This window comes from Carassius auratus, chromosome 38 (genome assembly GCF_003368295.1).
Source record: "Carassius auratus strain Wakin chromosome 38, ASM336829v1, whole genome shotgun sequence".
Taxonomy (NCBI): Eukaryota; Metazoa; Chordata; class Actinopteri; order Cypriniformes; family Cyprinidae; genus Carassius; species Carassius auratus.
Genome location: NC_039280.1, coordinates 6,907,799 through 7,188,806, shown reverse-complemented (window position 1 = coordinate 7,188,806; position 281,008 = coordinate 6,907,799). Strand labels below are relative to the sequence as shown.

General features: G+C 37.1%; 7 protein-coding genes, 1 long non-coding RNA gene and 2 pseudogenes across 16 annotated transcripts in view; 3 read left to right on the top strand and 7 right to left on the bottom strand.

The window, feature by feature from the left end:
- Nucleotides 1-12,208, bottom strand: part of LOC113057475 (regulating synaptic membrane exocytosis protein 1-like) — a 17,274-nt gene extending 5,066 nt beyond the window's left edge. Inside the window, exons 1-2 of the mRNA XM_026224904.1 lie at nt 11,547-12,208; nt 9,649-9,723 (exon numbers count right to left, since the gene is read on the bottom strand). Of these exons, the coding sequence (XP_026080689.1) occupies nt 9,649-9,723; nt 11,547-11,713 (242 nt within the window). The 5' untranslated portion in view covers nt 11,714-12,208. The remainder of the gene's footprint in view (nt 1-9,648; nt 9,724-11,546) is intronic.
- A 1,846-nt stretch (nt 12,209-14,054) lies between these two features.
- LOC113056845 (isoaspartyl peptidase/L-asparaginase-like) lies at nt 14,055-18,712 on the top strand (annotated as a pseudogene).
- An 18,928-nt stretch (nt 18,713-37,640) lies between these two features.
- LOC113056844 (opioid growth factor receptor-like protein 1) lies at nt 37,641-50,120 on the bottom strand. The gene is made up of 7 exons (XM_026223748.1): nt 49,544-50,120; nt 47,912-47,998; nt 47,692-47,770; nt 45,814-45,892; nt 43,604-43,670; nt 43,003-43,148; nt 37,641-40,625 (listed from the first exon to the last, which is right to left on the bottom strand). Exons 1-7 carry the CDS (start codon nt 49,736-49,738, stop codon nt 40,130-40,132), a joined length of 1,149 nt encoding a protein of 382 aa, XP_026079533.1. The 5' UTR covers nt 49,739-50,120; the 3' UTR covers nt 37,641-40,129.
- Nucleotides 50,121-62,393: 12,273 nt separating this feature from the next.
- LOC113057518 (uncharacterized) lies at nt 62,394-64,389 on the bottom strand. 2 transcript variants are annotated; one of them, XR_003277835.1, is made up of 4 exons: nt 64,268-64,389; nt 63,868-63,939; nt 63,565-63,728; nt 62,394-63,362 (listed from the first exon to the last, which is right to left on the bottom strand). It is a non-coding gene; the product is annotated as an uncharacterized LOC113057518 (long non-coding RNA). The 2 variants fall into 2 exon arrangements; XR_003277834.1 differs by having other exon boundaries at nt 62,394-63,728.
- Nucleotides 64,390-65,062: 673 nt separating this feature from the next.
- On the top strand, nt 65,063-83,294 carry LOC113056843 (galactosylgalactosylxylosylprotein 3-beta-glucuronosyltransferase 2-like). Of its 2 annotated transcripts, XR_003277754.1 has the most exons (5): nt 65,063-66,152; nt 72,639-72,783; nt 77,891-78,039; nt 80,477-80,563; nt 82,643-82,754. XR_003277754.1 is itself a non-coding variant. In XM_026223747.1 (4 exons), the coding sequence occupies exons 1-4, from the start codon at nt 65,580-65,582 to the stop codon at nt 82,727-82,729; spliced, it is 954 nt and encodes a 317-aa protein (XP_026079532.1). In that variant the 5' UTR covers nt 65,066-65,579; the 3' UTR covers nt 82,730-83,294. The 2 variants fall into 2 exon arrangements, 1 of the variants encoding a protein (XP_026079532.1); XM_026223747.1 differs by lacking the exon at nt 80,477-80,563 and having other exon boundaries at nt 65,066-66,152; nt 82,643-83,294.
- Nucleotides 83,295-83,342: 48 nt separating this feature from the next.
- On the bottom strand, nt 83,343-182,797 carry LOC113056842 (stromal membrane-associated protein 1-like). 5 transcript variants are annotated; one of them, XM_026223742.1, is made up of 11 exons: nt 182,477-182,797; nt 162,936-163,069; nt 161,011-161,096; nt 155,997-156,072; nt 146,253-146,324; nt 143,309-143,389; nt 108,066-108,144; nt 103,783-103,910; nt 90,073-90,298; nt 89,186-89,502; nt 83,343-84,450 (listed from the first exon to the last, which is right to left on the bottom strand). In XM_026223742.1, exons 1-11 carry the CDS (start codon nt 182,592-182,594, stop codon nt 84,316-84,318), a joined length of 1,452 nt encoding a protein of 483 aa, XP_026079527.1. In that variant the 5' UTR covers nt 182,595-182,797; the 3' UTR covers nt 83,343-84,315. The 5 variants fall into 5 exon arrangements, with proteins under 5 accessions (XP_026079527.1, XP_026079528.1, XP_026079530.1 ...); XM_026223743.1 differs by having other exon boundaries at nt 143,309-143,386; XM_026223745.1 differs by lacking the exon at nt 146,253-146,324 and having other exon boundaries at nt 143,309-143,386.
- Nucleotides 182,798-183,705: 908 nt separating this feature from the next.
- Nucleotides 183,706-184,862, bottom strand: sdhaf4 (succinate dehydrogenase complex assembly factor 4). The gene is made up of 3 exons (XM_026223741.1): nt 184,690-184,862; nt 184,356-184,484; nt 183,706-184,134 (listed from the first exon to the last, which is right to left on the bottom strand). The coding sequence occupies exons 1-3, from the start codon at nt 184,766-184,768 to the stop codon at nt 184,025-184,027; spliced, it is 318 nt and encodes a 105-aa protein (XP_026079526.1). The 5' UTR covers nt 184,769-184,862; the 3' UTR covers nt 183,706-184,024.
- A 672-nt stretch (nt 184,863-185,534) lies between these two features.
- LOC113056839 (T-cell leukemia homeobox protein 1-like) lies at nt 185,535-191,440 on the bottom strand. 3 transcript variants are annotated; one of them, XM_026223739.1, is made up of 3 exons: nt 190,409-191,426; nt 189,151-189,352; nt 185,535-188,209 (listed from the first exon to the last, which is right to left on the bottom strand). In XM_026223739.1, the coding sequence occupies exons 1-3, from the start codon at nt 190,875-190,877 to the stop codon at nt 187,999-188,001; spliced, it is 882 nt and encodes a 293-aa protein (XP_026079524.1). In that variant the 5' UTR covers nt 190,878-191,426; the 3' UTR covers nt 185,535-187,998. The 3 variants fall into 3 exon arrangements, with proteins under 3 accessions (XP_026079524.1, XP_026079523.1, XP_026079525.1); XM_026223738.1 differs by having other exon boundaries at nt 189,151-189,388; nt 190,409-190,877; XM_026223740.1 differs by having other exon boundaries at nt 188,204-188,286; nt 189,151-189,388; nt 190,409-191,440.
- Nucleotides 191,441-207,005: 15,565 nt separating this feature from the next.
- On the bottom strand, nt 207,006-210,421 carry LOC113056838 (transcription factor LBX1-like). The gene is made up of 2 exons (XM_026223737.1): nt 209,564-210,421; nt 207,006-209,024 (listed from the first exon to the last, which is right to left on the bottom strand). Exons 1-2 carry the CDS (start codon nt 209,886-209,888, stop codon nt 208,540-208,542), a joined length of 810 nt encoding a protein of 269 aa, XP_026079522.1. The 5' UTR covers nt 209,889-210,421; the 3' UTR covers nt 207,006-208,539.
- A 51,271-nt stretch (nt 210,422-261,692) lies between these two features.
- Nucleotides 261,693-274,437, top strand: LOC113056837 (solute carrier family 2, facilitated glucose transporter member 5-like; annotated as a pseudogene).
- Nucleotides 274,438-281,008: the final 6,571 nt, after the last annotated feature.

Below are 281,008 nucleotides of genomic sequence, written 5' to 3'. Positions count from 1 at the left end.
ATGTTTTAAAGTAGAAGCAGCTGTCAGGATAGGACTTACAAATGCTGCATGTACTAGTGAGGCTTGCAGCAAAGCACAGCTACAGAATGATGTGAGGAACATAGTCTGGGTGCTGTGGATTGCGGTTTGGGACACCTGAATCAGAAAGCGAAAACTTTTATCAGGCCCCCAACTAACCGTACAATCGACCACACAGCAAGAGTGAACCATCCTCTTCTCTAAATCCTCCTCCAAACGTGCAAAACAATCAAATTACAGGTATCTAGCTGTGTTTCCTGCCACACGATTCCCATGATGCAACGCGACAAACATAAACAATGACGTCACAAAAGATCCGCCTATTGACTCCCTCTGCCAATGCATTGATAAAATTAATAGTTGGATGTGCCAGAGCTTTCTTTAGCTAAACAAGGAAAAAACTGAAGTCATTGCATTTGGAAACAAACATGAAGTGTTCAAGGTGAATGCATACCTTGACTCTAGGGGTCAAACAACTAAAAATCATGTCAGGAATCTTGGTGTGATTCTGGAGACCAGTCTGAGTTTCAGTAGTCATGTCAAAGCAGTAGCTAAATCAGCATACTATCATCTCAAAAACATTGCAAGAATTAGAGGTTTTGTTTCCTGTCAAGACTTGGAGAAACTTGTTCATGCCTTTATCACTAGCAGGGTGGACTATTGTAATGGGCTCCTCACTGACCTTCCAAAAAAGACCATTAGACAGCTGCAGCTCATGCAGAACGCTGCTGCCAAGATTCTGACTAGAACCAGAAAATCTGAGCATATCACACCAGTCCTCACAGGTCCTTACACTGGCTTCCAGTTACATTTAGGATTGATTTTAAAGTACTTTTACTCGTATATAAGTCACTAAATGACCTAGAACCGAAATTTATTGCAGATATGCTCACTGAATATAAACCTAACAGAGCACTCAGATCACTAGGATCGAGTCAGTTAGAAATACCAAGGGTTCACACAAAACAAGGGGAGTCCGTCTTTAGTTACTATGCCGCCCGCAAGTTGGAATCAGCTTCCAGAAGAGATCAGATGTGCTAAAACACTAGTCACATTTAAATCTAGACTCAAAACGCATCTGTTTAGCTGTGCATTTATTGAATGAGCACTGTGCAATGTCCGAACTGATTGCACTATATTTTCACTTTTTTTATGTAAAATCATTTATGTAAAATCAACTGTTTTTAAATTCATTTTAGTTAAGTAGTTTTTTTCATAATTTTAAAAGTTTTAAAATTGCTTATGTTTATTATTATTATTTTTCTTCATGATTATTTTACTTTATTTTATGTAAAGCACTTTGAATTACCATTGTGTATGAAATGTGCTATATAAATAAACTTGCCTTGCCTAGTAATAAGTAGACATTTAAAATACATCAATAACTGATATCATAGTTTAAAATAGATAAAATCAGAGTTAAGGCTTGCTTTATGTGTTGCTCGACGAGGATTTCTCAATCGTTGCGACTTTAAATCCTGAGAACACAAAATGCCGTGGAAGTTCCTGCCGCGGAGTGAAGAAGAGGTGGAGTTACGAGGATTCTCAGACAGTTGAAGTGCCCAATGGAGTTAAGAGATTTGCTCTCAATCTATTTTCAACACTTTAGATTGTTTACCACGTGGGGTTTGACCAATAGCATTGAATTGTGAAAAAATATGAAATAGACAAAATTTGGACATGCGAGGATTCTGCCCGTCAGTGACGATATTTTAATAAAGGTGTTCCATTCCAGTGTTAACCTGATTCAATTGGATCTGTGGTTCATATGAATTGTATAGTATACTGTGCCTTATGAAATGTATCATTATTAAATGTATCAGAAATATAGATCAGCACTTACCTAATGTAAGTTACTTTGCAGTAACCATGAATTTGTCAACATTCTTCTCACCACTGATAATCTGATTTGGACTTGAGGCTATTTTGTCCACCGTTCTTTCATTTTGGACACCTCATACATTAAGTGACAGAACACTTCTCTTTTATTATATATTTACATATTTGGTATTGCTGGATTCAGCACAACCCCACCTTTCCAACAAGCCATCATATTTGTTTCTATGATAATGCCAGGCAAAGCAAGCACAAAGTAAATGAAAACATTCTGCATAGATATTAAATTTGTGCATGTCCGCTTATTTTAGATATGTGTTTACATGTGTCTATTTATTCCATACATCAAGATATTCACATCCAGTCTTTTCTAGTAGTTGAATCAACTTCCTGACTACAAACATGTCAAGTTTCAAAGCTCTCAGAGCTTGTGTGATTGATCTGCATTAGTTTATATGCCTTAACTCCCATACGGACAGGCTATATTTTAGTCCTTTATTGGTTTTGTGGTGTATAACAATATCTGTTAATTTAACAATCTTAGCAGTAAAATATTTTTAGCCAAGAATCCATTTCATATATGGGAGACCTTAGAGATGAGGAAAAACATTGTTGGGTTTAGTTCTACCTCCGGTAGGGGTATCTCGAAAACTAAAGCACTTTTTGACCATTTGTCACTAGCCTATAAGATCAACGCCTGGTTCTACATCGCTGCCTGTTTAGCCCCACCCACCAATTCGCACATGTAGTGTATATAACAAAAGAGGAGAACACAGGATTACCCAGAAATCAGAAGACAGAGATGTCTCCGAACAAAGCTATGGAGTGCCAAATTGTGGAAAGACAGTCCGTTTGTATCCCAACATGAGGAAAGAGTAGATTAACTTTATTTTTTAATGAAGATTCAGACTGCTTCAGTAAGAACTCCGTCCTTTGTTCACTTCATTTTACCACAGAGCCGTTTACAAACAAGACACAATTCAACACAGGATTCTCAGAAAGATTGAAACTAAAAGACGATGTTGTGCCGACTATATTGGATCCCATTGTAATGTCGCAACACACAAGTGTGAGTTACTATTTTTATTACGTGCTCACAATTGCTTTTTTTTATTATTACAGATTATTTGATATGTACTGAGTGTCTATGCGATTTTGACCTAAATCGTTGCATCTTCCATCTATGAAGAATGTACACTGGCAAACAAACATGACTCTTAGCCAAGAGTGCTCTGATGGGGGGTTAAAAACAGAACAGAAAATACCCTATTACTTCTAAATGAAGTTTTTTGATGTAAGAATCTTGATAACATTATAAGGGGACCTCAGAGAACAGTACAAAATACAAAAATAACCCCTTCATAACCCCTTTAAATATATTGTGATTTAACATTACAGAATTGTCTGCTGGCACAGCAGTTCTGATTTTTACTAGCCCTTTTACAAATATAAAAAATATAATAATTTTAAGTAACATTTTTAATCAGTAAAAGCTGTCTCAGCAGCATGCATTAGCAGTATTGCTAATTTGGGTTAAATGTATCTGTATTGTGCATTCACTGGTCTGTAAACTCCATTCAGCACTTTGAAAAGATACATTTATCATCTCACTTTATCTATTTTGTTCTTTATTGTTTCGTTGTTCTTTCGTGCTATATTTTATGCATTAATCAATGCACAATGTGTCGTTTGCTACCATTTTTCTGCTTTGTCAGTTGTCTACCAAGTCAGTCCTTTTAACCAAATGTCTGCTTAGGCTTAGTTCATAAGCTTGGTGGTGATTTCAAAATATTTCGTAAGCCTGAGGCTACAATTTCCCTTATACAGACTCTGAAAAACATAAGAGTGTTCGAGACTGACAGAAAACACACCAGAAAATGTAATGGTGCATCTATATAAAGTCTTCATAGCTTGTGAGCACTCCCTGGGTACATGACACCATGGTTACAGCCCTTAAGGACAAAAGGCTTCCCAGTGCTTCTACTCTGAGTCAGGTTGTCACCCAAGCCATCCCATGAGTCCAAGCTTTAACCCTGTGGGGCAGGAAGAGGACATTATGGAGAGAGTGAGTCTGCGAGCAGGAAAGAGGAGCCTCCAGGCCTCGCTAATGACATTTTCTCATTTCTGCTGAGAGTCACATGAAGGAAGAGATGGGAGGGACGTCACTGCTGCTCCACTCTGACACTCAAATATGCTTCAAGACACACTAATAAGCAGCTAAAGTTCAAGTGGAGCAATAGTTGGGCCCTTGTGTGTTAGGGGTACAGATCATGCTGTTAATGCCTTGAGCACTCATAAAGACATACAAACTTTTACACTAACCATTAAATTATATATGATTCTAGGCATTGCGTTAGGGATTTTAATAAATCTTAACGTTCTGTGTATATCTTGAAAATTTGTGCCACAGACATTCAATTGTGATACTTCTGAGGAGAAGTGTCCTATTGGTAATTTCTGAATAATCTGATTTAAGATGTTTGCTTAATGGTGAATACAAAAGGCAAAAATTTGATTTAAAAAAAAAAACTGTAAAAAATACACATATATTTAAAGCGTATCTGTAAGTAACATTTTGAAATATTACAATTTAAAATAACTATTTTGTTATGTATTCATATGTACTTTATATTTAATATAATGTCAAATGTAACTTATTCCTGGAAAAGCAAATCTGAATTATCCACAGTTACTACGTCTTCAGTGGCACACAATTCTCAGAAATCATTCTAATACGCTGATTTGGTGTTCAAGAAACTTTTCTTATTGTGGAAACTGTGCATTAATATTTTTGTGGAAACATTGACACAATTATTTTTAGGATTCCTTGATGAATAGACGTTCAAAAAAGAGCATTTATTTGAAAAGGGAATCTTTTGTGACTTTTAATTAATTTAATGCATCCTTAATAAATAAATAAATACATTTATAAAAAAAAAAATCATAATTAACTGAAACTTTTGAACATTTGTGCACATTTTAATGTATTTATGTCTATACAAAGCAACTTACATTCAGTAGAGTATGACCCTATTTTTTTCATTTGGATCATATAATGAACTCTATGTCTTACTAAATGTTTTATCTCTTGCATAATAACCATAACAACGAAACATCTCAGTACTGTCTAAATATCAGCAATCCCAGGCAATCAAATAACAGGGCCAGAAATAAATCTTGTATAATATGCAGTAACCCTGCGTGAAAGTGACTGACCAGGCAGAAGCGCATGAATGATGTGTGAAACCTACAAAGGACACTCTTCAATAGCAAAGCTGCTCAGACGGACTGTAAATCTCTGACAGAATCCACTCTCAGATGGAGCAGTCCCATGTGGGCTGGTGAAAATAAGCAAAGAGAGAAAAAGAGGGAAAAACATCCATATGCCCATCCGCACACACGGCAGCCATGTCATTGAAACAAAACACATCTATAAATAGACAACCCACTCTCTTCATCCAAGACATCATGGTCGTCATAAAACCCTCTGGAATCTACACGACCCAGGGGGCAAAAAAAATGGCCGTTGATCTTATCGCCTCACATGTGCAGTCGGCTGAACATATAACTGACATTACTTTCAAATCAGCCATGCATTATCTGCTTGTTCTGTTTTTACACAAATGCATGGACGGATAAGTGCGCACACACATACACATCTTCTCTCTGGGCAATTAAAAAAATCATTGGTGCAAAAGGAACACAGAGCCACAGCTTTTTGGCCAGCTCAGGATTAATACTGATGATGCTTGAGGAAAGTGACACTCTCCCGAGCAAAAAAAAAAGAAGAGAACAGTGCCTACAGAACAGCCTAAGATGCACATTCCTCCACGGGAGTGCTGTGTAACTGAAGCTCCAGGTGTTGGTGCCACACTTCACTGACTGACTGTCTGACTGACTGACTAACTGAAGACTCTGCTAATTAAAAAAAGAACATAAGACCAACAGAAGAAGCGAACGCAGTAAAAAGATGACTCAAAGCTGACAGTTCACCACAGTTGTGGAGCTTAGTGTCTGTTTTTGTTTGCAAATTGTCTACACTTTTTATATGACTCATTCTTCAGAAACAAACTTCTGAGGTAGTGGAGATAAGTTCACTGCCTACATAAGTAACATCGTAACAATAAAAAAGTGATATTACTCCATATTAAGCAAGAGGATGTACAATTGCCATCTTGTGGCTTGTAAAATGGGTGTATATATATATATATATATCATATATATATATATCATATATATATCATAGAGATTAGATGTGTTTTTTCAGTAACCACTTAGAAACCGACCTGTCGACCACCTAGAAACCATGTATCAACATGCTAAAAATGAATCAGAAAACTTCAGCAATCAATGTTGTGCAAGTTATTGCAACATGCAAGTTACTCAGAATTGAACATTTGGCACATCTAAATGCAGTCTACTGTAAATAGGCAGCTCAGTTGATTCTGGAAAAACATTATGGACTGACATTTCTAGAGACATTTCCATTAACTTCCAAAAGCTCTCCTAGGTCCTGCCCTAGACTCGCCTTTAAATTATATCCAAAACTGATGAGCATCTGAAGATCTTATCACTGATTACACAATTCCTCTGAGGACAGGCAATGTAAGAAATCAAATTACTAAGAGATGAGTGGAGGTGTCAGGCAAAGAAAATGTCCCGGCATGCCTACACATGCTACACACTGGCATTCTCCATGGGACAATTTCTCACAGGAGGGTTGGCGGTAACAATCATGACACATAGTTGATCTGGAAATATCAGACAGACAGCAAGGGAAGCTTCATTTCATCTCTCCAGTCATTTAATCACCCTCCTTTCAATTTAAATATTGGTTTGGTGGCATTAAATAATTTCCTAATTAATAGACATATGTACTAAACAGCAACTAACAGTTGTGCCAGTTTGTCCCACGCATTGCCATGAGAAGATCCAGTATGTCAGGAGAGATTTTGTTGGTGTCACATTACCTAAGCTGCAGAAAAGTGCCCTCTGACCCTGCTTTGGGAAAGTCCTACTACCCCGTGTTTCTGTGTAAACAGCTCGCAACATACTCCCCAGCAATATGGCGACAGATGCCAGCTGTAATTCTCCTTACTTTTATGTGTTTCTATGTTAAAAGGTCTTACTTCCCTAGCAAACCCATTATCCAGCAAAACATTTGTGCTCTAAACAGCCTGGGTCGCTGACACCACGGCGCAACGATGGGTGTATCATTACAGTGCATGGTAAGGGGTCTCTGTCGGGTTGACTGCATATTTCTGTGAGCTGGTGAGGAAATGAGCTTGGGTGTGTGTGTGAGTGTGTGTGTGTCCTAGCACAGTTAACCAACTGGAGGAACAGATGGACTCCCCACTCTCCTTGTTGTGAAGAAACACAGCCTTCACACATACACACACACACACACCTCTCAAAGCAGCATTTAACTCTAAATGGGATATGCTGACATATTTATGTGGGCCTATTCATACATTTAATTATAATATTCAAACAACATTTGTTTCAGAGTGCTCATTATCTAATGCATAGTAAGCTTTTTTTTTTATTAAACAGAGAAAAAAAGTTTTGCCTCAGATAGGTGCTAACTATCTATCCAGGTACTGAAGACTGATATATAAATAAATATTTGGAAGCATGATACATTTTATTTCATCAGCAATATTGTTTTTATGTTTTAATATTTCTCACCTTGGGTTTCCTTATTAATATATATATAATATAATATATAAGGTATTCAGCATTATGCAAAGGTATAGTTTATTTTGCTTTTCTTTTACAAAAAAATTCAACAAATAAATTATTAGCTTCTAAATAATATAATAAATAAAAAGAAAACAGATAGAAAAGAATAGAGCAAACTAGTGTTCGAGGTCTTTACACACACACACACACAAATTCTTGATTATGGCTAAGGATTCAGCTGCTCAGATTGAGTTGGGGAGGTCATTCCACCAGGAGGGAACATTTAATTTAAAAGTCCGTAAAAGAGACTTTGTGCGTCTTTGGGATGGCACAATCAAGCGACGTTCACTTGCAGAACGCAAGCTTCTAGAGATTTTATAGAGATAATGTTACCTTGGTGGTATATTTAAATCTGCAAAATTTGCAACACACAGAAAATTAAATATTCAAGTATGTATTACTTAAAGTTAGCTCTTTTGCTAACTGGCTAGCATTATGCCAATGTGGTTTAGAGTTACTGTAAACTGCATCATGCAGCCCAGTTTGAGTAGGTCATTTAAAACATGCAGCAATCAGACCCACAGCCACTCCAGCATCTGTATGCAGATGCCTGCAAAAGACACACTCGGTAATGCAGTCGGGCCACTGGCTGAACAAGTGAGAGAGTAACTGAGTGGGATCCGGAGAATTAGGAGCTTGACTTTAGCACATGCCAACCCATGAGCCCAAGCTCATCCTTCTGAGGCCTGCAGGTGGGTGAGAGCAAATGGATTCGGAAAGCTTGTTCTTCAGTGGGTGCTAATGTATGGACTAGGGCGCTATTAAAAGCCACTACTGTGTGATATGCCTTTGCATTTAATTATTTATCTATTCATGTATTCCTCCTCTTTTTAAAGGCTTTTTGTCAGTTTTTGTGTCTAAGCCAGAAGCACAGGCTAGAGGAGGAGTGGGACTCAAGAGAATAAGATTACACTGAGAACAACTCTCTGTTTGATCTTCAGCAGAATAGACCTGCCTCAAATACACCCCATCTACTAAATCCCTTACTCAACAACAACATTTCTAGGCCAGAAGTCTCTGGTAGGTGTAACTGATCAAGTACATTCTGCATATGCTTATGGTGCAATGCTAATAATGATTATGGTTCGAGTCAATAGAGTGCTACAGGGATGACATATTTTTGTAGCCCAAAACCTTGGAAATATGTTTTTAGTTAAATTCATTGAATAAGGTCTATAGTTAACACAAGTTCAAGATATTTCCACGTTCACGCTTCAGAATTGATAAAAGTTGTGTTTATTTGTAAAGACTATCTTGATAAACAAAATGTGTAATAATCATAAACTTCTGCTGGTCTGCATTAATCCAAAATGGAAAAAAATCCTATTGGGTTTTTGTCAAAGAAACCAGGGCAATGCTAACTTCTGCATTGGCTTACAAAAATACATGATCACTCCAGCACTTTATTGGGGCAAATTCTTGGTCAGGCTGATGACATCACAAATGACCACATCCAGGGACTCCACACAGAAACAGATGTGTTTTGGCCAACTTGCCCTGTAATCCTAAACCTTTCTGATCCTCTGACCCTTCCAGAGACCAGGCAAAGCAAGTGGGAGTGAGATGTTCTCTATCTGTTGATATAAACCACACCGCAGTTCTCTTATTCTTCAGCTGAGAGAACCAGGGCAATACTGGTGTGCATAAATAATTTAACATAGCATAAATATTACACTGTCAGCACTCTAAAGCACCACCACAGGTGCCAGGATTTGTTTTCGTGTTTTTGCAGAAAAAAAAATAATGCAACTGTAAAAGAGATTTTGATTTACAACACAGTGCCACTCTCAGCAGTTTCAGCATGACCACAATGAGCAGTAAAAAAAGAAAATCGGAAATAAATAAAGCGGTCATTTAAAGCATTAAAGAATGTCACAACAGCATGCACAATATGTTAGGCTCATTTTTAGATTCTTCACCAATTTTGTTTCTTTACAAACCCAACAGCTGCAAAAAAATACCAGCACAGGGCACCTCAATGAGGGTAAATCTTGACTTCACAACAAAGTCCATTATTAACTTACTGCATATAAACTTGACTGAGATGTTTACCTGATGTCGTTCTGCTGAGGTGGTTTCTTGTTTCCGACCAGGTTCACCGTTTTTGCTTGTATGGGTTTCTCCTCTCTAAAACGAACAAACATATTTTATATAGTGACAGTAAATCTTTTAGAAAATAAATCTTTTACATATGTAAACTTTTTCTAATATTACCAACTTTCACCAAATATGCATTTTCACAAAATGCAGGTTGAGTTATAAAGGCAAAACATATCCATTCTGAAATATCATTGTTAAAGAAATAATCATCCAAAAATGAAGATTCTGTCTGCAGGTCACAAATGAAGATAAATAAAGGAGTTAAAAAAAATCTTATTTTATATTCCACAGAAAAATGTCAGTCATAGAGGTTTGGAATGAGATAAGAATGAATAAATGATGATGACAGAATTTTCATTTTTGGGTGAGCTACGCCTTTAAGCTAGCACAGTATTGTTGGATTTCTAAATGCCACAAAAGCGTTGTGAGGTCGACCTCTAGCTTCTGCTTCAGGACAGAAGTTGAGAGTGAGGAACTGTCAGTTTCAAACATCGATCTCATGACACACATCAGAAAATGAGATGTTGTTCATCAGCACACTAACATAGATTAGTACACAGATTATGTGGTGATCTGTCTCTTCTCTCTAAGAGAAATACTTTGAGGCTAAATTCAGTCAATTTGACCTGTGACCTTTAACTATTTAAAAACAATGTCATTTATTTCTCTTTCAGAAGAGTTTAGTAGAAATAAAATGTATATACAAAAACTGAGAAATTAAATAACTGCATGATTATTTCCTATGAGTAATATAGGACAATAAGTTGGTTAAGTTATTGATTGTAGCTGCTCAGTAAACCAATTTAAGATGCATAAATCTGATTTCAAATCTCAAGGTGGCCAACAACTAATGTAATATAAGCAATGATGGCTTCTAAATGGCAGGTGGACAGGAAGCCAAGAAACATCTTCACAGTCTTCATAACAGCAATGAAGAACCACAAATGGCCATTCAGAATAAAACTTTATAAACCATCCTTCGTGTAAACTGCTGACAAGTGCCTGTCATAAAAAGATCTCTTATTTTTATGGTTTGCATTTAAAGTACTTGGTGCTTATAAAGGCTTTTTTTTTTTTTTTTTTTTTTTTTTACTGTAAATCTTTGAGCTGAATACTGTTGCTATACATATGAAGTTATTATTACAAGAGGATCTAAAAAGAAAAGAAAAGAAACAGATGAGGAAAATATAAAGCTATGACTGATGCTTCTACTCAAGCTGTGAGAGATGCTCACACTACAATCAGGGAAGATTTCAATGAATGGGTTAAGTATCCTGACGATCGTGATGACGAGGCACGGAAATATTGTCGTGACCAGGCAGGAATCCTGACACTGGTGGTGAATAGTGCGGAAAATGTTCACTAACCTATTTAAAAACAAAATGCATTATGTGTCGAATAAATGAACTAATAATGTGACATGAACGTGTTCTGTCCGAAACTAATCCATCACAGAGTGAGGTATAAAACAGCAGGATGTATGGAGCTGTGGATATCTAGTTCTTCCATGTCGACACACCCCTCTCTCTTTAACAGCTACACCTGTGTCCGGTCACCTGGCCTTTCATTACACAAGCTGGTTTCATATGGATGTGTATGAATACACAAGCGGTGCTCATTTATGACAGGTACCCAAAAGGATGGAGAAAGCGGACATACATGGCCAGACTCACCCACACACATACACACACACACAGGACCTCAGGTGCAGGCGTACAGCCTGATGGCTTTATTAGTAGGCTATTGCAAACAGATGCACCTACAGAAACCATCACAAGCTGTTTGCCTTTTGGTCTCCAGAAGCAGCACAAATACTACAGGCAGGCTCCCTATGAAGCGTGATGTCTTACTTGAGCATGGCCTCATCCTTTGCCTCTTCCTCCTTCTGCCGAATCATCACAGCCATAATAATTTTCCTCTCCTCCTCTGTGAGGTGACTGAGGTCCGGTAGATCGGGCATGGAGCTCTGCGCTGTGGGTGGGCGAGGGCCGCCGCGGGGCCCCACCGAGGCGGACATATTTTACCCCTGTATGGTCGGTGCACAATCCCAGCTATCTAAACCGCTATTCAGGACATAGTTCGATGGCTTATCTGCGGTTGTCGTGAGCGTGGCGAACCGTTCATCGTTGCGGCGGGCACCCACGGTTGTGCTTCTCTTCCTATACGGCTTTTTCTCCTGTCTCTCTCCCCCCCACCCCCCGCCCGCCCGCCTGCCTCTCCCCTCCAGGTCCAGTTAAGGGTAGTCCATATCTGATCAGGAGGAGAAGTGCGAGTCGACGAGGGGGTCTTGGGCTTGCTGCTGAAGCCGCCTCGGAGCTCTGGATCTCGGGTGGGATGATGGGAGCAAAGGCGGAGTCCGCGCGGCGCTCTGTTTTCCGAGCTCGCGCTGCTGATGCTGCCGCTGTCAGGGAGACGGAATAGTCAATGGGACCGCAGCCCGTCGAGCGCGCGCACGCCTCTTGGAGACGGCCGCGCCGCGCGCACTCTCATTTGAGAATGGGAGCTCGCCGCAAACGCGCACAGCATCCCATTTTCGTTCTCCAATCACAGCCCGCGGGTGACGCACAGGTTCACCAAGCATGACTCGCTGAGCGCGTGGCAAGTACAAATTCAGCACGCAACAGATGAGTGGCTAAAATATAGCCTAGATAATAATTCACACTTAAACACTGACTTGCTGTAAACGACTAACTTCACTTAGAAATGTATCCCTGCACCACACAACCATAAGGGTCTTTTTTTATTGAGATTTATACATAATATGGAAGCTGAATAAAAAAACTTCCCTTTGATGTAGCATATGGTTTGTTAGAATAGGACAATATTTGGCTGAGATACAACTTTTTGAAAATCTGAAAAATACTGAGAAAATCGAATTTAAAGTTGTCCAAATTAAGTTCTTAGCAACGCATAATACTAATCAAAAAATTGTTTATGATACATTTACAAAACATCTTCTGGTAACATGATCTTTACTTAATATCCGGATTTTTGGCATAAAAGAAAAATGTATTATTTTGACCCACAATGTAAGCTATTGCACAAATCATCATCTTCATCATAATTTTTTATCTTTAAAACAACGTTTAATTTCGTACATTTGCACAAACACGTGTAAAAGTAAAATGACTATATCTTCTAAGGCAAAGCATCTTAAAACGGTGAAATGTGAGGGTAATTTGCTATTGTGATTTAATATGGGATAATAATTCATCTAATTTTCCCTACCTATCCTTTTCATGGAATGTCCCAATTTGCAAAAAGTGCCTCGCTGCCATTTAAATCATTAACATAACGGAAAGGAACAAATTGTGTACAACTAAAACTAGTTAATATTAACCATGTAAAATATGACTGTTGCAATTAGTTACCACAGTTTAAAGAATTTAGAATAGGCTCACTTTTCTGAATTAAACCTGAGACAACACAAATATTCAAGTTTTCAGTTTATAACTAACATTACACTTCACAGGCAGCATTTCATTTTTTTCTAAGGTGAAACAACACTTTTACAGTGTGTTGTCCAAATTTGAAAAAATACTGAATGTGAAGATATTTTTAAACAACGTAATATAAACTTATACCATAAATACGTAGGCCATGTACAGTAATTAAATAATGAATTGGGAATTAAATGCTTTTAATGCATTTTATTAATGTAGGCTAGGCGTCTAAAATAAGCAATTAAATAAATAAATTAATAATAATAATAATAATAATATCAATAATAATAATAATAATAATACATTTTTAATAGCGCGTTTTAAAACAGCCAAGGACACCTTATAAAACATATCTCAATCTGTACTAAAGCGAGAAAATGCATTTAATCGGTGTTCTTTAGTGCCATTATGGGATTATTTTGATCCTAGTTTTTATCTCAGACATTAAACCGTTGCATCGTGTTGGTTGCAATATAAGGTCGGTGTTTTGCATGTTATAGGCCCACTTTGTTGTTTTTGTTTGTTTTGTTTTTTTTCCGTCCGTTTGCATGACCAGTTTCTAAGCAATAGGTTGAAGAGCGGACTTTTATTTTGGTGTTTTCTCAATGGCTGTAATGATGACGTGTGTACAGTCATATTATTTGTTGACTCTGTTACGCCATCTAAAGGTTCCTTCGCTTGCACTTCTGCTATCTGTGATTACATATTCCAGTCGTTAGCCGTTAATCTGGTGAGGAACCCTTGTTAAATATCATTTTTAATTGTATACATATGTGGGCACGTGCACAGAATCTGAAAAACTTAGTGTATGTATATGTGTATGGCATTTTAGGGTCTAATGGGTATAGAATTTAGCTTTATGCATCGTTCCCTAACTTTTGTCTTCTCAATTACGTTACGTATTTGTGGACAGCTATGCTGCCTGTAGTGGTAGTGCATGGAGGTGCTGGTCATGTTCCCAAAGAAAGAGCTGAACTCTCTACTATTGGTGTAAAGGGGCAGCCAGGACTGGGTATGCCATCCTCCAGAAGGGAGGAAGTGCCATGGATGCTGTGGTTGAAGCAGTGGCCCTGATGGAGAACAACCCAAGGTTCAATGCAGGTACTCATAATATTCATACTTCACACCTAATACCTAATAATACATCCAGGGTGAGTAGAAAACTCAGGTTATGCCCATATGTCATAGGTCAGGGGTCAGTGCTAAATGTGAAGGGGGAAGTGGAGATGGATGCGATGGTAATGGATGGCAGGAATCTAGATAGTGGGGCTGTTTCAGCGGTCAGAAGAATTGCTAACCCAGTGCAACTGGCCAGGCTTGTCATGGAGAAGGTATTGTTATAAAATGCATAACATTCCCAACTACTGTACATGACCACCATGGGAGATTTGGTTTTGAGTAATCTACAGTTACCAAGATTAAAAACAAAAAGTGTTGGAGACACATAACTAGGGAATACTAGGCTATATGCTCTCAGATGCTTTTTGCATACAACAAATGCAGTCTTTAGATGATTTTACAAAACTTTGCATTTAAAATAATGTAAATAATGTCTGTCCTTTCTCTGGAGACAAAACACTTGTGTCTGACAGCTGAAGGGGCCTCTAAGTTTGCCAGAAGCATGGGTGTAGCGGAAGTGCCTGAGGAGTCATTGATCACAGACTATGCCAAGATGCGCTGGAAGAAGAACCTGCAGCCAGATGCCAACCCTGTGGAATGCCAAATGTAAAGCTTTTATGTAATGAAAAGTGGTACAAAGTGCTGACATAAAGTTTTTGGTATGAGGGGCCTAATGTCTTGCAACAATAGTTAAAGGGATAGTTCACAATCAGTTTCTTCAGACCTGTATGACTTTCTTTCTTCAATGAAACACAGAAGATTATATTAGCTACACTACCGATCAAAAGTTTGGAATAATCCCGTTCAACTCTTATGTTCAACAAGGCTGCATTTTTGTAATGAGTAAAAAAAATAACATTGTGAAATATTATCAGAATTTAAAAAAATTGTAAACATTTTACCTGTGATGGCAAAGCTGCATTTATTTATTTATTAAATACAATGAAAGTAAAGAGTTCAACTTTATTATTACTTTTATTATTATATAATGAAAGTAAGGGGTCCAGTTTTGTTTACTATATGAAATGAGCATTATGTTACCAATAAAGCATATTTAATTTGAAAAGGACATTTTAAAAGGAAAGTCAGTAATTTTGCTTATTTGGTGCATTCATTTTAAATGTCTAGAAATTACAACACATGGCGTGCCCTGATGATGTACTTTATCTGATTTCCTTCTTTCTGATGAATTATTCCTTTGTTACCAGAATAATTAAAACATTTTGTTCATGTGGGTGTTTTAGGGGCAAGATGGGAACAGTTGGTGCAGTTGCTGTGGACAATGACGGGAACATTGCTTGTGCCACATCCACTGGTGGAATGCTAAATAAAATGGAGGGTCGTGTGGGAGACACGGCGTGTGTTGGTAAATCCAAACTTGCTGCTTTGCAATGTATGTCAGGGGCCTTGATTTGTTTGCACCAACCTGATTAACTCCAGTGTTAACCTTTCCAAGAAATCAAACTACAAATGGCTTTACGTATAGTTGTTTCTGTGTATTAAACTGAAATAGAAGAAAGTATTTTAACATTGAAAAATTACACACGCAAAAAAAAAACGAAGCAACTCATATGACAGCGATTGAACTCTGACCTTTGGACATGCAAGAATGTGTGTAATTTTCAGCTGCTCATGAGAGCTTGTTGCCTGCTGAGTTAATATTCAAACCACAGATCTAATCCCCAGCTCAGCTCACCCACACCACATTCTCTCAGGACACATTTTAACCTGAGGGAATCACACATACACACCAGTGATAGTAATAGAGCTGCATAAACAGGAAAATAGACACTGCTGGTATTGTCTGATTTAGTAAGTCAGTAAATACGCGAAAATGTAAAAAGACAGCTCCCTTATTCTGCAAATATTATCAGGGATTGTCTTAAACAGGTGGTTTGCTGAGCGTGAGTGTGCATTGGAAATATCTCACTCTGGATTTGTGTTTCTTCTTCTGATTCTCAGGATGTGGGGGTTATGCAGATAACAATATTGGGGCTGTCTCACCCACGGGCCATGGGGAAGCCATCATGAAGGTCACGCTGTCTAGACCTGTTCTCTTTCACATGGAGAAAGGCATGTGTTACGAGATCATTACAACTTATTTAGCAAAAAAAAAAAAAAAGCTTTTTTCTTATTTTGGTGAATGAAGCCATATTTATTAAATATTAAATATTTATATAATGCTAAAAAACTGCAAGGACATATTAAACTGATCAAAAGGACAGTACTACAAAACAATACATGCTATATATATATATATATATATATATATATATAATTTTTATTTTATATTTTTATATATATAAAATGCTGTTCTTTCGAACTTTATATTCATCAAAGTATCCGAAAAATTTAGGCCTATCACAGATTTAAAAAAAATTAAGAAACATAACTGTTTTCAACATAATAACAATAATAATACATTTTCTGGAGCACCAAATTAGAATATTACAATGATTTCTGTAGGATGATGTGAAACTGAAACCTGAAGTAATAGCTGCAGAAAATTCAGCTCTGCCATCACAGGAATAATTGACATATTAATATAGATTCAAATAGAAAACAGCTATTTTAAATTTGAATAATATTTCTCAATATTCCTGATTTTACTCTATTCTTATTTTTTTTATAAATGCATCTTTGTGTGTTGGCTTTTAAAAACCAACTTTCAAACTTTTGAATCGTGGTATATTTCATAATTGTCTATTGCAATAGTCAGATATATTTCATGTTTTACATAATTACTCCTTTTTCTAATAAACACAAGTTATAATGTATGTGTCAAGACAAGTGACTACCAAATGTAGTAAAAATAATGCTGGAGGACTTTGGTATTAATTGTAATATATTGTACATAGTGAGCAAGGAATGAAAGCATTGCTCAAAACAACAACACTACAAGTTGTAAGTGACAATTAGATTTGGATCAGAACCTAAAAATAGCTAAAAATACGTTAGATGTTAGATGTTAGAAAAAAGTAACTAGAACTGTAGAGTTGCAAGAGCTTTACATCACGATGGAATCAAAATGAACCTGTCTGGGTTTATTTTGTGATAATGCTCTTCCTATAGTACATCTTATTTTGTACTATGCAGTTGTACTCGGTAGTTTTATTACTGCATGGCAAAATAAAAATGTCACATCTTGGACCATAATTCAATCTGCACTATAATAATGATTTAGAAGTAACAGGTATATTGACATGAGCTCATATGAGCAGTTCATATGTGTTCATGATTAGCTGTGCAACCAATTGCTGGTGCATTTTAGTAAATAAATGGCTTGAATTACTGCAGCTACACATTAACTGGAGATCTAGGGCCTCATTAAAATGCTTGACCTCAAGTCTGTTTAGGTAAACATTGTTCACTTCATTGGTCTGAGGAAAAACTATTTGAGTCGGTCTCATACAATGCGTTATATAAAACCACCTCCAGCACCATTTATAAGGAGCAGACACGTGGAAATCAGAGGTGAAGAGCTGTCTCAACAGTAAAGTGAAGGTTAACTTCCCTGCACATCCTCAGAAGGACATTTCAAATAACATGGTCTGCCTGTATGTTGTGTAGTGTAAGATGGAGGTGATCTGTATGTCTGCTTTTGCCTTGTGTGTGTGGAAACATAACGGGAAGTGTTTTCGCTGAAGCAGCAGAGGTCAACTTTGCTATATGTGTGTTGTTATGGGCAGGGTGTTGATAAGATTATTTGGTCTCACCTAAGATCCAATAGTTACAAACAACAATATGGAAATATACTACCATGTACTTGTTAGTCCACTGTATGTTTTTATTTGAGTAAATCACTTACTTGTATGGTTAATTGTATGTTTTCTATATTCTCTAGGCAAGACCCCAGAGGAGGCTAGTGACCTAGCTCTTACGTATATGAAGGAGCGGGTGGATAGTCTTGGCGGGGTGGTGGTGGTATATCCAAAAGGGACCTGGGCAGCTCAGTTCAGCAGTTTACAGATGTCATGGGCCGCTGCCCAGCAGGGCGAACTCCACTATGGGCCGCTCCGTGGCGAACACTTTGTTGAGCCTGTACAAGAGAACATATAATGACCATACATATATGCACAGTCATAGGCACATTTTAGTTTACATTTTTACAATCAGTATTTAATACAAAGGGAAATGTGCATACATGCAAATCAGTGTTTGTCTGAATACATACATGCATCATGGCAGTAATTGAGCATTATTATGCATTTTGTGGTTGATCTTCTCTACAGTAAACAGTAAAGCAATGCAAGTCTTACATATATTAATGGACACAATAACTATTATAACACTCTATTTTTGAGGACACTGCAACAGTGTAATACTGTATTTTCTCCAGTAGATGGAGGTAAATTTATGATTTTGTAATCATGTGAATTTTATTTGTTGTAAGGTGCAGTGCACATTAAAAGAGACAGTTCACCCCAAAATGCTAATCCTGTCATCATTTACATTTGTTCCAAACCTGTTAGAGTTTCTTTCTTTTGTTGAGCATAAAAGAAAATATTTTGAAGAATGTTGGTAACAAAACTGTTGATGGTAGTTTCCATAGTTTGAGTATAACTTCAAGATATCTTATTTTGTGTTAGTAAATATTGACAGAATTGTCATATTTGGATGAAATATGCCTTTAATAATAATTACAATTTTTTAAAATAAATGTTAAAAGAGATTTTGCAGCTTTGATATGACTGATATTGATATGCTTTAATACTAAAGCAGTAGAGATAAAAATGCTGTACACATACTGTAAAAGGCACCCATGAACCTAAGTCGAAATATCTTGGCAGACTTACCAGACTGGTTTTATAACTGATTTTGAAGAACAGAAATAATGATTTATTCCTGAAGTAGTTCAGTGTATCATTTCCTTCTGAAAGAGAAAGCAGCTTATTAAAGCAAGTTATTTTTAACCAATATAACATGTTGACATTTGAACAAACAATGCAGCAGTTTTATAATGGTCTACATTCTCTGACAACATTTGTGCCAAAAAAAAAAAAAAAAAACTTTGTAGCATGTTTTATGTGTGTTTGTGTCATCACACAATTTAGACTGATTATGATGGCTGAACTTCTGTCGGAAGGTGAAAATGTGCAGGAAAAAAGACTTGTTTAAGTCCCTCATGTGCTATTTTAAATGAACTGATACTGATAACATCAGTTCTGGTGTTTTCATCTACAGTATAGTGAGGTGGACGTGGCCTTCAAATCTTAATGCCCTGACCCTCATGACAGTTTAAGTACACAAGCTTCTGCTTATTGTGTCAACACACAGGCCAGCTTGCAAGTTCCAACTGTGAATTGCCTTTATAAAGATCAACAACCCAAAAACCAGTTTTTCTGCCCTCAGTGGTCAGTTTGTGTTCAAAATATTCCACACGTGAGCATGCAAAACAGCATCAGCTTTTGTCCTCTCAAAGACTCAACCGACAAGTCATGACCTCTCTGTCTGATATCACCCTTAAATGTGCAACATAAAAATACATCTCCCAGAAAAATTGTGTAAAAAAAGATTAGAGTTTACCTCAAGGTCAGTAAACTTTGTGTGGCATGGTGCCATGTTAATTTAAGATAAAGATGGTGAGTTGATGCCACGATTTTTATACCACTTTATAATCACTTTAACTAAATATTTGCAGGCACCCCCTTTTCAATATTTTGTATTTTGCTATTTTAATATTAAATTGGTTACACTCACTGTCCCTCACTTGAGTATGTAATCTATTAATGCAGAAAAGGTGATTTTAAAACTAAAGATTGAGTTTACTGTAGTTATCTGATTGAACTGCATTTATTTTGGAGTGCATATATTAACATATACACTAAGAAAACGTCAGATTTACGAATATTATCTACAGAAATCTATATACGAAATTATCTAAACATTAGAATTGTTCCTAAATCGGCTGCAGTGCATTCATTTAAAAATTTAGATTTTGTATTTAATTGTCTTGCAGATACCTTTATCCGAAGTAATAAGGATACTCCTACAATATGCCTATTGTGAATGTAAAGTTTATTTATTAAGAAGCTAGACTCAGAAACAAGCTAGTTCAAAGATGAAAAGCAAAAATATATATATATTATTATTTAACCAATGTGAATTTAAACAAAACTCTTTAAAATATTTAAATGTAAAAGCTTAGCGGTCAAGAGGGTCATTCAGTGAATGTAAACGCTGCCACTATCAAGGATATGAGCGCTTCGCCCGCTGATTGGTCGGCACTCGGCAGCGATGACAGAAAAGGGGCGGGCCTAAACTCAGGAATCCGCATAGAAAAAGTCAGGAGTGACAGATTGGCCGGAGTGTGTGTGACAGAGCACTCAGACGACGACGACGAAGTCAAGCAGCACCCCCTTCTTACAGTTGCCATCTTACAAAGCTTTATTATAGACTCTTAACACAGTGTCTACATTGCAAAAGAGCGTAACGACGCTACAAAACTTTAAGAAAATCAATATAATACTAGTTGATTATAACGGTCGCTTTCTATTTTTGTATCGTCGCGTGAGATAATTACGTAATTACGCACTTGTGGCGGTTACCAAGAGCTAATACAAATACATCGCGCTTGTTTGCTTTGACCAGTAACCTTAAATCATGTGAGAACGAGTTCTCGTGAAGTTAAATACATGATAAAGTTATATAGAAGACGGAGAACACGGCATGGATCAGTTGAAGTGGAGATGGCATCCTCTCTGGACATTTATACATTTTCTCACAAGGCTTTTCTGCAGTCAGCGCTGGAGGAAAAGTCACGGGCATCTGCGAAGAAGTTTGCAAAACTTCATCAGACGGAGCTTTTTTTATCAAATACAGACATTCTGATTGTAATTTAGGTGAGTGGTAAATTCATATGCTGCATTAAGATTTTTTACTGTAGATGTATTTCAAAAAGAAAACTGCACAGTAAAGGATGCAGTCCAAGTCGCCCGAGCTGTGTCCAGGAAATGGCCCCGTTGTGGGGGAAAAAAAGAGAAAAATAAAATAAATGTAATATAATATATATGCGCTTAATTGATTTTATCGGTTATATTTATATGATTCGATCATTTAAGCACGAAGCCGCAGGTTTTCACCCCTACTGATGTTCTCTACGACAGGCGAATTGTAAGTGTTACAATAAACCAATGCTAAATAATTATTATAATTGGTCAAGTTTGCACATATGTCTTCTCCGCAAAAAATGACCAAGGAACTCACACGGTAAAAGTACCGTTCTGGATCTCCGTGTAGAGTGGAGCGGAGTGACAGACATTATCTCAAAGCGTTCTGTAATCATCCGCCTCTTGCTCCAGTCCGGGTTTTCCATTTCCTGCTCACTACTCAGAGTAACCCGCTCAGAGAGAGATCCGTGGGCGAAGACATGGACGCTCTGACCTTAAAAAAACTGCTGCTCTGTTCAGGTAAATCAACCGTTTCCATACACCTTATTCAGACGCCATATTTGATTAAGTGCATATTTGATCAAATGTTGTGAGGGAACGTAATTATGTAAAACTCACATATTTATGGAGTTTTTGTCTACTGAAAGTTTCTTTGGAAATATATTTTGTCAGCTAAACAATAGTAAAAAATTAGGCCTAAATATGGCGCTCCAGAAGTGTAATATTATCCACTTTTTTTGGAAGGCACCTTTGCCGGTCACATATAATCTGTGAATATATGTAACAGGTAACAAATAAAAGGATATGAATAATTGTTAGATCGAATATATTTATGAAAGTTAGTTCTGAAAGTTTTTGACATATAGCCCTATACATTTTAGACCTGTTTTCACCAAGAATGAGAACAATAACGATAACTATATTTTCGCCCACAACAAAGAACGTCATGCAATGTTCTGATTATTATAGGCACTTCAGTTTTGTCATCTGCTGCTTTACATGTGAGACAGATGGATTCTGATTGGCTATCAATGTTTTTAGCATTCATCAGCTGGAGAATTTTTTTTTTTTTTCACTGTCATTAGTGTTATAGTTTTGGTGTAGACTAAAAAAACGTTATAGTTAATAACTTTATTATCACTGCAGTCATTGTCCTTTATGTAAACAGCCCTTTAGTCTTTGAACAGAAATAATATGTACAGTAAACCAGCAGTACCTTCTTATCTCATTGTCATATCTGTTCCACAGTACATTACTTAGAGGTACAGTATGCATCTGTGAAACAGCCAATCAAATATAACAGCAGCAGTGCACAAAGCTGATTTAAAAATCATCAGATTGTGTGTCCCTTCTGTGTTGGCATTGTAGCCGGGTGGGTTGGCATTAGCCAGTGGAGGACAATGTGTCAAGACTTATTCATTAAACCCTTCATTATTGCACTTGACACATTAAGTAAGTCTTTTCATTCTTCATTTCATGTTTCTTTTCTCGTTTCTAATTCAGTTTTACAAAGCAGCCATTAGAGTGTAAGTGTCGGTGTGGCATGGCTTCCTGCTGACCTCTGAGCGTTAACGTTTTCTGTTAATCAGTGTTCTGGTGACACAGATGACTTGTTCTCTTGCTGTGAGTTCCGTGCCTGGAATCAGGGAACTGTGTTTAACTGCCTGTCGAGTGCAAAGGAGTGTGACCTCCAGCAAGGTCAAGAGAGGCCTTCGCTCATCTGATTCAGCTTCGGGTGGTTTTGGGTTCCTGGAAAAACGGAGACAGAGAGTTAAAGCAATGTTAGGAATGGAAACAAGTGATTTTGTGAGAAACAGAGGTAAAAAAAAAAATCGGTGTTCTCACATCTCAATTAAATTGCATTAAAAATGGGACAGTGTAGTTTTGTTGCATTTAAAGATCAGAAAACACTAGAGAGTTAAAATTAACTCGTAAAAGTAGTTAAAGGGGTCATGACATGGATTTTTTATTATTTAAACTTGTATGTTTCTTGAGGTTTACTTATAATGTTAATACAGTTTTTTGCACAATTTTTTTTTTTTTAAGTAAAATAAATATGACCTGTAATCCTGACCCTCTTTCTTAAACAATCTTTTTTAAGAGACGTGTCCTTTAAGGCTTGTCAGGAATCAGCTACTGATATGATTGGCTAACGGGATTGCATAGGAAACAGTACAAACACCCCCTCTCTATTGGATGTGAATGTTTTGACAACATAATAATAAAAAAAGATAATTTCCAAACAAAAGCATTATGAAATGATTTACTTAACCGTTTGTGATTCAGCTGCAGTCAGATCTAGTACTGCTTCATCTTTTAACAAATCGTCCCCTTGGAATTATAAGGTTCTATCTGCGTTCTGAGTAGTTTTGAGATATTGAGCTTTAAAATTTTTGTGTTCCATAGACTTCTGTAGATAGAACCTTTTTGTTTTTTCAATAAAAAATCCCAAAATGTACACAACTTAAAATAAAACAGCACATAATGTAAATAAATTGTCACAGAATAAGAATATGTGAATAATTCTATTTTGACAAAAATGTCAGATAGAACCTTATAATTCCAAGGGGACGAAATGTTTCTTTATGAACTCTCCATGACACTGTGCCTCATTTACAAAACAAAATAGTCAGATCAATCCTCAGACACGATCCAGGAGGCCATAAAAAAAAAACTAACCACTTGTTCCTTGTTCTGGGAACCATCTGATATCTGTACCAAGTTGCATTCAATTCAATTATGAAAAACATTCGAACAGAAACAGTAAAGTGCCTAACCAATGCCTTCTGAATCAGAAAGATTTGACAAATGTGTTGAATAGGTAACAAGTTGTGGTTACTATTAAAGCCAGAGGAGGATTCTAGCCTTTGACTTAACCTCATCTGCCATCATGAGAAGTGCAGTTTAAGTCTGTGTTAGGGAAGAATGCTTTGATGAGGCCGTTGATCTCGGGGAAATCAGAGTGCTGCTCACAAGGGTAATATTTTCACAGACTCAGAAAGAACAGGACGATCACAAAATATTAGGACTAATATATTCAGGGTGATTTGACATTTTTCTGCTTTATTGCGTTCTTAGTCTCAGACAGAAAGAGAAAGATTGAATGTGAATTTTGTTTTGTGCATGTATAGTCTGATCTTTGTGCCCTTGCTGTGACTTTTCCTTGTCTGGGAATGTTTTATGGAGATTTTAGTAACATAATACAGCGTCATAACCAATCAAACTGAATTAGTAGATTCATGACAATTATCAGGTTTGGTCTGGGTGTTGTTTAGTTTGGAACTTGGAAAGAAAATAGTGCTTGTACTTGTGTGATAGGTATGTTGAATTGACTATTTTGGGTTAAAATGAGTTTGTCTAAAATGCTATGGCCAAATATTTTTTTTACGTGTCTAAAACTGGTCAGTCCAGTCGTCTCATCTGCCATTAGCTTTAAATTATGTGAAAAGTATGACATCATCTACTTACCGTCATGTCACTTGAAACATCTTTACTATATAGTATGAAAAGAGCTATTTTTAATTAATGCATATTATTATTAGTTATTAATAATTAATGCAAAATTATTAAAATGCATCAAGTAAGGCACCAAAAATATACCAAATTTCTAACTTGTGCCCCATCAAAAAAATAGATCCTTAAAGCTATTGGTGAATGGAACCATTGCTAATAATTGATGTGATCAGAGGCCTTGTTTGGGTGGAGGCCGTGTGTCTTCCAACTCACAGCCAGAGCCTTTCCTTTTTTCTTTTAGTCCCGCTCTCCACCCCTTCCCCCAATTCCCTCGCCCTGTGTCTCTGCCTTACTACATGCTATGCAGTTGCCAAGTGCTAAGAATCTGCGGAATGCGGGATTGCAGCGGTCTGATAAAGTTTGCTTTGTTCCCGCCGTGACCTAAACACTGGGAGGGATATGGGACCCTGGGAGTTTCACTGCAGAGCAGACCCTGTACACAGTCTCGGCACACTGTTAAGCACACACACACACACACACACACACACTTTAAGCCACATCTCATTAGCAACCTTTTATTTGTCTTACATCACATGCATCTTACAAGTTGAATATACATACACTTACATTTGAATATGAAAATTAAAATTGTTGTAGGATGTGTACATGTAATACTCCAAAAACTGACAGTTTTAAATAATAGTCTGGTCTTACTTGATTCAAACAAATACACTTAAGACACAAGCTGTACAGAGTAAAATAAGTCAAATGAGTCCACTTGTGAAAATATAAATTGCGTGCGGTGACAGATACGTTTTTTAATGGTGGTTTTATTTCTAACGAGCTAAATTATGAAAAAAATGCATTATGGAAAAAATAAAATATATTACTACATTTTAAATAATACAATATTATTATTATAAATTATAAATATTTTTGTATATTTTGAGGATAATTTAATCTCATTTTATTTAATCTTATTATGGCATGGATTTTTTTATTATTTTAACTAATATGTTTCTTGAGGTTTACTTATAATGTTAATACACTGTAATCCTGACCCTCTATCTAAAACAATCTTTTTCAAGGGGCTTGTCCTTTAAGGCTTATCAGCCATACATTTTTCCACTTAAAAATGTATGGCTGTTATGTGCAGAGTTGAACTATTAATGCAAACAATAAAAAAATATTATTGGTATAAAAGTTTGAGTTGCAAGAAAATTTTAAACTAATCCAGAAACTAATAGTTTGCATTATTTTACATAATGTTTATTTATTCTTTTATTTAAAATCTAAAATAAAGTAATAATTTCATAATATTAAGTAAAGGGAAAGACACACAGAAACAGCTGAGTAAATTTTGTAAATGTCTATAAATGACACAAACACATCTAAACATCTTAAACAAAACCATTTCCCTAACTAAAAAAATAGTTTCTGAATGCACAAGGCCTTCTTCAGCAATAGATTCCTTCCAGAGAAAAGATGCATGATAGAGAGAAAAGAGTCTCAGGCCAAATTCCCATTGTCACTTTGTCAAAGTAGACACTCAGATATTCCCACTCACACATATTTCCAGTTTTGGAGGCCAGTTGAGTGGAAACACTGAGAGGAAAGTACGACTGATGACAGAAAATTATGCTGATTTATTGATTTAAAGTTTTAAGTTGGCGTTCCATGTGTAATGCGCTTATAGAGGTCACTTCTCTCAGAGCTGCAATCTTGAGTCTAGCGCTGAAGGGAGTTGAGATACTCTTGAGGAAAACTGCCATCTCAGCCCTCACAAAACAGTGGTCATAACAGCTTAGTTTAAAGAGTAAACATAGATGGACACTTTGTGATTGCAGAGGGTTGGCAGGAAGCTGCTCTGGTGTTTGTGTTTAGGAGATGTTTGCAGTCAGGGGAGATAGATACTATGCATGTGAAGCTTCATCAGATTGGCTCTTTGAGGAAGAGTTAGGGCAAAACAAATGACAGACGCTGAGTTTCCAGTGTTTTCAATGTAAATATGACATGTCTCTTCTGTCATGGTTACCAGCCCTCGTAGGGTCACAAGGTGGGCCAAAACCTAGCTGGAATGACTGCATCTCCATGGACACAGAGGAAGGAGTGTGAAATCTGCAGTCTCACAAAGTAAATCAAAGTTTTAGCTGGGCTTGTCAAGTTTTTGTGTTTCAGTGCAAATTTGAGTGTATTAGGGTTACAGCCAGTGTCAGGTTTACGTATTGTCTTCATAGTGGGCAAGAAAAGTCAGCTGGCAGTACGGGCTACTGTAAACATCCTTGACTGGAAGCTGGTGCTTAAGAAGGAGCTTTCAGTCGGATGTTTGCAGCAGCCAACTGCTGTTACTCTAACCCGGAAACCTGTGCCTGAAGAACATGGACACACCCACTGGACAAAAACCATGGGATAATAATGTTCAGTTGTTGAGGTCCAGTTACTTCTAATTGGAAGTAACTGTAACACACTTAAGATGTATGTTGTGTAACAAAACCTTGTACAGTTGTTCCTGTCAAATAAAAGGGAACATTTCTTCCTATACCTGTGCATGTGTCATTTTGTAACATCTGGCAGTTTATGCATTCATTTAGGTTAATTTAACAGAGTTTTTTTTTTTAATGCTCTTACACTTAAACAGCACAGTGTATGCTATAAATCACATGAGCGACTAAGCCAATTCTGACAGTAAACTACGAAAGGTTTTCACACATTCTGACATTTTGATCATATATACAAAACAGTGAACTAAACGAACAGCTGACTGTTTCAGCCGTGTTGTTTTCAATCAACGGCAGCTGCAATAGCGTAGCTGAGTGAACTGAGATGGGCTGAAATGGATCCCTCTGTGACACGTCAAGAGCAAACAGTGGTTTGAGAACGAATCAGGCTGAGGGTTTGCTCCACGAGCTCAGGCGAGAGCGAACATTGTCTCTAGAGGCCGAATGTCAACATCAAAAGCCAAGGGTTGCCATTTGTGTCAGATTAACACTTTCAATCATGTAAAACACATTCCACCCTGACACCTGCGGAGCGCTAAGACCCAGATTATCTGAGCTGCCTCTGCTCTGGGTCACTCCTTCTCAGAGTTTCAAAGGCCTGTAACACAGATCCCGAGAGTACAGGACTGTCGCTTTCCCACCTCCTGCATGAAGGCTCCCACAGGGCACGCGATGAAAAGCATAGAAATGTGATCCTGAAGAACAACTTTGGGTCAGCAAAGTAAAAACCTTAGAGCCCACAAAGTCCAATCGCCGAACCAGTTCATAGATTAACACTATCTAAAAGGTAAAAGCAACTTTTTCATATTTGTTTGACCATTTTTTATGTGCAGACTACAAGCTTTGCAAATTATCAGACAACACTGTTCTGTTAATGCACTCTGACATTTCAGCAACATGCTTTGCATGGCCTCTTGCATGTTTTGCAACAATTTCAAAGTCCAGTAAGTGGCTCGAAAAGCATGATGAGTTTTATATAAAATGGATGTTTTTGTATTTGATACATTTTAATGGGTTGGTTGTTGTAACAGTATTCGTAGTCACGGGAAGAAGGAGGCGAGAACCGGCGAACATTCAAATGAAACTTTAATAATAAAATAAACACAAAACAGTGCGACAGCCCCTCACGGACGACAGCCGCGCACAAACAAAACCAAACACAAAATAAAACCCAGGCCTGGTCCTCTTTCATTCTTCACTGTCGTAACTCCTCCTCTTTATCCTTCCAAGACCGGTGAGTGGCGCAGGTGTCGCTCATTTCCAATTACTCCCGCCCACTCGTCACAGTTGTATGTATGTATTGTGGCAGTTTGGAAATGAAATGTCTGTCAAGCGGTGCTATAATGCTATATTGCATATGAAAATAATGTACCACTGACACTAAACGTAACCCTCAACCAAACTGTTAACAAAAGTGAGTTAAAAACAATAAATTAATCAATAATCTGCCTCTGTAGTCATGTGTGAAAAGGAAACTCACACGTTCAAGGGTGGTCTTTACATATTATGTTGGATAATTATATTAAGACTGAAAAAATTGCTTCCCCTTTGTTCTATTAAGCTCATATTTTAACAGGTGTTTCTACTCAGTTGGTTATCACTTCATCTGCGATAAGTGACAGATTTAATGAGCACCCAGTTTCAGCACTCTGGACAGCTCTCTTAGGTTGACCCTGCAGACACCCTGTCCCAGGGGTGATACAGTCCTTAGGGACATCTTTACTGTGATAAATAAAAATAAGATAAATCAAAATTTCTAAAATTACATTCTGATTACTACTTTATAGTGTCAACAGTCAGAGTTTAGATAAGTGGTAAGTCAGCTAGTTAGAAATATTATTAGAGTAAGCTAATTGAATGTTTACATAGTTATACAAAGTAATTATTTGTTTAAAAATGGACTAATGATAAACTGTACTGTATTGTTGAATTAGCTGTAAATGACTGTTTTATACATCTTAATGTATCAAATATAAATAAATAAAAAGTTCTGAAATTTGCTATTAAAATACTGGACAAGAACACAGAGACTGGTAAACTAAAACTTTCAAATACACTCATGCTTGGAGTTTAAAATAACTACAAAATTTATCAGAAACACAGGTTCTTTTAAGTGTAAGCAACAATTTTTTAAAATGCAGAACGTCTTTAGGTTTTGCATCCAAGTTATGTCGAATGCATTCCAGAAGGCCTCAGTCACTGAGTAGAATGTAAATATTTTGTAAAGAAAAAAAAAAAAACTTTCTACTGCTTTGGTTTCTTACTAAAAAAATAAAAATAGAAGAACTCTGTACATTTACCTAATATAATTAAGAATTATTGCAGTAGCGTCTACTGTATGATGCAGTAAGTTCAGTTTTGTGTGTCTGCATTCAGTTTACCAGTTTAATCGCTATGTCCCCTCTTGTTCCCCTTCCTTGTAAACTCAATCACTCTTTCTCTGTGTTTCTTGTCCTCCACCCCTCTTTATTGCCCATAGGCTGGCACCAAGTCTGATGACTTTTCCCAGAAGATTCAGTCAAGACATAGAGAGAGGGGGCAGAAAGAGAGCCTTCTTGTCCAATAAGAGGAAAGTGGACTGAAGAATGTGAAAAGCTCCCATTCAGGCCATTTCACAGTGGCTGGGAGCGGCCACATCCTCAGGAGGGAGGAGGGGTTGCTGCTTTCACGAGGGTGGGCTAGGGATCTTGGACAGGGGCCAGGAGCGATGCAGAGGCTCCTCGGATGACGCTGGTCTATGGGAGCGTCCAGTGCCTCAGCCTCTCCTCTGTCCCTTAGGACACCGACCCCAGACCCCTCGCATTCTATTTAGTCGCACTAACAAACTCTCCCCGCAGTCCTTCAACCCTCAGAGCAGATGCTGCCAGTAGGCTGTAGGATAAGGAATGTGTCTCTATTAATAGAGCGGTTAGATTATCTCAAAGACTAATGACTGGCATGTCCAGATTCCTGAAAGGCATGGCAGTGACGTACTTTCATCCCCCGGTCTTCATGATCTCATTTCCTCTGATATTCTATTAATTTAACTGGGGGCTCTCTTTTTAAAGCAGTTTAGATTCTACTTGCCCAGCTTTATTCTTACGTATAGTTAATAAAAGCATAAAAAAAATTCATGAATATTATTTATTAGCGATTTACAAATGAGGAACATCAAAAGCGAGGAAAAAAAAAACAAATTAAAGTAGCAAAAATAAAAACAAATGGGAAAATATAAAATGACCACAAATTAATTGTAGTTTATCTATCTATCTATCTATCTATCTATCTATCTATCTATCTATCTATCTATCTATCTATATGTATGTATGTGTGTATATATATATATATATATATATATTTTTTTTTTTTTTTTTTTTTTTGTATTTGCATTCATTGTAATGCCATATACAGGTATTCTTGGGTCAAGAAATTCTTTCCTAAGCCATGGCCAGATCTCTCTCTCCATCCCAGCCTGACTTGAGAACCTATATGAGCTTCAGGGAGTGTAAACATCCTACACTCTCAGCTGGAGCCCAGCCTGAGGCCGGGAGTGGGATGTTTGCGCTCTCTGGCTCAAAGCACCACGCTCACTGCGGCTGCGCTATGGAGGGGAAAAGCTTATTCAGAAAAAGGCATCTAGATGTTCTTATCATCTCCTGAGTCGCAGTAGACCTGAAATTACCACTGAACACTTTGTGTCAGGTTTATCTATCTATCTATCTATCTATCTATCTATCTATATATCTATCTATCTATCTATCTATCTATATATCTACCTACCTAATAGTTTATCCATTGTGTGTAAAGAATGTTAAAAAGCTCAGGATAAAAGAAGACAGCTACTTCCTGGATTTTGTGTCTAGATCGAAGTGGATAGATTTTGAAGTGGATACGGGAGCTTTGTAACGCACACAGGAAAATAACTCCATTGTGAGCACTGGAAGGGCTCTGAGGGTGAGTGGCCTGTCATTAAGCTGTTCAGGCTGAACTCTAGGTCTCTTTGAAACTTTCTGACCCCACAGGGTGGGACAACTCTGTTTAAATGCAAGCACCCCTACTCAGACAGAGCTGCTGATGGAATTCCCTGAGAGGAAGCGACTATTTATACCCGCTAAGGAACAGAGAGAGGCACCCTTCCGATGGGCGTCTCTCCGCTTGCTTCCTTTGACAAATATGTTAGGACTGCTTTCATGAAAGCTAACCCCAAGTCCACAAAGATATGCACAACATCCAGTGCTCTCAATGGTATTTGTGTACACGCCTAACTGTATTTTGGTTACCATTCTGTCTTACTGCAATGACCTTTACCCACTTTTGCCTGGTGATGTCATAGCTTAAGCATCCCTTATATGCGACCACTAGGTGGCAGACTAACTCAAGAAAATGACCTATAAGGTTTCAGACTTTGCTTGGAAAGAGGGAACAAAAATGCTTGATAATATATAAAATTATCCACTACAAAACTTCAGCAAATCTTCTTCAACAATTCAACAACACCAAGGGAGAAATTCTTTATTATTCATTTTACTCTAATTACTCATATAACTTAGCATTACATTGATATTATTAAAAAAATAATACTGTTGGTAAAAAAAAAAAAAAAAAAACATACATTCTGCTAGGTTCACAAACATTTTGTTTTCTTAAAAAGCAGTAGAAACAATCTTATGATTTTTAATAATTGTGACTTTTAAAATGAATGATAGCACTAAAAACTATTAATATATATTTTGCTGCTCTTTTCATATATATATATATATATATATATATATATATATACGGTATTAACTTTTTTTTATATATATCAAAGTGAAAAGAGTTCAGTACCTGAGTTTCACCTCATACACCTGAAATTACATCTCCCTACTATGAGTGGGAACAAGCAGAAATGTTTTAATCAAGAGGTTGGTATGTATGTATGTATGTTAAAGTAAAAACAACATTATCAAAGTAAACAATATATTGTCTGCAATAAACACATCAGGATATTGTTCTGTGAATGTTCTTCCTTGTTTGTTTAATAAATAATATGATTGTAAATCATAAGTGACTGTCTGACTCTTCTGTTATTGTTGTGGCCTCCTTTTTTTTCTAAGTTTCCTTAATTCAAAAACAAGATGACAGTCAGTCGAAACCCTGTATTTAGTTTTTGTCAATATGGTAATAGTTTCGGGGGATGTTAACACTCTCGACCACAGGAGGAACTGAAACCTTTCAGTGTGGTCAGATTTCATTTATTTGCTCTCGCACTACGCAACACATCAGCAGCAGAAGAATACTGAGCTGTGATGAAAGCAGTGACTGTGTGAGCAGCAGTCAATATAGAATACAAACTGTATGGTAAGTGTAGAACTAGACCAGTTGGTTTGACCTTTTGTGACATCGAAAGAGCTTTATCAAACTAAAATCATATTTGAACCTGTAAAAACTATTAAAGATTACAACAAATGCTTGAATTGCTATCAACTGATATGAAATCCGAAAGTCTGTGACCAAATTTAAAAGAGGATTCTAAATCTAATCTGGACTTGAAAACAAACTGAATTATCTAGATATATCTGAAAGAAATAAATACTTTTAATCAGACAGAATGCATTAAAATGACAGTAAAAACATGTATAATGTTACAAAAGTTTCTACTTCAAATAAATGCTGTTCTTTTAAACTGTCTATTCATCAAAAAGTCCCGGAAAAATAGAAGAGTCCACAAAAATATAAACTTTTGATAAAGATGAGTATATTAGAATTATTTCTGTAATTAAAAATAAAAGTGATGCTATTTCACAGTATTACTGTATTTAATCAAATATAAACAGCCTTGGTGAGCATAAGAGGCTTGTATACAGGGGTCAGGGGTCAATGCAAAAACCTAAACTGATAATGTAAGACTATGTGTAATACTTACTGGCAAAGTGTGACTCTCCCACTCTTGTTCTCGCTTTCTCAAGTATGCATACTCCCGGTATTAAGCCTGCATGGGAACAGCTGTGCAATGGCTGGTTAATATTTTGGACAAGATCTAAATGCACTTGCTAAATGTCATTGCATGGCTAAAGGAAGGTTATCTGAAGTCATGTGGTTGCTAACAGTGAAGAATTGAGTTGACAGAACCGGCCGTTTCATTAGATGCACTGCTGCGAATCGCATCAGCACTTCGTCTTTATTCCTCTTTACAGAAAACAGAAGTTTCTTCAAACAACATCTGGGTTTCAAGTTACTGTTGTCCCAATGGGGAATTGGGGAAATATATATGTACTATATATATACACATACAAATTTGGTCAGGTTTTCAACTCCGCTTCCCTTGCATGCTAAACAAAAGCTGCATCATGATCAATTCTAGTATGCTTTACAATAGGTCTATAGAGTTCAAAAGTTCAGTTAAAGTGGAGGTGACAGACTGAAAGAAAGAGAACGTAAAAGAGGAAGCCATCGATTTTTGTCAGCTGGACAAAATTCAAATATTCCTTAAAGGTGTGAAAAAACTCCATGTGCCCTAGATATATGACACTACAAACACTGCAACTTTGATCATATATTGATAATAATATAATATAATATAATATAATATAATATAATATAATATAATATAATATAATATAATATAATATAATATAATATAATTAGTGGTGGGCATATATTATTTTTTTAAATCTAGATTAATCTCACTGTGATTAAAATGGCTCATTCTAATTCTGCCGAAGGCATTCAGTATATGTGTGTTACCCAAATAAAATTGACAAACAGTTAGTCTTTGAGAAAGGGTTTATCAAGATAGGTGGTGCATTAGAAAAGGGGCTCATCTCCTGTTTCCAAAATGCATCACAAAGTGTTTGAAAAAGCTGTAAACTAATGCCACATTGCACAAGGTGCAAACAACATTACGCCTGTTTCACACCAATGTTTACCTTTTTTTCAAGTTTGTAGGTGTCAAGGTACAGAAACCAAATAATTAAACGTGAAATAGCACTGGATAGTCTTAAATGTAAACATGAAACAATCAAACCTACATTTATTGAGACACCTTCAACATTTCTCACATTATTACAGTTTTGCTATATATATACAAAATTATATCTGGTGTCTGAATAATTTTTGCTTTGACTGATAAAACTACAAAGTAATTCAGTCAAGAGCAGTGAGTGATTTTCATCTTAATTTTCTTGGATTAACATTACAGCAGCCAGTAGCTAAATTAGACGCAGTCACTTTAAGAGACGATGAACGCGTTCCAATAAAATACACATCCCATTTTTTTCCTCAACTGTTTACTTTCACTTAAGAAATAACTGACAGTTTTTTCGAGCATCATTTCCAAGGTGGATATTTTGAATGTATTTGTCGGCACAAGAGCAAAAATAAGCAAATTCGATGTTCAAGAATCAATAGTCCAGTCTTCAGCATCACATGATCCTTGAGATATCATGGTGATTTATTATAAATGTTGAAAACTGTTTTTTTTTTTTTTTTTGTTTGTTTGTTTTTTGGAACCTGTAAAACTTTTTATCAGGTTTGTCTGATAAATAAAAAGTTACATTCAAAACAGATTGAAACATATGAATATGATTATGTTTTTCAGCAATTTAACATATGTGCGGAATAAAAAGTGTAAATTTCTTTCTATTTTCAAAAAGAAATACACCAACACAGGAAAGAAACTATGCAATATATAATGCTCAGTATTCAGCAAGTAGTAAGCTAGTATTCAATGCTGAACAGAAAAAAGACACACTGACTGCTATGATATCAGTTTCATGGGGTGTGTGAACAGTAGGGCTCTGTGTCGTTCAGTATAGGCCTGATCTAAACATGCTGACTGATCCATTCTCGCCTGACCTGTGGCTGATGCCTGTTTTTCTGCGTCACTGCTCTGAGTTGCACAGTTGTACGTTTAATTGACAGCTGTGGTATGAAGCTTTGAGCCTGCTAATTGAATGAGACTAGAGCACAGTAAGGAAGATACATGCACACACACACACAAGCTAAAAGAGTGAGTCATGGGGAGAATCCGCTTCACAACACAGACACCCAGCACACAAGCCCTTCCACCTCATTCTGTCACTCCCGATCAGTACGGCCATACTGCTTTCCACATTTACACATTTAACACACATGAGCCACAGCAAGAGGGCTGGGGCAAAACAGTGTTTTACTAACTGCTAACTGGAGCATACTGACCTATTAAACAAACTACGTTAAGACAGCCTCTCAAGTAAATTACACTTGACATTGAAATTAATGCATAAAAATTATAATATTTAAAAAAAATACAGCAATTATAATCTCTTCACAATAAATTAAAATAGTTAATATTACTTGCAAGATGTATATTTTATTGAAGATTGCAATCAAACCGTAATGTTATTAAATTATACAAAAAGTTTACAAATATTATTTATTAGTGTATTTATAATACATCAGATATTTTATGTATTATCATTTTTATTTGATTTTATTGATGTATTAAGCAAGTATGCATTAAATTGATGAAAAAAGTGACATTATAATGTTTAATGACATTAAAATATTTAAATTTGAAGTAAATGCTGTTCTTGTGGTCTGGAGTACTGGCATTTAATGTGCATCAAATGAATAAACAACATTTTACGATGCATTAAATTTAAAAAGGTTATTTTGTAATAATTGTAATTCTATTTCTGTATATTTTTTCAAATAAATGCAGCCTTGGTGGGTATAAGAGATTTCGGAAACACTTGTCCTTGTTACACATATTACATGTACTCACTATTATAATAACAATACATTATGCATAATTACTAACCATATAGTAAGTACATGTAGTTAATTATTATAACTCAGTACTTAAATGTATAATTACACTGTAACAATTGCACCTTAAAATAGTGTAATCCAGATTTCCTCCAAAAACAAAATAAAATATTGTCGTATATATGAACATAGTTGAAGAAAAAGCAATATTGTTACTGAATGATTACCATATTACTGAATGATTACAGTCATATTTATGACACTCATATACACGTTTTAAATTATATCATCATATTGCCATAAGTTTCCAGAAATTTGGCATTATCATGGTAGTTTTTTGTTTGTGGACACAACATTACCAGGTTTCAGATTTCCCAGGCTTCACTATATGCTTTACAAGGGCTCACTAATGGAACAGTAGGCAGACAGGTACTGTGGTGAAGAAAACCACAGGAGAAGATGTGCAGGAGCGCACCAGGAGAGCCGGGCCAGGTGTGTGTCTGACAACTCTCAAACTGAAGAGCTGGCAGGGATAGTCACACTCACAGGTGTACGTCAGGAAAACCACTGCCACACACTGATGCTTTGACAAGCGACAGCAAAGCTCACACTGATTACGGGATATGCAGTCTCCTTAAGCCCTCCGGGGACCAGGCTGCCTGAACAGACCATATGGCACTGCTCTTCTATGATTTTATCAGAGTTTTAACTGTTTTCCCTGACTTCACAATCCTCTCAACAGAGCGGTGTGGATTATGGGGAGTGATTTTCAACTGTCCTCTGTCAAAGACACGGTGCAGTGCTCTGCATCAGCAGAGGGAAGCCAGAGCTGCTTTATCTTAAGACAAGAGATTGTTGTAAAATTGCATATGTAAGCAATGAGCTTCAGTTAGCCGGTCCCTATTGCAGAATAAACCCAAATCACATGATCAGGACTGTGAGCTAAAGGTCCTTTCATCACCCTGCCCTTACAAAACAAAGATATATGGGAATATACCGGAAAATATAATACAATATATTAAATAATCTAAACTAGTGCTATGTTTTACAGTTTACTGCATTATGGACCAAGTATGGTTATATTGATACATTTAAAATGTGCAACACATATTATCAACTTTGATCTTTACTGTTAGCTACATTTCATTCACTATATGAAAATATGTGTGATGGAATATAAGAAAAAAATAAATATAAAAATGTATGGGTTTTTTAGACAATTGAATGTATTGTTAAAGTCATGACAACATGACGACAAGGGAATTAGATTTGACATTTGATTATATATATTTTTTCTGTAGATTTTCCATATACATTAAATCATCTATGACGTTTATCATTTATAAGGACCAAGAACATTTTATTCTGCTTATTACACAGGTACTTAAATAAATAAAAAAATACTATTAATAAAAATATTTTATAGAATCATAATTATATATTATAATATTCATATTGTTTTATCTTATTTGACCACAGAATGCTGTGATTGACCAATCAGAAAAAATATTCAATAGTACTATTTAATAAAAGGAAAAGTTAGCAAATGATTGTGGTTAGTTTGTGATTTTATATGTTTTATTTAGACATTTTTTTATTACAAAGAGTTGTTTTATGTGCATTTACAGTATTTTCTCAAAGTGCATAAATGTATATTTGACACACCATACTAGTAACATCACCATACCCATTTATCCACCTCTGACTGGCAAATGAATTCAACTGAATCAAATGTAAAGGGGAGAATTAAAAAGTTGCAAAATCGCAGTCGTGTCAGTAAAATTCACAAAACATCAAAATTCAGAAGCTACATTTAGACGCACGCACACTTACAATTCATCAAAGAGCTGCACTTTATTATACAGTAGGCCACAATAGAAACATCCAAACATGAACTTCTAAATGCCACACTTCCTTTAATTACAAATGATCACTTCTCAACATATACATAAGTTATAAACACTTAAGGCGCCTTACATGTCGCCAGTTTCCACACGATTATGGCACAAGAAACATTGAAATATTGAAGTATGGATTCAAGTCTTAGAACCACAGGTTTTTCAGATGGACAAAGAGAAGATGGCTATTTGTTTCCCAACAGGAAAGAAGTCTGCAACCTCCATCTCACTGCTTATTATGACTTAAAGGCAATGTTTTTGTATGAAAGTACCCCCCAAATAAAACCTTCCAAAGCATTATAATTTCACGTCTAAAAATCAACAACTTCAAGAAATTAAAGTGAGCTTAAGAGATAAGCAAGCAAATATCAATACTTATTTCTAGTAGAAGTAAATAAAAACTAAACAAAAAGACTGAATATGAATAAATGTACTTCTTTCATTCTCTCCAAGAGATGTCTTTTTTTCCTCACCAACTGCTATGCACAGGATTGTGGGATATTGCAGTGCACAATTGTGTTGAATTCAAAAACTGAGATAAAGGCATCTTAGTAGACGGGACAACAAAGGGTTTTCAAGTTTTGGACTCAATTATTATTTGTCCTTTTTGAGGAAACAATGTAGCATTATGTGAACCCTCTTTTCAAGCATCATGAACCCCAAGGTATGAACTGCGTTAGATAGAAAATTTAAAGATTTACTTTATTTTAATATTGACTAATGGAAAAAGACTGAGAGAGCCTTCATCATTTAATCCAAAAGAGAAAAGGGAAGATGGACTTTAGTCACTATTACAAGAAAAAGGGATTTAGTATTTCCTGAAAATTTTCTCTGTTTGTGTGCCATTAGAAACTAAAAAGGCAGAACCTTGTAACATTCACACACACACACACACATGTGACGTGGAGGTATTGTCTAGCCCTCTGGGTACACTCTGAAATAGCAGTGTGGAACAAACACTCGTACATGTGTGAACCTCATTAATTAATATTTTCTAATGAAAACACTCATTTAGTTGTATTCTTTGTGAATAGTGACCATCAATAGCCCTGATTGTCCACACTTAAACACTGTAGGCTAAGTATGATTAGAGAAAGGCAGCATACACACTCACACACACATATGTGAATTGCTCCATAACTCTGAGTCATTTTGAGTTATATACAATGAAAAAGCAAAGTCTCTGCTTTCTAATGTTATCACCATTACTGTTTAAACAGTTCTCGAGATATAGGTCTAACATATAGGCTGTCAAAAATGTGTTTTTTTAAATTAAATAAATAACAGCCTGAAAAAATTTAAATGTTAATTTATAATATTGTGCATATATTCAACTTTTATTATTTAGGCCTAGGCCTACTTCTTTTCCAACTAATGAGCAGACTCCAAAAGGTGAATGTGTTCAAAAGCTGTTTTACCAATGTCTTTGCCTTTGAAAAACTTCTTCGCCGATTATATAAAAATTTCAACATGAATACACTTCCAATATACCTTCTTGTGTGCTTTACCTAGCCTACTGTAATAAACGGTAAATTGTGCCGTTTGAAATGCCGGTTACAACCGATCTGTCACGCAACATTTAATAGCCTCAAAATGGCATTTACCGTTTCAATTCTCATTTAAAAATAAGAGCTAAACCTTTGATTTATCAAAAAGTAACATAAAACACAAAATCTAAATTCAAGTTTGTTTTGCTTAGAATTGCGTTTTTTCCACAAATGGCTTACTGCGCGACTTCCGACTCGAAATAATAGCCTAAAGCACTTCATGTATGCTTTAAGAAACGAAAGAAGAGGCACTTTATATTGCAAGACATATTCGAGAAAACTGGATTAAAGTCTAACACGTACCCATAGAAACATGGAAGATCAATTACCTGAAAATTCCTGCAAGCATATTCACACTTACTTCACATTATTATAATCTGTTACAATGAGCTACGAGGATCCATTGTAAGAAACATCAGCGAGCTCTGAACAGGCAAAAGAACACACGTCTTTCGGAGAGACGGGCTTATGATTAGCAAATAAAGCCTCATCTCGAAGCCGGTAGACTAAGATAATATTCTCTCACAGGGGAAGACTGAATAGTCAAAGAGTGCAAAATTTCACACGAACAGAGTGCTCAGGTAGCACGTATACATACACTTATACATGTGCGAAGAACTCTCCAGAGGGCTGCAAGTAAGAATTACAATAGAGAAATTCATCCGCTTACACTTTGAAAAGTATTCAGAGTTAAGAAAAACACCTCATATTAATAATACAATAAAATAATAATAATCAAAATGCCAAACAGTCAAGTTGTTCACAAAGCAAGTCTCTACAAGGCAAAAGTATGGAATAATATTGCTGTGCCATTTTTTTACTTAACTTTAAACTCCGCTTAAGCTACTTGAGAATTCCCAGAATCCCTCAATCTTCTTACAGAGGAATGGTCTCAATGTATTCTTCTAGATCTACCCTTCCCCTAACCTCCTGCAGGACCATGGGCCCCTTTGCTGTTTTCCACTCTCCACTCTTCCTCTCATCCATGTCGTCCACCTCTCTCTCTAAGTTATTTCTGCCCTCCCTTGGTGACCTGGCTTTGGCCACACTCCTCTCCACCACCTCATTTTTTCCTGCCTTCATCACTGTGGATCCCGAGGCTGGAATGCGCTTCTTCTTGGGTGGCCCCCAGATGAAGTTCTCGGGCGGTTGGTAGTGGCGCTGGGCGAAGCGGAGCAGGGCACGTCTCTGAGCGTGCTGGCGCAGTGTGTAGACGAAGTATTCCAGTGCGCTGTGACGCATGTTGGGTAAAGTGCCCTCCACCAGCGCCTCCTCCAGCAGCAGATGCACCAGAGGCAGCTTGAAGCTTTCAAAGCCCAGTTCACCAAGACTCTTCAGAATGCGAGTAATACGCAGGTAATTGTGCTGCGACCTGGAAAGAAAAGAGGTAATAGGACAAAATATAGGTTTCAAACAGTGGCCAACATTTTCAGTTAAATTAATATTGGTTATTGGCAGAGGATTTTGACATTTTATTTTTGGTAAATTGAACTTTGTAAGGAAGGGTCTAAGCAATATATTATTTACATACATAAAACAAACAAAGGCTGGTTCAATTGCATTTTTGGGTGTTTACTTTTCTACCACTTTATCTGAAACCAGTGTTAAACAGATTAAGCTTCTAGCTTCACAACAGCATTTAGTGGATTATATTTCTTTGATGACTTTTTTATTATATTGTTATCAATACCCTTATACAAATATAAAAATGCTATATTGCATGTTGCAATGCCCTTTGGTTGTGACTATAATCAACTTGCTTAATAAAAAATAGACAAAATAATAAAACATACATTATATTTATGTACAGGGTCTTGTTACACGTATTAAGAAACCTCCACATAATCCAAAATTTTGTAACAAATTAATTGAGTCTCAATACCGATTAATTTTGTGAAATTAATTTAACATTGGCTACACTTTAAAGGTCCTATAAACTGTCTCTATCTAGCGATTTACCTATCTAGTAAGAATTTGTTAACATTTCCATTAAGTCATTTAGCAGACAATTTTATCCAGTGTAAAGATGCAATGCTGTATAACAGCTGGACTAAATTATGCCTGCTCAAATTCAGTTAAAATGTCCTTCTGTTTAAATTAGGGCGGTCCCCTAATAGTCGGCTAACCGTTAGTTGACCAGAAGAGGCTTAGCCGATCAAAATTTTTAGTCGCAGGGGGAAAAAAAATAACAGAAAGTGAAGTTACGTAACGTTAGTCTGTGACAGACAGATTATTAACTGCTGGTCTTTGCAGCACATTGGTTCATCAACCTCAAATGTGGTTTATCATATGAAACATATAAGTAATAGCATTATAACATAGCCACTCACTTTGACATTAACCAAGAAAAATGTGCGCTATTCATGTGTTAATGCGGAGAGTGTAAGCTGAAGAGTAGCGTGCTCACTGCATTAAAGTTAACTTGGATGTGCCGGTGTGATCATTTTTGGCAATACAGATAAGAGTAATAAATTTTTTGAATCTGTAAAAAAAAAAATGGTGTGCCCTCACAATAACAACAGAACATTGTGCTTTTGTAAAATAATGAAAGGAAACAGGGTGCGCTTTCTGCCGTCTCTGTGAACTATAACTATATATCTATAGGAATTGAAATGTCTACTTTTAAATTAACCAATTAAAATTTAATGCAAATATTTTCAGATTATGCAATCTGTATGAAAGATGCAAGTCCACTATAGAGATGATGAGTCATAAAAATGAATTATGATGCTAAGGCAGTCTTCTTGCTGTTTTTCCCTAAAGCATTCATAATCATTACTACTTCAGTGTGCTGTGGCAAGCTTAACGTGCGCTTAAGAGCTGATAGGCTATAGGCAACTAAAGGCTCGCTATGAATTCTATGGTTTATTAATAAAAAACGTGATTAGTCAACTAATCTTTTCAAATGAATGACTATTAGTCATTTAGAAAAATCTTTAGTCGTGGGCAGCCCTTGTTTAACTGCATTTATACCACCTCTAAGCAGCATTAAACAAGTGTCTGGGTAAAGACACCTAAAATGACACTTCAGAAGAACTTCTGTGCCACCTTTGCAGTGTCAATTATATACGTTTACTGGACGACAAGCCAAAAAGGCTAAATAAAAACTCATCAAGAAGTTATTTTTTTCCAGTGTAAGAGAGGAATACTCGTAGATTACTAAAAATGACAGCTTTTTGTATAGAGCCATTCACACTGCAGACAAAGTTCATCAAGCATTGTATCTCTGCAGTGTAATGTAAGTGTGTCCTCTATGGCACAGTCCTGGGGCAATGACACACAGACACACACAGTCATCTATGTCTACTACTCAGCCAGCCTGCTGCACTGCAGATTTTCTTTCGCTCTCTCCTTTCTTAACACGCGTTCATAGAACTCGTTTGCAGTTCTCCCTTTCTGCATACATTCCCTGATCTAAATCATAATTTCTCTAAATGCAAAAGTTTTTGCATCCTGTTCTGTTCTTCTCTGTTCAACGTCCTCTGTGTGTCTGACCCATTTCTCCGGCCCCTGCATAAGACAGTCACATGACGGTGCAGTCGGGGTCAAGACTGTGAAATTGTGTTGCTGGGACAGGAGACTATAACTCTCTGGACTGAAGCATGCTAAATATGGCAGGAGAGAGGAGATGGGAGACAAGGAGTTCAGATTGTCATGGAATGTGAAGATAACTGGAGCAGATGAAGTAGAACATAATGGGAAGAAGATAGAAATTATAGAGTAGAAAACTTTTAAAAAAGACAACTCACTCATTCAGGTGCTGGAAGCGATCTTGCCAGTTTGGGGCCCGAGCCACATTCCCGTTTTTATCCATGAGCTTGATTCCAAAGAAATCCAACATGATCGTATATGCTAGGAGGAAGCGTCTCTTGGCTTCTCGAGTGCTTTGGAATTCCTGTTGAAAACAAAAACGTACTTGGTTTAAAGGTGATCTGCACAATGACTACAGAAGGTTATTTAAGGCTGAATAAAACAGGACGAGACTAAAACACTGAATGTGCCACTTCCCTGAACCTATTTATGGATGTTCTGACACCCCTGACTAGGTGGTATTACACTATCAAAAATAAAGGATCCAATTAGAACCAAAGGTTTTTACAGCCTAATATATTTGGAGTTTACATTTTTTTATATAAGTACCAGACTTTAAGGACTGAAAACTCAAAACACTGATTTAAAGCACTTATTTTTTTATTACATCCAGATAACCATACTGTCAACTCAAGACCTTATACAGCAAAAATAAATCTAACAAAAATGTAAAAGAAGAAAGTTCTTTGCTTTGAAGAACCTTGTTAAAGAGTATACATCGTCTTGACTGTTTCTTCATTCTTGACTCTAGCAGCATACCTTTATCTCATCCTGAGTGAGTTCTTGAGCATAAAAATTTAGGCCTTGTTCTCTGAGTGGGAAGAGCCTGTAACAGCAGAAAATAATTATTAGGACCTACCTCTGAATTTATCCTTATTTATACATTAGAGACCTGACTGAGAACTCTGGATAAACATTTGCAAATAAATAACTCAAACTACATAAAAATGCTTTATTACTGTATATATTTATTCACACACACACACACAAATATATATATGAAGGACAACTTGCAAACCTTGGCACATCTTTTTTTCCATTCTTCTGCTGTTTATCTTCTTTCTCTGAAGTTATGATATTCTGGCTGGCTGCCTGATATAGCAGGCAAGCTTTTGCTGTCATTTCATCTTAATTTACTTAGAGGCGAAATGCTAGCGATCTGTCTGCTTGCACTCACTTTTTGTGTTTTTAAATTCACTAATTGATATTATGCAAGTAGCCTTGCAAGCATACAGAGTGTGAGAAAATTAGTAGGGGGGAAATAAGAGAAGCTAATCACTTTTTCCTCAACGGGGGGGGGTGCCGAGGTACGACTGGCAGCATATGCATGAAGCTTGATTTTAGAACGGTGTTGTTATTGCACGCGGGCATGGGGCATCATGTCCTCCCCCTCTTCCTCACCCTCAATGCTCATAATAATAGCACAGGCAGGAACGAACAGGAGCTTCAGCTCTGGAGGTGAGTGAGGTAACGGCACCCTACTGACAACTTTACAAGAGCACATGACGTAAAACCTCTGTTTAACCTCCGTACAACCTTCAACATTCGCTGAACGTTACATTGCCAGCAGATACAAATTCATTACTGTTTACATGTTTCCTCCTGGGTGACGTAGGTATTGTATAATATTTATTTTTAAAATGAATTAAAGTTTGAAAAAGAGGATGACTAAAGCACGTAACAATAAAAAAACATGACGTCAATTTCTAGGCCAACCCGAAAAGGCTAATTTAGTTGGGTTTTTTTGGACCGAGTAGAATAAGGTCTGTGTTTAACATTAATTGAGGAGACATTTATGTCACAATCTTACTAAACTGTGTGCTTTAAAAACGCTGCTAACACCAGAAGCTGTCAAGCTGATCAAGCATGTGCTTGTGGTATATATATGAAGCCTTATTTAGCAACTTTTTTACCTAGTAACTTGCATTTTTAAGCACACCGTTTTAAAAATGTCATTGGTTATAGTAAATAAAGCTTTCTATTTTAGGGACCAATAAGGTCAAAGGGCAATGCTTTGTATTTTTCTAGTCAGTAGTAGCATGAAGCAAATGCAGGAGACACATTTTGTCCTTCATTTCACAATGTTCAGTATTTTTCCATGTTGACCTTGAACAAGTGCCTCTTTTATAATATCAACAATATAATCATCATCGGAATCCAAAAGAGTGGATGAGTATTTCTTTTATGCACATATGAAAATACCTCTTCATGTCTCAATATATACTACAAAATGTTTATCAGTATTTAAAGCTATGATGTTTTATGCACCCAAGCAGCTGGATGCTGTTTTACTATAGTGCCTGCAAGGTTTAATTAATCATGCTTGATTTAATCTCAAATTCTTAGAAAAGCTTACATACATTTCTATAATGTGCGCTGCACTTATCTCCTGCCATTAAGATTAAACCTTTATCGTTTGCATCTTTAATGTTAGGAAAATGGACCGTTTAATCAGGAAATGCCCTCAAGTCATAGACATTCCCCAAAGCTTCTTCAGTTACTAAAGAGATGATGTCAGCCAAAGCGGTCTATGAATATTTAAGCAACGTTAAACATTAAAGAAACTTTTATCTAATGTAGTCCTAAGGCTGTCTTTTGTCACCAAAAAGGATGTGATTGACCCATTCACCTGTAGATACCACAATTGTGCTGATTTTGTCTTTATAACTGCCTTTGTGCGCTTTCATGCTCTTGTTTGAATTTGCCTTGATCTACAGGATTTGCATCGAAAGAAGATGAATATTATTTTGAACAGATGGTAAAGAAAAGGATATCTAATCCATGTCTCACCATCCCAAAATCCCTCATGCACATATTAGTTCGCAACTTTCTCTGTTCTTTGAACAAGCAGTGATAATAATTAGTGCCTGGCCAATAACAATTTGTGATGTCTCAGTTATTAAGCATTATTTAGCAATTATTGACTAGGCTTTTTTATTGCTTTCAGAGAAATTGGAATATTGTCTTACCACTGAATGTATGTGTGATTGTGCTCTAATTTTTCATAGTCGCCCCTCCATTTAGTGAGAATTTCTTCAATATAAATACCTGTGTGGACAAAGATAAAAATAACAAATAATCACAACATGCCAAGCTCAGCATTAGTCACTTACAGGGACAGTTTTTCAAAAGCCTATGACTTTATATCTTCTATGGATCATTCAAACCTTAAAAAGAAAGCAAAAGCACCATAAATGCATCATAATTGTAGTCCATAAGACTTCTTATGAACAGACAAACATTTTAATCATAATTACTTTCAGTGAGCTCTCAAGCTGAGAATTACTATAGGACCTGATCAGTGAATAATTGAGTTAAATAAATAATTCAGACTAATGAATCAAATGATTCTTTTAAAAGATTTGATTCAAAATAATGATTAATTCACATATGAGACATGATAGGGCAGCGGGTTGTTTCAGATCAGAGTGCAAACAGACATGTAGGTCATCCGTGACATGGAAACACAGATCTCAAGGGAAGACAGAGCACAGCAGTGTGTGTGTGTGTGTGTGTGTGTGTGTGTGTGTCCTTCTGCCTTAACAGCAGTGAAGCAGTTATTCTGCCATTAAATGCTTGCACAACAGATCCAGTTAATTCCAAAACATGCCCACAATAACCAATCAATGGCTCCTCTGAGATGTCTTCACTGTCTGCCTGCCTAAACTTGCCCCGCAGGGAAAACATTCAGCTAATGAAGCGCTCCAGAACCCATGTTCTTTCCTCACACCAGCTGGCATGTGTATTCGGTTGTAAAAACTGCGTTATGTTCATTTAGGTATAAATGTTCTTGCAGGATGCATCTTCAAGTCTTTGTGTATTGCAATATTCCTGTGTTTTGAGTCTCACCATCAATATTTTCAGGTGAAATGTTGTAGGTGGGATCAACATGACTCTTGTTTTCTCAAAATCTCTTCTTTTTTTTGGCAGACACATTTAATCCAAAGCAAATTTCAGAATATGTCTAATGTAACAAAGCAATAGCTCAATCAAAAATGAAAATTCACTCATTATTTACGAATAAAGACAAAAACATTATGAGAGTATAAAAATAGTCCTTAAAACTTTGTGAGAGAAACAGAACATTTAGGTTACTTATCAGCCAATTCAACAAGCTCTCAACTCGAGAACCTTCACATATTCAATTGAAAAGCTCAAAATAACGATTATGAAAAAGAGGAATGTGTATATTCTAATACATTTTTTAGCATCCCACAGAAACAATAACAGCACACAAATTTGAAGCATGTAAATAATGACAGATTTTTTGTTAATCAGAACTATTTCTTGAAGTAATCAAGGGTAAAATTATTTTAAGACGACTCTCTTGCTCATGGATCATCTGTGTAAACCATGGTTTGAATCGTATTGGATTACCAGCCCAGATCATTATTTGCACCACGTTTTTGTTCCGTAAATGGCTTTGTGTTATTACTGTGAAGAAAATTTCCCCATGTAACAATTAAGGCACAGTCTCATAATGAGAATCAAGGGACTTCCAGGGAGGAAGTTCCTTTAATATAATGGTGATTTAAAAACAATAAAGCAGATTTGTTTGGCCAATATTTTGAACCCCGTACAATGCTGTCCTGGAAAGAAAAGCAATAATATTAGTTCATTATTGAGGAATACAGGAAATAGTATGAAAAGACAAAAGAAAGGGAACCCCCCCAAATATGGTACTTTCGTACACACTAGCAGCACTTCACTCTCAACACATTCAATGGCTCCAACAAAAAGCACTGAACACATACAAAGAGATTTTGAGTAACACAAGTGATGGTGCTCTTTTCAATCCAAAATCACATTGTACAGTCATTAAAACGAAAAAGCTAACACAGACTCACCATCCGGCACCAGGGGGATCTTATTCAGATAAAACCTCAGATTGCGGTATTCGTTCGGCTGACGAGGCTCCTTGTAGTTCTGAGCAACAGAATCACAGATTAAAACCAGGATAGAAGGATGGGGGGGACTGTACATTTGGTCTCTACTGTGTATTCTGCTGACTGTACTGACTGTGCAAATTTCATATTCAATGTGAAGAGAGTACACGTAACTCTTTACCGGATAACTGTGTCGATACTTGTACAAGTCCTTTGCGGCGTAATAGCTCCTTTTCACCCTAGTAGAGGACTCCATCATGTCACCAAACTGTGAGAGGAAAGGAGAGAGAGGAGAGGGATGGTTGCATAGGCAGTGAAAGAGTGTATGAATGACTTCACTCATCAGCATCTGAGCTACATTGTTACTGCTCTTCCCCATTGGGATGCAAAGGCTGTTAGACAAGAGAGAAGAGCTCCATTTTGTAGACTATGTGCTTTTTCTAACTAATTCATGACCATTTTTAGCTCTCAGCCTCTTGTGATGTTCAAACACTGAACATCTTTACGGTTGAGTGAAAGCCCAGCACAGAAGTCTTGCTCTCTTACACACAACATGAAGCGGTTTGCTAGTAGAGGCCAATGTCGCACTGAAATGCCTGTGAGGCTTATTAATTAATAATATCATTATATTCGCTTCTTCTTATATAATTTTGTGTCAGATTATACAAAGGTCTTTGATGCAGGGCTCACAAAAACAAAATTATAATGGTGATTGTGAAAAGCTGTTATCAGGATCTTAGCTTCAAAATGAATAAAAATCCAATTTCCTTCTTCCGCTGACAGGAAATTCAACAGAGCAAATTTCCCATGAGGAAATAGGTCCCATTGAACAGGTCACGGTCTCAGTGGCCTTAAAATCCAGAAACATAGAGAGAACATGAGCCTTTTTAAAACAAATAACATCGAACAAGGTCAAAGATAATATGCTTTGATCTTACTATTGCTCTATTACTCTAGGATACAGCACTGGCAAAGACTGCACAATTTCCTGTTTAATTGTACACTTCATAATATTTAATGTAGATTATAATAATGTCTGCATTATTTTCTATTAGATTATGAATGGTGTGTATCTCAGAGCTACAGTTCCGTTGTGTATTTCACAAATAAAACTGCAAGGGGATTTTTACATTAGGTGCCAATTATGCCAAATCATAGAGGACAATATGTGTAAGGGAATAAATCGTAGAAAATCTTTTTATTCACTGGTCTGCCGAAAATGCATAACACGATAATACAGATAATTCATAACACAATAATACAGAACATGCTGAGAAGCCAAAGGTGAAAGGTCAGCTTCTTCAGATATGGGTCAGGAGCTATGTTTTAATAAAATAAGCTTTTGTTGTGTTTATTTTCTATAAGTAGCAGTATTATATATCACTAACAATGTCACAAATCGTACATTCAAACCATGTGGTATTTATAGCGCCATGCAGAAAACGGGACAAAAATGACACAATAGAGCTCATTACAACGGCGACTCAGCTTGGTATTTAGTCAAAATTTGGCCATAAATGTGCAATTTTCAGAAAGGCGACGTGTTCTTTACAGATGTACATCGCTAATATAATAATAGCTACTACTACATGTTGATAGATAGATTGACATTGCCCACGCTTTAGGCGAGCGCACGCGTGCTTACGCCACATGGATTTACATAGATTTTAAATATCAACACCACAATCATAACTACACGCGGTCATCTTTGATTCAGCTGACTCTTGCGATTGCTACAAATGTGTCTAACGACCGTTTTCATGGTTAATGTTCCTCCTTTGTTATCGTTGAGTGCTCGTCATTGATGAGGTACCTGCGGTGATCCGTGATCCAGCTGCTCGGCTCCTCTGAGTGCATCCGCCGGGCTCATGGATTCGGAGATGCCGCTGTCCTCCTCCTCTCCTCCCGGCTGATGCTCGTCGCTCTCCGAGTCCGTTTCCCACGTCGAGTCGCATTCTTCCACTGTGCTCGGCTCCTTATATCTCCAGATGCCCATCAGATTGCCCATTTAAACCCTGTCCACCGTGCCTACATAGTTTAAAGTCCTCGTTCGGCTCAGGATCGAGCTCTAATATGATGTGGAACTGGCGTTCGGGTCGCTTTTATGTGACTAATGGGGGGTTTCCAGCGCTGTGATGAGAACACACCCCCTTCTGCCCAGAGATCAGCACTGGGGATGAGGAGGAGGAGGATGATGTGCTCTGAGCATCATTTAAAAGGCGTCTCTATACTGCTGAGTTAAGGCTGCTCTGAGTCTGCTCTATACACCATGACACATAGATGTAGCCAACAGTAGCCTAATGTTTGCAGAAGTAAAGCGTTTCTGATGTTGCATCAGTGTAGCCTTAAATTTTGCCATTGACATTACAGAGCATGCATTTTTAAAATGCATTATTTATTTCATAAAGTTATTAGGCTGGCTTCAAATGTGTTATTTTTTATTGATGTTGAGCTTTATTGATGTTTTTGAAAGAAGTCTCTCATGGTAACTAAGGTTGAATTTATTTGAATACTATACAAAAAATTTGATATTTATAAACCTTTTATAAATTTTATTAAAAAAAATCTATTTCTATTCTAATATAATTTAAAAAGTAATTTATTAAGGTGACGCAAAGCTTAAAGCTGCAAAGTGGTTTACAATTGTTTTACTGTTTTTAATCAATTTAATGTAAAATTGCAGAATGAAAGTATTAATTACTTTTAAAAAAAATATCTTACTGACCCCAAACTTTGAAACGGTATAGTGTATGGAGCTTATATGCAGCCCCGCCCCATTTCAGCACTGCTTTCCTTATCTTCAGTTCATTTCAAGGCATTGATGTTTGCCTACAAAACCACCACTGGCTCTGCACCCCTTTACCTAAAATCATTACTTCAGACTTATGTGCCCTCTAGAAGCTTGTGTTCTGCAAGTAAACGTCGCTTGATTTTGTCATCCCAAAGAAGCACAAAGTCACTTTTACTTTTAAAATGTTCCCTCCTGGTGGAATGACCTCCCCAACTTAATCCGAGCAGCTGAATCCTTAGCCATCTTCAAGAATCGAATAAAACACATATCTTCCGTCTTTATTTGACCCTCTAAATTTAACACTCACTATTCTAATTCTATTCATAATGAAAAAACAACAAAAAAAATTAACTACCTTTCTAATCTTTTTGTATTCCGTTTCCGTTATTTATTACACAATTAACAAAAGCAAAAAAAAAAGACCTCTAACACTAGCTTGCACTATTGTTTTTCTATTAATTTATTATAGCCTATTATTTAAAAGTTCCAGCTACGTGTACTGTGTTAAGCTAACTGAGATTTGTTATAGCATTGCTCTTTTGTTGTTTTTGATTGCTTCCATTGTCCTCATTTGTAAGTTGCTTTGGATAAAAGCGTCTGCTAAATGACTAAATGTAACTAAATGGCCGCTTGAGACTGCCTGCAAAAGGGAGACAGTCCCATAGACTCCCCATGTTAAAATCAAGGGGGCAGGGTTTCATATTTTTTTTGAAGCACCCCTGGGCGCCGCCATTGGCTAGCGGACCCCCACCTGCTGTTAGCATTCCATTGACTCCAGGTGGGAAGGAAGTCGACCGGAAGTTGAAGTCGGCCGCGTGCCGCCATCTTGTAGCAGAACTTCACTTGCGTTAGCATCCCATTGACTCCCATTCATTTTGGCGTCACTTTGACAGCAAATAACTTTACATCTGAGGCATTTAAAGACTCCATTTGTCCATTAATTATTTCTAAAGATACACGACAATGTATAAAAGGCTCCATTACCTTGTATCTTACTTTATGTTCCCGTAGAAGCAGTTTTTGTAAAAAAATAGGCTAACGATTGTGTCATAACCAGCGACTATCTGTCGCACAGTAGAGAAATTACCGTATGGACAGGAGGAGAAAATTGCAGGCAATCTTTAACTGTCTATGAGGCTATCGGGGGGACGTGGAGGTATAAAAAGTCAAGTGAGATAATTAATCAGAATACTTACTCCTGCTCACTCATGCCAAAGAACTCCCCGCTCAAGCTCGCCGTCTCTGCAAGAATAACGATGGGAGTTTTCACGCACAGCTACTAGAAGATTTACATCTGTCAGACAGGTTGCTGACGTTAACAAGCTTAGTTTGATTCTGCGTGTCAGAAACGGAAGTGCTAAAAATAGCTAAAAATGGGCTTCACTTGTCTCAATTGAGTTCCAATAGGGTCGCTGTGTCCATTTCTTTTACTGTGTATGATCGACTCCCATTCATTTTGGCATCACTTTGACAGCCAATAACTTGAGGCATTTAAAGACTCAATTTGTCCATTACTTATTTCTAAAGAAGCACGGAAATGTATAAAAGGCTCCATTACCTTGTATCTTACGTTATGGTCCCGTAGAAGCAGTTTTTGTAAAAAAAAAAAAAAAAAAAGAAAAAAAAATAGCCTAACGGTTGGGTCATAACCAGCGACTCTCTGTCGCACAGTAGAGAAATTACCGTATGAACAGACAGAGAAGCTCGCAGACAATGTTTTACTGTCTATGAGGCAATCGGGGGGACACGGAGACATAAAGTCATGGGAGATAATTAATCAGAATACTTCAGCTGTTCACGCTGGCCTTCACTGCAAGATTCGGTGGGTAATTCAGATTTCTCTTGGCACAGCGATTAGAAGACTTACAATTGTCAGACAGGTTGCTCACGTGACAATTAATTTATTGCATGAAATTTCTCTTGACAAATTTTCACGGCTTAGCCCAATCAATGTGTGTAAGCAATTCTGAATGAATAAAGAACATAAAAAAGTAAAAGTAAATAATTATTTTCATTACATAATTAATGAATTACGTAATAATTAAATAAAAATCCTGAATTAAAAAAATATATATTTTCAAAATCTAAATCTGTTACATGATTTTATGAGGATGCATTCATTTTCTGTTTATAGGAAGCTGTATCCATTTTTAAAGAGCCACTAGGTGGCATTACCATTTGTGAAAAGCTTCAAATGAAGCATGCAGTGTGTTATAGGATGAGGGCAGAGGCCAGTGTGTCATGAGGTCAACTGCAAGTCATTTACACAATACATCAAGCATGATCCTGATCAATCATGTGTGAGAAGCAAGTTCAGTGTGATTTCAATCCCATATCAGACCTCAACTTATTGCTGAAGAGGCAAGTATCTAAAATGTGTACATTTAAAGTGATACCGACAGGACAAAGTCAATTCTCTTTAGAAAGAAGATCATCCTGAGAAATGTAGATCATCCTGAGACCTAAATCTCAAATCCTTTCAATTCTTTTTCTCTTATCTTTTCCCTTTCTTTTATTCATTTTGCTCACAATTCTAAATAAATGGACTTACAGTCTTCCCCCGTTCACTCTGTCTATTCTTAACGCTATAGTGGATTTATCATTAATTTATCACTTTGCCTCTTCCTGTCTCTTTCCATCTAGTTTTCCTCTCTATCTCTCTCATCGCCTTCTGTTCTCCTTTCATCATGAATCTCTCTCAGTGTGTGTGAGTTTAGTAAAGTGGATAGGCTCTCCAGTGACTGTGGGGTAATTATCCTTCATCACAAGTCATGCTCTACTGCTTCCTCCCAGTTGGGGGCTGGGAGACACAGGCCCATCAGTGCAACTGTTTCTGAGGCCTATATAAGAGTGTATTCAAGATTACAGAAAGCTTGTCAACATACCAAGCCGACATTCTCTCTCTTTCGTTCTCATTCATTCACTCAGCCACTCACACACCCATTCAGCTTTTGCTTTTGTGTCAAAATTGGCATTTCTGAAAGAAATAGTCTCATTACTGCCCGCCATAAAAAGTTTAGATAATTAAGTTTTTAAATGCTTTTGAAAGAATTGTTGTATTCTCAATAAGGCTGCATTTATTTTATCAAAAAGTAAAAACACAGTAAAAAATTTATTCATGTGATGAGACAGCTTAATTTTCAGCAGCCGTTACTCCAGTCTTCAGTGTCACATGATCCTTCAGAAATCATACTGTTGATTTGATGCTCAAGAAACATTTCTTATTTTATTAATAATGAAAACAGTTGAAGCATCCAGTTCAGCAGTTCTGCTTCATAATTGTGTAGAGTTTTTTTTATATTTTTTGCAATCTTTTGCAACATTATAAACACATTATAATTCACTCTTGTTCCTTTCAGAGCACCCTTGTTTAGTAAAATTATACATTTCTCTTGAATGGTAGTTTAACATGGTTTCCACAAAAAAACTTTTCCAAAATCATTCAAAAGCTTAATTGTTCCTTTTGACTACCATTGTATGTTTTGCAGACTGTAACTTGTAGTTGTAACAAGCATTCAGACCTTCTCAATCTCCTCATCCGCCAAACAGAGCAATCTGTGTCTATAGAGATAGCAAAGATTCAAGAGTCATTTCTAAGCAATTTGACAATCATACATGGCAAACTGCTTGCCTGCCACTTTTGGGAGCCATTCTGCATTTTATAGCGGTTTTCTCATTACAAAAGCCATTTGTGCCAGGCTGTGAGAGAAGAAAACAACGCAACAAGCAGAATGAGGAAAGGTGGGCAGAGAAGTTTAAAGAGGAGGCGAAAATAATAATGACTTTACCATCCCGTCCATTAATAGAACGGTAAGGAGCATGCCTGCTCCTGAAACAGCATGTAGGAGCTGCTGAAGTGAGCGTAAATCTCTTGGTGGACATCCAAAGCTAATTTAAATGGGTCAAATAGCTGCATGACTGCCTGTCTCACCAAACACTGTGACTGAGAGGAGTTACAGACATGAGTCAAGCTGCCAGGATGGGAAGTCAAGTCACCTTTATTTATATATAGCACTTCATAGAATATAGAGTGTTTTAAAGCAGCTTTACAGTGATAAACAAGATAATAGATGCAAACAAAATCAGTTCTGCTGTAAAGCAAAAAGCAATACCATCATTTTTGTCTTAATGTTCTTTTGAATGAATGAATGAATGTAGCTATGTAGCTAATAATATGCTAATAGGTTGTGCTAAGCAGCTACTCAGGCTCAGTAATGTTTGTAGAAAATCTTAATTGCCCATATGTGCTATTGTAAGAATGCTTTGGTTCCATAGAATCTAATACTGTGATACAATGTTAGAACTCGATGAGTTCAAGACAAAAGTCGGGCGGTAAATGTGGCCATTCGGGCAGGCAGCCATACATACAGTAGGTATTGAAAACAACTTTGTAGTGTTGTAATTCCACCACTAGAGAGCAGCAGTTCCTCTGTAATGAAAGCAACGTTTGTGAGTCCATACGCTACGACTGTGAGGATACATTTGGTTAGAGTGAGCTTGTGGGACATAACTCTTAGTATGCATTATGAGTCAGACAGCCAGTTGTGGGGCGCAGGGGCAGCAGATGGGCTATTATCTGGATCTGTGCGGGAGTGATGGAGAGCCAAGCCTGTGCTAGATACAACACACCATTACTCAAACAAAATATCACTGTGCCAAAGAAATCCCCCTGCTTATACTGAAGCTTGCATCCACTCTTTTAAAATAATAATGCTGTCTCTCTCTCTCTGATACATTTACAACAAATACACAAAGTTACAAGTGCATAATAAAAGTAGTAACACAAACAATGAGGATAATGACAGTTTGTTACTATTATGATTACTATGATAATAAAACAATAAGTATTGTTGTTAATTACATTATTATTAATACTTCTTATTAATTATTATTATTATTACTTTTACAAAACAATCATTATTGCTGCCATTATTAACGATGAAAATACTTATTAACCAGTTACACCAACACTTACTTATGCTACCTACTCCAGACCACAATGATACAATGTAAGCAAGGTGGCCTGTTAATGACATGGATCTGGTCTGTTTGTTGTACTGCTTTCTGAAAGCCAAGACTATGACAAGCTCACCGCACACTTATATGTCTTGTGTCTCATTGGGCATGACATTCTACCAGCCCTTAGATTCTTAATGAGATGACAGACTGTTCATCAGCTATAGCAGACTGAATTTAGACAAGTTAACGAAGAGCAGCAACACTTCACACTAGTCACTAACTGTATACATCAATCTTTATACTGTGGGATGAATTAAGAAAGCACTGGAAACCCGAGAAAAAAAGATAATTAAAGCCATCTGAGGTCTTTTCGAAACCCAGTATAATCTACAGGTTATAAAGTCGAGTGTGCCAGGATTATGCAAGTCAATCAGTTTTATAATTGTCTGTAATTAATTAAAGATATGGGTCATTACCTTAGTCAAGTGTGTCTGTGCATTTCAAGGTTGCTTTTACAATCTAACTTAATAGCCTGTATGTCTCTACCGAGAATAGTAATCACATCCTCGCTGTGAGTGAACACTGAGACATTCGTGTCCTTCTAGCAAGGGTTGTGGGGGGTAAAAAGGCACATCAGCATTCAGCAGTCATGGCAGGCACCCACAAATATCCTTGGATTTCAATTCTGTGTCTAATGGCACAAGGCCCTTATCATTTTACCATATTTCTCCCCTTTAGGCAAACACACACACACTTTACTTCTGCCACACAGTGAATGTGTTACAGTGCGCTGTGACTGCAGCTTGACCATGGTTGTTAATTAAGTTCTTATCAGAGCCGTGTGTCTGTGCATGCACGGGCTCCTGGGACTCCCCCAGATACGCAGCAGCGGACCCCTCAGATATATCATTCAGCTTTTTATCAGCATTTCTCTGCCAATATTCCTCTGTTTTACATGGCTCTCTCAACAATACTTAATTCTGATTGGTCATCCACGCTACCCAGTGGTCTGATATTTCCAAATATTTACTGTTGTTAATGGCAATGCTGTATATAGTGTCAGTCTGCTCATCCAGGTAAATGAAACCGGTGTTGTCCCCTGCATAAATGGGTCCACCTTGTTTTTCAATACTGAAATAAGCCCTTTTATGTAAAGCTGCTACTTGTAAGTAACTAAAACATTTAAAAAAAACTTTTAATTTAAAAAAAATATATAATAATAGACTGCTGACACCGGAAACCTTTTTCTTTGGAAAATAAAACGATTTTATTCTTAGCAGAAGTTTTAATACAACATAATATACTATGGAGGTAAGATAATAAGATCTATATTTTTACTCATCACTTATTTAAACTCATCGTAATATGTTACAGTTAAATAGGCTAAATTATATTTATGAATATATTATAAATTCTATAATAATTTAAATGCAAATATATATATATTTTTTTAATTAAAACTCATTTGAAAACTTGTCACACATGCATTCTACTGCATTCCACTGGCTACTTTTCCATAGTTTTTATGTAAACACAGTGTTGTAAAAATGGGATGCTCAGGGTAAAATAAGCTTTTACCCAAGTCTGGTTTTTACGTCAGTCTGGTCCTTGATTTTTTTCCCCCATTCTACTACTTGCCTCTCACATTTTTCAACACAAACGCGTTGTGTGTAATGAACCCTATACTCACTCATTATGTTCTCTCTTTTGCAAGCCACTCACGTACAGGATGATGTATTTAATGAAATAAACACCTAAAAAAACAACGACACAAGTTATAAAATTGCCCCAAGAGAGCATACGAGAGCATCTGGAGCAGGTGAAAGAAGGGAGGAAGGGGTTTAACGACATACAGACACCAGCATAAATCACACAGCATGCTGACAAATAATGCTCAGTGTCACAGACAGCGGATTGCAGGTGAAATATATAGGCATAGACACTCATGTTGATGAGATGCTTCTCCATAATGACATATATTGTTATGGATGGCCCATAGTTTTCATAAGAGCTTTGTGCCATTTCCTGGACTGCGATGACGGGTGTTTTATTAGAAGTACACAGGCTTTGCTACCAACATCTGCACACAGAGAGGCGCAAGCTACAAAAACTGGCCATTCATATTTTATTAGCCATTTTGCTGTCAATCCATAATTCACAGTGGAGCATACTTAACAGGCTTTCTCTGGGAGAGTGGACCAATTATACGGCCCCTGTGAAGGAGGATTGATTCTGTTTGGGTCATCGTGTCTGTGTGTGTTTGTGTGGTCTGCAGGTGAGTTATAAATGCATGAGGCTGCACGGAAATCATTATCTCATCTTCTGTTAATTAAACGATACAGTGTTCATACAGTAAAGTTCAGCTTTCTAATGCTGTTGTTATTATTAATGTTCATTTGATCAAACAAATTTGAATGCCTTTCCGATTCGAAATTGAATATTGGTGAAGTGGGATAGTTAAAAAATGTAAATAATGTTCAGTGTCTTGCACAGACTGACCCTTTCATTTCATAAGACCTCAATATTTCAGGAGCCATGGGTGAAAAAAGGCACCTCTTGGATGGCCTGAGGGTTAGTAAATTAATAGCAAACTTTCTTATTTTGCGGGGAACTGTCCCTTTAAAATTTTACTCCATTATTTTCATACAAATTGTCTTAAATTATACAATAACCAAATTCATCTTGGGAATAAACACGTTGGGCTCCTATATCAGAAATAAAAATAGGTAAATAAAAATATAAAGGTTAACTTAATGTTCACTAAACGTGACATGATGTAAAGCGTATTAGAAAATCTAAAAAAGTATACATATAAACTTATATTAACCTCCTTTATATATTTTCCAATTCTAGCTTATGTTAAAAGATTTAAGCCAAGAGATATTTTGAGTCCCACACTTATCTTGTTTACAAAGTAACAGTTGAATTATTGTCCTTTCTTTAACCTGACCTTGCCTCATGGGGATTGAGCATTTGTTTGTGTATAACTGACATTTACATTGTCAGTTATTTGTTCAATAAAGGTTACTGCTGAATGACCTGTACAACATTTAAATATTTGACGATCTGATTACTGTTTGCTTGTTATTTGTATGCAGGAATGATGTCATTATTCATTCTTCATGTGACATTATTGTCATCTTTCTATTTGTCTGCCACATATACACATCAAACCTCCTCATATACCCTGAATTACACTCCTGCAGCTTTACTAATCACAGCATTCAAGATTATTATGGCCTAAAGCTCATCTGTGCTGTTTAATTGAGAAAGTTCAGTAAAGACTTTGAAAAGTCACTCCTAACCTATGCCCCTCAACAAGCCCTAAATCCTCCTAAGGGTCTGTGACTCTTTCTATTCCACGCTAATATCATCCTCACTACAGACTGGAGCTAACCTCGTTCAACAGAGCACTGCTGTGGCGTTTAAAAATGCAATACAGCACAAACAGATTAGGAAGACATTTCAGCGGCTGCTCACATTAGCTTTTTTCATTTTCAAGATTTTCATTAAATGTTGACAGTTCTTCTGTCATTAAGTGGAGGAAGTTAATTATGGCTTTGAAATGTAGTGCCACCACATTCAAACAAAATCTGAATATTAGAAAGTAGTCATTTCAGCTGGAGGACATATCCATTTCATACAAATAAAAGGCCTCTGAATGAGTATTGTGTTTCTAAAAATAGGATTTTAAAGCACAGAACACTAAAATAGAGACAAGGGTCTGTAAATTAGACTCTGTCCAGTCATGTCGGCGCATTTGGAAACAATGATCGCAAATGAGATCTCTATAATATCTCAGTTGTTTGATATTTTAAAATTGAGCTGAGACGAGCCTATGCTTTTTTTTTTTTTTGTATAATTGCATCTCATTTCAAATCATATTAAAGTGTGGTTTTTACCAATTACTACCACAGCAATGAAAAATGTAATTTCTTGAATCTCATTTACGACCATGAGACTAAATTGAGAGCAAATTAAGTCTTTTACTTAGGCCTCTTTTTAACACTGAATCCTGAGATTAAAAAACCACAAGGACATTGTCATTGGATTGGACAGTTTTTTTTGTATATATATTGCAAACTTATTGAACATAGTCTAATCTGCTTGTTGTATGTGTGTACATATGATGCTATTGGTATTTCTACCAGCTTATAATTCTCTGATAATTTCTAAAATGCCAGGAATTACTTCATTGCACTCACTCTCCATTGACTGTACTGAACTGTAATGGGCATCGTAGCAACAGTTACTTTGACGAGAAGAACCAGGGTACGCTTGAGCATTTTGTCCTTTTCAGGGTTGCATCTTGTGACCTCACATCCTGTTTGTTTAGATGTCTTTGGTCCATGTTGCATTCATATATCAGTTTTAACTGAACCAAATCTGCCAAGTGCAGACTTGGCAAACTGCTCAAATTTGCTGAGTCTGAATTCAAAAGTCAGATTTCAGTATGAACTCAAACATTTTAGTAGCAAGACCAAATTTTCCGCGATGCTATCCACATGAATTTTATCACACTATGCTCCTACTGCCTGCCAACGATTGTCTCATTTGCTTCTATTTTTATTTCTCCCAGGAATTTTGTCATTGGAGCTCCACAAGAGCACACAGCGCAGTGTGTTGTAGCACGCGCTCTAACCGCCAATTACATTGGATACAGATGCTTAAATGAAATCTAATGGGACCTCCGTTGAGTCTACTGAGTTATGAAAGAGCAACCTCTGAGCAATACAGTTTTGATCGGGGAGTGTCCCTTTTCCAGTGGAGATGAAAACCAAGGGGTGTCGTTATTTATCAGAAGGTGAGAAAGAAGTCAGCAGGCTGGCTGTGGCAGGGACAGCATGTCCTTCCAGCATGGAAATGAAAACTATCCTTCCAGTCTTGTATACTCCACTCCACTCCACCATGAAGATTCATCCAGCTCCCAGTGGGACTAAACGAACAGAATCAAGAGAGTTTCCAAACAGAAGTGAACAGGCCAGGGAGAGACCAGCTTAATTGATAACCCTGTCACCGCTCTTCATCGTTAACGGCTTCGTGTCACTGTAACAAATTAGATTGTTGCAGGATGAGACCAATTAATTGTGATGTTAGAAGGCCTTGCCAAGTTCCCTGTGCCAGATGCAATTGTGTGAACACCAGTGATTTCTTGGTTTTGCTGGAGCACTCTATCAAAATGCCATTCTCTATTCTGCATCTTTCACGATTTGCAAATGCCTTCTCAGATAGAATGTGAAAGCATTTTCTTTTGTTCAAATCTTCACTGTTTTCTTTCCTATGAGAAAAGAGTCAGGGCGTACTTCGGCACAGATGATTTGCATTGAAACTAAATGGCAGCGTGCTACATCAATGCTAATGGCGAACAGCACAAACACTGGAGAAATCAGCCATTTAGGATGTGAAGATCAAGGCCAGATCAGACAGTGTAAAGAGGTAAGAGAAGGACCACTTGAAAAGATACTTATAGGAAGAAACGGTAAACACTTATAGCAGCCATAAAATTTAATTAAAATTGCACATTTGAGTAACCTGTTTTTTAGCTATAATTTTAGTGCAAATGAAGAAAATGTATTCAATTATTGTCAGATCTGATTCCAATTTTAAAATCTGTCACTGAAATTAGCTTTGAAAGTTATAGACTTTCTCCTATTACCCAAAACTGCTCCTGTGCAATTCAAATAATTTTTGTGCAATTCTCCTTTATGCGCACTAGACACTTTTCATACACACTGCTTTATGTACATAATCCCACAAAAGACTCGGTAATATGTGTTTACATGCTCATGCACTACAAATCATCTTGCACTGTTCCCCATCCAGCTGCTTGATTTATGATGTTTCTCTTTGCACATGTACAGTACTATATGAAGCATTCGTATATATATTTTTCTTTTTCAGTCTATGTATAGGTAAACATTTATATATAGTACATTCATGTTCAAAATCTGTCAGTAGGTTAGTTGAGTATAGGTTTATACTGTTTTACTAAATTGTTGTATGTCTGTATTTATGTAGCAGTGTGGTCCTGTGAAGCACAACATTTCATTACACTCTATGTCCCCATATGACAATAAAGCTCAACTTGAACTTGAACTTGAGAAAAAACCAGAGCGACCAGAGACATTACCAAGAAGGATGGCGAATAAAGATAATTGTCTTAAAGAGACTGGCCAGAATCAGTCCAATCCAATCTAGTATTTCATATACATCATGGGGCATTTGTGAGGTTAGATAACTTTCTCATTCAATCTCTCCTTCTCTAGCAGATATAATTTCCCTATGGGTTAATTAAGGACCTAAATGACCTTTTACTGCATGCATTTCCCATGAAGACAAAGCACATTGTTAAGACAATCTGGACCACTATCAGCATGTCGATATGTGGTCTCTCAGGCCATCGTTTTATCACCAAGTTTCTCTGCTAGTGCAAGGGAAAATGTTATATGCCATGTGTGGCAACAAATACAGCCACCCTGAGTATTTCAAAGGATCCTGCAGGTAACAGTGTGAGAGAGCCAGCTTGGTATCACAGGTGCTAATACGTGTTTATCCCAGGGCTCATATCTTTGATGTCGACCCGGATTGAGGAGTGTCATCATCTATTAATATACTCATAATATGTAGCCTGTGAAATGCCATGTTCCCGCTCCGGCTCTCTTTACTTGTGATTGAGCTCCAAGAGACATCTTTTGTTATGTAAATCTATCCCACAGCATGATATTCTGCCACAGATTCAAGGTTATTACAGCACATATTTATCCTCCATCATTTATTGCTGTGCTAGGACCACTTTTATTCACTGGTTAAAAGAGCATCACGACAATCTCGAAGACCGCATTAGACAAAGATGATGAAATATACAATGCATAGAGATGTTAACTATCAAAAGCAAAAAAAAAAAAAAAAAGAAAAAAAGATTGATTGCATGCTTGGATGCTTCAGATTAGCACTTTCTTCAGTGTCCTTGAAATGAAAGAGCTCGCAAAGTTACTTCTGTCATTTAGAGATCTGGTTGCGTGACTTGCATACATCTGACTCTGTTCTGGAAATTATTCACAAGCGCTCGCATTTTGGAGCTAAACGGGCTGTTCTTACTCTAAAGCTTGAGAGAAACAAAGTCAGTTAAATTATTATAGCAATTAAGCTATTATAAGCCAATTTTGCTGTACATCTTTAAAATTCAATTTATTGTACAGCTGAAATGGTGGCAGAATTGGAAACACAAACCGTTATCAGGTTGAAACATTAGATGCATTTCGCTCGAAAATTAGATTAGGTTTGGAACAAGTGAAACTATTTGAATGCTTCGATTTTTAGTTGAGAAAAAGTCCAACAGCAATTTGTTTCTGTAGCTTCGAGAACAGAGACCTAATGCTGTTAACTCCAGACCAATTGCTTCCATTGAGTTATGTTGAGAAAATGTATTGGCTCAAGCGAAATTCACACAATAATGGAAAGTGATGAAAAGTCATTTCTATGCAAATGGTGTTGACAAATGCATTCTATATTTCCTGCTTATTGTGAAGATCTAAATTGCTTTGCCTCACTCTTATTGAATTGAGACCTAAATTATCGTTTAATCTAGTTGTGCTGTGATCTATTTTTATGGGCCACTGCTTTAATTGGTTGTTATTGCGTTCTGTTGGCTTCAACGGCTTGCATGAGTATTGAAAGGATATTTCTCCATCAATAAACAGCTTTTCTTTTCCTCCTCCCCCACCCATGAAAGCCATTAAAAAGTCCAGTCCGCACTCTCCTGTGAAGCGTCATCAGCGGGAAGGAAGATGGGAGGATTACCAGATTAGATTGACTGCAAAAATGCACAGCAGCACCATTTTCTCTTTTGAAGTGTGTCATAGTGTCTCTTGTTCCTCCTGAACTGCACAAATCCCACACAAATCAAGAAAAAAAACAGTTACTCCATGTAATAGAACAGTTCACCGTGGGTCAATTCCATTACATCCCAGACCTGAGGCTCGTTTCTTGAATAAACAGGCCATAACCATTGTGCTTCCTTCTTATACGTCATAATGCTTCTCTTTCATGCTAGATGCAATGAAATGAACAATAGCTACAGTTACCTGTCAGATTTCAGTCATTTGCAACAAAAGGTTGCCCACGATGAGATAGCGTCTCTGACAGTTGCTTCTATTTTCTGTGATTGACATTGTCTGTGGTGACAGGGGGTGGCATGTCGAGGATGGGAGGACAAGGCTGGATGTCACAATCCTTTGCTGTCATCGCACTGTGAATGGAGACACAAGACGGTCAAATAGACACACCAGCGCTAAAATGAACATCATGAAAGCCTGCAGGCGAGGTGTCAGCCATTTTGATTACAATGCAGACTGTTAAATCTAATAAGTTGCCATGTTGCTTTTTACCTTGTTGTTTGTCATGCATCATGATGTTTTGTTTATGTCATCAGGTGATGTAGTAAACAGATGGGAATATGCCTGAAGCAGATGAACATCAACAGAATGAGTCTTCAGTCAATCATATTGTTAATGTGCAAAAATGAAGATGGATTTCAGAGGATCTTCATACACAAGCTGACAATTAATTGTCATTTTAAACGATATTAATTCACTTGTGTTTTACATTGACCAACAACGACAACAACAACAAAAAATCCTTTGGCTAGCAGTTTCCATCAATGTATATTGTCTACATATTCGGATACCTGTAGTTTTAGACGGCATTAAAAAAAAAAAAAAAAAATCTGCAGATAATATACAGTAATAGCAAAATAAATGAAAATGTTCTTGTTTTTCATGAACACACCTGTTTTTGGAATCTCAGATGTCTGACTATCCCTCTGGAACAAACAAAAGTGGTCTTAGTCTTCATTGAACAAATTACACATTAGTTAATTGTGACGAAATCAAAAGAAAGAAAAAAAAAGATGTTAATAATGTCTACCTATGTTATCTATAATATTGCAAGCACAGTGATGTGATGACTTCTAAAATAGCCTATTGTATTTATTTAGTTTGCAAATAAACTAAAAAAAGTCAAGAAGTTAATAAGGTAACAACTTTACATGGTTCATTAATTAACTACATTAGTTCACATGATCTAAGATTGAACATAGCATTTATTAATCTTAATGTAAATTTCAGCATTTAATGCATTAGGCTATTAAAATCATGTTGTTTTTGTTCACATTAGTTAATGCACTGTGAACTAACATGAAAAATGAACGATTATTTTTATTAGCTAACATTATGATTAATAAATAGTGTAATAAATGTATTGTTCATTGTTTGTCCATGTTAGTTAATACATTAACTGATCACACCTTACTGTAAAGTGTGTAACTAACTAAATAGCTATAGAGGTCAATAAATAGCAGCCAAACCAAACCTCTTTTTTAGGAATTAAAATGCTTGAAATAAAATGAGTAGACTATGGGGAAGTAATTATGATTACAATTAATTCAAAATTATTTCCCTTGCATGCAAGCATTTGGGTAAGTTCTAACAACCATTTGTACTCATATTAAAAATAAACTGCATTAAAGTCTGCTATCGTGCAATGAAGGAAAAAAACCAGACGTCAATGCAAGTGATTCCTCTCTCGCTCTGTAGTGCGCAGGTGGAGACTGGGGAGGGAGAAATCTCAGTTTGAAGTCTCAGTCTTCCTCATTTCAACAGACTACAGCAGCGTCCGTCGGACCATCAGCTCAGTCCCATCATACGATGCAGTTTTGAGAAATCATAACACCTACGTGGATTTATTGCACTCCAAGTTATGCATGTGACCAAAACAATGACCTGTTGTTATTTTTGGCACTGTTCTCTGCGCTGAACGACTAAAGAATCCCTAAATATTGGGAGCATCATCTCAGGGAACGGACTCTCTGGCGGAGCGCAGGACGGGATGGGATCGCAACAGCGCGTTTAGGAAACGGGAATGGCAAGTTTAAACGTACATGCACTGCGGATGCTGGCTAAAAAACACGCGAGGTACGGCTTTAAATGAAGTTTAAAAAGTAATAATCTGCAATAACTCAATAATCGGCTGTGCATGAACTGCTCCGTCAGTGGCGGACTGTTAGTTCTTCACATTAAGCAGCGCTGGTTCTTCGGGCACAATGAAATCCATCTTCTACACGCGCTTTTTCATCCTTCTTCCGTGGATCTTGATAGTGATCATCGTGATCGACATCGATACGAAGAGGCTGTCTGTGCGGAACACGGCCAGCTTTTATTTGTCTCGTCTGGGAAATGTGCAGCAGCAGCAGCGACGGCAGGTCATCAGGACGACTCGCACCAGCAGCAGCAGCAGCAGCAGCAGCGGGAGGAACGCAACATCTCTCCCGGTCATTTATGCCATCACTCCTACTTACAGCCGAGCGGTGCAGAAAGCAGAGCTCACCCGCTTGGCAAATACGTTCCGCCAGGTACCGCAGTTCCACTGGATCTTAGTGGAGGACTCGAACTCCCACTCGGAGCTGGTTTCTCGGTTTCTCGCCCGCTCTGGGCTGCGATACACTCACCTGAACGTGTTCACCCCGCGCAGGTTCAAGCGGACAGGGATGCCCCGAGCGACCGAGCAGAGGAACTTGGCGCTCGGCTGGCTGAGAGGACACCGATCGTCCAAAGATAAAGGAGTCGTTTTCTTCGCGGATGATGATAACACTTACAGCCTTGAATTATTTGAAGAGGTAAATACGTCTTTTTGAGATGACTATTGGTTTGATTCTACTTAGACGAGTAAGGATTGATATGCAATCTGAAAAATTAAGTATAGGATAGGCCTACTTGGTTAAATATAGAGTGTGGTTATCAAGAAACTGGTTCACACACTGGTCCAAGTCATAGAGCTCATCTCCATGAATCTATGATCTATTTTGTTGTTTAGATATGACTGGGATTTGATGATATATGGTTGCTAGGGTGTTGCTACTATCTGCTTGTTGGCCCAGGTCCAAAAAAAAAACTAAACAAATAAACAAAACAAACACCCTAGGGTCTCGCCCTATACTCTGAGTCTGACCCATTGAAAAAGGTCATGCATGTCAACACAAATGGTGCAGGATGAGTTAATTTCCCCCCTAAGAAGCAGCACATTAACATATGCCCATCTTATTTTTTTCTTCCATCAAATGGAGTGCATAAAACAGCCCAACAGCTGGTTAAAATGAACCGTATAAGTGGGAAACGTAGATCTACATGCTTTACAAAGTGTGATACACAATCCAGTGCCTCTGCAGTATTTGCCTCGAGAACCTGCACTTAACATTTTTTATCAAATGGAAAAAATACTAATTTAAACTACTAAGTCAATTCATCCTCTATATTGTCACTGTATAAGATGTTTATACTCCACAAGGCTGCTCTATTACATTTAAGTATATAATCAGAGAGAAAGAGAAGTATGGTGGCAGTTAAGAACTTGCAAAGCATCAGGAGACTTCGCTGTGACATCTGTCCCTATGGAAATTCATGCAATGTGTTTTATCACACCATTGCCATCTATTTCTTATGAGTCTCAAAAGCGCAGCAGTTGAAGCACATAAGTGAAGGCGACCCAGTATACTGTGTAGCCAAGCAGAGTGAATTAACCCAGTTTAAGGCAGTAGAAGTCACAAAGAAACAAGAGAGTGACCTGACAGCTGGGAAATTAGGATTTGTCTGTTTAAACGGTTGTCTGTGTACGACGGATGAAACCGATAACACCATGAAGAGATGAGTGGAGAGACACTTCATTTGAGGCTGTGTCTTACAAAGGTTATGCTTTTCTACTTCTTGCACACATTAAAAACTTTTTTAATTATGCACATATTTCTGTAACACTTTATAATAACTCTATGCTATTAATCATTAGTTAAGCATTAGGAAACAGTTAATTCATCATTTATAAAGCATTAATAGACATTTATAAGCGGTTTATAAACACAGATATAAATGCTTTATACCTGATTTAAAAGCATATCTATAATGTATTTAATAATTGTTTTTTCATACTTTATTAATGATCAATTTATCATTTCTAAATTAAGTATAGCATTATTTACACACCAGTTATTAAGGAGTTGTCAATGGTTCATAAGATCACTTAGAAATTGTAAGTAAATGATTATTAAACTATTTAAATGTGCATTCATACATCATTTTATTCAGACATATAGTAATAGTTACTTATAGTGTTAATAAATGGTTTATTAACATGTATTTCTACTGTAATTCAGGGTTAATTCAGGTAGTTATAAAACATATGTAGTTGTTAGTTAACTATTTTTGTGAGCTCATTTAAAGTGAGGAGTATTTATGCCTTGTAAAGCTTTTACAAATGAGATTAAAAGGCTGTTAATATTTCTATGTCCTGTATCACTGTGTGGTGTTTGTTTCCATTTTTTGTTTAGAAGATAAATGAGCCTTTAAATATCCTTTATAAATGCTTTACAAGGCATAACTAGACTCACTTTAGATGAGCTCACATAAATAGTTAACTGACCACTACTAAATGCTTTATAACTACCTGAATTTACTACATTTCTTGTGATCTTATGAATCACTGGCAACTCCTAAATAACTGGTTTGTAAATAATGCTATACTTCATTGAGAAATGATAAATTGATCATGAATAAAGTATGAAAATACAATTATTAAACACATTATAGATATGCTTTTAAATCAAGAATAAAGCATTTATATCTGTATTTATAAACTGCTTATTACTGTCTATTAATGCTTTACAAATTATGAATTATCTGTTTACTAATGCTTAATTAATGATTAATAGTGTGCAGTTATTATAAAGTGTTACCCATATTTCTTCAGAATATAGTTTTGATCACGTCAGCTGGATTCTGGTAAAAGTGTTAGCAGTAGGATTAAAGGAGTAGTTCTCTCAAAATGAATATTATTATTTACCCTCATATTATTCCAAACCCATATGCTGTTGGTTTGTTTATTATTATTATTATTATGTCAGTGGAAAAGAAGACTTCTTAAAGAATCTTGAAGCTGTTATTTTCCATCAAACATCACTGATTTGTCAAAAAAAAAAAGGAAAAAAAAAGGTGTTCATATAAAGAAAATAATTTTTTTTTCAAATTAGAAAATGGTCACAGCCATTCGTAAATTTAATGCGTCTGGCTTCTGGTGTCATTCACTTCCAGTTATTTTTAGCTGTACAAAGCAGCTCATTATGCTGCTTGAAACTGCAAACTGGTATTATTTTACTTATTATTTTAATGTATTGTCCTAATTATCAACACATTGGTTTAACGTCAAACAGTTTCAACACACTTTGATATTCCTCTTGTTTCCCTATAGCAGCTAATGAACCTGAAGTCTCACATATTGACAGAAAACAGCTTACGTCCGTATTGAAAACTAAAGTGAATAGTGCAGTATGCAATATCAAATGCAATGCACAAGTCATACTGACCACTTATTTTATTGTGTTTTTGGAACCTTTATATAGTTGGACCAACATGGACAACATGATAACAATTTTTATTGTTAGATGAAACATCCCTTTAAATCAACTTAATTCCATGGGAAAACACATTTAACAAGTTTATTTTTCATATTGATTAATATGATGCAATTTGTTTGAAAATGTGTAACTTTTTTCTTTTTTATTAAACCATGAAGGTCTACCCATAAGAAAAAGAAAAAAAGAAATTCATCAGCGTGTAAGATAACTGAACAAAAGCATGCAAATTCAAATGAATTAGCCACCAAAACATACAAACTTAACAATTGCCATGTAAATGTGTTGCTTTGTATTCAATGTCTGATGGTTGGACATTTCTTTTATTTGACTGGAAAGCATAAAAAGGGCACCAGGAAGCTGACAGCAGTCAAATGATGAGATGAGAGAAAAGGTTTCATCCTCTGCATTATATTCTCTGTCCCATACAGTAACACAAAATCTTTTTCCCTCTCTTGGCTGTTGTCCAAACCTTGCACTTATAGCTCATCGTCTCATTTTTCATCAATTATTCTACCCTTCTCTTACCTCTGCTTTTTCCTCCTGTCTGAGCCGCTCTATTTTCTTCTGCGTCAGGCCTACTGCCCTCCTCATTCCTTCAATGCTTGCTTTGTGCATCCCTTCCTCCCTCTGCCTCTTTCTCTTTCTCTCCAATTCTCCAGAACACAGCTGGACATGTGGATGAACACATGGAGCGGGCCCTGAGGGGCAGAGCACAGTGTCAGTCTGCTGATGACCCCTGCTCTGCTCAACACAAACACATTACACAGCACAACAATGAGAGTCATTTGGCCTTTTTCAACAGCTAGTCTTTCATAATGACAAATATTAATGACACATAGGAAATGTATTCATTTAGCACATACTGTTTTCCCCAACGAGAAATGCTACAGCTCAACTGATTCATCCTAAGGCGACAGTAACATAAAAGAACTGAAATACAAGGTATCAAAATGAGCTAGAAAAGCACAAACTTGTACAGAAATGTGACAGAGCAAATTGAATACATTAATCAATTTCTAGTGTGTGTGTGTGTGGGGGGGGGGGGTTAATTATTCTACCATTAAGTTTTTGAGCAGAAATAGCTCTATCATTAATCTCACAAATAGTACATACAATTATTTTTAGATAAAAAAAAATAAGATTCCAATAACAAGCAATGTTGTTTTCTTTATCACCTGCAAAACATGACGCAACTGAAGAGCATTAAAAGGAAGAAGACTTACCTTAATGTGGCGCTTTATCAGCCTGCATGTTTTTCCATGTGAAACATGAGTGCCATCCTGTATGATATCCACAACCTCTTTGTTTTATCCTCATTTATTTTTAATATACACAAAGAAAATAGTCAAGTCAGTCACCTTTATTTATATAGCGCTTTAAACAAAAAAGATTGTGTCAAAGCAACTGAACAACATTAATTAGGAAAACAGTGTGTCAATAATGCAAAATGAGAGTTAAAGGCAGTTCATCATTAAATTCAGTGAAGTCATCATCTCAGTTTAGTTTAAATACTATCTGCGCAATCATTTGCAATCAAGTCAACAATATCGCTTTAAATGAGATGTCCCCAACTAAGCAAGCCAGAGGCGACAGCGGCAAGAAACCAAAACTCAATCAGTGATAGAATGGAGAAAAAACCTTGGGAGAAACCAGGCAAACCAAATGATAGTCCACCAAAATTAAAATTTGGTCATCAATTGACCCGTCGCATGGAGTTTGATCGACAGATGATCTGATCAATCATATCACAAAATCTGCCCATTTTTTGTCTGACAAACACAAGACTGTAAAGTAGATTAACGTCGGTTGACTTGAACTTGAAAAATGGTGTGTATTGACATCTTGCCGCCATTGAAACAAGATACATTCTGATACTCATTCATGTTTCTTTCATGTTATAACTAGTAAAGAGGAAGAGATGATCGGTTCACATCACGTGCCGCTTGAACTGAGGTGCCACAGTGGTCTGTCACGACACAATAACAAGGCACAAAACGGTATTTATTGTTTGCATTTCTTTAAAAAAATGACAAAAATGTTTCTTTGTTTTAAACCTAAAGTAACCTGCACTGTCTTGTCTGTCAGTGTCCTCTTTGCTCCGCAATGTTAGTTATTTTTCACTGCGTGAGAACATAATGTGTGGCATGAGAGTGGCATGGATTGTTGGACAGAGCAATGGGGGTCGGGGTGGGGGGGTCTTTGCGAATGGTCAATTACTCAACTGTACTCCCAAACCTGTATGTATGTGTTTCTTCTGCTGAACGCAATTAACACATCAGTACTTGAGTTGGCAACCATTAACCTTAACTTCATTAATTTCCAAGTCAATGCAAGTCAATAGGAAATAAAGCCGTTTGCATCTCTTGTTTCGAGCATTTCAGAAATTGTTACTGGAAAGCAAGTCAGAGGAGACAAACTAAGAAACAAAGTTATAATGTGATTTTGAGCTGTCCATGTATTGGCAGCACACTGTAAAAATGAAGTCATATTTTGATTTTTGAGGTACAATATACTCTGTGCAATGTATTCTCTTGCCCAGCCTGGTGTATTCGGTGCCATGCCACATCACAGCAAATTCTGCATTAGATTTATTGTTCTCAGTTGTAACCTGTCTTTCTTTAGAAATATAGTTCCTTACTAGATCCAATTTTGTTCTTGCATTGTTTGAATCCTCTCTGGAACTGTCATGCAGCATGTAGAGTTTTGTTATCGAAGGTGATTTTACCTCCCTAAAGATATCGAACACACTCATCTACTACAAATTTATTTCTCTGCACCATGTTGTCGAAATGGGGCCAGACTTTCTTATTCCCTTTCCCTGCAGGAAACCACATGGGTCACAAAAACTGCCAAATACAGATGCCTAGCTATAGCCGCCTGTAGCTTGAGAGCTCAGCTCAAAGAACAGTGTATGTGACACTGCATTTGATGGCTGTGCCTGTTGCCCTTGTTGTCAACTTCAACGCAAAAGGACGCTTGGCACCTGCAGATGACATCCTCTTTGCTATGGAGAATTCTTTGGCTTTGCCTTTGAGCCGTGTTAGACTTTAAGAGCACCATTATGGAGATGGAGCCTTTGAAGAGAGGGAGGAAGACAGACATTAGAAATATAGCTAAAATGGCAACAGTTTGGGCTTCAAAGCTTGTCCGTTGCTTACGGCCGCCAGCCACAGAGACACGTCACCCGACTGCATACAGCACTCACATTAATAGCACAACCATTAAATATTCAAAGGCTACTCTGACCATTTGTTCGGGAAATTGCAGCAACGCTCATTTCCCCATACATGAAGGAATGAAGGGAAAACAAGATTCTTTCAGCAGTAGGATGTTTAAAATTCCTCAAGGAAGAGGGTCTCTCCTTGGAAATGTTGTAGTGTTGGCGGGTGGTTCAATCAGATGTGGTTGTGTTTATGAACTGAAGAGAGATGTGTGCTGTCTCCAGCAGACTGCAGGTGGATGGACTTATTTGTACTGAAAATGAGCCAGGATTTTATAATAAGCCATGCTGTGTGTGTCGGTACTATGCTCATTCCTTGAAAAATAATAACAGACTAAGTACTGCATTTGGTTAGCAGTATAAAGGTCCAAAGAACCGACTGGAGGATCCACCACAAAACTCTGCAGATCTTTAGAATAACTTTGGTGGATTGGGTTTGTAATAGTATCATATTTATCACTGCTCTGTCTTCTGCTGTTCAGATGCGGTCAACCAGGAGAGTGTCAGTGTGGCCAGTGGGACTCGTTGGAGGACGGAGGTACGAGCGGCCTTTGGTGGAAAAGGGGAAAGTGGTCGGCTGGTACACTGGTTGGAAGGCCGACAGGCCATTTGCAATTGACATGGCTGGTAAGACACAAGTAAAAATCTCTTGAGCCTCACATTTAACAACATGCCCAGTCATTAAAAAATAAAAAATATAATATATTATAAAAAATAAACCTGAAAGATAATGGAGTATAAAAATATTGCTGCACCATTGTTGCTTAACCTGGGGGGGGGAAAATGCACATATATTTGAATATATGACAATTATGCCTGTTTTACACTATGTGCAAGATTAAACTCAAAAGCATGCGTTCACACTAATGGCATTTCTGCTGTGTAACAAAACCACAGCTCAAAATAACAGAAAATTACAGACAATTAAGCAATTTCCAGGTTATTGCAGTGCATTTTCTTTAAAAATGATCCAAAAGCTTGTGTTTTTAAATCAGTTGATTTTCTCAAAATTTTCTGCCTATAATACGTTCAGTGCTGAAACTGCTTACTATAAATGATACCATTACAACAAACAACAACAAACCATGCCTTTGACATGAAAAATCCTATGCATCATGGCTTATTGAGGTTTTTACAGCTGGTTTAGTATTACAGATTAGTATTACAACAATCATTTAAAGCTGTTTGACCAGTTCTTGGAAATATCTCTAAATGTCTAGTTCTAGATTTAAATGTATTTATAGGCCCTGAACAAGATCTAGCTCAATCCCTTGAGTGATAAAGACTTTTTTTTGCCATTAGATTCCACTGGTTAAATAACAGGTTTCTGGTGACTGGAACTTTCCGTCATCCAGATGGCTTTGAATTCCAGGACTAATTTGTGCAAATCACGTAACACCTCGAGCTGAACACTAAACCACCATTTGTTGTTACACCCTGCCCATCTGAAAGCTTCCATTTAAGTTACATTTATTCATTAGGCGTACGCATTTATCCAAAGCGATTTACAGTGGATTCAAGATATACATTTTTATCATTATGTCGATTAACCATCCATCAATGGACTAGATGAAGACATTTTTAAGGTTCAGAACCATTACTGTAAATGTCTTAAAAGTATTGGAGAAGCAGAACAAAGTTAGCTGGAGCATTATGTCTTCAAGTTTCACCACAAGGTCTCTCAATTTTACTTAATGTTATTAAGGTATTGAACTTCCGCCATCCATATCTCTGTCCATCTTCTTTGAGTCCTGAAGGATATTCTGCCCATGTTATACTGTCGATGATCACAACATCAGCTGTGTGAGGAGCAGCTTGCCTGCTCAGATAAACAGATGGGACTTCTTTGCAGTTTGGTCGTGTTGATACTTTCCAGACTGTCCCTCACTGAAGTCGTTTCAAACAGGCATATAAAATTGGCCCAAAGCGGTTCCTGTATAGAGAGACCATGCGAAAGGAACGCTCTCAGCTGAGGAAAAAAGCTGTGAAACACTAGAGTCTACTGAAGAGGCTTTTCTTCTATACAACACTAGAGATACTAGCTAGAGCATGTCAATGTTTATGAAGGGAAGGCACAGGGAACTAGGCTTGTTAATGTAAATGCAGAGTAACACTATATTTTTTTAAATAAATAAAAGAAAATATTATCATTATATAAAAAAAAAAACTAAAAAAACTAAAAACAAAACAAAAAAATTATTCTACACCTAAACTTAACAACTACTTTACTAACTGTTAATAAGTAGCAAATTAAGAGTTTATTAAGGCAGAAGTTGTAGTAAATTGTTTGTTAATAGTGAGAATTGGACCTTAAAATAAAGTGTGACCAAATTACTAAAACTAAAAAACACATTAAGCTATAATATAACTAATATAAGCTATAATATAATATAACTATTATAAGCTATATATTAACTTTTAAAAATGTAAAAAGGAAAAACCTTTCAGTTTCTAGTACAATTGCTGCCATGTAAACACCCTAAATGACTTCCAGATACTTCACCCTTTCTTCTCTGGTGGAACGAGCTGCCAACCTCCACCCGATCTGCTGAGACCATCAAATCCTTCAAGAAAGAGCTGAAGAAACACTTCTTCCACGAGCACTTAACTAAAACGCAACCATAAACAAAGGCACTTTCTATAATAACTCCAGGCATTTGGCACCGTGTATTGCAAATACTGTTGACTCTTCTGATAAATTGCTTGTGATGTTCCACATTTGTAAGTCACTTTGGATAAAAGCATCTGCTAAACGACTAAATGTAATTTGGAAGTTGACATATCAGGCTGGTCGGGATTCCCAAACAGTGGGATGTTAAAAGCGTCAGTGTTTACACTTTCAAATGGCTTACTTATAGTTTACTATTACAAAAAATGTATTGTGACAGAAAAAAATAAAACTATTACAAAGTATAACAGGTAGAAAAAGATAACAGTTACCCTGTTATTTAGGTACAGTAGAAGTGAGGTGGCGGGGCTCTCTGCTCACTATAATTGGTGAAAAGCACCTTTACCGAAGCTAAATTCAGCAATTGCGCTGTGCATTTTTAACAAACGTGAGATCTCAGGCAATGCATTAAAGAGGGATGGGTGAAAAGATGCAGACAGGTTGGAAACATCCTAATAGATAGAGGCAGGGCTCATATGCAGCTCGAGGAAATGAATACAACGTCAGAGATAGCGGTGCGTAGTTGAAGCAATCTCTAATTCCCCAGACTCCAGCGCTGCCGCTGGATGTTATGCTGCTCATAAAACTCTAATAACAAGAGATGGTATCATCTCTTCCTCATGTGATCTCCATTACTACCACTATTGCTCCTCTTCCATAGCTTGTATTCTTCACACGTGTTCACTCACCCATAATATCATTATTATTGTCATCAGAGATAATGTATTCATTGTCAAGCCCTACCTGACAGTGAGCACATCTCCCTTCCCAAACACTTCACACAATGTATATGCTTCCTCACATCAACCGTAGACTAAACACACGTTCTAGGAGCTGTTTAAGGTTCATAAATCCGCCGGCTCTACTAAACTTCTCCCTGAACAAAAGCTGAGAACAATAAGGTTATTTAGTATTCCTGCTGTACGGCTTCTTCCGATAGCAAACACAATAGCATAGAAAAGGTCCTAAACCACCTCTCTCATTGCTTTCAAGCACGGCTCTCACCTGAAGAGGAGCTCAAGTGCTTGTTTTAACATGGAAACCTTTTTAACACACAATAGCGACGTTTTGCGCATTAGGCGGAGAAGGGTTGAAAAGATTATGCATGAGAATAAACGAAAACAAAAAGCTGCATCTGTAGTGTACACAGTGATTAGGCCGTGCATTAGTCACACTAGCTTTTTCACGATCTGTGTCACAAGAATACATACATACTGTACATATATATTGTTAGTGGTTCTAAAATTAATAAAATGGACCGATTGCAACAGCTTCATTGTTGTGCTGGGTACTATGCTAAAACTAGCACACAACAAGGGTTACCAGGTCTGCGTAAAAAACAAACCAAAAAAAAAAAAAAAAAACAGTAGTTTTCCTCTCTGTTGGGGGTCCCCTCTTTTGGAATTGCATTCTGAGTGGGGTTCCCTCACCATCAAAATAGCGTTCCGGGCCGAGGAGGGTACATCGCTTTAACCCACATACTAATATACAAACCTTGGCAACAGTGTAAAATATTGTGGTTCATAAAAACAGCACTTAAGTTTACAAATTTAAAGGTGTTCATAATTAGAAGACCTTACAAAAGGCCAGTGCAACCCTACCCTGGTCATAAAGTCTTAAGAGTAGGATGTGAACATTCAGTGTGCATTTACTACACTGTTTATACATTTAACTCATCGCCACATCTAGCCAGTCCCTGAAGTGCCGTTGGTCTCCGGCTCTTGAGCTGTATCAAAGCCCTGTCCCTGGATCTCTGAGCATAGGTTCTTACATCATTCCCTCAATACTCCAACAGGGACATCAAAAGGCAATATAGTCATTAAAAAAAAGAAAAAAGATCAAAAGAAAGGAGTTGGCTGGCCTTCAACTATTAATAAAGCTTGACAGTATGCATGTCGATCTGAGGGAGAGAAACCTTGTAACTACACAAGGACACAGTTAGCCAGGGCTTAGATGAACATTGCATTGCTGTCGTGAGCTCGCCTCTGTGGATTTGAGGGAAGCCCAGGTGGTTTTAGCTGGAATGCAGGCGTCCTAGAAAACAGCCTGTGCCCAGGATAAAAAGGCCACAACAGAGGGTGATATTCCCTATAGTCAAATTTGAAAAGTCCTTCTCCTGTTTTGTGGCTGAGACGGTGTCATCGAGAGAAATGGAAACGAGGGGGTGAAAAACTTACCCTGACCCACATGCAACAGTGGAGCAGTTCAATCTGCTCCCACGAGAAATACATAAGGTCAAGAGCACGCTGAAGAGCTCTGTATTTGTGTATAGTTAATACAGAATAAATGAGAGAGTGTGCTTGAATATATAAGGAGATTATCTGCATTAGAATTAGTTTTAGATAAATTTGCAATAAACAATTTCAGGTCTGTACCAGTGTGAGCTTTTTTATATATATGTGACCATGGAGCACAAAACCAAATATGCTTCCCATTGCCGTATGGTTTATTAGGATCCGACAATATTTGGCAATGATACAACCATTTGAAAATCTGGAATCTGAGTATGTCCAAATTAATTCTTAGCAATGCATATTACTAATCAAATTAAGTTTTTATATATTCAAGGTAGGAAATTTACAAAATATCTTCATGGAACATTATCTTTAATATTTACATTATCTTAATATCCTAATGCTTTTTGGCATAAAAGAAAAATCAATAAGTTTGACCCATAACATGTTTTGTTGGCTATTGCTAAAAATATACCCCATCGACTTAAGACAGGTTTTGAGGTCCGGGCTCATATATTTGGTGGAGCTTGTTCCAAACCCAGACTTTCTCACTCCCAAACGGAGTTTATAATACCAAGAGAAGGCTATCTGTTAGCATTCCCCTTCATCTCAATGGCAGTTGCTCAACCCCTGGAAGTGTGTGATTTGGGATTTGCAGTCTGCAATCACGGCTCTTAGGCACGCACTCCTTTCCAAACTCTCCACTAATGACTATCATGAGCTGTGACAACAAAAGCAGCAAAGAGGAAAAAGTAATTAAATAAAGTAAATACATTCAAATTGAAAATCTGATTTATACTTGCTTGCAAAACTTTATTTCCATCATTGGCAGGCTTTGCAGTGAACCTGCAGGTGATCCTGTCAAACCCGCGTGCCCTGTTCAAGAGAAGAGGAGCTAAGCCAGGAATGCAAGAGTCGGATTTCCTCAAACAAATCACTAAGGTGGAGGACTTGGAGCCAAAGGCCAAGAACTGTACCCAGGTCAGTGGAGCAACTTGCATCCTTCACACTGATTATCACGAACACTACAAAAACATCCACTTTTTGATGTTCCTTCATTTGTTCCTAGTCTGAGTCGGAGTCATTAGTTTAGACATTATGACTCAACCCTATAATTTTTGGTACCAATTTGAAAACTGACTTCATATGGCGGTCTATTCTTCTACCAGTGACAATAGTGAATAGCACTGTCAAGGAGCTCTTGATGTGAAATGAAAAACACATTCCTATGTATTTGACTCGGTCTGATTCTAAAAGCTCCTGCATTCACCCGTGGCCCATTATCTCAGGAGCCGAAAAATCGGAAAAACCTCTTCGCTCGGCTCACCTTACGTGTCAAAATGCTCTCTTCCTCCCCGTACCGCACGTCACTGCTCCTGCCATCATCATTATCACCCAATTACCCTAATGGTAGCCGCTCTGAGTTATTAATAGTGACTATTAGCAGGGCTGACAATTCCACTAATCACCAACACCAGCAAGAGCAGGACATGCTTCCAACGTCAGCCAATCAGCTCATCCTGTTCATTTAGTTAGCATAATGTGCGCATTGTAAACAGAGCAGAGACTGCAGGTTTGTTCCTATTGTACAATGCCAGGGCGGGTGTAAGCGTGTAGATATCGCACCCGTAAACAGAGTAGAAAGGCCACTGACAGTTACGAAGAAGTGCGAGGCGCTTCTCGGACAAAGTGGGAGTTTAATATACTTAAATTTGTGGCTGCAGTCCAGTTATATGAGGATGGCATTATGGAAGTAAACAAAAGGAAGTGCTTGTGCCAACAGTTATGGGTCTTCGCGATGGGCGTGAGCGGGCGTCTGTCCAATGTGGAGCACTGCCAGCGACGTCTTTTGGAAAGGTCACATTTTTAGAAGCGTTCCTGAGGGTCCCGACTGATGACTGTGACTAAGCCTGTAGGCAGGGAGATATGGCTAACTCCCAGCATGCACTTCAAATTAAGTACAGGGAGGCTTGGGTGGGTCATCTTATGAGAGTAATCAGACTGAACTGATGTGACAAGGAGGAAAGGGACAGAGGGAGAGAGGAAGAAGAATAGGGCAACTGGAACGTGTTTGAGATTGGCAGAGGGATGGCAAACATGCCATATAGATGGAGAGGTAAAGATGGTGTGTGAGAGATTCACAGGCTTATTTACAGAAATCAGGGCATAGACTCTCCTATTTATTCATGTCAATCTCAATCGTGCTCCTGAAGACCAGATCCTGCCAGACTGCTGTCAGCGTGCCGGCATGCTTCACTCTGCACAACACAACCGCTCAAATTATTCTTCTCTCTCAAGGCTTCAGATGCTCATCCTGTTTCGATTCAGAAGAAACCCTCAGAAAGAATCTTCAACACAAACATTGTCTGAGAAAATCGTTTCATATGGGACAGCCCAAACCGAATCCAGACATTGTTAATATTTTTTCGCAATGGAACTAAGAGTACTACATATTTATTAAGAGCTAAAATGCTTGAACAATTATAGGCTATAACAATTAGTTATAGCCTATAAATTAATTTATTCTATTTGTAGAAAATCACTTTAAGGCATGAAACAATATATCAATCAACCAATTTTAAATTGGTAACACTTGACACTTAATGCAATATCTAACATTAAAAATTAACAATACTTTAAAAGCATTTAATACTTATACTTAATACTTAATGTAACTTTGTTACTATTAATTTCTACATAAACTAATGCATTTTAATCACGTTATGAATTATGAGTTATACAGAATTAATGAATAGAAATAAAATAGAAAAATTATTAATTAATTAAATTAATTAACGCTCTCATACAAAAGTTTGGGAAGGATTTTTACGTATTTTTGACAGAAATCTTTATGCTCACCAAGACTGCATTTATTTGACCAAAGATGCATAAATACAATAATATTGTCAAATATTAATGTAATTTATAATTCTATTTCAACATTTTTACCTTTAATATATTTGATAGTGAAGCTGAATATTAAGCAGCCATAACTCCTTTTCAGGGTCACATGACACTGAAGAAATCATAATATGCAGATTTTCTGCAAAAACTAAATTTAATTACCAATTTGAAAAGTTGTTGCTTAATATATTTAATCTTCATATTATTCAAATTAGTTAATTTTTTATTATTATTTGATGACTACAAAGTTCATTTTGTAATCTTGTGAATTATTATATGTCTTTATTGTCATTTTTGATTCAGTTTCATTTGTTCTTGCTGAATAAGTTAATACAAGCAAAAAACTAAACAAAAAAACTAATCTTACTGAATCCAAACTTCTGAATATTGGCGTACCAAATGCCTTCACTAATATCAATGAGTCTAAACCATGAAAAAGTTAATGCTTTGTAAATTACACATCACACTATATTACTGATGCTAAAATTGTAAAATTTTCTATTTCTATTTTTAGAAGCCAATACGAGGTATTGAAGAGGGGAGATAGGATCTAGAGGAGCAGGGTGACAGAGTGCCTTCTCTTATTCCTGGATCGCTCAAAGTGGGGTTTCACTCTGTACAAATTTAGATCTGTCTATCAGAGTATTTAACAAGAGTATGGCACACATTGCAATAATGACAATGACATCTCCAGCACACTTGTCTTACAATATTCTAATAGATGCAGATGCAAGACTAAGACTGCTCCAAGATTAGTCCAAAAAGTATGAAGGGTTTAAATATTAATACCTTTTTCTTGAAACTCATTTACAATTACTAGAGCCCATGGGGACTGCTGGTTGCACACCTCCACACTGCTGTTATATCAATGCTTTCAACCTTTGTGCAATGATTTGTAGCTATTACATTATCAACATTAAAAATTTAAGAATTTATTACTTATGAAAGCGGAAGCGCATAAGTTTAATTCTTCATGTATTATTACTTTCCTCCAATAAAAATTAGACTGTGAGCTGCAAATGTCTTCAACAGCCGCACACAAACACAACTACATGAAGTTTAATCACCATATCAAAAGTTCCGATACCATAGAAATTTCAGAATTCTCAAGTGTCAATATCATGAAAAACTAATAGATACTAGCCTAAATAAAATAAAAAAGCTCACTGAAGACAACAGTCAGTGATTAAATAAAAATAAGAAACTAATTACAAGCAATAGGACCATACACTAAAGCTGAACAAATAATTAATGCTACATACTGTACATTATAAAGTCAAATGAATTAAACACTTCATATTCTTCACGGTGTAAATTAAATATATATTTCTTCTTATTAAAGTTGCAAAAGTCATTTAGTCAAGAGCAGTGAAATTTTCTCTTTTGTTGTTTGTTTAACGTGAATGACAGAGCAGGAATATTAGACTGCTGTCACTTTAAGAGCTGCCCAGGTCAGACACTGCTACACATGTGCTTTCTTTATCAGCTGTTTGCTTTCACTGAAGAACTAAATTACTGTGTTTATGAGGATACTTGCAAAGACAGGCATTTTGACATACAAATGTGTGTATTTATCCTTTCAAAGCCTATAAAGCGGCAAAAATAACTGTTCAAAACTCCCGTGCTTTAAGAGCACCATCTTCATGTGCCTCTCTGACAGCGCTCAGAAACAGTCTCTTAGACAGCACACACACATTTACCGCTGACTGCATTTCAACGGCTTAAAATGACTTTTCTTTTTGACCTACAATGTTTTAAAATGCGTGCAAACTGTGTTTTTGTGACCATGAAGCACAGCAATGTCACATGAGCGTATAACCGCAATAGAGATGATAGTCCAAGTCTCTAATAGTTGATCAATTTCTACAGTTAATCGTGTCTTTAGGTACTGTATATCACCCATCCCTAAAATATTTATCAAGGGAACAATGGGGTTAGTAGACAGCAAAGTAAAGTGTCAGACACCTTCATAAAAGTATTACAGAATCTACCAGAGGGATATACATCTTGTTATCAGGCCACAGGACACTTTGGCTACTTTATGGGTTGTTGCTCCTCAGTGCACCTTATTTATCTCTTATGGTTCTGCTAAATTAGTCTTGTTTTACAAAACAAGCCAATCTGCAGTGCCATGTGTTAAAGGAAATGATGCGTCACACCTGGGTGCGGCAATTTAACTGTGCTCGTTCCCTGCACTGCCTCTACCTGCTATAATTAAGACATTAACCAGTCCAAGAGATCCCATTCCAGCAACCTTCACGCACCAACAGCCTTAAACATCTCTGCTGAGTGATCACACACAATGACCTTATTTGCTTTTATGATGTACCTATGCAAGTGTCATTTCTTTCAAAATCCCTTTCAAGGAAAGTCAATTGGTAGCCATATTTGCAATAGCTCTTTTAGGGATTCAAGACCAATATTAATCTTACTTGAATGGGGAAATAAAGAAATCTTACTAACGGCTTGTCAAATGCACTTTTAAATGACATGAACTAAACCCATTTAAGTTGTTTGTTAGGCTCAAATAGCATTAAAAAGCATTTAGTTGAGGTTAGTAAAGTGTTTCAAGGGCAGTCCCATTTATAGTAATGTAGATAAACTGTCTTGATGCATACAATATACATAGTATATATACACAAGTGTTCTAAAATACCTGATTTCAAATGGTTTCTTTCAGGTGCTGGTCTGGCATACCCGCACTGAGAAGGTCAACCTGGGTAACGAACCAAAGCGGCAACAGGACTCGGTCTATATAGAGGTCTAGCGAGCAACACTGCACTAAGACTGTCACAGAACACTGGATGAAGGCCCGCCATCAGCAGCACTTTCCAAATCGATGGCCACCTTCCTTTGAACTTTAGGATACTTGCTCTGGTGGAAAAGACACGCCAAGCGGTCTCGGGATTCTCTACTGACACGCACTGTATCTGCTGGAGCTTCTCACAGTGGCGTCACACTGGATTACCTGTAACATGGTTGAGTAGAAACCATGGATAAGGGGTTTTCGAATGGCAACGTGAAAACTTGATCCTATTCCCAATGCGGTAGTCAACTACCATTTCAGACTCTGGACACTCAAAGAATCAGATCAATGTCTGTGAATGCAAGAAAAGGACCAGCTGCTTGAATAATGTACAAAGAGGTTGAAGGATGCTGAAAAGAATCGCCCTATCCACAAAAAAAAAGGAATAGTGGATGGAATAATGGATGGGCAAACCCTGGAAATACCGTCTAAAGCGCGAGACACCATTACAAGGACAGAACTTTTGGATTACAACTGTCTTTATTCCAAACGACCCTCTTTAAAAGCAAAAAAAAAAAAAAAAAAAGATAACTTTACAATAAATGCGTCTTTAGACAAAATGATCACACAATAGTTCATGGCTATTCACTGTTTAATGCACGGAAATAACAATATTCTGTCTCTGTACTAGGCACCAGAAAATGTAAACACATTATAGAAATAAACCTGGATGACACGGTGGGGATGTTTTTATTATTGCACAGCAGAGAGACCCTGTCTGAGAGGATAGGAGCTCTGCTACAGCGGCGAGACTGACGTGTTTGACTGCACGCTTTTGCTCAGTCCTTACTTTTCAAACCTAGCTGGCTAGAACGATAATTCCTTCCCCGAGCCCCTATCTTTTGACCCACAAGACCCCCCCCTTCCCACCTTCTGTTAGCCGTCACAGCTGTACAGTCGTCCAGGTTTATTTGTCTTTCACTCACTGTGCTTCTCTGTAACGCACACATTAAAACATCACAGTAAAGATGGAGTTTGTCATGGAGCTACACAGATGTCGTGGGGTGAGAGTCCGGAGAGAGAGGGCCCAGAGGTTCGTCTATCTCATGATTACATACATTACATGGGTCTATACAATATCTGCTACAGGGTTCTGGACATGGGGGCTACAGAAGATACGAAAAGGAGGGGGTAGTCACAAATATGATAGCCATACCTCTGTCTTTTAAATACTATGACTCACTATTGATTTGGTAAAGATATATTCGAAGCCTGTATAATTGGTCCAGCAGCTTTCTTGTAGCTGATATGTATTTTGAACCCCCGAAAATATATATATATTTATAGAAGAGAAAAAAAAATAATTGCAAATAAGACGGTCAAAGCTGCCAGTCTCTTACATTCCATACTCTCACTCACTTGATCAATACACAGGGCAGGTTGAATTGGTGCTCTCTCCAGAGTAGTAATGATTGGAAAGAGAAAGGGGGAAAAAAATGACAGTACATGAATAAAACTGTGGGCGCAAGTGGTGGTGGAAGAGGAGAGGAGAGGAGAGGAGAGATAGAGGGATGTGGTGCCCCTTGTCCCCATCTTCCCTCATTCATTTACTTCCATAGCTGGGTACTGAGGGTCTGACCGGAGGGGGGTGCCACCCAGCCGCCCATGGGGGCACCAGGTGGCCCAAATGCCATTGGAGCACCAGAACCGTTCATGTTCATTCCAGACATCTGTTGGTTAATCTGGAAAAGACAATGGGGAGAGAGAGAGAAGTGTGAAACATCTACACACACAAGACTTATTAGCATAATTAGCTATGGTCCAAAACCTACAGAGAAACCATTAAGGCATCATGGGCACTCCACCAACAGAAAAGATTTTTTACTAAACTGCTCCTAAAATACCCATTTGGCTAAATTCTAAGCCAGCATTACATGTGGAATGCACTGAAGGGAGAGAAATAATATAATTAAATATCATGATATATATTTAATAAAAAAAAAAAAAAAAACATCTGATATATGTAATTAAACATTTATTTAAAAAAAAATTGCAATTCAAAAGTAAGGGGTCAGTAAGAGGTTGGTTTTTGAAAAGTCTTTTATGCCCACAATCTTTTGATGAAAAAAAAAAAAAAATACAGTAAAAACAGCAATGTTGTGAAATATCATTACTATTTAAAATAACTATTTTCTATTTTCATGTATTCTATAATGTAATTGGTTTCTATGCTGACAAAGCTGAACTTTCAGCAGCAGTTAATCCAGTCTTCATTTAATGAATATACATAAACAATAATAATTATATGCAGAGGGCTTCAAACTAGTCACAGGATGCTGTCTTTGTTTTTACACAATCAGACCAGAGATCTGACCAGTCATTTCACCTTTCCCGCCAATGTTCCCTTTTCCTCTTTTATTTTTTTCAGGTTACTAAGCTGTCCTCTGATCTTTAAACTCATCATCCTTCTTATTACGCTTTGTCTCTCTCTTTCATTTTCTAGACCTGTACTCTTTTCCCTTGACTCCCAGCAGTATTCATCCTGAGAGCGGAGCGGATTAGAGTAGAGGGTCCTGTGGGGTACGCTGGCTGTGGGGCAGCCAATCAGACACGTCTGTCTGATTTATACTGCTGTCTCTACAGCACATAGCCAGCAGAAAGGGAAAAAACTAATGGTTTCAAATAAGCAGCCCCCTATTTTTCATTATTAACTTGAATTCTGGGAACTTAAGTTTGTGCACTCTTTATCCAGCTATCAAAAGGGATAATATAATGGAAGACGGGATTTTTCTATCTTTGAAATAAGAGTTTTATGTATTATGTTGACAATGGATGTACAAAACGACATAATCGACCATTCGGTGGGTTGTCTGAGGCTAAAATTATTACAATGCTTTATTACACAAAACAAATCTCTTTACAGAGAAACTTCACAGTTCACGGCACATCATCAGTTCAACAAGTCTGACATTAATCTTCTTGAAATATGTTGTTGAATGCGGTGGATCTGTGACACGAGCGGTGCTCTGATGGCGGTAGTGTTTTAGAGGGGATGAATGTAGAGAGTTGACTTAAACCATGCTGACAGTCTAACAGCACACTAAACCACTGTCAGCTGTCAGCATGCTAAAAACCTCTCACAGAAGTTCATTCAGCCTCTAAATTCATTCCCCGTGAAGCACCAATTTTAAGAAAAAAACAAAACAAAACAGCTAAAACAAAGCAGACCTCACTAATTGAGTAGATGGTTGGTGTTTACAATGTTTATAACAAGGTTATGTTAACGTTTACATAACTGCCTATTCACTATTCAGCAGCTCAGCCAGACTGAAGCGTGCCAGTACACAGAGGCTAGCCAATCATAAAAGAGCTCATTTACATATAAAAGACTTTATACAACACTGCTTGCTAAATAAACGTGTAAAATTGTCATGAAAAATGATGACTGTTTTTAGACTCACTGCATAACCATTCCAAAATATAGTATATATCACAATATTTACTTTTTCATTAAGTAACAATGCATTAAGCTGAAGTGATAGTAAAGGCATTTGATGTTGCAAAAGCCATTTCAAATAAACGCTGTTCTTTTGAACTGTTGATAATAATAATAAGTGTTTCTTGAGCATCAAATCAGCATGTTAGAATGATTTCTGAAGGATAATGTGACCTGAAACTGGAGCAATGAAAAATACAGCTTGCCCAAAACAGGAGTAAAATTCATGTGAAAATAAAGTAAAACATATTTATTTTAACAATATTTCAAAATATGTTTTACTATATTTTTGATCAAATGAATAGCACTTGCCTTTTCCCATACAATCCTGAAAAGCAAACTACAACATACACAATCCAGGCGATATCACTGGCCTTCTATTTGTGTTTAATTCCAAAGCACTAAACCCTATCCTGAGGCAGCGAGGGAGGTTATCCATCACCGTGAACTCCTGGAGTGCTCTGATGTCTCACAAGGTGACTAAACCACTTTAGGACATGAAGTGCATGACTAGAGTGAGACAGTCAGAGGGAAAAATGAAAAAAAAAAACTGGCTTCTAAAATCCTCAGGAGGATCAGCTGTGGACCCTGTCTTCGTTTTGTGCTCAAATGCACAGCAGGATAAATTTGGCCAATCTCGTAATTACACCTGCTTCCTCCTCAACACAATACTGCCTACGTATGGAGAAATAAGTGTGCCGTGAGTGTGTTTGTTTGTAAATACTCCAAGAACAGTCCTCAGCTGTTCAGAGGAGTGAATGTGGTGGATAACGAAGAAAAACATCTCAAGTCAGATCCATCTCTCTATAAAAAAAAAAAAAAAAAAAAACACTCCTCCCAGGTACAACGCTGGAAAACTACTCTCACTCCACACTTCTTTCCTCAGCTGGTCTCTCAAAATACAAATGTGCTGCTGAAGGCCTATAACTCAGGACGTGCGCACACGCTTGCATTGTGGGGAGGGATTTTAATTAAGGCCTTGTGAGTGTAAAGCATGCTGTATTGATTTATGATGTATAATTAACCTCCCGGAGGCCAAAATCACAGACTCCCTCTGCTCTGAGCCTCATACGCACGGGGTCACGGGCCATGGGAGGCGGGGGCGAGGCAGGGAGATGATAGAAGTTGAGAGGTCGGAGTCACTGAGCACTCACCTTTAATAAGCCACATGCAGATGGGAGGTGACAGCAGATTAAAACCCTTATTATGAATCTCTGATTATACGCCGAGAGTGACAGAGAGAGACGTTAAGTGACAGCTCGCTTTCCACCTGAAATGGTTTTGAAAAGATCTGATCTGAATAAAAGGAAAGCTTTGTGGATATCAGGAGAAGCATTGTTGGAATCGGATATGATGAATGGTAATAGCTTCAAATATAGATGTTCTCTCTATAAAAAGCTGATGCTGATCCACTGCAGCCAGCACGCTGCACCGATGATGAACGTCTACTTTTATATCTATGACTCATGGCCGATTCTGGAGGGTCGGTTAAAAATACATTCCCAGAGGAACATTTTGAACCTAACCTGCAGCTCTTGACCTCTGGTTTGGACTTAAGCGTACCATCATCAACCGTAAGTAATTAGGACATTCGTTCAGGTTCACTTTTTTCCACCTAAAACAATGCCATGATATTATTACAATAATCATTCATTTGCCAGCTCCCTTATTGCTTCCTCGATAATGGGTTTTAAAGACTCGTTCCTTCTTGCATTGTACCTAACACTTATTTAGGCCGTACACTCCAATATAACCCAATGTGATCGACTCTAGATGCTTGATTAGTTTAGGTGTTATCTGCATTCTAAGAGCTTACTAGTGGACTGATTTACCATTCACTTTTTCATAAGGTAAAATATCACTGGAGCACAGCATAATCTTAAATGTGATCAATCCTGATTGCCCTGTCTTTATAATACAATAGGTCATTTTATATGTCTATATATTTATGAGATGTGAGTACTTTTCTAAGTGCAGAAATATACATGACCATTCAAAAAATTGGGGTCAGTAAGATTTCTTTATACATATATTCTGCCTTGAATAAAAAGAACAACATTTAATGAAAATATTCATCTTATTTTTAACATTACAAACATCTTTACTGTCATTTTTGATTGATTTTAATGCCCTCCTTGTTGAATAAAGGCCTGTTCACAGTAATGATGATAACTATGGCCCTGTCCCCCAAATGGAACACTTCATGTGCACTTTCAGTCTTGCGGACTTACAATGGCCACCGTATGCACGTGTCCGTTAAGTCCATAAAACCGTAGGGTGTCCCATTCATCATTTTAGCTTTCAAAAGTGTGCTCCAGGCACCCCCTTTGCGGCAGTTATGCGCCCTCGAGTCCGCACCAAAGCAAGCTGAATTGCTTTCAGAATGATTTTTTCCAGCTGATGAACGGTGACTGACACCCAATCAGCATCTGGCAGAAACGTCACACGAGCATGTGCTTAGAATAAACAGACAATATCATCCGCTGGTTATGGACGCCAATATTTATCTTTAGAGTTAGCGTTCTTAGTGTGAACAGGGCTTAAAAGTAATCTCTTTTAAAATCTTAAATAATCGTTAATATTCTTACATTTGTATACAAATATAAGGGTTTAATTGAATAGGTATATATAAGATTTACATTTGACATAAAATTACATTATAATATAATATAGTATAATGTAATAACTCCAAAATCCCACTCTTCAAAGGCATTTCAGCAAACATAATATAGCAAAACACCACTTGCATAGACTTACAATAGCATAGGATTTATAAGTGCACTTTATATCGTTCACAAGCCTTGAGCTGTCACAGAGATAATAAGAATAATAATTCCTTACATTTATATAGCGTTTTTCTAAGCACTCCAAGCGATGTGTGTGTTTTGACAAGATAATTATTTCGGTGACTAAAGGAACATTTTATATGTGGCTAATTGGTTACAGCACCATTACAAGTCACAAATCCAAATATAACATACCTGTGCCATGTTCCACTGTCCTTGTTGACCTGGCTGCATGGCATACATGTTTTGAGGGGGCACCATGCCCTGAGGTCCCATCATGCCTGGGGCCAAGCCCATCACTCCTGGCTGTGCGTTTCCCATGAAACCGTTAGGCATAGTCATGCCAACCATCATGCCTGTATTCTGGCCCATCATAGCGCCACCCTGTCCCATGACGGCCCCCATCATGGTCGTGGGTGGCATGGCTCCTCCCATCCCAGGGAAGGCCTGGAAGTTCCCCTGTGGCTGCGCGGGGAACTGCATTTGAGACGGGCCCATGAACATAGCAGTTGCTGTGGGGGCAGAAACACACAAAAATACACAAATTTACACACGACAACATGCTCAATATGTTCAAAGAGAAAATCAGAAGACCAGAGGACACTGACACACAAAACATCACAGACAGCAGAGAGCGATCAATATCTGTGCTAATGTGTGCAGTTCCTCGCCTCGAGCCCAGAGGAAATGGATCTTTGAGACAGAAGAGGTGTGCTGGATGAAAGGGGGCATCTAACGCGTCCTGATGGTGAAGAATTGGCAGTGCATTCATTTGGAGCATCTGAGGTTTTGGGAAATGTCCTCTTTGAAGAGTAGGGCAGGCGAAGCAGGCAGCTTTAGACCACGTTCAGCAGTATCAGAGTGCTGAGACACGCAGTGCTTGAATTATTGATACCCCCATTACAACAGGGCTTCTCAAGAAGCGCGCCTGCTTTCTCTTTCACTCAAACACACACACAATCCCAAAGCACCATTAGAAATGGACTCCGGATACATAGCGCCATTTATAGATCTGCATTCTCTCGCTCAGATCGCTCATTCTCTGAGGAATAAGAAAGTGGGACTCTGGGGGGCGGATGTACCTTGTGCAGGCTGTTGCGGGACGGTGCTGGAGCCATACAAGGAGAGAATAGAGTCCTTGGAGAGAGGTTTCTTGGCCGAGTCCTCTGCTTTGCTGCTCCCGCTGGTTTCGCTGAACAGGTCCAGATCTCCCTGTGGTGGAGCAGCACTTCCTGTGCCTGTAGCACCTGCCACAGCCCCTCCGGCGGAGCTGGCCTGAGCGCTACCAGCTGCCTTACTGGAACTGACCTGAAGAGAAGAGGAGACGGTTGACTTCAAGCCATAGACACTCTGGCTTATACAGCTTCACACAATAACTCCCTCACATATCAATAAAACTCATTAGCAATCACAGACATGCATGGATATATCTGTGGGCCTAAACTCGTGAGCCAAATGAGGTATCTCAACAGACCTCCCAGTCTAAATGGTAGGAAACTTGTGCCAAATCAACTAGATAAAGCTCAGAAACATTCATAACGGAAATAACACTAACGCAAAAAAACAGAGTCATTTTATTCAAGTTCATTATTAATTATATACTATTTTGTCTAAAGGTGAAAAAGAAAACAGCAAATATAAAATCAATTATTTAATCAATACATTTCAAAACATATATACTATTAACAAGAACAGTTATAAAAAAAATAATAAGGCTGCGTTGAACACTCAAACCTGTGGCGAAATGTGTGTGAGGAAATCTTTAGCTCTCAATAAATGCTTAAATCACATATATTCCTGTTAAAGTGACCCACAAAAATTCACAGAACAATTGTAAATGCGAACACATCTCATAAGGTAAGGCAAATAATCAAATCAAAGTTGGTTAAAAATATGAATCCTGGATAAACAGACACATGCACACAGATAAGAGAAAGGCTTCATCATCTTCATGCAGAGAAATGACATTAATTAGACTGCAGCTGTGATGAATGAATAGCTCAGGAAGAGGAGATACAATTCACCGTTTACACAAACTTACAGCACACACACATAACAGAAGATGGAGAAGACAATCAGTAAGAGGCCGTTTGTGTTCAGTCAAAGCACCTGCATCCTTTTACTCAATTACAGTCATGTGATGCTAGACTAGCAGCCACAAAGCTGCAGATGGTAAAGCTGATGCCATGGTTACCCTTGGAGAAGCAAGTCCGTCAATACAAAATTGAAGGAAAGTTCTAGGCCTAGATCATAGTTCATAATTCCAGTAAAGTCAGCATGGTCACAAATAACTTGCTGACTCTGGTGGCACCTGGCTGAAGAAACTCAAATGTGGCCCAAGGTCATGTTCAGTGATGTGCGAGGCCTGGGTGAGTCTTGCTGAGGTCTGGCACAGGCTCCTGTCTATCCGTGAATAAGAATCAGGAGGACATCACACCATTAGAAGCAGGACTGAGGACACTACGCTGGCAGCACACCATGATTCAACTACAGTACATATTAGCCATGCCAGGTGGACCTCATGAAACCTAGTGTCTTTGTCCTCTAACTTTGAGGATATTTATAAGCTAGTGATGAAATTAACATGTTACAGCTGCAGAAAATATATATACAAACATTACTTTTTTTTTTTTTTGTAAATGCACTTCAATAAAGATTATTTACTTTAATATACACTTTTAAATAAATGTATACTTTTTAAGGGATGCATTACATTGACCAAAAATGATATTGTGATATTAAAGATTTTTTATTTCAAATAAACACACTTTCCATTAAAGAAACTTAAAAAGTATCATGGTTTCAACAAGTTCATTAAGCAGAATTTTTTTTTTAACACTGATAATAGTAAAACATTTTAATACATTCAACAAATATTCAATACATAAATGTGACCCTGGACCACAAAGCCATTTTTTGATTAGTAATATGCAGTGCTAAGAACTTAATTTGGACAACTTTAAAGGCAATTTTCTCAATATTTCGATTTTTTTGCACCCTCAGATTTTCAAATAATTGCATCTCAACCAGACATTGTAAAAACAAACCATCACTGAAAGATTATTTATTTAGCTTCCATATGATGTATAATTCTCCATTTTAAAAAAATGGGCCCTTATGGTTTTGTGGTGCAGGGTCACAAATACAATTAAATAAATATTGGTATTATTGTACATTATTTAAATGTACTGTAAGAGCATCTGATTCTGACTAGAATAGCAAATAATGCTCATGGCTATGACAAAGTAGAAGCTATGGTAAAAAAAAAAAGTCTGGCTCAAACTTTATATTTTAACAGGAAACAAGTTTACACATTAAAGAAAGTACTAGAGTGAATTATAATGTTTCACCCTCTATAAAGGGTGAAAGAGAAGAGAAAAGCAGAGCGAGAGGAAGTGAAAACAGAAGCGAGAATGTGCTACATTATTTGAATTCAAATAGAGCGAAAACAAATAGATACGTGTATCAATTGATTTTCCTCTCAAAAATCTTCTCACTCTAGTATCATTAAGTGGCAAACATGCTTACTCAGATGGCAGATATCGAACAGGCCATTCTCTGAAGTTCACCGCTGAAGTACGTGCCTGACATGAGCTCATAAATAAAACTGAACGAAAAGAGCGTGATTCAGAGACCGTCTCTGCTCTCCCGCTGTCTATCCATCAGTGTCCTGAAGCTCCATGAACAGAAATGTTCCACAGTAATCAGACACAAAAAAGCCAGGGTTGGGAGGACAGGGGTGGAGGTTGGCAGTGACACATGTGGACGCGCTCTTCCCGGCGACGATATGTAGCTCTGCGCTTAGGTATGCAGAAGTAACTCCTGCAGCTGCTGCAGTGGCAGTCGCACATCTGATAAGAAGTGAGCCGAGCTGAACACGGGTGAACAGCACTGCGGCGTGATAAGCCAAACACCACCTCGCAGATCTGATACGCAAACCCCTAGGATGATTAACCTGTGAAGGCTGATGCTAACACAACTGTGTGCTACAGCCTATAATGGGTTCAGCCTTTGATATGCACGAGAGAAAAGAGGCGAGGAACAAAGAAATCACACAAACTCTTGACAGCTAGTCTCAAGACCCCAGCAACTAGCAAGAACATACTTGCTTGGCAGGAGGGAGCCTTTTTTCAGGCCACATTATGAAAAAGAGATGACATAAGCCCTTTTCTCTATTTGTAATATGAGTGACATTTGAAGGGATCCATACGGGAGTCCGCAGAGGGACACAGGAAATGCTATTAGAATTAAAAATAGATGAGGAGGGGGAGGCCAGGACACCTACACTCCAGAATTCAGGAACAGGGAACAGATATTTTTCTCTATGCTCCATGAATGAGAGGGAGAGAAACCTTCTGTGTGCACATGTACACATCTATATTTTAAAGATGGAGAGATGGAATGATGGACAGAATGGTGTACTGAATGGATGGAGAGAACGAGAAAATGAAAAATAGAATGATAAGACAGACAGAATAACAGATAGAATAACAGAATGATAGACGGAAATACAAATAGAATGATAAAGTGATAAAGAGATAGACAGACAGACAGACAGACAGACAGACAGACAATCTATCTAATTTGAAAGTACGCAATTTCGGATGAACTCTCATAATAATCTCTCTCTCCTTCTCATTCACCACATTTAGTGTGGCACCAATCCATGAATATTTGCTCTTTCCCACCCCCACATTAGTACAGAAACACACACGCACCATCCAAACACAGTGCAGCCTGTATTTCACTGTGACATTCACGGAGCACCATGCATATTCTAGCTTTACCCACCCCCAAACACAATTCACTCGCTCCCCCATACCCACAGAGAGAGAGAGGGAGAGAGAGATTTTATGTGCAACAGAGTAGGCTTTGTCTGATTAGCAGCCCCACACAGATAATTAGCACTCTGGTGGTGCTGTGGGCTGGGCTAATCCAGTTTCCCCCAAAGCCCCCTTCTGCCTGGGAAACCAGAAAAACCCAAGCACACACACACACAAAAAAAAAAAGAAGCGAAAAAACAAAAGAACAGAAGTGCCCCAAAATCACAAATGTGCTAGGTTGGATTTGGTGAAGACGGTTGTTCGTGCTGGGTATGTGCCAGAGCAGAGTCAGGCAGTGCCACCCTGCCAAGGTCCCAATGCAGCTCAGAGTCTGAGGATCAGTCAGCAGGAAAGAGCGGATGAGACACGAGGCCATCTGGGGAATACACAGCTACACAATCAACAATATGAAGGGGGAAAATAAACAAATACCATCTATTTGCAAACTATAAAAAAAATCTAAATATCAGATTGAATAAAAAAAGACTCATAAATGTTTATGTTACTCATAAATACATCACGTAGGTGTGAAAGTAGTTGCCTCAGTATGCCTTGAACAAACTGCGAATTTCCTTACAAACACCCATCCCATCAGCCCCAGGCTGCAGAGATGCTTTTGTGGTTTTGTGTTCATGTACTGCACTGGTCCTGCAGATGTTCTGAAGAAGTGTGTCCCTGCGGTGCTGCTCTGGGATCAGTTAACTGTGTTACTTAGCATTGGTTACAGATAGAAGATGAAGAAATCTGAGCCTGCATTAGCACTCTGACCTATATGCTTCCAGGCATCCTTCAGTAATGTATCCACTACCTCACTTCGGCCTTGATCGATTCTCTGCTGGTCTAGACTTCAGTCATAGTGCCATTAAGTGCAGATCACATTCCTACATACTGTAAACGTAGCATGATTTCACTTTCTTCTCCACACATGACCAAAAATACCTTAAGTATCAAAGGCCAGTATGGCACTAATTTACCATTTCAGTGTTTCCTGCGATTCTATGAAAAATGGATGTTATTTTCTGGGGCGTATCTGCGAAAAAAGGCTGCCAATGTATTAAACATTTTAAATACATATATTTTACATTAAATTAAATCACATTTATTAATATAACTCATATATATAAGTTAATACATTGACATCTATAAAAAGAGGCATTCATCAAAAGGAAATTCATTCCTTCTATCTAATAATAATTCAGCTTCATTTTCCCCCTGACAAACCTGAGAATAAAACATGATGGCATTCTGACCCTAGTCCTAACATCTGATGCCATGCTTGCATACCCAAGGACATTCTGCCTCTAGAATACTTTTAAGAAAATGAGCTGTCCTGGAAAAGTAAGAACACGCATACATACAAACACTATAAATGTGAAAAAAGCAAGACCAATTAAGGCCAGCTTACTCCGTCTAGTAAAGAGAAAAATTAATACACTTGATGCTTTACTGTCCCCGAATCCTAAAATATGCATAAACGTTCTTTAAATATCCCAACAATTTGCATGTGGTCACGAGCGATGGCCTCACCTTTTCCTGAGACGTGCGAATGGATTGCATGTTTCCTTTAAGGATTAGATGTTTGGCTTTAAAGGTAGAGCTGGTAATGTGTGAATTCGCATTGTGTGGGGCTGGAGCATGAAATGAGTTAATCCTCGGTTCCTCGGGGCAGTCCTTCATAAGTACCGACCATTCATGAACTTGACTGTATCTGTAATGTTGTCTACGACCTTGGGATAGTATCATATGATGGTTTCTAAAGGTTTCATGAATAGGTCAGGCATGGGACCAAGGGACGCTGGTTAGAATGGCCCCATTAGTACGTGCTAGATGATGACGCAACTAAGCCATCTGGTTGTAAAAAAAGCATTTTTCTCCATGCTAATGGTTCTTTAGACCTCCGTGTACCCCTACAGTGGGTGTGTTGTTTTAATCAGATGCAGAGAACAAGGGCATATATGAGTCCATGGTGATTAGACTAACTACATGGACAAACACGGGACGGAACAAGAGTGGAAACAGAAGCCTTTGGATTACAGAATACCACAATTTTGACACTTCATACACATTCTGCCACTGGTGACATTAATAGCCTAGAGCCTCAGCGGTGCACTGTGTTTCAGTACACCATGTTTGTTTTTTGTCTCGTCTTATGTCTATTAATGGTTGTTAAATGTTTGGTTGGAGTCTTGTAAAACCGGAAAGATAAAGGCTGGGAGAAGTGTATTCTTGATTTGGATTTTTGGGACGATTGGCCCTTTATGGGTTATGTTTGGTGATGCAATCTCCAACTGCACGTAGGAATTTCGGTTCAATGCGGCATTAAATGGGTCTTTGGAGTGTTACAAACTTTTTGTGAATAGATAAGATCCCTAAAGTTGCAAAGACTAAAGTCTTAAACCCAAAGAGACATTCTTTATAAAATGAAGACTCGACCACGCCCTCCTAAAATGCCTCATTTAAACATGCCAGTGTGTGGGAAGATTTGCATACTACCACCCAAATGTCCACGCAAAGAAAGGCAGGATAACTTTGATTTTAGCTGAAGTATTGTTGCTGCCGCCGCCAGGTTTAGGAGACGCTGTGTGTTTCGGTGTAAAAGCGAAACTACTTTGTTTGGCCTTCCAAAAGAGGACACAACTAGAAATAAGTGGTTAAGTTGCATTTACAACACTGTTCCAGAAAAGTTCAACCCAAATATTCAGATGTGTGCAGTACATTCAATAGAGGACTGTAAGGGAAAGTAGCCTACAATGCGTCTGTGCTCAAACGCTGTTTATATAAAGTGGGGTAGTTCCAACCTTGCAAGGACACAGCCTGCAAGTACAATTCAGAACCGACTGCAAAGGAGATCTAATCGGCCGCCTTTGCCATCTTTTGTCTTCAGTAACCTGCGTTCTCTGAATAACAAAGTAGACATGTTAAGATCACACAAAGTTACTGTAATGAATTTTGTGAGTCATCTCCATTGTGCTTTACCCAATGTTGGCTACAGTCTGCAATTCCTGTTTCGCTTTTTGAAGTCCCTGGATTTACACTGGTAAATCACTGGTGAGATGACAGAGATAAAGTTTCGGGCAGAAGCAGCAGAGACGAAATCTGTGTGTATATAAATGATTAATGGTGTTGAGCATAATCCGTAAAATATAGGATGTGCGATCCCAATGTGGAAATTCTTGGCTTGACTTTAAGACCTTTCTATCTGCCTAGAGAATATGCTTTATTTTGCTGTTTGTGGGATATGTTCCACCTAGCGGTAAACCTCCAGCTTGATAGCGGACCATGTTCATGAAGTTCAGCTCCACTATTCAGATAAAACCATGGTAGTGTTGGGCGATTTAAACCAGTGCTAATTGGAGACTGTGTTGCCAGGATTCGAGCAATATGTAAAGACTGTTATAACAATATTTTGTGACTGTTAAGGATGCTTAGTGTCAAACTGTATGCTACCAAAACTGAATTCTGACCACACTGTAATATACATGATTCCTGTGTACAAGACCAAACTTAAAAGAAGCAAACCAGAAAATAAACGGATTATATTGTGGTCTAATGAAAGTACTGTAAAGTACAACTTAAAGCCTGTTTCGACTGGACAAATTGAGAATTTTTTGATAATGGTTCTCCTGATGACAGAACCAGTGATGAATGATTACAATCATTTTTGCGTTGAGTTGGTTATACCTACAAAAGAGTTTAAAGTGTTTTTAAATAACAAACCATATGTCGCAAAGTATTAAAGAAATTATACATTTCAGTAAAGTAGCATTTAAGAATAAACATATTAATGTATTTAAACGAACAGAAAAAGAGTTAAAAATGAAATTGAAGGAAGCAAATCAAGCGTATAGGAAGTGGCTGGAGGAAGCATTTCAGACCTGACCCTTGCCAGTTTGCCTATAAGAAAGGATACAGTAATAAAGATGCAGTTGCTACTTTAGTACATATTTCTGCGATTAACACAATACAGGCTGATATTTTGGTGTCAAAACTTGCAGAGTTGGGCGTAAATTCCCATTTGATTTGCTGGTATATCTCATTTCTCACAAAGAGTGTTCAGAGAGTTAAAGTGAATAAAACAGTACCCCAGGGATGTGTCAGTTCTGCTATACTTTTTACTTTGTATACAGACGATTGTCAAGCTGACATGACAAATCAATATATTTTAAAGTATTCTGACAACACTGTTTTAATATTAGTGTTGAATGTTTCGGACAGTCCTGTGCCACATCAACTGGGTGTGACAAAATTGGTAGGATGGTGTAAGAATAACGATCTTGTTATTAATATGAGTAAAACTTTAAGAAATCAAATGTGGGTCCAGATTTAATGGTTGTACATAAACTGTTGTTATTCATAATGAAAAGATCAGTGATGGTAAATGATATGCTGTCTTGGAAGAATCATATTGATACTCTCTGTAAAAGAGCAAAGCCGAGAATTACCTTTCTTCGTTGTCTCAGGTCTTGCGTAGTGAGAGGAAAGTTTGGCTATTTTTTTATGTCTGTGATTGTGAGTATACTGCAATACTGTAACTCTATATGGTACAAGAGTCTATCGGTTAAGTTAAAAACAAAATTGTTTATTCACATAAAAATCTGTTCAAGGATTGTTGGCAAGTTTCTTGAGAAGCGATATGATTTAGAATATAACAACTTGTTAACGTTAGCTATTAATAAAGTAGCTGCTTCTAATCAGGTCTAATCGGAGGTACTGAGTCCCAAGTTTCAACAGAGTTAGGCTGAAGCAATCATTTGTGCATCAGTCTATCATTGAGTTGAATAAGAGGTGAAGGTGCTGTGAAGTTTAGGGTGTAGTTTTAAACATAGTAGATGTAATGTGGTATGCCTTAGTCTTAAACGTATAGTATATGTAATGTAGGATGTAATGTAATACTTATGTAAGTGTAATGTACAATGTGTGTTTTTGAACTGTGTAGATTAAATGTATTTGTTGGTGCTGAATGTTGTAAACATGGATACAGTTACATGAGAAAAATTTCTGACTTGTCTGACAATAAAGTATCATCATCATCATCAGCCCTCAACCCAGATGATATGTCTGTCAGTTAGTCACTTCCCAGACACTGAAATACAACACTGGCAATGAGAATGGCAATGCAAAATGTACAACTCTGAATAGCCTAAAGAGCAAAATTTCCAAAACACACGGAATAAAAAAAAAAAAAAAAAAAAAAAAAAAAAAAACACTTTTCAAAAAATGCACTGCATGAAAAAATAAATACAATAAAATTAATTGATATATAATGTTCCAAGAGAAGAATTTTCATCATATATATCAGGTCAACATCCCTCCACTGACTACTGTCACAGCTGTCTTACAAGTATTACAAGAAGAATATATTTCTATAAACTTGCAAGTGAACCAGAAACCGTAAACAAAACCACACGTGTGCTTGAGGTCATCCATTCATTGCTTTCTCCATTCAACCATACCAGAGTTTGTTTGGAAGGGGACTGAGACCACCTCTTCAGCTGGGTCTCGGTTTCGGTTGTTTGGTCCACACCAGAGTGCAATTGCTGTATCCACACCTGCCCAAAAGTTTCATACCAAAGGGGGAAACACACTTGAGTTCGATTCAAGACAAGTGTTGATACACCCTTCGTCTCAAAAAGATTTTGCTATTACAAAACCACACTAAAAAGTGAAAACATTGTTTTGCAGCAAAGTCTGAATTAAAAACTTGGATAAAGCAGTCGCCCTGCAGCACACCGGCCACCGCAGAGCCTTTTCCTTTGTAGAGGTGTACACACTGAACTAGCCCAGATTTCATTAGGCATAAGTCCTACTGAGAAACCATCTGTGCTTAAAACACTCACAAGAAACACTGAGACTGCCTACACTGCAGCTCTAGTGTGTGTAGAAACAGCGTATGTACCCACATGCGCTCTTACAGGCTCAATGTGGTTTTACACTGTGCTGCACCCATGCAGTGCTGAATGTGTGGTGCATGGCAAGCCCATATGTAGAGAGTTAGGGCCCACAAAGCTCAAAGAACACGGGCAGATCAATAGTTGTTCTCTTAAAGGGCCAACGGTGGGTTTCGATGAGATATGCCTCTTAAACAGCTGAATGATTCATTAGTGAGTCAGCACACTATACATCCTGTGTGCTGCAGATTCTGGGGCGAGACTATTGCAGGAAAACAGCTGACAGATGGTACCAAGCAAAATTACTTAAATAAAGCAAACCTTTCTGCAATTACATGACCTAGTCTGGTAGACTGCATCAGTGTAAAAGCAGGAAGAGGTTTAGAGAATTCAAACAACCCTGTAATACATCAGAATCCTCATTTTAAGAGGATAATAAGCAGCTAAATGCTAAGAGGATCATATGGAAGTGGAGAGATGTGTGATTTTGGGGTCAAATCATGTCATGATGGTTTAAGAAAAAAAGTATGTTTTACAAACAAATGCTATTTCAGTCTTTCTGTTTAATACTTTTTCTAATGTTTATGTGTTAATTGCCTTTTTTGTAATTATTGTGAAGTTTATTAGCAATTTTTGAGTGAAAACGGTTTCGAAATAAATTTTATATGAAGGTTTTTTTATTTTTCAGTGTAGCATGTTTTTTTAATTATTATTGGTAAAGGCTGATATTGGTTATTTACTCGTTTTTGCTCATTATCCTAGTTTTACATTTAGATCACTCACATTTTCTTTCATCTAACACTTATTTTAAATTAATCTTTAAAAACGATAATTTAAACAACACTCTTAAATCCGTAGAATATGTCAAAATGAATATTGCATTTTCTTGCTTTAGATTACATTGTTGTAATGCCTTTTTTTGGTTTATTCAATCTTAAAACCAGCTCTTTTAGTATGGTTTTTAGTATGGATAAAAATACTCCTAAACCCTTTATTAATCAATGACAATCAGGAACACATTATTCAAATAAAATATACTGTTTTTATTAACAGCATTTAAAAAAAGATTATTAAACAGTGTAACAAATGTACTGTTTATTGTTAATGCCATTTAATGCACAAATTAATGTTAACTAATGGAACCGTATTATAATGTGCGACCAACTTCTTTATTGACAAACCCACAACAGCGATAAACATCATGTGTCGATTATGTGAATTATCATGATGCAAATGAGCGGAGAGGTTCTGCCTCCACAACGCTCATGAAATGTTGATGATGATATTCTCACAGCCCTTATGTGCGCAGACAGCTTGATTAGGGAGCTTGAGAGAAACAGGCTGGTCAGGATGTCAATAATGGGAAGGGATTGGCTGCTAACCGAGCATCATGGGATACCAGAACTGGCTAGCAGTTGTGCAATCATATACAAGCTGCAGGGAGGGGGCAGTCCTGCGGAGGAGACTGCGTGTGTATGTCTCAGGGGCTGATATAAAAGCTGGCAGTAGATGAGATGTGAAAAGAGGAAGTGTGAGGACAGTTTAACATGCACTGGCTGGAGTCAAACTGAAGGAATGGAGAATACGGAAGCCTGGCGGTTTCTCATCAAAGACGCCCAACTGTCTCTCTGTTTAACTTATTTTTATATTTTGAGTTTTAATTTTAGTTGAAGTTAATTTTTATCATTTTAAAATGAAGGTGAGGTCTGGCTTCTCTGTGCACTTCCTGCAGGCGCTCTTGCTTCCAGAATACACTGTTTGGAGAAAAACAAATCCTCATTTACATACATAAGCAATCCAATTCCAATAAGTGACACATCTTCAGATACGCGGAGAGCCTCCAAATTCTTTAAAGAGCCAATGTGTGGCTCTTTCAGACACATCTTCCACACAAAGACTCTAAAAAAAACACAACAAACAAGAATCAACCATAATGCTGCCATCCTCGCTCATCAGACACCCACTGCCACTCGATTCTTCTGGAGAATAAGAGCAGAGACTGACAGCATGATGTTGAGACTGAATGCTTTGTAAAGCCCTGAGCATTCGCTTACTATTTTCAAGTGATCTATCTTTAGCTCCTCTTTATCCTTTATTAGAATCCCACGAGAATGCAGAATGCGTGTACAAATGTACATTGTGAAGGAAAGGCTGATTTCCATTTGGCCAGAGCAGAGTAGGAGGACATCAATTATTCGAGAAATCCAAGTCAGTCCAGCGGCTCTACACACCTCTCAATAATACATTGATTCAAGTGGGGAAAAGGCTTTTTATCAAGCGACTTTTCTGGCTTCAGCACAGGTTCAGGCTTCCAAGATCAAAAAGAGAATCCAGCTCAAGCCATTCTGAGAATGATGGTCAAAGCGAGTATGAAAGAAAAATGGGTATAGACCTTAGTGTAGACGCCATATTGAAAAACTAAGCTGTGAAGGATAGAATTTACAAAGACGTGCTGTATAATGCTTATGTAATATTTGGGTTTCAAAACTAACAAATTCAAAATTGTTTTCTAGAGTTTTTATCTACTGAAAATTCTTTCAGAAAGATGTTTCGTCATCTGAACAATCAGTATGTTGTTAAACAACAGTAAGAGCTTTTGATAACACTGTACCTTCGGTCCCTCACAGCCTCATTTTCATTCGTGTCAAAAATGACATATAGGCGCTATCCTGACTAAGGTCTATCGAGGGAGAAAAGACGAAAGTAGAGACAGTGTGGGTTAGTGAGAGTGGGTCCCAGAGGTGAAGACGAGCTTCCACAAAGACAACGTTTTTTTTAGCCCACTGCCCATCTATACAGTATCTAAGGTCACTTATCGCCCTTCACCAAATAAAATGTACCATACGCTGAATATTTATTCTTGTGTTACATTATTATTCTGTGTTTATAATATTTGTATTGATAATTATTACAATACATAAAAAAACATGCCTGGTAATGGACAAATGTCCAATACTACAGTGCAAGATCATTTTATCTAAATATTTGAAAAATTTAACACTTAAAAAAATTATATTCATTGTGAGATCTGCTGAAGATAAATTAACTTTAAGTCAGCATTAGATGATGGCAAAAGTAATTCAAATGTAAAAATAAGGAAAATGCAGACGTCAACATCAGCCAACAAAAACAAATCTTGAAAATACATTGTGTATTTGCCGAACTTCTCTGTCTCCTCTTAACATGATTCAGTTTTTATTGCTCTTCTCTTGACATTATTAAACATCTCTCCTCTTCACTCTCCTTAGTGAAGGGCCGTAATAAATGCTAATAATCCTCATTATTCATGCTGCATTCTCTGGCCAGGGAGACCCTGCAAATCAATTCTGTCAGCCGCAACTAGACAGGCAAAATGTAATCATGTTGTTTGTGGAGGAAATTAAAACAATTGGGTTTGACCTTTTCTTTGTCTCTCTTAGTCAGTTGATTTCGGACTGAATGAGGGCAGGCAGGAACTGACACGTCATGTGACCTAAGAAAAATAATGCTGCTTGTTTAACTCGTACGTCCAATCCTTTACAAATGAGGCGCACTGGTCTATGAAGGTCTGCTTAGCGTTAACTACCACATGCCGTGACAAATTACTAAACGTACCAAAAGAGTTCAGGTGGTTTGTGCAGTGCTGACATAGCACTGACATTGACTTCATGACTGAAGATCATGATATATATGTGATATATACGTTTTAAAAAATATATTAAATGATTGATTCCTGTGATGGCAAAGCTGAATTTTCAGCAATCATTACTTCAGTGACATACGATCATTCAGAAATTCTAATATGCTGATTTGATGCTCAGGAAACATTTATTATTATCATCTATGTTCTTCTTATTAAAAAATATTGGGTGCTTAATATTTTTGTGGAAACTGTAATACTTTTCTACAGTTTGAGGACATTTTCTGTGTCCTCATAAATCACCTTCACATTGTAATACTTCTGTCATACCCATATAATTATACAAATGTGTGGCCCTGTAAACGACCCAAAACAGTCCACACACACACACACACACACACACACAAACGTACACACGCACGCTAACTGGCTATAGATGTTTGCAGTAGTGGACTCGTGTACCTGGTTTGTGTTGGTGTTTGAGGGCAGAGGGTTGGATACCATTGGTCCAAAGATGTCTAAGTCGTCACTGATTGGAGCTGCACTGCTTGTTCCCGTCCCACTGCTGGCAGAGCTGGCTGTGGGTGCATCTGAGCGAGAGACAGCCAAATGTCATTACAGACGTGGACAAAGTGTCACATGCATTACATAGAGTAACAGTCACTGTGGATTTTTATCATTTTCACATCAACGTTAAACAAATAAAGTGACCAGAAAGTGATTATAGAGTCACACTTGAATATCTACAAATACCTTTGCCTTACATAACATAAAACATTGATCGATATTAAAGCAAGACACCACAAGCAGAATCATTCCTTTTCTTTTAATCAATATTGAATATTTTCGTCTGTTTTGTTTCCATAATGTACTTTTCTATTGTGGATATTTTGTATTCTATCCACTTTTAATATCGTTCATATTTATTTTATTACACTATCGATTTGTCTCTGTTAATTATAATTACAACATATATTTAACTTTTTTTCAAAATTTTCTCATGCAGTAAAACAAGAAATCTCCACTTAAGTAGCACTAACCAAAGCAAAACTTTAAGTTTTTTTTTTCCCTATGTGTTATCCTTAATGAGATATATGTACCGGTACACACACAAACACACGTATGTATATACGTATATTTATGTATATATATATTTATGTGTGTATATATATATATATATATACCTACATACATACATATGTGTGTGTGTATATAAATTCAGAGGATTTTGGATTCTGTACATTTATGAAAATGAATGCATATTTTTGCATAATTTGCATGTTTAAATATAACATTTCAAAAAACTTGTAATACAAAACAATAGTTGTAATGTACTGTTAATACTCAACTGGTGAAAGTATGGTGATATGTATTATTTAAAAAAGGTTCGCAGTCCGTGTGATTACTCTGCTAGGACACCTATTTCACAGACCAGCAGGTTTAACCAAAAGAAATGAAAGTTTCATTTGTTGTGTCCAAATACTTTTCACTGAATTGATCTATTCTGAGCCAATGAAGTCAATGAAGACACAGCGGCTGTACAGACTCTTTTCATAATTCAGATGCATTTGTGACTCACTGACTCAGCAGTGATGACCAATGCCAGGCTAAACCTGCTAGCATGAGTCTTGGTCTCTGTAAAGAGAAATAAAGGAGTGTTCATCTGGCAGCAGCCCACACCGCCTGCTCAGCTTGCTTTTCCTGTTCCTGCTACCTATATTGACTCCATCCAAGAGAGCAGGAAATCTAATCACACTCCGCACACGCCTCCGCCAACGCTGGAGAAAGAGCACCCGCTCGCCGGCCCGCCGCTCAGACGCACTCTCATTCCATTAAAGTCAAAGACTCCATCAGAGCCCTGCCTGTGTTCACACGTTACAGTGCGCGGAGTCAGGAGACGCTGCTATCTCTTTATGACTGATAAAATCCATGAAAATAAAAGATCTTAAAGTAATAAAACTTGAGCGAATAGCTACGGGAGAGGGGAAGAGGAGAGATGCGACGCTTGATGAGCTGGGGGTGTGACTGGAAGGAGAATAGGAAGAGGAAATTAGAGAACCCGCATATAGTGTGATGTGCAGAAGAGCGTAGCATCTGGAAAGCACTGCACTCTATTTCAAAAGCCTTTGTGTGTGCACAAACATCTGATATGCTTTAAGAGCGCCTTTGCATGCGGTCTAAATCAGCGGTTTTCATTTGGTGATGGGTATGGAAATAGTAAGGAAAAACGAAGCCTAATGAAGGAATTAAAAAAGGTTTGCAGACATACGAAAAAGATGAATGGGATGAGAGTCCAATCAAACTTTAGTATTTTTGTGCAAATTCATATGTAACTTGGACGGCAGGTAGCAAAATTAAGGCAGATGTCAACATGGATAGGTTGAATGACATTCCTATATTCACAAATACTTTTTTAAAGTTAAAGTTGCAATGTACTTATAAATGTAGCAACAGATCTTTTCTTCAATATTGTAACGAGTGTAACTGATTATTGAAATTATAAAGCGGAGACTTGGTTCTATCTATCGATTGCTGTTGATTGGATCGAGGCAGATTTGAATGCGAGCTTGCAATCAATTTTAACAAGTGACAGGATTTATGCAGATGAAGTGATTGGAGACGTCTGACACAAGTCACAAGAAAGGAGCTTTTGTTTCTCTTTTGATCAAGATGAAATTTTAATTCAAAATGACAAGATCCAAAAAAATATTAAAAAGTGAATCATTCACAATAAGATCAATACTGTTCATTTATATTATAAATTAACTTATAAAAGAAAAAAAATATATAAATACTGCGTTAGGTTGTCACTTTTTTAACCAATGCAAAATCTGGGTGCTGAAACTAAACCAGATGAGAACCATTGATTTGACTTCTTCCAGACATTCAAACACATGTTTAATGTTTCTCTTTTTCAAAACATCTGAAGGAAAACTGCAGATGAGCAAAACATCTATGACATTATATTGCATTAAATATGCTAATTTAATGAGATTAGATGCACTGTAGGCCACATTCACACCTGGTATTACCTGATTTTAAGTGTTCATAGCAAACACAGGTGTAACTTTTTTTTTTGATTAGTTATAAACCACATTTGGGGTTGAAATATTTTATTTCAAACGAAAAAGAAATAATAATAATAATAATAATAAAAAGACTACTGTCGATTGACTGCCAATTGGATGAAGGTAGATTTGAATGTGAGCTTGCAGTCGCCTTTAAGTGATAGGCAAGGTTTAAGTAGAATAATTATATAATAAATAAATAAAGTATGCAATCATGAATAGTTACCTTTAAAAAATTCAGGTGTCAACACCAGATCTAAACCATTCTGAAACCAACCTCCTGAGACGGATGCTAACATCAAGTGTTAATAGAATGCAAATGTATTGATATATTGTTGATTCACTGTGATTCACTTGATTAATCAAGCATATAATGCAAGTAATTTGATCAATTTTTCATCAACAGCCACGTCGATGAAAAGAGAGAGAAAAATGATGGTTGTCTGAACACAGTGCTAGAGACGTCTGTCGGTATGGAAGGGTGAGAAAAGATTCTGGGGCCTTGAGCAAAAACACATCAATAAGACGCATGTCTCAATCTCAACACCATCATCTCCAGCCTCTCTTCATCAACACTGACCCCTACTGCCCCCCAGCTGAAGACGTTCATCTAAACACTCTATCCTCCTTGCCTAGGACACAAACATTTGCGGAAATTTATATATTCTTCTAACCCACTCTCTGTGTCTCTCGCACATCATAACGGACAACTAGGTAGCAGATCGAGATTGAGAGAGTGAGAAATATCGAATAAGAGAGAGAGAGCGAGAGAGAGAGAGTGATAAAAACAACATAGAGCGACAAAGGGAAAGCTCCAGGGCAGCAAATAGAAACTCATTTCCAAGAAAATAATATAACATCAATTGTGTTTGGTCATCTCAAGGGCTCGAGTTGCCGGCCTGATCAATACCACCAGGACTGAAAGCAGTGTGCTTCTCTGAACCTTCATCCAGACAGTAATAGCAGTCAGTGTGTTCACTGACATCTGATCTGTAACACTGACTTTAAAGCATGTCGCTTTGGTGTACAGCTACACATTGTCTTGACAATGTTCTCTGACTACTTGCTGGACTAGCAAAAAAAAAAGAGAGAGATACTATTTTTTCTAGATAAAATGGGGAAAAAAAAACTCCAGTTACAGTTTTAGTTACATTTAACAACTAAGACAAATTATTTAAATGCTACAACTGAATTTTGGCAACATTGATATTCATTTTAAGGTTTGCCATAATTACATGTTTTTTAAAGACTACTTTAGTGAGCACTGAATAACGGGCATCAACATGAGCATGCATAATTAAACTTTTTATTAATTTTATAAAAAAATAAATTTTTATTTTTGCGTTTTGCCTTTATTGTGATAGGACAGTATTACTGCAGACAGGAAGTGAAAAGTGGGGAGGAGGGTGTCGGGAAAACTTGGCATGCTAGGATTCGAACTCAGGAAGTCTGTATTATAAATTATTATTATTTTTTTTACTTTTTACCGCAGAACCTGCAGCACCTGCAGTCAATGACGCGTTAAGTGCACAAATTCTGCTTCCATTTCACTACCTCCCACCAATTAAAATTGTTCTGGTGTAAGATGGCCTTGAAGTCTTTGGGTTCCAGCCTATCTTACACATTTCACATTCCCTGATTGCCAGCGAGATGAGTAATCAATTATTCATGTCTCACCAAGGCCTAACAGGTCGATGGCGGGCTCCGCACTCTTCTTAGGACTGATTCTGGAATCTGTCTGGTTGTCCTCTCTTTTCTGGGATGAAGGAAGGCAAAAAAGAAAGAAAGGAAAGAGCGTTAGTGAAAAGCATTTTTGGGATCACAATTCTGAATGCGAGCATCAGCGTAATAGGCCACCAGTTGTTGTTCTGATTTCAATGATGTTCTTCACAAAAACAGCCTTCAGATGCTATGTATACACAGCTTCTGTGTTTTAGCTTTGCTAGTCAGGCACTTTGACGGCCCTGAACATCCTGTGCTCCGAACTGTATGAATAGATAATGCAACGCGGTGCCAAAATAGCTCGCTCTATTTGTTCACAGCCTGACTGACGCCCGACTGCACCTCACATGTGTTGACTGACCATGCCAGTTTGGAGATGCAGTTCAAAGGCGCTCGAGGCCTGTGATTTGTGACAGGCAAAAAGAGGCATCTCGGGTTGAGAAGACGAACCCTAATCCGGTCTGAGCGGCCGATCGATGGGCTCTGGGTTAAAGCCTGGATCAAAGCCAGACAGAGGCCTTTTAAAACCTCATTCTACACAAAAAACACATACACAAACACACAAGCAAACTCAAGAGGACAGCACTGGGTTGCACTTTTACCAAGAAGACAAAAGGTAACAAAAGGGCAAAAGGTATCAGAACAAACAAAAACCCAGCCAGACTTTACTGTCGAATCTGAATGAAACCTCCAGTGTCTGACATCTGCCTTATTAGCGCAATAAAAGGGAATGATAAATGCGAATTTGTCTGGATGTGTCACTTAATGTCATCATTGCGCAATTGTTCTTGGCAAAAGATTGGATTTGAGCGATTGAAAAACGGGACAGAAGTGACACAAGCACTCTAATGAGCATCTGCAGGCAGGGTTTGTGGTGAAGTGTCAAGCCAGGTGCATCGTGGGTAGAAGATTAAATGGGAAAAAGGAATTCGCCGCTCTCCAGTGAGCTTGAGACTCGGGTCCATTCAACTGTGGGGTAAAAAAAATAAATAGCTGCCTGATGAAAAAAAAAACGCTTTTACTGATTCCAAAGCCGTCGAATGCAGTTTCTAATGAGAAATTACATCGATCATTCATAATTTTACAAGCTCCCGAATTATGAAAGCTGTCAGAAGCGTGCTTTATACGTCGCTGGGCCCTAAGCTCTTGAGGAAAGGTTGGAAATTGAATTAAAGTTAAGCTGAAGTTGAAAGAATTAAAATTGAACTGATTCTTAATCTTTTAGCGATGAAAAGCTTCTTCAGCCTTGCATGTCAGCTTTTGTGTACAAGGGCCAAGTCTTTCACTTGTGACCTTTTTTATTGTATTACACAAGCAGAGACACACTTAGGCAGGAATGTGATGTGCAGCTGCCCTTAGCAAAAAAACAAGGTGCACAGCTTTTATTTGCTTCTATGATTGAAATCCATAATCTTAAAATGGTTGGCTTTGGTTGAATTATGTATGAATTGAGGGCTTAGGTGCGCTACTATTTGTTGACTTTGACACATGCAGACTTTGAAGACGACTTCGAAGACGAAATCCTTCAAGGATGTATTTGTGCTTCAGATGATGGAAACACGACAGGCTGAGACAAACAAACAAAACCTTCACAAGACAAATAAACTGAAATACAAAGGCTTATGGCACACACATCACACCTTGTGAAAACAGGGAGAGTCAACTTTGGGAAGGTCAGGGGTCACACAGCAAGGGTCTCTATAGACTCAAGTGACGAATTTAGTTTTTAAAGTCTTTTATATTAATGAGGTGAGCAGGCCAAAATGAGTCTATTTTTATTTAACCCCAAAATATAACAAATAATTTATAAAATTGTGCTTTTATTTACACATACAGTATAAAAACTCTTTCAGTCCATCTCATCCTCTCTCTCAGCCTTTCCTCACTGCCTCCATCACTCTCGAAAGCCGTTCAGTGAACGGGTGTGAAATTGCCTGAACTGTGGTGTTCTGTCTCTGGGGCCTCTCCAATCAAGGTCATTTCTAATTCATGAATACTTCCCTTTGATGGAAGAATAATTCCATTTGGGTCACATTCCCTCACACTCCACGCGGCCGCAGCCATGCAGACAGGATCAGAGGGAGAAGCTCATGTGTGCTCAGGCGTTATGAACAGGGACACTGGTTTTACTCTTCATTCTGGACTGATGCAAAACTGAACAAACTCACAACTTCATGCATTTCAGCTATGAATATCAAAGATGGAGATAACGAGTCTGTCGCCTATTTTGTATTCATTAATGGACTGTTATGTTATTTTTGAAGATGCTGAAAGAGCATTAAAAATAAAAAATAAAAATAAAATTAAATAAAATTAAAAATTAATATAATATAATATAATATAAAATAATATAATGTAATGTAATGTAATGTAATGTAATGTAAAGTAAAGTAAAGTAAAGTAAAATATAGCCAAAAGATAGATTGGGTAAAAAAAAAAAAAACATTTACCATAACCATTGTTTCCGCAGAAAGACCAGTTACATTAAAAGAAACAATGGTTTAAATGGTACAATATTGTAAGGGATCCAACAAAATGGACAAGACACAAAACAATACAGCACAGCATACTGTAAACAAACAAAATACCTACATAGCGTTTTCTTGTCTGTGAAATTAAAGAAAAGAAAAAAACATTAAACTCAAGATTAAAAATGATTAGAAGATTAAATAAAAAAAAAGAAATGTGGAGAGAAGAGTATCTGGTATCTTGAGGAGGAAAGGAAGAGATGTTCTGCAGCACAGAAATAATAATAATAGTGGAAGGAAACGCTCTGCTGAAAGCACAGTGTGTTCTTGAGCTTATGAGTGGGCATATGCCACTTCCTGTTTCACAGTTCCTTTACACACTCACAGACCAGGACAAAGCCCTCACTCCACATTCATTAGTGAAACCATAAAGTGAGGAAAGCTACCGGAAGTGCTCTGAAGGCTAGTCAGACCTGTTCCCATTGGCACACTCAATAACAAATAATCAGACTACCTACTGATATAATCCAAACCTATTTAATATTTTACAATGATTAGTGCCAAATTTCAAATCTGACTGACTGAGCAGCGTTATGGGCTTCAGTCGCCAAAAACTAAAGGTGGATGTAATAAATTAAACTCCTGTTACAGAACATGATAAGCAGTCAAACTCATTCAGTTTCCAGTAATTAAAGCAGCACAAACCCCAGCCAGCGGTTAATGGAAGCGTGGCAACATCTGCCAACAGATGCACAGAACGAAGAGACTCAGGCCTGTGCCATGGGGGGAGAAAACAAGACTCCGTTATCATTTTATATTCTTATCATTAATTATAGTTCATCATTGTGCTTATCAGGGATCTAAACTGGGTGGCCTGAGGAGTCTTCGGCTCGTAATCAGCAGAGGCACTTACATCACTGATTACTTTATGCAAATTCCACTTTAATCAGCTGTTAATCCACACTCTTTCTCTGAGTCCGGACTGCCTGCAGCACAAGGGCAGCGCTGAAGCTCGATACGGGACGAATGACAGACGGATGGTCAGACCAAGACTGAACATCGGGACAATTTTTGGTTTTCTGCATAGATTTTTCAGAACATGGTTTTAAACATAATGGTTTTAAACGTCCAAGCTGTATACTTTTTTTTTTGGAGCTAAGAACAATGTTAGTTTTTACACTAAAAGAACAAACAAAAATTGTGATTAATATAGTATAAAATAAAATTTCAAAAATCATTTTTTTTTTATTATTAATAGCTGTTAAAACTAACTAAAAGACTAACAAGTGGGTCAGATCAGAACATTCTATGACTGGATTATTTGAATAAATTATTTGTATTTTTCAAAAAATACTGTCAGTCCACTGATAATATCTTGCGGTGTAAAATTTTCTCATCATATAATGCCATTAAAAAAATTGGGGTCAGTAAGATTTTTTTTATTAAAATAATTAATAAAATATAAACACAAAGTTATATATTATATATCATTAAAGTTATATATATATATATTTTAATTTTTCATTCATTCTAATTTGCAGTATTTTTTCACAATATTGCTGTTTTTTTTACTTTCAAAACAACAATAAAAAAATCTATAATAAAGAAACAATAATAATATAAAAAATCTTACTGACCACACGCAGTAGTGTATTCGTCACAAAATATAAACATTTTTTGTCTTGTCTTCATTAACAGTGACAAATGTGTTTGTTTGTCAACAAAGGCACAATGAAAAGGCAAATTATGACAATAATTATCAGGTTTTAATTCAAAATATAATGTTGACAAAAACTAAAATAACTGGAAAACAATATGACATAAAACGGCAAAATAGAAACAAATTTTATAGAACTACAAAAAAAAAAAAAAAAAAATCATAATGAAACAGGCCAAATTAAAGCTGCAAGCAGCGATGAACGGGCCCTCGCACCCGGGCTCACCGGCAGTGAGTGGCTTTAGTTAATAGGTGAACGGTGAGAAATATGCGTTTAAACTCATAAATATAAGTAGAATATATCAATGTTTATTCCATATATGTGCCAATCTTCCTTTTGCCAGCAGGTGGCGCTATCATTATAGTGGAATATTGGCCTTCAGATGTGTTCAGGGCAGGACTTTTGTCGAACATGTGAGGTTTGGGGAGGATTGGACATTTAATGCCTGAGTTAAAATAACATCCTATTTCATGGCGAAACATCGAAATTTGTCAGGCCGCCATGGACACGCCCTTTAACGAAACCTCAAGATCTTCGCAATTTAAGATCGCAAAAGGCTTTAGATTACACTGACCAAGTTTGGTGTTGATCTGAATAAATCTCTAGGAGGAGTTCATCAAAGTCCAACCCCTGAAAATGGCCAAAACAACACTAATTTTGCAGAGAAAATTCGAAATAACTGACTTCCTGTTGGGATTCGGATTTCGTACCAAGAGACTTTTTCGTAGATATTGGTGTGTTACATGTGTGTACCGATTTTTGTACATGTACGTGAAACATAGCTCGAGGCGCACTCCGTTTAAAGTGTATACGCACTCCGTTGAAATTGTATAGGTGGCGCTATCGAGCCAGTTTGCCACACTCGATGGAATATTGGCCTTCAGATCTGTTTAGGCCAGGACCCTTTACACACAAGTGAAGTTTGGGCAAGATTGGACATTTTATGCCTGAGTTATAACATCTTTTATTCCCATGGCGAGACATCGAACTTCATCACGGCGCCATGGACACACCTTTTAACAAAAACTCAAGATCTTCACAACTAAACATCACACAGGTCTTTAGATTAGACTGACCACAAAAAAGACACTGATGTCATAAAATTTCTAGGAGTAGTTTGTCGCAGTGTAAAATATGTAACTTCCTGTTGCCAATAGGTGGCGCTATGACTATAACTGAATATTGGCATGTAGATCTGTTCAGGTCAAGAGTCTTATCCAACATGTGAAGTTTGGGGCAGATTGGACATTGTATGTCTGAGTTACAGCAACTTCCTTTTTCATGGCGAAACATCGAAATTTGTCAGGCCGCCATGGACACGCCCTTTAACGAAACCTCAAGTATTTCGCAATTTATTATCGCAAAGGGCTTTAGATTACATTGACCAAGTTTGGTGTTGATCTGAATAAATCTCTAGGAGGAGTTCGTTAAAGTACAACCCCTGAAAATGGCAAAAACAACACCAATTTTGAAGGGAAAATGCAAAATAACTGACTTCCTGTTGGGATCCGGATTTCGTACCAAGAGACTTTTTTGTAGGTATTGGAGTGTTACATGTGTGTACCAATTTTTGTACATGTACGTGAAACATAGCTCGAGGCGCACTCCGTTGAAAGTGTATAGGTGGCGCTATAGAGCCATTCTGCCACACCCGGTGGAATATTGGCCTGCAGATCTGTTCAGGCCAGGACTCTTATCACACATGTGAAGTTTGGGGAAGATCGGACATTTTATGCCTGAGTTATAACATCTTTTATTCTCATGGCGAGACATCGAACTTCGTCACGGCGCCATGAACAAGCCATTTAACGAAAACTCAAGATCTTCACAACTGAACATCGCACAGGCCTTTAGATTAGACTGACCACAAAAAAGACATTGATGTCATAAAATTTTTAGGAGTAGTTCGTCGCAGCGTAAAATATGTCACTTCCTGTTGCCAATAGGTGGCGCTATGAATATAACTGAATATGGGCATGTCAATCTGTTCAGCTTCGGAGTCTCATCAAACATGTGAAGTTTGGGGCAGATTGGTCATTGTATGTCTGAGTTATAGCAACTTCATTTTTCATGGCGAATCATCGAAATTCGCCAGGCCGCCACGGACACGCCCTTCAACGAAAACTCAAGATCTTCGCAATTTAACATCGCAAAGGCCTTTAGATTAGGCATACCAAATTTGGTGATGATTTGAAGAACTCTCTAGGAGGAGTTCGTTAAAATACAACACATGGAAATGACCAAAATTACACAAAATTTGCTCATAATATTAAAAATAACCGACTTCCTGTTGGGTTTAGAATTTCACTCCAAGAGTCTTTTTTGTAGGTATTGGTGTGTTACATATGTGTGCCAATTTCCGTGCATGTACGTGGAACATAGCTGGAAGGCTGTTGATTTTCTTGGTATAGGTGGCGCTGTCGAGCCATTTTGCCACACCCTCTTCTGAATCCTATATCAGACGAAAATTTTCACCAGGTTTGACGCGTGTGCAAAGTTTCATGACTTTTTGAGCATGTTAAAGCCCTCAAAAATGCGATTCATTCGGGAGAAGAAGAAGAAGAATAATAATAAATATAGCTGCAAGCAGCGATGTCGGGCTCAAGCCATCAGTGCAACGCCACCCCGGTGGCATCAGGATAACTGTGCCCAGCGGGCATAAGCATTTACAGTAACCCTCTGACAATCAGTTTTAAGGGATGCGGCAGTTAAAGGGTTAATCCGACCAATCTAGACTTTGAAATCACATACACAGAACAATATATATAACTTTAGTAACACTTTATTTTAATATTATATGTATAATATGTATAAGGTGTGCATTGTAGCTGACACCTATATGAACACATTACAATTGCTTTGTGACTGCAAGTCTTTCTTCTCAAATGCTATTGAGCTTCAAATTTGCATTTGAGCCCATGTGAAAAAGTTGCATAATTTACATATGACTTACAGTTTGTTGTAATAAATATCAAACATTCAATTTAATTGTGCATTATAGCTGTCACCTAGATGAACAATTACAGTTGTTTTTATGACTGTAAGTCATTCTCTTCAAATGCTACTGACCTTAGAAAAGTGTATAACAATATCACATGTAACTTTAGAGACCGGCCCTAAATTTGAGACTCTAGAAAGTCCAATGTCAAGACAAATTTATGCCTGTTTTATTTTCTTTATTTTTCTTTTCTCTGTGCCGGATTGCTGATGTCCTATACCCAGGCATAGATGTCCATCCATCAATTACGAACATTCAGCCGCAAACATGAGGTGTGAGCGGTCGCGAGCGCGGATGGGAGAATGGCGCATGTTTTTTTTTTTTGTTTGTTTTTTTGAGCAACTGGGATGGTGCCCCCTCTGGGAGTTGGTGCCCTACGAAGACTGCATACTATGTTATACTGCATAATGTTAACAAATTAGACATTATTTTACAGTGTTACCAAATCCTTAAATAATGTATTAGTGTTTTGTAATGATTTTAATGACCTATAAGCATTTGTGAAATAGTTTTGCTTGCATTGCAGCTTTATCTGTCAGTTGAAGAGTTTTACTGTTACATCCATGAGATTAATAAATGTCATGTCACGTCACAGGTTGTCATAGGTCAGTATCAAATGAGTTTGAAATTATTATTTGCAGCACAAATTAGGGTTCTTAGGATGTTTTTAAATCCCTAAAACTGTCAGAAAAGGATAAGGCCTAAGAGATTTCTTAACCTGTAATGAAAGGAAAAAACACCACCATTAGCAACAACAAAACAATAACAATTTAAAATACAGATTTTTTTTCCTGATTATTAAAGGGATGATTAGGTCTCTCTCTCTCTCTCTCTGCCAGACAGCCCCTCCCTACAGTCCACACACACTGTCACAGTCACCAACCCCCTCACACTCCCCCTCCCTCTCCCCCTCCCTTCCCTCACACAGACAGGGTGGCCAGAGTGAGATCATGTCAGTTGAGAAGTCTGACAGTTTTTTAATTTTCTTTTATCCATACAGTGTTGTAAAGTCGTGAAACTATGCATATTTCCTCAGAATGATTTGATCTTTGTATAAAAAAATGCTTTGAAGTGTTTGGAAGCTGCAATTTAAACATACAAGACAAATAATGATTCCCTTTTTACTGTCATTTCAAAAATTCACCACGACAAAACCGTTCAAGCTAACCAAAATCCGTTCGCAATTTAAGTTCCTCAATGGTTTTTCTTCATGTAGACAAAGTTTGGTGTGTATAGTGTACTTCCCCTGTGAGGAGTATTCATTAATTCACAAAATAATCTTCCCAAAAATCCATATTCAAATCAAAATAGCGGACTTCCTGTTGGTTGTAGCTTATGACTGTGAATTAGAAAGTTGTCCGTCTTGATAAGAACAATTTATGTACCAAGTTTGGTGTCTGTAGCTAAAACTAAATAAAATGCATTATTATTATTACTATTATTAGCTGTACACTTGATAAAAAATGTTCAATATAAACTTATGCAATTGTGTGTGTGTATATATATATATATATATATATATATATATATATATATATATATATATATATATAAATTCAAGTGTACAGTTTTCTTTTATTGCAGCTTGAAATAAATATTTATGAGTTCTGTGTTTGTTTATTTTATTTATTTTATTTTTTATTTTACATTTTTTTAGGAAGATTACAGCCTTTAATCTCCTCAAAATAAATGTGCATATAAACCATGAACAATTTAATTATAGCTGTATTTATAAAATGCTTACTAAAATATTAATTTTGGGAGAAGGCTATATAAAGCATGAACTGACTATTTACTAATGCTTAGCTAAGAATTGCAGCTATTATGAAGTGTTACCAATGCATTTACTAATGTTAACAATTGAGACATTATTTTAAAGTGTTACCAAATCCTTAAATAATTTAAAAGTGTTTTGTTATGATTTCATTAACCTATAAGCATTTGTGAAATAGTTCTGCTTGCATTACAGCTTAGTCTTCATCTGTGAGCTGAACAGTTTTACTGTTACATCCTTGAGATTATGTAAATTCAAATAAATGTCATGTCACAGGGTGTCAGAGGTCAGTATCAAATGAGTTTGAAATTATTATTTGCAGCACAAATAAGGTTTTTTAGGATTTTTTTTTAATCCCTGAAACTGTCAGAAAAGGATAAGGCCTAAGATATTTCTTAAGCTGTAGTGAAAACAGCACAATTAGCAACAACAACAAAAAAATAACAATTTAAAAAACATTTTTTTTTTTCTGGTGATTAAAGAGATGTTTAAGTCTCTCTCTCTATCTCTCTCTCTCTCTCTCTCTCTCTCTGTCTGTCTGCCACTCAGCTCACACCCCTCCCCCACTCACACTCACACATACACACAGTCAGCACTCATACATTCCTCAAACAGAGTGACAGAGTGAGATCAGATGTCTGACAGTTTTTTAATTTTCTTTTAATCATACAGTGCTGTAAAGTCATGAAACTATGCATATTTCCTCAGAATCACTGGTTTTCTAAATGAAAAATGTTTTTTAAAGGTTTGGAAGCTGCAATTTAAAAATAGAAGACGATTAATGTTTCACTTTTTACTGTCATTTCAAAAAATCACCACGACAAAACCGTTCAAGCTAACCAAAATCTGTTCGCAATTTAAGTTCCTCGATGTTTTTTCTTCATGTAGACAAAGTTTTGTGTGTATAGTGTACTTCCCCTGTGAGGAGTATTCATTAATTTTACAACTGTAAAATCTCAAAAATACACATTCAAATCAAAATAGCCGACTTCCTGTTCATCGTAGCTTATAACTGTGAATTAGAAAGTTGTCCGTCTTGATAAGAACAATTTATGTACCAAGTTTGGTGTCTGTAGCTAAAACTAACCCCCCCACTTTTGACAAAAGGTGGCGCTATAGAGTGCCTCTTCCACGCCCTTTTCAAAGCTTTTGCCATGGTCTAGCTATCTTTAATACTGATATCTGTTTCGAGTTTCATGTAAATCTGAGCTTGTTGTCTGCCTAAAAATCACCAGAACAGAACATTCAAGTTTGACACGTTGCCATGGCAACACTATATTAGATATCAATATCCCCACAACAGATTTTCTTCGGCCGTGTTTTGTCATTATTCTGATGAAGTTTGAAGCAAATCAAGTAAAAATAAGATGCTGAATTCAAAGCGTTTTGAAAATGATTCACTTCCTGCTGCCAGTTGGTGGCGCTATAACTTTGACTCCTAATAGTCACATATATACGATCGGTATCATACAACGAACAAACAAATTAAGTTTGATCAAATTCAGGAAATGTATGTGGATGTTATTAGACATTTCCTGTTTCTCATTTCTCGCCATAATTTCAACGCCTCGCCACGGGCAAACCGTTCGAGATATCAAAAATCTCTTCGCAATTTAGCATCCCCAATGTCTTGAGATCGTGTTCACCGAGTTTTGTGGTGAACGGGTGGAGTTCCTCAGAGGAGTATATCAAATTCCAGAGCATGTGTTTTTCATAAAACCCTAAATAGCCAACTTCCTGTTGGGCGGAGCTTATGACATGCAGTGTGAAAGTTGTTTGGTTTGATGAGTTATATATATGTACCAAGTTTCATATGTATACGTGCAAGTATGCATGATATATGGCCCTCAGTACTACAGGGGGCGCTGTAGAGCCCCTGTGCCACGCCCGTGTATCAGACTCTGCCCGGCCCTAATGGCCGCAGGTTCCAAGGTGTGTGCCAATTTTCAAGAGTTTTTGAGTATGTTAAGGACCCCAAAAGCCCCCGAAACCTTGGAAAAAAATTAGAAGAATAAAGAAAAAAAAAAAAAAAAAAAAAAATAATCCTAAGGAAAACAATAGGGCTCTCGCCCTCCAGGCTTGAGCCCTAATAATAATAAAAAACAAAGCAGATACAAGAGGGTCCTCGCACCTCGGTGCTCGGGCCCTAAATACTGAATAAATGAATCTACAAGAGGCAGGGAATGTGTAAAATTTTGTGAATGACAAGCATTGCAATTCAGAGTAAATCTGTGGGCCTGCTGATGGCCTGAAGCGATGGATAAGAGATCAAGAGGAAAAGATGAAGAAAACGGAGCTTGTTTATGTGCTGCAAGCCCATGCAATGTATTGCACATGTATGGATGTGTGAGAGTGCGTTTTCAAAAATTTCTCAGTAAACATGGCCACTGTAATCTGTTTTATGTATGTGTTGGGTAGTGGGCAATGGCATTTTTCACTCGTAAGCCTTTGTTAGCATTAGACGGGATGGACAGGCATGAAAATTCAACAGATCAACAACAGTGTATCTAGGGAGAGGGAACGCTGGTGCGAGGGCTCACTTCTGTGAATGATGTACTGCAGGGGGTTCTGGGCCGAGCTTCTGGCCCGTCACAAACTGTCAACACACATCACACTGAAGAGAATCCACCACACTGATACTTCCACGCTTGCCTGTCTACACACACACACACACACACACAGACACACACACACACTGCGTTCCTCACTAGACACTGCTTTTGTGAAAGCTACGGAAACCAACTTCGAGGGGTCAAAATCCTCCAGTTCCAGTTGCCAGACAGAAAGAATATAATTTTTATGGTGGCTGCACTTAATTCTTTTGACAGTTGGGTAAAAGCGTAGCAGGAAGAGGAAGGTGGTGGCAAAAAGTAACTGTGCACAAACATTCAGTGCTATGATGGAGGAAAGGAGTGGAAAAAGATATATCTGTCCCTGTATTAAAAAGTGTGAAATTGCAGCAGATGTTGCATTAATCATAAGTTTTCTGCCATGCCATACAAATAATTGCATAAGCTATTTTGACATAAAAATAATACATCTAGTATATTTCTTTTTTCTATTTTAGAAAGAAAAATACCACAGTAAATGAGGATAATAGGGAGATGAACTGAAGGAAGCAGGACAAAAAAACAAAAAAAACAATGGGTAGTGAAATGAGAGTTCATGAGAATGTTCAGTGAATGAAAACTTGCCATTGGCTTAATACATTGGTACAATACATTAATTGGAAGCTTGTACATTTATTGTACATAGTCCATTTCCAAATACATAAATACAAGGAAAAAGTTAAGAACCTAAATATCTTGTTAAAAGTGAAATCTTTCTTTCTTAATGAGTTTAGAGTCGGTTTTGTCTTTGTTTTCTTTTTTCCTTTTCTTGTCTCGAATTTACTGGAGATGCAACACTGCATACAATTATGATTTCAGTGCATGCATCTTCAATAAAAACTGAATTTTGTCTTTTTACATGTTTTAACTTGCTTCAAACAAGTGACAAATATTAAAATACACTCATATTAAGGATACATTCAATGAAAGCAAGTCTTTATTTCTTATGCAGTGTTGCTTCACAGGCAAATTCATCTTGTTTTTAGGGATTTTTCAATATTTAAACAAGCATATTGCAAAGCTACTTGTTAAGAACAGAAATTCTGCAGTAAATGCCACATTGAAAAGACAAAAATTTACTGAACAATAACATGCAATTTAAAAACTGGGAAGATATTTTTACTTTTACAATAATTTGGTTTTGCGCTCAAATTAATAAAGTCACATTTACAAAGATGCTTGATTTTAATTCTATATATACTTATGAACTTCAGATATAGCCACCATTAAATGATAAGTAGTTATAGACCTAAATGAAATCATACAAATTTAAATTATGACTGGTAAATTTTCAGCATCATTACTCCAGTCTTCAGTGTCACATGGTCATCCAGAATTCATTATAATATGCTGATTAGCTGCTCAAGAAACATTTTCTTTTTATTATCAATGTTGAAAATGGTTGTGTTGCTTAATATTTAAGCAAAATTTTTTTTTTCTTGGATTCTTTGATTAATAGAATAGAAAATTTAAAGCATTTATTTGAAATCTTTTGCAACAGTGGAAAATCTACTTTAATGTGTGTAATGCATTTAATGTATTATTCCCAGCTGAATAAAACTAATAATCATTTTTGACAAAAAAAAAATTTAACTGACCCCAAACTTTTTAACAGTAGCGTACATGACAGCGAGGTTAACTAGAAAGTTAACTACCCACAGATGAAAGTGCGGGTTGCTGCACACATAGGCATGTCTTGTCTTGTCACTATTAATTATTGAAAATGTTCGTATTAGGCATGTCAAGAACAAATGTGCACATATAAACAGAATGCCATACATCTATATCATTCTTGGGAAAATGAAAATAACAATGGAGCATGACGGAAAATTTACAACCGAGGCCGTCAAAGTGACAGATGATGATTATTTGCAGCGCATCCTCTGAATTGCAGGTGTGTGAGTGTGTGTGTGTGTGTGTGTGTGTTATCACGGTCCTCCTGCTGTGTGATCTCATTCTCTAAAGGTTGCCTGCACCCTCACCTTCCCAGAAAACACCCCGTCCTCGCTCTCTCCCTCACCTTTTATCTTGACATCACTCTGGCCTGTATATCAGCTAATGTGAATTCTGAGTGGATGGGCTGAGATGTTGAGGTTAATGATGATGCCCTCACTGCAGTATATATGAAGCTCACTGAGGGCTGTCTGAACCCCCAGAGCCACTTCACTCGCACCTCAAGCCTCAAGTCAATACGGTGGTTAGGCCTCAATCTCAGCATGGACACACACACACACACACACACACAGGGTGGGAGTTACAGTCTCTCCACTCCAGGCTTCTAACCACACAGTCATTTTCACGCCTACTGGATCCTCACGCTTTCCAAATTGTTTTTGCAAAGGTCAAATGCAATGTTCAGCTTGCAGGGTCTGACAATATAAATGGGGAAGATGAGGAGGGGGGAGGGGATGGGGAGAACAACCCTGCAGCCACAGATGAGAGAAGAAAGCTGAAAAACTGTTTTTCTTTCACCTTTCAGTTTTTTTTCACCCCTCCTACAAAATGAAACAATGCCACATAGAATCAAAGCATTCATAACTTTTTGGCAAGTTCATTAATAATAAAAGAAATGTGAATCACCAGGCAGCAAATTACACTTTTACAGTCTCATATACAACCTGGATCTATAGCCACGTCACGCACAGCCGCACAGAGAAGTCTCAAACTCATAGAGGTGACCAAATAAACAGGGAGAAATGCATAAACTGAGTTTAACAGCAATTCTGAAGGTGAACTGTGTGTGGTTTTTCTGTCACTAGAAGCACCAAACAGAATTACAAAGAAATTATTATCCATTTTCTACTCAATGAACACTAGGGATGGGTAAGAAAAAATTGATCTTCTGATGGATAAATAAGTAAAAGAGTTAAACAACCATGATATTGATTCTTAGATGATCTTTTATTGGAATAAAATATAAATAATAAGAAAAAGAAATAAAATAGAACTATTCCTATGTCCGAAAATGCTATTTCTCAAAAACATTATATTAAAAGAGTAGTATGGTCAAATTTGTAGTATTCAGAAAACAGTAGGTGAAAAGTAAGGGTGGGGGGGGGGTCTTAGTTCGTCTGAGTTTCCCTCTTTTCTTCACTTTTAAATGGCTTGTAAAAGTGCCGTGCATATTTTACTTTCACTTTCAAATTAGTGGCAAATTAATTTCCACAATTCGGCGTCAAGCAATTGTGCGTTTGAGTTTTCCTTCTTTTCCTCTGATTTCTTGGCTTTCAAATAGCTTGAGAAAGCACTGTGCGCATTTTAATTTCACTATAATAAAAATCCAGTATATATGCCTAATAAAATAACAAATTACTACGGCTACAAAAAGTTTAAATGGGTATATAAAACTGAAAATCAGCAAACACTGTGGAACCAACTGAATAAGAAACTAATGGTTAAAAAAATTTTTTAAATCTAAAATGTTGCCAAACAGGCGACTTTGCATTTCCTTTCTAAACAACAGTCTGCTATCGTCTTGTCTTACTCACCTCACTCTTGTCTACTCACTTTCCTCATGTGATAAAAAAAAAACACTTCACATTTAATTTATGCAAAACACTAAAGGTTCTTGGCACAAATTTCTCATCAGGCCCTGGGTCAGAAAGGGAAAAGATTTCATTAGGCATAGCTGGTGTTATGGGAGATGACCCTATTCTAGGGTCTGCTGTGACGCAGACAGGCAGGCCACAGGCCCAGAGATCAATGCAAAACACATTTGAGGACACAGTCAGACTCGCTAAATGATGGCTTATTAAAAGAAAGAAATGATGGGAGATCGCAGTGGGAGGGGGTGAGAGACGGTGATACAATTAAAAGAAAAAAGGCTCTTAGAAGTTCTTCGCTGGCTTTCAGAGGCACTTTCAGATGCATTTTCTGTCGAGTCGCCTCTGACTCGTTTGCTCTCGCCACATCAAAGCAATCTGCTATTTGCATACAAGTTGCCATTAATAGATCTGAAGTTTTATTTTGTTCTTAATAAAAATACAACCAATCTCACTTTGCATAAAGTAATTGAATTTGCCATTTCCACAGGCCTCGGTTCCTGCCACTCAGAAGAGGGTCTTTTCTGACCAAATCAGAAACCGTAACAACATGTCTTTATTCGTGTGTTCAGACATATTCAAATATAGCCATGCAACTTTCTAAACCCTATTTGCATGGGATTGGTATTATCTGGTGACCTTGTATAATTTTGAAATAATTGTATCGTTGTATGGTGTAGTACAGTGATATTTCAAAAAATGAAATACGACCCACCAAATGCTGGCCAAATCACAGAGATGCCGATTTCCATGGTACTAATATTATCACAGGACCTTTGTTTTCAGAGAAATATGGTAGGTCATTTGCAGGGGAATTTTTACTTCACAAATTACAGACATGGCCGATTTGTACGGGATTAAGATGACAGACAACCTTCCCAATTATTACAAATTACTGGAAGTCACCAGGTAACATTAAATCCATGCGAACGGGGCTTTAGTCCGGTTTCTAAGACCTTATCTTGCTAACCTCGTCTCACACAAACAGACGCATAAATGCAACATCCACGTCACCTGTCCGGCGGCAATAAACTTGTAATTAAGACTTCATAAATGCTTATCTTTATAATAAAGAATTCCACGGAGCTTGAAAAATCTTAGCTCTCATTTCCTCCACCAAACACCGCAGATCTAATTATGATTCCCACATAGTGCCTTCATGCTTTTGTTACTCTGAAACCTCGCTAATATTCCGCCTCCAGCGGCAGATTTAGAAACGAGGCTTCAAACCCGCCAGGACAAAATGTTCTTTACAACATCTTTGTGCTTCGGTTCTGCATCCAACACCTTTAATGAACACGGTCACTGTGTAAGTGGACGCTAGTGGATTTCATGAGAGCTCTTGTACGCTTAAAGATGCAAATTAATGTAACACAAATGCATCATACAACAACACATTTCAGACAGAGTAAGCCGTGTGTGCTCCCTTGGTGCCGGGAGTATATACGCCGGGAAACGGTCTCGGTTAGTTTGTCGCTCTCCCGCTGCTCTAAATTCAGCCAATATTGATCAGGCTCCCTGCAGCACCGCTATCGATCGGCTGTTTGCAGGTGTGCGTGTGCATGCAATTGCGTGCGGTGTGAAACTAAACTGGGTCCCTGCAGGGTGACTGAGCGGATGGTGGGGGAAGGAGGGAGGGAGATATCTAGTTAAGGTGAGGAGTGTTGTTTGTCAGAGGACACTGCTCATTTAGGGTGCCCTTCACTCTCCCGCTTTCATACACGTTGCTCTTGTCGCATTAGGGCTGCCAACGGTGGGGGGCTGGAGGCAGATGTGTTGTTGAAAGGTGGAGGCAGAGATGAAGCTGGTGCTGGGGGAAAGAAGAACCGATTTAACAGTTTCACAGAATGTAATAAGCAGCTAGTGGATAATGGGTGCCACTGCATTGTTCATAGTCTCCTGTGCATCATCAATGTGATAGCTAAGAATTGGACCTTAAAATAAAATGTCACCCTGAAAAATCTTGTATTGGTACAAGAGGGGATATTTCAGATAAAACCAGCCATAAAAAGCAAGTAAAAAACAAATTAATTATGGTTGGTTGCTTTAGATATTGGTCAGGTGGTCTCTTCCTGTATAAGTGGGTGGTTCTTGGCCAAAATAAACTGCAATATGGAGCACTCAAGACTCTGAGAAACTCAAACGCATGGATTCTCAAAGAGTGGGTGCACAAAATGAGTTATTCAATATAAATATTCAATACAATAATAATCTGATTTTTCACGAATTTCAAATCCAGTACAGGGTTTAAACAACAACAGCAGCCTACATGGTCTAAAACGAATCAAGAAAATGAAGACAGGCCTTTCAGCGCCTCATATCTCGGCTGTGGTATGGCTGTGAGCGGTGTTATCTTGAGTTTGGTGTTATCATGTCTTCCTCTGATTTATGCTCCTGCAATACGCAGTGCACGGCGCGCACTGACAAGCTCTGATCTATACGTTTACTGGCTCACACGTAGTTTGTTGACTAATACGCTACACTCCTTTCCAAGTCACACACTTGCTGCAGCCTCATGGGTAACACAAACACACACCAGGGGTGTAAAGCACTAGATAACCGTACTACATTTAGCAGAAATTTACTATTTAAAGTGAATATTTTAATTTACAACCAAATACTTCCTTCAGTAAAACACAAAAGAAGATACTTTGAAAGAATGTTTTTGTCTATTAAATGAAAGTCAATGGAGTCAAATCATTAGACCCTTACTGACTGATATATATATATATATTTTTTTTTTCAAAATATCCTCTTTTGTGTTTTACAAATTAAAGTCATACAGGTTTTCGAATGACATAAGGGTGAGGAAATATGACCAAATGTTGGTGAACTATCCCTTAAAGCTCTGCCGACAGCATCTGTGTCTGTAGTTGATAAGCACAGAAAATAATTTTGACTCGATACTGGTTTCAGCTTAACATCTGGTATAACCTGGAGCCTTTTAAAGGACACTGAGAACGGAGATTTAAATGGGTTCCTTTACAAAGTTTGTGCATCCATGTGACTTTAGTCATTTCATCAGCCTGGAAAACATTTGCTTTCAAACATTTGTCACTTTCTTTTGAATTTCTGATTCACTCAAATATGCAATATTATGGAAGTTAAAGCTGCTGTAAACAATCTTAGCTCCAAAGACATGTCAGCAAACCAGAACGCTTATCACACATAGACTTTTAAAAGGGACATTTTCTATGTGCAATTCCACAGAAAATACTTCTAGCACATGGCAAATGGCATTGCATGTACACTTAAAGTGCAAAGAGGGTCTGTAAAATTAAAGGTGTTATGGCACATAAATGCATGTATGGCATATGTATTTGTGTTCTTTGTGCTTTGACACTGCAGAAAAACCATCTTAACACAAGCAGCACTTACTCTGCCAGGCCCGAGTGTGCTAACTTACAGCACCACGGCAAATCACTGCATTTTCCACCTCCTGCAGGGCGACTGAAAACGGCCCCCCCACCTCTCTCCTCCATCGCTCACTTCTTTATTTCACTCCACATAAAATTCATCTAGTCATCTCCAGTGCCTCTGTAAATCTTTCTTCTAATCGGTTTATTGTCTGATGCCATTTCTATCTCCTTTATATATTTAAAATAAAGACTTTCTCTCACTTCCTCCTCTCCTCGATTGGCTGTCCAAATCAGGGGACATTATTCCACCTCCCATCAGGGACTCCACCGCTCTCCATTAACCACAAGCTGCCGATACAGTCCAGCATCTGATGCACGCCTCCATCACCGCAGAAAACTTCCTCTCCAACGGCGCCCACTGATTAGCTGAGATCTCGTGCACACAAACACGCTCGCATCTTTATGAAATCTGGAATGTATTCTTCAGATGATACATCTGTGTGGGGAAATCAAACAACTCATAGCTGTCTAGATCAAACACACAAAACCTCCAAACTGAGAAGGACATTAACTGCTCATTAACAATTTTTCACAAACAATCAGTCATAAACAGAGACTGCTGTTTTGAATCCTAGCTATCCGCCTGCTCTATAAGGTAGGCAGCACAATTATGCATAATAAGATGGCCTCAGAATACACATGCATCCTTCACAGAGAAGGCACTGAATCTGAGGCATCAAAATACGAAAATCAGACAAAAGACAATGGTGTAATACGTTGTACTAAAATGCTTCAATGAGGACAAAATGAATTAAAATGATGGAAAAATATGTTTTATGTATTATATTGTATATACAATATATACAACATCTACATTTATTTGCAAAATATGGTGCATATATTGAAAACAAACAAATATTTCAAACTTACAAAATTATAAATTACAGACCATTTATGACCAAAATGTATAATATTTGGCAGATTTGCAGTTGTTTGTCTGATTGGTGGAGAATCATGCTGAATCATGGCTAATGCAGTTTTGCCATCAGAAATGGTAAAAAAAAAAAAAAAAAAAAAGATGATTATATATATATATATATAAAAATCAATACTAATAATGCAAGCTATTTTCTTAATATATATATATATATATATATATATATATATATATATATATATATATATATATATATATATATCACTGATTGAGTAACAGCCTCAGCATTTAAAGTATGCCGGTCTTTAACGGTTTACAAGTTATTGTTCAAAATCAATTTCCCTATGGAATATGAATTGGATTTTTACTTCAGGACTAGACTGTTGCACTCTATTTGAAAAAACTGCAAGTAGAGTCTGATGTATCACTTACTAGACTTTCTATTATGATGTTTATATAGACAGTAGACACTGGAACACTATAAATATAAAGATAATTAATTCAATTACTTAAATATACATTCTCTAAAAAATGTAAAGAAAAGCATTTATCTTGTTTGAATGATATTTAAAGGATTTTACTGCAAAACAGGACAAAGATACTGATTAAAAGAAGCATTTTCTTGGCAGTGTGAGACGAAGAATGAGAAAGAGAGACAATGAATGAGAAGGACAAGAGACCAAGACAGACTCTAGACTAACGGAGGTTCATCTTGGGAGAACAAGCCTCAATCTGAGCTTAGTCAGTCTGATCTGAGGTCAGTCGTGCTCTATAAATAACAGATGACAGACGGGAAGCAGTGGGCACAGCACAGGTGTGGAGGAGGCCGGGAGGAGCAGAAGCTGTGCGTGTATGTGTGTGTGTGTCCCTACAACTGAACATTTATTATGAGTCAGAGAACTCTGAGCTAAAGAGGGAAAGTTTAAAGTCAACATCTTACTTCCAAAATGTTATATACATTAGAGTACGACAGCATGAATATGCATCGTGATATGACTGCATTATAAGAATGATCAAATCGCAAAGGCTGTGATTTAAATAAATAATTATATGCTTCATGCTTCTGAGTGAAGTACAGCACTGTATTCATTTACACGTGCAGCTCATGATCCAGTGTTTTCAGTGTCTCAGAGCTGCTCTGTTCACAGTAAATGCTGCTTCACAAATCAAACATTTGATGGTTTAACCTAAAACAATTTACAAAAGCCATAAATATTATGATTGTAATTTATAATTTACTTTGCAACTATTAGTAGGTGTACTGTAAAATATCACTGTTTTATAACTATATCATTATATAAATATAAATAAAATTAATTAATTTATGCATTTAGCAGACAAGGGACTTACATTGCATTCAAGCTAACAATTTTTTCCTAGCGTGTTCCCTGGGATTCGAACACTCAACCTTGCGCTTGCTAACACAATTCTCTACCACTTGAGCTACAGGAACACATATATAGTCTATAGTATAGTAAAATGCTGTATTATAATTTATTAAAATATTACAAGTTGTATATATTATGTTAGTAATAATAATAATAGTCATATTGACACTGATATTTGAAAACAATACTAATATTAAATTGCAGAAATCAGGGGAAAATATTGCAACTATATATATATATATATATATATATATATATTTTTTTTTTTTTTTTTTTTTTTTTTTTTTCTAAAATCATGTAGTTCTATTTTAGACTGAAGTTTGATGAAAGTTTTAGGGTTCCTGGCTGGTGATGTCGGCTAAAGTCATTTATAAAATATGTGCAAATGAATTGTGCAGAATGAAAACGAGAACATGCCTTAAATAAATGGGAATAAAAATATAGATTTGATGTTGACTTTGAAAGGCTGTGTGCATGTGGCCTGGGAGGCAAAAATCCCTCAGCGCCCAATCTTTGACAAATCCACCGGTGAAGTCACAGAGCCATAGGATCTTTTGTAGCTATTTTATTCTGCACATACACCAGAAACACACAACAACACATTCTCTCTCTCTCTCACACACACAGGCCTTTAGGCAGAGTGGACAGTGAATCCTGAAATCCCATTCCTTGCATGAACAGCCCAGTGAGAATCTACAGCAGCCTTCACACACACACACACACACACACACGCTCTGTCTCACAACACCAGTCAGTCTCCCTCCCTGCACCAACACACCTTTTCCATCTTTTATCTCCTCTTCCTCTCCTCCATCTTCCCTTTCTTTCATCCTCACCTCTCTCCAGTCTCCCTCGATACTTCCCTCGCTCTTATTTCCTTTCCTTTTGTTCTGTCTTTTCTCTCTCTCTCTCTCTCTCTCTCTATCTCCATCTTTCCTAAACCTGATTTCTCTCTCCATTTCCCCAGTCACCTCTCCCTTCTCAATCTTTTCTGTATCCCCAAACCAGAAACCCATCTCTGTATGTGTGGTGTAAGCAACAGGCCCAAGGTCATTGTTAGCCTAGATTAGGCAGGAAGTGCACAGAGGAACGGCCTTTTATCATGTGACCGACTTTCTTATTATTTGGTGTCCTCAGGCTGGACTATGAATCAGCATCTACGGTTCCGATGCAGACTATGAGAGGGAAATGAAGAGAGGGGAGAGAGCCAAGGCAGTTTTAGACAGAATGACTCAACGTTTTGATGAGGCAACACAGGCGAGACCAAAATCTAAATCATGAAGAGAACATTTACTCTAGCTGTCTGTAGGCGGTCATTACCACAGCACAACTGTGAGTGTTATATGGCTTTAATGCAACAGTTCATTAAACTAATTAATATTAAGTAATTTGATTTTACGCTAAGTTTCTACGATTTGTTTCTTGCTATAAACAGTTTGAGGAGAAACGTTGGTATGATTTTAGACAGAAGATACATTTCATAAGTGAAATCACTTTATTTCAACCTGGGAATTGGCCGTTCCTAAAAGAAGAACAGCGTTAAATTTAGCAGGTTCTGTCAGAGCTGTGGCATCTCACTGTTTATGGTTTTCAGCACTTCATGCTGAGCCCCACATTTGGAGACGCAAATTAAATACAATCCAACTTGTCCTAAAAGCACATCTTTTGACATCTGTGTTTTGTTATATTTCACTGCGCTTCATCTATCTTTTATCAACGCACAAATTCATGAATAGATAACTCTTTTCAGGCAGGAATCAAAATCATTTTCATATATAACTCTGTTTCAGTATCAGGCTTGTAGTTAAAAAAAAAAGTTATTATAAACATTTAATGTTTTTATGTTAACGTTATTGGGTGAACTTAATCGGACAGAAAATAATGCAATTTGGGTTTGGTCTTTAAATTAGGATAAAACTGTGGAAACCTTTTGTAATAAGGTTAAATTTGTTAACATTGATGCATTAGGGATCATGATAAAGCATAGGCCTAAACATTAAAGCATATACAGTACATCTAAGTTTGAGTTACATTATAAAATACTACTGTCCGTTGTTATTTTATGTTTCATAACACTAACTTAATGTTAAATTATACAACTTGAAATTTAACAAAAAATGTGTATATAGGGACTGAAACTAACCTACTTTAATAAATGCTGTAAAATACTGTTCTTTGTTATTTCATATAAGATATTGCATTAACTAATGCTAAAGTATATAACCTTATTATAAAGTGTTACCAAAACTGTACAGCAAAGTACACTGGAGTTCAAAAGTCTAAGGCCTGTAAGATTTTTTTTTTTTTTTTTTTAAGAAATCTTAAACATTTTCAATTTTAAATAAATGCAGTTATTTTGAGGTTTCTACAAAAATATAAAGAAACAACCATTTTCAACAGTGAAATAATTACATTTTTCTTGAGCACTGATCTGATATATTAGAATGATGAAGGATCATGTCACACTGAAGACTGGAGTAATGTCTGTGGAAAAATCAGCTGGCATAACATAAATAAATTATACATTAAAAAAAAAACATGTTAATTGTTGTGTTATATAATTGTTAATTATTTCAATTGTAATATTTCACAATATTACTATTTTTTTACTGTATTTTACATTCAATAAATTGGTGAGCATAAGAAAAAATTCTTGCCCTAAACCTGTACACAAAAAAGAGAGGACGAGCAAGAGAGAGAAAGAAGATATTCATAACACTGGTTAGTGCCAGGCCTTGAGCTTTAAATATCTCATCTGCATTAATTATGCATTTTACCTCACAAAGACTACAAAGGGAAAACATCACCTGCCGGTACTACACATGAGCTTATCAAGAGCTCAGACCACACACACAGATGTAAACACCAAACACTCATGCAGCCTTGTATTAGTGAGATGCACGTGTGTGTCTACATTAAGTGCAGCTATCAGGGTCATACCTCTTACAAAATCTCAACTATTCAATTAAACAGACGCATAATGCCAACAGCAGGTCCTGCTCAATTAGCATGTTAGTGTTACTGTGTTGAAGCCCCTGAACTCGCTGAACTATGGGGTCTCTCCTGTTTATCTCACAAACTGATGCCCAATCTGCCATCCTAACACATCCCTGACCCCTACCGAAATGGCATCATCCTTTGACATCTCAGCAAGAGGCTCTTTCGAGGATGAGATGAGTGCTGCATCTTCTTTTTTGAGTAATGCCTTGTCTTTTTCAAGGCAAGTTACCTGAAGTCCCCAGTTTAATCAGACAACCATTTCTAATTCAAGTACAGCATTTAGATACTTAAATGAAGTCTCTGAAAGAAAAAGCAGTGAAAATATCCACATTTAATCATATTTATTGCTGGCTGATGATGATATCTTGTTATTTACAATTAATGAGACACGTTCCTGCACATCAGTGTCACTAAAAACTAGGTAATTATATTTATATTGCAGCTAAACAACAAACACGACTCCAACTTGAGTGCATTTTTGTTTCTCACATATTTTAAACGGATGCACTACCTTTCAACAGTTTGGGCTCAGACTTTATTTTTAAGCAGCACAACTGTTTTCAACATTGATACTCATAAGAAATGTCTCTTGAGCACCAAATCAGCATATAAGAATAATTCCTGACGGACAATGTGACACTGAAGACAGGATTATGGCTGCTAAAAAATATTTTTTAAGTAACAATCAAGAAATGAATATTAAAATAGAAACCCAACATTACTGTAAGCACAAAAGATATCTTTCCAAAACATTTAAAAAAAAAATCTTACTGAGCCGTAACTTCTGAATGGTTTCTGTTTGCATTTACTAAGATACTCCTTTTAGTACAGCAGCAAGTGGTTGATTTATACATGTTTCCTGTCCTCAAAAAGACTGCACATACTTTTCTTCCCTAAGAATTTTAATTTCAGTACATCATTAAACACAAGTTTAAATGATTACAAACTTTAATTAAAAAGTTTTCAATGTTTTTGGGAAACTGGGCTAGATAGCACATTTCTTACATTCTGAATTCATCATCATTCATCATTCATAATTTATTCTTTTTTCCAAAACAGAAACCCTGAATATCCTGTTGCCCTTCTTTGGAGGATTGAAAACAATTTTGTATTTTCCGAATCAATTAGGAACTTATACAAATGAGCAACACATATGACAAGGTGTAAGGGCGTAGAAGCAATAATAAACAGCCAGTATACTAGTAATATGCATGCTAATAAGCACATAGTTCATAGTAAATAGTGTCCCCCAATCTAAAATGTTACCAAATTATTTGGCCTACATGGAGGGTTGGATAGCCTTTGAGTATTATGTTGGACAACAGAGAACCACTGGGTTTGGAGAACCAAATCCCTTTCTAAGCTGGAAAGGATCTACATCTCCCCAGCACATCTGGATGTGCCATATTCTAAACAGAATCGAGTAAACCTGTGAAGTAATATGGAAATTCCTCCTCTCCTCTCAGTCCCCTGACAGCAGACTGTCACAAGAACAGCAGGGGGATGCAAAGATCTGAGCAAGAAATGAGTGCACACATACGCTCGAAAGGACAAACATACAGTGTGATTAATATATGAAGCTTTCCACGTGACCGGCTCACAAACGCGATTCTCAGGTGAACAGATGGCTACCCAAATCATACAACACTCCCAGAACCCCAACCATACATGCATGTGTACCAAACAAAAACACCGGCATTTTCACTGCAGCAAACACTGCTTGCTGTTTGTTTGATAATTTATTCATTACTCAAATGGGAAAAAAAAAAGACGAAAACGTAAGCTGCATTTCCAAAGGGAAAAGAATGGAGGATGAGCGAGCGAGAAAGAAAGGCAGGTGTTTGAAAGAAGCGAGACTGTCTTGATGAGCAACACAGAGCCAAAAAACACACACAGGAACATGCTGCGGCACCACATGTGGATTCACACGCGGCGTATGATGTTGTGTGGGCGCTAACCCAAGAGAGACAACAGATGCTAGCCTAACGCGCCAATGAGAGCGAGAGGAGATGATGTTGAGCATAGCAGGATGGTTTATTATTATATCTATGAAAAATTCTAGACATGACAGGGGGGAAAAAAGAGCAAGGTGTGTAAATGGAGAGATAATTTGTGCAGTTACCTTGCCTACTGGCCTTGAAAAGCATGTGGGATAAAACACGTTAGAGATAGAGAGAGAGCGCGCGCTAGCAGGGGGCTCGGTCAGGGTTGCTGATTGCATTCAGGGAAGAGTCGCTGCAAATGAAAACAATTGTGGTGCGGCTGCCTTCATTAGCAAAGAGAGAGAGCTTTTCATACTAATTCCACTTAAACCCTAATGAGCATCTCACTGAGTTTTAATGAGAGACAAGCGGGCAGGAAGAGTTACTTGTGCAGTCGATGCCCTCCAGAAACGGTCTACTGGGGTCAGTGCAAAAACATTTGCAATCTAGTCAGCTCCAAGCTGCTTTAGAGTATTAAAATGAAAACAGGACAAGATAACTAGCTGCTGTTCTGGCCAGACCCTGCAGGATGACACAGAAAAATTGGAAATTGCTGCTGGAAGAGAAATAAATCCAATCAGGGTTATTTTATAAATGTTTATTCTTGCCTAAAACACGATAAGAGATAAGGAACTGGGCTTTTCAGTTAAAATGTGCTGTAAACAGGAAGTGGAAGTTTCACCATTATTAGCTAGTAAATAAGACTCACTTTCCAAAACCCTGGCCTACTGTTATACAGCTGAGAGCACTCTAATAGAGAAGGAGAGCAGCAACATGTCCTCCCTGTGACAATCAATGGCAGCAAAATGCTCTTCTCCCATGACAAACTCATAACTGCTTATGGAGCTCAATGTGGTGCTTGACTTGAATGATCCGCTTCATCTAACATGATCTCAACTTCCTGCGTTAATATAGGAAACATCGAAAATTACTGAAAGACAGAAAGAGTCTTGGTCTACAGATAAATTAAATAAATGTTTATATAAACCTAAATATATAAATAAAATATCAAATTAAATAAAAAAAATATTAAAATAAAGAAGGATTAATCAGAACGTCAAATAAAATAAATTAAAATATAAAACAAAAACTATATAAAGAAACGCTTTGTGTCCTTGTTACATGTACTAAATTACGCATAATTACATGCAATCAAGTACATGTCATTAATTAACATTAAGTAGTACTTAAATATTAGTGCTGTGATTAATCGGATCCAAAATAAAAGTTTGTTTATTTTTCTTAAATGTATACATGCATATACACACACACACACACACACACACACACACACACACACACACACACACACACACATATATTATGTACACAAAAACTTTCATTTTGGATGTGATTAATCACAATTAACCATTGCCCAGCACTATTAACTATATGACTACATTGCAACAAGGGCAATTAAAAATAGTATAACCAACAAATACACTAAAACATGTATTCCTTACTGTATTATGTATAGCATGTAGTGCCATCTGCTGTTCAAAACTAAGCTCAGAATCGATTCAAGAATCGCAATGCATTCGTAAAATCTCAGAATCGAATCGCACATTTCATACTTTTCCAAAGATTAGCCAGCTTTCAACTTCTTCAACTGCTGTAGAATCCATTAAAAATGCATGTCCAGTGTGTTCGCATACATAGCTTAGCCTATATGCATTCATATATTATACACAAATGTCCACTACAAGCCAGTACATTTTGATTTGTAACTTTTCTTCAGCAATGACAAGATCCTGTGAAGGCATGACTCCTCTGTTCACAGCCAGACAGACTCACATTCATTCATTCATGAGCAGCATATCATAATAACAAGCCATTAAACATTGATCCTACATTAGCTCTATTCCAGAGAGTGTTATAGACCATCTGCTGTTGACTTCAGTCCATACAAGGGAGCGTTATAGGGACCGTTATGTCTAAAAAGCAGAAGAATAGTACACAGCTGATTACAGCTTCAAATGCTACTTATCTTTCATATACAACAACTAGACTTTTGCTGATTCTCTATAATATTTTGATCCTTAAACTTGGCTCTGGTACATTGAATTTTAACCTATCAAATGAAGTCTGTTTGCTTAGAAAACAATAACACACCTCATCTCAACAAGCCCCATGATGTAAGGTATCACTCATAACTCTGTGTTGAGCTACAGTTTAATCATCTGAGTTAGGAGTTTGTCTGAATCCCAAGTCACAATGTGTGAACAACAGTAATTCTTGTCTTAGCAGACAACACTAATAATACATAAAGACTTCCATATCTGAGGAGATCGAGATGGTGTAGTATATCTGTGTTATTGAGCAAAAACAAAAGAGACAGTTTTTAGTCGCTGAGGATCTGGAAGATACAAGCAATAAGTAGACTAGGGTTGCACTTACTAAGATAAGATAATGTGCTATTTTTATTGTTTTTGTTATTTAGCACAGTTTGGCAGTTCACACAGTGTAAACAGAAGGATTTTTTAAAGCATTAAAACATAAGAACCATTAAATTACTTTAATGGATTTAGAGAATTTGATACTAACTACTTCACCACTTAAACCTGTAATTTGCATTACTGTTCAAAAGTTTGGTGTCGATCATATTTGTAGAACTTTTAAAAGAAGTCGCTTATACTCACCAAGACTGCACCTGATCAAAAATACAGTTAAAAAAAAATTGGTAAATACAAACTATTTATTTTGAATATATTTTTAAATGTGTAAAAAAGAGAAAAAGGAAACATTTTATCAGCCATTACTTCAGCTTTTAATAGAACACGATCCTTCAGAAATCATTATAATATACTGATTTGGGGCTTAAGAAACATTTGAGTGTTAACTGTGCTACATTGTTTTCTTTTATTATAAAAATTTTTTTTTTTTTGAACATTTCAAACTGTCTTTGCTAAATAAAAGTATTCATTTCATCCTACTAAACAACAGTATATTTACAAATCACATCCAGATAGATTGTTAACAAAAGAAAAGCATTTTAATCTTAAATTACATTTACAATAAGATTTGCTACTGGTACAATACCATAAAAAAAAAAAAAAAAAAAAAAAAAAGTGAATGTTCTAAACATGGAGACTCATAACAAATTCACAAAATTATCAATTCACAATTATTAATTATTAATTTTTTTTTTTTTAAATCAATCAATCAATCGACCGAGACTGTTCATCTGTTGCCATCGATACTGAGGTACTAAAGGCTGGTATTGTAACAAAGTATTGGCATCAATCCAATCCTACAGCAGACAGATGGAGCTTCCACTACAGCCAACTGAATTTACTTCGTTCTACATCATCTCAGCCTGGCAAGCACACAAACCTCTCTTTTTTTTTTTATGCTGCTAAACAAACTATCATACACAGCAAAAGTTGTTCACCTTCCTCTCACATGGACAGTATGTTTTCTGAAGGCTGTTGTGTGTGTCAGAATCACTATAAATTCCACCATTGTGTCGATCATGAAGTCACACTGTCATGTTAATCAGCGTACACACTGACCTGAGGCCAGGGCTGGTCTCTGGTTTTTCCTTTCCTAAAACACACACATGGCTCTGTTGATCTCAACATGTGACTCGCAGACTTTGGATCAGCAGAGATCATGCTGGAGCATGACAGAAGCAACACAGTCTCACTCACACACACACACACGAGCTGTCGTGGAGGTTCAGAAGAGGCTATGAATATCATTGTAAGGTCCTCGCTTGGCTGATTTTAACATAAGCCAGCAAGCGCCTTTGATGGCAAAGGAAATATGTATAGAGATTAACTCACAACGACAGACAAATGAAGGTTGTTGAGGAGGGGAAAAAAAACAGTTCCCCGCAGGAGTGCTTTAAGAGATGCGGATGGCATCTCATTCAGCCATTCAGAGATGACCAAATTAAGGAGTGATAGATAGCTAGCAGTGGAATGATGTTTGCCATCAACACAAGAAAAGAGAAAAATCAGGGCAAGCAGACTCGACTTACTCTTAAAGGTGCAGTGTGTCATTTCTGCAGCACTAGCAATATCAAAGTTATAGATTTTCAAAATGTTTTTTTTAAACAGGTTTCCAACAAACATGCAAAGGGTAAAAAAAAAATAATAATTTAAAAAAAAACATTTATTTTGCTAAATTAAAAAAGGCTTTTATTTATATTGTATCTATATAATGTAAAATTATATAGTGAATTTTTAAATGCACACAAAATGCTAAATTTAAGTGTTAACTGGTTAGGAGCTTATTTGGGATTTAGTACAATAAAAAAATCATAAAATGATGTACATATTTAATTTTTATTGTTGTCAAAATAAAACTGATTAAATCTTATGGTTTCTGATGGATCTATACAGATGAAACTGTGAGAAAAATACTACTTTAACACTTAAATGAGTGTGTGAGACAGACAGACAGACAGATAGAACTTACAATTTGTTTGTAACTTATTTCGGCTTTAGATGGTCTTTTGGGGGGGTTGGGACATTAGAAAACCTCGTGCCTAAGGTATCAGTATTGATGCAGCATGAGACTTTGGTACCTCGGTTTCAAACCAAACTGTTCATATTGGTTTGTTACAGCAGACAGATGGACTATCTTCTACAGCCAACTGAATGCATTTTGTTCTACATCAGTGCGGTGGTTTTGTGTGTGTGGATGAGCACACATGAGCTGTCACGTATGGCCACAGGCACCAGCCCCAAAGGCATAAAGGTGCTGAACTGTTAGGATCTCTTCCTCCATTCCTTCATTTTTCACTCTTTTCCCTTCATCTCATCCCAGTCTCTCTGGGAACAGCGCGTGACAGAAGGTGACCATGCAGTGCTAACTCTGGCTCTCTTAAAGCTTAGTCGTCTTTCTGGAGTTACAAAGACCGTGAATATTCTTGACTCAGTGGAGCAGAAAATGGAGAGATTGCAGCTGGACTTTCAAAGGCCACTGCATTTTTAATCTTCTCCACTGTGACCAACAATTCAAACCTCAACTGTACAACCACACATAGTTGAGACAGAAATGTCAAGAACATGGGGTAGTGGACTATTGGTACGTGAGCCAAAAAAGAGGTGCACCTTGTTCTGAAAGCAAGGAAGATGTAATGTTAAAGGTAAATAACAAAATGCAACTAATCATGTAATGGCATATAGACAGGATAAACAACTATTAAAAAAGGAAGATAAATGCTAGCCATATCCATAGCTGACTTTAAAGGCTGTACATCTAAACAAACTCTTCAGTATTTTGGTATAGTTTATCAGTCACTGTAATACGATTAATAACAATACAATACATTGCCTAATTTTTGTTCTGTTTGTTAGTGTGTTGGGAAAAACACACTTCTGTTAATCGCATTTACAAATGATGACACTTTTAGGACACTAATATTTCTGTTTCTACTTCAGATTGAAAAAAAGTTAAATAAAAAGACATCTGTGAACACATTCTACATTAATGTGCAGAGTTGCAATAAGTTTTTGGCAAACAAACAGCCTACAGTTAATGTAAACCATGTTACTAAATGGAAGAATTATTTATTCTGATTATTATTAATCATATATGGAACAGGTTTTCGAATATGTAATACTGCTGTTATTGCCATTTTATAAAATCAGTAGTTCCAAAATGCTGACTACTTTTACCAATGACTTTGGTTTCTTCATTCAGGAAGAAAAAAATACAAGGCACCTTTTAGGTACAACAGGGCTTTAATTAAGTAAATAATTATGAACACATTAAGCACTTTACATTACATAAATGAAAAACAATGGACAAATAAAACTACTGATTTAAAGTTTTTGATTATAAACAATACATTTCACAATATAACAGTTGTTGGGCGCAATAACGTTTTTTTTTTACTGTGATTTGCTTATTGTGATTCTTTGATTAGTGGAGTTTTTCATCATGAATATCCCTTCTTACATGATTATTTAAAATTAAATAGATAATGAATCATGACGGCTTCAAAAAAAAAAAAGCATCAATTAACAACCTTGTAAGCTCACAATAGGTTTGACTTTGAACTCAGTTCCTTCATGGAGAAAATGAAAGGGACACATACGGAACCTTGCTGCACACCATACTAAAACCATCTTGAAAATGCGATTTTAAAATCTTCTCTTAAAGCACTTCTGATACAGTTATTTGGTCATTTCATTTTGAGCATTCTACCATGAGTGTTACATTTTCAACGTGGCAAGTCAAACTAAAAATTACATAAAACTGTTTATCTTTAGATTCACACCAATACCAGAATATTTAAGACAACCAGTTAACTAATCATTCAGGCAACCTATCAACTAGTTTTGCATGTAAAATCCTGAAGCAAAGCTAGTTGAGAATCACTTGTGCAGGACAACAGAGCATGAAGAATAAAAAGCTATGCAGAGAGTAAAAGAATAAAAGAAAATCTGAGACACCACTGAAGAAAAAATGTAGCACTGTGCCCTCTCCGTGACTCCTTCTCCACTCTCACTCAGGGCCACCCAATCTCGTCCTCTTGCCTGTCAATCAAATACCTCCATTGTGCTCTCTGACAGCTAGATGACAATAATACACATTCCCACATGCAGCAAACTCTTTTCTCTCACACACGACACACGGCAATTGTGAATGCCTTTTTTTTTCTGTGCTACGATCCCAGATGACCCCAAACTGTGCTTCAGGGGGAGAGGAAGGTGTGTGTGACTGCGTGTGGTTATGAAGTGTAGCCTGAAGGAAAGCAAGGTGTCTGAAGTGAGCGGTTGGTTACACAAGTACAAATGTAAGATGCCTGTTCAGGGCTTTTTTCCTTGTGCTTCAGAGTTGTGAATGTGCAATGTCGACTAGACGCAAAATTTTAATTATTGCTGCTGTGGCTATTTCAGCACATCTAAGTGTCTGCTTGTTTGCTCAACATCTCTGCAGTACAGAGAGATGAAGTCAAGCCTGCAATATCTGTTACCCTACGTGTCCACTGGCGCGGAAGAAACCCGCTCGATACCACTCAAAGCACTAGAGATCAGATGCTCTGGGGGTTTGTCAGTAAAATGAACAGCAGTGTGGCTGTTTCTGTGTGGACTATGATTGCGTTCAATGCATGCTCAATAAAGTCATCGTATATGTGCTAGAGTATAGTTGAAATAATGCCAATTTTCTGTATGGGGTTCATCTAATACAGGTTTTGATTTAGTTGTGGTATTCAGTACGAAATAAAGTCAAAATCACAAAATCTACACAGATTTGCCAAAAGAATGATTTTAAAAATATATTTCAAATAACTAGTTCTTTTGAAGTTTACATTTAAAGAATCCTGAAAATGATGCAACAACAAAGTTCACAAAAATATTAGCATTAAGGATTATATATTAATAAAAAGTAACATTAATATTAACGTTCAACATTGATAATGATTTTTGAGCAGCTCTTACATCAAAGCAATAATTTTAATTTTAAAATATATTAATAGAGAAAACAGTTATTTTAAATACCTTAATAACTTTTCACATTATGACCATTTTGACTGCATTTTGATTGAAGTTTAGTAAGCATAGGAGTCTTCTTTCAAAAACCATGCAACTAACCTGTCCAACCTCAAAAAGTAAACTGATCCAGATGTTTAGTTAATAAAATCATGATTAATCTCCTCTTTTTTTGAAAGCAACCTTTTTTGAAAGAAACTATAATAATCTGAAATTCCCAGCCCTACAACATCAGTGTAACAAATTGACCACATTCTACCCACAATGAAAATGTGCTAAGTGAATTTAGAATCTGAGTTATATAATAATAATGATAGTAACATGTCAACATGATTTCAGCACAGAATCCACCAGAAATGTGCCTGTATCATTCTTATTTGCATAAAGTTTCTTTCTGACATTCGGACCACCATCCATACACAATCTCCCATGAGGTTTTTAAATTAAGATGAACTTAGAGATTCTAATTTTCTGCAAAGAGATGTATGAATATGCAAGACAAATTAAATTCCAGTGCTCAGGGTGTTTGATTTCACATGAGAGACAGGACTGGGATCTTCCTTATGGTCACTGAACACTGTCTGGCGTATGTGATTCTCAAAATCTCAGATTTGTTAAAAACACAAGAATTGAAATCAAGATACAAAACAGCAAAAATATTTGTAAAGAATTTCCCTATGGTCCAGCAACAGGCACCTGAAGTTCTTCAAACTAGTGTTGGGTGATATGGTCATTTTTCAAATCGTCATATCGTCATCCCGTCTGATCGACAGTACACGGTATTATCGTGCATGGGTGGAGCAAGAGAGAGACTCTTTGTTCTTGTCATAGCATAACTATTTGTTGTTTTAAACTGCGCAGGTGCGCGAAAGAGAACCTATGGAATCACCAATAATCGAAAAAATATGCTTTCTAACATACTGATAAAAGTGTATTTAGAAGAGCTAGTTTATATACAGTCGGATGTAACGGTCATATCGCGCGTCCTGTGACAAATCTGCCGCATCTGCGCATGGAAGTTATCAGTCTAAATGATCTGCAAAATCAGTCAACGGTGAAAATCAATAGTCGATTTCATTTAAAGTCCAGCAGTTTAACACTAATATTGGACATAAACGAACATGTCAAATATAAAGTATTCAAAACAGGTAAGTTAATATATTTGGAGTAAAGCTGAACTGAACTGATGCATCAGTCATACAGTGCTCCGGACCGCGCGTTTGTGGATGGAGACTTTGTAACAGCCAAAACTATGTATTTTGCATGCATCACATTATAGTGCGGTGTGCATGAAAATAATAAGGCGGCAGAGCAAACTTATCATCCATAGTGGTTCTCACGTAGACCTTCTACGTCATCACTACAAATATGTGTGTTACAAAATAAGTGATCAGTCTTTAAGAGAAGGACTATGTGAGAATCACAATGGATGATAAGTTCGCTCTGCCACCTTGTTACTATTTTGTCTTTGTTTGTAACGCCAAGAAAGAGTTAATCTCTCATGAATGAGATTGCGTTGTCGTGTACCAGCCATTAAATGTGTGGGATACCAACTCCTCGTTTTCTATCGCTTTCATTTCATGGATTTAACGAGTTATCCGAGTCAAATCGTTACAACTTGTTTAGCGACAGGCTCTAATCCTCTTTGCGCATTCGCGTACTGTGTGTGTGTGAGAGTGTGTGAAATAGCTGGGCAGTTTGATAGCCGAATTATAATAAGCCCCCTAATAAAAATAAAAATAATAGTTATTATTATAATCTAATACATAAATAGAAGAATGAGTCTAATGTCATCTTGATTATTGACAGAGAAATCTGCTTATGTCGATATCTCTGACTATCGTCGATACACGATACTATTGTCTATCTGCACAACCCTACTCCAAACAGAATGTCTTCAACTGATTCATAAACATAGCAATCATTAAAAAGGGTAATGTCTCCAGTCTATTTGGTCAGTAATGAGGTCAATTACCTTCTCAAAAACTGCTGGCTTGTTCCCTTTATCGGTGTCTTTTTCCCTCTTCTTCTCCTCCTTTTTCTTCTCTCTCTCCTTCTGTGTCAGAATAAGGAAAATAAGATTATGAAAAAAAAACACACTTAAGAGTTAGCACACACACAAGAAATTGAAGAATGTTGAGTCAGCTACAAGTCTGAGGTGTCTTTAGGGCACAAGGCTTGCAGTTTTGCCGTGAGACCTGTACTTTGACAGCTTAAATATGGCTACCACAGCTTAAAACACACACACACACACACAAATGCACTACATATAGGTTTCTTCAACTATGGGCACACTGCGGAAGAATTCTGTCAAGAATTCATTATTTTTTTCTTTAAGATTAAGAGGGTAATATATAACATGCCTATTGTTGAAAAAAACACACACATACAGTTTTGCAAAGGCCTTTAAAGGGCACCTATTATGCAAAACCCACTTTCACATGGTGTTTGGATGTGTGTTGCCAGTGTGAACAAAACCACCCAACAGTAATAAAAATTCACCCACACTCATTTTAAAATTTCCATTAAACCAAATCAGTCTCACTAGTCCTGCTATTTAGATTTTCTAAGCAATGTGACATCACATTGCATAGGGCCGGGCGACGGCGGCTGATTGAAAGCCCTGCATTATCATAGTTTCCACCCTCAGCAGTTGTACGTTGTCCTTCATTGTCTCTGCTCTCGAGCAGCTGTAATGTCAACAATTTCTCGTACGTAATCCCGGTGTTCTGTGTTTGGATATAAGACTGAACATAGAGTTTGCATTTTCTCCCAACATCTGAGCCACTGAAGATGCAATGGATTACTTCTATCTTTCAAGCAGGGTATATAAAGGAATAGAGGAGTTAAATTGAACACCTTTTAAGACTTTTAAGACTCTTTCCATACATTAAGACCTCATCGCCACTCCAAGTTTCAAATCAGTGACACTAACTTATATTTACTACTATATATTGATTGTAACAAAGCACAGCTAAACAGACTTATTTTGAGACAACTCAAAATAAAACCAGGTTGAAAATCACTGATGTATAGATTTCATTAATAAATCACTACTATAAAGATGATAACTATAAAGATGTTTTTAGCATTTCATTCTATAACCTACTTGTTTTACATTGTGTATTAGTGTTAAAATACAACTGTTTTTGACAACGTTGATAATGTTTCTGACAGATAATATCATAATTTTTTTTCCCATTAGCCTTACCGAAAGTGCCCACCTGCGCCCTCACTCAAGACTTGTCCACCCCTGCAGCATCTTGCTGTAATCATTTTCATACCACGGACGACAGGCAATAAACATTCTTACAAACAATCTAAACTTGATTATACATGCAGGCATTCATATGAGGAGGTTTAAACAGCAAATGAGTCATTCAGAAAACAAATTTGATTTTTGAACATGAACAATTTACCAAGGTCCGCACCTCGGTGACCTCATAGCTGGCTACGGGCCTGGCGCTACACCCTATTCAGGACACAGGACAGGAATATGCAGCTCATTTGCATTTAAAGTGATACAAACCGAAACAGCTCTCTTTTAGACACACCTCAAAAATGGCATTTTCCAGACATTATATTAAATGATCTGGGGGGCATTTTGTGCTAAAACTTTGCACATTCTGGGGACACCCATGACCAATATTGCATCTTGTAAAAAGGGGCATGATAGGTGCCCTTTAACAAAGTGGAACATTTAAAACTCCCATCACTATGGCAAAGCCAAACAAATGCATCATAAAGGACTGGCCTTGATATCGAGCAATCAGTTCTCCTTTTCTCTCAGCGCAAATCAATTCCTACTGCAAAAACGCTGAGCGAGAGGCTGGTCCAGGTGTGGGAGTGAGGGATCAGAGTGTGTTTTCTGCAGTGGTGGTGGGGTGTCTGACTGGCACTATGATTACCAGCAGACGGAACAAATGGAGAACAGGCCTGGAGGAGAGGTGCGGATTGGCCGTTTGGAGCTCTTTATGGGAACATTGATTATTCTATTTCCACTCTGCATGCTGACAGAGCTGTGCTATCGATTCCTTTCCTCAGCAGAGCACAGAGCAAAAAAGACTCCACACATACACTCAAACACAACCACAACACTTTTCAACGATGAATGTAAACCAATCAGTGTGACTTCTATAGGTTCTCTCTCCTTGCACCTTCTTTGGTTTAAATTAACGTTCTTAAAGGCGGTTTAATAATCTGTTGCCAAAACTGTCAATAGTCAGACAGACAACCATTTTACCCACTTCATTTTACTAACACACTTCATTTTACAAATAGATTATGCATGAAATAAATTACATGAAATAATTATATACAATTTATAATACTGCTACTAATAATAGACTTGACCAGACTTGACCAAAGATGCCAGTTGTCCAACTTGACCAGACATGTGCTTGTCTAGCACTAACCAGCATGAACCCAGCTTCAGTCGCATGGACATTTGTGCCGATGCAGAGATTGCATAACACATTATATCTCTGAAAATTGATTCAGTAATTGATTAACAGCACACAGAGGTCTGTCCCAATTTCCATACTACTTTGATAAAGATGTGAAAGTGCATTTGGCGTATGTATTAAGACGTGATAAACTACTTCCTCATAAAATCGCATCTTGATTGTGCACAGTAAAGGGGTTAAGCTTTTTTCCCTGATCATAGCTAAACAGGGACTAAAGGCCACATAACCCCTATTTTGATTGCATTTCACATTTAATTTTTATAGATGGAAATGTAGCAGCAATGGTTTGCAATTTGGACGTGTGGCATATTTTTAACATAATAGTATTTTAAATGGAATCATTCTGAACTAGCATACTATTTAGGAAGGAGAGTATGCAAATTGGGATGCAGCCTAGAGAATGCACAGCACAGCACCAAGCACAGAGCACAGAGAAGCACAGTGCTACAGTACCTCCAGTTTACTTTTCTCAGCTGCTTGCGAAGAAGGGGATGATACTGAGGGCAAAGCAGCATCAGAGGACTTCTGCAGGGGCAGAGGAGAGAAAGAGAGAGAGAGGATGAGAGGGTAAAAGAGAGGAATTGAAATAGAATGAGGAAGAGATAAAGAGGAGGTGTGGAGGAAAAAAGTGGAAGAGAAATCAGAATTAATAGGCTGCAGCGATCACTATACAGTGAATAATTATTCAGCCTGTGGGAAACTGGGAAAAGCAACATTTATATCATGATAAGTTCACACACACATATCAAACACTGCAAAAACACAATTTTATAAATCAGTATTCCTGCCGGCTTTTTAGTAAAAAATATTTAAACATTGTTAAAACAAATCCACTTGTGAAGCAAAATTGCTTAAGATAGTAAAACTAGTCTTCAGAGAAAATATCAAGAATTAAGTTTAATTTTTGTTAGCCCATTGGCATTATTTTCTCATGAAAACTGCAGTAAAATTATGCATAAAAAGCAAAACATTTTCTCGCCAAAGGGGTAAGAACTTTTTCAAGATATATATATATATATATATATATATATATATATATATATATATATATATATATCTATATATATATATATATATATATATATATATTTAGAAATAACTACTTCTCGAAGTGAATATATCCTGTTTAAAAGGATGCATAGATATTTTAAAAGTAAAAAAAGACAAAAATTGGTTGCAAAAATTTACATATCAGTAAGAGGACCCATGTATCTTGGTTTAGTTGCAATATCGGCAGTCACATCTATCATCAAGGACACATTTGGTGGGTAAAAATAGCCCAGACTTCTCCAGATGTTCCAGACGATATAAGAAGTGAGACCATCTGCCGAATCTGTAGTCAAGAGTTTGTCGATCTGCATGGCCAATGCTGCCTCAAATCAATAGAATTAACTCCCAAGTGTAGACACCGCAAATAACTGCATCAATCAGATGGTGATGTTTGAAAAGCTTGCATATATACACCTTTACATATGTGTATATAAAAGCTCAGCCAAGTTCAAAAGTATGGATTTATATTTTACATTTCATTAAAGTGGTTATATGATGCGATTTACATTTTTCCTTTCTCTTTGGAGTGTTAAATGTTCTTGTTGCATGAAGAAGATCTGTAAAGTTGAAAATACTAAAGTCTCAAATCCAAAGAGATATTCTTTATCAAAGTTAAGCCTCTGCCACACCCCCTTAAAACGGCTCATTCAAACACACCCCCACATGTCTACGTCACTATTTGAAAATATTTGCATAATGCCGCCCAAATGTTCATGCAAAGAAAAAAGGCGTGGTTTCAGTAACCACAGTTAGTGTTGAAGCAGACATGTCAGGGAGATGCTGTATGTATCTAGCTGAAAGCAAAAGCACTTACTGTGCGTTCACACCGCCGGCGTCGAGAGCGTCAAAGTGGCCAGAAGTCATTCATTTTCAATGTAAGCCGGCGTCGAGCAGCAGCAAGGAGCGACGTATCTTGGCCGTTGAGATCGTCGAGGAGAGTTGAAATCAAGGCAAGTTTATGGTAATGAGCTATGACGCGGTTGGGCAGCAACCAATTGGAACGTAGAAGTCCACCGCTTGAGAGGATTCCAGAGAACGCAGCTCTGACCATTAGTTCCCAAGCAGAATAAAGGACAGGTTGATTATTGCTGTTTAGCGTTTATATTAATCTATGATGTGTCCCTGTTTGCGTACAGGGACATAAAAAATTAATTAAAAGTGATACATGGACCAAGGTGTCTGAGATTGTTCATTTTAAGTAAAGGATCCTAATATCTCGTCCACAACAATATTTAATGAGGTTAACTTATAACGTTACCCTCCTTGTGGTTAGTCTGCACGAGATCAACAAGCTTGTTTGCTTTGCGGCCGCTTTAAATACAAAATAAGCATTCGATCTATGTCAGAGCATCTGAGTGCTCACAAATCTTTCTGCAGCGTTGGGAGCAGAGCAGGAAGACCGATTTTTGACGCTCTCAACGCCGGCGGTGTGAACGCACAGTTAGGCATTTAGGAATCATTAAGAATACTTACAAAGAACAGCAATGTATTTTATGGACAACCATTTTGCGAACATAGGAGAGGAGGAACTTTTGACTTTGCTACAACAAACTGGTGCTTCTGAATCAGCTACTGTATGTATGTTTTGTTATTAGGTAGAGATGTTCCGATACCCTTTTTCTCTTCCCGATACCGATTCCGATACCTGGGCTCAGGGTATCGGCCGATACCGAGTACTGATCCGATACCTGGGTGTATATCTGTATATACAGCTGTATATACTACTAGCCCTGTGTAAATTGCTAGAATTTTTTTATGGTGTGCTTCAGACAGATCCCTCAATAAAACATGAACAAATACATGGTGAACTACTGTATTTATTACAGTATTTTTATTATCTAACATGAATTTGACAGTATTATTTATTTTCTTATGCAAAAAAGAACTTCAAATGCAGCCAAAAATCTAACACCGCAAACTAAAAAAGGTATTTAAGTTTTACAATATAACTGTATAAAAAAACTGCAACAAAAAAGATCTATTAATCAGATAATCTCTTTACAACAAAACAAGTAAAAAACAAGCAACCATCTAGGCATAATTATTATTATTATAGAGACGTATTATTATTACTGTAGGCTACAACAGTAGCTTTATATATTGTCAATTTACTCATGTAAACCAAACATTTATTTTAATGGGCTGCCATGAAGATCTTTGAGTGTCTGTGTTTATGATATGACAGTATTCTCAAATGAAACGGTAAATTCTCATGAAGTGACGGTTTATGCGTTCGTGTCCTCATGACACACAGCAGAGACTACAAAACAGCGAGCTCTCGCGCATCTGTGCCAGTCACCCACAGAGATGTAGATTTTGCGGGAGTAATATTTAAATAGTATTTTGCAGTTTAATATTCACAGACACTAGTATATATTCGGCTACTGTCTGGAGCCCTGCGCTTTGACTTACACGGAAGCGACTGAACGCAGCTGCCGGTACTGAATATACTCGAGAGTCTGTAACTACCGGTACTACAGAGACATACTGCTAACCACTGATCTATAATATAGTAGCGGCTTCACTGTGTTTTGGCAGTTTAGAATGTGATGAGTGATCCAGTCATATATAGATAAGGGCTGCTAACGCGTTTTCATTTCTTCTTCGCTGCTCTAAACAGGGGTTGCTTGTGGCAACACAGCACAACTTCCTGTGTTTTCAATGCATTTTGAGCAGCGAAGAAGAACCGTGCAGCGGTTAGGCAAAGCTTGCGGTCATAACTAGGTCTTTTTTAAGAAAATGGTATCGGATCGGTATATGGGTTCATGTACTCGCCGATGCCGATGCCAGAATTTGTTGTGGTATCGGAGATATTTCCGATACTAGTATCGGAATCGGAACAACTCTATTATTAGGGTATTTGCTGTTGAATGTTTAAATGCGGAGTTGTCAGTCACGCAACTCTGTTCCACTTTCATGGCTTGAACTGACGGTAAAATTAAGGACATTATTAACTGGCTTTACATTTATTTTGAAAGATGAAGCTCGCAATTATGAAAAGGGGATTAACATTTCCGACGAGTGCTTGCCGTGTTCGGCCAATCACAATGCACTGGGTCAGTTGGCCAATCAGAGCAGACTGCGCTTGTCTGAAGGAGGGACTTTGTAGAAAACGATACGTCTGAGAGAGGCGGGGCATACAATAATGTACAGTATTTGAAAAACAATATGTTTTTTGAACATTAAAAAGCATGTCAACATATTCGGTTAGAACGAAAAAAGCATCATATGACCCCTTTAAGAATTTTATTATTGGAGGGTAGAAGGGCATCGTTTGTGATATGACAAAACACCTAAAGAGGTTTAAAATACTGCTTGCATAAAGGACTGCACAACTATGATGAAAAAAAAAAAATTCTTTTTATTTTGAAAAGCTATTGTGATTTTCACAGGGATATGAAAACCATTCAAAATCCCATATTGCCGCAGTCTAGTTATCAAAGCAAAAAAGAACAAAAAGGCATAGCAGCTGATGTTCAACAAGGTGTGTGAGAGCTGCAAGCTAACAAGTGATGCCTTTTGACTCATAATTAAGTCATGTTTTGAGTCCACTTTAGTGTTTTATTGATTGCAACAGCAGCTTCAGTGTGCAATCCTGAAGATGGAATGCTGAAAATACAGTTCCTCTCTAATTATGCACAAATTTCCCATGATTAATGCTGTGTGAAATACCAAAACACTGTATTGGTTGAGGAAAAAAACTCCATATGTGCTGTCAGCATGAATATTATTCCCTGCAATGTACAAACAAATAAGCACTGCAGAGACAGACACGTACACATATGAACAAATATGTAGCTGTACAGGTCTGTGATACTTGTTAAAGACAAAATAAAAACTCCTTAACTGTAAATGTGAAGTTAAAAATGACTGATTACGTTATTTCATCACCCGTTCTGAATACAGTGACCAAAAAGGTAATTCAAAGGCCCCTGTTATATCTACCATGCATTGGATGATACAGTTCAAGTCACAACAGTGACCTTTATTTTCTTTTTGTCGTCTTTTTCCTTTTCCCTAAATGTGTTTAGTTTGTTTAGGAAGATTTTATTGCCTCCGGGGCCCCTTCAGTGTCCCACAATGTTCCTTTCTCTTGGTGCAGGAAAGAGAAGGGAGGGCATGGAGGGGTCAGGGCCAAGGTTTTTACTCCATTTCTGCATCATCACCTAAGTGACAGCTCAATTCCTACCAGACAGAGAAAAAAAAAAAAAGACAGACAGACAGAGAGAAAGAAGGCGAAGAGGAAGATATGGAGGAATAGAATAAAAAGCAGCATGGGTGAACAAGCAAAAGGAATATAGAGTGTTCAATTCAAGTTAAGCTCAACTGACAGCATTTGTGGCATAAAGTTGATTACCAAAATGAATTTTGACTTGACCTTGTCCTTCCTTCTTCTAGACACCTTCTTGTCTATGTTGGGATTTTTTTATTTGTAAAGTATTTTTATGATAAATTGTTTCAATAAAATATTGATAGTTTAATGGCAGAAGTTATGGTTATTATTTGTTAGGTTAACCATATGGTTATTCATCTAATCGGAAAATAACTGATAGATTCACCTGTCAAAAAAGTATTGTTAGATTATTTGACTAAATCTAAATAATTATTGATAGATTAGAAATTAGTAGCAGCCCTACTATAGACCGTTTCAAAGCTAACAGAGAGGAGCACAAAACCATAGCAGAACATAATAAGAAAAATTAGAGCAGAAATAATACAAACATAATATAATTTGGAATGCATAATTAGAATAAAATCTCTAATTCTAAATTCAATTCTGGGTTACAGTGAGGCACTGATATTGAAAGGGAATGGGGTCAATCCTTAAACATTAAAATTGTCAGTTTTTCAAGAACAGCCACATGATGTAAACAATATGATGTCATGGCCTTTGTTTCATAAGCCATGACAAAATATTGTTTACATCGTGAATTGATGTAATCACGAACATCAAATTTTACAACATGACAAACCCTAGAATGTCTGCAAAAATAATGATTTAAACAGCTTCACATATAAAATAATACTTATTTAACAGAAAAATTAATGCCAGTGTTTTAATACTATAAGCTTCACATTTCTGCCATAAGGCGAAAAAACTGGCCCACATTAACATCCTTTGTAGGTGCCTCAGAGTAACCCCGTTTTTTTATTTCTCTGATATTCAACATAAGCCACAAATGTTGTCGGTTGAGCTTAACTTGTATTAAACCCGGAATATTCCTCTGAAGCAGGTGACGGTGGTGAGGGAGTTTTCAGAAAGAGAAAGGGACAAGAAGACAGATGACTTTCCTTTTGTCCCAGTATGGAAGCAGTGCTGTCAGCAGCATGCGTCCACAGGGCCCAAGCTGAACAAGTAGGTCCATTATAGCCCGAGTTAGCACAGAACTGTCCGGACCAGTTCATTACCTGCTGATGGATCCCCCTCATAATCTGCTTTTATTGGGTTAGCATCAGCACTATGCTCCACAGCAGCATGGGCCCATATTCATTAGAGAGCCATTAAATAATACCACGCAATACTCCTCCTCTTTGCCCCCAATCCCTTTAATACCACCAAACCCGTCTGGGGAAATAAGTCCAGAAGCAGGAAGCAGGAGGAGATGAAGAGAGCCGGTCAATAAGCAGAGACAGCAATCAGCCCGGAGTGTGAAGGGAGAACCGATCTCCATCTTAATGCAACCGAAGGCACAAAGACTTCCATCCTCTCAAAGAAGTAACAGCATCAGCGTGAGGTCCAAAGGTCTCAGGCTTTCTGGCTGAGAACTAATAGAAGGAGCGGACAGCTAAATGCCCCATAATGCAGTGCAAACGGCCAAGCGGGCCAGGTCACTTGGGGCTGAATGAGGCTTAGATGACTGCAGTGTGAAAAGAGACAGTGAGAAGTATGAGAATTGGCCAATCGCTGGCTGTGGAAGGCTGAAGCTATAATTAGTTACGCTGAGATATCTCATTCACACATTCACTCTCATACAGACAGTTCTGTGGCATAGAGAAACCAACAGTTTTCAAAAAAAAAAAAATAATAATAATAAAAAATCAAGTTACATTTACCATAGCAGAGCTGAGCCTGTGATGTTCATATTCCCTTCATCTTTTATATATTCCATTCTTGATATTAAAAACGGTCCGCTGAGATCCTTCATTTTGCACATTTTCCATGGTTCGGAAACACTTTGATCAAAATATTGAAAAAAGCATGCAAAAAAAAAAACATATTGGAAATGGGAAAAGCATGTTTTGAAAACATCAAAACAAAACAAGGAAGTGCAAGACGCTTAATATCCTGGGACATTTATTTTCTGAGGTTCCGCTTCGCTGTTGGTGTCACACACACAATCATTTAAATGGTGCGAATCAGCAGGGAGGGAACATGACTTGAGCACTGACTGGCGATAAGGCTTTCAATAAGACACATTTATTCCCCATCTACTGCCACAGAAGAACACACAGAACTTTCATTACTGCCACGAGACAGGAAGACGAGGAGTAGGAAAGAGAGGGAGGGCCCCTTAGACTCTCTTGAACTTGTTTTAGTAATTGAAGCAAGGAAAGGCTGCAATATTGCATTGCTCTCCACCCGGGTTGGAAGCAGGCAACTATTGATTTCTTTTCTCTTTTTTTTTTTTTTTTTTTTTGGCCCAGCTGCCCATCAGATGCCGCCTCGACTTTCTCTTCGTAATGTTCTAGTCAATGTCACATGATTAGAGGCATCAGAATGTGATAAAACTAAGAGAAAAGTTTGAGGTCAGTAAATTTTTTAAGCATGCATTAGAGCAAAGGTTATAGCAGTGACAATGTTACAAAAGATTTATATATTTCAAATAAAATGTTTTGTTTTTACTTTTTCTAAAAAATAAAAAAAAACTTTTTGAAAATTTTCTGCAAAGGTCTTTCAGTTCAAAGTGTCATCTTTCATATGTAATTTTTTTTCAGGAAATTCAAACAATAAATACTGTTATGATGCACTTTGATGTGGTGTAACAGATCGATGTATAAATGCCTCAAAAGCGCGACCATCCCTTCCTCTTTACTACTAGTTTTTATGCGAAATAAACATAAATGAACATCTCATGCCTCATGTAATCATTCAATCTGCATTTCAACCGTGGAAAAATCAGCTGTAAAAAAAATGTCACATTGCATTTCATTTACCTCAGGCAAGTCATCAGTCAGCTTGTTTAGTTGACTAAAGAAATGAAGTGCAGAGAAGAGCATTTAGCGAAATATTAGACGCATGCTCCGCCTATGATGTGTTTTTAAATAAATCTGTTATGGAACACATTTTGACAGCCACTGCATAAATTAATGTATTTCAACAACAAATTTAAATGTTATAAAATATATTTTTATTATTTAATTTAACAGCAGTAAAAATTTAATAAAAATTTCACAGACCCCAATCTTTTAAACAGTAAAGTAAATAATAAATTAACTTAACATAACTGCTGATGGCTTTAAAGGCTTAATGTAAATGATTTGGAAGGAAACAGCATGACAACTTAATATCTTCTATTGTATTTCACAGAAGAAAGAAACCCATTCAGGTTTAGAATGAAAAGGTGAGTAATGATAGAACTTTAAGCTTTGTTAGTGTTAACTGTTCGCCTTTCTGTCAGCAGAATAAATGGTGAAAGAAGAAGAATATGCACAGCTCAGAATGGCTTGAGTTGCACCCTCTTGTCAAAGCAGGAACTTGCACTTTTAAACCAGGATGCTGATGAGGAACATTTATATTAGCGCAATGTTAAAGTAAGCCGTTCGCCACTATAGGACTGGGATAACTGCACTCCTTTGTGAAAACAATTTCTTTTTTCAAATAAGGATATTCTGCATTAAGAAGAGCAAACACAGATGCCAGGAACAGGAGGTAATTAAATCAATTTGACAGCCATAATCTGCAAACACTAGAGGAGGACTAGTGGAGAATTCGTTTATGTATTTAGGTTAAAAGAGTAGCTAACAACTGTTGGGTATGGACCCAAAAATGCGTCACAGGTCTGTTAAAGGGTCACAGAAGAAGCAGCGTTAGTTTAAAATAACCGTTTCATTTCTTTTTCTATCTAGCTTTCTCTCTCATCCAGACCCCCTCCACACAAAATGCAAAATTCCTTAAACTGATAACGAGTTGTTTTCTATAATTTATTTGCATATAAAAGCCAGGCAGTGCCTCAGTGTTACAGTGTGGTGAACAAGACACCACTATTTTGCACTTTAGTACTGCATTTTAATTCAATGAACTGTTTTTCTTGCTTTTCTCATCCTCTGTTGACAGACCAATGCTGTTTGTATATTTGCCTGGTTTATGATGCCTCCATCCACGGCTGACCACTACCACTGCTGAAATCTGATTGGCTGTCTGTTTCTGCAGGCAGAGGCTTTAATTGGCCGGTTCAGAAAGACCTATCAGAGAAAGGCCGAGCTCTGCTTGGGTAGGCTTAAGCAGAGAGAGAAATGTAATTGGACAGGGCAGCCTTGCAGAATTTGATCGAAAACCTTTCACAGTGTAACCATGTTTCAGTCTCTCCTGATCCAAAGCAATCAGAAAAGGCCAAAAGGAGGCTGTTTGTTTAGATTGCTTAAGCTCCTCAAACATTATCATGAGGCTAAGACCTGCACGGCACACTAAGGATGGTCAATTACTATTCCTTGTGGCATTTGATCAACACAAACATTAAAGAACACAGAGGAAGCCACAGAGAGTCATTTAACACAAGTAAGAGTGCTTTAATTGGCTGCTTGCTCCTGTCAATCAATTTCCAACACGTAAAACACAGCTGCAACCCACCAAGCTGTGTAATGTGAATTTGAGGCATCAATGATCACAACAACTGGCCACCGAATCAGGCCTTCCACACATAAGATAGACAGTAAACACTAGAGCTGGCTCACAATACAACGTTATGATTCGATATGCTGCCATGCATCACAAAATCAAAACTGCAACTTTGCTAAATGCATGATCTGCAACCAAATCTGGAAGATCAGTTTCAATCTTGTTCGCACAGACTTCTTCACTTCAGTCCAGTAAAAGACCTCAGAGAAATGCAGGGAGTGATATGAATTCACACATGAACCACTAAATAAAATTAAATAGATAAACAAGATGATAGATAGATGGGTAGATAGATAGATGTTGATACTCACAATTGCTCCATTGACAGCGTTTTTATCGTAGTACTTCTTCCTCTCATACTTGTCCCTGATGAAGAACTCCACAGCTCTGAAACATTGCTCAGGAAAATTGAAAAATCGATGGCTTACAACTAATACAAATCATGCTAAACCTCACAGCCATTTAAACAAACATGGCACACTTTCGCTCTTTAACCTAAGTGGTTATAAGAGACAGAGAAGCTTGATGCTGACTGCTAAATGGATGACTACATTTTTAAAACTCATGAAATAACAAGTTTTGATGGGATATAATTTTGCGCATTTTAATGGGGTCTTTAAATCTCAGTCTTATTGTTTTAAAGTTGATCCAAGGCCCAGTTTGAAGGCTTGTTTTTTTTTTTTTGGATGGTAAATCTCATATTGGCTTGAAAGACTGAAAAATTGAAAGATTGAATTGGCATCTTACTCCACTAAACTGTAACTCCTGCATTAAAGAGGCCAGCCCTCTCAGACTGGCTGTATTCTCTCTTCACCATTAAAGACACCAGAGCACCAACATCACACCTGGACCACAAACCGAATACAACTTAGCATTCTGCATCTTGAAAGAAGGAAAAAGAAAAAAATTAGGATCAAACAAAGATGGCCCGAATCCTCCCAAGCCTGTTTTTTTCTTCTTTACACAACAAACACAGATGCACAGAGTGGGGCCAAAGACAAATCAAAAACACAAGCTCTCTGAATCTCACTCCCTGTTAACAGTGCCAATTTATACAGCGACAGTAAAATGCTAAGAGGACCGGTTCACACAGCTTTATTGGATTTACACTCTCATGAATCCCTGATCACAATACAATAATGCATCTGATGAAATATGGATCACGATGAAAAAGCAGGTGGCAGGAAAAGAAAGAATGCAAGAAAGAGAAAAGACAGGGGTGAGCGACAAAACCCCTGTAGCATCCTCAGAACAAAAGATCAGCGGTTCTCAAACTGGTAGTCTGGGAAGAATTTCAAGTGGTGTATGGGAGACCAATTTTAAACCATACAACTAAATAAAATATACTAGCTTTCAAAAGTTCGGGGTTGATTTTTTTATTCTTCAGAAAGAAAGATGGCACCAAAGCTGCCTTTATTTAATAAAACCTGCGAAAACGGTAATAGTGTAAAATATTATAATAATTGAAAATAACAGATATTAAATAGTCATTTATTTCTGTGATGCAGCAAAGCTGAACTGTCCCGTCATCAGTGTCACATAAATGCTGATTTGCGGTTCAAGAATTATGCGGTTATTCAAGAATTATGCGGTTATTGTTATCATCAATGTTGAAAACAGTTGCTGCTTTAATTAATATTTTTTGTGGAAACATTGATGCCTTTTTCCAAGAATCTGTTCAAAAGAGTTCAAAAGGAACATTTTTTTTATTTTTATGACATTACAAAATATTAGTTTTAACTGGTACTTCTGATTTATATATATATAATGTGTGTGTGTGTGTGTGTTGATATCATTTTAGCTGTTGCTTTTATTAATATACAGACAGCTTGCTGTGCTTTAGCTGCTAGCCAGTTATACCACAAAACCCTCCTGGAAAAGTTTCAAGCGTCTTTACATTAATACCCTTTAAAACACTGACTTTCAAAAAACGTGTTGCCAGATATTTGAGAAAGTCCTGTTCTGCTGTGCTCCGTCTACTGTATTTGAATGCAAAAATATATGTAAATCAGGCCAATCCTGTTCCTGGAGATAGAACTTCTTTTACAGTTCAGATCAAGCCCTAATCAAACACACCTGACCCAGCTAATTAAAAATCCTCAGGAACACTTTATTATGCAGGGATTCTTTATGACGATCAGCCAAGTAGAGCTTCAGGCGCCTCGACAAGTCGATTAAAAAAAAAGTGAAGTTTTGCACATTCCTAAACTTAAATTGATACAGATGCTTAGTTGCATCACGCTGAGTTAGTACGTGATGCAAAAGACACAGAGAGAAACTGGTAAGAAAGATGATGCATAAAAAATAGTGCTGGCATAAATAGGAGAAAAGATAAACGAGTTATACAGTAAAAAAAATTAAATAAATAAATAAATAAGGGGGGAAAAAGAGAGAAAGACACCACAAGCACACCAAAAGAAGGTACATCTGCCATTCATAATAAGCACCAGAAGAGAAAGAACTTAACATTTCCTCTCTCTGCCGATCTGACGTTTATATTAACACGGCCAGCTTTTCCATTAAAGAGATCACGAGAGGGAAGCGGTGATAAGTGAGAGAGAGTGAAAGACCCCCAAACTGTCGCACAAAAGATCCGCATTTCCATCTGAAGAAACCACAGCAAATTCCATCAAAGCCGGTTTGTGGAGGAGGCTCACCTCTGCTGTCCGGATGAATCCATTTTGACGGTTAAGAATATTGTACCTCATCGGTCAGCATACAAATGAAGCCATTTCCATAGCCACACCAAACGCAGGAGCGCTGATAACAGGCTGCGGATGCCAGGGAAATTCAATTAGGGTTTCTGAAGGCGCCAATGAGGAGAATATGGAATTATCCCGGCCGCCACACAGACCCAATTAGACTGATGGTGTGAAATAGGACGGAGGAGGATACCCGAGGCAAGAAGGATGAGGCGGAGGGATGAGAGACATGAGGAGACTTCCTGTTAGGCCTCAGCGATGAGGAAGTTCCTGCTCGGCTCTGCTGTGTGTGTTTTCTCTAGATCTCTGCAGCCAGAGGTGTGAAGTCACACAGGCTTCTGTCTGCCACATTCACCAACATTAGAACAGGAATTCTCAACAGGATTTTTCTTTTTTTTTTCTTTTTTGTACAGTTCATGATGGAACTACAGGGTGTTTAAGTTGTTGTAACACAGAACTGACAAATTAAATGTATAAATCAAGATATCAGGAGATCAACACCTCTTTTTTTCCCCATTTTTTATCATCAATGTTAAAATCAGTTGTGCTGCTTAATATTTGGTGAAAATTGTGATACAATTTTTCAAGATTACTATATGAAAATAAAGGTCAAAACAGATGAAAAATATTTTGTAACTACTTATTTTTATTTATTTTACTATTTGTTTCTTTATTAATTTAATGCATCTTTGCTAAATAAATCCTAGAAAATCTTACTGACCCCAAACTTTAGAAATCTAGTGTGTGCGCAAAAATCAATGGTATTAAGCACAAACGATCAGTAGAGTTCGAGGACGGCCCTTTTTTAGTCTACCTACAATTACATGCAAAACAGTATGACATTATAAAGTTTTCAGAACATACAGATCTAATTTTCCTCATTTTCCAAGCCCTGAACAATATCACAAATCTGCACTGCCATAGTTCATCACCAAGAACTAAATATCTCAAGGAACAAAAAAGGTACACAATGTCTCTAGGACAAAGAAAATAGGGTTCTTAAGCTACAAGAGGAATATTTAAGCATATTTATGGTGAAAAGGTGTATCATCTAGTATTACTGTGAGCAGAAGAAGGTTTTTTTAATGGAGTAAAATGAATTCATTCAGCTTTCAAACATCCAAATTTTTATATATAGTTTTCTTACATTTCTCTGAAAAATAAGAACTGCCTTCAAGGTATAGTTTCAGAAATATTCAGAAACCATCCACTGCTCATAGAATTGGATTAAATGAACAATTTAAAGTATTACTGGAAATGGCACACATTGTAACAGTGAGCATGAACTAGGGGTGTGACGGTTCGTATATAACCGTGAGACCGGCGGTTATAGTTGAAAACCGTCATTAGAACTCTATAACCGCCAAAACCGTGTCATTAAAATATTTTTTACAAACATTTTTTAGATGGGATCATAAGATGCGCAATATATCGGGAGACATGGTTTTTACCACTTAATGAAGTTTTGTAAATCGTCAGACATGATATTTACCACTTCATAAAATTTTGCTTTGTAGAAAACCTTTCTTAAAAACGAATTTCGTTTTGTACAAATTTTGTCTTAATTTTAATAAATGTTTCATCAACCAATTGCGTGTATTTTAATAAATAAAAAGCAAATATAGCAGACAATGATAACCGACATGGAAGCACCAGCGCGCCGCGTTCACTTGCACTGCACTAGAGCGCATCTCATCGTAAATGAAACTCAGCGTAGGCCTATGCCTCATACAATAGCATTAAATATCTTTGCTGCATCCTTTCTAGAACAGACAATGGCATTTTTTTTGCGACTCGCATCAGCAAAGCATTGCATGGCCATAGACCGCAAAACAATCAGCGGATGGCGGGCGGGTGCGGCTTTGAAATTTTGCTCCAAAAACGTTGGCTAGGATGATGAGTTTTGTGACCGATCTCCTTAATAAATGGAGGTCTGAAATCTCTGCCCCTTTACCGATCAGAGCGCGCGCTAACACGGAGTTAACCCGCTATCTCCAAGAACAACCAATTGACTCTACGGCAGATCCACTAACACCCCCCCACCGGTTCTGTTATGAACCGTCACATTTGACTCACGTCATAACCGTCATCACCAATTCTGAAACCGGCACACCCCTAGCATGAACCACTAAAAAGTCAACATCACTTTGACCACAAGCTTAAGGATACTTCATCAAAACAGCATCTGACAATAGAGTGTTGCAAATCCCTGTATTTGGCAACCAAATAATGAATATCTTCATTTATCCATGTACAAGCCAACACGTAGAACTGTACATGTTTTTAAAGTGGTAGATACTCTAAATCCTTTTCTGTTGCTTACAAGAAAAAGGTTGCTAGCACTGGCTACAGATCTGATGGTTTGTGAATTTGGCAGCAGCAAGAAAAGAGCAGGACGCAAACTTTGCATAAACTCACAAATACACCGTTCTTTCAATATAACAAATACACAAATTGTCTTTTCTAGCGCCAAGAAAAGGATTATTCACTTGAATCATGTCAATCCTCTGCAGACGACTAAGAATGCATCTGAAACTCAGCCTCTTGATGGCTTCTACCAAATAACTAGCAAAAGACCATCAACCAGAATTACAAACATTAACACAGGTCCACGAAAGGATACTGGTCAGTTTGTGGCCGTCTGAAGTTTTCTGGGAGATGAGCTTCATACAGCTGTCTTGCCTTGGTGTTGCCCATGCTTTGCACACTCTACAGAGAAAGACAAAAAAGAGAGAGATAACGGGTGAAAACAGAGAACAACGCAAACCATCCATTTATCCCAAATTTTCAATTAGTGTTCATTATTAAAAGTGCAGAAACTTGAAACATATAACACAAACCAAATCAATCAAGTACAATTCATGAAGTAGGTCGTTTAAATAAGTGTAAACTCTAAAACGGATGCATCTCTGCACAGTGTTACCCTTCACATATTTAAAATGCTTAAATGATGACCTGAGGGAAAAAACTATTTTTAGTATGCTGATATGTATTTAACATGGACCCCTTAAAAAATATAAATTGATCTCTCTCTCCCTCTCCATGTCAGGTACCGCAATGACCTCTGAATAAAGAGTGACCTCATTCATTCTTTCTCGGAGATGGTGAGATTTGATTGGTTGCTGTGTGCACAATCGCCGGGGCAACAAGAGTGACAGTGCAAAATATCTGTACCATGATCAATGGCACACATAACTGTTCCTAACGTCCTATGAAATCTAGACATAAAATGCCTGCCTTTTTAACCTTAGACAGACTTTAAAAAAAATAAGAAGCTCAGTCATCTGTGCGCGTTTATGCCCCTGATTCTTAATTAAACATGTTATCCAGGCTATTTCAAACATATACAAATTACACGCATTTGCATTATCAGTTCTATGTCACTTACATCTAAGCCTGTCAGAGACAAATTAATATGAGGATGATGGATCTGACTGAAGGAAGAGAAGATGCTGAAAAACAGACAAGTAATTACCCATCAAGAATTAATTATCCATCCAGACGTCAATTAATATGCAAAGGGGAGATGCAAGACTCCCTTTTGGTTGCTTAAAAACTCATAAATCTTTCAAGCCACACTGTTTTTTTAAATGCACAACACACAGAGAGACTCATTCAGTTACACAAGTATATCTGAAATATGAGCGAAGGTTATCTGGACCTCACGATGCAGTGTGTTTTTGAAGCCATCACTCACACTACAACAGAAAAACAGGTGTCTATAACTTCAGGAAAGGCTCAACAAGGATTTTTATGTTGGCTTGGTCACTGTCCCCACCACAAAAACAGCAAACATACTTTTACAATTATTCTATTTTATACTTCAAGGGTTTGCAATTTGGATAAAAACTGTCGTTACAAGTCTCGGACAGAATTTCAATATCAGTACATCTCTAGTGAAATGTTTCCATTTGAAATACAAAAATAAAATGTACACTACCATTTAAAATTCATACTTTTATTTAACGAGGACTCGTTATATCAATTCAAACATGCATTGTGGTACTCTCGTAAATATATATATATATAGATATAGATATAGATATATAATGATAGCCCTTTGTTAACAGTTCTCTCGTGAATTGCATGGAAAACTGACAGGGAAGAGAAGAATTTGTTGAAATAGGTTGTTATTTTTATTTTCTTTGTCCTCATAGCTTCATAAAACCCATTGCTGTCCTCACTACCTTTCTAGGCCTTCAATGTGGTAGTTGCGATGCTGTCTATGGAGGGTCAGAAAGCTCTCTGATTTCATCAAAAGTATCTTAATTTGTGTTCTGAAGATAAATTAAGATCATATGGATTTGGAACAACATGCAGGTGAGAAATTGACACTTTAAATTTTTGGGTGACTTATCCCTTTAAGAAATTCTTACCAAGCCCAAATTTTTGAACAGTAGAGAATGTGATCAATGAATGTTAGACACTGTGAAATAGCAGTACTGCCATAATCTGTTCAATGGGAGTCAGGTCATCAACAGTTCCAAAACATCATGTTGAGCACCATAAGAAAGAAAAAACAATTGAAACGCATGAAAACACACATACTAGTATCTGCTCGGGGGTCCATTGGTCCAGGTTGACGGATTTAACGCGTGATATATGCACTCCCAGGTTCCGGTGTATTCCAGCACAGCGGATACAAATAAACACACCGAGATTCCAAGAGGCCCATCGAGGTCCTGCGGGGAAAGAGAGAGAAAACACACAGATTTTAGACCTGCAGTAAAGCACTTCCTATTATCTGAAACAGATAACGCCATCATAACAGGCAGTGAAGAAACAGCGGTTTAAAATAAATCTTCTGAGTCACGGTGCCGCCTCGAGCTCCGTCGTGCAATTCCACCTTGCCATGGCATCGAATAAACCGCATTGTGCTGTGATGCCTAAAACCAATATCTAAACGATGGAATTTTGCAGTCGTGGTAATAAAATTCGATCCAAGTGCCGGATGAATGCAGCAGGTAGCCCACCTGAATCAACAGTCAATAGCCGCAGGTACCTGAATAAAGTAGTGAAACTACAATGCGAGACTCCTGATTTCATCAACCACAGAAAAAAGGGAGAAGAAAAATGTGAATTGTGCTACAGTACAGAATGCATGTTATTATCTTCAGCACAGTGTGTAATATTCAGCTCTCAGAAGTGACTGTAATAGCACGGGGGAAGACGAAAGCGCTTTGACGGTAGACGCTAACAAAGGCAGAGACGGAGGTTGTGTGTCTCTCAGTTCTGAGAGCAAGAAGTCGATAGCTTTTGGGTGAAAAGTTGCGCGTGGAAGCGGACGGATTCGGGGGAGTGTGGGTGCACTGGAGCGGTCCTGACAGCTCTCGGCTGGTTGGTTGGTGCTGGTGAGAGAGCTGCTCCTGACGGGCTATAAATCACCGGGTTTGCTGTGAAATGGATTTCTGTGGTTCACCCCCCCCTCTCTGGCTTTATCTACACCTGTCAGCCATCTTAGGACGTGTCCAATTCGCTTCTTCCGTCTCACGCTTTCTCGCAGCACGGAGCCGTATCCCTGGTTTCAGTGGGGGGATGGGTTCTGTATTCTGCCTGCAGGACGCCTGGCATGGGTTTGTATGCCCATCAGGCAAGAGTAGAGCAAAACCGCTGACCCTGGCAGTGCTACCCACACAGCTCCTGAATAGAGAAAAATGTGCACACAAACGCACATACACCAAGTACATTAGCATAACAAACAATACCGCACTGTTCCTTCACTTTTAAGCATGTTCATAATTTATCCTGCATGATTGCTCAGGATATTAATGGCTATCTTGCTTCTGTTCTGCGCTCAGACGACAAAAGAGGACGGGCGACATGTGAACAGGCTGATAAGATTCCCCAAACGCGTTGGGAAAACTCTGGTGAAAACTGCGGTAATGAGAGAGAGCGGGTTTCTAGTCTCTTATCTCTCACCCACCCCAAAGTACCATTCGGCTGACTGCACAGGCTCCGTCTGCCACCCTCCCAGATTTATTAGCCCAATAAAAGGCTGCAAGATTGTGTCTCACACCGCTGCACCAGGAGCTGCATAACTCACCCACAATTAAAGAGGGTTAATTTGTCATTGAGTGGAGCCCGGTGCAATGAAGGGTGCGGCGCCCCTGCGGAGGGGAAGAGCTGGAGGAACCCTCTCCACACTCTCCCTGCTGGACTGAAACGCTGCAGTGCTTATTTCAGGCTTACCACCCCTAGACCTGTCGCAATAATCAATATATTGACATATCGTGATATATATGCAATAATTTACCCATGATTCCGACCCTCTATGGACACCTTGGCAATTGAATATTATATGTGTGTTTGTAAAATTCTACTAATAAGAACAATATAAAATGCACTAAAGATTAACGAGCTTCTAGATTCATGAATATTAATCAGGTTGTGTGTTCTCGCTCGAATTGATTCGCTGAAATCAAGCGTCCACACTGGCGAGTAAAATGTAAGAATTTATTAGCTAATGTTAGACATCATTTAGTCGCCCAGGGTGAATACTCGCAATGTAGAGGGTTGGATTCTTACAAATACTTGAATAGAAAATGAAACCCAAAGAACAGTTTGCACTAAAGATTAAAATCATCTCAACTATTTTCATTATGACAATGACACACTGGCATAAGTAGACAAAATCAGATAACCTCCCCACCACAGTAATCTGTCGACGTTGACGACTTGAGATGTAGGAGTGGGAAGCGAAAAATAACATATGACAATGCATAAAATGTATTTGTTATATATATATATATATATACACACATACACACACACATACACACATATATATATATATATATATATATATATATATATATATATATATATATATATATATATATATATATATATATATATATATATATATATATATATATATATAACTATAATTTATTATAAATGAAAATGTTATATTTCATTTAAATAGTAATTTCCTATTTTAATATTTACACTATTAATTGTATATAATGAATCTAAATGTACAAATAAAATACATTAAACTTAAAAAATTCATAAATTTTAAAATCAAGTTTAAAGCTGAGCTGACTTGTGGTAGGCTTATCTGAGACATAGGCATGGACAGCATAACTAAAATAATATAATAAGCAATTTTATATATCATTAAAATTAAATGTTACAGTAATAATAAATACTTATACTTGGTTTAATTAAAATAATTTTATTTTAACCATAATTTAACCTATATTTATTATTTAATACACCATTTAATTACAAATCAAATTTTAGCAATTCAATATTTTATAAATTACAACACAACTAACATAACTAATGAATTAACAAGTCTGGCATCAACAGCTGTCTTACATTTAAGTCAAAAACAAAGGATTTATAAAAGTATTACATAATAAATAAAATTATTGGATGAGACATATTCAAAAACATAAAATGTTCCTATACACACACGCACACACGCACACACGCATAAACAGTACATATACCTGTGATGGCAGATCAGTTGATTTTCAGCTACATTGCTGGCTGACCATAAACAACCTACCATTATACTGCCTCTACATCACATGCAGACACTGTGTAGACATGATGTGCCAAAACTAAATTACTCTCATTATAATCAAGGAAGCTGGAAGCACCTGTCTACAGCATCATTTGCAGCATAGATTGTAGCTTTAACATAAACATTAAAGCAAGCTGACACATCTTCCACCACACATCATACAGTCTACCATCAAGCCAAGCAGCACTACTGAGATGAATGTTAATGCCAGGTATAAACAAGGTCTCTGATAACCAGCCAAGAGCAGAGGTCAGACAACTAACTGCTGTTGACAAACAGGAAATTCTGCAATGGAGGGGAACTGGCAACCAAGACAGGTCATGACCTATGACCCCGTCTAAGCTCTCCCAATTCTTTAAGGATGGGATGACGGCCTCTAGCGTCCAAAAGAGGCAATTTCGGATTCCCGGCTGTGACATGTCGTCCTGATCTTTCTACTTCCTCTCTTCCCAAGTCCATTCATTATCTCCACAGCTGGGCGCAGCAGATGTAGTCCCTCAGTCACTGTACACTGGCTAATAATTCACCATTCATCTTTACCAAATGGCAGCCGGATGCTGTAAACAAGTCCACAGTAGAAGGATGCAAAGGAGAAAGCACTGTAAAAAAAAAAAAAAAAAAAAATCTCAAAAAGGCTGAGGCATGCTATATTTAGACCCGAGGAGAACAAGCCAAGGATGCTTTCAGCAGCTGGGTAGCGAGATAACGTATTTTTGGGAGAGCCTACAAACGCGGAGCACCCTGGGTGTGCGAGGCGGCCCTCCCCTGAAAACTCAATTAAAAGGCAGGCCAAATAAATGATTCAGTGTCTAAACATCCAGAGCGGGGCTTGCAGGGACTTTGTGCGTGTAGCTACAGCGGGAGATTTACAGTTGCCTCTGTGGTCCCCAGGTCTCTACCCACTTCATTGAGGAGTCACCCCAGATTTATAACCCTGTAGCTCATTTGCTTGCATTGAATGCACATAAACAATGGGACACGGCCGATATAAGATGTGCCAAACACATACACACACGTCATTCGTCCCTTTGTAGCACCTGTCTCGCTGAGAATTGAGTGGCTGCATCGTTTCGTCAATGTCACCTCAAGGCTACAAGAGAGCATTTGTCAAAATAAACAATAGTCCCTTCTGCCCTCCATCTTTCACTTCTAGAGGAGAGAGTCCCTCTCTCTCTCTCTTTTCACTTCCTTCCTAATCCCTTCCATCAGCTCTGCCAAAGAGAAAGAGGATGGAGGGAGAAAGAAAGGGGAAGAAGAAAAAACAGGAGAAGAGAGCGGCACTGTACTTCACCCAGAAACCTCAGAGAACTTGAGGAGCCTCCAGCTATGCTCGGGTAACACTTCAAAAGGCTGGTGCTGATTGTAGCGGTCTGGTCCAGGGCCAGGGGCCAGCTGTTGTGTTTCAAGAACCGGCACTGCTGCCCTCCACTCCTCCGGACATGCTTTTAACAGATAAATAGGACACAAACCGTACAAAAAACTATCTAAACATGGCTTTGTGTACAAGAGTGGTTTCCAGTAGGCTACGCAAGTCTGTCTGGGATTCAAATAGGCCAAATATGTGGAATGATTATGAAAACAAAACAAAAAATAAAACGTGCTAAACAAGACTTGCATTTATTTGATCAAAGTACAGTAAATACAGTAATATTATGACATTATTACAATTTTAATAACTGCTTTCTATTTCATTATATTTTGAAATGTAATCTATTCCTTTGATTACAAAGCTGAATTTTCAGCAGTCATTCATCTAGTCTGGAATATACTGATTAGGTGCTCAGGAAACATTTCTTACTATTATTAATGTTAATAATAATTCATATTTTAAAGTAATCTGTGATGCATTTTTTTCAGGCTTCTTCAATTAGTTGAAATCTTTTGTAACATTATAAATGTCTTTAATATCATGTTTTGGTTTTTTTTTTATGTCCTTGCTGAATAAAAGTATTCTTTTTTCTTATCTTGCTTTTGAATTGCATCATAATCACAGTTTCAAGAAGACAGTTTGCTAAATTGTGATAATACTTCAAAATATTACGGTTTTTAACTTATTTCTGATGAATAAATGCAGCCTTAGTGAGTTTTTATTTTTTGCAATTAAGAAAATTGGCAATACAAAACTGTAAAATATTCAAGTACTATAATTATACATGAAACTCCAAGATAAATAATGGCATATTTAACGACCATAAATTGCAATTTTAATTTTAGAAGTCAATGCTAATGAGCCTGTGAGGGATATATATTTTATTCTCACTGAATTAGACTGTGTGTAGACTTTTCAATTAGTGCATATATATATATATATATATATATATATATATATATATATATATATATATATATATATATATATATATATATATATATATATATATATATATATATATATATATATATATATATATATATATATATATATATATATATATATATATATATATATATATATTATATATATATATATATATATATATATATATATATATATATGTGTGTGTGTGTGTGTGTGTGTGTGTGTGTGTGTGTGTGTGTATATATGTGTGCATACATATGTGTGTGTGTGTGTGTGTGTGTGTCTATGTATGCATGCATATAGTCTGTCACGGTTTTACATAATGTATATCAATTAAAATTTTCCACGTTCATAATAAAATACACTGAACAACCCTTAAAACTGTAGCTCACATCTTATTTTACAACCCACATTTTCCATTTTTTTGGTCCGACATTTTCACTATTAAGCAATCTGACACAAACATATCCAACAAAAGCCCCTCATAGCTATGTTTTTACTCGAGTCAAACAGAATACAGCATCAACCCTGACACAAGTCCATCAGCGTTTGTGCACAGGAATACACTGCAGTAATGCTGCCCACACTCAATCTCAGAGCATTTCTGCTAGATAACGTGTATGTCTTTAAAAATAACTCATACTGCTTTCTTTAACAGTGCCTGACAGTTCTGATGATGTTTATATAATAGACCGTGTGTGTGTGTGTGTGTGTGTGTGTGTGTGGTGTCTGTTCATGCCTCGTTGGGTCTGTAAGGGCAAGCCACACTTGTACAGTGCATCTGTGCGCATCTCTAACTAAGTCACTGCGAGTGGCGACTGCTGAGTGTAGGTCACTGCACAAAGCATGCTGGGAATGTGACAGTGGGATCCCAGTAAAAAACAGGAAGTGAGGCAGCAGGAGCTTCCTGCAGTGGCACTTAGCCCCGTCTTTAGGCCCAAAGAATGAATCAGCACAGCAGTCTGACAAACACACACCTTAACGTGGGTGCACACACACACACTTTTGGACTGTATAAGGTCACCCATTGAGCCTTTTAGAAGTGCGGCTGCCATTTTCTTAAAAGCCTCTATTTTTCTCTCATTAAAAAAAGGTGACGGCAGAAAACAACCACATCACACAGAGAACACCGCACACATTCATATCAATCTGCACCTTTTCCACACCAAATAACGGGCTGTTAATGTGCATGTGTGGATTTGTTTTCATGTAGGAGAAAATGTGTCTGGTTATGTAATGGCAGAGCGGATGAGGGGGGAAATATGCGTCTCTGCCCTGTCCATCACAACCGTGACCATTAGTGTGGGTTCTAGCTGTATGGACCCCCAGCTGTTTGCCATAGTGAACACACTTGATGCAGTCTAAAGGGCCTTTCACATCAAACAGGATATGAAAAAGCTAAACGAATCACACACAAATGGTTCATTCACACCAGAAGTGAAACGAATATGGGCCGAATTGAAATCACATTCATGTTGGTACAACAGATGTCATAACGGGACAACCTTTCAGCTGGTCTGTTAGATGCACGGGATACAGGAAAAGCAAGGTTAAGATTTTCAGCTTCAAAAATAAAAACAAAAGTACTAAACCACAGATGTAATTTTAACTAAAGTTATCTGAAGGTCTTTGTTTGGTGAAATTGTACTGATATTAAAATACAAGTTAATAGCAATAATTAAAAGCCAATAATTATTTTCAGGTTAAAGCTGATAACAGAAACTCTACACGGTTTCATCAAAATAAATGAAAAGTCAAACATTAAGAAATAAATACTTTTTGAATGGTACAAATTTAGCTACCACAATAATATAATCTACAATATGTAAAATTAGATGTTTGCTAAAGATTACATTTACATTGTTAATAAATGTGTTTTTAAAGAATAAGATGACTGCAAGAGTAATCTTAACATAAAAATGGGGAGCGTGCACACACAATTAAATATCAAATACCAGTTAACACATAGAAAACAACAACAACAAAAAAAAAAAAAAATATATATATATATATATATATATATATATATATATATATATATATATATATATATATATATATATATATATATATATATATATATATATATATATATATATATATAGTTCATCCCTGGTCTGAAAAGCTTCATATGTGTTGTTTCATATTCATAGTTTTTTGTTGTTGTTTTTTTTCAAACAGTTGTTGGTATTGAACAGTCAGTCACAATTTGGGCAAAAGGGTCTAAAGACGGAAGCATCCTAGAATCATGCATCATTCTGAACTTAAAACCACCCATCTTTCAGCACTGTACAGTACGGGAACATAACTCATTTGTGTTGATGGGAGTCGAGAAATGTACTGGAACTGCAAGATTGCGCTTTGCTATGCCTGGAAGTGTTTTCAGATTCTTCCTACCCCATGATCAACCCCCCCATAAAAACACACACAGGGAAATAAACTCAAAAAACCAAGTGTGAAGCAGAAGTGCACTGCAAGCGTATCTAAATACCAACCGTGACAGATAGGCAGCGACCCGCAGAGCCAAGAGGATTTATCTGAAAACTAACCGCGACACTGAATACATATAAGACTAGCTTCCCTCTGAACTACATGAGAGGACGAGGGAGTAAAGTCCTGAAATAGACTGAAAGTAATAAATGTACCCGTGAACACAGGGCTTCACAAAACCTGTCAGTTTCTCAGCTGGTGCTTCTGAATAAAGCACCAAGGAGATTGATCAGTCCGCCCCGTGATGCTAAAGAAGGGTCAGAAATAAGGGAGAGAAAGAGAGAGAGAGCAGGTAAAGGTGATTCAGAATCTGGACATTTCGGGAGCTGAACGCATAGCTTTCATTCAGATGGATGTGAATATGAAGAACTATAAAGATGTGTGGGAAAAAAGGAGATGAGGACTTCATTGCACTGCTTTAAACATACCACATTCTCACAGCGCCCCCTGGAGAGAAAGAATGACAGGGGGATGACTAACAAGAATTTCTTCAAAGGTGAAGATAAAAGGCACCAAGAATGGCATAAAGTCAAATATAAAGCATGTTAAAGGTAGCTAATTGGTTGGGGCGAGCAAAAAAAAAAAGTTCTGTCATCATTTACTCGCCCTTGTGTCATTATAAACCTGTAGAACCTTTTTTTTTTCTGTTGAACACGAGATGATATTTTGAGAAATGCCTCAGTTTTTTCACCATATAATGGAAGAAAATGGACACCAAAACTGGTTCCATTAAAAGTTATCAAAATATTTTCTTTTATGTTCCGTAGAAGAAAGAAAGTGATATAGGTTTGGAATGATGGGGCGAGTAAATGACAGAACAATCCACTGAAGATCTTGATTTGATCTACTCTAGCCAATTAGTCAGCTTTCACACCATGTTTATCTCACTTTATGCCATTCTTGGTGCCTTTTTGTCACCTTTCTGAAGAAATTATGGTGTCATCAGAAGAAATTTCATTTTGGGGTAAAATAAACATTTAACAGGAGTTAAAATGATCAATTATGCCTAACTAGCTGACATTTGGCCAGTTTTAAAGTTCAGACTTTGGTCAATTTGCAGATGGGATTTTTTAAATATATGTAGAAAAAAAATACAAACATTTACATGGCATTTATTTAATTCACACACACGAAAAAAAAAAATAGATAATTGAAAACAAGGATGTTAATCGATTTTTTAAAATGATGGCAAAACAAACCAGATTTCTTAATCAAAATGACAAGAAGATGTTAAAACTGGCTAAAAATGGCTAGTGTATAGACGATTTAACCATGCAAACATATTAAATTCTTCAATTCAATTCAATACTTTAATTATTCCCAACAATAAGGCTGTTGGTGCACATCTAAACGAAGCCACGGTAGCTTCTAATTCTCACTATATTGATCAGCTTTTGTCACAACAGGCTTCCAACAATACTGCAAAGCATTGTGGGGGGAAAGTGACTCACACTGAGAACAGCAGGAGCCTCGCAGACCTGCTGTGCCACTCCACATGTACTTCTTTACAGCTCCTAGACCTGCCAAAGTGTCCCAGACAGCCACAGAAACACCACAATATCATTGCGCCACAGTCATCGGTACACACTATCATTAACGATGACTGGCACACTTCATCTACATAAAGCAGCAGCAGCTCACGGATTGCCTCCAAAGACAAAAACAAGAGATGAAATAGCGTGATCTTTGAGAAGCAGTACAAGCTCTTTGATTTTTCAGACCTGAAACCAAAACACCATGTATCATGTAGCAGACACCATGTGACGACACACTCTACAAAGCCCCCCAAATAAATTAAGACTTCAATTAAAGATTAAAGCCAGTCACAGAGATCCTGAGAGAACTAACTCCTTCATTAGAGGAAAAAAAGAAACCCCGTTCAAAGAAAAGCTCCGCTCTGCCGGTCTTCTGAGGCAAGGGAACACACACATACACACACACGGCATCACAGAACTGGCAGTGGAGTCCAACTGAGTGACAGTTGAGTTCGGCCTCACAGAGGGAAGACTAGTAGAGCATGAAATTAGAGCCCTCTATTCCAGCCTAGCAGGAGAAAGACGTCTGACAGAGACTGAGAGAAAAGGTGTGCGTCTGCTATCTGTGACAGCTGAGGGAAGGAAAGGCAGAGCGTTTGGGGGAGAGGAAAGGTCTCAGCACAGTGGCTGTTCTGTCAGGTGGAAAGGAGAGGGACGACTGCAAGTGAACATGAGGGAAAGGCCAACTCACTGGTGACCTCTGTGAACAACCTTAATCGCACCCACTGGTCTCATAATATGGTGTTAAAAACAGGTTTTGGAGAACGTGAACTTCAGCCAAGAAGCCAGAGTCATTTAAGTGTAAACAGAAAGGATGGATGAGCTTCACTTCAGCTTTGGGTGGTGTTGTGCTGCCCCCTGCTGGTGAGAGCCAAAGAGAGTGATATCAAATGAACCTGTAGGAATTCATTAACATTTGATCAATATGGTATGGGTAGAATTGTTAAAACGTGTGTTAAACGGTTTTGAAACAGCTGCGCTTAAGGCTTTGTATTTGTAACAATGCATTGTACCATAGTAATATCAGTTTTAGTTTATAATCTATGGCTACCGTTCAAAATTGTAGAGCCTTTTTAAAAATGATTTTGAAAGAAGACTCCCGTGTTCACCAAGGCTGCATTAATTTGATCAGAAATAGTCAGTGAACTACGAAATAATATTTCTACTACTAATACCATTTTCTGCTTTAATATATTTAAAATTGCTATTTATTCCTGTGATGACAAAGCTAGACATTTCTTATTATAAACATTGAAAACAGCTGCTTAATATTTTTGTGGAAATGATACACTGTTTTCAAGACGATTTGATAAACATGCAGTTTAAAAGAACAACAGAAATATTATGCGACATTATTAGTTTATTTAGTGTCACTTTTGAAAAATTGTATGCATCCTTGCTGTATAAAAGTTAATTTATTTCTAAACATTTCCCCTAAATTACACCTAATGCTACTTCAGATGCAGCTTCTGCAGTGTAAGATTGTTGATACTGATTTCATTTGATTAGTAACAGCATTGTGGTGTCTTATTTTTAAACTAAATTTACTAATTAAATGTATGAATTGAACAAAAGAGGATGCATATATACAGTGGGGCTCGAAAGTTTGGGCACCCTTTGCAGAATCTGTGAAAATGTAATTTTCAAAAAATAAGAGAGATCATACTAAATGCATGTTATATTTTATTTAGTACTGTCCTGAGTAAGATATTGTACATAAAAGATATTAACATTTAGTCCACAAGACAAAATAAATGCTGAAATTATTAAAATAACCCCACTCAAAAGTTTGGGAACCCTTGGTTCTTAGTACTGTGTGTGGTCACCTGATGATCCTCGACTGTCTTTCTGTTTTGTGATGGTTGTGCATGAGTCCCTTGTTTGTTCTGAACAGTTAAACTGAGCAGCGTTCTTCAGAAAATCTTTAAGGTCCTGCAGATTCTTCAGTTTTCCAGCATCTTTGCATTTTTGAACCCTTTCAAACAGTGAATTTATGATTTTGAGTTACATCTTATCACACTGAGGACATTTGAGGGACTCAAACACAACTATTTAAAAAGATTCAAACATTCACTGATGCTCCAGAAGGAAACAAGATCCATTCAGAGATGGGGGGGGGGGTGAAAACTTTTGAACATGGTGAAGATGGCCAAATTTGTCTTATTTTGTTGAAATATACTTTTTCTCCATTTAGTTCTGCCCTTCGTAAGCAACAGAAGATACTTGTATGCTTCCCGGTACACAAATTAAGTACAATTTACCTTGATCTTCAAATTCCAAAAGTTTTCACCCCCCAGCTCTTAATGCATCTCTCTTATTTTTTGAAAATTACTCATATTTTCACAGATTCTGCAAAAGGTGCCCAAACGTTGCTGCGCAATTCCAGGCTGATAGTGAACATGAATTTGCGCAGCTGGTCAGTTAACAACAGCTTCATCTAATAACAGCTGTTCTATGTGAAATCACTTTACAACAGAAAAAAAAAACATGTATACAGCCTGGTTCAAAAAATTATTTTGGTCTATATAGCTTATTTTGCCCTTCATGACGACTGTGAGGGGGGTGCATATTTTTATAACTCATCCGTTTAAATTATATTAAGCCTTAAAGTTCTGCATAATTAGGGTGCAGCCACTTGAATAAGAGGTGGATCGCTGCTGCGGTCACTGGGATCAAGCTTTTTGCCCGTTTTCAATCATCTGGGAATGACGTCCTGCCAAGATGGTGACCGCCGCCTCTGCCCACTTTTGGCTTCAAAAACACTCTTCAGAAACCTATAGGTGACGTCACGGAGACTACGTCCATGTTTTTATACGGTCTTTGGTTTTTATAGAGTCTATGATCTCACCCCACTTTTGGGAGTCAGCTTGACTCACTCTCCTCACTGAACTAATGAAATTTGATCTGTGATGCGACTGTTGTTCGCCACGCTGCATTGAGCAGCCACGTTCAGTTGTTAATTGTAGTGTCTGTTTTTTTTACTGAACTAAATGAATTGTATTAGCCTACTACAAAAATCTAAATGACGGTGGGAGTTGGTGCCGCGGTGGGCAAGTGACGTAACCGGTGTTGTGGCTTATGCATCACCGTCAACACCGTCTATCACGGCAAGCCTAATACACATACATACATACATACATGCAGCCCTAAACTCTTTCACATCCTTTTCATGAGAGAGAGGCCCAGTGAGCTCTGCTCAAATTAATCACTTCCAGAGACACAAAAGGCTAAATTCCCTTCTTTATTAAGCAAAGACTGTGGCAACCGGGGAGATAACTAATCCAAAACACACCATAGTGAACATAAATCTAGTCAACACTTTTAACCACATACTTATGCTGTAAGGTAATCTAAGCAATGTCTCTCTTGCACCACCTGCTGACAAACTAAAGGAAAGTACTTAAACACACTGAGCATTACTCACAAATACAGTTACATCACCAAACCACTTTAAAGCGATTAATATATTCAACGATTCATAATTTAATACTAACCCATGCTGACTAACTTAAAACTTCTGTATTAGAATGAAGAGACTCTCTCAATAACAGCAGCTTAAACTCAAAAGTTTACCAAGAATGGCTCCTTTGGACTTAAATGACAGAACTGAATTAGCCCTGACACATGTGGCCACCACCACACTCTCTCAGGCTCAAACATCTCCATTTCAGCAGTCACAGGCTGCACACTGACATCCGGATGTGGCCCAATTTGATCCAGGCTTTGAGGGAAATGGAATCTGTCTGAAAAGCATTGTAAAGCAGCACAACAGCTGCTCTAACTGAAACCAGTCCAGCTGGTAGAGCCATTCGTGAAGCAGCAGGCTATTTGGGCAAAATGAAGCACTGGATAATAAGCACTGACATCACTCATTTATGCAAGTCCCTAAATTGGTTGTAGCTTTTATTGAGTTATTCTTTAAGTGACTTATGATTAGAACTAAAACAACGAAGCAGATGTCTGAAACTAGATTTAAGTCCTATAAAGAAAAAGTTGCTTTGCTAAATAATACATTTAGTACATTTAAAGGGATAGTTCATCCAAAAGATTTAATTTGATGTTTATCTGCTTACCCCCAGTGCATCCAAGATGTAGATGACTTTGTTTCTTCGGGTAGAACACAAAGATTTTTAACTCAACCCGTTGCAGTCTGTCAGTCTTATAATGTATGTGGATGGGAATCATGGCAAAAACATATAATAAAACAAAGAGAGAGAAAAAAAATACACAAACAAAACTAAATTAAACCCTGTGGCTTGTCGACTGTTTCTTGCTTGCATTATTACCACCTATCTCTCTAGTGGACCATTGACACACCAAATTGAGATCCACCATAAAGCTAGCAAGCAAGAAGAAGAAGATGCCTCAGTACAATTCAGACAGTCCAGACATTGCAGTGCAGAGGTAAAAAAAATATATACACACTTGAAATATATTTACACATCAATGCATCTCCACGAGCAGCAGGTTTTAATTTGGTTTCGCATAATAAGACTGCAATGGTTTGAGTTAAAAACCTTTGTATGTGTTCTACTGAAGAAACAAAGTCATCTACATATTGGATGCGCTGGGGGTAAGCAGATAAACATCTAATTTTAATTTCTGGGTGAACTATCCCTTTAACAGACTTGCTACTAGACAAAGAACCAGTGTCCACAGATCACTGTCAAATTGTACACATTAGCAAACATTTGCATTAATAAACAAATATTTAAAAGTGAAATTTATTAAATGTTTTGTATAATTTGATTTCCCCTACATTTTAATCTATTCGCTGGAATTCCACAGACTTCCTTCTATAATCAGCTTTTAGAAAACTTGTAAATGTGTGCACTTCCCAGGCCCTATATAAAACCCTGAAAACAAGTCAGAAAGACACATCATGCTTTGTCAGCCTGTAATTACTAAAACCGTCATACATATGGGAATGACATCATCGGTGTTTGCGAAGGTTAGCATGTTTAGACAGAGCCTGAGCAGGATTGTCCGTCCAGCCTAAAGGAAAGGAAGCTGCTGCTATAGCAGGCATTTCTAGAATTCACCCACAGAGATAGTGATCATGCACATCACTCCTGACACAAAGAGGAAAGACTCAGTATTGTTTCACATAGCAGGGGAAATCCTGGTGAAATATTTCCTGGAATGAAGAGTTACTATACATCTAAAAAAACATACCACATTACACTGATATTAGGGACTATGAATCAATGAAAAATGAATCAGAACTTATCAGAACATATTTGAGATAATGCTGACAAATGAAGATGCAAATAGGATGCAAATCATCGGACGCAAAATTCACTTACATGTTGTTTGAACTGAAATGTTTGTTGGCAGTGTGTACACAACCACCCTATAATGACACACACACACATACACACACACACACACATACATATATATATATATATATATATATATATATATATATATATATATATATATATATATATATATATATATACACACACACACACACAGTACAGACCAAAAGTTTAGACACCTCTTCTCATCAAAGAGTTTTCTTTATTTTCATGACTATGAAAATTGAAGATTCACACTGAAGGCATCAAAACTATGAATTAACACATGTGGAATTATATACATAACAAAAAAGTGTGAAACAACTGAAAATATGTCATATTCTATGTAGGTTCTTAAAAATAGTCACCTTTTGCTTTGATTACTGTTTGCACACTCTTGGCATTCTCTTGATGAGCTTCAAGAGGTAGTCACCTGAAATGGTCTTCCAACAGTCTTGAAGGAGTTCCCCGAGAGATGCTTAGCACTTGTTGGCCCTTTTGCCTTCTGTCTGCGGTCCAGCTCACCCCTAAACCATCTCGATTGGGTTCAGGTCCGGTGACTGTGGAGGCCAGGTCATCTGGCGCAACACCCCATCACTCTCCTTCTTGCTCAAATAGCCATTGATGCCTTCAGTGTGACTCTACAATTTTCATAGTCATAGAAAACTCTTTGAATGAGAAGGTGTGTCCAAACTTTTGGTCTGTACTGGTCTGTACTGTACTGTACTGTACACATACATACACACACATACATACACACAAACGCACTTACAACAGAATATAAACTTACAACAGAAAACTTTTGTAATATGTATTTACTGTCATGCCTATCGATTTAATGCTTCGTTGCTGAATAAAATTATTAATCTCATTCAAAACAATTATCTTTAAACAACCCATTACACTTTGGTATTAGGCATAAAATGAATCAAATTACATGATATTAAATAATATACATTTTTACAGAAAAAGTTAGAATTAAGTTAATTAAAGAATATTACTCTGGCAGAATTCTCTTTAGAAATATATTTAGTTTGATATACTGTCATTTCAATAAATATAAGCCTATCACTGGCCTAACAGTCCACAGCAAGATGTTTTTGGCCACCGTTCAAGATCCTCTAGCTGTTTTTGAAAGCAAGAACACAAGCAGTGCTCCTGCTCTCAGTAAGAGTGCTTTGGCAAGCTGTGTTACTTGTTGTAGCGGCTGGGACTCAATCAAATGAGCAAAAACATGAAGACAGGTCTTCAAGGCTGATTTTCACAGATGCTAGGAAAATCCCTCTCTATGAAATTTATGTACAAGTCATTGTTGCACTTTTCTTTTTTAAATAAATGAATCACATTAATCTCACCCATAATATTTGTACTCTCCAGCTTTACAAATGTATGCTCTCCGCTAAACATAACTTCAGGAGGATTTAGACCAAAACACACACACACAAGGATGCTCGCTGCTGACGCAGGCTTTCAGCAGTTCTTATCTCTGTGAGTGACAGTGTGAAAGAGAGCACACAGGAGGAAGTACCAGAGCACATTTCCTGTCTGTCCTTGTGGCGCGTGCAAGAGGAAGTAAAGGATGGGGATCCTATCAAATAGACGCATCTCTCAACACTCTCCAGTTGCCAGACACAATGCAAGACCAATACAGCGCACGCACACACACACTTCTATCAGCACTTAAAACATGAAAGACAAAGACACACACTATAGGACTCTCTGCTGTCTGTTGTCTTGAGGCCTGATTGGATCGCTACTCATTACTAGAAATGCCCAGAGGCATTCCCAGAATCTGTGTCCACAGATGTTTACAAAAAGCTCATGTGAACAGGCTCACTGTCTAGATATAATGTGTATACATTGCTTTCCATTAGCTGATTTGACTATGGATCTGTGGGATTTTATGTATCCATCTAACCACAAAATCGGACTGATAATTGTGAGCTCTAATTGTGAGGTGGCTAAAATACGGCTCCAATCCGGGCACCTACTAATCACACCACCCACTACATCAGCTTAACTACTGGTGTAAGACGCAAAGATTGGAGTCTGCCTTTTATTATAAAACCCGTGGTTAAATGGAAAGTGAAGAATAAGACCTTTACCTTCTGACAATCTGAGCAGCCAATAAGGAGTATAATATATGACCTCACTGACAACAGCCCTCATCCCACAGCACTAAAGCAGGTGACCTGTCGAAAAATAGGTTCTGTTCTTATCACCAGACAACAGGCATGCCACAGTCTGTGTGTGACTCACAAGTGCCCTGAGCTCCAAAGATGGGAATATCTAATGCTCTACAGCTCGAGCAAACAATTGCACTCAGTGTAAATAAGCAAGCACACGTTTGCAAAAAATAAAAAATACAAATAAAATAAAAACAGACTGTTAGTAGCATGTATGACACTCAGGCTAACACAAAACCTGCACAGACAAAGCAAATATGACCTTAAACTTAGGCTGGCATGGTTTCGTTTTCCAGTGATGTTCTGCATGTCAGTGACAGCGAGCACAGTGACATCAGGCAGTGAGAGAGCAGCACGGCAGAGAGTAAATAAAAGCCTCTGGACACACTGTGCTCAGCCATGTCTGACCGATCCCTACTATTCTGTCACATCTAATCACATCCATCGGCTAGAACCAGCAGCTCCTGCGGTGCCACACTTGTCCCATCTCCATACTATACTACTTGGCTAGAGCAGAAGTTCACGGCAGTTTGTCAATGCTACAGCCAAGTCTAGTCAAAGTTTCACTGATGGCACAAACATAAGGGAAAAAGCCACAGCAATCACTTATGTCATCCTTTACTCACTATCACAAAATGAGATCCTTTGAAAAAGACCACAAAAGTTGGAAGACCAAAATTTAGGAATTAAATGAAGGTAAATTATAAAATAGCCAAAGATTAAATCACAAAGCTGCAGAATAGGTTTATGAATCCTGAGCTTGAACACCTAGAAATTATAATAAAGGGATAGTTCACCAAAAAAAACTCAACTTGTATGATGTATCATTCTTCTGTGGAAAATAGGACCAGTTTTTTGAGAAATATTTGTGTGCTTATGCACTATCCACATTATGCGAATAATGAGTTCACACTTAAAATTCCAAAAAGCTTAATACCCAGATAATGTACTTAAGATATAATTCATACACAAGATCGATACAGAGCGTCATTAGGAACATACAATGGAAGTCAAAGGTCACCAATACTCATGAATACCAACATTTAAAAAAAATAAATAAATAAATATTTTGTAATGCATCACAAAAGAAACAGGTTTGGAACAACATGAGGTAGAGTAAAGGATGACAATTTTCATTTTTGGATGTAAAGAAAAAGTCAATTAGATTTTTTTATATTTCATGTTGAATATAACATTCTCTAAAAGCTGTCATTCATAAGCTAACGAAGCTACAAAACTCCACCCATCAGCATCGACATTGTGTTAGAAAGAGAAAGAAAGAGTCAGAAAGAGGCCATGCAAACTGAGCAGTGAGGTGTGGCTGCACTTAAGACACCAGAGAGCTGAGAGTGGAAGAAACTGGACGAAAGCTGAGACGGGAGCTTGAGAAGGTACTGGCCTGCAACATCAGCACAGAGCGGAGGACTGCCTTAACATATGCTCTCTATGGAGAAACAGACTTTGATGGGAAGACAGAAGAGGGATTATAACAGAATTTAAAGCAAACATCTGGGAAAAAGATATCGGAGTTTGTAACAGGCCACCTGTGAGCTTGCATCAAGCTCTTTTGGTAAGATTATAGCTGGCCAACAGCAATGTCACAGCCACAAAGGCAGAAAAATGGATATGCACCATGCAACCAAGAGGAAATGAGAACGCAGTTTGCTGTCAATGTTCAGATCAACACAACTGCACACTACCACACCAAAGTAATAGTGTACGATCTGCTTGCATCTTTTGTGTCTGAAAATGACAACACATCTTTTCTTCTGTATTGTGGCTTACATCCGAGCGCAATGGTTTAACAACAACCAAATGTAGGGCTGCTCTTGGATTTATTCATCAGTTGTTTATTCACTGGAAGACTGAATTTATGACGTTCTGATTAAACATCAAGAGAACTAAACATTTTCAAACTATGAAACATGCACAGATTAATTGTTCACTATAACATGCATTTAGAAAATAAATGTGAAATTTCCACTTCGTCTTTAAAATCTGACCATCATTTTAGTCCTCCTTAACATTCGTTACACATTATTTTGTCATATATAAAACACAACCATCCCTGTGTGCACCAAAACTCTATATGGATACATTTATAAGCATTTCAAGTGAACACCCTCAAACAAAAAGGAGAGACCACCCACTTGAGCAGCTATTATAGTAACAAGATATTGGTAGAAACTGTTTTCACTTGCTCAATGGTAGAGTATTACTTCTAGCTGCATAGTCCCTGCGGACACATAATAGGGTATTATATACACGGTTTCAGGATGAACCATTATAAAACAGGTGGATATGTGGGGCAAAGGCATCACTTCCGTGGCATCATTAAAAAGCAGGTACACATATTTAGGTTAATCTGTCCTGTATAACATCTAACGATGACAGACAGTATCCGACCTGCTGATCAGTTCAACTCCACACTGGTTTTCCATTCATGCATTAATAATGGTTTTGGTCAAGGACACAAGGCTGAATACAGATTCGCCGGATATCAAAGCACAGCGAGCTGTCAACCGAAACAGGGTCTGTTCATCGTTCATTTCAGTCGTGATCGAATACGCTGTCTGAATCGGTTGTGACACCCATTTCGGCTTTCCTCCCGGTGACTCAGGACCGTGAGCCGTGAGAAACCCGAGCAGCCGTGTGTGTAACTAGAGTCCTGTCGCGTACAGGTGATCAAAACATCAAACGCGAGTTTATAACAGCAGCTGAGGAGATTTTCGGTCATCATACCTTTGGCTTCGCAGTCGGCGCAGTATTTGTTATCATCCTCTCTCAGCATTTTGGACAGAATGGCCTGATGCTGCTCGTTCAGTTTCTGAGCCTTTTCCCTCTCCGATCGCGTCGTCATCTCGGCCCGATTTCTGTCAGCGTTTCTGGATAAAATCACCGGTCTTGCCCCCAATTCGCTCTGTTCAATTGTATCGTTGTAAATGGAAGACCATCCCCTGTGAAATGAAGCTATGGTGGGCTCACGGCAACGGAGCGGCGGCTGGGTTGAGACGGAGCGGCGGAATATGGCCGATTGGAGGAACTCACCGGAAGCGGAAACGAGGAAGGTACGGTGAGCCGATTAAAATAGAATTAAAATTAAGAGGGAACTGGGAGAACGTATAATGAAATGTAAGTAGTATATTATTTTTATATCGATTTAAAAGTCAGACCTATGCTTTGTGAAATGTAAATAGAAGAGGGCAATGCGACTTTTGCGTCACTGCTGACGTATGTATGCGTTGGTAGGTTGACCAGCCGGTTTGACGCGAAATATGGAATTATGCTCTTTGAATCATAAATCGTATACGAAAGTATACTGTCTAAATTTTTTAAAGTGACAATAAACTTTTAAATACTTAATAATTAAATTATTACAACTTTAATTTTAAACAAAAAATTTAAACCATGCAAAGTTTTAGCCACTTAATTGTTTTAGATAAACAAAATCTAGACAAAATGTATTAAATAGAAAATAAATTATATATGAAAAACAAAAAAATATTGTCAGAATTCTTATATTGTTCAGCAATGTATAACTTTTTTTTATTGAATTTGCCTTCAGGGTTTATAATACCTTGCATGATATCAGACAAAATACAATCATTTGTAGAGTTTTTATAGTAAAACCATGGCAAATATTAATTTAAATGCTGATCAGTGGAGTGTTTCCAAAAAGCAGCTATGGTCAAGTACCATCGTTGATAACAGAATTCAATGTAATGACTATAGTTAACTAACGATGGTTTTGGGAAACACACCCCTGGCTGTCTCTACCATTGCCTTGCTGATGTGCCCTGATAATGCATTTAACCTCTCCTTAAAAGCTGATACGTTAATGCTTATCTGTAACAATCCATGTGCAAATACATGAAAACTTTTGCAGTCTTAAACCCCCAAATAAATCTGACTAATTTACATGATAACAAACACATGTTCTGGTGAAAAAAACTTTGACCAAAAAAAAAATATTGCATTGAATATGTTTATTCTTTGAACAGATCTTTCAGGCCTTCCAGAAATTTGTGTTAAACACTTTCAAAGAGAATAAAAACATTAGATTGCCGATAATAGATTATTTTCAAAATGTCCATTAGAGGCTGAACAGAACCGTTCAAGTAGTTCAAACTACTTTTACACAAACTATTCATTCTACATAGTAGGCCCATTCAATCATGAAACACTTACACATTTCTGTTCCAGAAATTATCTTTTTGTATCTGTATGCAGTAGTATTCATCACATTCAATTGTTAAAATAAATACATTTGGATATTTTTAGCAGGGCAAATTAAAAATCAATACAACGTCCCTTCCTCTCCCAGTCACCATATCTTGTAGGTTCAGGACCTCTGGGACCACCTTTCTCCTTAGTTTCTGGATTCACATCCTCTGGAAATCCTGTTAAGGGAGAAATACAATATTATTATATAATATTATTATTGTATTATGTAATATTAATTTTATAAACGTAAATACATTAATTAAACACTTATTTATTCTGAGCTAACAGTTCATGTGTATATCCTTTCAATAGATACCCTTTGCATATGTAATTATATGCAATTAATTTTTCAAATAATAGCCTATAACTGTATAACATAAATGATGTGTGTTCTTACGTTCTAAAACATCTTTAGATTTGGATTCAGTTTCCTCCATGTCAAAGCGTCCTTGGGGCGTTTTCGCTTTCTTTAACGGTTCTTTATCTTTGGTCACACCAGACGCATATCCTGCTGTCCCGGGACATGCTGCAGAGAAGAGCAGCGAGACCCTTCAACAAATCTGTCGCAAATTGACATGGATTTCCTAAGACTCAAACACGATTCTGTGTCATCAATATAAAGGATGTTTAGCAAATATGCATATTACTGTCATTAATACAAATCAATGCATGTTGTGCAAGCATGTCAATAATAAACTGTTAAAACTAACCACAGGTTTCAGTGCACTCACCAGTATAAGTCGACTGTAAAATCAAACCTCTCTTTACAAAACCTCTAGCCGTAGTACAGCAAAAACGTAAGAGAGCCATGTTGCATAGACCCTAATCTGTTGTGAACTTTTTCCCTTGTCGCAGCAAAAAAATTACACAACTGAAGAACGTTTGACGATTGAAAATGACGATGCATGCGTCATCATTTAGGGACACAAAATACACTCGAGAGGGTCGCGTCGGCGCTACAGAAGTGCAGAACCAAATATTACGTAAATGTATCTGCTTTGAATGCAACTTTTCAAAGCGAAGAACAAATGAGAGAAAGACTGTGAAAACCAGTTATAAAATACTACAAAATAATATTTCAGATGAGGCATAAGCGGTAAAATGGTAAGCTAATTTTAAAGAATTGAGAAAATTAAAAAAAATAGCTACTGTTTTTATGGTACCGTGCAAATGCAATAAAAATGACAAGCTGAAAAAAACATGATAGGCTTTATTAGACAAGACGGCATAAACAACTATATGGACAATTTATGAGTTATTAATTAGCCTAATTAAAGTAAATGTATTGGGTGGAATATGAGGTGACATTTCTTAATTGCATTGAAATAGCAAAAAGAAAACAAGGGGCCTGCTGTTTTGAAACAAATTTTATCAGGCTACAGTGTGCTCGTAAAAAAAGGTGAACCAATCACTATTCCAATGTCTTGTCTATTTAATTGCTATTATTAATATATACACGACATTATAAAATGTGTCAAATACAATATGAAAATATAAACGCGCCCTTATGTAAATAATAATAAATTATAATAATAAAAATAGGCTAATAATAATAACAATAATAATAAATAGTAATAATGCAACAATTGGTAAATGCACCCGCACTTTTTTCCAAAATGTTTCACACTCTTAGCTAGAATTATTTTTATCAAAGCCACAGATGGTAAAGTGTTTTCGGAAAATTGTAGGCTATTCCTCATATTAATAGCAATTAATACTGTGGGAAATACTGTTAGACCTAATTGTAGGTAGGACCTACGCAACTATCAAGGAGTTACATACTTTTTAAAAAAATATAATGCTTTTAAAAGACTAAGATATTAAGATGTTTATATGTTATAAAGCCTTTATAAAATCAACCTTTTCGTGTGTCTTATGATTTGGAGCTCTATAAGGAGATGGCCCTATTTCCCCACGTTCGTGTAGTTACTTACCTAAATGACTTCCATCTCTTGACATTCTGGAACTTTTTAAACGACACTTATGTAACACATCATACTATTTCGGAAGAGATGATGAAACTTAAACCACCTTCCGATGCATTTTTGGATAGCCTACGCTTCTGGTTATTTTCAGGAACACCGTCACATCTGCACATAGTTATCATAAACATACTTTTGCACTCTCCAATAGAACAGAAAAAAACAAAACATCCATTTATCATGCAACCAAAACTGTCATTCACTTGAGTATAGATTCATCACAGATAGGCTATCTGGGATTTCTCCACAATGACAAAACCTGTGTTGCTATTGCCTATTAGCCCTATTATTCAACAAAAAACGCTAAACAATTCAAACATTTACAATGACCCAATCTTAGACATGACCACAGATATTTAATCATTCATATCAAGCTATAATAAAATATAATTTATATAGGTCACGCCGACATCACTGAATAAAGTGAAGGACAAATACAAATCTTGTAATCACAGCCAAGTAAACGAATAATAAACATATCAGTGCTACCAAGCTGATCTGCCTTTTGATATACTGTTGGTTGTGTGAAATGAAAATTCAGTCAAAATAAGAATAGACTTAAGTAAAGGTGTTACTGAGCACTGATATTTCGTCTTTGTCTCTTTAATTTCTAAGAATGGCTGGAATATTTGGGGTCATTGCTTCTGATGGTTCCCGACAACATTTAGCATAAGTGTAACACAGAAAAAAATATTTACAAATAATGTAAAAAGAAGTATATTTGCTAACGAATAATCTTTTTGTAACGTCAGCAACATATTTCTATAACAAGTGCTGTTGCAATTTATATCACGCCTCTGGAAAAATTACTATCTCAAGAATGAATAATTACAATCGTTCAGGCCCATTTTTCCTGTAGAATATATTTTAATTCACAGGTTTGTTCATAATCATAACAATATGTAATGCTAATCAGATTACTAGTTGAATGCAGTTAAAACAGTACATTTGTTCAAATAAAGCTTTGGCTACTTAACGAGGTTACGAACGCTCGTTCTTTTCTTTAAGGAGTTTATAACACAAGAACGCGCTGTATCCGGTGCCTCTTCATCAATTTTAGCTTTTTACCCATAATTCCCTATTTAAAACTATTAAAATAGCCTACGTTTTAGTTTAAAAATAGATATTTAAATTTAAAGAAATTTACAATTAGAAATTTTAATTCCAAGAACCGATATAAGCAGAATAGCTAACTATACTTTTGTCAGTGTTTTAAGTATAGCCTATACATTTACACGACACTTCTATCTACACTAACTGAGGGACTCTTGGCTGTGAACTGTCAGATGGTCTGTAAGTTTAATCACACTAATTTTGGCAAGGAGGGCCTCAAGCATAGCCTAAAATTTAATTTTCACTTGTTTGCGGGTTAAAGAGGTGCAAGCTTCTCAGGGTGGGGCCGACAGAGAGTGGGGTCGTATCTTTCCACCCTGCATGTGTCTATTCCTGACAGTAATGACAAGGATATTAATTATAACAAAGCTCACAGGATTTCCATGCACAACAGAGAGGTGCGCGTTTTGCTTTAGATATTCAACAAATCAAGCAGTAGTCTGCTTGGTGACATTCCTGTGTGTTCTTGAATTATATTTACCATAATTCTGGGCACTATTTGATATATGACGATTCTTTAAATAGTAGGTACTTAAATTAATAGCCCATTCTGAAAACAACCCATTACTCTGCGAGTAATCGGATGTTCGTTTGGTTTTTGAATACTTTATTTGTAGCCTAATATTTTGTAACTTCATGAAAATTATTATAAAGTGTTACCTCAAACGTTAGGCTATTGGAAGTGTACAAAATAAACTTAATGTTTTTGATACAAACGAAATACGACAGTCTTTTATGTTTACATTTGGTTGAAATCGAAATGATAAAATCAATCAAAAAAAAAAAAATAGGTATACACGGCTGTAACGGAGAGCAGGAAGTTTTCTAGCTGTTTTACACAAGCTGCATATTTTAGGTTCGATTCAAGACTGATATTACGGTAAAAACAAGAAAGTAATGTGATGCTGAGATATTCCTCTGTACATCGCACGTCCATAAAGTCTTTTAATCGGTGTTGGGAACGCTGCTGATTTTTGCCGTGTTCTCAGTCCAGGGCTGGAGGTTCTGAAGTGCGAATAGAGAGCTGTTGTGGAGGCAGATTGGGTCCGGAGTAACAGGTTGGTTTATAGTCTTTTGAAAAGCTTCTTGCTGAAGTTGCATAAGTATTCGGTTCGCTTGCTGTCGCTCGGCTTCTCTCTCCTCTGCTGTCTGCCGCCTGCATGGATTTGGATCACAGGAGTCATTTAGTTGGTGATTTCAGTCATGATTTCTAACAGCCTGTTAGTTAGTGCACTGAAAAAAAAAAGTTGTACTTAAAGTAAAAAATATATAGCCTATACTTATTTTTGATGTAGTGGTTGCACACAACTTATTTTTTTTCTATAGGCTTTATCTATACATCTATATAAGTTAGTAAATTAAATTTGCTTATTTAAATATGGCTAAAATAAATTGATTAAAACCATTTTAATACCTTAAACAAAAAAATTGAGTCAATGGTTGCAAACAACTTATTTTAGCAACATTAGCATATATAAACATTATTTGCACATTATTATACATTTTATTCAAAATCACGATCATATCATTTTCATTTATTTTTCATAAATGTCTGTGCACTTAAGTTGTTGTGATCAATTATTTTGGCAGCGCATAAATGTCATCACATCAGGACAACTAAGACTTTAGGGAAACAATACAACATAATTTGTCGATTTCTAAACACTCGATATGGCCCATCAGTGTCTGCTAAAATGACTTTAGGTCTGTTCCAATTCTGTTCCAGGCCTAGCAGAATGTACCATAAAATAGAAGAAGCTGGAATAAAAATAGTAAAAGTCCCCAATTGAAAAAAATAGAACCTTTTTTACACTGCCAAGAAGCAGGCCACAGTCAACCAATATTGGTCATTCCAAACTAAATGGAGTCAATTAAACATATATTGATGTATTGATTTTATTATCTATTAAATAGGCTACTGAGCGAACTGCATGAACATGCCTTCCAAAGCACGATATGGAATGCATTATGGAACTGACCTAACTGACCTCATGGATGTTTTAAAACCAAATAGCTGCTCAACTGGGTTTAATGGTGAGACGAAAAAGAATGCATTGCGTGCGAGTGTAAAAGCATGATTAGATCACAAAAGCTCACCTCCATTTCGTTCTTCTGTTCTGGAACCATGTTTTGACCTGCGCATCAGTCATTTTAAGTGCTTTCGCTAATGCTGCCCTCTCAGCTGACGCCAGATACTTCTGACGGTGGAAGCGTTTCTCCAGCTCGCAGATCTGGAGGCGCGTGAACGACGTCCGGGGCTTCTTCTTCTTCGGAGGCGTTCGGTTCTGGTACGGGTGACCTATACGGCGTGTTACAGTGAACGGTGAGAGGGCCACTAGATTGAGGGACAGAGTGAAAGCAAGCGGAAGAAATCAGCAAAACGACAGAGCCAAGCAGTGAGAAGCAAACGAGACTTCCAGAGATGAAAGAAGACTTTTGTACTTTGAAAAAAACATGCAACAATCACGAAATATATCGAGAAAGTATAACCAAGCAAGCAAATAGACAGGAATATAGCTATATGGGCCAATTGAGGGAAAATACATTTTTTCTTAGTTTTTTTTTTTTTAGCATTTTCTTAATACGGCCACTGTGTGAAATTTAATAAATAAATATTCTAAACAGACACACTGTAAAAATGTTTTGTCAGTTATAAGAAATGTGCCTCCTATGGTAAAATCTAAATCAAGTGATTTCATTCGAGTCGAAATTTTTTTTATTTGGAATTAATTAACCTGATCACATCATGTTAAATCGGTGAAATCGATTTTAAGGGTCAAATCAATAATAATGCTAATACAGTAATAACCATGTGGAACATTTACAGACGTGATAAATCTACACCGAAGCTCTCATGTGAGGAAAAAATACTGTTAGGAATTAAATATAGAACAATCATAAACTCCTTAATCATTTACACCACAGAAAAACATTTGTACGGATATGATGTTTAAGCTACTTTTCTTTGACCTACGATAGGCCTACATTTGTAGTGATTGTTATTGTGTATAGAAACGATCGTTTACGAGTGTTATTTTGTTTCTGACAACTTCAAATTCAAACTTTAATTAGATTTTTTTAATAACCTTGGCATGAACAAAAGGAAAAAACGATTTAATGGAGTGGCTTTTACAGTCAAGGCATTGTGAATTAGTGCATGTATTTTAAAAATGAATACATATTTAAAAAGTTTAATTGCTGCCTACAAATTGTAAATTGAATTGAACTAATTACAACATACAGTACGTTTTTCGACCGCTTTGATCACTGAATTACTGATAAAATCAAAACACGATGAAAACATTTTTACAGTGTAGTTTCTAATAAGAACGTAGATTCGAGAGATTTGTATTACCTGTAAATCTGTCTTTGGTAAATCTTCTGTTACTCTCCATCCACGGAAACGATAATCCCGTGAGATTGTTAATGGTGCCCATGCTTCCCATACTTGGCACCGTGGCAGCGCTGGTGGGAATGGACGAGTGAACGCTGCCCAGCGGCCGGTGCGCTGGAACCCGGATCACTCCCGAAGAATTAAGGCAATTCCCATTAACATTCGTGCCAAAATTCATGTTGTACGAGCCGTTGAGGGAGCCAACGCTGCACGAGTTTCCATTGTATCCAGCCGAGTTATTGACATTGTAGTTGCCAGTCATGGTATTATAGGCTGTGCTGACTATGCAGCCTAAACCGTAGTCCAGGTCCTGCATTCTGGGACTGGAGATCATGCAGCTCCCCTGGTCTGCATTGTTAAGAATCTGATCGATCCCAAAACTGATGGTGTCTGCGTGCGTCTGGTGGAGATGCGCTCCCATATGATCCATGATGTGGAGAGCCGCGCGCGCTCCTGCGAGTCTAGGATCCTCCACCTCACCCAAGTTATCATACAGCAACTAAAACGCAGTTCTCGTTATATAATATCACTGACTGCATGTGTGAGAAGGACTGAACTACAGACGATTGCCTTTTTTCATTGCCTCCCTTTACCCTTATAGCTATAGCCTGCCGGATGGAGCCACGGGAACATCAATCAAAATGCCAAAGAGGCTGGGTAAAATTAAGCCTCCAGTTCTGGGGAGAGAGCCCCAATTGGCTAAAGAAAGCACGACGAGTCTGTTCAATGAAACGCACTGGAATTCTCTTTTCAGCAGGGAAACTCAAAGGGATGATTTATTAAACCAAAACACCAAACATTTTTCAAAACAACACAAAAATGACCATTTCAATTACATCATTAACTTGGCAATGCAGTCTCTGTTGCTGAGATATATTCTCGTTGGATATTTTGATCCTGCGAGGAGGATAAGGCAGTGATTTCGAGGTCAAGTCTTTTTAACTGTAACAGGTCAATATTTCGCGACCATGAACTCAAGTGAATGGTTTGTCAATATTTTATAGTGAGAAATATCAATCACACAAGCCTTTTAAAAGCTGTCAATTATATTCAATTTCATTGTGGAATTAACTCTGAATAAACCACTCATTTTTATCGGAATAATTCTTCATCAAAAAAAAAAAAAAAAAGATGCTTACTGATCACAACATAGGAAATATGAAGGAAATTTTACATAGAAGTCTGTTTAAATGTTAAAATATGTATTTTAAATATGGTGAGTTACGACAGAATTAATGTGTAATTCAAATTCATTTGGTAAGATACTTCGATCCTTTGCAGTGCATGTGTTCACTTTTGTATTAATTATTCATTTTATTTTGTTTGCATTAATCTATCTAAATAAAACAATAACAAAATAAATGTGCAACACATTAGACGAAAAGCAAACACTTCCATGTTATCGATTTCCTTCTAGAAGAAAGTGGGTGGTGATTATTTAACGTAAGATGCAATAAAGTATTAATATTTGATGGTGGCTAGATTAATGCTGGCCAAATGACCAACATTAAAGTTTAATGAAGTGCAATGGAGTATATTTTCGCTCAAATTGACATTTTTGTTAAAGTAATGTAGGTTTAATTATAGCTCTTTTAGGATGTGCATGCGCTGAATACATTATTATTAATGTACACTGCAACTGGTGGGTCTAAATTATTGTTTTCCCTTGATGAAGCCGACAGAAGGTTAAGAACTGGATTCAACAGCAATGATACATTTATGTTTGATTATAGTAACCCACAAAAGTCAACTTCAAATGCTCCATTTATTGCGTGGCTATTGATAAACTTCCTTCCTCTAATGCAAATTAATGTGACGAAATTGAAATGTATTGATTTACATATAATTGACATACAAAACCGTCTGTCACATTTGCCTTCTATTTTTTTAATTATGTAAATTTTTATGAAATGTGTGCCATTTAATTTAAATTAAATGTAATTTATGTGCACAATTTGCTGATACCAAAAGTGTTTGAGCAGAAAACACTAAATAAATAAATAATATATATATATATTAAAAATTAAAATTAAAAATATAAAATTTATTTATTTATTTAGATTATGCATTGATATACCTATATGGAAAGTTATAATCTCAGTTTTGTCATTTCCCCCAAAAAAGAGAGCGTCGAGCAATGCTATGGTTACTATCTTAAGCCAACACGATGACGCGACTTAATTTAACTTCAAAGTTACCGAAATGTGTTACATTTTTAAGTAATGACTTCAATGTGGATTATATATATATATATATATATATATATATATAGAGAGAGAGAGAGAGAGAGAGAGAGAGAGAGAGAGAGAGAGAGATTAGATAGATAGATAGATAGATAGATAGGTAGATAGATGAATAGATGGATAGATGTATTAGTGTAGGTCTACCTGTGTAGTACGCTACTTGACATGTGATCACTGGCGCCACTTCCATCAGCCGTATTTCTGAGCGCAGTCGAGAGCGCACAACCATGCTGCTGACAGCTTCAAGTACATCTGAGACAGCACTCTCATCAAACATGACAAGAATTTAGCCCCGCTTCATTTGCACGTAACTAATTTTGATATATCCACAACTACATCATCATTTTAAAAAAAAGAAAACTAAATGAAATGAGCAGCATCAGTTTTTGGATTTAGCTCATTGTCCATCTGAAAAAAAACTAAATTAAAGAAACAGACATTTAAGCTTCCAATATGTTTTAGAGTTCGTTTTTGAGGTATGTGTGAAAGGTGATACCACTACTGAATACTCATTTATTTCAAAAGTATCTCGTGCAGTCCTTGTTGAATCTCTGTATGTTAAAATGTAACATTTGTATTCTGCCACAGAATTACAGTTCTCAGTTTTGTAATAAGGGAAATGGGCTTTTACTTTCGGAGGACAGAATGTTATGTTCTTTAACCTCTGAAATAGATGGATGAACTTCTTAATGCATTATGTCAAAGGGGAAGGGACCGGGCATTTTTTTGGCCTGTATAGTTAAAAAGGAAATAAGAGACCAAGCACACATTTTAATACCAAAGGAAAAATTGTACAATACACAATAAAACGTTTAACTTTTTAAGGCGCAGCTCCAAGGTGAGACAGAATATGTGTGCTGGAAGAATTAGTTTGGTGTTCAGAAGTGGAATGATGACCAAGCACCAGTTAACAAATGTCCAGATCAGTTGCTGAGGTGCTGAGGGACGGGACATCCATTAACTTGTTGTGTCTCCCCTGCTAATGACTTGTTTTACTGGATAACATGTCTGTCAAAACACAGTATGAACAATTATTTGATAAATTGCCCATCGTTATAATATTTCTTATGGTTGAGAAAGAAACAGAACTTATTACTTAAAAATGAACTTGACTAAAGCCAACCTGGTCAAATTAATCTGCAAGTGAATAAGACAAATTATTAAACAGTTTTTTTTTTTTTTTTTTTTTTTTTGCCACTACACCGAATTTAAGAAGTCAAAACAAGACTGTGTTAAGACTCTTTTCAGGCATCTTTCATTATATAAGAACAATGTTCCTTAATGAGGTTATTAAATCATTATCACAGCTAATCAATACTAATGAAGTTCCCTGCTTCACATGTATAGGATGTATATTATAAGCACTGTGTGTAATGTAATATAATGCAATTTGTGTGTGCAATAACTTGGCAAAGCTGTATCATTAAATATTCAGGTCAATTTAGCCACTGTGTACTTTAATGCTATTACTAAAGTCTTAGTAGCCACTGCATCCATTCTCATGCTGTTGGACAATTTTCACGCTCAATCCAATATAACGACACAAATTACAAAGTAGTAAATAGCTCCCCTCATGATGCTTATTGCCGGAGGCGGCTTGTGATGGCAATGCAGGACAGATCGCTCACAGGTTGAATTGGAGTACAGATTTATTGTCTGCATCCCCACTCCCACTAACACATGGGAAGTCTCAATTTATACTCCAGGCACCATGTGGATTCACTCTGTGGTCTAATAGTGGACTTGACACCCATGACAGCGGAAGCTGCTCTTCCCCTGTAGCCACTGGATGGTGTGTCAGTCCTCTCGAGTGTGGGTGCATCCTGTCGCCTGTTTTATTTAGGGGAGGCGGGTGAAGCCGGCCTCACTTCCCTTTTCCATACTGAACGCAGGAGCCCAGCTGGGACCTGTTTACTTCACAGAGATGGATGGACTCATCCCACCAGCTACTGGTCATTACATGTGAGATCAACACTATTGCTTCCCCTCCCAAGCTCCACGGACCAAACAGAGAAAAAATAACTCTTCTCTAAGCCAGTCTGTTCCATTAGCTGCTAGACTGCCAAAGCAAACATCCATATATCCAGTAACTATGATTATGAAAACTGTTTCATAGATCATTATTGCATCAACAGATGAAAATGTAGCCTACTTAAAGGCAAAGTTTACCAAAAACCGGATTTACTTGCACTCGTGTTATTCTGAATCTCTATGACTTTCTTTATTCTGAAAATTGTTGAAATATTTTTTTCATTCCTGTAATTATAAAGTTAGTGTTGTGTCGGACTTTCTTTGTATGATATATAATTTTTTTTTTTCAAAATAGGACAATAAAACGAGAATAAATCATAGATTATTGGTGAAGAAAAGCAGACAACGAGAAGAAAAAGAAATGAGCATGAGAAAAGCATGTGGGAAAAGACTAGAGAATAATCCAGCAATTTTACAGTAAGCAGAGAGCAGTCATTAATCAAAATTACATATTATATGTGACCTAATTTTTCTTTTTCATTATCTTTATTCTATACCAAATACTGCAGCATCTACTCTAAATGCATAAAGAGATTTTCATACATATATTCATGATCACATTGCTGGAAAAGCCGGCAATGTTTTTTCATTAAATCCCTGACTGTGATATCTACATATATATGTATCTAAATGTTGATGGATCAGGGAGTTATCCAAACAATGCCATTAATTTCCTTTATTATCAAGAGCGCAGCACGCAGGGCAACCAAAGACATCATAATCTGTCATCACAAGGTGCCTTCAACAGGTAGGCTGTTTTTGTGTTTATATCTTCCTTCTTGTTCTCTCTCCCCTCGTCCCAATTATGCAGCTTGCTACACCATAACAAACAGGTCCACCAGTCCAAACCTACAAGCCAGAAACACAGCCACAGACTAGCTGGTGCCTGCACAGACCTCGAGGGCTTCAGCTCACACCTAATGATCTGCTTTGATGGACAGAGGCTGTGGGCCAGAGCTTAGGATCTCCCCTGGTAGCCCCCCACACACACCCCACACCCGCACAAACAGCAAGGTATGTGGCATCAGCTGATTCACTTATTTAAGACCGATATTGACCCTTAATTCAAAATTCCTCTTAAGAAACACAACATGTTGATATACTTTGCAATGTATTCTGTCTATACAATTTCCTTACTGTATCTTCATAATGCAAACAAGAAGGAGAAACTATGAATGTTTCTATTGTTTTTCACCGTTTAATAGCAGACTATCAGACGTCTCAGAAAAGAAAACAGACTGAAATGCATACGAGACATTTATCTAAGCCTTACAGCGCGGCAGGACAGACATCACTCTCAGGGGTCAAAGGTCATCTCTAATTGGGTGGAGAAAAGAAAACAAGTACTCTTTCAGGGTGGTAGATCTAAGGACGGCCATCACAACAACTGAAAACAGAGGCGACTAAAACTTCAATAACTATTTCCATCATAGAGTCCACAGTGAAGTCAAGGGGGACTGGGGACTTCTGTAACATAACTCTCTCACTACTATAGATATACCTGCCACCTTTTAGATAAATTTTACAGTGTTTTACGATGTTTATTTTACCATTTCCACATTAGTTGGCATATAAATGCTAACTATTATAGTAATTACGATATCTGGTTAAAAATAACTAGGTACTAACCTACCCCTAAACCTAACCTTTATCCATGTAGTTACCTTATATTATCCAGCACTTTCTTAGGTTAGTACACTGTAAGTACACATACTTTAAAATAAAGTGCAACCAGAAACATTCATGCATGATTTTAAGAGTAGTTGGTGTCAATTGTAACATTAAAAAAGAGATTATTTTTAAAGTAAATATTAATATTGAAAAAAAAAAATCAAGTAAATTCAGTTTTGAAATGTTACTATGTTGATATGCTGGTAAAATATATTCATATATGTTTTACTTTAAGTCATGGTAAAAAGTTTCTCTAGTGAACACTTATCTCATGTTCACTCCAGACACAGGACAGGAGCTCAACCCTGTAGCACCAAAGCCATAAATATCAGTGAGCCAGCAACTGAGCACATTATATCGATGACAGCATCCGAGCAAAATGGGAAGCTGTAAACGTGCACTAACTCGGGTCTTGTGGGATTCTGGAGAATCGTTCTTTCTCATCCCACAATCAATGTGTGGTGCTTTCTGAAACATTGAGCCTTTGCAATTCAGCGGCTCAAACTTTAACATACCTCTGTGATTCGGTTTCCCGAATCCAAAACCAGCAGGCATTCGTCTGGGAAACACATTTTTCTCTGCATACTGTAACCTTGGAAAGGAAAAAATACTGACATGATGAATTAGGTCTCATAAATTGCAATCCATAAGAAATACAGATTCATTCATCTTGCACTTGAACTTTTTGTTTATTGGAGATAGCACTTATTTTGTCAAGAAGGATCTGGGAGTGAGTTATGCTCCCTTTAGCTGGGTAATGGTCAGCGGCAGCTTGACATCCTTCAGCCTAGTAAACAGTGTCAGGTCCTAACATTTCGCAGGCGCCATTCGTCGGGCTACGGGGGGAAACGCACTCTTCATTCACATGTCAACATAACCCACGATAGCTGCGTAACCACCACCAGCAGCCCCCCTCGGATGAGAAGGGGGCAGGGCAGTGGACAACAATCATGATGCGCTGCTTTCGTTGGCTTTAATTGAGCAAACTTTTAGCACATCCTCAAAAAACAACAAAGCAGTCAATTTGGTGGCAATTAAAATGGACTCATGGTGGGAAGTCATACTTGCTTACAACAACTGCCTTTCCCGCTGACAGGCCGATGATTGATTACCGGGCCCGGGTCGTCTTTTATAACGCGATAAGCCAAATTAAACCCTTGACTGCAGGGGCCCATCTGAGGTCTGGCTGAGCAAATTAAATCTCCTGCACTGATGTCTTTCTCTTCCTCTCATTCTCTCTTTTCCTCTTTCCCACCCTTCTTTCCTCCGCCTAGCTCTTTGTATGTCATACCAACAGACACTATATCACACGAAAAACGAGTGCGAGGAAAATAAAGGAAACAAAACATGGCACAAATGGCCTCAATCTCTCAGGCGGCTCTCTGGGGACCGGCATGCCAGGTGATCTGCGGCAGCAGGAGAGCTGAGGACATTAAGACATATTAAACGTACTAAAGACTTAATGAAGTTCAGGCAAGCAGTGCCACTGTTGACTTTATTAGTTTACACCAGATTAATGGGGATAATCATTTAAGTGATGGAGATGGATTACCCTCCGAAAGATGCTCCTTGGCTCAGGCTGGCCCTGCCACAGACTGACGAGGCTCCACAGCCAGAGCCAGAATCAAGAACGAGAGAAGGGAAAAGTAAGCCAGAAGTGAAAGGTTTCATTCCTCTAGGCAATTAACTAGAGGGCTGATGCTGCACAAAAGTGTGACAAAATGTTAGCTTAAATGAAAAACTAAAATAAAACTTTTGGGGGAGTGTAGCGTTTTCAGCAATCCATTGAATTGTGTGTATGGCATCTTCTATAATATAGATGGCCCCAACTCTTATTAGAAGTCATATAAATTGGTACATGACAGCGAAATTGGAAAAAAAAAAGGTACAAACGTATGACCTATAATAAAGCCCAAGCTTTGAACCAAAGCCTAAACTAAACCATGATGAAAATCATAGGCTGAAAAACCTATAAAAGCCCTACATTTTATCATTTTGTGCAATAGTCATGATTTTGCCGTGTTGTATGAATTACTATTGTTGGGGTCTGCTGGGTTTAGTAAGTAGACAAAGGGTCATGGAAACCCGTTCCCTAAAAAAAACTATTTATAGCATATAGTCATACAGAATGGTAACTGTAAGTGGTTATATACATGAAAAAGTTGGGAAAAAATAAATGTACTTTTTAAAACAGTAATATTTGTACAAAACAAAATCAAGAAAATTGAAAAATTGCACTAAATTAAAAAAAATTAATTAGTTCAAGTATTTATAAAAATGCATTAAATGAAAAGAAAATAAATAAGAGGACATAAGGAAGACTTGAAAGGAAGCTTTCTTCTTGTGAAATATACACAAACCTATTTAAAACACTACACTGTTAGAAAGTTTGGGTTTAGTAAGATTTGTATTATTTTTAGCAGCCATTACTCCATTCTTTAGTGTCACATGATTCTTCAGAAATCCTTCTAATATGCCTAATTGTTGCTCAATAAACATTTCTATATATTTTTAAAAGCTGCTTCATATTTATGTGGAAATGTTTAAATAATAGAACAAATTTATAAAAAAAAGAGTAAACTGTACATATCTTTTCTCACTTTTTATCAATTTGATGCATCCATGCTGAATAAAAGTATTAAATAAAAAATAAAAAAATTAATTGTAGTATAGTCAATGCTGTATAAAATGGGGAAAAGAGAGAAGATAAAAACAAACTTATGTATTAACAAAGCAGTAAAAGAATAAAAATAATAACAGCGTTTTACGCAAAACCTCAGGAACATTATTCACTGCCAAGAAGGACACATTCCATAATTTTCCCACCCAGCCCCACAGCTGATTATTTATGATTAAATGTGATAATGGGAGCTTAAATTGCTTTTAAAGGAACCACACACACATTCAGTGGCATACAACATGTTATATGTTGTTTAACACTGATATTGTCATTAAAGCTTCTATAAACGTTTACAAATTCCCTGTAAAATATAACCTAAAGCTAGAACCTAAACCACCTGCACACGGCTCTGACAGGATATTGCATTTCTGACAACAATAAAAGTGTCAAACACCCCCCACCCATCCACCCACAAACACACAGTGCTGTATATCAACCTGCCCAAGAAGGTGTAATTATTGTCTCTCATTGTCTTGCCTTCTCTAAGATCTCAGTGTCAGAGTGTGTGACAGATGGAAACGCAGGGAAGGTACACTGTGCCACACACCTCACAAAATCAGTTTTAACTAGACCCCATCCTCACGAGCAGGCATACACATCTGAAACATATGCAGCAGCATCTTTTTAATGGCCATCTCTCACCATCTAATGTCACAAAGCTTGTGCAGCGTAAGCAGGACTTCCCCAAATGATGATGGAAAGTCACGCTTAAACATAAAGACTGAAGAGCCCCATGCTGTTGAGTAATAGGGCATGAGAGGGGACATCTGTCAGAAAAACTGTAGGAATACATCCTGTGGAGGACAGAGTTCAAATGGATGTTATACTGATGTCTAGGCATACTGTAGTCTCATTCTGAGCCGTTCCGTCTTAGAAAGTGCATCTGAACCATTGCTGCACACTCCATTTGTAAGATCACAATAAACTGTGGAAGTGAAAATCTTGTATCTTGTTGCTGTTTTTGGTGCTTCTTTTCTGCTTTTCCTATATGCGAAACAATATAGCCTTTAATCTTGTTTTGAGTAGTAATGTTACAGCTGTAGAAAAAGTTAAAATCATTTTAAATATTACTGTAAAATTGTAATTTAATCAGTAACACAAATTAATTATCTCAAAGTCATTTAAAAAGCATCTTTGATAAATTTTTTTAGGGTTAAAAAAGACAAAACACAAATTCAGGGTCATTTTAAGAAACACCTTATTGTAGCAAATCCAGTGTGTTTTATCTGCAGCCTAGATTAATAAAGCTTTATTTCTGGCTCAGGGTCAGGAATAGACAGACAGGTGCAAATAGCTTCACTTTCAACAAAGTGATACATCATCCTGACATGCTACAGAGATTCAAGACAATGCACATATTATAAAGATAATCCAGGCCAGGGATCAAGATTCAAAAGCATATAATGCACCAAACAATTCAGGTCAAATATTTGGTCATAACTTTAGTCATAACATTACTCCGATTCTAATGGAACATGGTCTTACCAAATTAATGAAGAGTAAGAAACATTTGTACAGCAATACACTGTCAAATGTATATATTTCCAAACAAAGCAAAGTGTAGTTAGTTCTGCAAGAAATAAAAATGTCTTTTAAAAAAATATATATTTTGTGCTTCTCTAAAAGATACATTAATTCTAAACATAAATTTTACAGGTATATATCTGTTATAATATTTGTTATATTTACCTTTTCTTGATGACACTGTAAAATAGAACTGTAAACCATCACATTATGTTTAACTGATTACATTAAAATCGCAATATAATCTCACTTAAAGCAAATGTGTTTTATTCATTTTGCATTCAGCTTAAGTGTCACTGAATCAACATGTACCAGCCTACTGATATAATAAAAGTTTAAAGCAGATGTCATCTACATAGACATCTGCATGGCCTAACCAATAAGGATGTGATGCAGTCACTGAATACATATTACAACGCTCCTATATTACACAGAGAGACTGATATCACCACCACATATGTAAATTATTAATAGCATGCATAGTCAAATACAGGCTATGCATGATGGCAAATGAAATTTTGACTAAATGAAATTTATAGCAGTGAAAAACAGCATATGAATATACATTATTATAAAAAAGTACATTAATATCCATGAGATTGTATGATGCAGTGGTGATTTCCCATCTTGAATATGAGCAAGAGAGAAAAGCAAATCATTTATCAAAATTTCCACAAATGTTTAACTGCCCTCTAGTGGTAAGCACAAAGTACCTCCTCTAACAATGCGCGTTGGAAACACCAACAGTTTTGAAATTCACTCTTCAAGGATGCTGTGTGATGCCAGAGAAATCGGTTTTGTTGGTGAAATAACTAACAGCAATAAGCGCATGTGTTAAATCTATTGTGATTTGATCCTTAAAGTATGAGTCATTACGATCTCTCTCTCTCTCTCTCTGTCTTGAAGGCCTGTTTGAGGTCATGTCAGCAGAAGACTTTACCTATCAGGGTGAGTTATGGGCTTGTCTGCAGTAATGGCCTGTCAAACACTCACTCAGCCTGCTGTTCTGTTTTTCTCCTGTCCTTCCTCTCTTCTATCAAGCAAGCATCAGCAGGACAACCACTGACCACTCTCCAAAACTCTTGCAGTACTGCTATTTACACTGCATGCATTACAGAGAAAGAAAGAGTGAGTTTCTAAGAAAGCCAAAATTTCGATTTCTGTGTTCATTATTACAATTACTGGCATAGGTAGTCATAGTTAAAGTTTTAAACTTTAGTACCTTAACATATTCTGTTTTTAAACTCTGTAATTAATTCCATTTTTGAATCAATAATAATCGTATTGTTCTATATTCTAATTTACACTAATTTTTATATTTGACAATACTGCTGTGGCAGTACAAACATACAACTTTACCATTAAAAAACTTAACTGCAATGTAAGAGAGCATAAATGGTGCAATAAATACAGCAATGGAGATTATGTGTTATTGGATTATATTTATTATGGAAGTAAATTATGAAAAATGCTATTGCAATTTACTGCATTCCCAAGACATTTGTTCACATACAGTTGTATGAAATGAATAAGATTTAGCTAATTTAACAACTTATTTTCAGGTAGTATGCTAGTCGATGATAATATTATATGCATTACCATTCAAGTAATGTTTGGGGTTCAGTAAGATTAATTTTAAGGTTTAAACAAAAATGAACGCTTTTATTCAGCAAGATTCAGCATATACAATATATTTTTAAAAACTGCTTGCCTTGTATGGGTATATAGCAGTGTATCCCAATATAGGTTTGTAATATATATTGAATAAAACTATTGAATTCTCTCTGATTAGCTGGTATTTTTCATAAAAGTACCTCAGTTTTATGTACTCAAACTTCCTCTCCTGCTCCTAGAAATATTGAGTCTGCATTTTCCATGTCTAGACTGTGCTCTTTCTCAGCTGTGAATGCATCTCAGCAGGTTTAGACAGCATGCAGGCCTCTCTCTCCCCAGGGCACTGAGCAGCACTTCCACACAACCAGAGGTCACTTCAGGAAGATAACACAGGGCCAGAGGTCACAGATCTCCTTATTCTCATCCAGCTGCACTATACAGTCAGCTCCATATAATTGGACATATAGGCACAATTTATATTATTTTAGCTGCTGACCAAAACATATTATATAATATATGTGGGCTTAAAGTGACTCACACTCTGAGCTTTAATTTGGGGTATATTCTCATCACATGGAGGAAAGGTTAAGAAAATTACAGCTCTTTTATATACACCTTCCCCATTTTTTCAAGGGACCATAAGTAATTGGGTAGTTGACTCAAAAGCCATTTCATGAACAGATGTGGACTATTCCTTCGTTATTTCTAAATTGGTTAAGAGCAGGTAAAAGGTATAGTGTTGATTCTAAATGTGCCATTTGCATTTAAGCTGTTGCTCTGAACCCACATCATGTGATCAAAACTGATCTCCATGCAAGAGAAGCAGACAACTGTAAGGCTTTAAAAAAAAAAAAAATCTACCAGAGAGCAGGAACAATCCGGAGTGGCAAAATCAACAGTTTGGTACATTCTGAGAAAAAAAGAATGCACTGATGGAGCTCAGCAACATAAAAAGTCATGGACGTCCACAGAGGAAAATAGAAATGGATGATTGGAGAATCTTCTCCATGTTAAAGAAAAACCCTTTCGCAACATCCAGCCTCCCCCCTATAAATCGCACTGTTTAGCAGCGTCGGCCTACGTAAGCACACGTAAGCACAGGTGCGTTAAATGTGTTACATTCATTTCACCACTAGATGGCGGAATAATACAAAAAGCCGCTATATGATTGTGCGCTCAGAGAAACAAGACTATTAATAACCACACGATGGCACAAAACCTCAAAGATAACAGATAATATTAATATGGGATATGCCTGTGTAACTTCAGAAAAAGGCACTGCATGATCTACAAAACTTATAGAATTAGCTCATTTCTTAAGACTGGTACGAGGCATTTTCATAATAGTCTTTCAATACATAGGCTATTCATCATCAGAACATTTACATTTAGCCTACAATATAAATACAGCCAGTAGTGTCAGTTCAGTTAGCTTTAAGTTGGTTTATTGGCATGACAATTTAAGTTTTTATATTCATATTGTCCAAACATTTGCAGCGCTCATGCGTGCAATTAAAATGATAATTATTGTTATTGATAACGAAACATTAGCTATATAAAATATAATAAAATAAGACGATAAATAAATAAATAAAAAGAGGATTAATAAATTGTGTTAACGTTCCGATTCTTTTTCTGCTTCGCTCATATTCTTTCGATTCAATTATTATTTTTTTAATTTTTTGCATTATTAAAAAATGTAACTTTACGCAGAGGGTGAAAAGAAGTTTAGATGATTTAACTTAATGGTCAGGATCACTTTAGGACAACTAGCCAATGGCAATCATTCGAACACTTGACGACTCCACAGAGCCTCTAAGCAGCGCTCAACCGTTTGTTTGTTTGTTTGTTTCTATAATGATGTGATCAGACAACAGCACCTAAAGGCAGGGTCAGAGGACAATCAACACTTCCTGAAGATTTGATCATGTTTTATTTGAATGAACTTCAATGACATGCCCTCGTGTCTGCGGACACACATGAGCTCAATACTGTAGCTACATATGGAAACTATTGTACCATCATTTCATGATTTCTTCGAGCTCAATATGCTAAATTTTTCTTTCGGCAAAACAAAATGACAGTAAATTCATAGGAATTAGCGCCGCTTCTCATGTTTTCAGGTTGGTAATACAATTAGCTACAATATCCTGATGTAACAGCAGATGAGGTGGGCTCCCTCAGCAAAGCAAAAATCAATACAATTGTATTGTGACAACTTTTAAATTATAAACTGAAAACAACAACAATGTATTATACTGACCTGCACTCACATGTCTATTAAAAGGAAAAAATGGCTTGGATAGGAGGTGAATGTATAGTAGGCTAAGCTATAAGACGTTAGGCTACATCTCACTCTTACGCTAAATCAAAAAGGTAATAAATCAGTTATATTTTTTAAAATATATAATTTATTTATAAACAATAATAATTAATAGCAGCAAAAAATAAACATATGTTCCTGTCATGAAAAATATAAAAATGTCAAAATATTACATGCTTCATGAAGGTGGACGATAAAAAGGGGTTTCCATGGCAAATTACACATATGAAAGCTCTGCTCCAAGTGCTCTTTTTCAAACACACACACACACAGCTCTGTGTTGAATAGGCCTCTTTCCCCTTTAAATCTTAGACATTTTGACAGGACACATTAAGATCTGCCTGCTCAGCATGAACACATCATAAAACTGGACAGGCAATTTCTGTTTTCACCAAATAGCCAGGCTAACTCGTTCTGCATCTTTGATTTTAATACACTAGACACGCAGCTTAGCAGCAAGGGAGGGGAAAAAAATATCTGGCTAGGTATATTTTTCGAGATATGCCCCTCAACTCCCTCAGATCCATTTTTCCGTTTGAATTATCAACTAGAATTTGATTAATATGCAAATTTGGGGCGAAAAGCCTTGTATAATTCTTTCAGTGGAGAGTAATTAATCAACAGTTAAAGAAAATTAATACATATATCAATTTTGTCAGGGACATGCTTAGTTCAATCGTCCGTAAAATTGAAGTTTGAAGTATTAAGGGGGTCCCACAGAAGCGTTATAACTAAAACACAGGAACCCACCCCTATTTAGTGATCAATCAAGCTTTCCCCTCAGGTTAATCTGCTTAATTCTTCACCTCGAATCATACACTGTTATGACATGGAGTCTCGCATGGAGTAGATGAAAGGTTTTTTAAAATGTTAACTGCATGAAAGGAAACACCTATCTATCTATCTATCTATCTATCTATCTATCTATCTATCTATCTATCTATCTATCTATCCATCTAGAAGTGAAAAAATGATATACAATGTTAATTAAGGCAGGAAATCTTTTCTAATCAAACAATTAGCCAGAAAAAGAAAGGGTAAATGGCTGAGGAGAGAGAGAAGGGGGAGGGGGGAGGGAGTGAGAGTGCAAACCCCATTGTTTCAGCAGGGACTCATGCATCAAACTTCAATTTTCCGGGCGATTGAATTAGAGATTTTTTCTCTCTCTCGAGCTGAAATACACTTAAGACTTTGGGATTAATTACCACGTTATGCTCTTTCAGATTGTAGTATTACTTATCTTTGCCACATTTGACAACACCTCATAAAATAAGGAACTGAACCCCACCAGCTCGCGCTCTCCTGATATATCAGCACCCCTTATATACATTTTCCACTTTCTGCCTGTGCAAACAGCACGAAGAGAGAGAGAGAGAGAGAGAGAGAGAAAGGAGAGAGAGGCATGACTTGGTCTGGCTAAAGACATCTGGGTCTATCATGGCTTTGTTCAACCTCTCTCATTTGTGAGCTAGCGCTAAATGTATTGTGTGCGATGTGGGCTAATCAATAACCTAAACGTTTAAAGTTGGGTAGAAAACGCTAAATCACATAGGCCTACATGTATATAAAAGGCGTGTGACTGTATTGCAGCACAGAGGCGCATGAGCAGACAGTGCAGGAGACTCTGGCGTCTGTTCATGTTAATGGAGCGGTGACAAATATCACATTGTCCGCATATCATCTCTGATCCTGCTATTACAGCCGCTTCATGTTGCTTAAAACCGTCTATTCATAGTGATTGAGCCTTTTCGTTTTTATGAGACAGAATAACATTTAGCTTTGTTTAAAAACACGAGTAGCTAATGTAATCACGAATTATATAAAGTTGTTGCACTCGATTGACTCTTCCACAATGTAAGACTATTTAATACATTAAATATGAAATGTTCTAGACCTGTACAAATAAATAATGAAATAATTATGACATTAATAACAATTTAAATATCCTAATATATATTATTAATGTAATTTTACTTTTCAAAAAAAAAATTGTGTATAAGCTAATATTACCGATAATTTTACGAAATTCATTTAAATAACAATAATAATAAAAGTAATAATAGTAATAATAATAATAATAATACTTCGATGTATTCTTAATTATTAATTGATATGCACTTCTATGAAAAACTGAATACAGAAAATAATAATAATAATAATACTTCGATGTATTCTTCTTATTATTATTATTATTAATTGATATACACTGCTACGAAATATTTAAAATACAATTTGAATACAAAAATATTTTTTAACAGTTCAATCAAAAAAAAAAAAGAATGCATATAAACAACATATACCATACAACATACAAACATACAAATGTGTCTAAATAACACATCTTCCAAAGAAAACAAAAATTCCCAAATGAAACTGCCAAAAAAGGAAGTAGAAGAAGCCGATCGAACCGCGTGTTGATTTTTTTTTAAATCTAATTTCAGAAATAGTATCACTCCAGCCATATGTTCTGCTTTTACGTGTAGCCAAAATGGTAACTTTATTATTTTAAGCCAAACACTCAAACAAACAAAGGCAGAAGACAACCTCTTAACAAGACGAGTCAGTATCATTGTAATTCATAGACTTGTTTAAAACAGCCGAGTGAAAAGAGAGAATAGAGGGGACATTAATAGGCCCAGATGCCCTCGCCCCTGTGCGCATTATTGCCTTTGTGAAAACTGAGCGAAACACTTTAAAAAGAAGGCCTGCTCAATCCATCAAATTGTCTGAAAATTGTGAGGAAAATTCAAAAACCATATGGCCTCCAAACGTTTGTGTCCTTTTTGTTCGGTGGGACACGCTTGTCTCCGTATTGAGAGCCGCGGGAGGCAGAGCATGCTTCATTGTAGCTTGTCACATCAGGGGAGACTGCTCATTTGTCCCCAGTTTTCACGCCTTACGCTAGAAATGACTGCCTCTCTTCGCTTTGCAAGGAAATAGCGTCTTTCAACCGCGGAGAAACGGGCCAAAAACCCGGCGTTTTTGGGCATCCTTTATGCGCGCATTCATCAATCCAGATTTCTGTTTCTCACACACATCCATTGTGAATATTGAAAAACATCGTGGGGACAGGAAAACATGTTATGCCATTTTGAAAATCAAAAGCGTAAAATGTTAAATCTAAAACACATTCAATGCATTTTTAAAGAGTGTTGGTGCAGGAAATAAAAGTAGGCTATAAGATAAACAAAACACTGCAGGGAAAAAAAATCACTTTTACACAAGCTATGTTTTGTTTATATTACCTCGATTGCTTATTTCCAAAACGATAAATAAAACTATCAGACTAACGTCAAAATTTTAGAGAAAGACATTTTATTTCATTTTAAATACATTACACTTTGTACACTTGGTTTAAATGGTTTCCTGGCTTAAAAAGGCACTTACAGGCATACAAACCATAAGAAATATATTAAAATGTGACAATCCAGATTTAATCAGAAGAGTCGATCTTTTTCCTGTGATAACTTTTGTAGGAAATGTTCTATAATACACTCTTTTATCAAACGATTTCGTCATAGGCCAAAAGGCATAATAGGGACACGCAAGGGGGGCTGCGCGTGAGTTAAGATTCGGATATTTTGAGATTTCTATATCAGATCTGCAGCCATTTTTAACTAAAATAATTTCGTGAAACAAAATAAAACATGCATTCAACTTACTCAGAACAGGGTAAAAAAAAAAAGTTCTGCGTGGACAATCGTGCTTTCAGTGCGCGCGCGCGAGTGTGTGTTTATATCTGACTGAAATATTATCAAGGTACTTATTGCTCTTCAGCTATAAACGAATAGGCTAAAAGATTACAATACTGCCACTGCATAAATAGATCTGAAGAAACTGTCCCATGCTTGCTTTGATTTTTTTTTTCTTTTTTTCCTTTTTATATTTGCTTTTAATACAAGTCATTTAATACATTTGGTGCATTAATGGCACTTTCAACTCTATGGTTTCAGAGGACCATCTCAAGGGGGGAAAGGTAAATAATACCGATGCTGTTCAATGAAAGTCAGTCATCGACATCAATTTCCTCGTCTTCATCCTCTGAGCACTCTTTGCTCGTTGTGTGGTCTGTAAACGGTGATGATGGTGACATGTGGAGTTTGTTGGTGCCCTCGTGCTCGTGGTTAGATCTTGATGGAGACTTGGTCACTGACTCTCCGAGAGTGCCATTGACGCTTTTTTCTAGCTCTGCCAGTTTGGCGATTTTCTCAAAAGGTACAGAACCTACTGATTTGGCCGACTCCACGTCCGCTTTCATCTCCTCCAGGTCTCTTTTGAGCTTGGCTCGACGGTTCTGGAACCAGGTGATGACTTGAGCATTCGTGAGCCCGAGCTGCTGAGCGATCTGATCCCGATCAGCGGGAGACAGATATTTCTGATAGAGAAATCTTTTCTCCAGTTCGTAAATTTGGTGATTGGTAAAAGCTGTTCTCGACTTTCTCCGCTTTTTAGGGGTATTCCTCTGACCGAAGAGGGTCATGCCGTCTCTTCCTAGAACAAACAAAAATAATGCAGCGATATTAAAATGCATTCAGCCTGCTACTTTACTTTAACGCGTGGTACAATACGGCCCATTTAATATTAATACAAAAACAGTGAATATTAGATTACTGTCGTTTGTAAAAGCAACGTCTTCGGGAATATTAACAGTACAGTTTCAAATGGCAAAATCACATAGGCCCGAAAACAGGAATACTAGCATAAACGATCCATATATTTAATTGAACTTGCACACATATGTATTTTTTTAATGCACGTGGATAATTATTTCAGCTATTTATTTTGATTGCATGTGCACAAAATCAATCCAGATATTTTTGTGATTTAAGTTGCTTTAACAAACATATTCGATATAATTGTAACAATAAAACAGCGTTAAAAACAATAAGACAATAACAAGTTTCACGTTGTTGAAAACGTTTATATATAAAAGATTATGTATATAATTTTTCAAGAATAGCAACCTTACAAATTGTATTTATTTTATTTAACAAATTAAATTTTGCACACACAACGGGCCTTGTGTTTACCTTCTGCCGCTTGTAGAACACTGACTTCCAGTCCCTTGAAGGTTTTGCTGGCGAGTTCCTCCAGGGCGCACAGCGGAGATGTCTGGGAGAGCAGCGCGCGGTTGGAGAGGGGATGGCCCGTGGATGAGTGCTTCTCACCGGAGGAAAGCAGGTGCGCCGTGCCGCAAATGGTGTAACTTCGTTTGACAGAAGGTTTGTTTAAAATATCCTCTATGCTGAACGGAGTGAGGGGCTTGTTTGAGTTAGCAGGTGGAGGAAGATGGTCCAACGGACTGCGCCTCCGATCCTCAACCGAGGCGCCTTTTGCGTCTTCTTTGGAGGTCATTATTTGTCTTTTTAGCTTGTTTTGAGAATATTCTAGAGTTTGGGATTTTTCTTCTTCTTTCTTTTCGAATTCGCACAATGCAGAAGAGCTCAGTTTATAAAAACTATTGATAAACACAGAGCAACTTGAATGAGAAGAAATGCCCAAATCCGTGGAATTAGATACAGGCTAGTCGATCAGCAGCATGTTGTTGCTTTTGCCGCAGGGCTGGAAAACTTTAAGTCTTTCTTTAAAAATCCTCGTCTGCTGTCCTCGGCTCCTGGATAACGGTTGTGCTTCAGTGAGAAGCAGCCTGACAATCTCTGATGCTTCAGTGGAAACAGTCAGCCTCAAAATCAGCCAGAATTGACTATTACTAACAAGTTATTCTTGATAGCAAGATAATCAATTACATCCAGTGGCACTTTTCTCTCTCTCCCTCCCCACTCTCTCTCTTTCTCTCTCCCTCTTGCTCTTTGACTATGTTGCAGTCCGATGCAGACTTTAGCAGGAAAGGAGCCCCGTTAATTAGAGGGCATGGCCGGGAGGAGGAGCTCAGCCGGATTACAATACTTAACGCTCCCACTTTTTACTACAAATTAATGATTTGTCGATATTCTGTTCGTTCTTATTTACACATTTGTACCATGATATTATAACAGAAACACGGTCTCTATTTTTATTTTTGTAAAATATTTTAAGTAAAATTAAATACAAGAACATATCCAGCACAAGTTGTCGATGTTTGCAAGTAAAATGGTATATTAAACTAAAAACAGGTTTGCTTAAAAATTGTATGTTCTATTTATTTTGCTCAATAAATGTATTTTAGAATCAGGTAGTATATCATGGCTGATAATACTTGTGGATAGAACAAAGTGTGTGTGTGTGTGTGTGTGTGTGTGTGTGTGTACTGTAGAGAAAGAGAGAGGGAGGGAGGGAGAGAGATCGTCCCCTTCAGCTGCACCAAATCTTCTTTGCCATAATTCAAGCGCAAAGGGCCAGCTCACATCAGCAGTAAGATATTTCATCTCAAAAAATCGCCTGCTGTTCAATTCTCGGTATTTTTGGCATTATGGGAACTATTTTTCGTCGATTTACGCAGAACGAGGGTAAACTTACAGATATGCACATAATTTAAACTAAAAGATGTTAAACAATTTTAAGATAATAGCCATAATAAATACATTTAATTATGTAGGCTATATATAATCTATATTTGTAGCGCGTATGTATTTCCTGTAATTAGTGTATTGGATAAAGCGTCTAATGATTGTTTCTGCGTTGTTATCGTCGTGCACTTTAGCGTAACGAGGCCTGGGTTAAATTGGCAGAATAAGGCTGAAGCTCACCGCGAGGGACATCGGAGAACAGCCGTGTATGGCGGATAAAGGCTGATCTACAGCGTGACAAAACGGTGCGTTTATAGCTTCACCAGAGAAAGTTTTCCTTTTTGACGCTTTGTAAGTGATTTGTTTAAATCTTATATTAAGTTATTTAAATCTTCGTATTAAGTTAGATTAAAAAAATAATAAAGTAGCTATAACAGCAATTCTTCATATTAAACCAATTCTATCTAATATACGTAATATTAGTTTTAATTTGTAGCGATTATACGGACATTTAGAATTCGGCAAAAACAGCATAGGCTAATTAACATTTTATAAAACCACAAAAAATAACCGAGTAAATCAACAACAACAACAAAACCAGCATATTTGAATAAATTCAAACTAATTAAGAGTTCATCGAAAAAGAAAAAGCACCATAAAAGGATACAGAGGCAGGTGGTTACGCCTGTGTGACATGATCATTTAGTGTTGCCTACAGTGAGCAGGACGCCTGCGTAAGCAGATGACGCAATGAAATGCCATGGAAGATACCACTACTGAATTCATACAAATGCAAAAGTTTATTTTAAGATGCAATAGGCTACATTCTGCGCAGACTACTTTTATTTAATGACAATTTAATATTATTATTATTATTATATTAAATTGTTTAGGATCACAATTAAATCAAAGTAATATTCTAGAGATTAATAGCATCCGGTCCAATTCAGTCGAAGAAGCGTTACATAGCCTACTGCCGTTGGCTTCATATTGTGTAACACTTATAATTGTGTTTTTTCAATTCACCTGGTTGTAGAAGGAATTTGCAGGCAACTTAAACGGGATTGTCCATGTCTGAAGGACTGAACCAAAATATGTATTGTCATAAGTCATTTTTCGTTGTCTACACGGGCTCTGTGAGTATTCTGCTTGTCTAATGACTCAGATAGATTTGTCACTTACTCCAGTGAACGTCTGTCTGGACAGTTTTATTCCATAATTTATTCCCCGCTTCCGAACACGAGAGCTCCGGTTTCACAGGCAATATCGGATCTTTTCACTAACTTTCATTCACATGACCTTTCTGGGGATTGTAAATGATCTGCCCACACATCTGGTAAGATAGATATATTAAGTTTTCATGGGATACTGTCTAAACTGAAAGGCCCTTATTCATTTTCCAAGAGAGAAATGTTTTATTTGACAACTCGATTTTATCTCGTATTCCTCAAAATGTATCCCTTTTCCGGCATAAAATTTGCCAACCGTTTTAACTCAGTAGACAACTTTAATCTTTTATTAATTTTACTGGCACGGTGGAACGACTAAAACATCTACTCGAATAATAATAATAATAATAATAATAATACAGTTAAAATTAAATCTGAGCTAAATTTGAGTTTGATCGTTTGTCCTTTCTTAATAGCTACCACTAGCAATATACTACCAATAGCTAATAATTTTAAACCACTGAACAATGTACATTTTTTTCACTTGTAATTATACTATAATTCGCCACAGATGCAATAAACGTCACATTTTCAAAGCGTCACATTAAAAGACTGGCCAGTCGCAAAACTCCAACATACAGTTGTCTTAAACTCATATGATTTTAGCTGAGAAATTAACTGTTGCTTATTTCATGTTCGGGAGAGCTTCTGAGTTAGGCTGCTACTGAAAATAGCAGACAAAAATTAGTTAATGCGTTCATATTTATAATTACTCAAAAATACTATAAGTGAGTAATAACTCATCTGAGAGAAATAAGAGTTTTTTCACACATTTTTGCTTTGCAGTGTGGTTAAAAACATTTTGATATGGACAAAAATAGGACTGTAAACCAAATATATTGAATGTGACATTCTTGCAATAAATGAATATCAGCATTCCTGAGATCAACAACATCATAATGTGTTGAAAGATGAGGCATGAGCATGAATCATGCTAACCAGGCCCTGTATCTATTATTATCAACAGTAGCATGGATTGCTTCCCAACAAAGGTGGATTAACATTTGGCAAGCACAGCATTGGCACCAAATGTCCTGTCATCCTAATGTAAATTACCTGTCCTGATTTTTTATTTTATTTTATTTTTTGCAAGGTCAGTCTAATATGATTAAGATATTTTGATATAGTCACTCCTATTTCATGTCTCAACAGTGCAAATTGAGAGTAAAGCATTTTTATTAAGAAGAAAAATCCCTCAACAGAAATCAGAAATTCATAACCAACAAAAAATGAACCCCTGCTTATCATTATCTAATGAAACTTAACAGGAATGATTGTGTTCATTGCAAGCTCTTCAGGACAGCCCCAAATACCACACTGTTTTTTTGGCTGAAGTCCATATCATGCTCCTAACACCATGGATGCCCGTTTTTCCCTGCATGCCTTCTGGGGCAGTTCAGAGTAATGTAATACTAGACCGAGATGCTCTATGGATCGCAATGGCTGCAGCGAAAATAATTCTGTCTGGTTAATCTGCAGGGCGGCAGCACAGCACACAGGCCTCTACATCAATTAGGTGAGTAATAGATGTAGAGCTGGCACAGGATCTGGGTGACACCAGAGTAAAGGCCTGCATGTGGTCCATTTGAAAAGAGGATGCATGCTTAAAGCGGAGGAACTGTGAGGGTCTGTGGAGGGTATCAAGAGTAAGGCATGAATGCACAGAGCCTGGTGACATTTCAGTCTAATTGCAGGACTGGGCTTTGACTGTTAAAACAAAATGAGTGAGGATTAAGTGCAGAGCCATGCTTAAAAGGACCCATTACCCATAAAGGGTAAGAACAGGAAAGTGGAAAAACTTTTCACTTCAAGGATAAGATTATTAACTTCAGACACAATATCTATGTCAAAAGTAACTCTCTGAATGAATTATGATCAAATAAGATCTTTGGAAAAAACATTGCCTACTTGAAAACATGAAGACTGGAAGTAAAGAAGACAATGATCATTTAGTTATACCAGACCATCTGGGAGAATGAAGCAGAAGTTAGCAGAACTAAACAAAAGTGAGAACGTGAGAGGACCGAGGGAGTCTCAAAAACAGTGATGTAATCTTTTTGACATCCATCAGAGCATCATGTACCTTCTAATGAGGTCGTATCAGGCAGTGTTAACTGTAGAAACTGAAGACTGTTCTGGTCGTTCTTTTCTATGCACTCAAAATTAATGAGGACCACAGCTTCAAAAAGCATTACAAACGTTGACCATCTCATGTGCCACATATGTGTAAATGAATTGGTATTTTGAGTCTAATCTTTTCATTGAATTAGTTGATTTGGTACAGAAAACCGATCTAGGGTGCGTCTGCTAAACCATGGGGGTAACTTGGTGCTTAACTACTACAGTACAAAGCACTGTTGGAGAAACTAACTACATGTAGTTATTTACGGATGTTTCCTGAAAACGTAGGAACTTCGTTGCACGTCTGTCCTTCAAACCACATTGGTTACAACAGCGATTTGTTTATAAACCAAACTGATGTTTCTCTCAAAGAGAGAAAAATATCAGGTCGTAGGAGACATCCTGAACACTACTTGCTGATTAAAGACCTTCCCTAATCCCAGAAGGTGCTCTTTGGGTGAATTTAAAACAACTTTTACAAAATAGAATCCAAGGCATGTCTTCTGGTCCAAAAGAGTAAAAAAAAAAAAAAAAGCCTTTATTTACATTCTGTCCATCTCAATAAACATAAAAAATTCCTAAAACTCTGCGCACTGATGCATTTTGGCCTTCGGCCTTCCTCAGGGTGTGTCAGACTGATTTATATATAATTTATGATTTATAGAAAAAAGCAAGCATGAGTGTGTTTAAAATGTATTCTGAGCTCACACAAATTCATATAAATTTGCCACCAATTCACTAAAATGTAAAATAACAACCAATTGCTGTGAGAGTGTTTTATGTTTCATAAGTCTATGCAAAAATTAAATATGAAGAGTAGTTTTAAAGCCATTACTGATTAATATTATTTACAAAAAAAATCTAATTGGATGTTTGTGGAATTTCATGTATTTGTAATTAAAAAAATATATATATATAAAAAACTGTAGTAAATCATAAGACTTAAATATGTTCTAAAAATCAAGCCTGATTTTTATCCAGGTGTCGATCATAACTAAATATGCTGCCAATATGCTTGACGTTTGTACAGAATTAAATCCAAGCATGGCCTCCATGGGCATCCATCAAGCATCTAGCTGATAGTCCTGTGGAGGAAAGAGGGGACATAGATAACAAGTAGCTCATAGTCAGACACAGCACACTTATCGCCTCTCACTTTCTGACAGACCCCTTTCTAATGCCACAGCCTGGAGAAGTTCTGTGGCAGACATGAGAAATAGATCCCTGTCGGAAAAAAGATATTGGGAGGACAAAGTGTGTCAGGTCAGCACCTGAGGAAAGCTGCCATGGCACAAGCCCAGCCTCTGCCACTGAGCAGCCTCCTGCGGCAGACAGGAGAGAGAGCGATGACCCATCCCTCTGCCCCTGATGGCCTTATTAAAGACATCCACTACCACACATTGACTTACTGTATGTAAAACATTCAGATGCATCAAAATGCTACGAGAATTATCATAACAGCAACGTCTATAAGAAGCATCTGGATTTTGTAGCATGGGACATGTGGTAACTCATCCAATCATACCCAAGCCAAGAGCACAAATATTCTCAATAAACTTAAACAAAAATATCATAATTAAGAGAAAGAAAACACTATTTTGCTCATTATCCAATAAAAATTGATATTCAAGCTCAAATGGCAATTCAATATGATAATTTCAATCTTAGTTTGTAATCATACTCAATAATTTTATACTCTTCATTACAGAATTAAAACCGACGGCCGGCGGAGATGTATCAGTCACGTTAGGCTGCGTCTGCTCATCAGAGCTAATTTGGGTGTGCAGTTAACACTTCCATAAGCAAAGAGAGTGAAGTGGCCCTATTAACAAATGCCTGCTGACAACAGGACACAAATATTCTTCCCCAGCTGTGAATGCTGCTTTTTTTTTTCATCCAAATGAACATGTCATGCTTCACCTGCGTTACCAACAGCATTGCCAAAAGTAAATGAACACAAACACAACAAACGTGAGGGAAGCACAACAGAAGCTCTTATCCTTTGGGCTGCTTAACTCATTATGGTTTAATCTGTGGCACCCAACTGACAACCCTGTAGTAAAATAACTATACAGCTTTTATTCAATACTTGTACCCAAAAGTAAAGAGAGGAAAAGATTTGTGAGTTCTCTTACAGTAGCGGTTCTTAACTGCTGGGTCGTAGGCCCGTAAAGGGACAAATAACTAAATATAATACAACATATTCAGGATAGGAAAATCAAAAGAAAATTCATAGCAAGAAGTAGAATATAAGAAGGTGAAAGCACTTTCTATATCTATATCTATATGTATATAGTATGTATGTATGTATGTATATATATATATATACATATACACACACACACACACACACACACTGTATACACACAATCATATGTCATTTACAATGTTACAAAAGATTCACATTTCAAATAAATGCTGTTCTTTTTAATTTTCTATTCATGAAATAAAAACAGATAACATTTTAAACAGTGGCAAAAGGGGCACAACTGTTTTCAACACTGATAAAAGGAAGACATGTTTCTTGAACTCTAAAGCAGCATATTAAAATAATTTCTGAAGGATCACTTGACACTAAAAACTTGAGTAATGGCTGCTGAAAATTCGGCTTTGCTATCACAGGAATACATTACATGTTAAAATAGAAAACCCTGTTTAAAACTAATAATTTAGTGTAAATTAAATACTTTAGTTCATAATGATGACACTTAAGTAGATATTTAAATAAAGATTTGTAGTATTATATTTAACACTCGTTAAACATTAAACCTTGCTGCAAGACAAAATTAAGTTTAATGTATTGTTATGTACTCTAGACATATTCCAATATGGTTTTAATTACATTTATACATGCTATTTTTTTATTTATACATGATTTTTTTAGGACATTTCAATTTACTGTATTTTGTGATTTGATTTGTGGTACCACCACTTGACATGCTCATGCAAAATTACCATCTTAAAACTACACTAAATGACTTTTAAAATCCAAACAGATTAAAAAACCACTGTAACTTGGTTACAGAGGAAACTGGGTATAATGTACACTACACAACTAGGGGTCAAATACATGCTAACGGAGTTCCTCCTAAACAGAAACATGTGACTCATTGCTATAAAGACACATTACAAATGAAAAAAATCTTACTGGATGGAATTGGTCTGAAGTGAAGTAAAAGAGTTTGTGCTCATCACAGTTTGTCAACTCCAACTGCAAGAAATCTACAGGCTATGACTTATGGCAACTAGCGTTAACTCAGGGCCAAAATCTGGGCAAATGTTATGTATTGTATTCCAGTCTTTAGGCACAAAACAGAACAAAAATACACTTGCTCTAAAAACAACAACACGATTCTGGAGGCATGGGAAATCTGTAGGCTCTGGGAGTGAGTCCTCTATCAATCACAGGTGAAGAGGAGTGTGCAAAGAGACTGATGTGCAGCGCAGAGAGAGAGAAGAAAAAGAGAAAGCCATCCTTCACCTGTTATAATTAGCCCTGGCCTTTTTACAGGATTAATTAAAACAAGTTTCTTTCCTGATTTAACCACAAGGGATGACCTGCAGGACCAATATAACTATAGCTGAAGTAGAGATAAAGTATGCGGCGATGTCTACGGATCCCTCTCTCTATTTTTCTTTCTCCTGATCCGTTGACCCTGGTGACTTGGGCTTTGAAGCCCCATTCACAGCTCACTCATACAGCATCACCCTATCTACTAAAGATTTATGAGATGACCTCTTTATGTCAGTGTGTGTTTGTAGATCTCTCTCACACACACATAGACTTTCTCCCTTTATTTCCCCTTCTCTGTCTCGCGCAGGTACTAGGGGTCTTGTTATCCTCCCAGTGGCTGCTGCGTTACATTAATATGGCTGCAAGTGTCTTCTCCATGAGAGAGAGAGACTACTGGAGGGAGAGAGGAGGATAAAAGGCCTGATGAATATCTTTACCTGGGTGGCTAAATGCGGAAAGGAGGACGCGTGGACCTTGAGCAGCGTGAGGGGAGCGTTGGTCTTATGATGGATGGCGAGGAGCCGGGTGTGTCTGGATCAATGCTGTGAGCTCTGCAGTGTGGAACAGGTGAGAGAAAGATGAGAAATGAGCGCTGGGGCCTGGCCTTGCTGCGCGGTTTGCCATTTCAAAACACACTGATCATTTTCACACCCACACACGTGTGCACACAAAAAACCACCAACCCATTTGCATCATCCTCAATCTGTCTTCTCCGTCCAAGCCGCTTGAGAACGGTTAACTCGGTTAGCCTTTCCTCACCTCTCTTCTTCATGGCTGCGTGAAGAGCGTCTGGGAGCGTGCTTGGACTGGACTGATATGTTCATTAGTGGTGAGTGATGCCCCTGGATGGGTATGGCAGCTGCCTGGCCCTTTGTGACAGCAGAGCGGAGACCGTGTGAGCCGAGCAACTAATCTTTCACCGACAGACAGCCGGACAGCCTTTGCTCTCAGATGACAGACTGGAAAAGTGCTGAATTATACAGTTCTTCTTCGAAGTACCTAAACGTATCACGGCACTCTACCTGGTCTTAACGTAATTACTGTTCTGCACAAGTTTTGAATGTGAAAATGAAGCTGTGGGTATTATTACTCCTGATCAGTAAAAAAAAAAAAAAAAAAAAAGTCATCATAATTCATTAAATATTACTTATAAAACCACAACCTTGTAAGAACATAAAGAAAATGTATTTTTCTTTTTATTTTTATTCTGCATGAATAATTCCAGTACAATATTTTGTTGAAAAACTATTTTAAAAAGGGGTACTGGTGGATCATGGCATTAGTAATGTCAAAACGCCAACCCAAGGAACACATAAAAAATGAACTGATAGAATGAACTGTACAGTGTTGAAGTGGCTTAAATGCATCTGAAAATATAGTGGGCTCTTGAAGTTGAACTTTGGATTCAAAATTCGAAAGTTTGGGTTCCGTAATACTTTTAAGTCAAGTCACTTATGCACATTTATTAGATAAATACAGTAAAAACTATTTCATATTGTGCAAATATTAGAACAATTTAAAATAAGTGTTTTCTATTTTAATACATTTTCAAATGTGATGGCAAAGCTGAATTTTAATCAGCCGTCAATCCAGTCTTCAGTGTCACATGATCCTTTTAGAAATTATTCTAAAATGCTGATTTGGTGCTCAAGAACTCTTTCTTAATATTATCACTGTTCAAAACAGTTTAAGGAATAATATTATAAATGTCACTTTTGTCACCTTCCGGGAATAATAAAAAATAAAATAAAAAATATGACCCCAAACTTTTGAACAGTAGTGTATATTAAAGCGGAAAATGTCAGGCACAACGAATGTCGGTGCTCTCAAAAAGGTAATCGCTGAGCACCATATTAATATCTATATACATATATACAATATTTAAATATATACACACAATGCCACATACATAGTGAAAAAGAAAACAAAAGGCAGATGAGAGTGATTCACTAAATCGTCTGCTGGTGAGACAACGTGAGACGGAGAGGGAAAAGAGAAAGAGAAAGACTTGGGAAGACGTACGACTCACTGGCCTGCCTCATACAGCAGATGTTGTTGCCTATTGAGCTGTTAATTTAACTGGAGTTTATTGAATAGTAATTAGGCGGAGTTCACTTACCATGATAGAGCCTGCTCTGCAAGCTAAACTAGCCTTTACCCCCCTTCCACCTCACCTCTGTGGCTGTTCATAAGGAAACCTGCAGAAAATATAATATATTTCATTAAAATATGGTAAGGATATGTCTGCAGACTGTAGGCGATAATAACCTTCCCTTGCACTATGCAAGATTATCAAAATTCAATAGTCCAAGATATTACTCAAAGCATTGTGGTTCCCCAGATATAACAAATTATATTATTCCACAATGTTATTATTTGTGGAGCCCTCTTAATGCTCTATTTATCAGGGTGAGAGGGTGCCGAGGAAAATCAATGTTTAATCAGCAGTAAGCTGTTTGCACGGGGCACCGAGTGAAATCCTGTAACCCAGACACACTCAGTGATATAACTATCTCACAGTCCATAATCAATCAACAGCTCCAACTCCATAGAACACAATGCCAAAGTGCATATGATCCCATCAAAGTTTACACCAGCCTGCCCACTAAACACGCATACAGAGAGCTCTTTCTGTGTGCTAAACCGATAGACCAGCTCCAGCGGTTTTGGTTATAAATCAGAGAAGAAGTGTTAGTAACAGTGTTGACTTTCTCTTTCGTCTCTGAGTGTGTGGGGTGTAGGCACCTGGTCTCTGTCGTCAGTCTAATATGGACTCTGCCAGCTCCATGCGCTCAAATGCCCACAAACATATGCCGCCATTGTGATGGAGATGAGCAGCAGGGACGTCTCCCTCTTTCCTTTCACTACACAGCCAATGGGAGACCCCCGTGGAGGGTCGCAGGTCAAGTGGGAGGGTATTGTGATTGGTGGGCTCAGGGGAAAGGCCTTGAGGATGTGTGAATTAGGCTCATCAGCGTGAGGTCACGCGTGTTTGAAAGCGTACGTCTAACCCCTCGTGTGTCTTCCAGCCCTGACAGCTTCATCAAGGTTGGGCCTTATGAATAAAAATCAGAAGAGTCATGAATTTTAACATGCCCACAGGACCAACGAAGCATTCTCCTTGGTTAACAAACCTAAACCCAGTGAACTGTTTTCATTGTCAGTCACGTACTCATTTGATTTACACTCGATTCCACTGGCTATCAACCACAACAATAAAAACTCTCTGAATGTGCTTTGATTTGAACATTTTGTTTAAAACCAAGCATTAAAGTGTGATTTTATTATTTTAATATTTTTTTTTGTATCTGTTTAAAACATATGAATGGTCACATTGTTGCTGATGAAACTAAATTGCATTAAATGTATTGTAAAGTTTGATATCATATTTATACACACAGCAGATGTTTTGTTCAAAACAACCCAAAGTGCAATCAAACCCATGCAATCATATTTTTGTTTGATATTTCAGTTAACTTGATTTATATTAGAAAATGTGTTAGAGAGTTTGACTCCTAACCCTAAGGTTATGGGTTTGAGTCTCGGGCTGGCAATACCAAGACTGAGGTGTCCTTCTGCAAAGCACCGAACCCCAAACAGCTCCCCGGGTGCCTCAGCATAAATGGAAGCCCGATGATCCGGGTGTGTGTTCACGGTGTGTGTGTGTGTGTACTTTGGATGGGTTAAATGCAGAGCACGAATTCTGAGTATGGGTCACCATACTTGGCTGTATGTCACATGACTATTTTTCAAAAGGCAAACTTACACAAGTGTGCTGATCCCTTGAAATGCTTTGATGTTTGTTATATGTTCAATATGTACTCATGATGTTGTTGTATCATAAACAAATAAATTAAATGTATTTCTTTATATTTCTTATTCTTTTCTATTTTTATCAATAATGAAAATAAAAATGCTAAAAAAAAAATGTTATGAATGATTATTGCTGATATCCTGAACATCTTGGATGACATGGGGGTGAGTAAATTACCAGGAAATTTTCTGCTGATATGCTGATTTGGTGCCAATGAAATAATTTTTATTGTTATCAATTTTGAAAACTGTTTCTGCTTAATGTTTTCATGAAATCCGTCTACTGATCTTTTTCAGGAATCTTAAATGAATAGAAAGTTCAAAAGAACAGGATTTATTTGAAATTGTAAAGACTCTTTTGTAAAGCCAATTTTGATAAATTTCAAATTAGACCCCAAACTTTTGAAGGGTATACACATATAATAAATGTGTAATCATATAAATGTTTCACATTGCGCAACAAAATAAAATATTTTAAAACTTCCAACAACGTGTCAGAATCCGAGAGATGGAAACACAAAGAAAACAAATTGCAACGTAACAGTCAAAGCTCTTAAGCAGGCTGTTCCAGGCTAAACATTGATTTGAAATAAAACACTGGATGTCTGCAGCTACTTGGAGCACATTTCAAAATGTCACATTTCTGGCCTGTCGAGCTCTCGCTGGCTTTGAGCTGTTTAGCTGCTCCACACCACAAGAGCAGAGGCGAAAACGGCCTGCGTTAATACCACATCAGTCTCTCATTGATTTCATGTTAGTTTCCCGGACCACCTTTTCTTCTTGAATCAATTTGAAAATAAAAGAAAACCAGAGGCTAAAATAAGCAAGGGAGGTTGCAACCTTTGATCCCGGCATAATTGAAAGAAAAGGTCAAAGCTTATCACCGCAATGCATAATAAACGCAGCAACGATTTCTCATTGTCAAAGAGATTAAAAGTAGCCTATATATAAGTGTATTCTCGTAAGATAAAATATGAAATTGTATAAAACTAAAGCAGACGTGTGTGGGAGGGGACCATATTTAAAACTTACAATGCTACTATCTCTACTATATTTAAGCAGTGTAACACAGTAATTGGATGTTTTCACAAAATGCTCTTTCAGTAATTAGCTACTTTTCCCAAAGACTCACAAAGTAGTGCAAACAAACACTTTCGATGTTTGTCAACACCAGTGAGCGAAGGGAATAATCAAACATAGCGTTAAAAAATCTGGTTCAATCCATTGAATCAGTTCGTCCTAAACATCCCTGTCCCTCTCATCGCGTCAGAAATTACGATTTATTAGTCAAACGGTCCATCCTAAACAATTCTCTCTCTTCTGTAGTATTTGGAAAGTTTGATTCATTCTGGTGAATCAAAAAAATAAATAAAATAAAATCACTAAATAAAATGTAATCTAAATCTTACTGACCACAAACGTTTTTTACAAAAATGTTATAAAAGCTTTCGATTTCAAATGAATGCAATTCATTGACATTTCTAGTCAATTAAAAATAAATAAATGCAAAAAGGGGTAGACAAAAAAGGGTGCACAACTGGGATACATAACTGTTTTCCACATTGATAATAAGCAGAAATGTTTCTTTAGCAAATCAGCATATTAGAATGATTTCTGAAGGATCATGTGACACTGAAGACTAGAGTAATGATGCTGAAAATACAGCTTTGAGCACAGGAATAAATTACATTTTAAAATATATTAAAATAGAAAACAGTTATTTAAAATGTTAAAAGTATTTCACAATATTACAGTTCTTGCTGGATTTTGGATCAAATAAATATAGCCTTTGTGAGCAGAAGAGACTTCTTTTAAACCCATACATACACACACACACACACACACTTTTATATACATCATAGTACCTCTAAGTAATTACAGTGTGAAATGCAAATACACAAACACACTGTAGGTAAAAACAAGCACTGACATACTAGATTAATCACTCAATCATGAGATCCACTGGTCACACCACTGCCTACTCTACTGCCCTCTAGTGAACACTGCAGACAGTAGCCAACTGCCTCCCAAGCACATAATAAACTCCAATACTTAGGGTTAAAACCTCTTTTAGCATCACTAAATGCATACAGTGACTTCCTGCATAAGAGCAGCTTCTGAAGAACTTCATATCTGATAAAGGTGACACAGGGACAGATGATCCAGAAAAGCTGCAATGCAGAGAGGCAGATGGAGGAGCAGAGAGCATTAATATGGGACAGTCATTTAGCTCTTAGACACGCACCCGCAGATGGAAGGTTGATGAATGAAATTCATCTGAAATGTGACGTTGAGCTGATGTAGTTAAATGTCAGTCGAGTGACTTTTTAGCGAGAGTCTTTCCGAGGCGACGAGAGGAGGCCGCCCAGGCTGGCGCTCGGCCCTTCTTCCTTTTCACAGCTCAACTGCTTGTAATGAATCACTGGCCAACACAATATCCACTCCCCTGAAAGAGCGAGAGAGCCCCTTGAGCTTTAAAGCCGCATCCATCTGCACATAAGTCTCCTCCTGCCACCTCAACTGCAGCAAGTAAAACAAATGCGGTTGGTCATCACTGCCAGTCGTGCTTTAAGGGCCTGACGAGAAACGACTGCATGTCCCTCCCACCCTCCCCCAGCCGCTGGGCATATCTCTATTTCAATCTCTCTGTTCTGTCCCTTTCTCTCTTTCTCCCTCTCTTTGCGCTGAAGCACAGGCAAGAAATCACTCCCATTCAGCCAAGGACACAAACTCCCATCACACACTCGCTCTCTCGCTCTCTCTCACACACGCACACACAGAGGCAAGCTCTCAATATAAATATCTCTAGCGCTCTGGATAGCTCTGAGATTTATTCTGCTGCCAAGCCAGCAGAAAATTGACTTGTTTCATGGAGGCAGGCTATTGACACTCTACCGTTGGGAGGCAGAGAGAGGGATGGATGGAAAGAGAGAGAGAGAGAGAGAGAGAGAGGGTGTGCGTGTGCATGTGTGAAAAAGCGAAAGAGAGAGGCCAGAGAGGAAGATGTGAGCCCCTCCATTACAGGATAATGTAATCAGTAGTGTGGGAAATGGCGATGAGTAAAATGGTACAGCTGACATTTATATAAGAGGATATTGATGACATAAGCTGAGGAGGCAGACGTCCTCCCCTCTGCTCCTGCGGATTGATAAAGAAGCTCATTTAGCCAGTATATCATTCTTTCCCCAGAAGAGCTGGGAGAACTGCTGGGCCTGGAGCGAGGCGTGAAGGCGGGGGTAGACAGGGAGAGACGGCAGATAAATAGGCTCAGATCTAACCATAACCTTTCCAGGCAAAAAAAAAAAAAAAAAAAAAAGAAGACAAAAACTTGCAGTCTTCTTTACGCCAGTGCTATGAGGCGACGCAGATTACATGGGTGATGTACAACGTGGTCTTATGATACGGTCTAATCCTGAGTGCGTTAATGTCAACATGAATCAAAATTGACCATAGAATTTTGAAATGCATGTTCCTGATTGCTCACAAAGAAATTGCCTTTGTAAACTGTGGGATGCGGGGTATGAGTTGCGACCGTGAAATGAAAAATAGCATTCAGATGTGGGGGCTGGACTGGGGTTCAAATTTGGCCCTGGACAAATCGAGCCCATCCAACAAAATCCACATCAGGCCCATTCACAAATTCCCCTCTGAATGTGTTGGTGGGTCATAGGGCCTTCAGTTGGAGTACATAAATGAATAAATAAAACAGGACAAAAACGAATACTGACAGATATTAATGAATGCAACAAACTTAATAAATTTTTGTTAGAAAAGCACTTGACACTGATTTTGAGCTAGACTGCTGGAAAGTTACAGCTAATAAATTCTGTCACTTCTTCGCCCTCACGTCGTTCCAAATGTCTTTCTTCCATTGAACACAACAGCTTATTTTATAAAATGTTACCAAACAATTTTGGTTACCCTTGATTTCTACTGTACGGACAAAAAGATCCTGAATTTTTCAAAGCATGTTCCACAGAAAAAAAGAAATTCATACAGGTTTGAAATGTCGTGATGTTGAGTAAATGATGACAATTTTCATTTTTGGGTGAAACTCCTTAAACTTTATCTGTTAATATAACACAAAAAGTAAAACCATGGTCTTCATTATCATGGTTACATGGTTTTTCAAATAATTAATAGGTAATAAACTATACAATTAGTAATAAAGAAAAAAGAAACATGAATAAACTACAAAACACTTTCTATAAAATGAAAATATTCCCCAATATGTAATAACAGTAACATGTATAAATACATTTATGTCTAGACATCGTCTATTTGTACAGTGTTGATAACTTTAAGTTAAACTATGCTGCTGAATTAACAAGCCTATTATGTTTTTCCAATATACCTCATTGTCGTGGCTGTTTTCAGCCAGCATCACTACAGAACCTTTAACGTTCTCATATGATACAGCTGTATAACAATTCTGGGTCACATCTGAGGTCTCCCTTGTTTCGGTGATCGGCCCACTACTTGAATGGAATGTCCCGGTGGCCAATAGGCGATCACAGGCCCCCCCATGCCAATGCCATCCCTATGCTCTCTATCACCCCCCCCCCCCCCCAACTAGCGAATAATATTCTGAGAATAAAAGTATTAATTGTTTATGCTACTTATACAAATTTATGAATGGTAGTGTATCATGTTTTTCACAAAAATAATAATCAGCCAAAAACTGATTTGAACAATAATGAGAAATGTTTCTTGAGCAGAAAAACAGCATATTAGAATGATTTCTAAAGGACCATGTGACACTAAAGACTGGAATAATGGCTGCGGAAATATTTTATTATTTCAAATAATAAAAAAAACTATAATATTTCACATTATTGCTGTTTTACTGTATTTTTGATAAAATAAATGCAGACTTGGTGAGCATCTTTTTTCTTTTTTTTAGAAACATGAAAAAAATCATTAATACAAGTTTAACTCCCACTTTTTACTATCCAATCAATTTATGACTGCTCAAATCAAATCAAATCCCATGCTTTATTTTTATCTTGAATTACCATTTCAGTCAGAAATATGTCAGGTTATGGAAATAAAATAAGTTTGCATGTTCAAAAATTTTTGTACATTTGGAAATAAGAAAGTCAAAAAAAAACAGAGGGTAAGGGAGAGAAAAGTAAAGAGTGAGGAGAAAGAGGAGGCATTTTTCCCTCTGGCCCGGTTTAAAAGAGGAGTGGAGAACAGAGGATGAGCAAAAGATGGTGAGGTGAGCATGAATTTTTGCTTGAATCAGCATTCGCTCAGCCGAGAGAGAAGTAGTGCAGGACTATAATTTAGTCTGGGCACAGCTCAAGGCTCATGTCAACCCTAAACAGACACCCTGGTTGATCATTTGAGAGGCGCTACGCCCAGCAACTTCTCATTAGATGTACTAAATCAGTGTAGAATTATAATAGCACGCACCAGGAACTTTAGAACAGACCAAACACTAAAAGCTGGTGGGTTAAATGTCTTTTTCCTAGATGTGTTTTTGGAACCCTTCTGATTTCATTCATTAAACGGCTCAAACATTTAACCTGCTTGAAGTCGTGTTCCCTATCAATACATGGAAAACACTGGAGGAGCTCCTCAGAACTTCACCTGGACATACTGCCTAAAGCGATACTAATACATGCTTCACTCCTGATGAAGTCACCAAATCAGAAATGACATACAACACAAACAAATAAATATATTGTAATTGTGTAAGCCTGGGGTTAATTTTTGAAAGAAGTCTCTTATGCTCAGTAAAAACAGTAACGTTGTGAAAATTAGTGTTTACTTGAACATACTTTAAATGTAATTTATTCCTGTGTTGGCAAATGTCTTCAGTGTCAGAAATCATTGCTGATTTGGTGCTCAAAAAAACATTTCTTATTAATATCAGTTTTGAAAACAGCTGTACTGCTTAATATTTTTCATGGAAACAGTACAATTTATATTTATTTAAGCTCAAAAGAACAGCATTTTTTTGAAACAGAAATATTTTGTAACATTATTTAATCACTTAGATGTGTCCTTGCTGAATAAAAATATTTATAAATATAAGAATTATAATAGTTTAAACATTTTGAACTTTCAACTTGATTGGCAATCCGTCTAACTGCTCAAAATCCAGATGACAAAATTACACAAAAATGACAAAATGGCAAATTTCTCAGTAGTATGACATCATACATTCATACCTTAAGACAAGGACATAATGAAACATTATTTTGGTATACTTGGTGCAATAAGAGAAATAAGACCAAAGAAAAACTAAATATAATGTTTAACAATTATATAGTTCTGTACATTAGTGTTAGACAGGATAGCTTTTACTTTTGCACAGCATGAGGTAGGTTTCAATAGATTTTTTACTTTAAAGCTTTAGTATAACAAAGTAAAAACACACTCCAGTCCGGTATCAAATACTCACGCATTCAGGCCACTTCCCCCATGCAATACTCCCCTGGAAAAAGCCACCAGGACAGATTTTGGCAGTGCACCTTTCAAATGACCTCAGGTTTCCATCAGAGTGGCCTGTGCGTGGCCACAGTGTTGCCACAGAGGCTTGACCTTTAGCTGCCTTTGTTGTAATTCTATAAGAGGCTCAGGGCCGACACCCTAACCCAACACGGGGCGCAACACAACCCTGCCACATCTCTAACAGGCGTGACTGCACCTCTCTCATACCTACTCACAGATAACTCAAATTTATTGAACCCCCTTTTCCTCTGTTTGTCTATAGAATTTCCACGGGGCCATGGATGACATTTCACATGAATATAATTAATGAGTGCAAAGCTTCCGAGACATTCCATAATTTCCTTCAAAGGCATAGAAGACGTCTCATTAAGTCTGCATTTGAAGACGATTTAAAATAGCATATGATCTAAATTTGAAACAATTTTACTTAAGAAAAAAAAATAGTCTAATAACATTTTCTGTGAAGCTGTGATTTTATGTGAGACCCTGGATCACAAAACCAGTCTTAAGTTGCACAGAGATATTTGTAGCAAAAGCCAAAAAAACACTGTATGGGTCAAATTTGTAGATTTTTCTTTTATGCCAAAAATCATTAGGATATTAAGTAAAGATCATATGAAGATATTTTGTAAATTTTCTAACATAAATATCTCAAAACTTCATTTGTGATTAGTAATAAAAAATTATTTTGTTTTTATTTTTTATTCATGGCAAGTTTTTAGAAAGAATTTGCCTTTAAAAACAAAAGCACTGCATCAAATTTGTCAAAGGAATTCATCCACGTTCCTCAGTTCAGCACCAGAGGCCTTTCTCCTGACATGTGTCATCTAATCTGTCATAAACCCTTTCCCTGGGTACAATAATTCTTCCATTACTTTCATTTCATTCTGTATTAAGACCAGAGTCACACATCATGTTGTGAGGTCAAAGCCCTTACACTGATGGACTTCAGATATTAAACTACAGATCTAGAAGGATCACTGAAACAGCTCAGCTTTGGCATTTTAAATAGTGAATTGTGTCTACTAATGTGCCCCTACAACCTTAATAATTCCCTTGCATTTCTGGAAAGCACAAGAATAATAAAAAGGTGTTAGTTTCAGTATAGCTGATTTTCTCTATGTTTTTTGGTGTTGGATCAGCTGCTGTGGTGAGGCCTCAGGGTTAGTCCTGACTGATAATGTGGGTGCAGGAACTGTGCCATATTGACCTTGCTGTTGGGTTTAGGGGTTTTAAGCACAGCAAGGTCGACGGCTTACACCAGATCAAACATCCAGATGGGCTAAAAGAGAAAGGCAAACTGCCACAGTCTAGACTGAGTCACTGAAACAGATCTCTGTTGCTCTGTTTGCCCAAACAGGAGTCCCAACTTCTGTGATTTTTTCAACTGACCCCCATTAACCTCGGGACACAGAACAGACCTTTCTCACTCTGAGAGAGATCCAGCAAGCTGGGAGATCCTCTCTCATTCAAGTTTTGACTCTGATTCTTAACAAATCAATCTGAATCAGCCGCTCTTACAATCAGTATTTTCACATTAAGGTGGAATAACTGCATTCACTTTAATAATTTCTTCCTTAAGGAAGTCAATTTCTGACACATAACGAAAAATATCATACGTGGATAAATGTTTATGAAAATTCATAATGACATAAGTTATGACACAAAATGTAAAAAAAAATAAAAAATGACAGCCACAGTTGAGATAAAACGTCATAAATATGAGAGACTAAGTCATACCGATGAAAAAAATATGCATCTAAATTATGACAGTCAATACTGAGCTAAAAAGTCTGAATATGACTTAAGTCCAAAATTTGATAGTCATAACTATAATCATAGTTCATAAACATGAAATGAAACAAACATTATGGCATTCAAAATTAAGAAAAAGCAATACATTTGACTTGTACCATAATTATGAAATAAAGCCATAACTATGACATTAAAAGTAAAATTATGACAACAATTTTAAAGTGTAAAATGATGAAATACTATGAGGTCATGTAGGTTTGACTTTTCTCATAATTATAATTTAGCATCTTATAAATTTGATTTATGATGTCATAATGATTTACCATAGCATGACTTTTCCCCTATGTTGTAGAAATGGGCTTCTATACATTTTACTATATTTCATGAATTTAAAAACATATTAGTGCAGGTAATGATTTTAGATAGAATTATTTTAAATATATCATTTTTATTTAGAAATGTTTTAAATTAAACGTGTGTGTGTGTGTGTGTGTGTGTGTGTGTGTGTGTGTGTGTGTGTTTGCGCACACACACACGTATGTTTAATATATTATATATATGCACACTCACACACAGTCTTTCTTCTTTCACACACATCCAAATGCCATATCTGCCATATATTTTACCATGTCAGATGTTATCACATGACGGCCCTTCTGTTCAAGCCTTTGAATCAATTGCGTTAATACTGTCACGTAACAATTGCCACAGATATCCAGCTTCACTGCTGATCAACACACTGAGGCCATGAGGAGGGTATCCTACATGTGTGTCACACAACAGGTGCTGGATTTCGCCATCAGCCCGGAACCGAGACAAACGCAGAGGCTGCACAAAACGACAGGAGAAGAAAGAGACTGAACACACGCAATCGACATTCCCACCACTTCCCCTAAAATACTATCATTGATAACAGGTGCTGCAAATCTACATTATATTTTTCAGACATAAATAACTAAACCACCACGGTCTACATAAAGAACATTGCGCTTTCAGACTACTGAAGATAATAAAGCTGCTTATTCTAATAAACAGTAGGACCATTTGTCTTGCATCAGATAATCACAAAGTCGTCTCGCCTAAGGTGACAAGGGCCACCATCTCATTTTGATCTTCATAAATTGTTGTCGAGAAATGGATACTGTATGCTTCACATAAGCCAGAGGGGAAGCCACATGCACAAACATTTTTCTTGGCAAAAATCCTGTCACTCAGTTTTATGAGTTGACCCGTCCGGAGTGAGAGGAGATTAGCAGGGGTCAGAGGCCACCGGTGCTAGATTCTGACACCCGCGATGCATTCTGGACACTTGTTAAGAACACAGACGTGGGATGCGAGAGAAGCCAAGGGAGACGCAAAATAGAAATAACATGTAAGCGGATAGCAAATGACGACTTCGCCCGGTGCCACCCGCTCACATTCCTTTCCGATCATTTTACGGCCAAGGATTTATGCGGAATGCATTATAAATCCAGCAAAATTTTATCTCTCTAATATTAATGATTTTTGTCACAGGGCAGGATAATTAGCATTTTCTCCTAAATAAAGCAGAGTTATTTCCTGCTACTGTTTCACATTGTATTTGTCTGCCCTGATAAGACATAACGTCAGCATAAATAACATCCTTTATGGGGATTTAAATGACACAAGCAGATCTGAATTTACTGTTGTTATTGCAGTCTCTCACCTCAAACAGAACAACATTGGCAGCAAATGTACTGAAATATTGCCCTTCCTTTGTTTGCCAAGCACTTTGCCATGGATGCGTACCCTCTCACTCCCCCTCTCTCTCTGTCACTCATAAAAATCATATTTAGATCCTTATTCCTCCTTCTTAGCATATTTATGAGAGGACCTAGTGGGTATTTTTCCTCTTTATGACACGATCCAGAGACAAGGAGTTAAGCTCATCGCCCCAAACCAGCGATCAGCCCAGCACTCTAGCATAACTGTCTCTGGCGTTCTCCATCCATTACCCAGACTTAGCGAAGGGCCACTGCTGCTCTATTCCAGCATCAACTCTCTCTCTCTCTTTTCGCATTAACTATTCAGATCAGCATGATGCACAGGCGCTCATCTCCATACCCCGAGCAATGTTATTATCTCGTCTCTCGCCTCTTTCGTCGCTGCTGATCGGCCCTTCTGCAATAACGGGGCGTTGTGAATTATTCAGGCCTAGTTAGGCGCGGAGCTCACCCTGACGCAAAACTCGCATCATGAAGTCCATCCATCTCAGTGCTGAAATATAGCTGCCAACAGCCCCTCCAAGCCCAGCGTCTTCAATCACACAGTCGCTTCTGTCACACCACGGCAGGCAGCACTTTACTCAACCTCAGACTGGACAAAAGAGCTCCCATCAGGCCCCTATAAAGATATACTGACATGCATAGCCTACCGTGTGTTATTTACGTTCATTTAGCTTGATCTATCATTCCTGTGGCTCAAACAATAAAGAACAGTGCTAGCAACACCAAGGTCATGGGTTCAAATCCCAAGGACAGAAATATGCTTTGAATGAAACGAAAAGTCACTTTGAGCATCTAATAGCATCTACAAAAATGCATATTTTTGTAATATATAATGTTATATATATAAAATGTGAAATAATATACTGTATAAAGTAACAATTAATTAAATGTGAAATTCTGAATGAAAAACAGTAATTTTTTAGTTAAACTATATATGCATTTTTGTATGTATTTATTTATAGATACAATGTATGTGAAATCATACTGTATAAATTATCAATGAATTGTGTGAAATTTTCAATATATATATATATATATATATATATATATATATATATATATATATATATTTATTACACACACACACACACACACACACACGGTAAGTGTGATTTCATCAAGTAACATCCTTGTTGATCCTGGAACAACATTCCAATCAACCAATCAGAACAGAGATATAACTTTTCAAGAAATATCTGTTTTAGGATTAAAATCAGGGTTATTTTTCAGTATATTTTTTTCCTTTCTTTTTTTAAATTATATTTAAAACCAATATTTAGTGTCTGCTTATGCAGAAATCTTGCACAAACACAAATGCACAAACACACACACATACAAAGAGAACAAACAAAAATAACATCCCTCTTCTCCGAGTCATTGTATTAAATTACAGAAGCCTTTGTAAAGGAGCAGCCACCCGAGATAAACAATGTCAAGAACTTCAGCCTTTAGACACAAGTCTATTTCCTGAAAGCTTTAGGGTTATTAGGCACTCATAATGAAGCTAATTAACAGGCTCAATTATTTTGTACGAAAGCTCATCAAAGAAACAATTGTGAGATGGAAACAGGCAAAACTGTTTTCTAAATCAATGAATGTGTCATTAACATCCAGTAAATTAAGTAATTTATCAGACGCTACAAAACAGGGGCACGTATTTACACTAGATCGTGAGGACACACATGAACACAAATTAATATAACAAGATCTCAAATGACATAAATAAACCACATTAGGTCTTTAGCATCTGAACTGTGTGCTTCCACAATGGTAAGCATGGAAGGCAAAGGAATCACACACACACACACACACACACCAAACTTTGGGAAACATACCTTTGCTTGCCGTTCTTCAAGCTATTATTACTGGTCATGCATGGACACAGTGTAATTCCATTAATCAGATTTGAAACTGATTGAATGCAGTGAGTACATCTTCATTCAACTGAACCCTCAAACAAAAAAAAAACCTACAAAGTAAAAAAATAAATAAAGACTGCATATAAAAACACAAGCATTAAAAGGAGGTTCTAAAGATTTATGTTTTTGGTCAAATATATGTCAAGAGAACATCTGAAGCACTTCAAAACTCCAAGCAAGTTTCACATTTCCATCTTTTAAAACAACACACACACAGTCATGTTATTTGTCTGTTTATTTATTAAAGCTGCTGCAACTTACAGTTTTTGCTTATGACACATCTTTACAAATGATCCTGGTGTCTACCCCCCCCCCCCCCCCCCCCAAAAAAAAAAACAGAAAAAAGTTTAGTTATGAAAAACATTAATTACTGTATAAGAAAAATATGCATGATAATGGTGTATAAAAGTGTATTCAGCATATTTTTACATCTTATCAGATAAATTTTAATGTGATAAATATAAATTAAAACAGCATACACTAAATGTTGCGTATGTACCTAATGATCAATGCAAAAAGAACAGCATGTGGGTAGTTAATATGTAGTTATTTTTCTGTAGCAGGTTATTATATACATTATTATTTGCCTTGCATGAATTATTAACATGCAGTGTGTTTAACATGGACACTTATGTATACAGTTTGAATATCAATCAAAAGCTCACTCAGAATTGCTGTACGAAAAAGATAAATATGACATTTCTTTAATTCACATTTCACAAAGTAACATCCTAAATGTTGAAATTACAAACGTACAAAGTCATTTTAGGTTAAAATACTACACTACTTATGAAGTATGATTCCCATAACTTGCCATTTCTTGTTTATTTTTAAGCTGACATAAAATGTTAAAATTACCAACATGACGGAACCAGAGTTACTTGGGATTTGGACGGCGAGTGTGATTTCACCAAGTACAACATGTTCCTGGATCAACATCCTTTTTGACCCTGGAACAACATCCCAATCAACCAATCAGAACTGAGATATAACTTTTCAGAAAATATCTGTTTTAGGCTTACAATTAGAGTTAGGTGCTTCTACACCCTTGTTAATCAGCTATTATTTCCTACTGATTTTAGGAATAAATTCTGCATAAGGTTAGGTTTAGGGGTATGGATTGGGTTAAGTCTATATTTTTGGACAATAATGTTGATCCAGGATCATCAGAAGATGTTGATCCAGGGACATGTCTTACTTGGCAAAATCACGGCCAACCTGATCTGGACAAGCGACAATAGCAAAGATAAACTTTGTTCAACTTTGTGAGAAGTTTGAGCCTGTGGCAGTCTTATGTATGCACATAAACATCTCCGTTCTGGGATCAGCCATGGGAATGTAAGCTCATCCGATTTGCTCCAGCAGGTGGGGACTGCTGGCCTCAGCATTTTCCCCAACCGAGACTCACTTTCTGGGGCACAATCCCTCAAAGCGTGTTCACTGCATCACACGCATACAGACACATCAACTCTCGCACGCACACAGATTTGATCCTCCTAAAGAATGCTTTCTCTGGTGTAAAATGTTTTGCTGCCTGTGCTAACCGGCCCACATGGACAGACCACACATATTTAACACATCAACATGAACAGAATTATGCGGTCATCATTTCCACAAGCCAAGCATGACCGGGTCTGAATGTGCCGCAGTTAGACCATCTCATGTTCAATTGACACCTCACCTCTCAGTGACGAACACATTTGGGAATTTCTTGTTCAAAGAATGTTTTGAGCAACCCTTTTGTCAACACCTAACACTTGTTACACTATTTTACGGTGCTCTAGAATTCTTGATTCTGAGTTATTATATAGCGCTCTGATAATTTAATCTCACCATTATATTAAATTGCAGACTCACTTACACGTCTTATACAAATGCAACTTTATACGAACACAACTTGTGCCATCTTAGTGCCTGGTGCCAACTGAGAACTATGCTGCATCTCACTTATTGACTGTAGTGAAAATGACTTCAGAGATACTTCATATGTAATATTACTGTAATATTGTTTCCTCTTGTTGCTAGTCAGATTGTTTTGAACGTAATGGACTATTTTATGGACCTTAGTCAGGGTAGTGCCATATTTAATATTTGCCAGTAATGAAACAATCCTTTAACTGTTCTTTAACAACACACCAATTGCTCAAATGATGAAACATCTTTCTGAAAAAACAAAACCAAAAAAAACTTTCAGTAAACAAAAACTCCATAAAAGCTATGAGTTGTGAAAGTTATGCCACCTAAGACCTTTAAATCGTGTGTGCCATTGTGAAAATTACTAGTCATTTAAAGTTAAATATGGCATCTAACCTGACTAAGCAAAAGCTTGAAGGAAATATATAGGTAAAAATTGTATTTCCCTGTCAGCATGCAACTGTTTTTAAAGTGTATTGGTCATTCCTTGATTCACTTTTTAAATGAACTAACCTCAAAAGTACATATATTTTTTTGCAGGCTAGGAACAAATCAAAAGTCTGATTGCTTCGCTTGCTCCTCTTTCAAATAGTACAGAACTGGGCCTTCAAACAAAGCTCACCTTATTAAAATGTTCAATGGTCCCGGTGGAACAGACAGAGACTTGTGACGTGTTTTCCCTCTAACCCAAATATCAGGTGCTGTTGAAACACAAAGCAAAAAAATACACAAAAAATAAGTGCTACAACACACCCATGCACACTTATATCCCTCATTAGCCATTCAAATCCAATGAGAGTGAAGAATCGGGGTAAACAGGTGACAAAAACTGCTGACTGTGTTCTCGAGGATGGTGAACAGCATATAACTCAGCCTGCGACGAGACAATGTAGCTCTAATGGGCTTTATTTATACACTTTGATGCTACGAATTCCAGGTGCACCATTTAATATTATGTATAACTTATTTATTTTGTTGGTTAAATCACAGACCAACTACAATAAACCCTTTGAATCTTCCGTGTGTAAGTATGCATCATTGCTGTAACTTTAAAGTGATATCTATTTGTCTCCGGCATCTCTTTCTGTGGTTGAAGGGTAATGGATGAGGGTTAATCAATGCATCTTCGTCTGACAGACGCTGGGCTGGTCAAGCAGGCATTACCCGGCCTCATCACTAACATAATGAGCCATTTCCACCTTATGATTTTCTTCTTCCCGCTTGCCTCCTTTTCTTCTCTCCTCTCAGTGCTTTTTCTCTTTCACGGAGCAATTTATTCACAAATATGAAAAGCCTCTTCAGAGTCAGCATTTTTCTCGTACAGTAATTTTGAGGCATGTCCAGGGGAGTTCCTCTTTAAATGATGCAGTGTTCTCCTCAGTGGCAGAATCTCTGACTTGGCACTGTGGTTTCAGCTGATTAGGGGGAAACGACTGTGGCTAGTGTCATACTATTTACTGTCTCATCTTTATTTCTGTAGCAGTACCCAAGTCCTGTTGGTGTGTGAATGCATGCTGTGCAAATATAGGAGTGCACACAGCAAAGAGGTTTATAACTAACTCAGAGGTATTTAGGTAGTTAAAGGGATAGTTCATTCAAAAATGTAAATTGCGTCTTCATTTACTCACCCTTATGTTGCTTCCTCACAATATTCTGCAGAAAGCTAAAGGAGAACATTAGTAAAATGTTCATGCTTCTCTTTTCCATACAGAATCAATGATGGGAGAAAGACTATGTCAAGCTGCAAAATTGTAAAAAAAAAAAAGATAAATAAAATAAAGCATGTTACAATTTGAGTCATTTGAAACCATACGGTAGTTTTATGTGAGAAAAAGCCTGAAATTTAAGCTCTATTGAAAGTAATAAATTCATCTTAGCCATCCCTGAAATAATTTGCATAATTTTAAATAAATGTAAAATAATTTTAAATAAACTTAAAATAATTTTAAATAAATGTAAAATAATTTTAAAATATATTAAAGAATTATAGATCATATCTATTTTGAATTGAATAATATTTTACAATATAAATGTTTTTTTTTTTATGCAGTGTTGGTGAGGATAAGATAAACAAAAAAAAAATCATACTGATCTCAAACCTGATATGATACTAAAACATTAAACAATAATTAAACGAAATGGCATGCAACATGAAACACTGTTCTATTATACATTACTGAAAATATAACAACATCAGAAATAGAATGTTATTAAATGTAATGCTATACACCTGTACTTCTCATAGAAACTGTATTGTTTTGTTGAATATAACTTTAGATTGACTTAATTTATTTATACAGATATTTTGGTTGCAAAAAGATCACTTTTGTAGTATTTTACTTGGATCTGTTAAATCAAATATACATTTCCACAGTATACATAAAGTAAAAGTAATTTACAGCTAAACCAATAAACATATTTTAACTATAATGTTTGAACATTATTTTTCCGTTTTAAATTCAGAGAGGGAGAAAGGAACAATTTTACACAACTTGTTAACATCCTCAAAACTATGAATAATATGATCATTTTAAAGTCCACCGAGGTCAATGAAGTTGTTATTTGCATAAACCTCATAGACTGAAAATGGGCATCAATATTTTTTACTGCACAGCACACATGGCCAAGTACGCAGTCCTAAACTCCAGGCTAAGTTTATAGTGTTCTGTGCAGCAGATGAAGTGGCAGTCAGGCAGGCCTGTTTCTCTTCTTCAGTGCTGAACTAAAAGTGAACTCACTCTGCTATATATAAATACAGCTTTGCAGCCAATCAGTGGCGTGGCTCCGGGGCATCATCTTGCTGCGCTGACTTTCCCATTACGATAATGTGAATCTCTCGCTCAGCCTCATAATACTGGCAAGCGTGGATAAAATACTGTCTCCCCTCTGCTCCACGCCGGCCTGCTCCCGCTCCTGCCACACATACTGCGAGAGTGTCTGTGCATACTAATGAATTTGTGCTTCAGGGCCTTGGGACTGGCAGCATGGCACTGCGCAGGTATTTCCTATAGGGGGCGCAATATAAAACTGACAGATTGGTGAGACCCATGAAGTCACAAGTTGTGTACAGTAGTGGGATGTGGGTCATTTATACAGTTTTTAAATGCAAGACATGTTGCTTGTGAGTGCTGACTTCCTCTGTTACACAAAATTAATTTTCCTAATCAGTATTTATCAGCATTTTTTACGTAAAACACCTTATTTTTAGTAAAACACCTAAACACCACAAGACAAAGATTCAAGAAGTGTTTATTTTTCTTACTACATTGGCACATTTTTTCTGGCTTTAAGCATAAGAATAAAATAATATTTTTGCTTAAGATAATTATATTTCTTGATTCATGATATACATGTAAAAAAAATCTTAATATGCAGTTTTGTTTACATTTATCTTAGAACCAGATTTACTTAAGAAAACTGCAAAAGATAAATATTTAAATCAAACAAATACTAAAATATACTATTATATTTTAATTTGTATTACTGTATTAGCACATATTTTTCTTTTCTACAGCAAAAGCCTCAAATTTTTATATTTGATTAAAACATGAACAAATATTTATTTCTTAAAAATAATTGATAAAAAACTAATATGCAATTTTGCTTATATTTAGATTAAACATCTGTACAGAAGGTTGATTAATTTGACAAACAAAACTGCACAAGATGAATATTAAATTAAATGTAATTTAATTTAATATAAAGATTTAATTAAATATTTTTTTATTGCATTGGATATTTCTTATTTTTGTTGTTTTAAGCATAAGTCTCAAATTGTTACTTTTTTGCATACATTTCTTGATAAAGTGTTCTCTAATAAAAAAAATCAAAATAATATTCAATTTTGCTTTGACCTAATTAAGATATTTTGGTGGGAAACAACAAATACCAATCACACACACACACACACACGCATATGCGTACACACACTCACACGTTTAAGTGTAAATGAAAGGAAGAATAATACTTTTTGTTCACTAACAATTACATTACAGTAATCAACAATAGCATAACAGCAATTCAGAGGTATATTACATATTTAAATCTAAATTTTCAAATGGTATAAATTCATAATAACCTACTACTTTATTATACAGACTTATATCCTACTTGTATTAGTTACATAAACTGTAGGTCGTTACAGAAAGTGCAGTTAATCAAAACCAAATCTTTTTTAAGAGCAACAGATTTCATTTGTCTCTATAATGTCTTCCAGTAATGTGAAAGCCAAAACAAAAGTGCCTATGACAGAAACATCATGATGCTGCAACACGTTACCTGCTCACCTGTACAGACCCATACACTCACACACAGAGAAACCCAGACACACACACACACACTGCTGCAGTGGGGGTGGAGCCGGGGGACTTGTGGAGCATGAACGGGAAACATGAAAAGAGTGTTTTGATGGGGACACTCTGTTTGCCATTTCTAATTTGTAGGCGGGGGACGAGAATGGGGCGATCACAGCGTGATTCATATTAAAAGTCAATTGGCCTTCAAATTCCTCGGGTCTCCCAAAGTCACTACTGGTGAGAAGGAAATGAGTCTTAATGGAGTGGCAGTGCCACAATAAAATATCGGGAATTGAATCTGACCACAAAACTCAATGGTCCAGGCACAGCACCTGAACGACTGACCATTACAGATATGAGATTCTTTCTTTTCGGACCATTTTTTCCTTATCTATTATTTGGCTATACGTATGTCCTCCGATTCTCTTAAAGTCCTTTAGTGTCCACCTTTCCTCTCTTGCCTGAACATCGGAGCACTTAGCAGTAATCTGTTTCGGCCTCACTTTTAATTTCTCGCATGTCTGCCTGCGCTCTGAGTGCTGGGGTAACTGGGTAGGCAATACAAAGCAAAAGGCCATAAAACCCTCCTGCTGTGTGAGATATATTAACTTTAACCTCGTGGTAATTACCAAAAACTATTTAAAACCAACTTTTCCATTTAGGCTGCTTTCTGCTAGGTTCCTCGTGACAACTGCCCATGTTTGAAATGACTACAAAATGACAGGATCAAGGAATCACAAAGATTCATAAGCGGACACACAGATGATTGTGTTAAACTGTCAGATTATTTAACTCGTATGTAAGTCATAGAACTTAGCCTGTATATTTTAGAGCACTTACATTGGAAAATATCAAGATGCAGTCCTTCATATATGGACTTATAGATAGAAGGTAATTTAATGTTAGGCAGACTAACTTTAACCCTGTAAATCCCACTGTATCATATTTGATACATGAATTTCTAAGGCCTCTAAACGATATAAAATCAAAACATATTTAATAAATTAGACATAACTGCTATCGATACTTCAAAATGAACATTTACTGAACTAAAGCAATGTTTACCTGACACTATTCATGGTAACGTATCAAACATTTTCAAGCATTTTAAAGAGTTTCCCTCACAATCAAAGCTTTGATCATAAAATTAAGGATATAATTTTAATTTTACTAAAAAATATTATTGAGAGATTTATTATTGAGTGATTTAAAAGCAGAATTTTGTCTCACTTTCTATATAAATAGCACCTGTATTATTATTTCTTTTTTTAGTTTTTTCCTCCTCAAATGTCAGCACTATATTCTCACTATATTATATTGTGTGGGCCATAAAAGCCTGATATATAAAATATAATAGATCACATTAGCAAACTTTTAGTTCATTCTTCTTTTATATAGTATTTTTTTAAAAAAATCAATCATAATATTATAACATGTTAGGTTAAATATGTTTTTTAGGGAATATATGCTGCTTTGCTAATACATTTTAGAGCACTTGCGTGTTAAAACGACTGCAAAGAGCATATCAAACTGGTCTGTAGAGAACAGAATCAAAGTAGTTGAATTTAAAATTATAATTTTTTTTAATTAAAAAAAAAAAAAGTACAGAATGCATTTCAGCCGATTAGGGAAAGGTGTGAGAAACATGCCTGATCTCGACACAAGCACACATTGCCCTCTTCAGGCCTGGCTGTGTAAAATGACCCGGCTCATTTGTCATCCTGGCTGGAGGAAATCCAAACAGCTCAATATCATGTTTAACTAATCAGACAAGAGAATCTATTTAATGACAGCCTTGAGACATGAGATAAATGTTAGCCACTCACTCAGTCAATTCAAACTGCCTCAACACTCAATCAGGATATAATCTACGATTCGGAACTAATAGCCAGAATATAGTGGTTTATTTTGTAAACACGCTCCTCATTTTGCTTAGCTTGTTAAGGCTGCTCATTTTAAGTCTAAAATGACTTTGGCTTCAACTACATGTGTAAAGATAACTCGCCATCCCTCTGTGCCAGTCGGTTCTCCCTCCTCCTTCCTTTTCTCTGTATTCATCTCCATGACAGATGCAGAGTGAAGCCTGAGGCTGCAGTTAAGAATATGTGATGCAGAGATTCTTTATTAACATTTCATTCCCATTCCCTACACGACATAAATTAGATGGGACGTTAAAGGCTGTCAGCTGTGGCGATCTGTCACAGAGTCTTGGCTCTGTCCGTCGGCTGTCCCCTGACTTCTGCAATGTCTGCCACAGCCAAGCTGATAAGCTCACAGCTTTCATTGTAAAACAAAAGCACCGTAAAGCCACGAAATATGAACAAGCTCTGATTCGGCATGTTTTTCTGAAGCCGCTTGCAGATTCAACCCTCTTACCTTCTAGTGCAACTCAATTAGAAGTGCTATCTGTTCAGCGTGTGCTCGTGGAGAGAGATCTGAGATGTGTCTTATGGCTAGCTCAACACTAATGTATTCATCATTAATCTTATCAGCGCTGCCTTTCCACATCATTTCAGGGCAGTAGCACGATTTTTATCTCTAATTTGATGGTAATGAACCCATCAGCATGGAGTGGTTGATGAATATGATGAAAAATGGCATTCATATTCACTTTGGACAAGCCACATCTTCTTATCTCATTAGAAAAACTGATATTAGAATAACTCTTTATTTACGAAAATGTACATTAATCGTGGAAGGTCTCTTGGTTAAGACACTTTTAAAAACTAACAAACAATATAAACTATCAGACAAATGTGTAGTTATTAAGGCATTCATACTGGGAATTCGCTCTGATGAAAATTCTACACAGTGGCCATTATAGTGCATGATGGGTAGTATATAGTTTGTAATGCTTTTGATAAATTTAGCTCAGGGGAGTGGCTACAGGTGGGCAATGCCCATCCAAGAAAAACTCAAACTACTCCTAGAAATATAAGCTTAGTAATTCAAATACACCTTCTTTATGCTCATACATGTTGTCATAGTGCACAGATTTTCAAGCATGGTTGAACCGGACACCAAAAGCATATCACCATCTACAAACACACACACACACACACATATATATATTTCCAAGACTGAACATTGAACAATGACACCCCTTCTAGTCAATTCTGGGAGGTTACCTTAAACTTAACTTCTGGAGGGTGTTTGAGTGTGGTACCAGCCTAGACTGTGGTTGGAGTATTGAGTATGATGCAGTTTTCATTCTCTCAGGATTGGTAGGAGGACATATGCATATCTGTAAATGGTAAACAGCTATTATTAGAGACAATTACTTGTGCATTTATTAAAGACACTGATTGCATTCCAAATTCACACAACAAGTGTTACAGATTCAAATTACAGTGTTCCAGATTGTGCAAGTAAACACAAAAATCCTTCAAAGGCAAGACAATTCACTCAAGACAACTAGACCTTTTTTTCTCAGGCCTGGGCTTGACTTGATCTTGAGCAACTTCGACTAGATCTTGAAGGGTGGCCCTGGAATAATGAAGAAAAAAAAAACAGAAAAATAAAACCACTAACTATAATGGCAATGTTGTTCCAGTGGTATTTTAGTTAAAATAAAATAAATAAATATTTGGTGAAAACAAACTTAATTAATAAATACAAAAGTACATAGCAAAATCCCTGAAGCTAAAATTAAAAAAAGTAAACAAAAATGTAATTCAATATTAATGTTAATAAATTATATTTATATTAAAATACGGTCCCACTTTATTATAGGTGGAATTAACTAAGCACAAAAAATAATGTACAAGGTTATTGTGTTCATTGTGTTTAACAAAAGCCTTTTGCTGCTATTGAGATGGATGGGTAAGTTAAGGACAGGTTTGGTGGTATGGTTAGGTTTAAGAATAAGGGAACAGTGTAACAAATGTAATTCTACATTATACATATATATATATATATATATATATATATATATATATATATATATATATACACACACACACACACAATGTAAAAACATGTACACAATAAGAGCATTGTATCAAATTTAACTTAAATGTATTACACAATAGTTAAGGCAACCTAATATAAAGTGGGACCTAAAATATTGATTTAAAAAAAATGTCATAAAAAGCCTGGACAGTTTCTAGTCATGCAACCTCTTGGAAGACAAAAACCTTAAAAGTTTGACACCATATATATTCAAGTAAGAACAATTAACACTCAATTCAGAGATTTCTCTCTGTTACACAGACTTAACTGACATGATTGAGTTGAATTTACATTGCTCGCCCCAGGATGGCCTCCTCGTAATGCCACTATCAAAGGAAGCTGACCTTAGTTTTCTCAGTGTTATCCTAGCAGGCAGTGTCATGAGGTGTGTATGGGTTTTGTTGTTTTAATTGATAGCTCAGTGGTTCACACAGTAGATGAAATGTCAGAGCTGAGAGGGGCAGCACTGCCCCGGGGTCTCCACAGACTTCCCTCTCCCTCAGATAGGAACACAAATTGGATATGAGGTTTGATCGCCAAGTCCAAATGTTACGTTCCCATTTTTTACACATGGACAGAAATGGGAGGGGGGGGGGGGTCTGTGTGACTGTAAATGACATATGTTTGTCACCTTTAAATGAAATGACCTATTTTGTGGAAACAGCTATAAGCCTACTTGTGCTCTTTCAGGAGAGGAGGACCGCAATATGTCGTAAAAGATTGGCTTTCTTTTCTGTCCCGGCAAAACACAGAAACACCCTCAGGGTATGTCATTTCCCTCTCCGGGAAGGTTAACATAAAGCTTGAACTCAAGAGTTACCCAAGCAAAAGTAACTAGAAATTCAAAAAAACCTAAACAACAAAAGCCTCTTTGTGCACCACTAACAGTAGCGGGCTCTTGCTAAATGGACGACGAGTTTGCCTTCCTCCATCCCTTATTGAGCTCTGGAAGTCGTACAATGACTGCTCACATGCTGCCCATATTAGCGAGTTAACTACTGTATGGTTTGCCTCCCTGCTGGTTCTTGAGTGGCGAGCGCTGATGAGCTCTTTGTCGCCTGTGCCTTTCTAAAGAGGAGAGGCAGCCGCTTCTGTCGAGTTGACTAGGTGCCAGGCCTTCCAGTTTGGCCCGATCCCTCAAGCATGAGCCTCACATATTCAAGCTGTTTCAACAGCCTGTCAGCTAATGGGATTTGGGAGAGGTACATTAAGCCTGTATGAATCTGTGAGGGAGAGCAAAACTCTGGATGCTCATATTGCTGTGCCATATTAAAGGGCTGGAAAAGTGCTTTCCTGCTTCGTGTCTTCCTGTTAAATGTCAGGCCACATATGCTAGGAGAGAAGTAGCAATGGCTCTGATATGTTGAGCTTATGCTGCATTAAACCCACAGAAACCTTGATTTGTCCAATCGTCCCTGGAGGTGACAATTTGTTCACCATGTTAGATCTAGTGTCTATGCATCGTCCTAATGTGGGGACGTCACTGCAGATGATGGGTTCTGACACAGTCACCCCGATGCAAATTTCCAAATACTGAGGAACGTATAGTTTTAATGCAGATGGTTAAGCTATGCATTCAACTAAAATGGTTTGTTTGCATTTGAGTTTGTTGCCATATCAGTCTGAGAGGCTATTTTAAGGCAGATACAGATTAAAAAAAAAAACATTATAAAAAAAAAAAAATTAATAAAACTAAAAAAACTAAAATTATACATAATGAAATAAAAATAAAATACAATAAAAAAGAATCAAAATACAAAAAACTATTAATTAAATTAAAGCAAAAATTAAATAAAATGGAAGAAAATAAAGCAAAAAACAACTATCAAATAGAATAAAGTGATGTATAAAATACCAAACAAATAATAAAACAACTAAAAATTAAATAAAAATACAATAAACAATTTACAAAATGGAATAAAACAAAGCAAAGCAAAAAGTTTTTATAAAACAAAACAAACAATTTAATATAATAAAAATACAATAAATTTACAAAATTGAATAATTTATTACATAAATATAATAAAACAAAGCAAAAAATACCATACAGAAACAATAAAAAATACAATAAAGCAATTTATAAAGTAGAATAAAACAATAAATCAATCAATCAAACAAACAGACAAACAAACAAACAGACAAACAAGGGACAACCATTAATTTACTCACCCTCATGTTGTTCCAAACCTACAGGCATGGACTGTATACCGTCACATATGACATTACTCATTCACTTTCAATATAAAGACACAGACAGCCAGGATATTCTTTAAAAATCCTCTTTTGCTTTCAATGAAAAAACACCACAACCACCACACATTTAGAACAGCATGCATTATTGCTTTAAGTGCTCAGTTCACATACAGTTCTGTCATTTCGAGGTTTGTGAATTGTGTACGGCGAAAGCCAAGGATATTTATTAATGAACACAATAAAGTAAAATGCCAAGCAGTGATTTGCTGAAGGATTGTCTGGACAGCAGTATGAGTGGCATAACAAAGGCCATTTCTCCAGCTGGGTATAAAATAAGAAAAATACATCACCCATATTCCACCCAGCACGGCACTGGAAAGGCGCCCACTCTATGCTGCAAATGCAAAGATGGCAGAAGGGTGATAAATTTCAGCAATGCCTTGAGTACTATAGACTAATCCGTGCTAGCAATCACGGGAATAATTGATAAACCAGATAAGATTTAATGTTCCAGGCCGTCACCGTGGGACCCGGAACCTCTGACACTTTGACGTGTACGGTGTGTGTGCGTGAGGACGAAGTGTTTGCGTGACTGATGGGTCCGTGTTTGGGCGAATGACAGCAGCGGTGCTAAAGCGAGCTGTTTAATTAACCCTACGGCGAGAGGCTTGTCACAAACGCCCATTTCTTCCTGACTGAGACCTCAGCAGATCTAAGGGAAAGGCAGGGATGAAGAGGAGGAGGGGAAAATAGTAATAATGTGGATCCACAGCACAAGATTGCTTTTTTTATTCTATTTTATGGGTCAGTGATCTGCATTCATTACAGGGACATGAAGACATTCGGTCGTAAGACTAATGCTTCCTTCCTGTGGACGCGGAGTCATTTGCAGATTAATACATGACACATTAATACATGACGTCTTAATCAAGGTATAGGCCTATTTTAAATTGTAAATAAACTGGAAAATTTGGAAAATTATGTGCTCATCGGTTCCTTTTTCCATTAGATCAGTTGAATTATAATCAATTAAAACCATGATTGTTCCTTCAAGCTTTGATCTACTCCTCTCCTGGCATTTCAATAAAGACGACACTTAGTCAGGCACCAGCAATGCATTTGTGATTTTAGCACAGGACAGTGAAGGGGTAGATTAGCTCTGGGAAAGTTCAAGCAGAAACCTTAAATCAAGGTTGAGTTTAACCCCCATTCATCTTGCATATTGATGGCCACATTCCCCTCCCTCCTCTCTTGTCCTCCATAGGGCTAATGCATTCTCCAGCCTGGAATTCTATCAGAGAGGTCTGCTTCGTCAGTTAAATCAATAGGCAGCGTATGGCGGCGGGTCAGCAGTCACGTTCTGCACTGCGTCTTCAGGCAGCAGGCTGATGGTTTGAGTGGAGGAAATTTGCTTAAAGCCCACACCAATTAACTTCAGGATGATGAATGCTAGGGGTGGGCAGGGAAGAGCCGAGGGGTTCTGCCTCTTTTTTGTGCGAGAGTGTGAGAGTCTCAGCTGCTTTGCTGAAGAATGGGAAGAAGAAGTGGGAGGGGTCACTATCAAACAGATAAAACCAGGCGCTTTGAGGCTGGGTCAGCCCACCCCCTAATGCTTATGTCAATCTGTGTAAGTGAGCCAACATTGGAGCTGTCAGGACATAATCAGTCAAAGCTGGATTTGTAAAAGTCGCTGGGGAGACGCACAAGGCTGGGCACAAGACATCTGCATGGGGAATTGCCCTAATCTGTGGAGAGGAGGCGGCGCAGGGGTCAGACTCTTTTGTTGAGGTTGACAGTCAGCCCTGTTGAAATGAAGTGAGCAGCGTGTGTCTCCTCATCGCGGAGTTCATAAAGAGAGCGCAGATCTGCTGGAGGAGGGACGCCAAACAATAGTGAGAAATCAGCACCAGGTTTTCACAATATGGAGACGATTGATCAAGTCCTTCAAAAGGAAGAAACACTTCATTGCCAGCTATCTTCACAGGAACAAAAACACTTAAATACTGAATTAGTATTTACTAACCATTAGGAAGTGAACTATTCCTGAACAATTCGAAATCCTTTAATTAAGGAACCATTAAATCTGTGACTATACGATATTTAACACCAACATTAGGAATGTATATCAAATAAGAAATGGTTCTTTAGCAACAAATCAACATATGATTTTTGAAGGATCGTGTGATACTGAAGAATGGATGGTTGCTGAAAATTCAGCTTTGTGATCACAGGAATAAATTACAAATTAATATATATTCAAACAGAAGTTATTTTAAACCAAAAATCATTCGGCTCCAGATTTTAGTTTTTCCTCTGAATAAGAGTTGGTCCTAGTTTTGTTATTCAACATCTACATCAAAATGCTGACCTCTTAAACATTGCAGAATATGCTTCGTATACAAAACCATCTATCTATTACTCTCTAAAAACAAAACAACAGCTAGACTTGGTTTCTGACCCCACAGATAATACATAATGAAAGGTCAAAGCACTTCCTGAGATGCAGACTTCGTAAGTGACAGCTCAAAGAGTTTTTGAGAAGCTGGAATAGAGACAAGAACATTTAAAGTGTCACATGGCTGTGAGGAAGATGAACGTCATCATGGGGAGCAACAGCTGCTACACTTTGAACAGTCAGGGACCAGATGTCACCCAAATACCACATCCATTCACTATACTGAGCACAACCATGAAGGGGGATATGTTTATATGTTTATGACTGAACAGCTCACATCTTCTAAGGTGCGCTACAGCAATGCAGGATGTAAATATTACATATTAAATTACAGCCAGCGGACCAGAGAAGTCCAAACCTTAATCCTCATGCAGACTTTCCTCCACTAATTAGTTTCTTGCAGAAATGCTGAAATAGTACCCACAGTTCTCATTGCTTCATTGAAATAAGAAGCCCTTCACATAAGGATATAAACATCTGTGCATCCAAATACAATCAGTGGCAGCGTGTTTCGGTGACAGTTGTTGACACCCAAATTCCTGAGACATTTACACAAAGCACTTCAGAAACACAGCTGTTCAGCTTTCAGCAGAAAAAAATACCATGAATGCACTATTCCTCAGGAGAGGTGTGTATAATTGTGATACTGCAATGATTAAATCATGATGCTACGTCTAAAATACTGCATTAGACTGTGTGCTTTTACATTAGACATTTTTTTTAATTGTCAAGAATATATCTTGTAATAATAAGAACCAACGATGATTATTGTTCTGTCTTTTTAAACATCCTAATTCCAACATTAAACAATTGCTTTGTGTTGTTTAAATGACCATAAAAGTAGAAAAAGACGTGTAAAGAAAAGCCTAGGATATTCAGAATTATCCTCATGCTTTAAAGGACTAAAAAGTCCCATGATGCTTCCTCCGTTTCCACACTGCAAGAGCTCCCGCTGTGACAACAGCCTGTGATATCTCATTTAAGATCATTTACATGGAGACATCGTTCACTCCCCCTTTAGACAAAGCTTATCCATCGTTATAAATCAGCTCAACGTCAGACAAAAAAAAGCACAGGTCAGCAGTTTCTTCCCTTCAGTCTCTCTCTTCCCTTCAACAATCTGCCTTCAGCTCTTTAATATGTTTTTTTTCTATCTGCAAGGATAAGTATGCCCTCTATTTAACAAGCTTTGCAGCTACCTTCGGTATAGACTTTCTCATAAAATGAGAAAATTCATCTAATCAATCCCTTTTAGTATGTTATCTGTTTCTCCTGACAACTTAAGTCCCTATTGATTTGCCATTACTATGTTGGATAATCTCTTGTCAGGGGAACATTATAAAAATTAAGCCATTTTCAGTCTTCACATACCCTACAGACAGGGTCGATTCTCTTTATTTGTTTTATATATACTGAAAAAGCACAGACACTGACCTGCTTAGTACAATTTGCCTAATAAATCACGTTCAGCTGATGTACTGTACATAAAGACTGCAAAAGCATGGGGTTAAAAACAACATGATTATGGGTTCTTCTCCCATTGAACAGATCACAAAAAAGAAAATACACTGTTTAAATACACTACAAGTTGCCTCAGCTAAACTAGTCCATCTCTTATTTTGATATGCCATTTGTGTAGGGGTCAAAGACATTAAGATGTCTGCATGAAAAGCACATTAAATGTAAGTAAAGGGTCTAGTTTTAAGGCTTGGGGGGGGGGAAGCATATACAATTTTTGGGTGTTTAAAATGAGTAAATAATTCTTACTGACCAATGGGCAAAACCTAGTGGCAAACTGTTTAAATGTAAAATTACAACTAATTAGTATATGTGTTGAAAGAAATTAGTCTTTTAATGTGTCATAAATAGATTTTTGTTGTAAATATGCCTGACAAGACTGTTATACTGAATGACATTTTAGTGGGTCTTTTCTGTAAATCAGGGAAGATTTATGATATTTATATTTTGCTCAGAAAAACAAAAACAAAATTGCAATTAAATTAAACAGAAAAGTTTTTAATTGGGGTGGGGGCGGGGGTGGCTGATGACGACAACTACTTTAAAGTATTACACTTAGCGTTTTTATGCTTAAACCCTTTTTCGTCTTTGACCCATAGTCTCAAATTTCTAAATTCTTAGGGTCGTCGCATTTCCCGAATTCACTTAGAATATTTATTTACAATATTGTTTACAACATAATTTAATATGCTGTTATGGAACTACATTAATTGTGCAAAAATTTTTGATAGATTCATACGAAGATCGTTTTATTTATTTTTTATTTATACATCTAACATTAACAATGAGTAGAAAAAAAAAGACTTGCTATAATATTAATACAAGTTGTATATTTGTTTGCCTTCGCTTCAATACATTTATTTATTTTGTATAATATTATAAATAATATATTTTCACACTATGGGTCTTTATATTAAATATATAGATACCTTTATATTAAGAAGGATATCATCATAGGGCCTAAACCATGAATATGCGTAGACATACAGGATGCAACAAATGTAATATATTTTCCTTTTATTATTACCAATTTCCATCTGGTAGTGTATTATTTTTATAAAACACACCTAAAATAATTGAAATAATAATTTAATGATTTAAAATGACATTATAAAAATTTAAATTATAACAAATATTTAATTCTGATAATATGTAGATGGATGGATCTACTGGATCTATTTACTGGCAGGAATCTTGTAGTGTCCTTGAAGTGTAGCATCCTATCCTGTGATCAAGCCACATTATGCAATGCAGTTTCAAACATACACACACATACACACCTGCATAATACAGTATGGAGCATGTGTAGCAGCCTGACCCGTAACAACAGTTCCTCTCCTCTGTGTGGGTGCCTGGGGCTTCTTCTTCGGCCCCGAGGAGCCCCTTCATTAATCGGCCTCATTTTGGGGGAGGTACTTAATGCACACACACGACAATCGACGGGGCTGTAATTGTGTTGTCAGGGGCCAAAAAACAAGCCTGCTCCTCCAAACAGACATCTGGCAAGGAGGCAGAGAAAGCCATGTTGTTAGGAGAGGGAGAGCGAGGCAAGACAAATAAAATTACTGCTTGGGTTGTGAGATCGGTGGGAGCCCAGCCTGCCTAATCTCACCAATGGGAGAGCACGCCTGTTGTAACCCAATTACAGGAGCATAAGCAATTTGTTAGACACTTCACATAATGTAACAATTTCCCAATAAACTCTGACTTGTAATAACATTGCTGAGTGAGTGCATAAATTCTAAAGGAACGAAGGAGGGTCGGATGCAGCAGCTGCGGGCAGAGAGTTAGCAGCATCAGCAAGATCTCTCACATTTACACTCCGACCTGCTTCCAGTCTTCGTGATGTTCAGATAAGATAATGATAACAGGATTGGGGATCCACATCCTTAGCTTTTCAGCTGCATGCTCACAGTAAAAAAACAAGGTCTCTGAGGAGTTGTGTATTCACACCTGATCAGCCCATCAAGTGCCCTTTCAAATAGTACTGCAGGGAGCCTATTGCAGTAGAAAACTGTACTGATTAGGGAAAGTGTTTAAGTAAAGTGAATGTTACCCATTAAAAATTACACACAACCTACATGAAGACTGGCCAAGTGGCCAAGGAGTTGAGAAACAAAATAGTTTAAATTCAGCTTAATTGACCTCAAGAGTTATTCCTTGACAGTTGTGCATGGTTAAAGTGAACAAAATACAGTCCCATTTATGACAATGGGGTTATAAAACAATTAGGGTTATAATTCCTACAATATTGTTAAATATTAAAGTCAGCTGTGGCTAAATATAGGGGAACATATGGGAACTAATGGGATAAATACTAAAATATTATTTTAATACAAACAGACATTACATACATTAGCAATTTATACTACATTCACATTTACTGTTCAAAAGTTTCGGGGCGTTTTGAAAGTAGTGTATTCTTTTCACAAAGACTGTGTATATTTGATTAATAATAATGCATCCTTGGTCAATAAAAAGTATGTGTGTGTGTATATATATATATATATATATTTTTTTTTAAATTACTGACCCCAAACTTTGAATAGTAGTGTAAATGTATTCACACAGGTATACAATATAATTAAATATTACTTAAAACTTCCAATATTTGCAACTCAAGGTCATAGAGAACATATTAATTGATATATGTGTATACACACACACACACACACACACACACACACGCATATATATAATTTTGAAGAACATATAAAACATATTTTGATGAACACATAAAATACATAACTTCAGTATGCCACAGTCATTTTGAATACAAGTAAAATGTAGTTGGAAAACTCATGTTAGTTGGCAACATGCTAGTGCTATTGGTGACCTGAATTTGACTCCCTACTTGTGGTGCTTTCCACTCCCACTTTGCTTCCTGCCTGTTCTTTATAGTCTTAAATAAAGGTAAAAACAACAAAACTCTTTTTTTTAATTATAATTAAAGTAATTTGAAGTTGCTCTTATGGAAATATTCCCTGCGTAGTCTGTAGAGAGCAGTGCAGGATTCATGTAAATCAGAAGACTGCAACTGACAAGCTACAAAGACATATTGTTTAACCTCAGTGTCTTTCTGCTTATTTCTTCGTACAAGAAAAATGTGAATAATCACTCAGTCACCAACAAAAGGGCCAGTAATTAATACAACCATCCATAATCTTTATTTAACACCATACCATTACCACTTTATATATGTGCAATAACGTTGACAAATTAATTTGCTCAAAATTCTTCTGTCACGACAACTTTTGTAAAAGATGACTGACAATTAACATACAGTTTGGATTGGCATTATAGTTCCGTTCTGGAAAAGAACTCCCTGTGCATCCATGCAGCCTAGCACGGATAAAGAGCAGAGAGAGCAACAATAACCCTCCAGGGTAAACAGAACAGAAGCAACATAAATATATTGCAGATATTAAAAAGTTTAATAACACATTGTAACATTTTAGAAATTAAGTTTGATTCAAGGAGAATCAAAAGGCTGAATCCTGGCTGTTGAGAAGAGGAGTTGGGGATGGAGGAGGGTAATTAGCTACTGAGTAACGCAAAAGCTGGTAATGATACTGAAGGACCTTATATATGGGTGCTGTGATAGGCAGGGGCATACATTTTGTCTAACAGCAGGGTCGGACAATAAACATAAAATTTCCAGGAATTAAAGCAAAAAAAAAAAAAAAAAAACACCTGAAGAATGAAAGCCGTTTCATACACTTGGATAATTATGAGCTAGATCACTGCTTATCAACACTAGGGGTGTGACAATACACAATACAATAGCAAAACATTCTGATTGGCTAGTAATGTTAGTTTGGTTGAGAGTGAAAGCTGTGCTTCTCTCAGCCAAATGCTGCAACGCCGGAGATCCGGCATGGTGCCGGAGAATTTCAAGGGAGACACAAATAATACATCTAAAATTGTACTTGTAAGGATATGTTTACACAGAGTAAAGCCTTACTAATATTAGTGCAGCAGGGAGACATCAAGCTGTTGTGGTCGCGGCGCAACAGCGCTCGTGTCCGTTGTAGACATTACTATCCGTCAAGCAGGTAATATTCTTATTGCTATCATAGTGGACTCATCGAAAAACAAAACGTCATCATCTGTATTAAAGAGAAAATAATCACTTCATCCGATGTGTAAATGAATAAAATAGCCTTGACAGCCGAGTTCCACAATTATTGACTTTGTTCTCTCTCACCTGACTTTTTTTTTGCCCCATTTTCTTTTTGTTTTGTTTTACTACTTACAAAGTTAAAGTATAAAACATAGTTATTTACAATACAAAGTGTTGTTTCTAATCATATATTTGGGGGGACAACCCTCAGATTGGGGTCCTGTCCCCCCGAGATTTCCGCCTACACACACACACACACACACACACACACGCACATGCACACACTAACATGACCTGCCAGAACCAACGCTACACTTGATTATTAATGAAACTGCACACAGTTTATTTTGAGCACATAAGTGGAAATAGGACCACAAATGTTCAGATTCACATTTGCATTTGCTACTTCCTTAATGTGACAAATTTCATAGCAAAACAGGATTTTTTAAAAATCCTTTTTAATAAGGCATTATTGTGTGTGAGGGGATATCCACTGAGAATGAATTGTAGTGTTTATATTGTATAAACTTGAACTGGTTCTTAACTAAAAATAGCTTAAACTCAGAAATATGATTCATTTAGATTTTTATAACCAAACATTATTAGGGCCTCCCCAAAAGTTCACTGAGTCCCACTAATGGTCCCCTGGCTGAGAACCACTGTACTAGAATGATGGCAGAGTTTGCTAAAAACAATATCTCTTCGGTAACTGGTTAACAATATTCAGGTGTCCACACAACATAAGTAACATCAGTGTAAAAGAAAACAACCATTTTCTTCAAAATGAAATGCACAGATGAATCATTCAAAATAACACCAGGTGCAATATTTGACCAAGACAGGTTCATTTTGATCTCACATTGATGTTTACATGGCATCTGTGAACTTGATATATTTTCCCCCATAAAATTACAGTCTATCGTCTGACACCATTAGCTAAAAGCCCATGGTTCTGTGGGTGACATATGTACTGGCTGCAGCTCAACACAGTTTGGCACAAAGTAAGAGAGAAAGCAGGGTGGAGAGAGAGGCCATTCCCCTGTGAGTGAAAGCAAGCAGTCAAGGTCGGAGGAGATCAGGATGGGGTTAATGAAATGATGACAGCAGGGGTGAGGGGGAAAACTCCAGTGGTAATTTACAAGCCTCTCCCCTGTAGGGCTGAAGGTTACACTGGGCCCTGTCGGGGAAAAAACAGGAGAATGGGACAATGCGATGGATCTACACCATACTTCACACCCCACGGGCTGACACACACACACACACACACACACACGCCCATAAATGAATCAATCAAACAACTCAAAGTAATGTAAGATACTCAGAAAAGAAACTTTTGCTGTTACTATGATCAGAGATAATACTTTATGATGAACAATGGTGTTCATAAATTAGAGACCGGCTTCACTTTATGGCATCACTTTAAATCAGAAAAACTGTTGAGAATTTTTTGAATATGAAGAGTTTATGAATCTTTAGACAAAATATTAAATAAAAAGTGTAATATTTGATACATCATGATTTTATGGCTCATATACTATGACAATATTGAGCTCAAAATATAGAAAGAAAACACCTCAGCTTTAATGGCCAGAGAGTGAATAAATGTTGATAATAAAGCAATGAAATCTTGAGAACAGTATAGCAAACTACTTTCATAAAATGCATATTTTTGATTAGTTTTATGATCAAAGCTCTGCAGTTTTAATTGTGGGGAGGAATGCAATACAATGATTGAGAGATGTATAAATATGATTTTATTTTCTTTTTTTAAACAAAACAAAAATGACATACGGATAATCAAGAAAACCACTTCAGTCCGGTCAGAGTTCACCTCGAAATAATACAGAAATATAAAAAGATATTAGGTTTACTTTAGTAGAGATTTTACAGCAAAAGGACACTTGACCGGACCAAAAGTGGGATGTTTTTAGAATTATTCTTAAATGCCATTTTACTTGCTAAAAATTGAGGATCCATTCCCGTTGAGGATTAAGTAAACAACAGGTTTTCTGAAAAGGTTTAATCACATTGATCATTTAGAGGCCTCAGAAATGTTTGCATCAAATATGCAAAAGCTCGGTTTCTGGAATTCACCAATTTTCTTCAAATTGGACACAAAATGACACCATACTTGGTCTGATTTGGAGAGGATATGGAAGCTCTCCGCTCGCATTCCTAATCGCATTGCGTTGCGACACAAGTAAAAGCCTGGATGTAAGTGATTGTTGTAATTAGAGTGCTTTAAATTACAGCCCTAATTCCAGACGATGTCCCCCACCGTTCATATGCTGCTGACCACGCTAGAAATTCCTCCCTGATGGGACTCCTGGCTCTGTCATAAAACTATCCGAGGTGTAATCTTCAACTGATTTACCTGCCGTTTCCTCACCATCGCCCAATAAAAAGGGCGAGACCGCAGAGGTTTCGTGGGGCTAGTTTGTGATTAGGGATGCATAATCGTATCCTGCTTTGATCATTTCCATGCCTTATAACTTCTTGCATATGTAAAGAGAGGGACTCGGGAGACAGACAGAGTGCAGTGTAAGCAGGGAGGATTTGGGAGCAGCGCCGGGCTGCAGTCTTAATCTGGCTCTGGAGACGAAGCGTTTATGATGTACATCATTGGCTGAACTGGAGGAAGGACTAATTATAGTCATCCCGCATGACACATCCTGAGGTATTGACCATTTGTTCTTTTTGGTTAGATGGGGTACTAAGCACCCGAAGAGCAGCTCTCAACTGTCCGAGGAAAGCTGATGAGTGTGTTAAAAACAACAAGAACTCTTATGAGAGACAAGCGGATGAAGTTGCTGACTACGCCAAAGTCCACAAATTAAACCTCAGGTTTTTTTTTTCCTAATTTGTTTCCAGGGTAATAATTTTCAACCTGGCTAGAGCGTGATGTTGTTTTCCGCTCTGCTGTTTGGATCGGCAATCGCTACTGTTCTTGTTCACGGAAAGTTCAAGGCATTATTCACGAAGTAAAACTGTGACACTGACATTAAAGTATAAATGAATGTGTACTCTCTTCCACCACTCTCTGAGGTGGAGATAATGAGATGCTATATCACCATGATGGAGGGAGTGGAAATCTGATTAAGATGTGTTTGCATCCAACGTCTCAACTAACTGCGAAACTCATAAAACGCATTTGCTGTCTCCCCCATAACTAATGGCTGGTTTTCACAGCTTTGACAGCGAGCCGTGTGTGTTATTTTGTCCGGGTATTATAATAATAATGAGAGCAAATTACAACAATCAATTTCCATGGGTGGTTCTTGATTGGGGATGATGGGCAATATGGCACTGGGTAATCCATCTTCCCGGCCCTGTCTCATTAATGGCTGCGTCGCCGCGACAACAGCCAATGGCAGTGCGGCGCTATGGAACACATGGGGGCACCATTCTGTGAGCCTATGTTCAATTAGCAGTGGCGGCGATAAACAGAGTGATGTATGCAGGCTCGCAGATGTGGCAGCTTGAGTTTAGAGCCTTTTAAAGCCCCTGTATGTATCCTCTGTGCCTCGACACACTCGCATGAGCCTGTGCGACGCCCTCGCTGAACGTGTGCTAAACAGCACTCAGCCAACAAAGCTTCTCATACGTGGTATTCAACAGTGATAAAGGCTGCTTTCAATTCAATAAATAAATTAAAATCCCAAAATGGTTACTTTTAGTGTCGGGCAACGATTAAACGCAATTAATCACATCCAAAATAAAAGTTATTGTTTATAATTTGTGCGTGTACTGTGTATATTAATTATATACATATAAAGACACACACGTACAGTAGGCCTACATATTTAGAAAATATTTACATGTATTTACATTCATATAAGTGAGATATACACACACACACACACAGTATTTACGCATACAAATATATGTGTGACCCTGGACCACAAAACCGGTCTTAAATTTCTTTTAAATTTGGATTTGTACATCATATGAAAGCTGAATAAATAAGGATTGTTAGGATAGGACAATATTTGGCCGAGATAAAACTATTTGAAACAGAAAAAATCTAATTACTTAAGAAAATCGCCTTTAAAGTTGTCCAAATGAAGTTCTTAGCACTTCATATTACTAATCAAAAATTACAATTCGATATATATTGACGGTAGGAAATTTACAAAATATCTTCATGGAACATGATCTTTACTCAATATCCTAATGATTTTGGTATAATAGGAAGATTTATAATTTTGACCCATACAATGTTTTTTTGTCTATTGCTAAAAATATATCCCAGTGACTTGAGAATGGTTTTGTGGTCCAGGGACACATATATATACACACACACACACACACACACACACAAACGTGGCCAAAAATTTTGGCAGTGACATAAATTGTGTTTTGCAAAGTTTGCTGCTTCAGTATTTGTAGTTTATTTTTCCACGTTTCTATGGTATACTGAAAAACAATGGTAAGCATATCAATTTTAAAGGCTTTTATTAGAAAAAAAAAATATGAGTCAATATTTACAGTGTTCTTCATGACCTCTGCAATTCGCTCTGGCATGCTGGATTTAAGCTTCTGGGCCAAATCCTGACTGATGGCATCCATTCTTGCCTTGAGTTTAACAAAATTTGTGTGCTTCTGCTTGTCCACTCACTTTGAGGACTGACCACAGGTTCTCTAAGGCATCGTGATCCAGAAATTTGCCTGGCCATTTTAATGTAATGATCTTCGAGCTACTTTATCACTCTTGCTTTGTGACATGGTGCTCCATCATGCTGGAAAATGCACAGATCATCACCAAATTGTTAATGGATCGTTGGAAGAAGTCACTCTTGCAGGACATTTGATACCATTCTTTATACATGGCAGTGTTTTGGGGCAGAATTATGAGAAAGCCCACTCCGTTGGTTGAAAAGCAACCCCACACATGGATGGTCACAGGATGCTTCACTCTCGGCTCAACACAGGACTCATGGTAGCATTCACCTTTTCTTCTCTAAACAATCAATTTTGTAGATGTTCCAAACAGTCTAAAGGGAGCTTCATCAGACAAAATTTTGCACCAGCCTGCTGCTGTCCAATCCTTGTACTTCCTGTAGAATTTCAGTCTGTCCTTGACATTTTTCTTGGAGAGAAGTGGCTTCTTTGCTGCACTTCTTGACACCAGGCCATTGTCCAAAAGTCTTGGCCTCACTGTGTGTGCAGATGCTCTCACACCAACCTGCTGCTATTCCTGGGCAAGCTCTGCATTGCTGGAGTCGCTTTGGATAAAAGAGTCTGCCAAATTAATAAATGTAAAAAAAATAAAATAAAAAAATTATATATATATATATATATATATATATATATATATATATATATATATATATATATATATATATATATATATATATACACACACACACACATATATATAAAAACCAAAACTTTTATTTTGGATGTGATCATTGTTATTAATCATTGCCCAGCACTAGTTAGTTTACATTGTAATAATATTATTTCATAATATTACTTCTTTAGTGTGTTTTCGATCAAATAAATGCAGGCTTGGGGAGCATTATGAGAAATGTATTATATACTATTTTAATTTTATTATATTTTATTTAATTTCTGATAAGCAACTAATTTCCTACATAGCAGTGCTATCTATCTAGCTCAAGTGCTTATTTTCTAATCAATAAATACAGCTGAGTGAATGAGGTGTGATTTTTAACAGCGACTGGCTATAAAGAAAGACTCTAAGAGACAGAGGACATTGCCATTGATCTGGAGAAATCTAACCTGCTGTCAGCTTGTGAGTAGCTGTCCCTGATTACATTCATCAGAGAATCAGCCATAGAGGGAAAGGATATTAGGTTTCAGGGGCAGCCATCAATCTAAGTCATTCTTAACCTGATCAAGTACACAACACTCTCCAACCCAACATTAGACCAACACACCAACAGCAATCAACTAGAACAGCTCAATCTATACTCCAGGGTCACATGTGCTAGCATGAGGATTGAGGAGTGAAGGAGAGAGAATGATGAGAATGCAAAGAGCAAGTTTCTATACATTTATAGACTCCATGTGCAATAATAAAACCAGGTTTGAATCCATGTGGAAATGACAAAACATTTCTTTCTGATTTGATTTTACAAGTATTGACTGGGTAAGATAAGGTGAATTAATATTTCATACCAAATGTCATATCTTCGTATTTGGGTTGCCCCTAAGACACATGCCCCCTTTTAGTATTGATGTTTTATTTTAAAACAAATGATTTTAATGAAGCAGCATGAGGTTGTTGACAAGTCTTATGACAGATCCTGTAGTCCCCGAGGGAAACACAGGCCAGTGAGGAAGATCTCTGGAATTTCTTTGAGTGTCATGCATTAAAATGTGTCATTATCATCACCACACTTCAACTGACATTGATTATATCAGCTATAACTTGTGACTCAAACTGTAACATTAATGTATCAGCTATAACTTGTGACTCAAACTGTAACATTAATTTTCAAAAACTCATAAACGTTCTGCAGTTTTGCTATACAGAGCTAAAAATTAACAAAACCAGTCATTCCTCATAGACAACCAACTTGTTGGTTGCAATGTAAAACATTTAGGAAGTGTCTAGAGAGGCATCTTACTTTGTCTTCACTACTTATTCACCTGAATATTTAACAAGAAAAGATACAGCACAGGACTTAAAGTTGCCGTGAAACCGAAGTGACAACAGATCTATAGTTGTTATACACCTATGCTAAATAGAAAAATAAAAACCGTAGGTTAGGAACTTCTATGTATTGGTTGCTGACTGGATTTTAACACAAGTGAGAATTGCACTCAAAAATGAATGCTGATGAACTAGCGTTTGAGGCGGCGAGAAGTCCAGCAAACACATCACCAGAAAGAAGTTCGCTTGACTGGAACAAATTCTGATTCAAAACATTACACACTTATTTAAGAAAAAAAAAAAGAATTCATTTAAGAACTGTTGAACACATGACCTTTAATATGCATTGACACAACAGACATGGTGAACTGTCTTTTCTTGGTGCATAAAAATAAAGTCATCGTAAATTCAGAGGATAAGGAGAAGCATTACTTGCTAGAGCAGATTAGCCTAGACCAGTCTAAAATAGCTAAATTATTCATATCATCAGAAAGGGAACGTTTCCTACATTAATTTCATGTTGACTTTAAGCTCACGCGAGTCTCCCAGTATATAATCCTAATGAACATGTTTAACATCATCTATACAACTAATATCATTATGATACTTCCTCTGGATACCACAATTATAAGAAACAGAACATGCCTAATTCACAAAAGAGGAGCTTTTTAAAGTTTAACAAACTAGCTCTTCATTGAGTTCACTGAACTGACACTAAAAGCATTCAATGTATTCATTCATTCTACCGCGATTGATACGCCAAACCGTTTATGAATATCTTCTTTTTGCCCTCTGTGCTGTCTTTTAGGATTACTCACTATTGGCTTCTCCGTAGTCCCCTCATTCTAGCGACCGCAGACTTTGCAAATTCACTTAGATAATTGATTTCAGCAGGGATCACGTTGTGGACTATCATGTGATTGTACACGCTTGGTCTTGTTAAGAAACGCGAGCCTCGGTCGGAAGTGCAGTGCGAGCAGCGCGAGGATTGATGAGATGAGAGGCCGCTTGGCTGTCAATCATACGATACATTGGCTGTCAATCTACTGTGACCACGCCCTCATGTCCGCTATGACCACACCCTCACCTCCAAGATGAAGTCGGCAGCACAGAAAGACGGCCAGTAGAAACTAACTAACTAAACTTAACTCATATTTATCTCAAGAAGTCTTGTAGCCTAAAATAACTTGAATATGGCCGAAGAAGTGTTAATTCTTAGTCCAGGCAAAATAACATCGGTAAGTAGACAAATTTTACTTTATTTAAATGATGTGTCACTTTGTTACAAATCTGCGTTTGTTTTGTTACTTATTTGCTTCGTTCTAATTTCGTTCTTATCGTTCTCTTAACTCGTATTATTGATTGCCATCTAAGGATCTTCAATAGTAGTTAGTTTAAGCATGATCACTCAAATGATACTTTATTAAAGTTTAATTTTAGTACGCTGTTGAATCTTGGTTGATGAAGGGTGTGTAGTAACAGGTTTCAAAAGCTATTGTAATATCAGTAATATTTAGTAATGCAATATTCAATGTCACATTTTCATTTTGTACGATATGGTGTGTAGAAAAAAAAGAAGAAGAAAGAAAAGGCATTAAGTTAATGTCACAAGACATTTTCCCAGCAAATTTCCTCACGTGTAGGACTACACATAAGCAACTGTATCTGACCACTTAGTGGGACAAATTAAGTTTTCCACTCATGATCTGAAGTGTAACGACCACTGAAGTCACACCATGAGAAAGCTGTTCTATCCTCTTCTGACTTGAACTATTGCTTCAACATTTTAAGATCACTAGAATAGAATAGAATAGAATAGAATAGAATAGAATAGAATAGAATGGAATAGAATGTTTATAAAATAAATCTATTTGTTCGTAAGACTAAATATATTTATATATGAATGTATTTTCATGTGTGTCTAATGGGATTTAAATACTGTATAGTCCAACTCATATTAATGGACATACAAATGTAAAACTATTGTTTATGTACTACGCACTGTTTATATATATTTAAAAAAATGTATGTTTATGTTTAATTTCTGAATGTGTTCTTTTGAAACACTATACATTTTATTCTTTGGCTCTTGCGTGTGGGGCTCATAGTTTCAGCCACAGAATTTTGAAGAAAAGGAAACAACAAAATGTACCACTTTAAGAAAAAATAAGGAAAACTACAGCTTACATGCCATAAATATGTTTGTGTCTCTTTTTTATAGCATCTTACCTCATCTCTGCTGGCAGTGGCTTTCCTCACCTCCTTTGGTAGCTCAATGCTGTATGGGTACAACTTAGCTGTAGTCAACTCTCCTGCTGGGGTAAGAGCTCGATCAGTACCTCACTTGCCAAAACTGCTCAACAAAAGATGTAATCAGTTGATAACATAGCCAACATAGTTCCATTCAACACAAAGTTTCTTAAAGTGGCTTCCAGTATAGAGATGCACGTCAGGCTCGAGGTTGAAATAAACACAGTGGCTTAAACAGAGGCTCTCCTGAAGCAAGATCTCAGGGAATGTTGCTTTTACATGATTCTGTGCATTCTTTACATTCTTATTGTAAAAGTGTGATTTCTACAAGGAATTCTGGAATAATTTAAATATAAATGTTATATTTTGTTATGTCATTTCGTATTAGTATGTATATATTAGATTTAAATATATCATGAATAAATCATAATTTTAAGATATGGAAATCAATATGGGACAAAAAGAGAAAGTTATCTTTAGACTTTCTCCAGAAACTTGAAGAAAAAAAGTGTTGAAGCCTTATTTTCATTTTTGGTAGATGAGTCAGTTCAATGTTATTTGTTCATCTTGGCTTGTCAGGCATTTTGTGCTGCAGTGGTTGCCTCTAGCAGCTCTTCATGTATATAAGTAGAGACCTATTTGCCCTGCCCCATTAGCCTGTTAATGACAAAAATATTTAAATTTTCCTGTCTGGTCTCCTGACTGGCTGTTATATACCCTACTTAAGTGGCTTTGTTTTGTTCTGTTTTTCTTGGAACATGATGTGCTAATGAAAAGGATTCAAACATAGAAATCCAAAAATCACAACTGGAAACCGTTGCTTGGTGTTTTATTTATTTATTTATTTTATTTTATTTTTTTTTAAGCAGAAGCAGAAGCTCAGTCGATGTTATCAATAATCCACTTTTTTTTCTAAAAAAAAAGTAGTTCAGTTGAATCTATTGTTGAGTAAACTGAAAGACTATGTTAAGTTTTCCCAAGTCTGTTAAATTATACCGCACTGTTCCAACTTTAAAGCTAGAATAGAAAAGGTATGTAAACTGATTAAATTAGACTGTGACCTTAAAGCACTGGCAACAGATAGAGTTGCATAAAAAGAGAGAGAGGAGAGCTTGTCACGAGACAGAGGCATGTAAGTCCATGCTGAGGTGTGTGTCACTGAATAGAAGCTTTGAGATTTGAAATATGAAGAAAAAAGAATTTGAAGACATTGGGAATGCCTGTTAATGATGTCTTTCCTTATGCATTTCTTGAGTCTCACAGTTTTAAAGAATAGTTCACCCACTAATAACTTCACCCTCATGTTATTCCTGACCTTTATTCTTAGGGTGATAAAGTTGGGACATGTGAGAAGTAGTCATATAGACTACTTATATCATATTTTTATGCAGATTTTTTTATTATTATTTTGTAGCCTTGCAGTCCCATTTTATTTAAATAATAATGAATGGAAATAAATGAAAAAGCACAAGATATCCTTTAAATTTGACTGGAAAATCATGGAGGAATAGTAAATGCTAACAGTATTTTTGGGTGAACCTTTCACTTTAATTTTCTCTCTGTCTGTCCGTCTCCCTCTTACTAGTACATTAAAGACTTCTATAACCGCACAGTGGTAAGTCGCAATGGAACTGGATTAAACGAGGAGGCCCTGACGCTCATGTATTCACTCACCGTTTCTGTGTTTGCGATTGGAGGCCTGATCGGCTCTTTGATGGTGGGCACTCTGGTCACCAGATTTGGAAGGTAAGTCAGGAGGAGACACATAACATCTGGCATGGTGTGGTCACTCTGCCAGGAAATCCTGTGTCAGTGTCAAGGCCATCGAGGTAGATTCTTCCTCACCTGACCTCTCTGACCACACTGAACGACTTTGCCTTTGCCTTGTAAATGGCCTTGTTTGCACTCTGAAAAGAGGACACACTTAGTTTCAGACATCTTTGTTGGTGATTAGTTCAACTAAAAATAAAAATGCTATAATTTATTAACCCCCGTGTGGTTCCAAAACTGTATGAATTTTTTTTTTCCATGTAACACTAAAGAATTATTTTTTAATGTACTGGTCGTGTTCTTTACATACAGTTACTGTGAATAGAGAATAGAGCTTTCAAGCCTCAAAAACAAGGCAAAAGATCAGCAAAAGTGTCAACAAAGTGATCTGTGTGATGGATGAATCTGTGTGATATGGATCACTTTTATAATACTTTACTGATGTTTTGTGTCTTTTTGTAGCTTTAAAGCTCGTGTCTGCATTCTTTGTAATTACATGGAAAAGAGCAAGTACATTTTTGTAATTCTTCCTTTAAAAAGAGAAGTCATACCAGTTTGGAACAACATGAGGATGTGTAAGTAACAAGCTTGAATTTTTAGAAGGAAAAAAACATTTAATAATGAAATTGCCAAAATCCTAATTTTTATAGCTGTGATAACATCGTTGTATAGTGTATAGTGACAAAACTGTTTACTTAACCACTGTGCATTTCCTAACTTAGTACCTTAAACTTCTGTTTTGTACTCTCCAAGGACTCTGGAAGTACACTTGTATAGTCTGTTCTGAGTGTCTATGAGGACCGCCACAAGATTTGACTGCAGACATTTAAATGCAAATGAAAGACGATGATTCATGACCCTATTTATTGTTCTAATCAATTTCAGTCCAGCAAAATGTTTTATAGCAGTAAGGTGATCATAACGCAGAACACTGTGCAGCCATCTGTAAATCAGGGGGAAAGTTTACAACTTGATAGAACTAATCAAAGAATGCAGCTATTTCACCAGCAGCACTGTCATGGAACATCAGTTATCTGGTTTCGATAGTTAAACACCCAGGTGGCCGGCTATCAAGCATGACTGTCCTAGCTTAATGAGCAGTGCCAGGGCAGAACTTCACAGTGTTTGCTTTTGCAGGAAAGGAACACTGGTCAACTCCACTGTACTGGTGTTCTTGGCAGGATCACTCATGGGGTTCAGCAGGATCTGCGCTTCGCCCGAAATGGTCATCTTTGGTCGTTTTATAACAGGAATACATTCAGGTATGTCCAAGCTGAAATATAAGCAGGTATAGCAAAATAAGTCTCGATGTGAATAGACTCTGACATGCTTTGCTCATCTCCAACTTCCAGGTATCTCTCTCAGCGTGGTGCCAATGTACCTTGGAGAGATCGCTCCTAAAAATCTGAGAGGCTTCCTGGGGCTCATGCCTAGCATTTTCATTTGTGCTGGGGTTTTCTTAGCTCAAGTCTTGGGCCTGCATGAACTTTTAGGAAAGGTACACCAGGGAACCTAAGATCAGTGAACAATTTAACACCGCACAGTTACATTGCTCGTCTATATTCATAATAATTATGAAATAGTTCAGTACTCTGTTTTAACTTGTGCTGTTTTGTTTGACAGGAAGAGCACTGGCCCCTGTTTCTCTCTCTTGTGGTTGTCCCCACCTTTATCCAGCTGATGCTGTTACCGTGGTTTCCAGAAAGCCCACGCTACCTGTTGATTGAGAAGCACAATGTTCATGCCACTATCACCGGTGAGAGAAATGCTTTTGATTTCGATTGTAGCCATTTTTCTAGAACCATCAAAACATCAAATCTACTGTTTTCTTTTTTCTTTTTTTTATTATATAAATACTACAGTATATGTTATAGATCATGTTATCGTCTTAATTATCAGTAAACATTTTTGTAAACATCCTTAAAAATTATAAAAGAATTGTCAGAAATACTAGGTATAATATATTAATAAATAAAAATTTTGCTTTAAAGAAAGAAAAAAAATTAATGGGTTAAAATAAACATAAATCAGCCTATTCTCTGATAGGCTTTTATCTTGTACCGTTTTCCTTCTGAAGTAAATGTAAGTTTATAAATAATTAAATTATATTTATTTTGTTACTAGAAAACCAGATAACGGTGATGGTTTTTAAAAGCATTATTTTTAAGTAAGTATTTTTTTCTTTTAGTTAGTTCATGGGTCATCTTGAAGGGATTGTATTGGTGGGATATTGCAAAGTGATACAGGCAGCTCATACTGAAAACTTTATCAGCTGGCTCCTAATACAGATGAACATTAAAGCCAACAGTTTATGTTGTTTTTGTTGGTGCAGCCTTGAAATGGTACAGAGCCAAATGTAACATCCAGGCAGAGATCGAGGAGATGCAGGAGGAGCAACGCTCTCTGTCCTCAGTGGAGACCGTGTCTGTCTGGCAGCTGATACTGGATCACACTGTTCGCTGGCAGGTCCTGTCCGTGGTGGTCATCAACATTGGTATGCAGCTGTCTGGCATCGATGCGGTAAGATCAACATCCTGGTTAACATATAGAGCTGACTACACTGCATGATTTGAGTTTTGAGTCTTTTGTAATAGAAAGGTCAGTGGTGTAGTGGAGGGTATACGTGGTATACGGCATATACCCACTTCTTTATCTATTGGATTTTCCCTAAAAACACCCATTAAACAGGATTTGTCCTGTATTTTATATAAGGCCAACAAGCTGAATCAACAAATAAGTATTTTGCACCGTTGACCGTAGACCGATTAATTAATACATTATAATTAATGTTACCCTATTTATTAATTTATATGAATCATATACATAATAAATAAGAATATATGTCATATATGATTTGACATTGTAAAAAGTAAAAAAAAAAACTAAATTATTTACGTTTAATGTATTCCTAATTTAAGCAAATTTAGGTTCAAACAATAAATTCGGTCCCACTTTATATTAGGTGGCCTTAACTACTATGTACTTACATAGAAAAATAAGTACAATGTACTTACTGTGTTCATATTGTATTGTAAAACACTTTTGCTGCTATTGAGGTGGGATAGGGGTAAGGTTAGGGAGAGGGTTGGAGGTATGGGTAAGTTTAAGGGTGGGTTAAGGTGTAAAGTATGGGTCAACAGTGTAATTATAAATGTAATTACAGAAATTAAATACAGATGTAATTACATGTAGTTTTTTTTATAAATATAAGTACAATGTAAAAACACGTATGTACACAATAAGTACATTGTACTAAATTATTAATTAAAATGTAAGTACATAGTAGTTAAGGCCACTTCATATAAAGTGGGTCCCGTAAATTCAAAACCGCTCTAATACAGAGAAAACCCAACCAGTTTCATCAGAGATTGTGGAGGGTTAAGTCTAGATGTCTTTCAGCGTGTATTTGGTTTAAAAGCACGAGTGTTATACTGGATGGTGACTGAAGGTGTTTTAGATTATGCGCTGATCTAGTTATTCTTAATGCATGTACAGTAAGATCAAGACAGCAGGTTTAGTGGTCTTTTGGCATCTTCTTGTGGTCCTGTTGCTTGACTGGTGCTTATTTATATTAAAAAGGACGTGGGGATAGGGGAAGGGGGAATACATTCTGGATAAAAATATTTTTGTTTGTTGTTTTTAAATAGAGATCATGATTCTCCTACGAACAGACAGCTAAACAAAATAGCATGTAATGTACAAGAGGTTCTGGCAAAATGTTAATTGGTGCATTAATAATTACAAAATCTGCACCTCTTCTACGGCTAATTTTAATTTCATAATGATCCTTACTCCTGGAAGTCAAGCAGCAGAAGTTAAATGACAATATGCAAATACTACTGGCCCATTTTGGGTTGAACTAAATATAGAAGACTAGTTTAACATGTAACTGTTTATAAAACGTGGTGTTCATCTTTTGCTGGGTTTCTTTAAAAAAAAAAAATTGGGGCCATAATTTGCCAGTATACCCACTTCTCCAGGCACCACTACACCAGTGGGAAAGGTAATGATATGAACATCTGGATCTGGGCATGACAAGTATTTAGCCTCTAAAGCCTCACAAGATTTCTTCCAACATCAAATAAACAGCAGGTAAACAGTGGTTTCAACCTGCACAGTAGAGCTGTGGCTATGCACCTGAATTTAAAGTGGCTCTCATTTTTTTATTCTTCAGGAATAGTTTAGTTTTAACTTCAGCTTAATTATTCAGATGATTAAGAGCACGGAGGACAGACACCTCACTTTTTATCCATCAGAGCTTAACCAATAACAATCTTTTTTAAGTGTTTATGCAGTTTAATTTGCACAGCCCTGCTATAGTGATAAATAAAGGCTATTATTCAAGCAAATTAGATGTATTTTTTAATTGTAACATCGTTAAGATGGTGATTATGGAAAATATATATATTTTTCCCAAATAGTAGTCTGCTGGTAGTGTTTAAGTTAGACCTGTCAGCTGACACCATTCCTTTATACTTGCCACTGCAGTGCTCTTTAATGGCATCTATATTATGATCAGAATCAGGGTTATGAATAAGAATTCTTATGCATTTCCACAAAAACACACTGTGCTATTAAATAGATTCTCAGAAATGAATTCTGCAAAGGTTTCTAGCATCATATTAAAAGGTTTTACCAGTATAACACACGGTGTATATTATTATTTTTTCTTTCTATAGGAATGTCTTATATAAATTGTATTGTTCTGAAATGTTGTGTGGATGGCAGACTAATTCTTCATGTAATAATGAGGATAAAGACCAATAGAGAGCTCATTACCAGGCCCACACGGAATCTGTGTGCCCAGAGCTCAGCAGAATTCAAACAGCCATCATTCGCAAACTTCTGCATATTCCCCACTCCTTGCTTGACGTTCATTTAATCATTCATTTGATGTTGGCTAGCAGTGCAGTACTCTCAGCTCTGTTTACCACATTACATTCTGCAGAAGTCCACAGATTATGCCACAAAATGAAGAAAAGAGGCTTCAGATTTCATCTGGAGTTTGTCAAATTGCAATTTCTATTTCTGTCATGTCTTTCCCCCATCGGATTTCCACGGCCAACTACGAAACAATAAATAAAAGCCATTATCTCAGCGGTGATTCCTCAATTTAATTCATTTACAGTCATTGACATTCATTCAACTGATTCTGAAACTAAACAAAACTGAGCCTCTCATTTTAGATTTGAGACCTGAACATGATGTTTGTGACTTACTTTACTCAGTCTTTACAGAGATTGTTATAAAATAAAATTGTTTACTCACTAGACAAGCATTTCCCAGCATTTCCTTACAGCCTCATCAGGCTACAAATCAGCCTTAACCATAGCCTTAACTTCCCAAATCGTAAATACATCTTGTCAAAGTACGTGAGCTACTGATGTCAAATCCAAGTAGGACTCTTCATGTTTGCCCTGTGGGGCTTCGATATCAAATTTGAATATTAAATGACATTGACTGTTGGGCCCTTAGGTGGCAGGTGACCCTGTGAGCGTCTGTGTGTGTGTATTCAGTGTAAATGCGGCTGACAGGTGGTGAGTCTTGGCTGACTTCAGCATAAGCAGCAGGAGAGAGGCAGGCCGTGTGTGTCCTCTACGGTCCCCAGCAGCTCTCAAACCGTCTGTGTTCCCTCTGATTACCCCCCTGCCTAACCTCACACACAGCCCTCCAGCTCTCAAATTGAATCTGAAGTGTTGTACGCCGTAACCACTCATAGTCACGATATGCCACCTGTACAAGTCAAAATCACTATGCTTTCGCTCTTCACCCCAGATCTGGTTTTACACCAACGACATCTTTGAGAACGCCGGAATCCCGACCCCTGAGATCCAGTACACGACCGTAGGAACTGGAGCTATAGAGATCATTGCAGGCCTCATAGGGGTGAGTTTTCATATTCGACTGACGCTTCCAATGTGAAAACTGTCTGTTTCAATTATTGATAGTGGTAAAAGGCTATCTGACAGGGTTATATAGTGACTCGAAATAGTTTATTAGACATCACTTGGTCTATTACTTCACTAGAGCCGCTGCATTTGAAAAAGAACGTCTCTTCATATCTCAATCATTTTCATTTAGCTTTGCCCTCAATCTTTCCCAGCTCACGTTGTGTATTTTTCTGCTGTGACAGACATTAAAAATCACTGTATAAGATGAGTGTTAGAGAGACTGATGTGTCTTGTTTTTGCCACCTCCTTTCTTGGGTCACATCTCAGAGCTGTAATGAAGGCCAGATACAGTCTCTCTCTCTCCCAGTTGCGTCGCTTAGCCGGGATTTAGTGATGCACCAGCAGCAACCGGAGAGAAAGAAGGCACGCTGTTAGTCAGAAGAACTCATTGCTGTTCAGTGTCAATTGGCCCTCACTCGGGAGGCAAATGGCACACGAGAGGAAGGCTAGAGATTGGTTATAAAATTACAGCTATTCATTCTTATGTCAGCTTCACCCGCCTTTAAGTCAACAGTGCACAGCTTTAGCACTCAATTTCAGCAGCACTTAATGAAAAAACAAGGTTCCACTTTATGTTTCTGCGACATTTGCTTGTAAAAAAGCACCAAAAAGTCTTCCTCTCAAGACAGTGGTTACTAATTAATCCGATCAAGACAAAAGGAAGCGCCTGTTGTGAACATTCGCATTTCATGTCTCTTGTTTGTTTTTTTATTCAGTGTTTCACCATTGAGCGTCTCGGGCGAAGGCCATTGATAATTGGAGGCTTTGGTGTTATGGGAATGTGTTGTGCTGGGATAACACTGTCCCTCATTCTTCAAGTAAGTGAAATATCGTTAATAAAGTAGAAAATATTTATTAAAATATGTATTCACTGCCAATTGAAATAACTGTTGGCGAAACTAATATAGTGATAAAGTGATATAACATATATATTTTTTCACCTTCTGCTACTATCATATTTTCAGATACATGTGCCTTTTATGAAATATGTGAGTGTGGGGTGTGTGGTTGGGATCATTGCTGGGTTCTGCATCGGGGCCGGGTGAGTTCTTTGTGTCTGTCACTCTTTCTTCTTCTCTTAATCTATTTATTAAAGTGATCTACATGGCTGCATCAGTCATTTTCAGTCATGCTCAGGCACATTCAGTAGAGAACTGCTTCAATCGGAATGAGTAGTAGTCTGCTCTTTGACCCTGAAGTCCCTGATGACGCCTTCAAATAGTAAAATAGCGACACCTGGGGGTAGAATTTTGGAAAAAACAATCCCAACTGCAGTTCATTGTAAACCTCTGTATTTATTTGAGCACTAGGTTTTTTACATATATGGATTTATTTTACAGACATATTTTGTCTATATTTAGTATATTCATAATTTATTTGTTCAGGATAATTTAAAGACGCTCAAACTTTCAGAGATATGTTTCTATAACATGTTAATGTTATATAATGTTAATTATTTTTATAATTTATACAATTTCAAATTTATTTACTAAAAAAAACTAACTTTCACAACTGCAGTTCATTGTAAACCTCTGTATTTATTTGAGCACTAGGTTTTTTACATATATGGATTTATTTTACAGACATATTGTCTATATTTAGTATAGTCATAATTTATTTGTTCAGGATAATTTAAAGACGCTCAAACTTTCAGAGATATGTTTCTATAACATGTATGTTATATTAAACTTTCCAGTTTATAGATTAATTCTCTATATCCCTATCTATGCTTACCAAGCATGATTATTCCAAATAAGATTCTTACATGGAGTTTACATTTTATCTCATTTATTTTCAACAAAACAACATAACTTACATATTACATAATTTATTTTGTGAGTACACAGAAACTACATGCACTAAGACAAATTGGATGAGATGATTAGATTTTATACAAAAAAATTAATGATACATATATATAACAAAATATATGAATGATGAATTATTCTAAAATATATAAGACAAGACAGAGAACAGGATACAGATGCCTTGGGAAATTAAATGCGTCTTGACTAAATTGCATTAAATTGATATAATGATCAATTGTGCTGTTGAACAGAAGTATTGACATTTTAAGGGTTTCAAAGATCCAAGTATGGAAGTTAAAGTGTGTACTTCCCTCTATTAGTGTTTCAATCGGTGTAATTACGTCTTTAATTAGGATTTTTTATGGCTCATTGTTCATAAACAATGATGAATATGGCTTTTTAAGACAAAATCCTGCATGAACAATGAATTACAAGCAGAGTTCCTTATCAATTTAACTGCAGCATGCCTCCTGCTGCAATTATCACGCACAAATAATGAAGCCATCGCTTGGCTTGTTCATGAATTCATTACATTTGAAATAACACCTTGTGCCTCCTTATTTTTCACTTGTAACCAAAAGGGATTAGAACTTAAGCAGTGGAACAATCTCTGCTTCCTGCATATTGAGATAATGAGCTCTTCATAAAGCTAGTTTATTATCCTCCCTCCAAGAACTGTTGCACTACAGAAGAGCAGTGCATACATGCATGTGCATAAAATGCATTCATAATATGCACTCATTTGTGTTTTATAGGCTAAAAAAATATAACCGCTCTAGGTTTCACAGCACTTTTTCTCTGAGTAGGTAGGCGATTAAACATGAAAAATATAAATGACGTCACAATATATCATTAGTACGGATGTGTCTGTTTTTTAGCGGGTGTTCCGTTCCTGATCACAGCTGAGCTTTTCAAGCAATCCCATCGTCCTGCCGCATACACCGTGGGAGGATCTCTTAACTGGGTGTCGAACTTCACCATCGGCTTTATCTTTCCGTTCCTTCAGGTATCAAATCCATTCAATGAAGCTAAAGCCAAAGATACACAGAGTATAATCGGAAAAAGGATTTTCCAGGGTTGTGGTCGCCAAAACATTAGTCAGAGTCAATCATTGTGAAATTCAATCATCTTCATGTAGTTTTAAAAAGTTGTATTTCTTTGCCACAGATGTCTGCTGGGTCCTACTGCTATCTGGTGTTCTGTGCCATATGTGTATCAGTGGCCATCTACGTCTACTTTGTTATTCCGGAAACTAAAAATAAGACGTTTGTAGAGATTAGTCAGATGTTTGCTACAAAAGAGGCTGTGGAAGAGAGCCAGGCCCTCACTCACCCGGACCAGCTCAAACTGAAAAAGATGAACGGATACGGCTCACTTGAAAATGGTTCACTTGAATTCGACAGTTCTTCTTCCTGTCCTTAAACTCCGAAGAAAAGCAAAAAATGCATTTGAGGTTTAGGAATTAGATCATTTATCAGCCATGCATTAAGAAAGGCGCAGTTAAGTAAATCTTTTGTGCGCATCGGGCTCAGACTAACAGAAGGTCTGTTTCTTACTTAGTTTTGTGAAGCTACTTAAACACCTACAGCTTTGTGTTACTTTGTATGCAAGAATAGTGCCATATACGTCTTACCACATGTATATTGTTACTGAGAAATCACAAACTATGTTTTTTCACCATTTGTCATGTTTGTGTTATGAAAGAAATTCCTTCTTGTATATAGGCCTTATACATATTTTTATCATTGTGAGAGTATATATATATATATATATATATATATATATATATATATATATATATATATATATACATATATACATTTATTAGTTGCACATTATTGTGAGTGTTAAATGGCATTGGATCATTTAGTAACGCTCAGGTGCTAACTTACCACTTTATCAGAAACTTTAAAATGGGCTGAGATCAAACTTATTTTAAAAATTCCTTTTCTTTTTCAGACATCACTGTTTTATATATTTCGAACACTGCTACAGCTGTAAATATTTATTAGTATATATACACTACCATTTAAAAGTTTAAGGTGTTGTTGTTGTTTTTTTGTAAGAATATGTTTATTCTGCAAGAATGCATTAAAGACTTAGGAAGTTACAAAAGATTTATATTTAAAATACTGTTCGTTTTAATGTTTTATTAATCAAAGAATGTTGAAAAATACAAATATTGAGACGTTTTCAACATTTATAATAATAATGTTACTTGAGGGCCAAATCAAAAATGAAAATTCTGCTCTGCCATCACAGAAAAAAAAAATATATATATACATACTTGTATTTCTGATTTTATAATATTTTAAATCAAATAAATGCAGCCTTGGGAGCATTAAAGACTTCTTTCAAAACAATTTCAAGGTCTTACCAGCCCAAAACATTTGAATGGTAGAGTATTAAGGTATAGGTTTTATTCATACATAGTATTATACTGTATATTATCTAAATATTATATGAATATGATATCTGAGTTTCAGTCTAATTTATATGAATATTTATAACTGTATTTGACCTCACATGTACTAAAAATATTCGTAGAGTATTCAAACCTTAATAACACACCAAATAAAAGTGTTTTAAATGAGTCTGTGGTAACACATTTATTGAGAACATCAGGGTGCGGAGTGAAAAAAGCTTACAAAGCAGGATCTGAATACAGACACCGTTGGTTTCTGCCAAAGAGCGCCATTGCCAGTCAGAGAAGAGCTTCATTAACTCACTGAAGAGGCAGATTTAATGCTTAATTAAAGAGAAGAGTCTCTCACCTTTCCCTATGGATCCCAAACAGCTGTATGGCAATTTATATTCAGATACACATTTGAGACACCTTTAATATAGTGCCCTTGAAGGGTCCTGTGTTACTGCATTTAAGGTATGTATCAGATCATTGATATGTATCTGTACAGAGAGCTGTGTGCATGTGTAGTGTTGTCTTTCCTCTGTTATCCCAGGCCTGTGTGAGTATGAATGGGTTTCTTGGGTCTATCAAGCCCCTGGGCGGTGCTCTCCATCTGTGTGAGCCTCTCCAGATCTCCCCAGAAGAGACCCACACAGACTAATGATATCATACGCCTGCGTCTACCGCTCCTAGAAGAGAAATTGTGAGCTGAATTGTGTCTGGCTTTCTGTTTGGTCAGTCTTCAAACACCGAGCTCAAGGTCACCGGTTAAACGGGATCTCGATGGGCCATTGTGCACAGCTGTACTCTCCCAGTTCATTTTAAGAGAAATTACAGTGCTGAAAGTCAGCAATGTAGTGAATTGCCTAATACCTCTTTTTGTTCTACTAAACAATTTTCTGATATTTTATTCCAAATGTCATGTTAATGTAATATATTTTTAAATGATTTGTACACGATCTAAAGCTTTATATCTCAGACAGAATGTCTGTCATTCTATCTTTCATTTTTTATCGTTCTCGCTGTGGAGGATCATTCTTTCTGAGGATCAGTCTGTCATCCATCCGTCTGTCTGTCTATCTACCGTTCTCATCCACTCTATAGTGTGCTGGCCGATCAGAGGAGCACGTTCAGCCAGAGACTGATCACTGCCAAGTGTTCCACTGAGCACTTCAGAAGATCACAGAAGACCTTTGGCCATTCGGCTGTATAAATCCTCTCTATAAGTGATGGGACATTTATGAGTTATGCATGTGAAATACATGTTACATTTTTCTTGTGCAATGCAAAGTTGTGAAAAATGTATGTGCAATAAGGGATTTTCATGTGCAATACAATTTATAATTATTGCTTATTTATTAATACTAGATTAGTGTGATATATATATATATATATATATATATATATATATATATATATATATATATATATATATATATATATATATATACTATAAAACTAATGTACCTAATTATCATTATCACACTGGACATATTATACACAACGTTTGTCAGTCTATTGCACCTATAATTTTACATTTGATCTAAACTAGTATTTTTATTGGTATAGTCTTATATTATTATTTGTATGTCTTATTCATTTTTAATGTATTGATAAATGAGCATATGTTTATTTATTTTATTATTTTCTTTTTTGTTCATTTCTCTCTTTCTTTCTGAGAACATTTGTAACATGGAAAGCAATTTCTCCCTGGGATTAATAAAGTTCTTTGAATTGAATCTATCTATCTATCTATCTATCTATCTATCTATCTATCTGTCTTTCTGTCTGTCTTACATTCTATCTATCTATAATTCTATCTATAATTCTATCTGTTGTTGTTCTATCTATCTTACAATCTGTCTGTCTGTCGTTCTCTCTGTCCATTTGTCTGTCAATCAGTCATTCTATCTATCTATAATTCTATCTGTCGTTGTTCTATCTATCTATCTATCTTACATTCTGTCTGTCTTTTATTCTATCAGTCCATTTGTCTGTCATTCTTTCTATCTATCTATCTATCTATCTATCTATCTATCTATCTATCTATCTATCTATCTATCTATCTATCTGTTGTTCTATGTATCTGTCTATCTATCTATCTATCTAGCTATCTATCTTTGTGTTGTTCTATCATTTATCTAATAGTTCTATCTGTTGTTATCGATCCATCCATAGTTGTATTGTTCAATCGTTCTATCTATCTTACATTCTTTCTCTTTCATTCGATCTGTCCATCTATCTATCTATCTTACATTCTATCTATCTATCTTTGTATTGTTCTATCATTTATCCAATAGTTCTATCTGTTTTTGTTCTATCTATCCATCCATCCATTGTTGTTTTGTTCTATCTATCTATTGGTTTATCTGTCCATTTGTCTGTCATTCTATCTATCTACCTATTGTTTTACCTGTCATTCTATCTATCTAACATTTTACCTATTGTTTTATCTGCTGTTCTATCATTTTATATATCTATTAATATTTCTATATATATCATTTTATCTATCTGTCTGTCTATCATTCTATACATCTACAAGTCTATCTATCTATCTATCTATCCGCTCTCTCTCTCTTTCTCTCTTTCTCTCTCTCTCTCTCTCTCTCTCTCTCTCTCTCTCTCAGTTATAGGGGAGGGCCAAGCTCATAACTGGGTGGTCCAGAGTCGCAGCATGGCCCTGTTGATCCAGGTCTGTTTTATTTCCCACAAGGCAGAGCGTCACTATTTTCCACTGATATGACTTTGAAGAACCTGCACCACTGCAGATAGCACTTACTTTTGAACTTTCATTCAGTGACTGAAGATAATGCCCGCTGAATCTAGTTTTGTAGAATGAAGCATCTCTTAAGTCGTCACCAACCCTGCGCAGCTCTAAATACAGCAGCTCATATTTCACTGTGAATTGACTCCCCTGATGGAATGAGTGTCTGTGTCCTGTAGGTCAGCAAGAGGAGAGGATGCTGGTCTAATTAGCAGCAGAAGAATCTTCTGTCGGCCCAACACCTGTCACCACAGGCTCGACTCTGCCCTCTGCTGTCCGGAAGAGGAAGACGCTCGAGGTGTCTACGGCAAGTGAATGTGAAGGTATGCTGTATTTACAGGCACATGATCCTCTTCAGCGTTTCGAACACATTTATTAGACAATAAACCATATATTTAGAAACAAAAACCGTCAATATGCGCGCACCGTATGCATGTGTCAAGATGTGGTAGCAGAATACCCACTTCCGAGCAGACATTTTGTCATAATGACAATGGCAGGAAGCGGGAGAATATTTCAACGCTCCCACTCCCACTGTCACCTCATAAAGAAACAAACACACACAGTACCCTCACACAGAAGACCTGCTGCTCGCTCCAACATTTTAATTAATGACAACAGATTTTCTTCTCATAAGTGCTTTAATGTGGCTTATTGCTGTAGCAGTCCCCTTGGCCGTGGAAATATTATGTTGACGGATGTGCTGTGTCGCTGGGACTCCCTGGATGGAGGCAGCTGTCAAGCCCGAGATGATAACATTAAGGCGAGGGAAAGTGATGACAAATGCCTGTTATCAGCGAACGAGGCCAGTGACAAATCGAATTGCGGCTCCCAAGAACCCCCATTACACCGTAATAAAAAAAGATTGATGGTCCTCTCTGTCAGGACCTCTGTTAATGCGATTTCGACTGGTCTCTCCGGCTTCCAATTAAGATGGCGAGGAGAAGGAGGGAGAGAGAAGCGACTACACACGACCGACTAATTGGATCTGAGAAGCCAAAGGCGTTCTCTTGTTCTTTTACTCTTTCTTTCCTCTCTCTCTCTCTCTTCAGCTGCTACGCCTGCTTTCTCTCTCACTCGTGGCAGCGCAGTCTGGAGCGAACGCTCTTGCATTCCGTTATTTCAGGATTTATGGCTGGAAGATGGGGATGCAGACTGCGCTGCCGGTGGTGGTGGGGAGCACTGTCTCAATGCCAGCTCCCGCATACAGACGGGCACAGATGGGAGCAGAGACGCAAACCCAGTCAGTGATGAAACGTCCTGACAAACAGTGGGACAGACAGAGAGACAAATAGCTCCATGTGAGCCGCTTGCCATGCAATTAAGTAAATAAGGATTGACTGTGTGTCAGTGGTGGGCTCCGAGTACGTCATTCTTCACTGGTGTCTGTGTGCCCACTGATTTCATTACCACTGAATGCTTGTTATGCTCCTCAAGGACTTCTTGAAAATTAGGTGGTGAACGACACTGTGGCGGTTAAGCAAAGAGGGTCGCCCACCTTCTAAAAAGATCCTTTCGCAATCACATTAGGTCGACTTCAAAATTGATAGGCCTGTGTTTGATTACCGTCGATTTGAACATTTGTAACTAGGTCACGTCTGTCCCGATGACAGCATCGGATCCTCTGGAAGCCTGCCATCTGAAAATTGTAGACTGACCTATAAAAGAAGGCACTGTCCATCAGCTCACTCTCTAGAGAAGCCTCCATGGCTCCTCTGTGACCTGAGGATTCATTGAATGATATAGGAGGTTTTATTGTGCCAAGCTTGTAGTTTTCATCTGAGCTGTGCAGCCAGAGGGGAACCATTTTGTCATTTTGACAGAACCTTCAGATCTTAGTGACATGAAAAGGGGGTTGTGACCAACCAATATTTCCACTGCCGTTTTACTTTAAGTGTTTGCTTTTATTGTATTAAACTTAGGGTTTTGTTGTGATTGACAAATAATTTTGATTGGCTCAAACCTTTATATTTAAATATAGTTTTCTTTATTTTATATTTGATTGCACTTTGTTTTATTTAATTCTATTATAGATTTTAATAATTGCATTTATATTTTTAAAGACATGTTTTTTTATTAGCTTCAACCTTGTCTTTTTATTTATATTTTTTTTTTTACATTTTATATGATATACTTTTATTTTGTTTAATTTATTTTATTGGTGTTACTGATCCGAAAAAAGAAATTGGGTTTAGATTTTTGAGTATTTTATTTAATTTTTTTTATTTATTTTTAAATTGGAGTTTCATTAAAAAAAAAGCTGTAAAGCTGCAAATGTTTTTATGAAAATTGACTTGAATTTACTTGAATTTGCAAGCGAGTGAACTTGTGAATGAATGTACTTTATAATCTGTATAGTGTACGCCTTCCCTGGGATTCAACCCATGACCTTGGTGTTGCTAGCACATGTTCTAGCAGCTATGCAACAAAGCTACAAGAAACTACAGAAATACTCCACATAAAAATGTACCCTTTCATCTGTGAGTATGTCAAATATGCCTCAAGTATTTTGAGTCAAATAAGGCTCAAGTATTTTGCATGCAAATGTTTATCAGGAAATTCTGGTTTGTGATTCATTCCGAGTCGAGAGAATGAATTTCGCTGAGCAACATGCGCTTGTTTGATGAATCTGGCCTGTTGAGTTTATGATGATCTAATAAGCTCATTTTGTGGCTTAGCTTTCATCACTCGGGCTCTGCTCAGAGCAGAGCTGTGAATCCAGGGCTAGGGAGGTGTGTGATGGATGGCTACAGTCTGGCCCCAACCTCGCCCCCGTCCGGCTGGAGCTCCCGACAGCCAGGCCGAGGTTAGGGAGACAGAGGAGAGAGATCAATTCTTTGAGCACAGGGAGAAATTAGGCATGAAATTAAAGCGAGCTACTGCTGACCGCAGCCTGATCCTTACTGCAGTTAAGCCTTCATTTCACCCTCTCTATATGATGACCACAAAAGCAGGGGGCCACTCATGTCCATTTGGCAATGCCCGGGGTAGAGGCTACACTGAGAAATGGAGACAAGCGCAACAGACGAGCCCTGCCTAAGATGTCTGCCAGTTTCGGCGCTGATGACCCGCCATTACTTATACTGCTTGAGACCAAGTGCAAGGTTGGTTCAATCGAGCCCCACCATAAATCAATGCACTAGTGGAGAAGCCAAGGTTACAGGCCCTGACAGACATCACTGAGGAGAGGGTATTTATAGACAAGGAGCTAGAAGAGCTGCTTTCTGAGTATCTTTGTGCGCATTTCTGTGTGTGAAAATGTATTTGTGTACCCTGCACCTGTCTTTATGCATTATTATGTGAGGTTGTATCTGTATGATGATTCATTAGTCACTAGTTAGGAATAGGAAAATGGGAGAAGGTCGTTTGAAAGATGGAAAACGTAAGGTTTTCTGTGTTCGATTTATTGCAAATTCAGTAGTTGCTGTTGCTTAAATATTACAGGAC

What these genes read in the sequence shown, in the direction of transcription:
- LOC113056844 (XM_026223748.1), bottom strand. Translation starts at nt 49,738, where the DNA reads ATGGGCAATCTGATGGGCATCTGGAGATATAAGGAGCCGAGCACAGTG. An exon ending in TGGATCACGGATCACCGCAG is followed by an intron (nt 47,999 to 49,543) that starts GTACCTCATCAA and finishes TTCCTCTCACAG; the next exon opens with TTTGGTGACATGATGGAGTC. An exon ending in AATCACACATACATTCAGTG is followed by an intron (nt 43,671 to 45,813) that starts GTAAGACAATAT and finishes CTGCTGTTACAG; the next exon opens with GCTCTTCCCACTCAGAGAAC.
- LOC113056839 (XM_026223738.1), bottom strand. Translation starts at nt 190,877, where the DNA reads ATGGATCATATGGGAGCGCATCTCCACCAGACGCACGCAGACACCATC. An exon ending in TACCAAAGACAGATTTACAG is followed by an intron (nt 189,389 to 190,408) that starts GTAATACAAATC and finishes CCCTCAATCTAG; the next exon opens with TGGCCCTCTCACCGTTCACT. An exon ending in AACAGAAGAACGAAATGGAG is followed by an intron (nt 188,210 to 189,150) that starts GTGAGCTTTTGT and finishes AAATCCATGCAG; the next exon opens with GCGGCAGACAGCAGAGGAGA.
- LOC113056843 (XM_026223747.1), top strand. Translation starts at nt 65,580, where the DNA reads ATGAAATCCATCTTCTACACGCGCTTTTTCATCCTTCTTCCGTGGATC. An exon ending in GCCTTGAATTATTTGAAGAG is followed by an intron (nt 66,153 to 72,638) that starts GTAAATACGTCT and finishes TCTGCTGTTCAG; the next exon opens with ATGCGGTCAACCAGGAGAGT. An exon ending in ATTTGCAATTGACATGGCTG is followed by an intron (nt 72,784 to 77,890) that starts GTAAGACACAAG and finishes CATCATTGGCAG; the next exon opens with GCTTTGCAGTGAACCTGCAG.
- sdhaf4 (XM_026223741.1), bottom strand. Translation starts at nt 184,768, where the DNA reads ATGGCTCTCTTACGTTTTTGCTGTACTACGGCTAGAGGTTTTGTAAAG. An exon ending in TTTACAGTCGACTTATACTG is followed by an intron (nt 184,485 to 184,689) that starts GTGAGTGCACTG and finishes TCTTCTCTGCAG; the next exon opens with CATGTCCCGGGACAGCAGGA. An exon ending in ATCTAAAGATGTTTTAGAAC is followed by an intron (nt 184,135 to 184,355) that starts GTAAGAACACAC and finishes CTCCCTTAACAG; the next exon opens with GATTTCCAGAGGATGTGAAT.
- LOC113056838 (XM_026223737.1), bottom strand. Translation starts at nt 209,888, where the DNA reads ATGACCTCCAAAGAAGACGCAAAAGGCGCCTCGGTTGAGGATCGGAGG. An exon ending in TGTTCTACAAGCGGCAGAAG is followed by an intron (nt 209,025 to 209,563) that starts GTAAACACAAGG and finishes TGTTTGTTCTAG; the next exon opens with GAAGAGACGGCATGACCCTC.
- LOC113056842 (XM_026223742.1), bottom strand. Translation starts at nt 182,594, where the DNA reads ATGACGACGCGATCGGAGAGGGAAAAGGCTCAGAAACTGAACGAGCAG. An exon ending in AGACGGCCACAAACTGACCA is followed by an intron (nt 156,073 to 161,010) that starts GTATCCTTTCGT and finishes GCAATGTTTCAG; the next exon opens with AGCTGTGGAGTTCTTCATCA. An exon ending in CCCGCAACAGCCTGCACAAG is followed by an intron (nt 89,503 to 90,072) that starts GTACATCCGCCC and finishes CTGCCCCCACAG; the next exon opens with CAACTGCTATGTTCATGGGC.